The following is a 288358-nucleotide window of genomic DNA, read 5'->3' as shown; positions in this document are numbered from 1 at the left end:
CCAGAACAGCTAATATTTATGGAGTGATTGGCATTATCCACTCTTAAGAGAGTTACATGTCGGGCTGAAGCATACGGAACCGTTAATATTTGTCAGTTTTTGCCCCCCTGGAACCAGCCGTTTCATTCGGTTTACTCACATACATTCACTCATTTGCAACTAATCTTTGCTCCGTAAGAAAGCTACTGTAAGCTACTTTACAGAAAAAGGAAAGAAGTAGAGACTGGAAGGGAGTCTGGTCAAGGTCGCACAGGCCGTTTGTTAGTAATGTCAGCACTCACCCAGGACGGCCAAGTGCCCAAGCTCCTGTTTCTAGCCGCCTCCACCCGGGCTCGAAAAGAAATAAGATTTTGTTTTTCCTCGGAGAGAATGGGGGAGGGAAGGTACCTGTGCTGAGCCGTGAGGCTAATACCCAGGACTACCCTGAAAATTCCCCAGTAACGTCATAGCTGCTGAAGACTCATGGAACCATGAGAGGTTGTCCTGGTCGCTCACCCCAGACTTACACCTGATACTAGAAACTAGATATTCAAAAGTGAAAAGGAGGAGGGGGGACAGGAGGCAGAAACAGCTCATTGTTTATGATGTTCCCAGCCATGAAGAAACAAGCAAAATAAAACACTCAGCAACCTGTACGTGCCAAACTTCTGAAACCAGCGCCAGCCCACAGGTCCCTTCACTGGAGATTAAAGAAGTCAGGAGGACGCGGGATGCCTGGGTGGCTCAGTGGGTGAAGGGTTAGACTTTTGATTTTGGCGCAGGTCGTGATCTCACCGTTTGTGGGTTCGAGCTCCGCGTCAGGCTCTGCACTGACAGTCAGAGCCCACTTGGGATTCTCTCTCTCCCTCTCTCTGCCCTTTCGTCACCCGCGTTCTCTCTCTCTCTCAAAATAAATAAATAAATAAATACACTTAAAAAATAAAAAGAAGTAAAGAGGTCAGAACGAGACAGTCACAACCATGGGTGAGAAGGAAAGAAGGTGAAAGAAAACAGAAAAAATATATATACACATATATTCTATATATCACATATATATATATACAAATACATATGAATGGACAACCATGGACATATGTAGCTATATCTTCATTGTTCATTACACACGCAAGTTAAGCTTTTGCTCAATGATATTACTTTAATAGTAATCAATGAATGAGTGAACAGGCCCGGGGAGGAATTTCTACTTAGTTTTACACGAAACTGTGTTTTCCTAATCTGTAATAAGATGAGTAAATCATAACCCCACAGTAGGAAACATGAAACCTTTTTTTTTTTTTTGCCCTTTAATTTTATTCTTTCAGTGTCTCGTGTTTTACACAACACCAAGAACTGAAGATTAGGGATGTCTGGCTCCCTGAAAACAAATCTCTGCAGAAAGAACGCTACCAATATATACAGAGTGGGGTGCTGACAAACGGCGCTGGGATGCCCCTGAATGTCACGTCTTTACGATGTCGCCTTCGGAGGAAATTGTACCTCTGCCTTCTATTAAGATGCAGCGATTTCGTCCTTAAATACCGTCTGCTCCAACAGGATACCCGCTGGAAGAAACTTACTTTGGTTTTTTGACATATCCTTTGTTTTCGTTCTCGTGGGAACTGAATGATTCTTTATTCTTTCCGGCGTGCAGCAAAACCTTAACCGTGATACTTGATGTTTAAGCTGCTTACATGGTTTAAAACGTACTAGCATTTTTCCTACTGATTAAGGAGCACCGCAGATTCACTATAAAGAATTTAGAAATCTGGACAAATACAAAGAAAAGACGAAATTATCCAATAATCCTTAGAACCAGAGGTGACCGTTATTAACGTTTGCTACGTTTCCTCAAACTCTCTTTGTGTTCTATACAAGTATTACACAATATGGTAAGACTGTATAACAGCATTGGTTTTCATCCTTTTTATTTACATCAAATAATGAGTGTTTTCCGAGCTTCAATATTCTTTACAATGTGATTTTAATCATAAGATTATTTAACACATTCATGAGTAGGGCACATTAAGGCATGGAAGGGTTCTCTGGAGAAATAGAATCAATGAGATACATATAAAATATACACACAGAGGCTTATAATGTGGGTGGGCCTTACCTAACCAGGGTGGTGTGTGTGTGTGTGTACAGAGGGGGAGAGAGAGAGAGAGAGAGAGAGAGAGAGAGAGAGAGAGAGAGATTTAGTATAAGGAATTGGCTCACATAATTATAAGGACTGGTTAAGTCTGAAATCTGCAGGGTGAGCCAGTGGTACAGGAGCCCCAGGGAGAACTGATGTTCCAATTCAAAGGATTAGGCAGGAAGATTCAATGTTGCAGATGAAATGTAAAGGCAGTCATCTAGAGAATTCTCTCTTCCTCGGGGGCAGGTTGGTTAGTTTGTTCTCCGAAGACCTAGAGCTGATTAGATGAGGCCCACCCACATTATGGCGAGCAATCAACTTGATTCAAAGTCCACTGATTTGAATGTTAATCTCATGCAAAAGCGCCCTCCCAGAAACACCCAGAATTAATATCTGACCAAATATCCGGGCACCTCATGGTCTAGCCTGGCTGGCACATACAGTTAATCATGACAATGTGTATACTTGGAGCTATTAAATCAAATTTTATGGGCAGAAGTGTAGGTGATTTTTAAATACATGGAACTTCACAATCAATCACCTTCCTCTCCACCCTTCACACAGGGTAGACCGTGAGATTTTGTCACGCAACTCTTCCTACTAAGTAAGAATGGGCAAACAGACCTTTCTGAAACACGGTGACCCAGGCCCCCCCCCCCATCAGCCAATCAGAGCTGGTATGTTCCTAGAAATGTACTTCCTATTTCTCATTCCATATGTCTCTAACTGACGGGTGTGAAATCATCGCCTCGCCCCACCTCCTCTTGCTGTGTTTTTGTGAGGTAACTACAGCACAGCCACCACCACTGTTCCCAGGATGCTCTGCGGATAGGACCTTCCTTGTCAGCACATCCTGCTTGGGTTGTAGGAGCTACAGCCCCTCTCTGACCATCCCCACCCGACCTCTTAGGCCTATTTCCCCCTGATTCTTGCTTTGCATGGATTTTTTTTTTAAAGGGAGGATGAGAGCATGGAAGTAGGAGGCATTACTGAGGCATAGTAAATAACCAATATTCAGGGCGCCTGGGTGACTCAGTCGGTTGAGCATCCGTCCCACTTCGGCTCCGGTCATGATCCCACAGTTCGTGAGCTCGAGCCCCACGTCGGGCTCTGGGCCGACAGCTCGGAGCCTGGAGCCCGCTTCGGATTCTGTGTCTCCCTCTCTCTCTGCCCCTCCCCCGTTCATGCTCTGTCTCTCTCTGTCTCAAAAATAAATAAACGTCAGTTTTGTTTTTTAAATACATAATGTTCAGACATCTCAAAAAGCAACACACAGTAAGAGTAGGAGCAGAAGAGGTCTAAGTGGGCATACGGTTTTCCTTATTTACGTTTTGAACGTTGGGTCAAGGCAAAACTGTGGGAGATGCGTCAGTTGTCCTTCTAACTCCTGCTCCGCCAAGCACCCCCTCCCCAATTCTCTTTTATGAAGACTAGTCTACTTACGAGGTACATTTCAGAGGTCTGTGGCTGAGCTTTAATTTCTAATCCAGCTCAACTGACCTCATTATTACAATATGTTCCCTCCAGATTCTGAAATGAGGGTTTCTATCAGTGTCGGTGAGATTTTCATCTTTATTCATATTTTTCATTCGCAGGGAAGTTGAGAAAAGCCATTTCTGGGCCTGCAAATCAGACACAAGGTTGACCCATGGCATGTTTTCAATGTGAATTCACACTACCGTTATCCTGAGCTGTTCTGTGCCCACTACAATCCACAGAGGCCAGTGACCTAACAAATTGAAGTGACTCGATGAAGTTATTTCCTAATGCTCTATTGTAGATTTTACATTTGCAACTGTAACTAATTGCATTGAACGTGAAATCTAATTAAAACCTCATTGTACCATCTGTGTTCTTTGGTTAAAGGACATGTACTATTAAACACGTGTTGAAAAGGAGTATTGAAAGAGTTCCTTGAAATTCCGTTTCTTCCGTTCTCAAAGAGTGGATGGTGGCAGGGTGTAATACTCCATTGTCATGTCCAGTCTTTGAAAGCTCCTCGGAGCCATAGCTAATTTTCTTATTAGTTACAGACTAGAGATAGAACCACCAAATTAAACCTCACGATTTCAGCAGTGGTGAAGAGAGAAACACGCACGCGCGTGCACACACAGACACACACACAGACACACACACACCCCGAGAAAGAAGAAAAGAACCTTCACACACACACCCGTTGTTCCAAGAGTCCAAGGGTAACATCTTATGTTCTCTCACCTTGTTGAGTGCAGATGAAAAGCATTTTGTTTAACCAGGACGTTTGAGGATTTTCTTTGCCTCCAAACGGACTAGCTTCGATGATTATCACCTCTTGGTGTTATATGGTAGAAAAGTTAGAGAGCAGGAGAGGAAGAGGCAAAAAAAAAAAAAAAAGACACTATTGGAGTGAAATCCACACCTCTGCAAAAACAGTAATTGACTACCATGCTTTAACCCATGCTAACATGTTCTACACTTAATTTTATTCCTCCTCTAATGGTCACATGATATCTACAAAGAAATCACGGGCTTTGAGTCTTAGTTGAGATGCTGAAATCAGTGGCAGAAGAAGTTTTCACCGTCTCTCAATCTGTTCAAAAGCTAAAACGCATTAAGACATTTCCTCTTACTTAGATTAAAAAAAAAAAAAAAAAAAAAAAGTCCCGGAGTGGCCTCCAGTTGATTTATATTCCAGCAGCTGCAGTCATGACATCAAGATTCAATAAAACCATCTCTCAGTTATGCATGCACCTGTTGTTAAAGGGAAATCTGGGACAAATGGGCAGGGGCTGTGGGGTCCTAAGCCATGGTCCTAAGTGACCCACCCTGATAGAATAGATGCATTTTCAGGGCAGCTGGGCCAGGAGTTTAAGCATCAGTATTGGAATGTCCCCTATATTGGCCCTTTGTTAAACTGACCTCCTTTTTTTTTTTTTTTTTTTTTGCTGTGTATTTATTCACATTTGACAGAGAGAGAGAGAGTGAGAGAGAGAAAGCACAAGTGAGGGAGGGGCAGAGAGAGAGAGATGCAGAATCCGAAGCAGGCTCCAGGCTCTGTGCGGTCAGCGCAGAGCCCGATGTGGGGCTTTGAACCCACGAACCGTGAGATCATGACCGGAGCCGAAGTCGGACGCTTAACCGACTGAGCCACCCAGGCGCCCCTAAACTGACTTCCTTATTCACACACAAGGAGTCATCAATTTCCGTGTGCAACTCACAACAAAACCATGTTGAAACAACTTCTGTCTTTGCCTTGTTTTTGCCTTGTGCCCTGTTGCCGAACAGCCAGAAGCATACAACGGACCCTCTGTAAATACAAGTGACTGATAGGGTAACGGGAACTTCATTTATTTTTTTCATTAAAAAATTCTATATTTATTTTTTATTTTGGGGTGATGGGGGTGGGTGGGCAACAGGAACTTTAGAGCCTGGGATGATGCAGGACAATCGCCATCCAAACGTGTTAACAAGCTGCTGTCCCAAGTATCAAGCAGACTCATTGATGGTGGGGTCCTCCTAAGAGCCGTGTGAGAAAGGCAAAGCAGAGATTCTGTGGAGACACTTTGGGGACACTGAAGCTCAAAGAAGTTGAGTGATTTGCCCAAGGTCAAGTACCCTGCCGCTGATCCAAGGTGAGTATTCATTTGCTAGAGTAGCTCTGAGTTCCCCGAGCATATACACACCCGAATCTGAGTTACTTACACCTGACAAGAACAATAACATGAACAACATACTCGGGCGTATACCTGGTATATGACAGGTGGCCTGTAGGTCCTGTTCCCCACCCTCCCACCGAATAAGCATCCACCTAAACTACCTAAGGGCAGTTTCAAGGGACCTGCAGGGATCTGGCTCTCCTCTGAGGCAGGTGGCTGCCCAGGGATAGCCCCAGCACAACCAAGGCAAAGTTGGGTTCTGGTTGAAAGCAGTGTAACCCTGAAGGTGACACAGCCTTTGAGTTAAGGGCCTCAGTGTTCAGGTGCATTCCACCCACCTGACCACAGTTCTCCCTCCCCCGGGAAGCCGGGGTGGAGAGTGAGAAGCATCACTAGTCCTTTGAAGCCATCCTCATGGGAACAAATGAGAACTAGTTAATTCTGCAAAGAAAATTCCATGCCTTGCCAGTTTATCGTTATCTCTACAAGAAGAGAATGTCATCAGTCTTCTGACATATGCGACTTTCGGACTCGGAGGCAGCTCCAAAAAAGAATGTTCGGCAGCAGACTCCCAATGTCCAAACAAACATTTAGAGGCCGAAGCTCTCTGACCCTTGCAGAGTAAGCTCTTTGGCTGGAATGCCTGAAGATTCTTGATCAGCTCTCAGTAAACCATCCTGTATCAGCACCGGGGAACTGTCAGCATTTCAAGCAGTTTTAGAAACTCCTTCCTTCCAGTCTTTGCATATAAAATAAAACTATGGTGACCACATTAGTGATCTATAAACCCACTGGGCTTTTGCTAGTTGGTAATCACCACACCAAGACTTGACAAACACTAACACTTTGAGATAGGTAATATTCGCCATTGTATTTTATAGAAAAGAAAACCCAAAGAGCATATAGTAATATTCTTGGTTACTTAGGTTACTTATGATGTGATGCTATATACTATTATCTATCTATCATCTATCTATCTATCTAGCCAGCCATGTATTACATATAATTTTATGAGAGAGAAATTACTGCTTTATTTCTCTTCACGGATAAGAAAATGGAGGCAAGAGGGTACGTGACTTGGTCAAAATCACACAGTAAGAAAGGTGCAGAATAGACTTGAGCCCGGGCGACCCAGGTCAGAGTCCATACTGAAAAACCAAGTTTCAGTGCCTCTCAAGTGCAGAGAAACCATTTGCTTTAAAAAAGGATAAGTCGGGGCATCTGGGTGGCTTAGTTGGTTAAGCGTCCAACCCTTGCTCTAGGTTCAGGTCGTGATCTCGTGGTTCGTGGGATCACTTTCAGGAATCGGGCTCTGCATTGACCGTGTGGAGCCTGCTTGGGATTCTCTCTCTCCCTCTCTCTGCCCCTCCCCGCCCCGTCTCTCAAAGTAAATAAATACACTTAAAAAAGAAGGATAAATAAATGGATGGATGAATGTTCCTATGCAAATAGGGGATATAATATCACAGAAACTCATGCTCTGAACAGCTAAGTCATTGTGCTTCTCGTTTTGTTCTAAAATAATTTCAGTCAACGTGGGTTTTCCTTTTACCAACAGAATACTTGAAAAAAAGGAGAAACTTCTTTCTCTGCATTCATTACTGGTGGAGTGAAACTTTAACTGCACAGTGAGTGTAGTAGGGACTGCTGGATAATACAAATGTGCCTTGCTTAATATTCCTTTCAGTAATCAGACAACATAGTCTGCATATATTATACAAAAATTAATGGGAAAAAAATCGCAAATTTACTACCCAACTCCCTCACAAACAGGAGCAGAAACCTCTTGGTTTAACACCACTCAGTTTGATATTTTAAGTCCTAGAACGAAGAAACAGGGCTTACTTAGACCCAATATGCAGGGATTGTGTGGGATGGCTGACCCTTCATAGTATGACAAGTAAACTTTTGTCATTTACAATTACAATTTTACAGTTAGTATCTGGTTTATTAAAACTGGTAATTCTCTCCATTTTGTTCTTTTTTTTTTTTTTTCGGATTCTCAGCATCTCTAAGGTGCAGTGGGCATGTGCTGGTTTGTCACCTCCTTGGAGCTTCCTAGGTGAAATCTGAAACTAGTCCCCCAAATGCAGAGAGCAGGGACAGATGAAGAATAAGGTTGGCCACTCCAGGTCGGTCGGGGGCGGACTTAATAAGCAAAGGGAACTTGTTTGTATACGAGGCTTGTCTTGGGAAGCAGCAAGATAAATGACTTTCCCTATCTGCCCACCAAATCTTAAAAGTTTATAAAGGGGGGTTCAGTCACATATATGTGCAGGAGGGGGCTAGAACATCTAAGTGCCTGGGTCCTGCGCATGGGTCAGCTGGTGGTCACGTCTTTTTGACGATGTTCTAAACACCACAACATTATGTCAGGACCATGTCCCTAGAGCTGTCTCTGGGATCAGGAAAGGCAAGCAGAACCCACATTCCAAAGACAGGGGAGGGGACTAGGACACCTAAGTGCCTGGGTCCCACGCGTGGGTCAGCTGGTGGTCACGTCTTCTTGGCGACCTTCCCTGGCGGCATTGAATCACCGTGGTCAAGTGCATTCAGGTTTTTAAAATCCAAGTTTCATTATGGGGCACCTGGGTGGCTCACTTGGTTAAGAGTTCGACTTCAGCTCAGGTCACGATCTCACCGTTCGTGGGTTCGAGCCCCACGTCGGGCTCTGTGCTGACAGCTCAGAGCCTGGTGTTTGCTTCGGATTCTGTGTCTCCCTCTCCCTCTGCCCCTCCCCTGCTTGCACTCTGTCTCCCAAAAATAAATAAACAGTAAGAAAACGTTTTTTAAAATTTAGATGAGGATGTTCAGCCGGCTCTTCTTTTAAAATAATTAATATTTGCATCATTATAAATTATGAAAAAAGGAAAATGTAGAAAAACGTTAAAATTTAAATATCAGTGTTTTAATTAATATATTGATACGTATTCCAAACGACGGCAATTGCTTGCTTATGTCTGTGCATTTAACAAAGTAAAGATCTCACTTTCATGATGATATATGTATAGATATACAGATAGATATAGATAGATACAGATATACAGATATATAGATAGATATATAGATATACCATTATCATTTTCCATGTGATTAAGTATTCCTCAAAACATAATTTCAATGCATGCAGAATATTTTATGGAGTCAGCGAGTCATTCCAAATGTAACCAATCCCCAATTAAACATTTCCTGTTAGAAACAATACTATGGTAAGGGCTCCTGCCCACTGTCTGCATCTCTGATAGGATCTACAGAGTATCTAGATGTTTCTAAGTAATTTCATGAAGGATTGATGTCTTAGAAAAAAATGCCTATGAATGTTGTTCGCAAAGCATATTAAAATAGCGAAAAATTGAAAGTGCTGTATGCTATTTCTTTTATAAGTAGAAGCATCAGTCAGATATAAATTCAAGCAATGTCATCGGACGAGTTTTCTAAATTGTATCTTTATTGTAACAGTAGGAAAAAAAATCTTGTTACTCACATTATTGCAGTTTCAGTTGAATATATTTGGGATGGCCGTCTCATTATAATCTTATTTATATTGCTAGTGGGCCCATGTTAAAAAAAAAGTTTAAACGGAGAGAAATAATAGCATATTATCTTTAAAGAAATAATAATATTTCACAAGTAATTACCGTAGCAATTCACACATTTTTGTAAAGGAAATTGGAATGTTATGGAATGATATAAATGCCATCCACTTGGATACTACTTTGATGCGAAGTTTAGGGAGCACTCACCAGCCAAATACAACTTTGAATTTATACAAGTACTCATGAGGCAAAATTGTGGAGATGGTAAAAAGATCAGTGGTTTCTGTGGGCTGGCGGCGGGGGACGAGGAATTTTAGGGCAGTAAAAATACTCTGTGATACGATAGTGATGGATACTTGTCACCTCACAGTTGTCCAAACCCACGGAAGGCACGACACCAAGAGGAAGGCCTAGCGAGAAATAGACACTTCGGATGCGTATGCGTATGATGTGCCCATGTGATTTCATCAAGTACAACAAATTCACCCCTCTGACGAGTGGCGTGGAGGTGTTGTGTATCTGGGGGCAAGAGGGCGTGTTCAGGAAATCTCTATACCTTGCTCTCAATTCTACTCTGAACATAAAAGTACCTTCTTTTAAAAAAGTAACTGCTGCCAGGAAGTTTAAACACATGTGCTCCTTAGTACCGTCTGGTGGTTTTGTTTGAGGCTCACTTTTAGCACTTAGCTGAAATTCCTGGGTGAACAACTGGCCCTCCCCGGGGGAAGAAGAAGGATTGAGCACGGTTGCAGTTGGAGCTCTTCGGGGAAGTCCAGGCTGCGTGAGTCAGAAACGCTGTCGGAAATAACAATACAGAGAACTGAATGATCAGTGTTAATTCCCCCAACTTATCAGATCCAGTTGCTTTTGCCTAGACGATTGTTGCCTTCCGAAGAATCGCCATCTCTGTCCTCGTAACGAGAGCTGCCTACTGTCACACGTGTGTGTGCCCAAGGCCTCCGTTCCCGTGTGATGTGTCCCCCCAACCCAGCTCAGATTTCAGCCACAGCGACGGGGGCAGTTGCCTTTTTTCATATTTTCCTTGTTATTTATTTTTCTCTATTATTGAAGTGTAGGTGATACGCTAGACTATTAGTTTAGTTGCAGGTGCACGGCGGAGTGATTCCACGATTGTATACATGGCGCAATGCTCCACATGGTAAGCGTGGCTCCTGTCTGTCACCTTACATCTCTATTACAGCACCATTGCCTAGCTCCCCTGAGCTGTAATGTTCATCTCTGCATGCATTCCTTTTATAACGGGAAGTTATAAAACAGAAGTTTTATACCAGGAACTCCTAACCCTCTTCACCTCTTTTGCCCATGCCTCCAACTAACCTCCTGTCTGACAACCACCACTTTGTTCCTTGCATCGGAGGCCGTTTGTTTGGTCGACCGTTCATTTGTTTGGTTTTTGAGATTCCCCATGGAACTGAAATCGTACGGTAATTGTCTTTCTCTGTCCAAGTTCAGACCCACCCCCTTCACAATGCTGGCATACAGACCAAGTACCAAGGTCTCTCTGTATGCTACCAAGGGCCTTCTCTAATGTTTCTGTGCCCACTGGGCCAGGCTTGGAAGCTTATTCTAGAAGTCCATTAACTCCTTAATGCCCTAAAAGTAACCGTCATTCAAGGAGATGGCACCAGTAGATAAATGCCCAGGCAGGCTTTGCATCCTGGGTGTGCAATCCTGGGCATTCCACTTGCTCCTCAGCGGGGCCTGGCAGGATCAAGACCTGTTAGCTTACTGGAAGGAAACTGATGACAGACCATAGCTGACTTCTGTTCCTTTACTTATTCATTCTCTGTTCTGTCATTCTTGCTTCTTGGGATCCCTTCCCTAATTAACCTCCAGTAGTAAAGTCCTTTGTAGGGGACCCCAAACTAAAACAACGTTCTGTGGTTTATAAAAATTGGCAAAACGGGTGCCTGGGTGGTTCAGTCGGTTGAGCGTCTGACTCTTCAGGTCATGATCTCATGGTTTTGTGGATTCAAGCCCCGTGTCGGGCTCCGTGCTAGGAGTGTGGAGCTTGCTTAGGATTCTTGGACTCTCTCTCTCTCTACCCCTCCCCAACTCGCGCTGTCTCTGTCTTTCTCAAAAATAAATAAACTTTTTTAAAAATCGGCAAAACATGTATTACTGAATAAATACAGTCTTTGAGTGAACATGCTTCTTTCAAAAGATGGTGTGCATAAAGATAAAAGTAATATAAAGACTGAACAAATATTTAAGATGTTTCTTTAAAGATTAATAATTTGTAATAGAAAATCATGGACGTCACAAAAAGGAACAAAACACAAAATCAGTTGATTCTGAAGTGTCATCCTCTTAGAGGTCTTTGTTGGCATGGAATCTGAGCCAATGATTGGTCTCAAATCACTATTTAACAAAGGTTCAAGTCTTCTAAGTTATATGATATTGCAAACCAAGCATAGCACAAGAGACAAATATTCCCTTTTTATTGCTGTTTTCGGCCAATTTCCCCCCCTTACCTCGACTGCTTCTGCTAAGTAGATAATAAAGACCCTCTGATGCTTCACCTAGACCATGGAGCTTCTAGTGAGAACAGTCCAAAGAAGGGATGCTGTACTCGGAGAAAACCTTGGTTGGAGTAGATCACGCTATTCCCAGATTATTATAAATTGTGAGCCAGTGGTGTTCTTTGTTAAGTTTTTTCTCTAACCTTCTGTACGTTACTGGAACTGATCAACCTGGCATAATCAACATCCTGAAAATGACTGAATTTGAAGAGAAACCAGTACGATCTTGAGTTTCAAGAACAAACTCATGCAAGGACAGATCATTAACAACCCACCATAAAGGTATTAACAGTAAGGCTTGCTTTGAAAAACAAAAGGTCAACAGTAAATATTCGCTTTCTCCTGAAGCTTGCCTCTTTACTGATAGTTGGTCAAAATAAGTCACTCATAGGGGTATCTGGGTGGCTCAGTTGGTTGAGGGTCTGACTCTCAATTTCAGCTCAGGTTGTGATCCCAGGGTTGTGGGATCAGGTTGTGCATGTAGCCTGCTTAAGATTCTCTCTGCCCTGGGGCGCCTGGGTGGCTCAGTCGGTTAAGCATCCAACTTCGGCTCAGGTCATGATTTCGCGGTCTGTGAGTTCGAGCCTCGAGTAGGGCTCTGTGCTGATGGCTGAGAGCCTGGAGCCTGCTTCAGATTCTGTGTCTCCTCCTCTCTCTGCCCCTCCCCTGTTCATGCTCTGTCTCTCTCTGTCTCTCAATAATAATAAACATTAAAAATTTTTTAAAAAAGATTCTCTCTGCCCCCTCCCCCACTTACTTGCTCTCTTTCACTAAAATAATTAAAATAAAAAGTCACTCACAGACATCAAATATGAGACTGGCCTTTCCTTAGAGATTATCCAGTCTAGGCATTTCAAATACAGCTATCCTCACTCTCCAACCATAATTGATTGGCAATGGCTGCCAGATTGACTATGGTCAGAAGGAATATAGGGCATCTGCACAGAAATGGGAGAAAGGAATCTGTGATAGATTAATAATGTCTGTCATGGCCTGAATAGGAGGAACATCGATTTATATAGAATCTTAATGCCAAGCTCCCCTTCTAGAAAAGGTCACTAACTCTTACAATGTTGGGACTTCCATCTTGAAGAAATAACATTTTAAAATGTTAAAAATTTAAAAACTAAAATAAGGTAAAAAAAAATACAGCAGGGTTAGGGTCAATCCAATGGCTCTGAAATTTCTGAGTGAGGTTTATCTAAGACATCCTGGATATCTTTTAAAAAAATAAGCTATAAAGAAATTAAGCTGTAACAAACACAGCATGAAGTATAATAATCTTAAGTATACAGCACAATAAATTTGGATGTAAGTAAACACCTGTGTAAACATCAGTGTGATCAGGATGTAAACACCGCTACACTCCAGAAGTTTCCCTTGAACCTACCCAGTCCCTAAACCCGGAGGCAACTCCATTCTGGCTTCTATAACCATTGATTGGTTTTGCATGTCCTTAAACTGCATAGAAACAGAACTATAGTATGTGCTTGGGCATCTTTTTATCCATGTCAGTTTCTTTTTTATCTCTGTGCTGATCAGTGATTATTCACAGTAAATTAACTGAGAGCCCAGAACCATCCAAACAGAAAAGGTATTGTGTTTTACAAAAGAGATTGTGGTGGAGGAAAGATGATATGAGATCCTATGCGAATCCTTAGTAATGTCATTGCAGCACCTCTTCAAGACTGGGTTCCTTTGGCACCTGCACCTTGAAAAGGTGCATACTCAGAGCAAGTTCTATATAGAAATAGCTAGAAACGTTAGATAAAGTATAACAAATAGTTTTTGAAAGGCACATATGGCCTCAGTAAGCCTCCAAAGAAAATTGCCAGGGAGGAGGGAGGAATAAAGAGAACTGAAAACCAGGAAAGTGATTTCACAGTCTACCCCTGCAGCCTCCCTGCAGTGAGTAAGAGGAAACCACACTCCACTGTCGGGGAGGAGGACCTGGGAAAGTCTGCTGTTTCAAGGGATGGCCCCGGACTTGGGACTGACTCTTGAAGCAGGACACATCAGGGCGGCTGGTGTGCAGTCCGAGCGCAGGGGACAAATAAACCACGTTCACTGGGCGTGGGGAGCCACAAAGGAGATGGCTGAAGTTTTGCCCAAAACCAAAATCTACTTAGAATTTACTTGGGTCACCTTGCCTGGATTTACAATTCCAATTTAAAGGGCCGGTACGGTCTGGAAACTCTTAACAAGGAACCTACCATAAACATGGCCGCCACTCTCCTGGGACACCTGGCGGAGGTGGCCACGCGTCCGTAACTCGCTCTGCCCGACTGTCTCGGGTGCAGGATCCACATCCCAATGGTAAGATATAGACATGAGAGGCAAGATATACGTATAACAATACTATGCATGTGATTTAGTTTATTAAACAATCTGTTGAAATGTGATCAAAAAGAGTGAAGTCAAAAAGTCAATAAAAACCGTAAGAAATCAAATACTCTCAGGAAGAGGAGAAAAAGGGCAACGTAAAATTATATAATTGTAAAATTAGGTATGTATGTATGTATGTGTCCACATACATACACATGCACTTAAACATTTAGGTAGGAGTTGTACGAGTTATAAAAAGTATAAAATCATGGGTGAAGTGGAAGAGGCAATTATGCCAAAGAAACAGAAAGAATTAAACAATAAAAACATACTAAAGAATTTAAGAGAAATGAGAGAAGATATGAAAAGAAACTTCACACACACAATAATGAGTGTCCCATGATAAGAGAAGGCAGAGAACTGGAACAAAAGCATATTCAAAGAGAAAGATACACTTTTCTAGAATTAATTAAAAGCGCGAGTTTTTAGCTTTATAAAGCATAATGGATCCCAAGCACAGTAAATACAAAGAAATCCCGGGCACCTGGGTGGCTCAGTAGGTTAAGCGTCTGACTCTTGATTTCAGTTGGGGTCATGATCTCATGGTTTGTGGCTTCCAGCCCCACATTGGGCTCTGCACTGACAGCCCGGAGCTTGCTTGTGATCCCCTCTCTTCTTCTCTCTCTGTCCTTCCCCTGCTTGTGATCTCTCTCTCTCTCAAAATAAATAAACTTAAAAAAAAAAATCCTCTCCTACTAGGAAAAGTGTAGAACACTGAAGAAAAAGAAAAGCTTAACGGCGGGAAGTATCAGATTATAAGAATGACACAAAAGATTCCTCAAAAGCAAAACAAAGGTTAACAGTGTCCAATTATGTCTCTAAAATATGAGGACAAATAATCATCCGCCTGAAATTTTATGTCCAGAAACATTATTCAAAGTAAGTACCAAATAAAGATATTCTCCAAACAAATCAAACATGACAGAGTGCACCTGTGTTTTTCCTTTATCTTACGTGATTCTCTGGCTTTTATAATTCAAGTCAAATTCACTTACGTTACTTCGCGGTAAAATTTTTAAACACATTAGAAAATCCGATCCAATGTCACACCAAAGCTGTGTAGCCTTTTAATTGAATGCTGATGACCACCTTTGGCTTATCCCAGAAAGACCAAACAAACATAGTATTAGAAATTACCCAAAAATATGTGTTAAATAACATAAACCCCTTTCCTTTGAGTTATACATTTTTTTGGTCGTTTTCCAGATGAAATACCGTGGAAGTCAACCTACTCTGATGCCTAAGAAAAATAATATTTTATATTTAAAAATACGAATCTGTGAAGTTATACTGGGTGTTATATTCATTATATACAGCTATATAACGATGTCACCACAAATTTTGCAGCTGAAAATAACAAGCCTTTATTACCTCATAGTTTATTGGGTAAGTTTATGGGGGAACTGTCTTGGAACAGTGTAACTGGGGGGTCTGCTTCAGGGTCCCACAAGGTTGATTGGGGCTGCAGTCTCATTTGAAGCTCAGCTGGAAAGACTCTACTTCCCAGGTCACGGGGTTGTTGTCAGCATTTAGTCCCTTGAGGGCTAGTGGCCTGACATCCTCTGTTTCTTGTTGGCTGTCTGCAAGAGGCCATCGTCTGTTTCTTGCCATTAGGCCTTCTCAAGATAATGATTTGCTTCTCAAAGCCTGCAAGAAAGTCTCCTGGCAGAATGGGTTAAAATCTTATCCGAGGCTATCGCCTTTTCCATATTCTATTGATTAGAAGCAAGTCAGTGGTCCCAAGCACAGTCCAGAGGCAGGAATTTCACGGGGCATAATTAAGAAGGTAGGAATCTTGAGAACCACCTTTGAACGTGTTCACCATTAATGTATTTCTCTCTTTAATAGAGTATATAAGTTATAAATAGATGAAAATAAGTCATTTTTCTTCACTTCTCTTTCTTCTTTTCTTTGCCTTTTTCCTTTTCTCACTTCACTGACATGTATCTTTCTATAAGGCAAATGCTAGGCAAATCTCTCAAGTTCCCAGAGCTGGCATCCAAGTTGAGCACTGATCACGGCTACCCGTATACCTCACAGCATATGGATGACACTTAAAGAAGTAATTTCACCAAGAGCTTTGAAGTGGGTGATTTTTTTTAAATAATCAAGTCATTTAAAAAAGGTAATGATATTTTTGTAATAAGAACCAATGGCGTGGCAGGAAACAAGGCTCTGGGGATATATTTTCATAAGTTTTAGAGCTTTAACAATACACGATAGTATACAAAAAAATAATCTATAAATGTCATTGAACGCGACTCCCTCAAGTTGGGGCCTACCAGACCCACCGACAGTGAAATTCTCCCCCTTGTGCACTGGTCTGGGATTTCCTTATAGTACATCTGTGGATAAATTTTTCAGGGGGAAGTGATCATTTATGTCTATTCCATTGTCTCTCGGAAAGCCTAATTTCTCTCAAACAACTAGGGCTCATTAATTTAGACTACTTCTTGGAAAGTCTGGCCAGAATATTCCGAAATAACCATACTCATTCAAAAAAGATCACATAAGCTCTTGCTATATAAAAATCACTATACTTTAGACTTCAGAGCATATAACGTTATCATCGATTAAGTCCCTTTATTAAAGAAGAGTGACATCACTATCTACAGTGAAATACAGTCACGCAAACTATACCAACAAAATGGTGCTTAGGTTTGGAATTAAGAAGATTCTGTTTTAAGAGTCTATATTCTTTCCTCCTTAATTTGGTGTCTTTTTCCTGTTTTAATTCCCTTGGGCTTGTTGGTATTACATGACTAAACACTTTGTCATTTTGGTAATGTTAACTTAGCTAAATGATCTTTATTCTTTTACTCCAAACCAAGTTGTTTCTGAAAAATTGGTTTATAGACTCCAAATTGTCTTAAGTTACATCTTACTTGTCCAGATGGCTTCCATCTGAGGTAGAGGTAAGGTCTAGGTGCCCTACATAAGAATCAAGAGTCTGGAATTTGGGGCATTATTTCTGCTCCCTAGTGTCCCACAGTAAGCAATTTTATAGCTCTTGACTCTGCTCCCTATTAAACAGAAAGACCCTGGCATAACCTCAAAACATTTTGTCTTAGAATGTTCTCTACCTTGTCCCTACTTGATATGAAGGATCCCTGTATCAATCAGAGGAAGGGATCCAATATCAATGTATTAACAAAACGTGAATTTATCAGCATAAATAGGTGAATACTGAAGATCATAAAAACCATGTCTTGAAAAGAATAGATGGAATTTAAAAGATAAAGGAAAGTGGGGGCACCTACATGGCTCAGTCTATTAAGCATCTGTCTTGGCTCAGGCCATGATCTCATGGTCCGTGGGTTCGAGCCCCACGTCAGGCTCTATGCCTGGAGCCTACATCGGATTCTGTGCCCCGCCCCCCCCCCCATGCCCCTCTCCCGCTCATGCTCTGTCTTGCTCTGTCAAAAATAAATAAATGTTGAACAAAATTTTAAAAAAGATAAAGGAGAGGTTACTCTGCTGAATGATGTATCCTTCATTCTTCCAATCCTTTATGTATTCAAAAGCCAAAGTTATATAGAAAAAAAACAAAAACAAGATTTCTCTCTTCCCTTTCTTTTTTGTAGCTGTTTTATCATTTTCCATTGCTTTAGGATAAAGTCCAAATTTCTTAAAATGCTTTCTGGGTTTTGCACGATTTGGCCCATGCATACCGCCCACACCCCAGATCTTTTATTCTTGCCACTGTGACACTTTTCCCAGTTCCTCAGTGCCATATGTTTTCTCCACCACAGTGTCCTTGTACATACTCTTCCCTTGCCTTTACCTGAATTACTAAAAGCATTGTCCCTTTACACAAAATCTTTCCCTCCTTCTCTCTGTCTCTGTCTCTCTCTCTCTGTCTCTGTCTCTCTCTCTCTTTAGTTAACTCTATCAGTTCCTTTAGGCCTCCGCTCAATTTCTTTTTGCTCTAAGTAGCCTTCCCTGATTTTCCAGTTGAGATTTAAGTTCAACATTATAGCATTTAGCAACGCATGCGTCTTTTCACTAGCAATTAATTTAATTGCAACGCTCCATAGTCTGTGGGACTACATGCCCACTGGAAGCTGCCTCATGGTGATGTCTGTTTTGCGCATCATTTCCTATGTCGTGCCCCATAGTTGGGATTCAATACATCTTTACTACTGAATTAATTTTTCACATCTTTATCATAATGTTCTCTCCCGCCGCTGTCATATAATGTGGATAGTCACTCTGTTATGACAGAAGAGAGCAATAATTTGAAGAGATGATGCTGTACTGTCTTCACTGTGGCAAAGGACTTCCTTTGTCTTTTCGGTATACAGGAGTCTTTTCGGTGTGCTCAAAGACCACAGGATCTTTAGTTTCCGTGATGAAAATTATAGCTTACTTGATTAGCCTTTGTCATCACTTAATGACCAAGAAGAAGATTATGAAAACGGGAGGAAATAATGACACAAAAGGAGATTTGCACCCCCCTCCTCCAAAACCTAGCAAAATATACCAGCCTAATTGAATAAGGTACCAATATTATAAAACCACGTATGATTCACCTTTTCCTAATGAATCAGTAAGGCAAGAAGATCAAATCCTTAAAGACAAAGTAAAGCAGAAACACCTCACTGGCAGCTTCAGAAGGACGTGAAGAGAAGGAACCGCATTGGTGACACAGATGTATAGAAGCTGAAAGCCCCTTTAGAAAAACAACAACAACAACAAATAACAAAAAAACACAGGTGCCACTGCAGACAACCAACGACTCAAAGGATAAAGGGAAAAGTGCTTACTTTGCCATTTATTTTGCCCGGGGGGGAGGAGAAATGCAGGAATGAGCACAGAGGAAGAACTCCCTAATCATTTAAAACACACACACACACACACACACACACAGAAAATGCCTTTTGAAAATCTCTCTTCCAATGATGATTAAGCGTTCATATCCCAAACTGTCAAGTATCACCTATCTTCTCTTTTCTTCTACCCCAGCTCTGCTGCTTTTGGCAACAAAAGTGTAGATAGAAAAGTAGCCTACAAATAACATGCACACACAGAAATGATGGCGCACACAGGGTCTATACAAAATATGAAATTAGTCAAGAAAGGGCCACCCAAAATATATTTGAATAGATGGGCTGAGTAAAATGACCCAAGTGTTCTGTTATTTTTTAAGCAGAAATACCATAGACTGCCATGTAATGACCTTGGTAAATAATGGCATCATTAGAAAAGTTTTACATCTCGTCTACTTGGGAATATTTTAAAACTCTCTCTTGAACAACTTCTGAATTTCGGAGAAAAACAAAATCCCAACTGTACACAACAAAAATAGTAATAATAAAGTCTCTGAATATGAAATCAAGAATTTCAACTGCAGGAAGACATTGCAGAGTGTTAAACACTTGCGTTATTAAACAAGAGAGAAGAAAATGAATGACTTTTTTTCAAAGTCATTAAGAAAAAGAACAATGCAATTAAAAAAAAGAAAACTAGTAGTAAAAAAGAAACACACACAAATTAGTGATTTGGTAAATAGGTGTTAAAAAATAGTCTTGATATGTAAAATTAGGTACTGATTTTTTAAATCTGATAACAACTGGGTTTTTGAAAGAGATTTAAAAAAAGAACCCAGTCACAAATTAGTAGAAAAGCAAAGTTAAATAATCGGATCTTGCGAAATAGAGAAAAGATATGTAACACCATAGGCAAAGTTGTAAAATCTAGGTGTATTTTTTTAAATGTCTTTCCATTTATCTGTGTCTGCTTTAAGTTCATTCAGAAATGTTTTGTAGCTTTTAGTGTATAAGTCTTCACCTCCTTGGTTAAGTTTATTCCTAAGTATTTTATTCTTTTTTGGGGTGTTGTATGTAGAAATGTTTTATTATTGTCCCTTATGGATACTTTCTTCTTAGCGTAGGGTGTCTAGGATTTTTTTGAGTTGCACATTTAGATTCTTGTTAAAATGACACTGATGTGAGAAGATTCTACAGAAAATGCCCTTCTAAAATCTATAGCTATCGCTTTCTATAAGTGTTTATCCTTGGCATTGAGCCACAGTGGACGCACAATGTTACATTAGTTTCAGGTGTACGACATAGGGATTCGCTGAGTTTATATTATGCTCTGTTCCCCATAAGCGTAGCTACCATCCGTCAGCATGCAACGCTATTGCAATACCCTTGACTCTATTTTCCGTTCGGTACCCTTCCTCCCTATGACTTCTTCATGCCTTAACTTTGATGCCTGTCACCCCGCTGCCCTTCACCCCTTTTGCCCATCCCCCACTCCCACCCCTCTGGCAGTCAGTCTCCAGTTTGTTCTCTGTATTTGTGGGTCTGTTCCTGCTTTTGGTTTGTTTATTCATTCGCTTTGTTCTTCAGATTCCATATACAAGTGAAATCATATTGTATGTGTCTTTCTCTGCCTGACTTATTTCACTTAGATGAATACCCTATAGGCCCATCCATGTTGTCACAAATGGCAAGATTTCATTCTTTTTTTTTTTTATGGCTGAAAAATATTCCATTGAAGGTATCTACCACTGTTTGGGTGTATTTTTTAAACAGATAGAAATTAATTAAATTAACTGCAAAGGCTACAAAAGTGTTTTAGAAAAAATGTCCAATAGCCATTTCTGCTGGTACATTCTTAAAGAAATAGAAGTAGATGTGTAATTTTGATATGACTTCTCTCTCTCTCGTATTCACAAACACACACACACATGCAAAAATGCACACACACAGACAATGCTTATAAATATTTAAAAATTCCCAGAAATATCATTATGATTTAGGTATCATGGCTATCCCAGTCAAAGAAATTATTTAAGAGTATGAAATAAGAGACGATTGGAAGAGACAAAATTATAATTATTTGAAGATGTTACCAATACAAGCTGGAAAACATATAATGAAAGGAAAAAAGAGAGAGAGAGAGAAAGAGGAACCCAACAGAGTGGTTGCAAAATCAATGTATTTCATTTGTTGTTTTTTTTTTTTTTTTTAATTTTTTTTTTTCAACGTTTATTTATTTTTGGGACAGAGAGAGACAGAGCATGAACGGGGGAGGGGCAGAGAGAGAGGGAGACACAGAATCGGAAACAGGCTCCAGGCTCTGAGCCATCAGCCCAGAGCCTGATGCGGGGCTCGAACCCACAGACCGCGAGATCGTGACCTGGCTGAAGTCGGACGCTTCACCGACTGCGCCACCCAGGCGCCCCTCAATGTATTTCATTTGTACAAACAACAACACGTTACAGTGTATAATGAGAGAAGTTCCTGTCACATGAGTGACCAGAAAAGATGGGATGACTCTGAATGAAGTTAATAAGTAAAGTATCATGTGAAGAATGGCTAACAATTCTACTTAACAACATCAAAAAATGCTTTGAATAAAGCAGAATGCTCAACTGACTTGTCTTGGGCAAGAAAAGTCAACATTACAGAGATACTAGTACTCTCTGCCATAATCTTTACAATTTCATCTCAAATGAGTTTATAAGAAGCGTATTAGCTTATTAGTGTATATCCGGGGTGGTGTGTGTGTGCCTGCGTGTGTGTGTGTGTGCATGTGTGTGTGTGTGTGCATGTGTGTGTGTGTGTCTAAATCAGAGGAGGGACGGGGGGAGAGAGAGGTGACAGAGAGAAAAGACACTAAAGTCAAGCAATAAGGGAAACAGCCTTGGAAAAGAATACAATAAAATTGATAGGAATGAATTTAAAAATATATGCAAGAAAGAAAGAGGCCGACCAGATAACAGACAACATAGAGATTTTTTTTTTTATTCTGGCATTCAAAGGGGCATAAAAATCAATGAAATAACTTAAAAGATTTCAGACACAGCCCTAAATAAATATTGGAATAAACAGATGATAAGGATAATATTTCAGACAAATGACGTGATCCTGGATGTTTGGGAAAAGAGAAAAAAAAATGCTGAATCCTTCTCTCTCTATACTACAATAGCAGTTCAATTAAAAATTTAAACATAATAATGTATTTAAAAGAACTCTAAAAAACCAGGAGTGGTTGGTTTGCATCTTATTTGAAGGGGAAGGCATTTATAACAGAAAAAAAATTAAATTGGAAGTAACTATTAAAAACATTGATACTAAAGACGCCCGGGTGGCTCAGTTGTTTGAGCACCCAAGTCCAGCTCAGGTCTACGATCTCGCGGTTCGTGAGTTTGAGTCCCGCATGGGGCTCTATGCTGTCAGCACAGAGCTTGCTTTAGATCCTCTGAGCCCCCACTGCCCCTCCTCTGCTAGCTCTCTCTCTCTCTCTCAAAAAATAAAATAAACCTAAAAAAATATTGCTACTAAAGATAGGTTTTGTTAAAAGATAGTGAAAAACTAAAGGTATGATTTGCACATATTTTACATTTATATAATTACAAATAAAATATATTTCAAAGAACTTTCATCAATATTAATAAACAGAAGCACGTTATAGAAAAAAAAAGTCAAAGAATAAGAAATCCAGTATACTGAAAAAGAAATACAAATGGCAAACAATAATGGGAAAATATACCAAATTTTATTGAGATCTGAATGCAAATAAAACAATTAGACATAATGTTCATGTGCAAATATTTTTAAATTTGTAAAGGTTAAATTTTAATGGGTTTAATAAGCCATTGAATAGGGTCATTTTTGAGACAACAGGGAAAATGGCTTTTTGACTGTAGGCTTGGTATTTGATTATAATAAAGAACTGTTCGTTTTATTGGGTTTGACAATGATATAGTGGTTGCATAAAGAAGAGTCCTTATATGTTATAAACAGAAACTGAAATGAGGGATAAACGTAACATGATGTACTAATTTTATTACATACTTCAGCAAGAGAAGACAAAGCGAAAGAAGGTCCAAATAGCAATGTCATATCTAGGTGATAAATACATCAGACCATTTCCCCCACTGAAGTGTCTTTGAAGTTATTCATAGTAGACAGTCAAATAAAGTAATTTACTAATATAAAATATGGGCCAGTATGTCAAGAAGTTGGCAGCCTCCTGTACCTGGACGTCAAACGGAAATCGAGTGCCCAGTTTTCAAACTCATCCTGGTGGATATCTTAGCATCTTCTGATTCTGCTGGCCATTCATAAAGCTCTGCTTCCCCAGCTCCTGGGACAACCCCCTCCTCACATTTCTGAAGACTTCTTCTTGATCCCCTCTGCAGACACAGTCTTCCCTACTGGCCATTAGCCCCTGTAGTTTCTCAGGCATCGTCCCGGACTCTCCTCCACTGTCCCTCTGAAGTCTCCGGCGAGTTCCATCTTCTCCTTAACCCCACTTCAGTTACACCCATGACACAGAAAGTTCTTATCCGTGCAGTGGTTGCTTAAAAGAACACAAATGTATTACCTTGATAGCTGTGCACGGCAATGTTTCTGCGGTCTCTCTAATTTTCTCACACATTTCCAGGGTGAGGATCTCTGAAAGTAAAATTGAAGAGAATGTCTCAGAGGAGGGTGATTCGATATATGGTATTTTTAAGACCACATGAAAGAAGATATCACATTAATGCATGGATTTTATCAGCAAGATAAGTTTATTGAACAAAAATAGGATTGACAGACCAGTGAGAAAGCCAGCCAGATCCCATGGCGTCCCTAATAAGAGAAAGCAGAAAAAAATATATATACCTAAGCAATGAGTGTCAGTGTAAGGAATGCATTTGCTGTGAGAAGGACTGGTGGGTTTGGTCCCTGATTCTGATGATGATGTTTCTATACCAATATGAAGAAACAGAGGGGCAGGGAAACACCAGGAAATGAGTCTAAATTAAGCAAGCAATTGCATGAATTCCCAGGGTGGAAGAAAGTTCGTGGTGAAACTAGGGAAGAGTCTAATAAGAGGTTCTTAGCTAGGAAAGCAGGGATGTACCAAAGTAGACGAGAGAGAGTATAAAAGGGAGAGAAAAACCAAGTGTCTGGGATGTATATATTTATCTCTAAACAAAACTGAGAGGGGCCCCTGGATGGCTCAATAGATTAAGCATCCAATTCTTTATTTCAACTCAGGTCAGGATCTCACCATTCGTGAGTTGGAGCCCCGCATGGGACTCTGTGCTGACAGCGTGGAGCCTGCTTGAGATTCTCCCTCTCTCTGTTCCTCTCCCACTTGCACTCTCTCTGTCTCTCTCAAAATAAATATGTAAACTTAAAAAAAAACACAAACAGAAAACTAGCAGCTCTATGCAAAACCAAAGACGATAGAGAATATATAAGGTCTTGACAAAATAATGAAGACCTAATTAAAGAATACAGTCATTTGGGAAGACAGAAGTGTCTTCCATGCATGTGGAGGAATAAACTGAGATATCACAATTTAAAAGTTTAGATCCTTTGGCATATAATGAGAAAATAAGCTTAATAGTCATGTTGCTGTATGGTTACTTTACTTATAATTAAGAGATGTGATATATATATATTTGAAATAAACCTGTAACATCTGGATTATTAGTCTCTTCAATTAACATTTAATGTAGAACTTAATGAAACTACTTTATTAGAGTTCTTCCTTCATGAAAAAATGAAAATAGGGAAGGAATTTATTAATGAAGATAACATGAGACGGGAGTTGCTGACACAGATCCAAAGTCTCCCTAAGATCAGAAACTTCCAGTTAATTCCACTTGTATATCACCTTCATTTACACTCAGGACGGGTTGTAAAGCCCTCTATGGAAATAGCTTATTGAAATAATTATATACTATATCATAGACATTAGTCTGCAGGCTACAAAATTGGAATCTTATTGACTTGAGTTTCCTTCACTGGGAAAAACAGGCAATTAAAGTAGAACTCTGTGTGTGTGTGTGTGTGTGTGTGTGTGTGTATTAGTCAAAGCCCTTGCAGCAGGTAGGGGATGAATACACTTGAGAGAGGTACCAGCTGTGGTTTCTATGCCAGGTATTCAAATATGTGTTAAGAAGCTGACTCAGACTAGAAGTCTCATAAAACCAGACATTAAATGGTGAAGAGACATCCCTTCTCTCCGTGAACTGTTGGCAGAGTCCAAGATTCTAGACCTACCTACCCTTGCTTTTGGCCACTTGGTCTCATATTACCCTTTATCTGCCCAACCCAATGCCCGATTCCTCAACTGCTCTTCTGTGTGGGAAAAATAGTACTCACCTCCTCGTTCCAACAGAGCAAAGGACTTTCATTTCCATACCCGTTTATGGAGACATTAATTTCTCATTAGCTTATTAGTTCGGCAACCTGTGTTTCTCTGATCTTTACCTAGTACTTATTCCATTGAGCGTTCTTATTTCTTTTTTTAGTATTTATGTATTTATTTTGATGCGAGGAGGGGCAGAGAGAAAGGGAGAGAGAGAATCTCAAGCAGACTCTGCACTGTAAGCACAGAGCCCCACGTGGGGCTCCATCCTACAAACCGTGAGCTCATGACCTGAACCGAAATCAAGAGCCAGGTGCTTAATGGACTGAGCTACCCAGGCACCCCATGCATTTTTATTTTTGATTGAAATACTATAGCTATGGTAACCTTGGGCATTCAAGTCTGAGCTTCTAACACTAATACCCATTAATACAAGCTTGCTCCTCTCACCTCTTCATTAGCTTTCTCTGCCCCACCCCCTTTGTTTAGGTCTCCTGAGTCCATAAAAGGATCTTCTGCTCCTATGTTTGCATAAACTGCAAACAGTAGAATCAGGATAAAAACACCAAAACAAGAAGAGATGGCAAATAAAATCTAAATCCTACACTGGAGAAGGATTTTGATGTGAATGCACAATGTCTTCACTCGGTGCTGGTTGTCTAGAGAGTCTGATAAAGTTAGTGAGGCTTTGATCTGTACCAGATGGGAAAGGTCCATGATTGGTAGTGATGTCTGGTTCCATCATAGGGTGACAGAGGGAGGTCACTTGAACTAGAAATGGCACACTCTGGTCTGGTTCACTTTCCTTCCTTTTATGAGTTGAAAGATCTAAGGTCTTTAAAGTTTAAGCATCTGGCTTTCTAACACATAGCTAGTGGATGTCACGCTGGAGAGAGAAACCAGATTCTCTGAGTCTTAGGAGCCCAGAGTCCAGGTATCGAAGGAAGGCTGATTCCACAAGTCACATTATCTTTACTTCCTCCTTTTTGTGCCAAATTGCGGCCATCGTTCTTTGAAACTTTTCCTTCTTGATTTTTATCCCTTCTAGCACTTCAGTATAGTAAGGTCTCTTTCCTTCTCACACAGCATGGATTTTGTTTGTTTGTTTTCTGTCTCTCACTGATTATCGCTCCAATCAGTTTTGTTGGATCAATCTGCCTCATGCACTATTATCACAATCTTAATCTCTAATCTTCATCTCATGTGGTATTATCATAATCTTACCACTTAAAATAGTTCCAAGAAGAAATTCATTCCTCCGACTACATTTTAAGCTTTCCCATGATGTCGGACCAGCACTTGGGAAAATGTGTCTCCTACTTTGGCCCGACAACACGCAGTGTATTCACCAGCCGTTTTGGTCTTGCCATTTACTTGAATATGGCCTCATAATTTCTACCTCACAAAACCCTTCATCTGTTTTCCCTACCCGATTGTGGACAACTACTTCTCTACCCCTTTCCAGAAGCGAGCCAATGTAAACCTCCACACAGCCAGATTCACAGCTTACTTGTACCCAACAGAAATCTCATTAGTGCTACCAGGGACAGCTGATATAACTAGACGATCAAAGTATCACATGAGGATCTTCACACATGAGGAACCACAAAAAAAAAAAAAAAAAAAATGGTGGCTCAAGTCTAAGAAACCCAATAAATATTTTTCTGTTAATGGCATTGATCGAAAAAGATTGTAGTTACTCAGTTTGCCTATAATTTCATTAGCTTGGAGTATATCTACATACTGACTTTCTCCCAACGTAGACCCTTGAGATCCCTAGACAATTCTTTTCATTACTTTTCTGAAATTGATCAATTTCATCCCTGGCTTGTTTGACAGTCAACAAGGAAATTGAATTGCTTTTGAACAAGTATATGGGTTTCCACTCCTTTTCCTACTTGAAAGAAAATACTTATTTGCAGCCCAGATAAACAGCACACATGTCCATTTCCTCAATACAAAAATACTTTGAAGAATTCATTCACCTGGAAAATATATGGGGGTAAAAAACTGCACACCAGTCTAGAAAATGCACTAGGGTCAAAAACATCTGACAGTGTCTGTACCTATTTATTCTTAGTATGAGGGACAGCTGTGGCACCAAAAGTTCCAGTTATTTTAGGCCTCTCTTCACCATCAGCCTGGGTGGTTTGAGATTGTGGGAGATGGGGGCAGGGAGGGGAAAATATAAGCTAGATATACTAGGATTTTTAAACGTTGTTTGTTTGAGATTATTTTTAATTTGATTAATTTTAAGAGAAAAGTGAGAAAATACTATTAGTTAATAATGGTTAAGCTCTGGATACATGTAATCCCGCAGAATCCTGTAGTTGATCTGTAGCCTCTATAGATTATGCACCGTGTCACTTTGAGTTTATCGGCAGCATATTTTCACACACTCTTTCATGGGTCATATCATGAAGTCTGCCTCACGGCCTTCTACTATGTGGTCGGCTCATGTTTTATCCTGGAGACCATTTTACCAAAGTGGCTTTCTGGGATGTACTCACTCTACCCATGGTCAGCCTGTTCTCTGTCCCTAGCAGGGTCAGCTGTGGCTCTTTCTTGTTTTCCTGAGAGTTGTGTGTTTTCAACTAGAATCCAGTTGAATGTGGTATACTTGCTGTTCACCTAAGAGTTGACCTCCTGACGTAATCGTTAAGTATATGGAGCACGACTTCTCTGTGGCAGCCATAACTTTGACAATGAGCTGTCGGTTTCGAAATTCCAACGTGAGGACTCTATTTCTGTTTTCCAGGTCAACTCTACTTTACATTACTGTCATCAGATTTTAATATTTATGTGCCAGTATATAGACATCTACCACTTAAAAAACTCCAGCAGGTTTTATGAATATATCATGATTCATTGCCTTTTTCACCTCAGTAAAAAATACTTACACTTCTCCTCAGGAGCCATGAAATCAAGAGAGTGGAGTGAGATGTTAAATGTTAAAAGAAAAACCCCACCAATGTAGAATTCTGTATCCTCACAGAACTATCTTTCAAAAGCGAAGTCTACAGCCATACCACCTGAATGTGCCTGATCTCATCAAAGTGAAAATATGCTAAGAAAAAAAGGAAAACTGATCCACATAAAACGCTTAATTACAACCCCAAAAGGTAGCGGAAAGCCATAAAAGAGTGGAACATAAAAATTGGAATAAAAAACAAGGGCAATACATAGAAAACACTAACAAAGGTGGTAGATATTAACTCAACTATAGCAATAATCATTTTAAAAGTCAATGGTCTAAATACACCAATTAGAAGATAGAAATGATTAGAGTGGATTAGAAAACAAGACCCAACTATATCTTGTCTATAGGAAATCCATTTTAAATACAAAGACAGATACAGATGATAAGTAAAGGGTTTGAGAAAGAAATCCGTGTTGACATTAAAAAGAAACCAGGAAGGGGCGCCTGGGTGGCTCACTCGGTTAAGCGTCCGACTTCGGCTCAGGTCGTGATCTTGCAGTCCATGAGTTCGAGCTCCGCATTGGGCTCTGTGCTGACAGCTCAGACCCTGGAGCCTGTTTCAGATTCTGTGTCTCCCTCTCTCTCACATCCTCCCCTGTTCATGCTCTGTCTCTCTCTGTCTCAAAAATAAAATAAAACGTTAAAAAAATTTAAAAAAATAAAAAGAAACCAGGAATAATTATATTAATTTCAGATAGAGTAGATGTCAGAGCAAGAAAAATTATAAGGGATAAAGAGGGACATTATGTAATAATAGAGTCAATAGTACAATAATGTCAAAATCTTTAATGCATATGCACCTAAAAACAGAACAATGAAAATACTTGAGGAAAACTGATAAAGCTGCAAGGAGAAATAGGTGAATCCATAATTTTGGTAGGAGATTTTATCATGCGTGGACATGCCAAACAGGCAGAAAATCAGTGAAGAGCACAGATGAACTCAACAATACCATCAACTGGATAGAACTGACATCTATAGACTACATCATCTAACAGTATATTGCATATTCTTTTCAGAACACATAGAACATATGCCAAAAAATAAATCCAGATACAGACCTTATACCCTTTGCACAAGTTACCTCAACATTGATTGTAGACCTAAATGTAAAATACAAGGTGTTGAAACTCTAAGAAGATAGCATAGAAGGTAATCTAGATAATCTTGGGCATGGCAATGAATTCTTAGACACAACACAAAACACAGGGCCCATGAAACAAATACTTGATAACCTGGACTTCATTACGATAAAAAAAAAATCTGCTGTGTGAAAGACAATGCCAGTGAATGAGAAAAGAAGGGAACACAGACCAGGAGAAATATTTGCAATAGAAATATCTGATAAAGGACTGTTAGCCGAAATATACAAAGAACTCTTGAAACTCAAGAATAAGAAAATAGATATGAATATTACCCAATTAAATATATGAATACCCAATTAAAAATGAACAAAAGACCTAAACAAATATCCCACTAAAGAAGTAATACAACTAACAAATAAGGATATGAAAAGATACTGCACATTTCTGTCATTAGGAAAATGCAAGTTAAAACAACAAGATACCGTCTACACAACAACTGGGATGGCTGAAATCCAGAACACCGACAAGACCAAATGATGGCCATGAGCCACAGGAACTTTCTTTGAGAATGTAAGACGGTATAGACTCTTTCAAAGACTGGCAGTTTCTTACAAAACTAGACATGCTTTTGTTCGTACAACCCAACCATTGCACCCCTCGGTATGTACCCAAAGTGCTTGAAAATGTATATCCACAGAAAATCCTACACATGGATGTTTATATCAACTATATCCATAACTACCAAAACTTAGAGGCAACCAAGAAGTCCTTCCATAGGTGAATGGAGAGATAAACTGTGGTACATCCATGATGGACTGTTATCCATCGCTAAGAAGAAATTAGTTATCAAGTCATAAAAAAAAAGATGGAGGAGACTTAAATGCATGTTACAAAGGGAAAGAAATCAATTTGAAAAGGCTACATACTCTATAATCCCAACTATATTATACTGTAGAAAAGGCAGAATCGTGGAGACATTTAAAGAGCAGAAGTTGACAGTGCTCTCAAAAATAAAGGCTAATTAAAAGGAAAAAAGAGTCTCTCAAATTAATTTTTAAACTCTTTAAGGATATTCCACAACATGAATATTATGTAACTACTGCAGCCATTCTCTTACTGATGAGCATTTATGTATCTGTGATTTCTCTTTGTTAAAAACAAGGCAGTAGGAAATTCATTTTTCACCATTGTTCTAATATTAGAATTAAATTATTAGAAGGAGAAATTGGCCAAGAGACCCAGAAATATTGAAAGTTGATAGTGATTGACAAATGCTGTCTGAAACCTGGTGCCAAGGTTTAATCCCGTTAACAGCACATGAAAGTTATTTTTTTGTGCTGAAACTACATTGATATTGAGATTATTACTTTTAATCTTTACCAAGCCAATAGTGGGAAACACATAAATCATTCTAAAATAGTTGCATGTTTCTTATTGTGTAGCCACAATAGGCCATTTGTACTTCTTTCAATAACTGCCAGTTTACATACTTGTCATTTTTCTGCCAAGTGACTTGTCTTTGATTATTAAATAAAAATAACTGATTGACCTAAGTATCCGAATTAAAATGTTAGAAAAGAGAAGGTTGAATCTTGGGGCGCCTGGGTGGCTCAGTCAGTTAATCAACCGACTTCAGCTCAGGTCATGATCTCACGGTCCATGACTTCAAGCCCCCCGTCGGGCACTGTGTTGACAGCTTAGAGCCTGGAGACTGCTTCAGATTCTGTGTCTCCCCCTCTCTCTGCCCCTCCCCTGCTCATCCTCTGTCTCTCGCTGTCTCAAAAATAAATAAAAACATTTAAAAAACTTAAAAAAAAAAAGAAAAGGTTGAACCTTCAAAAGAGGGAGAAAATAATAATAGATTAATAATTATTCATAATTTATAATAAATATTAAAACATTAAAGAAAACAAGTATACATTTGAAAAATATACAAAACATTTATTCTAGGAAAATGTTATTAAAACAATATTTTGCAGAGTTTATAAAAATAGACTAAATAATTACAAAGATGTTTAAATACTGTTGAAAATGTAATCATAGACATATAAAAGATTAAACATAAAAACACACTATACACTATTCTCTGCTAACAGATTTGAAAATCAGGATGAAACACCTTTTTTAGAAGATTGTAAATTACTAGAACTGATTTGAGAAAAGACTCATAACAGCAGAAGAACATTTTAAAATTTGTCTAGGGGTGTCTGGGTGGCTCAGTCTGTGAGCATCCAACTCTTGATTTTGGCTCAGGTCATGATCTCAAGGTTGTGGGATTAAGCCCCACGTTGGGTTCTGTGCTGCTTAAGATTCTCCCTCTCCTAACCCTGCCCCTCTCCCATTCTCTCTCACTCTCTCTCTCTCTAAAAAACAAACAAACAAAAAAGTAATTTGTCTAAAAGAAATGTTTTATGGACATCTATTCATGTATTTCCTGGATTTCCTGGGTAATAGTTTTTAAAGGAGTAAAGAAAAATATTGATATATTTGTTTAAAATGTTTTTTTGGGGGGGTGGAGAGGAATGCAAGCTGGTGCAGCCACTCTGGAAAACAGTATGGAAGTTCCTCAAAAAACTAAAAATAGAATTACTCTATGACCCAGCATTGCACTACTAGGCATTTATCCACAGGATACAGGTGTGCTGTTTCGAAGGGACACATGCACCCCCATGTTTATAGCAGCACCTTCGACAATAGCCAAAGTGTGGAAAGAGCCCAAATGTCCATTGATGGATGAAAGAAGATGTGGTATATATATACAATGGAGTATTACTCGACAACCAAAAAGAATGAAATCTTGCCATTGGCAACTACGTGGATGGAACTGGAGGGTATTATGCTAAGTGAAATTCATCAGTCAGAGAAAGGCAAATATCATATGACTTCACTCATATGAGGACTTTAAGAGACAAAACAGATGAACATAAGGGAAGGGAAACAAAACTAATCTAAACACAGGGAGGGGGACAAAACAGAAGAGACTCATAAATATGGAGAACAAACTGAGGGTTACTGGAGGGGTTGTGGGAGGGAGGATGAGCAAAATGGGTAAGGGGCACTAAGGAATCTACTCCTGAAATCATTGTTTCACGATATGCTAAGTAATTTGGATGTAAATTTTAAAAAATAAAATAAAATTAAAAAGGTAATGGAAGGACCTAGAGAGTTTCTCCTTTTAAACACATTCTCTAAAAATGGCACCTTACAAAAAATATAAATGAATGAATGAATGAATGAATAAATAAATAAATAAATAGAATTACTAAATTTTTACTGGTTATACAGAGAAGCATCAAGTAATAGATTGTTGATTGTGTTGATTTATGTACATAAAATAGCACGAACCAAGTATCATGACTTTACCGATAAAGGAAGCAAAAACTATATTCAGCCAAATGTTTTTAAAATTTAATAAAGAGAATATTAAAAGATGAAAAAAATGCTTTTTTTTCTTAAATAGGTAGCACATTATAGGAAACACATTTGCATTTTTTAAGCAGAAAAAAAAAAGATTATGGACATTTATTCATCTATTTCCTGGATTTCCTGAGTAATATTTTTTAAAGGAGTGAAAACAATATTGATATCTTTGTTTAAAATGTTTTTTTTTCTTAAATAGGTAACACACTATAGGAAACACGTTTGAACTTTTTAAAGCAGAAAAGAAGATCATTGCTAGAATTATGAATCTTCCTTGAGAAATTTAAAGTCTATTGACTTTGCTGGTCCTTAGTAATAGGAGTTCTAATAGTTTCCATGTCGTTACTCAAGAAGTACACATGGTTGGGTAAATAAATAGAATCTACTGGAAACTACAGGAGATACTGGATTCATTAGGTAGGGCCTCGCTTACTTTCTAAATAACACTGAGAGTTTTATCACTGATGTGTCTCTGATATGACTAGGTCATTTCCTGGCCTGGTGGAGACTGTTAGTTTTTGTGTTCTCTCTGTGTCCGTAACTACTGAGATTTTTGCATTTCTTTGTAATTCTGACACCTCCTAGGATGTTCTGCAGGAAGTGCGGTTGGCCAAGAAGAACCTGTAGGGCCTAGATCATGGAAAATATCCGGGGGCCTAAAAAGACTTGTCTTATGTATGACAGCTACATCCGGTCTTTCTTTTTTGGGGGGACCCCCTAACTCTTTCTGCTTACAATTTGACCAAAAGTAAAAGTGGGTTCCAGGGAGACAAAGGAGGTTAGAGATTTTAAACAGCAAAGAGGGAATTTACATAAATCGTTTTGCACAAAGTGTGATTGGTGCTGGTATAGCTACAATTACACTAATCTGTATGTGATTGGTTGCTAGGGGCTAGTGTTAGGCAGAAAGCCCATTTATGTACATTTGAACACCCAGCAGGTGACTTCACTTCTAGCTGGGTTCAGCAAAATAGCTGGGAATTTGAGATAGAAGGTGTGCAAAAGCCCCACTTCCTCAACGTCCTCTTGGCTTCGTTTTAAACAACCCTCTTAACAATGCTTACTCCATCCATTATCATGAAGAAAGAAAAAATTCCAGAATGAAACTGCCCCTCAGGGATAGTACAGTATCGAGCCTAAAGAATAACTAGTTTGGATTGAAAGAAGATAGAGGACCCAAACTCTCTCAGGATAGGATTGGGAGCAACAGGAAATGCAGTTGAGTGATCAATTGATGTTTAAAACATCTTGAAAAGAATTCGGGGCCGGTCAGTGACAGTCAACACCTAAGCCAACAAAGATAAAGCAATTACTAACTGTCACAAAACATGAGTTTATAAGAAGGGAAATCCCAATGTAATGTACTCATGGCTTAGCTGTGAAAAATATTTACTGTCCGAATGTTACAACTGCTGAATGTTGATTTTACAAAAAAAAAAAAAAAAAACTTTGATGTGACTTTGTTAAATAGATGAAAGAAAGAGAAAGCATAGGAGGAATTGGGGGAAAATGTAAAAGAAATGAGTGAGTCCTCAGTATCCATGATAGGAAGTCACTACAACATCCATACCACTGAAAGTCATGAAATAGTACCCTAAGAATCTGTTTAGAAGTCTGGAAGGAATACTAGAATGAGTCTCTAAAATGTTAGGAAAAATTTTAAGGGTGAGAGGAGTTGGTTGGATACAAAGACCACTTTATTTTTTTTCATTTTCAGCCTTGTGATACTTTCTGTTTTACTTTTTAAGTTATAGTCTTCTAATAATTTAATAAAATAAAAATTTAATTTTCTATACATTAAATAATAGCTTAATGATTTTTTTTTTTAAGTAGGCTTCCTGCCCAGCTTGGAGCCCAAGGCAGTGCCCAAGGCAGAGACCAACATGGGGCTTGAACTCATGACCCTTAGATCAAGATCTGAGCTGAGATCAAAAGTCAGATGCTCAACTGACTGAGCCACCCAGGCTCCCCTTAATGAAATTTTATTTTACTTTACTATTTTATTTTATTTTATTTTATTTATTTCATTTCATTTCATTCCATTCCATTCTATTCTATTCTTCTTTCTTGAGGGGGTGGGGAGAGAGAGCAAGTGGGGAAGGAAGAGAGGGAGAGAGAAAATCTTAAGCAGACTCCACACCCAGTACCGAGTCTAATGCAGTTCTCAATCTCAGGAAGATGAGATCATGACCTGAGCTGAAATCAAGAGTTGAATGCTTAACCGACTGAGCTATCCTGGCACCCCTCCTCAATGAAATTTTAGAAAACAAATACTGAACCAAGAAAAATGACCAACATAAACAATAAGAAGGTATTTAAGGTCATTAATACATAGAGTTTATTTAAAAATTAAAATGACAAAAAGAAATTTTTTTAAAAGACCCAGAAACGCAATTCATAAATTAAAAAAATAAAAATAAAGCACATGCACAAAATGTCAAGTTTGAACCGTTACTCTACTTGAGGATATTCTCTTCTATATCTATATATCATGTTTTAAAGCTTCTTTGGGTTTTTTTTAAAAGATTTCTTTTATATAGTAAATGACTGCAGGTTAGAGTTTGAATAGTATTTCTGTAGAGCAATTTGGCAAAATTTATTAAAATATTTTAAACACGTATATTCTTTTTAATATGATCATCCTAATTCTGAAAATGTGTCCTAAGAAAATGGTAAAGGCCGGATATCATAGTAAATAATGAAGGGTAATTACATTGTGCCCATCTACAACGATGATACTTGTAACTTTGTCCCGTAAAATAACCTACATGGCCAGTGATGTGAATTAGTTAATATATTATAAAACATTCCAAACAATATATCAATATGCAAACATGTTTATAGATTTGTGAAAGAACTTCAGACAGTATCATTTTTTATATCGTTTTGATAAATTTCCGTCATCATCCACACCTCCGTTTTTCACAGCAGTGGAGAATCTCCTTTTTGCTGCTTTTAATGCAACTTCCATTCTGTAAGAGTTTCGTTGTAATCCATTCTCCAAGATCCCGACCCGGTGTGGCTCTGTGTTTTCACAGTCAACCTCTGGAACCCTATGGACAGAGAAGGGCTGGTTAGCTAGTCGACTGAGCGTCCACTTCCGCTCAGGCCATGATCTCAAAGTTCTTGAGTTCGAGCCCCCCATCAGGGTCACTGCTGTCAGTGCAGAGCCCATTTCAGATGCTCTTTCCCCCTCTCTCTGTCCGTCCCCCGTTTGGGCTCTCTCAAAAATAAATAAACATTAAGAAGAAGAAGAAGGAAGAAGAAGGAAGAAGAAGGAAGAAGAAGAAGAAGAAGAAGAAGAAGAAGAAGAAGAAGAAGAAGAAGAAGAATGGTGGAGAGATGTGAATGAGCTAGCTTTTTTTCTCTCCATCCACCTGGAACCAGGCGTTGTGTCTTCCCACGCAGCTCCTTTTCCACCGCGTAAACTAATGGCCAGCTCATTGCAAGGAGGGCATCTCCGCATGATCCCTGGTTAAGCCACACTTCTCTGAAGGCCCACTGTTTTATACCAGCTTCAGGGAAACTCTTGAGATGTGATCATGCCCTTCTAAGCGAGGAGCCATCGGACTTGCCAATCAGGGAACACCCACTTTGAAAAAAAACCCTTCTAAAAGAAGGGTTTGAGTGCTTTGGACTGTGGGGAGCTTGCTTGGGAGTACATGTGAGGTAGGTCCCACAGGCTGGTGACAGGTAGGTTTATGATGTAGTGTGTGCAACAGATATTTCCAGCGTTCCACCTAGTTTCCGCGGATCAGATTCCTTTTCATCACGGTAGCACACCCCAGCTTGATTGTACTTTCACTTCCAAAAGCTAGCCTCTTGACTTTTGTTCAGAAGACTGCCATCCGGCTGCTTCAACCCTCGATGCCTGAATGTGGAGAGAGCCAGAGGCGCATGAGGGTTTCATCCTGTCAATAACTGTTGGTGCAGAATGATGGAAACCCAGCTCCCTTGCCTTGGATGAGGATACCTCTGAGTCGTAACTTACATCCCTGAATTCTCCAATGAAATCAGGCTGCAGCAACCCCCCGTGGAATTCTCCTCGACATGACACGCCTCACAGCCTCCCTGTGCTGTCCTGTCCTGCTCCCTGCCTCTCTTACGTGGTTCTCCCGGTAGCACTTAATGTATCACGTGCACACCAGGCAAGTACTGGTTCTCAAGAACTTGACCTAAGAAGTAAGGCATCCGTTTAGGTTCATTTCTTACTTTAATATAGAGTGTAGCTTAGTTGTAAAATAAAAGTTCACTCTGCACCCACCTTCTCTGCAACTCAGAGTACTTCTAATGACGTGATGCCTAATGAGTCTTGAAGGAAGCCGGTTTCTCTTGCAAAACTCTAACCTTAAGAAAGGCACCAAAAGGCATTGTCAGATGTACAAATATTCAGAAAATATGGCATGTGCATCCTGTTCTTTGAAAACTTTCCCAAAGTCACAAGCCTGCTATGAAATAAATACGCACAAGAATTAGAAACTCAACTTCTGGCAGATAAATTTTAAGAACTGATCTTTTGTGCTGATTAGGAAAAACAAAAGCAAAAACAGATAAAATGTTCTGATGATCAGCGCATTTTAGGTGCTACCCCGGCATTGCCACACCAGGAATACAATGGTGAGCAAAGAAGTGAGGGTCTGTCTTCGTGAAACTTAGACTTCAGTGAGGGAGACAAACATCAATCACATTAATCATAATGATACGTGTTAAAGTGTCTCTGTCTTAGATTCTATAAGATTCAACCAGATAAATTCAAGGATGCATGTAAATTCCTCACAAATTCCTATACCTTTCAAGGACCAGTCACTTCTAGTTGATATTCATAACGCTGTTGAAGAATTCTTTGGGTCATCAAAAAAAAAAAAAAAAAATTCAACTGGTATCCCGTATAATGCCATGTGAACTGTATTTCAGTCCCGCAATTCGGCAGAGACCTATCTTCAGATCACCACACCCACCAATCACAGGGTCTGACGATGTCTGTTCACATCTGTAGGACATCACACCGCTGACTCGGGAGCCCCTTCTCTCTTCCTCCTCTTGTGCTGTGCTCTTCCCATTCACCTATGGGCTCCCTGTCTGAACCTTCTCCTTCCTCTGGCACTTTCCCCCTAAGGACTCCCACTCTCCTGGGTTACACTCCTGCTTGTAACGTTATGACTCCAAGTGGCACCTTCAGGCAAGTAGCCTCCCCCACTGCATCCAGTTCCTATCTCTTTCCAATATCCCATCAAAAAGACTTGTCTGCATGGAGATTTAATACCGAACTCAAAAACATGAATCTTTGAAGTTCACTATTGCTGTTAATCATATTGCCCTTCTTGCACTAACATCCTCTTAATATTTTTATCACAATGCCGGCTTCTTTCTTATGTATTTTCATCTTTTGTTACCTTATTGTAATTTATCTGTTTACATCTTTTTTCCTTAACACCAGGTTGTATCATATATATATGATATATATATATCATATATATATATAATATGGTTGTATATTATATATACAGGTTATATCATATATATGATATATATATAACAGGTTGTATGTATCATGTATATATGATACATATATATAATATGGCTGCATTATATATATACAGGTTATATCATATATACAACAGGTTGTATCATATATATGTATATATATATAATATGGTTGTATATTATATATACAGGTCATATCATATGTATATATATATATATATATATATATATATATATATATATAACAGGTTGTATCATATATATATAATATGGTTGTATATTATATATACAGGTCATATCATATATATATATATATAACAGGTTGTATCATATATATATAATATGGTTGTATATTATATATACAGGTTATATCATATATACGATATATATATAACAGGCTGTATCATATATATATAATATGGTTGCATAATATATATACAGGTTATATCATATATATATAAAACAGGTTGTATCATATATATGTATATTATATATATACATAACAGGTTGTATCATATATATGTATATATATATAATATGGTTGTATATTATATATACAGGTCATATCATATATATATATAACAGGTTGTATCATATATATATAATATGGTTGTATATTATATATACAGGTTATATCATATATATGATATATATATATAATAGGCTGTATCATATGTATATAATATGGTTGCATAATATATATACAGGTTATATCATATATATATATATATAACTGGTTGTATCATATATATATAAAATATGGTTGTATATTATATATACAGGTTATATCATATATATATGATATATATATAACAGGTTGTATGTATCATATATATATGATACATATATATAATATGGCTGCATAATATATATACAGGTTAAATCATATATATAACAGGTTGTATCATATATATGTATATATATATATATATAATATGGTTGTATATTATATATACAGGTTATATCATATATATGATATATATATATAATGGGCTGTATCATATATATATAATATGCTTACATAATATATATACAGGTTATATCATATATATATAAAACAGGTTGTATCATATATATGTATATTATATATATATATAACAGGTTGTATCATATATATATAATACAGTTGTATATTATATATATAGGTTATATCACACATATATGATATATATATATATAACAGGTTGTATCATATATATATAATATGGCTGCATAATATATATACAGGTTATATCATATATATATATATAAAACTGGTTGTATCATATATATATAAAATATGGTTGTATATTATATATATAGGTTATATCATATATATTATATCTATATAACATGTTGTATCATATATATGTATATTGTATATATATATATATAACAGGTTGTATCATATATATGTATATTATGTATATATGTATACATATATGTATATGTATATGTATATTATGTATATGTATATATATGTATACATATATATATATAAAACGTGTGTGTGTACACACACACACTCAACAGAGTATCTAACACATATCAAGGATATAAGTATATGTTGGATGAATGAAGGAAAGAGTTAAATGTGCAGATTGGCCAAGCCACTTGCTTACGTCAACACGGTTCCATATTAAGAAAGAAGTCATGAGCAATATGTTCAAAATGACTTATAATGCACATACTGTATGTCAGGGATAAAACTCTTTGAGGACACAGGATATTACTGAGCCATCAAAAAGAATGAAATCTTGCTATTTGCAACGGCATGGATGGAGCTAGAGTGTATTATGCTAAACAAAATAAGCCAGTCAGAGAAAGGTGAATACTTTATTCTTTTGTGGAATTTGAGAAACAAAACAGATGAACATAGGGGAAGGGGAAAAAAGAGAGAAGGAAGCAAAAACCATAAGAGACTCTCATGATAGAGAACACACTGAGGGTTGATGGAAGAAGAGGGTGGGGAAGGGGCTTAATGGGTGATGGGCCTTAAGGAGGGCACTTGTTGGGATGAGCACTGGGTGTCGTACGTAAGTGATGAATCACTAAATTCTACTCCTGGAACCAATAGTATACTATATGTTAACTAACTAGAGCTTAAATAAAAAATTGAAAAAACAAAACCTCTCTGAGGACATAGACATGAGTCAGTCATAGGTCTTGCCCTTGAGGAGCTCACAATCTAAGAAAAGATAATGGGCCTATAATGTACGTCCATAGTGGATTTGCATCAAAGAGAAAATTATTTTCCATTACAACAGTCACGTCCACTAACAGTAAAAATCCTGCCGTAATTTAAATCCTCAGCGGATACCCATCACATAAATGACAACTTTTGGGGAAGCACTTCACTTCGGAGTATATGCCTGGCTTTTGAATTTCAGCTTCCCCTAAGCCCAGTTCAGTGGATGATAGTGGATGGATTCTCACATCAAAAAGAACACAAAGCTATCCATACTTAACCTTTGTAACCAGCTACTGCTGGAAAAATAATAAGCAAGTCTTAGGAAGGGAAAGAAGTTGCTTGAAATTCTGCAGTTCTTTTAATCTTGTGAGAGATGGTTTCTAAATCAATAAATGACAATAACGTCAAGAGGTGAAATTACATTTTCTATCCACTTAAAAACACTGGGAAGAAGTGGTTGGTTGCAACAACTTTATCCCTTTAAAAGCAATAACAGACTAAGTCTTTATTTCTGGAACTAAGGCATTAGTCTAGGTCTGGGTCAGTGTCCTTTCCCTGTGCTAGAAACATCCTAACAAAAATAAATTGAAAAATGAGTCTATGTCAAGGGATTTTTTTTTCCCCAAACGTTCCCAAATTAGAAACATCTACATCTGTAAGAGTATACGTTAAATAGCTCTCAAAAGTGACTATTCCTTCTAAGAATTATAAAGATATCTGGAGTCTTAGAGATCAAGTGACTCATTTCAAGTGAGAAAAAAATGGGGCGCTTGGGTGGTGTCGGTTAAGCGTCTGATTTCAGCCAGGTCACGATCTCGCGGTCGGTGAGTTCGAGCCCCGCGTCAGGCTCTGGGCTGATGGCTCAGAGCCTGGAGCCTGTTTCCGATTCTGTGTCTCCCTCTCTCTCTGCCCCTCCCCCGTTCATGCTCTGTCTCTCTCTGTCCCAAAAATAAATAAACGTTGAAAAAAACTTAAAAAAAAAAAAAAGTGACCTACCTAAAACAGTAAGGCTGCTCTTTGGGTGTTATTGTATTACAATCCTAATCTAAATACAAAAAACTCTGCTAAGAATTTAACTGAATTTGGTCTAATTAATATCACTCGATTTTCTTCATCTTTTGTAGTTAAGCAGCTGTTTCTTTTTATTTTTTTATTTATTTTTTAAATTTTTTATTTATTTTTGAGACAGAAAGAGACAGAGCATGAGCAGGGGAGAGGCGGAGAGAGATGGAGACACAGAATCGGAAACAGGCTCCAGGCTCCGAGCTGTCGGCACAGAGCCCAAGTCGGAGCTCAAACTCATAGACCGCGGGATCATGACCTGAACCAAAAGTCAGACCCCTAACCGAGCCACCCAGGTGCCCCTTAAGCCACTGTTTCTATGCCAGAGTTATTTCATTCTCTTAATTTAGAATGGTTGGATCCCTTCCCCTGATTGGCTTGATGAAAAAGACAGCGAATTTTACTTTCTCGAAACAGGTACCTTTATGCTGTCCCATTGTAGGTGTAAAACAATTGGAATAAATATTCAGATGGAAAGTAATCAACAGATTTGTGCTCAGTGTTCAATATGTTTCCTTCTTCTTAAAAGAAATTGTCCTCTCCCTCAGCACTTGGATTTTTAAAAGATTTTTTAACATTTATTCATTTTTGAGAGAGAGAGTTAGAGCAGTAGCGGGGAAGGGACAGAGAGAGGAGACAGAATCTGAAGCAGGTTCCAGGCTCTGAGCTGTCACCCGGAGGCGGGGCTCGAACCCATCAACCAGGAGATCATGACCGGAACGGAAGTCAGCCACTTAACCGACTAAGCGACCCAGGCGCCCCTCAGCACTTGGGGTTTTAAAGTGCAAGGTGTGGTGTGGGGTTGTAGAGCCCTACAAGTCCCCGTGGGAACCCAGGAAGAGGAGAAAATGCATCAGCGGATTAAGTGGAATGAGCTGGAATAATAAATAAATATATGTCAAATTACATCGGCGGCTCCTGAAAACTTTGCTGGAGTACTGAAGATTAGGTCAGGGCAGATACCCTGGGGAACGTGCTTGTTTTTATAGAGATATAAATATAGAAATATAAATTCAGGTGCCACTGACCGTTTCCGACTCAAACGGTTTTATTTCACGGGAATTTCTTTTCTCTGCCGGAATGGGCAACCAAGACCTAGAATTTCCGGGCTCATTCATCAAGTAGAGGGAAAAATCTTACACGGATACTCCCTGGGGAAATAGTCCTTTTAAAGAGATATAAACAGACGATGGCAGTAGCTTTCCCACCCCGCACCCCCAGTAGCGAAGTAAATTACCGATCTGTGTACCCTGGACTTACCTCCTTTTCCCTGCCCCACAGTCCTGAGGTTTGGGCGGTAATCAACCATGTGACTCAGAAACTAACTCTACCTTCTCTCTGTCCTTTGCCTTTTGATTGTAAATCAAACTCAGATACAGAAAACCGGGAAAAAAAACAAATGAATAGCTCGATGAATTCTTATAAAGCAAACCCTCCTATCAAATGACACTCAGATCAAACAATAGAGCTTTGCAAGCTAATGCGAAAAGGTCCTTCCCTTCCACCAAATGTAACCCTCCTCTTGATGTTCATTGCAGCCTGGCAGGTAATAGCTTAACAAATAAATACATAAAATGAACATGCTACAAAGGGGAATGATCAAGTGAGGTATGGACATTCCGTGACCTACTACGTAGCAGTTGTAAAGATTGCGTCTGAATCATTCAGCAAATCCTTTATTTGTGAATGTGCAGGCACAGTCCTTGCTCCTGAGACTATGGGGGTGGACAAAACAAACAGTATTCATGTCCTTGTAGAGGCGACATTTGAATGGGGGAGACAGACGACACACAGGCAAACAAATTAATAGGCAGCGTGTTGGTAGTGATGGGGTTTTGGCGTGATGGTGGGGTTCGGAGCTGACGGCCAAGAAAGAATTCTTGAAGACGTCTTTGGTGCAAACAGGGGACAGGACCCGTGGGCAGAAAGAGCTGTGTTATATGTGTGAGGGGTGACCGTTCACATGTCACAGAGTTGGAGGAGACAAAGTCAAGAGAAAGTTTCTTTGTTTTTTAATTTTTTTTTTAATGCTTATTTATTTTTGACAGAGACAGAGACAGAATGCGAGTGGGTTAGGGGCAAAGAGAGAGGGAGACACAGAATCCGAAGCAGGTTCCAGGCCCCGAGCTGTCAGCACAGAGCCCGACGGGGGCTCGAACTCACGAGCTGTGAGATCGCAAACTGAGCTGAAGTCGGAAGCTCAACCGACTGAGCCACCCAGGTGCCCCAAGAGGAAGTTTCTTATAGAGGATTTCCATATGCTAAAGAAGACTCACAGATCACTGGAGGCCTAGCTGCTGTCACGCTATGGTTGTTTTTCCCTCTAGCAAAAAAGACAGGAGAGAGTTCCTGGAGATTAGGGTATTGATAAGATTGCCTTTTCTCTAATTTACTAAGATATTTGTGAACTGATGGAGTCTCTTATCAGTGTAACCATTTGTTTTCTTTCCTTTCGTTTGTTCTTGGGCAGCCAGAAAGCCTGAGGAATATCACGCATACCCCATCTTGTGTGTGTGTGGGGGGGGGCAGGTTTGCAAGGTGTTAACTTGCCTTATGCTCCCTCATCAATAGTAAATGGAAATACCTGGAAAAGAGGATAGAAAAGTACCGTCCAAGGAAGGGCCTTTGTATGAAAGGAAAAGATAAAGATTCGGTAGGCGGAGAGGGAAAGATTAGGACCTGAGGTGGCTGGGTGGGGAACAACACAGATTTTGGACCAATGCTGGGGGTGGCTGACCGCAGCAGACACCCTCAGGTGGAAGGTTCCTCTTAAGAATGTAAGGGACCCAACTACCCCCCCCTCAGGTTTCCCTCAGGAATTGGACAAAAGACCTGACTACAACTAAGTGGACCATAGAATGTATAACCTACAAGGAACTCTACGGCCATAGACCACCCCTCATACAATGGAAACGGGCCAGTCAGGAATGGACAACCCAGCACCTACAGTTGTCAAGCTGATAAAGGCAAAACCTGAGAAGGAACAAGGGGGAAGGGGCGGGGGAGGGGCCCACCAGAATCGTATAAAACGAGGACCCTTGCCTGTAGTCATGGCCATTCACTTTTGAATGCCCCCCCCCACCCCCCAAGGAGCTTTCGTACTATTTTTCCTCTCTGGCCTCACACTCGAACAAACTTTCGCCTGCTGCTCATTTTGTGTCTAGCTCTTCATTCTTCGAGGTGGCCGCACAACGAACCCCGGGTTTTGAGGTAAAGAATCCTGCGACATTTCAATCCACGCGCACGTGAGCAAGCAGCCAAGTGAGGTAAGGGAGAGGATTCCAGCCAGAAGGACTAGCAAGGAATAAGAGCGGGAAGAGAGGGGGAAGCATTGGGAGAAAATTCTGGGGGAGGAAAGTGCCGATGCCGGAGGAACTTGGAAGCCAGGGTAAGGGGTTTGGATTTCATTGGAAATAAAACTGGGAAACCGTCGGAGGGCTTTGAACAAAGGACCATCACAGTTACATTTTTTTTTTTTAATTTTTTTAAGTTAATTGACTTGTTTTGAAAGAGAGAGAGAGAGAACCGGGGAAGGGGCGGAGAGAGAGGGAGAGCGAATCCCAAGCAGGCTCTGCTGCTGAGAGCAGAGCCCGACTTGGGGCTCGATCCCACCAACTGTGAGATCACGACCTGAGCCAAAACCAAGGGTCTGACACTTAACCCACTGAAGCCACCCAGGCGCCCCATGGGCGTAGTGTTGATTTTTCTTTTCTTTTTTTTTTTTTTTTTTTTTTTAACGATTATTTATTTTTGGGACAGAGAGAGACAGAGCATGAACGGGGGAGGGGCAGAGAGAGAGGGAGACACAGAATCGGAAACAGGCTCCAGGCTCTGAGCCATCAGCCCAGAGCCCGACGCGGGGCTCGAACTCACGGACCGCGAGATCGTGACCTGGCTGAAGTCGGACGCTTAACCGACTGCGCCACCCAGGCGCCCCTAGTGTTGATTTTTCAAAAGAAAAAGCAAAATGCGTCTAAGGTGTGATCTTCATTATGTACAAACAGCAAAATTAGTAATTCCTAACCACACTGTATGCACCGGATGTGTGTGAGTACGTGTAAATGCTTATTTAAAAGGCCCTCAGGAAAGAAATGGGAAGCAACACACCGGACAAGGAAAATAACTCCGGGAATGGAATGGGTTTGGCCGCTGCTGGGAATGAGGCACTTTTGTATGATTTGTTTTTGTTTTTGCAATAATCAGGACTTCATTTATTGACTGCATATCTAAAACACAATTGTGAGAATCGTAAAGTCGAAGGAAGCTGGTGGGGCATCATCAAAATGAGAGTGATAAAGATTGTTTGTTTTTATTTAACTGCTTCCTTAAAAGGGCTAAGTGGTTTAGAGAATGGAGGTATGAAGGAACTCCAATCATCTTACATTTTATAAATTCACCGTTGAAGGGAAACCGAATATGACACCCCCAAATGGCCCACTTTGGCACGCACGTAGATTACTTTGAGCTGAAGTCAGTCAAGACCCAGCAGGCTCAAATAAAAAAACTTTTACCTCTCTCTTAACCATCTAAAATAATTTATGGGGGGGGTGCCTGGCCCAGAAAGAGAGCTATTGCCAGAGACAACTTTTTATCTGAAGGATCCATAGGTAAGACCTGGTAAACATCTAAGTACCAAATATCTGCCCTTGTTTCCCTCCTGCGAGTTACCTTCCTCCCTTGTGAGATCCCAGGTCCCTATCCCATCCCTTAGCTCAGCATGTGGCATATAAGCCTCAACTGCCTGATTGCCCTTGAACCTCATATGAAATTAAATGAGTTCTTCTCCTGTTAACATGTTATATCCATTTCATTATCAGACCAGCCAAGGAACCTAAAAGGAAGAAGGGAAAAGTTTCTGCCCCTACACTGTCAAATTATTTTACTACAAAGTTAATTTGGTAAATTATTAGATATACATGTACATAGAAGGTGAGTAGGATATTGAGAAGGTGTGAGAACGTGTACAGATTTATGACAGTTCATCCAGAGATTTGGAGCTAGAACCACCGATAGGGAATAAGCAGAGAGGAAAAGCTAGTTTTAAGAGCCCAGGATTTGGGGGAAAGGAGAATCTTGCCACGGGACCCCTCCTCCTCCCTTTTCTAAGGGAACAGTGTGGGGCCCATCACGTAACCTCTCTAAACCTTAATCTCCTCTCTGCTGAAATGTGGCTCACCATTCGACAAGATTATTTTGAAGCTAGTAGAAGGAAAAGAGACAGGGACAAAGACAGAAGTTTGTTATTTAAAACCACAACTGGGGCGCCTGGGTGGCTTGCGGGTTAAGTGTCAGACTTCGGCTCAGGTCATGATCTCACATGATCTCCGGAGCCCCGGGACCGGCTCTGTGCTGACAGCTCAGACCCTGGAGTCTGCTTGGGATTCTGGGTCTCCCTCTCTCTTTGCCCCTCCCCACTCACTCTCTCTCTCTCTCTCTCTCTCTCTCAAAAATAAATAAAACACTTATCAATAAATAAATAAATAAATAAATAAATAAAACCACAACTGATTCCCCTAAGGGAGGGGATGTCTTTTCTTCCTGGGGCAGGTAACCTTTTGTTTAGCAAATCAAAATAATGGGACATCTGACCTTGACAATATCAGCCTCAAGGCATGAAAAGAAAGGAAGCCTGGGAAACAAAGAAGGTTAAATAACCCTCTGGGGGAAATAAGTTAAGTTTCCAGGACTGAGAGAAGCCCTCTTGGATGAGGAAGAGGTGAATTTCAGCCAAGGAGAGTAGCTCAAGGCCTTCTGAAGGCGGCTACCTAATAAAAACCAGTTTTCATCTGTTTCCTGGTTGTGTGGTAATGTGACCCCCTCACACCCACCATCCACAGGTCTCAGCAAAAGAGGAGGGGAACAAAGCTTTCCATTCGTGGGATTCCAGTGCATGAATATTGGGAAGGTGTCTGTTTGGGGGGATTCAAATTAGACGATATGTAAGATTCCAAAAGAACCACGGGTTTCCTACTGATGAGGTTTTGAATGGTGGTGGGGTGTCCAGAGCCGACGGCCAAGAAAGAATTCTGGAAGACGTCTTTGGTGCAACGAGGTGATTTTATTTAAGCACGGGGACAGGACTCGTGGGCAGGAAGAGCTACCCTGGGACCATGAGGAAAGACTGGGTTTATACTCTGGAGGTGGGGGGAGGTAAAGTCCAGGGGAAGTTGCCAGTGAGATTTTCATATGCTAAAGAAGACTCCAGAGACATTGGAGGCCTAGCTGTGGTCAAGCTAAGGTTGTTTTTACCTCCAGCAAAGCTAGCAAAGCATTAGCATTCAGACAGTAAGGAGCTGGAGAAACGTTTGACTCTGCCAGCCTCAAGTAGTGCTCAACAGGCTGCAGGTTGTAAGGCAATTTAGTTCTATCTGCCTTTTCCTTCTGCCTTTGTTCCCCACACGACTGTCTGAGGGGTGACAGAGACTTAGGTCCTGCAGGACTGGGATCTCTATCAGTTGCTCCCTTTCCTTTGTTCTTGGGGAGCCAGGAGTGCCCCAGGAGTGTCACACATGTCCCACCTAGGAGTGGGGGGTGCGTGGAGGTGGTTGAAGCAAGGCAGGTGACAAACGGTTCATGTGCTGGGGACCGAACAAATGGTCAGTGAGTATCACCTATGACGGACCCACACGCAGGGCCTGAGTTGGTGGCCTCATCGGGTGCCGTCCTCACTCTGGTTTCACCAGCAGTGCCAATATCGCTTATCACCCACCCCCGGGGCAACGTACTACTCTCTGGGCCTCAGTTTCCTTATTTATGAAATCTGAATGCTAATTTTAACTTTTACATTTCTGGGTCCGCAAGAATTGAGTACACTAATTTTCATTTGCCTGAACTGTTGAAGTACCTAACATGTGGTTATTATTAAACATTTGTTTCTTGCACCTATTGTGCTGTAGGGTAATGTCATAGCATCGAATTGCAATGGCGGCAGCAAGGCGTCTTTGAAAGAGCAGTAACCCCGGGACACGAGGGGTCCAGCCCCACAGTGCCATTTATTCACCGTTGGGCTCTATGCCCAGTAGTCCCTAAGGCAAAATCACTTGTTGATAAAGCACGGACTTAGAACCAGATCATCCCAAAGGGCCATTTCTATTTCTCCCATCAAATTTTGAATCTCTACGTCTATATACATGTGCTCATCACTAAAGTTCACATACATGTTCTTTAAACATCTTATGTACAAAGACGTAAGGGTTGTGTCCCATTCCCTTGGCACAATTCTCTGAAGGCTCATAAAGTGAATGGTGGCTTTTTGACCAAGCCACCTATTTTTATGAAGATGCCTTTGTCTCTGTGAGCCTTGGGTTGCCCGTGTGCAAAAGTAAAGAGCCCTTTCAGAAGAATTGCGTACCGCTTTCTCAACTTGGGATTTGACCCAACATTTAAGGAGTCAGAGAACGGATAAAGGAAGAAGGCAGGAGGAAGTTGGGAATAGAGCACACTTTCTGGCTCTGAGGGTTGCCAGAGTGAGAAGACAGGGTCATTGGGGAACAAGGAGGAAGGCAGAGTCTTCTGGGAATCTGAGTGGGTTAAAGGCACCAATGGAAAGAAAGTAATGACAGAAAGGGAGAGGCTAGAATTTACTTGGGTTACGAGACGACTTCTGAGTTTTGCCCCAAACTAGCTAGTAGAAAAGTGAGTTGCAGGTGAGGAAAAAAAAAATTTTTTTTTTCTCCTCACACTTAGTGTACCAAGCCAGAGATGAGAATATCTCAGACTAAAATATGGGCAGTAGAAATAGAGAGAAATCGATAGGCTTGAGGTGTCTTTGCAAGTAAACTCTACGGATTTCCTGATTCCCCCTGTAGATTGGAGGTTTGGGAAAAAGAAGAATCAAGGAGGATTCTAAGTTTCTGACTTAAGCCACTTAAGCCACTGACTATTGGTTGCTGTCATTTAATTAGATGGGAAAGACCAGAAAAGAAACAAGCGTGGGGAAGAGAGGAGGAAAATTAGAGTTGCATTTTGGATCAGTTAATTTGAAATGGAGACGTAACTTCCAAATGGAGAAGTCAGATAGCAGTTTGATAAATAACTCTGGCATACAGAGGACAGGTTTGAGGTAGAAATATTCTCCTTGTGGCCCATGCGTTTTCGGAGATGAGCTGGAGGTCTGACTAAAAGGAACCAACACTTGAGGTACATTTTTTGCAACAACTTGTTTTTAAGAAAAGCAGAAATATGGAGGGGAGCTTCATCAACTTGAATGTATTAAAACTTTCTCAAGGGGCACCTGGTTGGCTCAGTCGATTGAGCGTCCGACTCCGGCTCAGGTCACGATCTCACGGTCCGTGAGTTCGAGCCCCGCGTCGGGCTCTGTGATGACTGCTCGGAGCCTGGAGCCTGCTTCAGATTCTGTGTCTCCCTCTCTCTCTGCCCCTCCCCTGCTCACGCTCTGTCTCTCTGTCTCTCAAAAATAAACATTAAAAAAAATTTTTGTTTAATTTCTCGAGTGTTCTTGAGTGTCTCCTGCTCATTGCTTGGTATCGCATCTTCATACTAACCCAGTCTCTGACTACAATGACTGGTAATGATGTCCTCTGGACCCACCTTTCTTGGCCAGAGCATTAGCTCAATTGAGTTGGAACTGATGGAGTGGAGACTGCTAGCTCATTATGGGTTTATAGAAGGTCCTCCAGGAGCTCCGAGTCACCCTTGATTTGAAGCCAGAAGCTAAGGATGATACCAGAACGATCCACGTAGAAGTATCTCATTTAGGTAGGGAACTGGTCTGGAATATGGGAGGGACTGGATTAATGGACATAAGACATTCATTTCCTGTTCTACTTGGGATGGTATAGCTGAGGGGGAGAAACAAGGCTGCAGCCAAGAGTAATGCCTTGTGATAACCTTGAAGAGAGGCTGTGAAGGTAGCTAATTACGCAGTGAGTAGCTCAAACTACTAACCAGTCCTTCCAAGGCCCCACTCACACATTAAACTTTTTTCTAAATTTCTTTTCTTCTTCAATATTCTGCCCTTGGTCCGACTTCACAGACTCCAGGGACAGTTCACCCTTTATTTGACTCAGACACAAGCACTCTCGCCCTAGGAAGAGACTCATGGCTAGTAACTAGTGACATGGGAACACGAGAGGTAGAGATAACAAGCATGGGGCCCTCAGAGAGTGAACTGCTGGTCCAGTAGACCAGAGCCTACACAGGTCTTTCGAGCATAATTCAGAACCTAGAGGGTCCAAAATAAGATTCCAATGAAGTTCCCTGATGTCAGGTTGCATCTAAATATTTATTATTGCATTATTCCAGAGTTCAAGCTACACCCTGTTATGTCTTTTGTCTGCATTTTATTGTTTTCTTATTACAACAATCCTATGATATACAACGTAGAGTATGATGAGAAAAGTCTAAAGCTCTGAGGCTATGCCAATTCTGGAAAAAAAAAAAAAAGGAAGAGCAGTGAGACGAGCAGACTATGGTGGACAGCAGGCTTGCGGGGAGATGGACAGGGCAGGAAGAAGACTGGTAACTGGCGATGAGCCAAAGTCTTGAAGATGTGCCCCATAGTCATTCTCTAGAACTGAGCCACCGCCCATCTCTCTTTCCAAACAGCACCCTGGCTTTGTTTGGAGGAAATAGTTCTCCTGCAGTAGAATCAGTATGGAAGTTAGTAATTTAGGGGCTGTCCTGGCAAAAAAAAAAAAAGTTGAGCATAGGCCAACTGGGCGTTTCTTCCCTGGGATTTAAAATCTAGCAGGAAAAAAGACTGAAATGTCTGCCATCCACCTTGTCCCCGTGAACGTGTGCTGAGCAATTGGGACTGTAGCACTGTTTCTTACTTCTGCAACTGCCTTGCTTTCCGCCTCAATCCTCGAACCTAATCATTTCAGCTCCTGATAACCTTTCTGGGGGTTTCATTTTGCTTAAATGCACTAAGGCCGAATTTTTGTTGCTTGCAGCCAAAGAGCCCTGACTGGTTCTGTGGGTTAACTCCTGCCAAAGTCGGATAAAACAGTTGGAAGGGGGTGTAAACACACACCAGATGCTGCAAGCGTGTGGAACGCGAGCAAGGAGGAGCCACAGGAAGACGTTTCACTTATCCACACCTCAAGTGCAAGAAATATATATTTTTTAAAATTTCTTCTGATCGTACTTAACCTGTTCAGAGAGCCCCCCTTTCACCTGCAAGACAGATTACTTAATCTGAGTTGGTGTAGAGTCTTCTCCTTCCTACCGTGAGGTATACGAGGACCTGGAATTGACGAGTGTCATCAGAAGAGGAAGGGAGAACCCTGCTCCTGGTCTGGCTGGTTCCTACCGCGGGTCCTTTGGCCGTCTCTCTCTGATCCACAGTGCTGACTACAGATGGGGTGACAGAAGGATAGCTGTGAGGTGGCATCAGCAGTCAGCGCTGTGGATCAGAGAGAGACGGCCAAAGGACCCACGGTAGGGACCACACCGGACCAGGAGCAGATCCATCTGTCATCCCATCATCCAGGGCGGTGGGTGCCAGAGGCACACCTGTCTTCAGTTCCCTCCTCAGTGTCCAATTCGCGCTCAGTGAGAAGCTCAGATTTCATTTCCAGCCACGTCGACTTCCCCAACTCAGAAACACTGCTCTGATCCTGGACAACGCCAATCCAACAGAATTCCCTTCGGTTGGCCATTAGAACTTCGGCGATGACTGCTTTCTCACAAGTGGAGGTACAGAAAAGAAATGCTAACACCAGTTAGTTTTTGGTTTTTGTGGGGTTTTTTTTTTTTTTTGGTTTTTCTTTAATAGCATTATATGTTAAATAACTCCTACCACACATCCCTCATCATGCCATGGTCACTTTGTTTCTAACTGTAAAATCTCTGACCACATGGAAAATCTGATCTTTTTTACATGCCTAGTCTCCAGTTCCTGGACCTATCGAATAGTCAATAAACGCTTGTTAAATAGAATACCACAAAAATGCACTATTTTTTAAAGACTCATCTTAATGTCTTTGCTCCATTTCTGAGAATAGCTTTTGTGTGAAGTCATAAAAATGCATTGATGAGTAGATAGCATCCCCAAACCAAATTTTCAAGTGCTTTTCAATAATTAAATTCTGAGGAACAATTTAAAGCTTGCATAGTTTTCTCTCAAATACTCTCTAGAGACAGCTGGTGCTCGCTGGGGTTCATGGGCTTTATTACAAGTTCATTTTCCTCTCTTCAGTGTTGGTTGTGCTGGTTGAAACGAGGAGGAGGGAGCAGGGGCACAAATGAAACAGGTGGGATCTGGAAGGCGGCAGAGATCTCGCATAGATGGTTAAACAGCAGTCAGCACTCAGTCCTGGCAATGCTAGTCGTTAGTGAGTGTTCTAAATTTTTGGTTTTTAATGTTTATTTTTGAGAGAGAGAGAGGGAGAGACAGAGCGAGAGCGGAGAGGGACAGAGAGAGAGGGAGACACAGAATCCGAAGCAGGCTCCAGGTTCTGAGCTGTCAGCACAGAGCCCGATGCAGGGCTCGAACTCATGAACCGCGAGATCATGTTCTGAGCGGAAGTCGGACGCTTAACCGACTGAGCCACCCAGGCGCCCCTGGTCTTTACTGTTTGAAATGAAATCGAGTGAGTGGTTGCGTGGGCATAAGATAGCATTTGGGGACTATAGTTCTAAGATCTGTTCCATCAGTGGAGAGCCCTCAACAAGTCTGTGAGGTATTTTGAATCTCATTTCTCTCTCTGGATAACAGGATTTATAAACTACTGTCCCAATGAAAAAGATTAAAAAAAAAAGAAATCTTCAGACTTTCCACATGCCTAGCGACACACAGACTGTGCTAGAGTTTTAATCCAACGGGGCACTTGGTTTCCCCAAGTTAGAATTGAATTGAAGTACCTGGAGACCTTTCTATTTCTAACCACTCAGATCCCTGAGGCCTCACCATGGTGTTAAGGTTGCCCAGAACTAAGTCTCTCCCCCTGATCTACGACCCATTATAGGAACACCTGTCAATCCTGGAATTTCCAAGTACCTCCTCTTTTTCTTCCTCCAGGAAATCTTTCTTAGATTGAGTCCTCTGAGTTCCGTGTGAGGCACCCTTTGGCATTACGCATCACCGTGGAGGATAGCAGGGATTATCGCTGACTGTGGAAGAAAACGGCGTGTTCTCAGATGACAGCTTCTATGCCCTAAAGAGTGAGCCCTGGTGAAAATTTTACACTGCACGTCACGGGCAGGGGAGAAGGCACGTGGTGAGGAGACTGGATTGTTGGGAAGAGGGTCAAGAAGGGTTAATGTTTAGCTCTAGAGAACAGGTTGATGTCCTGCCCGGCATGTAGGAAACACTGAGATCCATACTATTTGAACAAAAGCCACGGCATACTTGTGGCAAAGCAAAGGATTTTACGCCTGACAGTTTCAATCTCACAGGGCATCCGATCGACGATCTAATTTGATCCTCACTAACAAAGCACCTTGTAATTAGACAGGATTACTCATTAAGCATAATTTCACAAGATAAGGAAACTTGAGACCATACAGGACAAAAAGAGGCACTCCCCTGCCATCTCGCAGACTGGCCCTGCATAACGCATGGCGAGATGGCAAGAAGATTAGCATGACCACTACTCCTACCCTGGGAGGCGAGACCTGCGCCCCACCTAAATTTGGACATTTGATATTCAAGGTGTGCCTCATATAAATGCTTTGTAATGGTCAGCCATTATGCCGCCACATGAGATTCTTACCTTTGGTAGGTTCTTTAAACCAGATTAATTCGGGCAGCCGGCGGAAAATAGACACTGAGAAATAATAAATAAATAAGCTGATAAATCCAGAGACTTGGTCTGTCTTCCCATCTCGGATTTGGAATGATCAGTTTGTAAACCAATTATTAATTCAACAAATAGTTAGTGAGCTGCTTATATTTCCAGGCACAATTTTAGGTGCTGGCCGTCCATCAATGAACAAAATAAGCAAACTGTTGACCTTCTTGACCTTTTGTTGTAGCGGGGACTGTTGGGTAATTGAAGATGTCAGGCATTAATTAGATCCAGATGGTCTCAAGAGAAGAAGGTGCACGTAAGAAATCACTGGTCCAGGGATGAAATTGCTACTCTGTGGTGACATTTAATCCGAGCGTAGGAGCACCAGCTTTGCCCAATCAGGGGTGCTTTGACCATGACATGTGACAGTGGGGGACGTACACTCAAGGACAGGTATGTGAGAAGTGGGACGATATGGTTGACTTAAGTGCCTGCTTTCAGAAAGGATGTGAGGTTTTAGTTTGGTCTTGTGTTTCAATTTGGAATCTCAAGTCATTGAGTCATGTCCTCTTAAAGTTGGAAGGGTCTTCAACAGACCCTTTATTTCAGTATTTGTGTATTTATTTATGTATTTTTTTATTTAATGTTTATTTATTTTTGAGAGAGAGAGGCAGAGAGAGAGATGGAGACAGACAGAGAGAGAGTATTAGCAGGGAAGGGGCAGAGAAAGTGAGACACAGAATCCAAAATAGGCTCGAGGCTCCGAGGTGTCAACACAGAGCCCGACGCGAGGCTCGAACTTACCAGCCGTGAGATCATGACCTGAGTCAAAGTCGGACACTTAACCGAATGAGCCACCCAGGTGCCCAACAGACCCCTTATTTAAACTCTCCCATTCTCAGACTTCAACAACTGAGCCCAGATTTGACCATGGAAATTACTTATAAAGTACCTGGAACAGTGCTTTGCGCCTATCACGGGCTTAATAAATATGCATTTCTATTATCTGTTTTCAAGATATGATGGAATCTTAAAGGATTATGTTAGCTAAGGGACCGGCTTTTTTTTTTTTAATGTTTATTTATTTTTGAGACAGAGAGAGACAGAGCGCGAGTGGGGGAGGGGCAGAGAGAGAGGAAGACGCAGAATCCCAAGCAGGCTCCAGGCTCCAAGCTGTCAGCACAGAGCCCGATGCAGGGCTCGGACTCAGGGACCGTGAGACCGTGAGCTGAGCCGAAGTCGGATGCTTAACAGACTGAGCCACCCACACGCTTCAGGGACTGGCATTTTATATTATTTTGAGTTTGGGACGACAGGTAGGCTGTCCATTTATTAATCTGCCGTGAGAACTACTTTTTCATGTCACCATTGCTCTCTGGGGAAGGAGACAGGAGATCTAGTTTCTAGTCTTGCTCTAGAACCTGAGCAAATCATGACATTTTGGAATATGTTGTTCTCATAATTCAAAATACGGTATCCATCCTTCCTCCTTTATGTAGACTTGGCGAGGGTGGCAAAGTCGTGGACGTAAAAGTTCCTTACGTAAAACATTGTAAAATCGTGGGCTGATATGAAACAATCTTGCCACTCTGCTGCCATAATAAAGAATTGACTGACGATTTGTGTTTGGGATAATTTTCACGGCCATCAAACTTCCCCAGTACCTCTTCCAGTTAGAAGCATTTTGTAGTTTCAGGAGGATAAAGGACAAAAAATTAAAATATCTACCCAAGACCGCTGATAGACTTGGCAGCGATTTGGAATGACTTCACTGAGTGTGACATTTTTTAGCAATTCATTGTGTGACTCGTTGTGTAATTCAAAGCCGTAACACAATATGGTATAGACACACGGTATAGATTTCAATATTTCCCTGAAACCTGTATGCATACTTTCCCATTAATTATTCGATGTGTTGGGCGGAATTGTTGCCTACTGGGAGCACCAGTGAGATGCTGCTTTGCAAGATTTTCACTTACACAAAAGTGATAATGGCATAGCTCAGTCCACACAGCAGTAAATGTTTCATTGGGTGTCTAGGAACTTTTTCTGTTTTATTTTTTATTAGGGCCCATATGGGCCTATAAAGTGTCACTGGACATACCAGAAATAAGTCCTGAGCTCAGAGGTCTTGTGCCACGGCTGCTAATGTGACAGGATGGCCAGGTACAAAAAAACCCAAAACAGACAAGAAAACTTTATTTTCTTCTAACACTTGATTTTCATTCAGTGAGTCACTAGGAGTACATTTACTATTTGACTTTCCTACTGGTAATGTCAGAAAGGTTTCTAGGTAAAAGATTTGCTATCTTGCCAAATCATTATTTTTTTAGTAGTTCAGCAAAATCAAATCACAGATGGGCAATAAATTGAAAACTATTTAGATTTTTTTTTTTTTAACCAGCCACATTTGTAAAAAATAGTTGTCTTACAGGATACCAAACAGCAGTGATTTTCTTTTTTTTCCACATGGTTCCTTAGAGAAAAACAAACTAAAAAGCACCAACAGCATAAACACAAACACAAACAAAAACACCATTCTTAGCAGCCATCTTGAAAAGAAGGACCCCAAGCTAATGTAATCAGAGAAGTTTAGATGATTCTAGGGGTCAAATTTTTTCTCCATTTACTCTTACTGTGAGTTAAGGGCCTCTCCCCTGTTCTTTCTTCTATGACCACATTGCAACACTACGCTGTGTGTGGGTCAGCGTCCCCACTTTGTGTCTGCACCATGAGGGCAAGGCCTTATCTTCAGGCTGCCTGAGCCCTGCAGAAGCAGAGTTTTTCATTGAGAAGCAATGGAAAACAAAGTCCATTCGGTTCAATTGAAATATTTATTCTACCTAACTGCTGTGAAAATGATGATTCCTTTATGAATACACGTTCCGGGTGGCTGGCGTGAAGGACAGGAAGACTTTAAGGCTTTAAGACTCAAGGGCATACCCCAGGCTAAAGACTCTGGAATTAAAAGATAGCAGATTAGAGGCCAAGAATGAGCCCAGGATGTGGGGAAAGCAATGGGATGCCAATACACTCAGGTGACGCTCCGTTTTGCTAAGATCCTACAGTTTGGTTTTCGTCCTGACAGGAGAGCTGAGAAAATCTCTGACCTTGGGACACCTCAACAGACAGCCTGAAAGTCAGGTCATACGTTCTTATCAAACTTCCCAGCATATTGGGCCTATATATGTTTATAACGTATTAATCATGTATTCCTTACTAAGAAACGCATTAGAAGTATCAGATCGTTTAGGTAACGTGAATCATGTTGCACATGGAAAGCCCTACTGGAAACAAGAATTTGCAGTTATATAGTATAAATAAGTCTACAGATCGAATGTACGCCGTGATGTACGTTAATGCTTTTGATGTACTTAATACTTTTGCATTGAATACTGGAAATTTGCTAAAAGCGTAGATATCAAGCGCTCTCATCACACACACACACACACACACACACACACACACACAGACGGAAACTCTATGAGAAGATGAAATGTTAATTAGCTTGAATACCGAGGAATCATGCACGCCTTCCATATGTATCTGATGTTTAAAATAGAATGAATAAATAACAATTTAGGAAACCAGAATTTGCTGTTAGTGTTGACAGAATAACATTACAGAAAAATTACCGTTCCCATAGTCAATTGCAGTTTTAAACATTTCAGTGAAAAAGAAATGTATATTTATGAAAAATACGAAAATATGAATAATTCGCAAAACACAAAATGGCTTAATCCCTAGCATCTTCAGGCTGCCTGAGCCCTGCAGAAGCAGAGTTTTTCACTGAGAAGTAATGGAAAACAAAGTCTGTTTGGTTCGATTGAAATATTTATTCTACCTGTTGACCCAAACTGTTGGTAGCAGTAGGGGGTAATTTTTATTTTTTTCTCTATACTCCTTACATTTTCAAAGTGGTTAATAATGTGTTATACTATCTGATATAATAATTGGGGGGAAAGCCATTAAAGCCTTCTTTGGCTACGTTTCCAAAAACCTACGTCTTCTTAGAGATCATTTTTGTGACTCTGCTACAAATCATTCCAGTTGACTACATGTCTTCATGTTCCTGAAAGAACAAAGATATTTTTGTTTTTTTAAATTTTTTTTTTCAACGTTTATTTATTTTTGGGGGGACAGAGAGAGACAGAGCATGAACGGGGGAGGGGCAGAGAGAGAGGGAGACACAGAATCGGAAACAGGCTCCAGGCTCTGAGCCATCAGCCCAGAGCCCGACGCGGGGCTCGAACTCACGGACCGCGAGATCGTGACCTGGCTGAAGTCGGACGCTTAACCGACTGCGCCACCCAGGCGCCCCGATATTTTTGTTTTTAACATTCAGCTGTACATTCCTGAATTTTACAGTTAGTATTTTGGTGGGACTGGCTCTCTAGAATCTCCTTTCTGGAGCCTCAGGTGGACCGTTGGACTCAGATGGTATAAATACATTGCCAAGAAGCTGAAACTCCCTCTTCATAGCATGACTCATTCTCTCCCTGATTAAATTAAAAATAATCCATATTCGGGGCACCTGGGTGGCTCAGTTGGTGGAGCGTCTGACTTTGGCTCGGGTCATAATCTCCCGGTTCGTGGGTTCGAGCCCTGCATCGGGCTCTGTGCTGACAGCTCGGAGCCTGGAGCCTGCTTTGGATTCTGTGTCTCCCTCTCTCTCTGCCCCTCCCCTGCTCATGCTGTCTCTCTCTCTCTCTCTCTCTCTCAAAAATAAATAAACATAAAAACAATTTTAAAAAATAATAACCCAGATTCCCAGACATAACTTTTGAAAGCTTTTCTAGTTTACTTCTAATTTTGTTGTTGCTTTATCAACTCTGTCATCTCCTCGTAAGTGACGCCTCTGAATATCACATACGTTAGAAAATGTTTTGAAAGCACTGTTGTAAACACCACGTAAGCTCAGAAGACGTTGCCGGCCGTGAGCTCCTTCAGCCATCTTTAGTGCTCATATTATTGGCCTGCTCAAGGCAAAGTTATAAACCTGGTTATTAGCGGTCCTCTGTTTATTTCATTCATTGATGTCATTGTGGTTCCAGAAGCTCAGGACTCCCCTAACCAATTCACCACCCCTCAGTTTCATTTCTTGGGCCGTGTCGCAATAGCTGTATCTTACTTCCTCCGACTCCTGTCAAGAATGATCTGTTCAAGAATCTCTGGGGAGCCCTGCTCCTGGCATTCCCCGCTGACTTTCGAAGCCCCTCTTTTAAAATGTGATCATCAGCGAATGATAATGACCATCTACGCTGTAGGCCTGGATGTATGTGTTTTCTTCCTCAGAAAGTATCACCGCTCCACTCCCAAATGGCTGAGAAAGTCCTTAAACTGCGAAACACACGTTGACACCGCAGCCCAAAGGGAACTTAAAATCAAGAAGCTAAGGGGCGCCTGGGTGGCTCAGTCGGTTCAGCGTCTGACTTCAGCTCAGGTCATGATCTCGCAGTTTGTGAGTTCGAGCCCCGCGTCGGGCTCTGTGCTGACAGCTCGGAGCGTGGAGCCTGCTTCGGATTCTGTCTCCCTCTCTCTCTCTGCCCCTCCCATGTTCATGCTCTGTCTCTCTCTGTCTCTCAATAATAAATAAAGGTTAAAAAAAAAAAAAAAGCTAAGAGGGAGAGGTCACATGACCAGAACTCTGGCCAACACCCTTGGCTACCTGTGCCCGTCCCTCCTCCGACCCATGTATACAAGCAGGGTTTGGTAGAAAGCAATGGGAATACTGACTTGTATGAGGAAAGGACTGACATGTTGACAGCTGCAAGGGTTCTTCTGCCCAGTTCACAGAACTGACTGGAACACAGTGTATCAGCCCCCTTTTGTTTTAGAGAGAGAGAGAAATCTAAGCAGATTCTGGACTGTCAGCATAGAGCCCCACTCGGGACTTGATCCCCCTACCGGTGAGATCCTGACCTGGGTGGAAATCAAGAGTCAGATTCTCAACCAACTGGGCCATCCAGGCGTCCCCAGGCCTTTTTCAAATTCACTTTCCTTCTGGCCACACATCTGCTTGGAAAATATCTTGTAAGCTGGTTCTTACAAGTTATCTTGTAAAACAGAAACGGCGAGACAGAGACAGGCAGGCAGCGAGCGATAGACAGAAATGAGACACAGACAGACAGACAGAAGAGACAGGGGCTAAGACGCAGCCACCATACATTTGCCTGAACCCAAATCCCTCCATGTGGATACCCTCAGCATTCTAAATCTCATTAGAATAATAAAAGCAGATCCCACGGACTCCGGAACACTTCCGTTCCAGTCTCTGTTCCAAGCCAGATGGCCCTTTCATTTTTCAGAGCAGTCACTGAGATAACTAAGAAGCAAAAAATAAATACTGGCTCTGCTGGAAGGAGGAGAGGTTCCCCGGTTCACCTTTAATAACACGTGTTCACACCTGTTAAATGGCATCGTGACATTCCTACGGGCTGATTTCTTAAGGTTTGAGTGATGCTTGAATATTTCATACGGTATGTCTTCAAAGACTCCTACCACCTCGGAATGCCCATCACCAACCTTCAATAATACCAAAAGGAAGCAAAGGTGAAGACCACATAGAGAAAGGGGCGCATGTTTTCTGTTGTTTGTCCAGCTTCCTGCCATCTTCCTGCCTCTGCAACGCCCTGTGTTTTTCCGTCCTCATAGTTCTCTTGCGCTAGGGACGCTCTTCTGACTGGCCTGCTGAAGTCAAAAACTTCACAACTTGGTCTTCGTCAACCTTTCCAGCTTCACCGCCGGCTGCCATTCCTACCCATGAGGAGCTTCTAAGCACCTCAAACCGTCCAGCACCGCCTTGGCTTTTATGTCGGAGCCTTTGCATGCATAGTACTTATCACCAACCCCTAAATTCCCCCACTGCTCCCATTAGCTCCCTATCACCTCTCTACGTCCATAGGAGGGTCTGACATCTGTTATCACTGGCTTCTCACGATTGCATCTTGTGGTATTTACGCCTTTGCTAGTCTCCCTCCACGCTGGATCAGGGCTGGTCAGGGCTGACAGGGAAGAGCTTCCAACACTAGTCATAAGGCCACTGGGACTTCTTCTGTTTTGTTTTCCCCGAGACTGTTTGCTCTGAGGAACAACGGATGCCACATTGTGAGGACGCTCGAGAGGCCCACAAGGAGGAGGGCCAGAGGCGTACCGTTCACAGCCAGGACCGGTTCGGCCGCCATGTGAGTGAAAGCCAATCCTCCAGCCCTAATCAAGTCTTCAGGGGATTGCAGCCCTACTCAACATCTAACTAAATCTCAGAATATACCTTGAGCTGACTCTGCCCGGCCAAGCCACTCGTGAATTCCTGAGCAACAGAAACTGTGAAGGACAGTCCGTGTTTATTGTTCTTTTTTTTTTAACATTTATTTATTTTTAAGAGAGAGAGAGAGAGAGAGAGAGAGAGAGAGACAGAGGGACAGAGAGAGAGGGAGACACAGAATCCAAAGCAGTCTCCAGGCTCTGAGCTGTCAGCACAGAGCCCGAGGTGGGGCTTGAACCCACCAACCGCAAGACCGTGGCCTGAACCGAAGTCAGTAGCTTAACTGACGGAGCCACCCAGATGCCCCTGTTGTTCTTTTAAGGACTAAGTTTCGGAGTAAATTGTTATGCAGCAATAGATAGCTAACACAACATCTTTCCTGTAGCTGTGATGTTTGCCTCTGTGTGGGCTGAATGGCTCCTCGCTGGGATTCTGTGGCCCCAAGTGCTTTCCAACCTCATACTAACCATATTAAACTTTAGTCTTGGTTTATTTGGTTTTCTTGTCTGTCTCCCTCACTTGCTTCAAAATGTTTGAGGAATTATCAAATTCTCTCATCCCTGGAGGCTGCACACCCCAGCAGCCTTTACCTGTCAGAGATAACATATATCTTGGACTGGCGAGGATGAACTATCTCCACCTCGTCATCAACGATAAAAGGAGAGAGAGGAAGTGCCACCTAATTGTCTTATATTTGGACTTTCATGAGGCATTTGATTGGCCGACGACCATGATTTGCCTAGATATTTCCTCTGCAATAGGCAGCCATAGAAAAGCCTCAGCGGGATATTTCCAGGCGAAGATTATGATCGAACACACACAGTTATCTTTTCTCCCACTAAAATGATCGCGTGACAAAGAGAAACGGAGAGCAGAGGGCGGGTGGGAGATGATGGCTCCATTTTGGAAGACGCAGAATGGTTGAGGACTAATGACTTGGATTTGCTAAACCTATAAACCTTGAGGATTGTTTTAAAGTTTGTAAGAAGAGGAGTTGGGCCCCTGGCTCTGACTCAAACCCCACTTAACAAAGTCAAACCCAGAAGGCCAAGAGGCTAATTCTGTAAAGGAATGGAACAACAGTAAATGCAGCAAGGGCAACAGAATTGCAAGTCGTGGCTCCTGAAAGTCAGCGGGTGTGCACAATAAAATATTTCATCCCTACCTCACCACTACTTGAGGAAGCCCAGAGTCAATCCTCTGCCCCCCACCACACACACAGAGCTTCCCATCGGCTGTTTTATGCCTCCGTCTTCAACATCAATGGGCGACCAGTAATCAAAGACATTTGGTGGATTCCTCAAATAAGAGAGCTAAGGGACAAAGAAAACATATAATCAAAGATCAAAAGGGAAATGAAAGAGAAAAGAGAGAAAATCCACGAAGCAGGATAAAATGCCCAAAGTAAGACTTTATCGTTAATGTTTCCGTAAAGGTAAGAGACTGCATCCACGTAACCAGAAAAGGAAACAAAAATACCAAAGTAAATCTATGCATGAGATCTAACACCCAGTATTTAGGCCAAAAAAAAAAAAAAAAGAAAACAAAGAAGACAGATGGACAAAAAAGATAGACAAATGCTTTAAAATGTTCTAAAATGACTCATCATAGAGGACTAAAGAAAGAGATGATGCTCCAACGATACTAATATCTAGTATCTAGTATCTTGATCTAAGCTCCATGAAGGGAACTGGGTAACCACCGAATATGCTAGGTGTTTACAAAGATAAGTGGACTTTATTTTCTTAACAACTCCATGGGACAGGCACTATTTCCCTCAAGGTACATATGAATAAATTGAGGTTCAGCAAATCTCAAGCAATTTCATAATTGCTAATAAATGATGAAGCCTGTAATAAAACTTATGCTTCTATACCATTGCGTTCAAACTTTTAATACTCTTCCGAATTTTTTCTTCAAAAAAAAAAAAAAACCAACAAAATTTCATTCCCTTGAGGTTTTGTAAACCTGAGGCTGCTGAAGAAAGCTTCCAAAAATCATGGCAGAAAAATAATAGTGAACAAAACAGATCCTGCCTTGAGTTTTTCTTTTATTATTAATGTTCGCTGCTTTGCTTTATAGGCCTAGCATTCTTACAAAATAAACTGGTAGATAACTGTTTATTGCCATTTCCTAGATTCATCTGAAAGTGAGCTGTGAGCTTGTGGAGGAACCTTTGCAGATATTTGAAGGTAAATCCACAAACGAGGGATGTTCAAGAACATCCAGTGGTGGGAGCGTATGCTTGCTATCTCACCTATTTTGGATTTTTTTTTTCCCCTGATCTGCCTTATGGCTTATGTTCACTTTCACTGAGCAGGTCTCATTATTTATTAGTTCTAATTAAGTATGGACATGTCAACCATCAAATGAGAACATTTGAGACTGTAACCACACACGATGTGTTCCCGAAGTCTCCATGGGGCGATTGGGGCTAAGAGTAAGCCATTAAACCAATGCCATCTTGGATTTCTCCTTCTCCTTTTTTGGACCCAGAGAAAATTAGTAAACATGTGTGGAATTGCTCTTTATTACAAAGCACATCAACAGGATAAAGGGAGTGAGAAAGAGAATTCATCTTGTGATTTGTTGGCAAAGTTTGGTTCGGACAAGATACGACCATAACGTAATTCTGAAATTGTCGCGTTCTCCTTTGCTTATAACCCATGTGATTTTTATGAGTTAAGATCGTTAGGTTAATGTAAATACATCTTTTTGTATACTTTTTGAAAGGAACTGTTGCAACTGGCCAAATAATATTTAACCTATGCGTAAAATTCTTCTGAACAGTCTCATTAATCCAAATGAAATAAAGAAAAACCATGAACTCATATCTTTTTATCCCATGTAATAATGACAGCACTAAAGAATAGCACTTGTGTGGTACTTACTGTATGTCAGGCCTTCATTTAAATGCTTCACACATAGGTACTCATTGAACCCACACAGAAACCTTGGCTGTTTCTGTCATTGCTACCATTTTAACAGATGAGAAAGTTGAATAATTTGTCCAGCATCACACATCTGGGAAGGAAAGGTTAGGGGTGCGAAATTCTAGAAATCTGACTTAAATGTCCAATCTTTGCCACTAAGGTGCACCGCTCTTGGTAGACCAGTATAGTTGATTGCTTTGAAGCTATACATCAAATTGTGTAATCTCTAGTAGGCATTGAGTGAGAACTAGCCCCTGACTTAATCTCAGATGCATCCATTGTTATTTGTGTTAATTTAGAAAACTGTTTGGGGCCATTAAGAAAGGCAGGAAATGAGAGGGATTTTGCTAACAGAAAACTACAGAAAAGTTGAAAGAGGAAAAATTAACCTGCTCGAGAAAGGTATGTTAATACTGAACTAGTCTATTTTTCCTACGTATACGTTACTGTTCTTTTAACACAAGTGGTATCATTTTCGACCCTTTCATAAAATTTTTCTTGAAATACTTTCTCTATATATTTTGTCTAGTCTACTTTCTATAAAAATCGTATATTATGGATACTTACTCTATCTTGTCATGTTCTTGCTAGTGGATAGATAGGTACTTACTGATTTTTTAGGCATTGTTAGAATCAAGGCAATGACTGTTCAGTATACAAAGATTTTTTGTTTGTTTGTTTAAAATTTTAGGTGTTTTCTAAGGAGAGATTACCCAAACCTAAAAATTACAAGATCCTTGATTGAAAAGAGAGGTTGAACTTCCAAAAGCTTAAATGCTAGTTTAAGCTGCTCCCAGCGCGAAGCTCTTTGTTACTTGTGATGGAAGCCACTCCATCCATTCGAGGTAGGATAACTAAATTTCGGACTTTGACAGGAGGATAAATATGTGTTCCATCCATTTCTAAAAAAACAAAATTGTGACACCTAACTTGGACAAGTCCCTAGTGGAGTCTTTGAGCTCAACTTGCTCGCTTCCCACTGCGGTGACTTCCTACCGTGTCAGTTTAGCTAATTCAGAATGACGTCTTCCAGAATTCCTCTGTCGGCATGGTGGTGGGTGAGAATTGACCACAAGAGAAATTCAAGACTTGGCAGGTAGCCGTGAAACAGCAGCCACGTTTACACTTGGCAGATCTGCGTGTGGTCTGGCACTTTTGTTCTCTGTGCACTTAGGGTACCTCTGGTGGCTCACCTTTACTGGTGGAGGGAGGCTCAACAGTGGGGTCCCCTTCTCTTCCAGCGACCATTCTTTTTCCTCCTTTGGCACCTCCACTCCTGTGCCAGGTGTGTGCTTAATTCCATAATGCAGGCCACCTGCCTCATCAAAGTTGGACGCTCCAAGGCAAAGACTGACACGGGCCCCAGCTCGTCTTCACGGAGGTCAGCACATCCTCGCTGCTTCCGGTTTGTTCTCTCACTCACTTCGTGTCCATATTCCCAGTGGCGTGCCGGTATCCAGCTAACAATGGTTTCACAGAATTCCTGAGTATTTAACACTTGGTATTGTCTGCCTTGCTCTATTGTCTGCCAGGGCAGAAGCCAATTGTGTAACGTCAAATCCCTATAGCAAATCCCTTATCTGGGAGATAAGATAGGGAATATAGACATTGATAGAAACACAGATGTAGATCTTAATAGTTCTACTTCTCTGGTTGGCCCCTAATTGTTATACTGCTTAAGAAAGATATTAAATTCAGGACTCCAGTCCTTGACAGTTGAGGCTGACTTTCAAAAAGAAATTCAGTAAATTAAGATAGCACTAACTTGGTGACATTTCTGAGGTGAAATTCACTTGAGTCCATCTCAAAGATGGTCATTACAAGAAGTTTCTTGGCAAAGGCTGATAGTTATCAGCATATGACTTCAGAGAAATTTCAATTTTAAGTAATTCCTCAGAAATATTACAATGAATGGTGTTAATAGAATAAGGACGGTGAGAGTTCTAGATTCCAGAAAACTCAAGTCAGTCACTGACCCACAGAAGAGAGACGGGCCACCTGACTGTTAAGAGATATTTGTACTTCTGCAGTCTCTTTTAGCTGATCATACTAAATCTGCCTTTATGATTCACCTTGGACAATAAGCATGAGGCCTACCTGGGGAACAGGTAGACCTGTTGTTTTTTTAGACTCTGGAGAGTTGGTTTTCTTTTTTTTTTTTTTTTTAATTTTTTTTTTAACGTTTATTTATTTTTGAGACAGAGAGAGACAGAGCATGAACAGGGGAGAGTCAGAGAGAAGGAGACTCAGAATCCGAAACAGGCTCCAGGCTCCGAGCTGTCAGCCCAGAGCCTGACACGGGGCTCGAACTCAGGGACCGCGAGATCATGACCTGAGCCAAAGTCGAACGCTTAACCAACTGAGCCTCCCAGGCGCCCCTGGAGAGTTGGTTTTCAACAAATGAACAAACCAGGGACACTCTTGGCCCCTACACACAGTTCAGTGAAGAACTTGTACCATCACATCCTGGATGAACCACTGTTCTGTGGCTCTGTCTTCTGGTCACCTGTGTCTGTCTACTCCCGGAATCACACAAATCTTAACAGGATGGAACTGGATGATTCGGCCATGCTCCCCTGGAATGAGTTTGTGCTTTGCGAATCTGACTTAGATTTTCTGACTTGGAAAGAGCCAGGCAAATACAGTATGGGCCTCTTGACCTTGGACTGAATTCTATTCAGACCATGCTTGTCTCTGTACATTTTATGACCTTCCACTCCTTTTCCTGTGTAGTACTTCACATGCTTAGCAGAGGGCTTTTGGCATAACGAGGTGATATATATTCTGACAAAATAGTACGGGGAACATAAATATTTCAGAAAACATTTGCATGACATGGTCGCGACACCCTAAGTTTTAGACCCAACTAATATCGTGGGCGAGTCTAACTGCACAGTTTTGTTTATTTGTTTCAACTAATTTTGCATGGGCCTAGACAGATGCTGTCTTAATTACTCCAAAACAGTTTTCTGCCTTTGGAATATTTGGTGGAAATTTCTATGAATGCTTAAGATGCTTCTCTGGGGGAAAGAAAGGCTTGTCACGAAAAGATTGTTTTGCTTTGCTTTATTTTCTTCCTTTATTCATTTGTGATGACCCCAAGTCAATATCTCTTGGCTTATGTGGATAGGGGTACGGGGCACCATGTGATTTGTGGCTTCAAGCACTGACACATCACCATCTTGTCTTTGGCATGAATTTAATCCATAAGAATGCTGGACAGGAGCTGCGTACGAGTGTTCTAATGAGGCTGGCCAACACATACTCAGCTACTGCTGAGGAAGATAAATTGTCAAATAAGCTACCCAGGGCTCTGACAAGCTACCTTGGTGTGATAATCTAGTTTAAGATCTTGTTACATTACTCATTCCCTTTCTCTGCCACTGATCTTTGCGGCATGCTTCTGTTATGTCACTGTTTGCGTTCTCCGCGCTATGGAGACTGTTGTTTTATGATAAAGATAAAGCCTTTCATTAATTTGCCCCTGCTTTGCAGGGAGAGCAAGGGAAAGCAATGGTAGTTTGCTCGTAGTGTGCCGTTCCCAGGCTGCTTCCTGCCAACCTGGTTCAACCATGTTAGCCTGTTTGCTTCCAAGCACTTGGGTACATGGGCGCACACACGAGCGACGATGCCTTGGCAACCACCCACGTTCCATTGTCTTTCGGCATCAACACCAACGTAAGAAGAAGAAAGTTAGCACAGAGATGCAGTTAGGAATCACAGAAAAAATACTGAAAATTTTCTCAAGTTACCAGGATAAGTCCTAGAGAAAATGTTTCCAAATAACTGCAAATTATAGTGAAAAAAGGTATTAAAGGAATTAAAACGTTACGTTAGAATTGATTTGCTTAATGCAAAAGAAGCAATAAAAGAAGAAAAAAGAAACAGAAGTTAGGAAACATAAGGAAGACAAAAAGTGAAAAGACAGATTTAAATCCAATCATATCACTAATAACATTAAATATGGCCCAATTAAACAATCCAACACAAAGGCGGAGATTGTCAGAATGGATTCTAAAAGAAGGTCCAATTATTTGATGACTATGGGATACACGCTTAACATTCAAGAATACAAACAGGTTGAATGTAAATGAATGGAAAGAGACACATAATGCAAATAGAAGCCATAAGAAAGATGGAGATGTTATAGTAATGTCTGACAAAATGGACTTTAAAATAAAATTAAAATGTTGCTAGGTAAAAAAAAAAAAAAAGGAGTATTTTATACTGATCAAAGTGTCAATCCTCAGGAAGATATGACAATTAGAAACATATATGCGCCTAATAGAGTCCCCAAAATACACGAGGCAAAAACTGACAGAACTGAAGTGACAACAGGCAATGCAAAAGTAATAGTTGGATACTTCAATACTCCACTCTCAATGACGAATAGAACAACCAGGCAGAAAATCCACAAGGAAGTAGAAGACTTGAACAACACTACAAATCACCCCGACCTAAAAGATAGCTTTAGCACACTACCCACCAACAGCAGAATACACATCCTTCTCAAGTGACCATTGAACATTCTCCAGAATATACCATATCTTACAAAAGAAACTTGAATAAATTTAAAAAGTTTGAAAACATGCAATGTATCTTCTTCAACCATAATGGCATCAAATGAGACATCAATAACAAAAACAAGTTAGAAACTGGAAATAAAATAATATACTCTAAATAACCGAAGCCTCAAGAATCAGAAGGGGAATTAGAAAATTACTTGGAGATGAATGACAATTAAAGACATAGCATAGCAAAACTTATGGGATGCAGCAATGATTAGAGGAAAATTTATAGCTCCGAAGACCCATATTAAAGAGAAAAATCGCAGGTCAATAAGCTAATTTTTCACCCTAATCTACTGGAAAAACAGATCAAGATACACTTAACAAAATCAGAAGAAAGGAAATGAGAAAGAGTTGGATGGAAATTAATGAGATAGAGAATAACAAAATGAAAAACCAGAACCTAATTCTTTGAAAGAGTCAACAAAACTGACAAAACACAGCTACTGGTCAAGAAGAAAAAGAGAAGATTCAAATTACCAAAATCAAGAATTAGAGAAGGAACATTAACAGTGTCCATATAGATCATGAGAAAAAACTATGAACAATTGCATGCCAACATATTAGCGTGGATACAATGTATACACTTCTAGAAAGACACAAACTACAAAGTTAATCAGTAAGAAACAGAAATCTGAAAAAACTTAAAACAAGAGATTGGACCAGTACCCAAAAAGGTACCCATAGGGAAAAACCCAGCAATTCGTGGTTTCAATCATGTATTCCATAAAACATAAAAGAATGCCTATCTTTTTATACATAATGTGTATTCTTAAAATATAAAATATAAAACAATGTATAAAATAAATGATGAATTATAAAGAAAAAATAAAATATGAAAGAATATATATTATATATCAAAGAATGTATATTCTATACAATCTGTATATTAAATATACATTTTTCATTTGAGATATAATTGAAAAATAAAATTGTAATATATCTAAAGTATACAATGTGGTGATTTGATATATGTATACATGTAAATGGATTCCCACAATCGAATTAATTAACACATCTATCCCTTCACCTATTTACCTGTCCTTTGTTGTTGATGATGTTGTTTTCATTTGGGTGAGATCACTTCCGTTCTACTGTTTCAGCAAGATTCAATTATTCAATATAATATTATCAACTATAGTCACCATGTAATCCATTATGCTCCCAGACTTTATTTATTTTATAACTGGAACTCTGTACCCTTTACCAACTTCTCCTTATTGCTCCCATCTCCCAACCCCTGGCAAGGCAGCACCATTTTACTCTATGATCTAGATTTTGTTTTGCTTGGTTTTTTTAGATTTCACCTGTAAGTGATACGATGTAGTCTTTGTCTTTCTCTGTCTGCCTTATTTCACTTAGCATGATAATGCCTTTTAGTTTTCTCCATGTTGTTGCAAATGGCAAGATTTGTATCTTTTTTTAAGCTGAATTATTATTCCACTATATATATATATATATATATATATATATATATATGTTCTACTATATATATATATTCCACTATATATATATATTCCACTATATATATATTCCACTATATATATATATATTCCACTATATATATATATATATATTCCATTATATATATATATATAAAATGTTAACATACACATATATATGATGTCTTTTTAAGCTGAATTATATTCCCTTTATTCCATTATACATATTACATCTTCTTTAACCATTCATCCATTGATGGGTCCTCAGGTTGTTTCTGTCTTGGCCACTATGATCTGGCAAAATAATGAATTATTTTGTCATTTCTAGGGAAGAATCGGTTATTTTTACTTTATTTAGCAAACAATCTAGCCTAACTGGACAAAGATTCAATGACAAGCTAATTCACCATGCTTTATCCTCTGTTGAATTAAATGAAAGGTTTTTTTCACATAGCATTGGATTTTACACACAATGAAACAAGTTAGAACTTCCTTTGAAAATCATCACCACAAAAGCAACATTAACTACTATAAACTAATGACCTGATTATGAGGCTAATTATTATGTGTTTAGTAAAGTATTAAAGCTGAAGATATTGATACAAGTGCTGAAAGGCTTCAAGACCTCTGTCCTTTTTTAATTTTTTCACCTAGAGAAATCTTCAGCTGAAAACCTCATAACTTTAAGACCTCAGAGTTCTCTACTGCATTTCAATATAGGCGTTGCCATTGGATTGTGCATCTCTCTGAAACACGAAGAAAATCAGAGTTGGTTTACACGGTATGCTGTCTAAACTGCCAAAATAAAAGCCAGGCAATATTCTGGTAAACTAGAAACCACGTAATTATATTTTAACTACAGGATTAAGTTTATTTTACAGGTGGGACTTTAAAACACCAGTCATTGCTTTGGGTAGGCTACTAATAACAATAATAATAACTTGTTGTCAGAAGACTACGTGGGAAAATGAGAGTGATTGGTCCAATGCACAGCCTCGATGTTTCCCCAGTTACCAAGAGTGAATTTATGCCAGCAGCAAATTCAGCACACTGAAAACTCTCAAGGGCCAGACCTCAAATGTTAGGGAAAGTGAACTTTGCTTGGATACTTGAACCCTAATAAATATAGGTGTAAGAAGACAGTGTGGAAAGGCCCTGGGAATTGTGTCTTCTTGAGAGGGGAAAACGGAAAACGTTTTCATACCCTGGGCCCCAGACTATCTCTAATTATAGCAGTAACTAAAGCAATGTGTAGTGACTGTTATTGGGAGCTCATTTCATGACACTCGCTGTACTAAGAACTTTATACGCAAAAACTCAAAAGAGGCGTATTAGTCCATTCTACAGATGGCAAAACCGATTAAGGAACACATGTATCTTACTTAAGAGAACACAGAGCAAGAATTCTATCGCGCGCAAAGTTTAGGTGCAATCATGTTACTCTTCACGCAAAAATGGGAGACTCAAATGCTCAGTGGGGCCGGCAGATATGATGCGAATGGAGCGTAAAACACCGGGGTGATGGGGCCTGCACAGAAGACACAACCTACGTGTGTGCCTCAGGAAGGTTTTATTTTAATTTGCTTTGCTTTGTTCTTTTAAATGTTAAAAACATCTACTAGCCAAAGATAGATTCAGCGCCGTGAACGAAGGGGTCCAACTCAAGGGCTTTGGGAAAAGTCAGACCCAGAAAACCAGTCTCTATTTTTTCTTTCCTTCTGCAAAAGACGTGGGTCGTGAAAGAAGGAATGCCCACACAGCTTGGCTCTTCTCTCTGTCTTCTGCTCACACGTTCCGTTTTCAGGTGCATTCTGCAAAACAAACAAACACAAAACCCAAGGAAAAAAGAAAACAAGCCCAAGGAACCACTTTATTTGGTGGGATATCAGCTCTCTAAGCCTAAGCCAGCAAAATTCAAAAACGTAGAGATGAACCTTTCTTTTCCCCCTTTTATTTGCCACAAGCGTCTGAAGTAGCTTGTCTTTAATCAAGCTTCCTTGTATGGAACAGAATGGGCAGGAGAGAGGAGCTCAGAGAATTGCGTTTTCCTTATAAGTACGAAATAATAAGCTGCGATGTTCTGTCTCCCTGAACTAGGCCTTGTATTTGCTTTCCCGTGCAACGCTCTGCTCACTCTTCTGCCTTGTTGACTCGTCCCCTCATAAGACAGTAAGAGGATGGTCTTTAAAGCTAAACTTTGGGGCGCCTGGGTGGCGCAGTCCCTTAAGCGTCCGACTTCAGCTCAGGTCACGATCTCACGGTCCGTGAGTTCGAGCCCCGCGTCGGGCTCTGGGCTGATGGCTCAGGGCCTGGAGCCTGTTTCCGATTCTGTGTCTCCCTCTCTCTCTGCCCCTCCCCCGTTCATGCTCTGTCTCTCTGTCCCCAAAATAAATAAACGTTGAAAAAAAAATTATAAAGCTAAACTTTACAGCCTGGGTTTGATTCCTGCCTCTGCTGTGAGAGGAGGATGGTGGTGCCTGTTCGAGATTGCTGCACAGGTTAAGTGAATGAACGCCTGGCACGTTGCAAGGGTTCAGGACACGTCTCCTGTTACGATTGTTTTGTCTGTTTGGAAAATTAATATTTACTAGGGGTTGCTGTTTACGACGCTTTTGAAAAACAAAGTAAATCAGTCTGTTAAAACTGACTTTGATGCAGTCACCTGCTTTATAATGGTGGTATTTATGTATGTCAGTAAAGATCAGTCATATATTTAAGACTGGCTTTGTAAATCATAACGATTCTTTCTATAGCTCTTTGTTATTAGCGTATTTTTCTCATGATACTTTTTTATGATTAAAGTCCTGCATTTGAAAATATAGGTGTTTTTTTTTTTAATATGAAATTCATTGTCAAATTGGTTTCCATACAATACCCAGGGCTCCTCCCAACAGGTGCCCTCCTCAATACCCATTACCCACCCACCCCTCCCTCCCACCCCCCCTGAACCCTCAGTTTGTTCTCAGTTTTTAAGAGTCTCTTATGGTTTGGCTCCCTCCCTCTGTAACCATTTTTTCCCCTCCCCCTCCCCCATGGTCTTCTGTTAAGTTTCTCAGGATCCACATATAAGTGAAAACATATGGTATCTGTCTTTCTCTGCCTGACTTATTTCACTTAGCATAACACTCTCCAGTTCCATCCGCGTTGCTACAAATGGCCGGATTTCATTCTTTCTCATTGCCAAGTAGTATTCCATTGTATATATAAACCACAACTTCTTTACCCATTCGTCAGTTGATGGACATTTAGGCTCTCTCCATAATTTGGCTATTGTTGAAAGTGCTGCTATAAACATTGGGGTACAAGTGCCCCTATACATCAATACTCCTGTATCCCTCGGGTACATTCCTAGCAGTGCTATTGCTGGGTCATAGGGTAGATCTATTTTTAATTTTTTGAGGAACCTCCACACTGTTTTCCAGAGCGGCTGCACCAGTTTGCATTCCCACCGACAGTGCAAGAGGGTTCCCCTTTCTCCACATCCTCGCCAGAATCTAGAGTCTCCTGATTTGTTCATTTTAGCCACTCTGACCAGCGTGAGGTGGTATCTCAGTATGGTTTTGATTTGTATTTCCCTGATGAGGAGCGACGTTGAGCATCTTTTCATGTGCCTGTTGGCCGTCTGGATGTCTTCTTTAGAAAAGTGTCTATTTGTATCTTCTGCCCATTTCTTCACTGGATTATTTGTTTTTCGGGTGTGGAGTTTGGTGAGCTCTTTATAGATTTTGGATATTAGCCTTTTGTCCGATATGTCATTTGCAAATATCTTTTCCCATTCCATTGGTTGCCTTTTCATTTTGTTGATTGTTTCCTTGGCAGTGCAGAAGCTTTTAATCTTCATGAGGTCCCAATAGTTCATTTTTGCTTTTAATTCCCTTGCCTTTGGGGATGTGTCAAGTAAGAAATTGCTGCAGCTGAGGTCAGAGAGGTTTTTTCCTGCTTTCTCCTCTAGGGTTTTGATAGTTTCCTCACATTCAGGTCCTTTACCCATTTTGAGTTTATTTTTGTGAATGGTGTGAGAAAGTGGTCTAGTTTCATCCTTCTGCATGTTGCTGTCCAGTCTCCCAGCACCATTTGTTAAAGAGACTGTCTTTTTTCCATTGATATTCTTTCCTGCTTTGTCACAGATTAGTTGGCCATAATTTGTGGGTCTAATTCTGGTTTCTCTATTCTATTCCACTGGTCTATGTATCTGTTTTTGTGCCAATACCATGCTGTCTTGATGATGACAGCTTTGTAGTAGAGGCTAAAGTCGGGGATTGTGATGCCTCCCGCTTTGGTCTTCTTCAAAATTACTTTGGCTATTCGGGGTCTTTTGTGGTTCCATACAAATTTTAGGATTGCTTGTTCTAGCTTCGAGAAGAATGCTCTCCTGTTATGATTAACTCTATTTTTCAACTTCTTCAACTTCCCAGCCCCGGACACCCAACTCTAGTGGTGTTATTCCCATCACACCTTAAATTATCTTGAGGCAGTTTTCCTTCCTTCTCCTTATCCACATAGGCGTCATAGAAATGGTTGTCGAATTTTTTTTTCCATTTCAATTATTATGTTGTAAAGGCTGAAGCCATACCTTAGTCACCATTTATACCCACCGATGTCCAGGGTAGTATCTTGCTGGTAGTAATCACTTGAAGATGTTCAACACTCTTTCAAGCATTTCACTTGCAAACATTAAGTTGTGCAAATGGTAACTGTACAGGATGGTGAGATGATGCTAGTGACCACACGCGTGCAAACCACCACTAGAGTCACATAACGTATTATTAGCATGTTACCAGTACCCGGGAAGCCACTTCTTCAACCCTGCCAATCACAGCTCCCAGCTCTCGCACTGATCACCATCCTGACCTTTAACCCCCTGCGATATTTTAGTTATGGCTGTGTTTTAACTATGTGTCTCTATGCATAACACATGTGCATAGATAAGAGTGCTTATTGGGGGTTTTTTTTGTAGTTTTCTGAGATTATGGATGTTATCATTCCCTGTCGTCCTGTGTAACAGAAGTCCCTTCAACGTCCTTGTCAGTAGCATGTCACTCCATGAATATTCCCAATCTGTCCATTCTAACATTGATGGAAACTTGGGTTATATCTTGTATTGGGGGATTTTAAACACACTTCTAAATAACCCATAGGAAAAAGAAGCTATCGTAATGGAAATGAAATGCCACTGGGGTCATGTTTAGAGTGGAATTTAGAGCCTAAGAGGCATGTATTAGAAAAGAGGAATACTCAAAGATAAATCAATATTCTTAGCATTTATACTAAGAATTTAGAAAAAGAATACATTTAATTTCAGGAAAGAAAAAAGAAGAAAATCATAAAGAGAAGTTTAGAGTATTGTGAAACAGAAAAAAACACATAATAAAGGTCACCGACAAACTCAAAAGGTCAATTCTTTGAAAAGACTATTAAAATTGACAGCCTTTGGTAAAAATAATCAAGGAGGAATAAAAGACTCAATATCTTGCAAATATCTTCCCAAAATCAAAACAAACAAAAAAGGCACATCACTGCAGATCCTACATTTATAAACAAATAATAATAGAATATTCTGAAAAACTTTATGTCAAGAATGTATAGAAATTATATGAAATGGATAAATTATAGAAAAACATAAAAATTGGCAATTTTCAATATTTTTTTTTCTAGTGTCTCTGAAGTAAAGAAGTCAGGAAAGGATACAAAAATGAATGAAATTTGTCTTTAGTTTGAAGGAGCTTGCAATCTAGAGGGCTAGTTGACAGACACAAATCTATAATAAGAAGTAGAATGGAATAGAATAGAATAGAATAGAATAGAATAGAATAGAATAGAATAATATGGTAGAATTGGAGCCATGTAGATAATGTACTTTGAGCACTTCTGATTTCCCAAGAAGTTTTTTCAGACCAACTGAAGATAAACATAAAATGCTAGATAAAAATATTTCTTAAATTTGAAAGCCTCTAAAAACTAATGAAATAGTAAGATATTGCCCCTAGAAAAACTGAAAGGAAAATTAGGACTCAAAGGTAAACAATTTAGCTTTTCCTTGTGGGCATTCACTGATCCTAGGCATTTGAACTTTACTTTTGACACCTTATCCTGTTAATGTCTTTTATTAATGATCAGAACTCACACGGTGTGGGGAACAGAAACCCACAAATACCTTGTTCTCGAAAGCACCACATCCTTGGGATAAGATTGAATCCAATTATCATGGGCCTTTTTGTAGCCTAGGTTCCTATGGACTGAGTAGTCGAAGGAACTTCATGATTTGAATTTGATTTTCGGTGGTCTAGGACAGATAGTGCCTTCAGCCACGTGGGAAAAATGAGTGCATCTCCTCTGTAGAACAGCACACCTTTACCCATGACCTGATAATCCTAAAACCAGTTTGACTAATATGATGAGCATCCCACTGTGAAGTCAACCAACCTAACAAAGAAAAAAGATACCATGAGCAAGAACCAAAGCAAGGGAAAGAGACCAGCAAAAGCTTTATATCCTGGAGTTATCACACTCATTTTGATACATAGGCAGTATGCTAAAATATTTGCAAATAACAGAAACTATAAAAAATGATAGATGTGTGTTATTATAGACTATTAGAAGAGAAAGAAAATTCAGCTGGGAGAATGGCGTAGGCTTTGACCTCAGAGGATTTTCACAGGCAAAGGTGGGATAGGAAGTGTCTTTCAGGTTGGAAAAATATTGACATGGGCACCTGAAAGCCTTATCTGTCAAAAGTGAAAACTAGTCTGATTTGGCGAATTGGATATTTGAGACAGAGGGTTGGGGATAACATAGGGGATGGATTTTTAATGGTAGGGTCTGCAGTGATTGGATGGACATCACTCTTATCACCACTTTTCTTAATACCCCTAACCTAAACTACTTCTCTGATCTAAAAATAAATACACCTTATCATCCAGGAAACTCTTAACTATTCTAGTCATCCAAAAGATTCTTGATCCAACTATACTGGTGACCAGGGGAAGGTCATGGGGATAGTCTTCTAGGAGCCAGGGTAAAAAAACAAAACAAAACAAAAAAAAACAACCAAAACTCAAATTATTGTGTAAAAAAATACCTGAGAAAAGCATTGGATCATGAATCCTCCTAAAGTATATCTACAAAACCAGAGCAGGGGATAACAAAAGATACCCGTAATAGGAATTTTAAATTCTTCAGCGTGCTCATGCAGTCATGCAGTGGACAAGAGAACAAATCATAATTCAAGGTTTGAAAAGATACCACAGCTATATATTTGTTATTCTGGATGTAACTGCCTGGTTAGGACATTAAAATGTGCTACGATCAGGCATTCTTTTTGATATATCTACGCAATTTCAATGATAGAGATGTGATAAATAGCAATGATTATATATTTGTAGTCAAAGACTATGTCTTCTTAAGATGGAAGAGTGAAAACAACGCTGAGAGAAGATAAAGGCCATGTCCTTGTGAGCTCTGAGAATTTAGACAAATCTCTGGACAATGACAAGTGGATGGAAATGGATTGATGGATAAACTTGAGCGAGAGAAACCACCACTAGTGCCCTTTGGTAGTGGCTGAAAAAGATGAGAAATGCTCTCCTCTGAACAGAGAAATTCAAACTTGGAGAAGTGAGGTTTAGACAGTGGAAATGAGATGGAAAAAACCCAAAATGGTCAATTTGGAAACTATTTATGGAACAAACATGTCAATCACATTGTTTCCTCTTCCTATCCTTTATAAAGAGCCACCATAGAGCTCATTCAACCTCCAGAATGAAATGAAAGTGATTCTCTGTGAAGAAATAAAATAATCTTCCTGAAGGAAATGAGGGCTCCCAGTGCAAATGTGGACAATTGGCTCTGGAACAAATACCCCTACATGAGAGTGACTTAAAATGGCAACTTATTCTTCTTTATTTCCGATGTTCTACAACATAGTGACAGAATTCCCAGAGAGAACATTCCTCAAGGACAAGCCCTGTTGGCAAGCACTGAACGAAGCAAAATGTGAAGATAAGTAAAGACTTACTCAGAAACGGACCCAGAAATTTAATTCCCATAGTTTTCATGGGAAAAAAAAATTCTGGCAAAATAAAACAAAACCAAGTAAAACGAAGAAGGAGAGGGAGGAGCGTATACAACAGATCCAATTCAGGGGTCCAATAGACCAACTCAAAAGGTCATGAAAAGAATTCCCTTGTTGAATTATGGTGTTGATCACCTGAAATGGTTACGATCAGTCGTAGGGAGTAAACCTGGTCAGGAGGGAAGTGATGCAAACTTTTCATTTTTATTTAACTCCATTAGCATAAATGGAATTAGTACCTCATGTTTGTATTACTTTTGCAGTGATTTTCAAAGCAAATCTCAAAAAAACCTTGAAAATAGTTTTCCTCAATAACAAGTATAAAATTTATTTGAAAGTTACTAAGCTTTCTCTAGTCTCCAGATTCTTCTCACTTCTACTTTTAGGATTATCTTGGATAGAAGTTTGATATCCTTTGGGATTTTCATTGTTTCAGAAAGTGGGTTTGATTTTTTTATATCTTGCTCTAATTCTTTTGGTCATTTGGGTTGTGTGGTTTTTTTTTTTTTTGTTTTTTGTTTTTCCTTTGACTTTCCTCCCACCCAATGTTCCTCGGATCACATGTAGAGTTGCTGACTGGAAGATATTGCCCATGACTTTCAGGTTCTACCTTTCTGATTGTGCACTAATTAAGAAAATTAAGCATCACCAGAAGTGCAACCTTATTCAAAACGAAGGAGCATGGGTGACCAACAAAGCTGCTCACTTACAACCACAGCAGATGATCTACACTGAAGAGGAAAATTTTAAAAAGAGAGGAGGAAGGAAGGCAAGCAATGGCTTTGGGGGAATGTGAACGTAACCCTCCTTGTATAAAACATCTTTTTTTTTTTTAATTTTTTTTTTCAACGTTTATTTATTTTGGGGACAGAGAGAGACAGAGCATGAACGGGGGAGGGGCAGAGAGAGAGGGAGACACAGAATCGGAAACAGGCTCCAGGCTCTGAGCCATCAGCCCAGAGCCTGACGCGGGGCTCGAACTCACGGACCGCGAGATCGTGACCTGGCTGAAGTCGGACGCTTAACCGACTGCGCCACCCAGGCACCCCTAAAACATCTTTTAAAATGAGAGCCTATCTCTGGGGAATAAACTGTTTTGTGGACATTACCTGATTCAACTTGATGGCATTCAGTCAGCGGGGAACAGGGTAGAATCGTGATTCACGGAATGACCGCAAAGCTTAAATCCTATTTAGTTCCTTCCTCTCCAGCTGTTGTTCTGCTGTTACACCTCATCCTTAAAAATTCTCACCTCGCAAACCTACAGATGTAGCAAGAAAGATCTCTAGGTGTTTATGGAAAAGCCAAACGTGAAGGGATATCTGTGCGTCTGTGATGTGTGTGTGACCATTGTAAGGATCTCCTGGTCGTTTACAGTCAGCTTGAGGTTGCAATTTTAAGTCGGAATAAAGTTTGAGGTACGTAGTCAAGCCAAATCTCTCTGACTCCAACGGGCCTTTTCCTACTCAGAGGGGAAGTCTGACTACCCTACAGTTGGGGGAAATCCAGATCAATACGCATATGACAGTGTCACACAATACGCCATCGCTTACATTTATGTGGTGTAGAAACCCTTATTCGATATCTGGCTGGCAGATCTCAAAGCCAGCGTCGTTTGTATCAGTTAGCTCTTGGTACGTAACAAACCACCCTCAATCCCGGTAGCGTGAAACAACCATGCATGCAGGTGATGTACTTCTCATGGTGGTCAGGCAGGCTTCCAAAAGAGCAAACATGGGCGTGGAAAACTTGAAGGCCTAGGCTTGCAACTGGCACTCATGTTCGCTGCAGTCTACTGTCCAAAGTAAGTCACAAGCCCAGGCCAGATTCAAGAAATCCACCCCCAGAGGGGAGGGAGACTGAAATTATATTACAAAAGAGCTCCGATACGTGGAGCAAAATAATTGCAGCCATTTTCACAAATGATCCGCATTGTCCTCATTCTTGTTTTCTGGTACTGCCTTTAGGATTCTTCACCAATACGTGTCAAATCCAGGACAAATCACATACTAGTTTTGAAAATCAGGATCCACCCCAGAAATGACAAGAGATTTTATCACTAGAAGCCTATATTTAGAATTCAGTGTATTAACAAAGGGTAATTTTTAACATCTAATTAAAAATTTTCTTGCAGCATCTGGCTCGGTTGGTTGAGCCTCCGACTTCAACTCAGGTCATGATCTCACAGTTCATGGGTTCGAGCCCCGCATCGGGCTCTGGGCTGACAGCTCAGAGCCTGGAGCCTGCTTCAGATTCTGTCTCTCTCTCTCTCTCTCTCTCTCTCTTTCTCTCTCTCTGCCCCTACCCTTCTCGTGCTCTGTCTCTCTCTGCCTCTCAAAAATAAATAAATGTTAAAAAAAATTTTAAATAAAAAAATTTAAACAATTTCTATACTTAGAACATTTCCTTTGCCATCCCTGATACAACACTGAGTACAATTTTTATATCTATTGACTAATTTAAATTGTTACAAAAATACAAAGACATCAATGCTAGTGTGACACATCATTCACAGGTAAGAAACTGAGCCTTAGATGTAATAAGGAACTTGTCCAGAGTCACACAGGAATTAACACACAAGTTAAAATCATTTTAACTCGAAAGCACAAAATCCCTCAATGAGGATGGGCCCAGTTAAAAGGGTTTCTCTATACTTCCCCCCCGCCCCCCCCCCATCTCCCTCTCCACACTCAAAGTTTACGACCTTCAAGAAGCAAATCTACACTTAGCACCACTTGGAGATTAGGGAAGCTAACGTGTCTCTTGGGGGAAGTAAATATCAGATGAGTTAGTCCACTGGTCGGCCATATACCTCAGTGCCCTTTCTTTTCATTCAGTCACAGTCCAGCTGAGTCACCAAATCAGGGCCAGCAGCTTTGATCTGGAGTCAAGAGAATTTAGGAAGATCGGGAGAATGAGAGCATAGAAGGTATAAAGAAAGCACCCATCCATCCATCCATCCATTCATTCATCAACCAAAAAGATTGCTAAACTCCAGGCAGTGCTCAGTCTGATGGTGGGGAAAGACAGATTAAAATGAAATGCTTATTATTACTTGGGGAAAACATTGGCAATTCCTGAGATAAGAAAGAACACCGAGCCCAGAGAAGACATTCTATTCAGTGCTGTCATTTTTATTTACTATCCACATTAGGTGCTGAGAAAACTCAGGTTTGGGAATGATGAATTCTTCCCCGAGTGGAGATGTGCAGGATCAGAAGCGGTTTCACTGTCGGGGTGGTTTGTGAGTGACATCTTGAAGAAGGAGTAGGACTGTCCCAAATATAGCAGGGGCCACCTTCTCCGCACACTGAAGGTGTGCTAGGAGAGGTTATTATGTAGCAAGTATGATTAGTGCTCGGCCTTGTATAACAGCATGACAGAGGCACAGCATGACAAGTAAAGGGTCACAATTGCTGAGTTCGAATCATGATCACCGGGCTTGTTTCCTTAGCTTAGGGAGTTCGTTTCTAATAGCTGCAGAAATCAATGAGAGACCATGCTTTGCCATAAGTCTGTCGGACAGAGCTGCTCCTCATTGCTCGGTAACTGTGGGTCTGACTGTGCTATCAGCCTCCCTTCTCAAGCGATCCTGTTCTGGCGTAATTCTTCCTTTAATGGCTATTTGTACAGAACAGCAGGACCAGAATGGCCCTTGGAGACGTCTCGTCCAGTCTTTTATCACTGGAGCCCGTTCTCCAGACACAATCTCATTTAACATTGTAAACAAGTCAAAAAGGAGTAGTCAACTACAGGGGCCTTTGTGTGGCCTGGTCTGTCCAACCCCTGCTCAGACTCACCGCTGCAGTGACCCTGGAGGAAGGTCCTGGTCACCTGATCAAAGATCACTGTCTTGTCTAAAACTTTGTTTTTAGAAGGCAGGATATTGATACTCAGAAAAGTTAAGTGATTCCTTGAGGTGACACAGCAAAGAGTTTTAATAACCACCCCACGTTCGTGTCACCTTCTGCTTTGCCGTGGTTAATTTCCCAGGTCTCCTTAGCAACCCCTTGTCAGGGGTTGGGCACAAAGTCAAGGATAACAGTTTTGTCACTTGGAATAAAACTCAGTTCATTCTTTCATCTCCTCACATGAAGCAATTTGACAGCCAATAGATCTCAAAAGCTTGTTAACAACACAGAATCCTTGGCCCAATCCTGGAATTACTAAATTAAGACATCCTAGCTCAGAACAAGAGTTCAGATATTTTTAAGGCCATCCAGGTGATACTGACATAGCCCACCAGGCAATGGGCTTAGGATTTGCCACTGGATTTTATTGTTTCAGGGAAGTTGTGACTTGCAAAAGTTTAGAACATAGAAGTTCAAGTACAGAAGAATATGTGAATGATATTTAACTTATGGCAGGACAGGATGACTTCAGCCACGGAAAAATTACAGAGAAAGCTAATCAACAGCTGCAGTTTGGGTGAGCACTGGGCATTCCCACCAGTCTTATTGTGTAGATTTCTGCGTAAAACTCATTATCACATGACCACAAAGTCCAATGGGGAAGGCTACAGGCGCCATATTAATAGCTTTCTTCAGTTGTCTCTCCGTATGTAATTATCTGACAGTAAGAACATATTTGAGTAAGATGTTAGCCTCCAAGATAAAGAGTTTTCCAGACAAACAAAAACTAAAGGAGTTGATGACCACTAAACCAGCCCTGCAAGAAATGTTAAAAATAACTCTTTGTGGGGAAAAGAGAGACAAAAAGTGACAGTAGGGAGGTAGGAGACACAAAAACAGTAAAAGTGAAGTTCTCTGTAAAAAATCAGTCAAGGAACTCACAAAAAGAAGATATAAAATATAACAACATACATATAAAATGGGAGGAAGAGAAGAAAAAAGTGGATTCAAACTTAAATGACCATCAACTTAATATAGACTGCTAAATGCAGAAGATGTTATATACAAACCTAATGGTAACCATGTATGAATAACCACTAATAAACATGCAAGGAATAAGGAGAAGACATGTATGACTAAGGAAAATCTGCAAGACACAAAAGAGGGAAAGACGAGAAAGGACCAGAGAAGATCTTCAGAAACAACACCAAAACAAATAGTAAAATGGCAACAAATACACATCTATACATATGTAATTATTTTGGATGGAAATAGACTAACTGCCCCAATCAAAAGACATAGGGTGACAGAATGGATTAAAAAACAAGACCCATCTATATGCCACATACAAGAGACCATTTTAGACCTAAAGTCACCTGCAGATTGCAAGTGAGGAGGTGGAAACCCATCTATCATGCAAATGAATGTCAAAAGAAACCCTATCATGCAGATGAATGTCAAAAGAAACCCAGAGTAGCAATACCTATTTTGGACAAAATAGACTTTAAAACAAAGTCTGTAACAAGAAGCACAGAAGGACATTATATAATAAGAAAGGGACAATCCAACAAGAAGATACGACAATTGTAAATATCTATGCACCCAACATAGGACGACTGGATACATTAAAAAGTTAATAAGAAATATAAAGAAACCGATAATAATACAGTAATAATAGGGGACCTTAAGACCCCACTTACGTCATCTAAACTGAAAATAAACAACAACAACAAAAAACCAATGGCTTTGAATGACACACGAGAACAGATGGATTTCACAGATATATTCAGAACATCCCATCCTAAACCAGCAGAATACACATTCTTTTCAAGTCCACACGGAACATCATCCCGAATAGATCACATATTAGCCCACAAAACAAACCTCGATAAAATCAAGACTGAAGTAATTCCATGTATCTTTTCTGACCCCCGCACTGTGAAATTAGAAGTCAAACACAAGAAAAAATTCTGGAAAGACTGCAAATATGTGGAGGTTAAATAACATGCTACTAAATGATGGAAATCAAAGAAAAAATTAAAAAGGACATGGAAACAAATGAAAATGAAAACACAACAGTCTGAAACTTCTGGGATGCAGCAAATGTGATTCAAGAGGAAAGATTATATAGCAATACAGGCCTAGATCAAGAAGCAAGAAAGATCTGAAATATACAACCTAAACTTACCACTAAAGGAGCTAGGACTAGAACAACAAACAAAACCTAAAACCAGCAGAAGGAAGGAAATAATAAAGATTAGAGCAGTAATAAATGATATAGAAACAAAAACAAGCAAACAAACAAACAAACAAACAAAAAAAACCCAATAGAACAGACCAATGAAACCAGGGACTGGTCCTTTAAAAAAAAATCAATATAATTGATAAACCTCTAGCCAGATTTATAAAGAAAAAAATGGAGGGGCGCCTGGGTGGCGCAGTCGGTTAAGTGTCCGACTTCAGCCAGGTCACGATCTCGCAGTCCGTGAGTTCGAGCCCCGCGTCGGGCTCTGGGCTGATGGCTCAGAGCCTGGAGCCTGTTTCCGATTCTGTGTCTCCCTCTCTCTCTGCCCCTCCCCCGTTCATGCTCTGTCTCTCTCTGTCCCAAAAATAAATAAATGTTGAAAAAAAAAATTAAAAAAAAAAAAAAAGAAAAAATGGAAAGGACTCAAATAAGTAAAATCACAAATGAGAGAGGAGAAATCAAAACCAACACCACAGAAATACAAACAACTATAGGAGAATATTATGAAAAACTATATGCCAACAAATTGGACAAACTAGAAGAAATGGGTAAATTCCTAGAAACATCTAAACTACCCAAATTGCAAAAGGAGCAAACAGAAAACTTGAACAGACTGACAACCAGCGAAGAAATTGAATCTGTAATGGAAAAACTCCCAACAAAAGTCCAGGACCAGATGGCTTCATGGGCAAATTCTACCAAACATTTAAAGAAGAGTTTATACCTATTCTTCTTAAACTATTCCAAAATATAGAAAAGGAAGGAAAACTTCTAAATTCATTCTATGAGGCTGGCTTCACCTCGATAGCAAAACCAGATATCAACACCATTAAAAAGGAGAACTATAGACCAATATCCCTGGTGAACACAAAGGCAAAAATTCTCAATAAAATACTAGCAAACTGAATTCAACATGACATTAAAAAAAAATCACCAGGATCAAGTGGGATTTATTCCTGGGTTGCAATGGTGGGTCAATATTCACAAATCAATCAACATGGCACATAACATCAATAAGAGAAAGGATAAGAACCATATGATCATTTCTAGATACAGAGAAAAAGCATCTAACAAGGCACAACAGCCATTCATGATAGAAGACCTCAACAAAATAGAGTTAGAGGGAACGTACCGCAACATAGTAAAGGCCATTTATGAAAAACCTGCAGTTAACATCATCCTCACTGGGTAAAAACTGAAAGCTTTTCCCCTGACACCAGGAACAAGGCAAGGTTGTCCACTCTAACCAACTTTATTCAACATAGTCCTGTAAGTCCTTGCCACAGAAACCAGGCAACAAAAGGAATAAAAAGGATACAAATATATAAGGAGGAAGTAAAGAAGTAAAACGTTCACTTTGCAGATGAAATGATACTATATACAGAAAACCCTAAAGGCTCCACTGAATAAATTTAGTAGAGTCATAGGGTACAAAATCAATATACAGAAATCTGTTGCATTTCTATATACCAATAATGAAGCAAGAGAAAGAGAAATGAAGGAAACAATCCCATTTACCAATGCCACACAATAATAAGATATCTAGGAATAAACCGAACCAAAGACGTGAAAGAATGGTACTCTGACAACTATAAACCACTGATGAAAGAAATTCAAGGAGACACAAAGAAATGAAAAGAAATTCCATCTCATGGATAGGAAGAACAAATATTGTTAAAATGTCTATACTACCCAAAGAAATCTACACATTTAATGCAATCCTTCTCAAAATACCAACATTTTTCACAAAGCTAGGACAAACGATCCAAAAATTTGTATGGAACAACAAAGGACTCCAAAAAGCCAGAGAGATCGTGGAAAAGCAAAGCAAAGCTGTAGGCATCATAATTCCCGACTTCAAGATATATGACAAAGCTATAGTGATCAATACAGTAGGGCACTGGCACAAAAATAGACACATAGATCAGTAGAACAGAATAGAAAATCCAGAAATAAAGCCACAATTATATGGTCAATTAGTTTGCAACAAAGCAAGAATGAATATTTGATGGGAAGAAGAAAATATCTTCAACAAATAGTGTTGGGAGTACTGGACAGCAACATGCAGAATGAAACTGGACCACTTTCTTACACCATACAAAAATATAAATTCAAAGTGGATTAAAGACCTAGATGTGAGACCTGAAACCATAAAAATCCTAGGAAAGAACACAGGCAGTAACTTCTTTGACATGAGTCATAGCAACTTTTTTCTAGATCGTGTTCTCCTGAGGCAAGGGAAACAAAAGGAAAAATAAACTATTGGGACCAAGATCTTTTGCACTGCAATGGAAATAATCAACAAAACTAAAATGCAGCCTATGGAATGGGGGGAGATATTTGCAAATGACATATCCAGTAAAGGACTAGTATCCAAAATATATAAAGAACTTATAAAACTCAACACCTGAAAAACAAATAATCCCATTTAAAAAACGGGCAGAAGATACAAACAGATGTTTCTCCCAAGAAGACATCCAGATGGCCAACAGATACATGAAAAGATGCTCAACATCACTGATCCTCAGGGAAATACCCATCAATACCACAACGAGATATCACCTCACACCTGTCAGAATGGCTCACATCAACAATACAAGAAACAACAGGTGTTGGCAAGGATGTGGAGAGAAAGGAACCCGCCTACACTGTCGGTGGGAATGCAAATTGGTGCAGCCACTGAGGAAAACAGTTGGTAGGTTCCTCAAAAAGTTGCAGATAGGACTGCCTTTGATATAGCAATTGAACTACTGCGTTTTTACCTAATGGGTACAAAAACATAAATTCAAAGGGATACACGCACCCCTGTTTCTAACAGCATCATTTACAACAGCCATGGTATGGAAACTATCCCAGTGCCCATAGATTGATGAATGGATAAAGAATTCGTGGTATATATATTTACGATGGAATATTATTCGGCCATAAAAAGGAATGAAATCCTGCCATTTGCAGTGATGTGGATGGAGCTAGAGAGGATAATGCTAAGCGAAATAGGTCAGTCGGAGAAAGACAATTACCACACGACTTTACTTACATACGGAATTTAAGAAACAAAACATACAAGCGAAGGGAAAAAAATAGGAGAGAGAGGGAGAGAGAAGGAATTTAAGAAACAAAACATACAAGCGAAGGGAAAAAAATAGGAGAGAGAGGGAGAGAGAAGGAAAGCTAGAAACAGTCGTTCATGACAGAGAAGAAACTGATAGTTACCAGAGGGGCGGTGGGTGGGGGGATGGGTGAAATAGGTGATGGGCATTAAGGGGTACACTTGTCACGACGAGCCTGGGGTGATGTATGGAAGTGTTGAATAATTATTTTGTACACCTGAAACTAATATAACATTGCATGTTAACTAACTGGTATTAAGATAAAAACCTAGATAAAAGGAAGACTTTGGTCTCCAAAATTAAGACCGGTAAATCTTTTGAAAAGCCTCCGTATACAAATGTATTCTTCTTTTATGTTTATAGCCTATGAATCCAAATTCTTCTAACATGGGTAAAGCACAGATGCCTTTTTCAATAAAATAATGAGTTGTATAGATTTGAAAGGTATCTCGGAAATCAAAGAGTTTATATTTTTACTCAGGGGCTCAGGGGGCCCATTGGTAGGTAGCATCTGGGCTAAGCCTTTTAGTGTAAAACACCAAAAATGGGAGTAATATTGTTGGGTATTTTTTAAGTGAGTAAAGTTTTTTTTTTTTTTTTTTTTTAGTTTTTTTAATGTTTGTTTCTTTTGAGAGAGAAAGGCACAGCACGCGCAGGGGAGAGGCAGAGAGAGAGAATCCCAGGCAGTCTCCGCACCGTCAGGGCAGAGCCCGATGTGGGGCTCGAACTCAAGAAACTGTGAGATCGTGACCTGAGCCAAGATTGAGAGTCAGACGCTCCACCGACTGAGCCAGCCAGGCGCCCCGAAATGGGTAAAGATTCTGAAGAAATTATTAAATAATATACAAAATAAATTTTCCCTCAGAGTTATAGGTATACGAAATTTGAAATAGGTAAGAACGAATCAAAACATAACGGCCTTAGAAGGACACTTAATCCAAATTAGAATATAGATTGGGGGCACTGTAAATAACCTATCATTTTTCAACTTGTGTGTATTTTAAATCAAACTGAGGCACACAATAGTCTAAAAATAAAGGATTCGGCCCCTTCAGTTTCTCAGCAAGGGTCTCCGTGAGACCAGCTTGATTTTTAAGACACTGTGATTGCAGATGGAACATTTTCTGCCACAAAGGAGCAGCAAATGGCCAGCATACTAATAACGGTGGTCCTAGGGGCTGTCCTAAGAAATGCTCGGTCCTCTAAGCAGACATTCACTCTTTCACCATAACTCATACTTCTGAGCAAAAGCACTTTATACATTGAAATGCAGCGTTTGAGCAAATTTACGGCTGTGCCTGGATGTGCCGATGGCTGTGGTTTAAGTAACTGCCTCTAACTCTTTTCAATCCATCAGTTTGTAAAAGAGATATGAAAGGGCCAAGCCCGTCCCCTGGGGAGGGCAGAACCAGGAGGCCATGCAATCCTCCCTGCGTCCTCGGCCCCCAGCTACCTCTTCTTGCCAGCCCTGGCCTGAGCCGTAGGGAAGGTACAGGGAAGACAGGATACGTGGCCTCCTACCATGACGTGGCCAGGATCCGTGCACCAGCAAGTGTGGTGTTTGAACCCGTATCGTCTTTGGAGCCGAAGAGCCTTTGGTTTGAAGCTTTCTTTTTTCTTTTCTTTTCTTTTCTTTTCTTTTCTTTTCTTTTCTTTTCTTTTAAGGGATAAGAGCATGTGCGCACCTGTATATGAGCAGCAGAGGGGCAGAGAGAGAGACAGAGAGACTCTTAAGCGGGCTTCGTACTCAGCGCAGAGCCCAACTCGGGGCTCGATCTCACCACCGTGAGACCACGACCTGAGCTGGAATCAAGAATTGGATGCTCAATTCACTGAGCCCCCCAGGCGCCGGAATCTTGCTTTCCCATCCGAGGTCTTCGGCAAATTACTCCAGCGGCCTGATGGCCGGCCACCTCTGGGCCTTGGTTTTGCAGAGCAGGAAAGATAACACTAGCTCCTTCTCAGATCTGCGGAGTTCACTTGCTTTGTTTTGTTTTTTTCGGTACTCACCGTAAAATGATTCATCTCCTCCTCAACCTTCATCATAGATTTGAGGCCCGGATGCCTCTCTTTTTACAAGTACACCAGTCAGCCTGCAGTGTGTAATGAACCCCTCTAAAACACTGGTAACAACAGTTTCGCAGACGGGCGGTTCGGGCAGGGCTCAGCTGGGCGGCTCATTACACACGTGGCTGTTCTTGGCCGGGCTTGCTCATACAGCCGCCTCGCAGTCCTGAGTCAACTGGGGCTGTCTGGAACAATGGGCCTTGATCCATCTGGAGAGGCTGGGTCTGTCCCCGTGGGAATGGTGGAGGGACCAAGAACGCGGGGGAAAGGCCATAAGGCCTCTTGAGACGCAGGCCAGGAACAAACCCAGCGTTGCTTCTGCCGCGTTCTCTGGGCTATATCAAATCAGAAGCCCAGCCTGGATTTACAGGGCATAAAAGAAATCCCTTTCCTTGAAGGAGGAGCTGAAAGAATCGGTACAATGTTTGCAATCTGCCAGGGCAGGTGAACTCCTTCCGGAGACCGTTTGAATTGATGGACGGAGCGGTGCGTTACGTGACAGTTCGCTTGGTTGCTAACGATTTCACGGACTCTTACTACCATCATCTGCAACGCATGGCGTTTGTACCAAAGCTTTGGTATTTTATTTTAATCTGAACTCACATCTTCTTACGATTCGTCCGGCACTAAGACGAGCGTGGATGCCATGCATTTATTTGTTTGGGGGGTGGGGGGCTCCTCCCTTTTTTTCCCCCCTTTCTGACAGGTGTCCTGGGAAATCCTTCTGGAGCAGCAATCTGGCCCTTCTCATCTTGCCAATCTGATCACCCTAGGGTAGGGCGATTTAACAAGAGTAATTAATCATTGTGTTTTCTGAAATTGGAAGCCAAGGCACATTAGCCTCATACCAGAGAGCATGTATGCAAGTGAGGGGGTTATGAAGGAGTGCGTAATGAGAGAGGTGAGAGTCTTATAATTAAGGAGGAGCATAAATAATAATGAAAGTCATTAGTGCCACTCGGTTGAAAGAATGTCATAAATGTAATTGGGGCATTAAAGTGAAATCCATTATGACAAACATTAACACATACAAAGGAGGGGGAAACGTGGTTATCTTGAGTTTGACAGATAGTTTCGGATTCCAGTGGGGCCCAGATGGCATTCAGGAAAATGTTATGAGCAGTTTTATTTTAATATTTTTGGTTATGTGGTATTTGGGAATCGAACGACGCGAACACATGAGGAATTTTCACATGCCTGGCCTCCAAGCGGCTGGCAGAGAAGAGAGAGAGAAGAGAGGTCACCGAAGGCAGCGGCGGGCTGGCGGACTTCTCTCTCGGCTGCATGACTGTTCTTAGGGGGTTGCTGTAACTCGAGGCGTGTGATGCAGCCTGCATTTGTCCTCTGCGAAACTCCCTGTCGAACCAGACATGCAGTTTGGATGCTTGCTTTAAAAAAAAAAATAGGAAAGTGTGGGGAGAGCGACAGGGATGAGAGCGAGGACATTTAAACAATTATGCAGGAAATTATATGATGCTAAAATTGAACACGGGCAGACTGTTCAATGGCAGAATTCCCACTCGTGCTGAGCTTTGCAAAGGGGAGGATGCTTTTCTTTCTCTCCGAGACTGTAATTTTTGAGCATGACATAATTCAGGATATAAAACAAAAGAAAAAAACTTAAGTCTGTCTACAGGTGGAGGCACAGAGAAGCCGAAAAGAAGGCAGTTCAAGAAAGAGAATTAAGACTGTGTTGTGTGCATGTGTGTGTTCGCAGAGAGTGAATGATGAATGACGGTGGTGGTTTGGGAAGAGAAATGTTCTCCTCTGGGGTTTCTTTTCCCGGCAAGACAGACTCATGGGATCAAGTCCCTGCCAGAGAAGGATATCAGGAGGACTCAGTGAGTCTACGTATGTAAAAGGCTTAGCATACTGGTTGGAAAATAGTAAACTCTCAATAAACGGGAGGCATAGTAACTATCGTGGTAAGTGTTATCGCAAGTCAAGGCTAGTAGAGCAATCCATACATGGGGGGATCTAGATCATTCACGCCCTATAAGGAAGAGAGATGAACTAACGTGCATGTCAAGCCCGTTTGACGGAAAGAGATTTAGATAATGTTCGAGCATTTAATCCGCATTGCAAAGCTGCTCGGCAGGTATCGTTGCCTATAATCAAGGCAACAAAGGGTCAGATAGACGAATACATGCAACACAGTCACTGGTGTGTAATAAAAGTTCAATGGATGCTCACTCCTAGGATTGCTATGCTCAAAGTCACAGCCAACCATGGAAGAGCTAAGAATTAAACACTTCTCTCTTGGAGCGCCTGGGTGGCTCTTTTAGTTAAGCATCTGACTCTTGATTTCAGCGTGGGTCATGATCTCATGGTCGTAACGTCCAGCCCACCAACTGGCTCCTTGCTGGGTGCGGAGCCTGCTTCAGATTCTCTCTCTCCCTCTCCCTCTGCTTGACCCCCACCTCTGAAAAAAAATGAATCAAACAATGAACCTTCTCTCTTTAATTTCATTTGCACCAAGCTTCCTCTCACCGGACTCACCTGGAAAAATCCGTACCCCTGCGGAGGAATGTTCTATAGTGAAAAGGCCACAGAGACAGCTGGGATGTAATGGAAAGTCTCTCAAGCCTGGAGTCGGAAACTTGGGTTGTAATTTCTCCTACGGCCCCTTAGATGTATATGGTAGGACATATATAGTGCACATGTAGATATGGTATGCAGAGTTCCCTTCGAAAAAGGTTAGTTTCCCCAGTTGCTGGGAAGGCTACTAGTGGGCTATCTTCTCAGCCCTTCAGAGATCACTTCAGTCGTCAAGAATGACCTCGTACAAGGTCATGGCCCTTCCTCAGATAGTCCCTGCTTGCTGACTGATGGCTGTGGGTGTGTAAAAGTGTGGGCCTTCCACTCAGCAGGAGAAGCTCCAGCGGGCTGTCATAGCTCTGGGGCCCCTCATGAGTGTGTACGTGTGAAGGCTGGCTGAGGCGGTCAGCAGGACTGCATGGCGGACCCGACTCCTTCCTCCAATCCCTTGTCCTTTCCATCCCCCCCCCCCCACCCAGGAATGGATCGCCAAGTGTTCTTTTTAATAAATATTCTGCAGACGATACCCTGACTCAGAATCTGCTTCCTGAGGAACCCAAGTGGAGACAGTTTGTTAGTTACCTGAGACATTTCTGTGAAGACCAGCCTATCGAGCACGGAACACAGTTCTGAGCTCATAAAGGAATCTCGGAAAACATTACTGAATCTAAAGCTGAGCGATTGAAGAAAAGAAGATGGGCACACAGTAACATCAGCACTGAACAGGGTTATTCAGAGGGCAGAATTTCAGTTAGCATCTCTACCCCACCCTGTGGAGATACCATCCCTCATGCAGGTTTATCCCTAGGGTGCTCACCAGGCAAAAGAGAGTGTGTGAGTAACAGTGTCGAGCTGAACTTCCTTCCCGTGTGTGCTCTGATGTAGAAGAAACCTGTTTAAAGTGAACATCAAAGGCATCAGAGAAGAAGGAGAAAGAGTCATAGAGAGGATATGCAGAGAATAGGCTTGTATCTTGATTTAAGGAGCCTGACTCCTGAGTCCAAATGAAAGCAAGCAGGACCTGAACTCATATGAGAGTGGAGCTGAGAAGGAGTAGTCAGAAGCTAGAGACTGGCCTCATTTTGCTAATTGCTTATTTGTTTTTATATTTTAAGTTTTTATAAGTTTTTATTCCAATTGGTCGACATATTATATTACGTGTTATATTAGTTTCCGGTATACGATACAGTGAGTCAACAATTCCATACATCGCCCGGTGCTCATCACAAGTGCCCTCTTTAATCCCCATCATCTATGTCACCCCACGCCCCTCCCCTCTGATAACCATCAGTGTCTTCTCTATATTTAAGAGTCTGTTGCTTACTTATTTAAATTACATTTTTATCCACTTTAAATTAAATGAGTAATACATCAATACACGGTAATAATTCTTTAAAAAGCAAACATGTTAGTCCTTTAAAGGTTCTCATGCTAACCATCCTTCTCACCTGATAGATTTCCCTGTAGGAATAGAGATTGTTTGGCTAGAGATTCTTTTCTATTAATGAACAATATACTTGCTTTTTGAGCTTGGGGATTTTGAAATAACTTTTTGTGTCTTTTTTCTGTTTTTCTCATACTTTAAGATATCCATTTTTTTTAACTTTTAAAAATTATTTGTTGTTCGTAGCTCATTTTAGAATTCAACGAAAGGAACCTCCTATTTGTAGCACTGTTACCTGTTTACTTCCTATGAGTGTTTATTTTTATATTCTTCCTTATTTCCTTAGAAAGTTATCTGATTTTCAAAGAATAAACTGTTTTGAAAAAAAAACTGTTTTAGTTATAATAAAATTACAGTAACTTCATCTTATCTTTTTATATTATTTTAAATTTTGGCTTAATTGCACTTGCCTTTCTACCTTTTTCAGTTGAATATTTACATAAGCACTATTCAATTATTCTATCTATCCATATCATATAAGGGCTATGAAATACCCTCTGAGAACAGCTTTGGCTACTTCCCACTGGCTTAAATATAAGGTCATTTACTTTAAATAGTTTTTATATTCTGTTATTGTATTTTTAACCAGTTTATTATTCAAAAGTATGAAATTTAAATTCCCAACATATTTTGGAGGGCATTAGCCATGAATATATCATTGCTTTCTAATTTCATTTTATCAGGGTTAGAAAAATGTGTTGTCTGTTGTTTTTTTGTTTTTTTTTATGAGAGGCAATTCATTCTTGCCTAGCACATAATCTGTATTTACAATGTTTCACATGTTTGTGAAGAATGCATGTTTTTTCTTTGGAAGGTATGAAATATTCTAGAGAGCTATTTGATCATACCTCTTGTGTCATTTAACCCTGATATCTTTGCTATTTTCCTCTTCTTTTAGATTTGTCAGTTTCTCCTTTGAATTCTCCCATTTCAGCTCTATGTTTTTGAAGAGATTGGGAAATCTATCTTTGCATTTTCAAAATTCTATCATTAGAACTGGGTTCCTCTGTTTCCAAATAGATTTTTATTTTCAAAAAATGTTTTAATGAAATGCCATCAGCTGTGGAAAAGGTGACACTTCCAGCTGGCCTGGCAATCACAAGATATTTATGCCATCTCTCTTCGCTCCTGGGCCTTTGCCAGACTTGGCTAGTTGACCAAGGTCTTCCTTCCTGTGGAGTCCAGATGCTACCTTGGAATACACTGCTGGAGTCAGTTGCTACCGACTGATTATAGTTTGCCCTTCAGTTAAAACCTATTTGTCCTCCCAGCTTAAAACATTATCAGTCAAGATAAGAAAGTTGACCAATGTCTACTAGTTTTGGAGGGAAACATTGAATTAATACTCTATCTGTCAAGCTATTATTCAAGATAATTGGCCAACACTGTTAAGTTTGAAATCTTGAGATTTCAAGGTAAAAAGTATCTATGAGAATTTCTTGAAATGATTATTTGATAAAATCCAGACAACCAAGAAATGAATCAAAATAAATAATTCTGCATTAAAAAAACTGTGATAAATGGAATAAGATTAACCAATTATAGTTATAAGACAGAATGTACATAATGTATACTTTGACCATAGAAATGAAGAATTATTGAGAAGAAATAAGTTAAAACAGCTGACCCATGATTATTGGGAGGATGTTGTCGGGGAAGGAAAAGGCTGTTAACTTTGTCTAATCTTCTTTTAAACATATTGGTAACTAAACGCCTTGGTAAATAGACTAATGGTGTTTGCTAGAGGAAAGAGTTCTTATTTCTGGAATTACCAGAATATCCCTGGGTTAGAATTGCTTATGATGGACAAGACTAATATAAATTAATTTATGAAGCATGATTTCTAAAAAATATAAGCAATATGACCACCTGGAATATCAAATGGAAATATTTCATGACTAACACGTTTTCCACTGTGTAAAGCTCTGGAAAATTTCAATGAGAGGACTTAAATATTACTCTGGTCCAAAGGCCTTTTATCCCTTAAAAGAAGAAAACTGAGGAACCATGCAAGGTGTCTGGGACTTCTCTTGACATGTTAGGACATGTTAATTCTTACATACTTAAGTAATTAGTAAAGCTTTAATATAGGGTAAGACCATCGATTTGTGTCATTTGTATTTGACAGTCAATTTTTTTTTAATTTTTTTTAACGTTTATTTATTTTTGAGACAGAGAGAGACAGAGCATGAACAGGGGAGGGGCAGAGAGAGAGGGAGACACAGAATCGGAAACGGGCTCCAGGCTCCGAGCTGTCAGCACAGAGCCCGACGCGGGGCTCGAACTCACGGACCGTGAGATCATGACCTGAGCCGAAGTTGGACACTTAACCGACCGAGCCACCCAGGAGCTCCTGAGGGTCAATTTTTTATGTTTGCTGAATAACAAAAATTGGGGAGATGTACAGATGGGCAGCAGTACAAAAATTCCTATTTCTTCTCTCTTAACATAGAGTCTAGCAATACTGCTCAAAATTGACACATGGGGCTAATAAAATGCTTTAATCTCAACCTGTTAATGTTGTTCATAATATTTTTATATACTTACGAAGATATTTAGGAAATTCCATCTCTTAAAGTGTACAAAATTTTTATCTGAGATATAACAGATCATTTTGTTTTGCTATTACTTCTTAGTCTATATTCAGTTATTTATTATTGTAATTAAAATTAGCCTTACCATAGTCTTGTAAAGTCCTCTTAAAAATCATAATGCCCATAAGTCCCTCTAAAAATTTTCTGTCTCTACCTACCTACCTATGTATTATTCTAAGGGGTACACACACATTAGAAAGGTTATTTAATCTTGAATTCTTTGGAATAGGTAAAATGATAAATGGTTTACTAGTTATCTAAAAATTACTAAGCAGATCCTTAGCAGGGATTGATGTAACTCACCTAAGATCTTTTGGAGGAGGGGGAGGGGGGATCCTTTGGAGACACTAAAGGATAAGAAGGAAGAGAATAAAAAGTGGTACCCAGAAGTCCCAGTTATAACACTTTATCTCCCATCTGGTGCTTCCTACAAATTTTTAGACTGTTTCCGCCCCCTCTGTTTTTTCTACATGTATACTTGCTTACTATTTTAAGTGCTGATAAAAAGAAAGAAGGTAGAGGATCTTCCCTCAAGGAGCTTACAATCCAAAGTAAAAACAAAAGGTGTGTTTTTCACTGGAACAGGCCCTGTATGAAGTGCTCTGGGAACTTGGAAGGGGGAGGCAGTAATTCTGCCTGGGACCGCGGAGGAAGAGAAGGACATCTACTTCATCCTGTAAAGGGAAGTTTGAAGACTATGACATTCCATTATTCAAAATAACACCTTGATTGGAGAACAAATACAACATCACACCTGACTAACGTAGTCAGGAAGGAGAACCACAGTTTCCAAGGCAGCTCCAGAGTAAAACTGAAAGAACATGGGCTGATGAATGAGGAGATGTGGATTCCAACCCTGGCCTCTACAATTCACATCGTAAATAGGAGGTAAGGTTAAATCATATTACCTAATACTCCTTAGACACAAGAACCTGAAGCATAGTGTGATGTTGCCATGACTCGTGATAAATTTATAACAGAAAAGAGAAACTGCTGTAATGAAAAACCTAGCGGAGGAGACTTTGGTTTGACGATCAGATAGCAGGTGGTGAGTAGAAATGAAAGAAAGCAGAGATTCTAATGTTGAAAAAGCAGACGGCTTCCAGAGTCAAGTTAATAGATTTTGAATGAAAAGAACCCAGTAGGGGCGCCTGGGTGGCGCAGTCGGTTAAGCGTCCGACTTCAGCCAGGTCACGATCTCGTGGTCCGTGAGTTCGAGCCCCGCGTCGGGCTCTGGGCTGATGGCTCAGAGCCTGAGCCTGTTTCCGATTCTGTGTCTCCCTCTCTCTCTGCCCCTCCCCCGTTCATGCTCTGTCTCTCTCTATCCCAAAAATAAATAAACGTTGAAAAAAAAATTTAAAAAAAAAAAAAGAACCCAGTAAAGTTGATCCTTTGATTAAAATGGTGCAAGCCAAAATCAAAACAAAGTGTAGCTTATATACTGACTGTTAAATTTTTTTCAGTGGATTAATATGCCTCAGGGCAAAGATTGGGCAAAGGGTGTAGCCTTCACACCTATTGTAGATAGTCTGTTGGAAGCAGGAGAGAGAGAGGAGAAGGAGGAGGAGAAGAAGAAAGAGAAAGAGAAGGAGAGGAGGAGGAGACAGAAGAGAAAGAAGAAAATAGAGTTGCGGGGAGCAGGGAGGAGGAATAGGAAAAAACTCAGTTTAGGTAAATACTGTGAGTAGAGTTGTTAGCACGTGGAATTTACGGAAATCAAAATATAAGAAACCGACGAAGTTTTGAAAGATAGTTACTACCGAAGAAACCACCAAGAGCTTAAGACTTAAATGGCCTTTTGGCTCTCAAATTTTTGCAGGCAGGAGGTACAACAAGAAAGCTGCATGACCTTCCAGGAGGGTCAAGGAAGATAATGGAAAAAGAACCTCCCAGAGGGCATCACCTTCAAGAGCGAAGACAAGGTTGCCTTTCCCCAAGAGCAGAATCAAGACTTAGAAGAATTCTCTGCACCCAGAGAGTAGAAAGCCTTTAAAAATGTCTGCCCAGAAAGATTTCAGAATTTCTACAAACCAGGGACTGGTATCTCTCCTTTTTCCACTTTCCAAATGGGAATGTTTACTGTGGTTTTCCTCTCCTCGTCCAATCTGCACATCAGGGTGGGATGGGAGGTGGCAGCAGGCAACTCCTTTAAACTCCTGATTTTCTGGAATATTGTATGGAGCTCCATCTGAATCTGATAGAGTAATTATCACATATCACTGAGAGACCCCAGGCTTTGAAACCAATGTGTTCCTTAGTTGCTATTTGAGATTTTTCTCCCAAGACAAATGAGTAAGTGTTTGTTTTATGTGTGGGAAGCAGGAAACAAAAGGATATGTGATGATCATTAGTATGAAAAGTTGTGGTATTTATATACTTATATGACTGAAAGTCGAAAATATCAACGATCACTGAATTTAATAATTACTGTTCATGTCTAGGTGTTCTAGTGATGGCTCAGCAGTGTTTAAATGGCAAATATGAAGATATCTAAACTGTACAAATGAATGGATTGTATAAAATTTGCTTTTCTCGCCTTCCCTTCGGGTAAGATCAAGAATTATGTTGTCGTTCAAAGTTTGTCTCCTAATTTGTGCTCAACTGACAATAGGGATATAAACGATTAAAATATAAAGTGGAAACATATTCAAAGTGCAGTTTGAATATGAAACAAATGCAAACTATCAAACAGCAGAGTATATAGTTTCTGGAATGTTATTTTTCTTCTTAGGTGTTCATGATTTTTTATTAGAAGTAAAAAATAAAATCACAAGTTTGAACGAAAATTTAATGTAGAGGTGCCTTGGTGGCTCAGTCAGTTGAGCATTTGACTCCTGGTTTGGGCTCAGGTTATGATCTCCTGGTTCGCAGATTCGAGCCTCATGTCGGGGCTCCATGCTGATGGCCGGGAGCCTGTTTGGGATGCTCTCTCAGTCTCTGCCCCCCCTCCACTCGTGCACACGTTCTCTGTCTCAAAATAAATAAATGTTTAAAAAAACTTGATGAAATTAATTTGCATTTATATTTCAAATTCTTTGTAAATCCCACCCACGATGTTTTTTGACAGAAAACTATTCACAATTCTAGCCTTTAATATCCATCTATTTGCCAGTGTGAACAATCAGTATTGTCCTTGAGGCATATCGCCAACTTTATCAAATAAAAGTATAACACTCCATTAAATTTGGATTTCAGATAAACAGCAATAGTTTTCAGTACAAGTGTGCCCCAAATATTGCATAAGATGTACTTCTTCTAAAAAAGTTATCCACTTCTTAAATTTAAGACTCAAATGTTGCTGGCTGTCCTATATTTTATCTGGCAATCCTACTGAATTTATAAATTTAATAATAGAATTTGCTTAATATTGCCACATGTTCCAGAGCCACTAGGTACAAATGTTCAAACAGTGTGATGATACATGAGTAAATACCTTGGGAGGGATTAAGTACCAGCAAAATATAATATATATAAATGTATAAATATAAACATCAACATATATATATGTGTACATGCACACATTAAATTCACACCCAGAGGAAAGTTGTGACATGTTAATTAATTTATCTTTTTTCTTACCTAAGTCCTTGCATTGCTCAAATTCCACCTGCATTCTGACATAGCATCCTCCTTCATATTCAGCAATGCAAACCTTTTCACGGTAGTTGAACACAGTTGCCTTCTGTTTCTAGGTCGGAGGGCAGAAGTCCCGGAGAAGGGTTTTCCCCCTGAGACCTGACACCTGAAATGGTGTTAGTCATGAGAGTTAAGAGTTATGAGTCATGTTCTAAAGTGCAAAGTCCTTCATTTTCAATGACGCTGGGGCCCATTATATTCTTCAATGTGTGTGTGTGCGTGTGTGTGTTCTCATGAAATCCTGGGCTCTTGAAAGCACAAGACCCAGAGCAGACATCCTTCATACCTACATGTAAATGGGAATAAATTACCCTTTGGATATACTTCTTTCCTGGGTACTTACTCTCCAACAATTTCCCAGTCCCCTTTGTAGGCCCCCCTTAGCCCACGTGTCTAGTTCTGGACAAGGACGGTGAGCAGAGCTGTGTGTCATATCTGTGCCATTTCAGAACTGATGTGACAGCCTTTAACTGTCCCCCAGTTACTGTGACTAAGTTGAATGAGCAGCCCAGTAAGATGGTAGAGCCTCCACTTTTGACCAGGGGGAAAAGAGACCCCCAAACCCATATTATTCATGTAGCAAAAGCAAAAACAAACAAGCAAACAACCATTTGTTAGAAAAAACCAGAAGGATCTCAGAGAATTTTTTTCCTCCCACCAAATCACAGCCTGGCATAACCTGAATAACAACAGTTCTGTACTATCACATATATATACATACACACACACACACACACACACACACACACATATATAAATACTTGCGCTTTCTTTATGTACATGTAAATATTTAATCAGGCTGGAATTGTATTTTAGCACAACATTTAGTATATATTTTTGAAAGCTCTCCCGACAAAATTTATTATATAATCAATTTCCCCAATAACTTCCAATAACGCTTTTATCATCCATCATATCAAGGGTGTTCCGCAAGCCAAACCCAGGCTGCTATCTGTTTTTTTTTTTTTCAAATAAAGTTTTATTGAAAACAATCATGCTCTTTTGTTTACACATTGTCTGGGGCTACTTTTATGCTACAACAGAATTGAGTAGCTATGACCCAGACCATATTGCCCCAAAAGCGTAAAATCTTTACTCTCTGGACCTTAAAGGAAAAGTTAGGCAACATTCGCACCATATTCTTGTGGAGGCGTGGCCAAAGGTCTAAAATCAAAGCACAATATGACATGATTTCTTGACATCTAGTAAAACCGGGAGTGCCTCGAGTGGCTTAGCCACAAGACCCCCTCCCCCACTGTGCTCCCTGGAACAAAGTCCTCAGGCTAAACAACCCCTCCTTCTCAAGGGTGTTTGGCTGAGTTCCTGCTTATACTGGAGTCATGTGTTTCACGAAACAGCCATGGAATTACTCAAACGTGCCAATCAAGTCCTCCTGCAGGAACCAGGGAGTTACCCCCGCCCCCAACAATGAATATGCCACAGTCTACCTCCTCATATGAAAACTTATTTTGTTGACATATTTCACTCATTAAATTGCCATGGTAAATCTTAAACATTTTTCCTCCAGATAAAAATTTAGAATCCTCTTTTTTCGATCAAAGGAATCCAGGTGAGATATTAACTAGAATTTCACATATATGGACCGACTTAGAAAGCATTGTCATTTAAGACCTTTTTAGTGTTCCTAAAAAAGTTTGTAGTTTTAATCATATAAATCTTCAGTATGTATTGAGTTTGATCCGAAGGTGTTATGTTAGTTGTTGTAGTCGATATGTTTTTAGTGCTGCTGTCGTCAAATCTTTGTGTTTCTTTTTTGATTATATTAGTTTAATCAGTAATGACCTTTATGTGAAGTCATTTAATTTCGTCTTTTTTATTTGCAACTGAACTTAGTGAACTGGCTTTTTTTTTTTTTTTTTTTAGTTGCATTGGAGGATATCTATATAAAATCATTTGCAAATAATTTTAATTTCGGTCTTCTTCTTTCTAATATTTACACTATTTTCTAGAGCATTAGTGTCCTATGGCTATTGTAACCAATTATTACAAACGTGGTGACATAAAAAAACTCAAATTTATTCTTTCACAGTTCTGGAGGCCAGAGGTCAGTATCAATGGGCTGAAATCAAGGTGTCAGCTGCCCTTGCACCCTCCTAGACACCAGGGGGAGAATCAGTTCCTTACTTCTTACGGCTTCTGGTGGCTTCTTTGTGGCCGACACTCCAACCTCTTCCTCTTTCTTTACACTGCCTTCTCCTCCTCTGTCTGCGGAATCTCCTTGTGCCTTTCTCTTACATGGACCCTGTCATTAGATTTAGAACTCACTCGCATGATCTAGAATGATCTCTTCATTTTAAGATTCTTAACCACATCTGCACTCCTGCTTTTCCAAATAAGGTAGCATGTACAGGTTTTACATTGACAAGATTTATAGGACATAGCTTTTCCTTTGTAGGGTAGGCATTTTATTTATTTTTTTATTTGATTATTATTTTTTTTTAGCGTTTATTCACTTTTTGAGAGACAGAGACAGAGTATAAGCAAGGCGGGGGCAGAGAGAAAGGGAGACACAGAATCCGAAGCAGGTTCCAGCCTCTAAGCTGTCAGCACAGAGCCCGACGCGGGGCTCGAACTCACAAACCGGGAGATCGTGACCTGAATCGAAGTCAGACGCTTAACTGACTGAGCCACCCAGGCACCCCCGTAGAGGAGGCATTTTAGCTTACCGTATCCAGTTTGCTCATTTTATTACAATGGTAAAACCCCAGAATAATGTTAAATAGTAATGGGGATTGTAGTTGTACTGGGTGAGAGAGTTGGTCTACACCTAGTTTGCTTAATAGCAAGAAAAAAATATGCTTTGTTCTTTATGCCTTTTATTTTTAGTCATTTTTATACATTTTTACATAAGGCATTGATTTTGTCTTTCCTTCAATTAAAGCTCTGCATCACGTTTTCTTCTTCTACAATTTATCTGCTTATGAATTTACGCATTTATTTCACGTATGAAATTAATGTGACTATAAACATGTTTGAGTGTATCTGTAATTTTTTAAAAAACAAAAAAAAGAATCATATATATATTTATACACATTAATGTTTAATCTGCTATTACCTGTTCACACTGTGTGTGTGTGTTTATCTTCACATGTCAGTTTAATTTTTTTTCTTTAACATTTATTCATTTTTGAAAGAGAGACAGAGTATGAGCGGGGAAGGGGCAGAGAGAGAGGGAGACACAGAATCCAAAGCAGCCTCCAGGCTCTGAGCTGTCAGCACAGAGCCCGATGCGGGGCTGGAACCCACGAACCATGAGATCATGACCTGAGCTGAAGTCGGACGCCCAACTGACTGAGCCACCCAGGTGCCCCCCTTTTTTTAAATTTTTTATTTTTTGGTTACCACCATATTTAAATACTTGATAAAAGTGCAACATTAGAAGTAAAAGTTAAAAAAAAAAAAGAGAGAGTTTTCGGTAACAAGTCCATAAAAAAGATAATTGTATCATGAAAAGGTTCAATTAATTAACAGGCAGAAAATCTATAGAGAAGAGAAAGAAAGAATAGACAAGGTAAACAGAAAAAGGCAGCCAGGTGACAGATTTAAACAAAACCGTGTCAACAGCGACACTGAATGTAAGTGGTCTAAGTACTCTGTTCAGTAGCTGGAGATTTTAAGACTGAATGAAAAAGCAAGAAGTCATTGTATACTAGCTATAAGAAACACATGCATGTTAAATAGAAACACATCAATAAGATGAAAAATAAGAGGAAAGAAAGGTATGCCATGCTAACACTAGATTTACAAACCTGGAATGGCTATATTAAGTTCATACCAAATAGATTCAAACTAAAGGAAAAAAAATAAAGACAAGGGAAAAATAACGTTATTTTCTAACAGTGAAAGAGTCAATTCATCAAGACGACTTAAGAATTCCAAACACATATGTGCCTGAAAACAACTATATAATACATGAATTAAAAACCATTGGGGGCACCTGGGTGGCTCAGTTGGTTGAGCGTCCGACTTCGACTCGGGTCATGATCTCCCAGTTTGTGGGTTCGAGCCCCGCATCGGGCTCTGGGCTGACAGCTCAGAGCCCGGAGCCTGCTTCCGATTCTGTGTCTCCCCCCCCCTCTCTCTCTCTCTCTCTCTCTCTGCCCCTTCCCTGCTTGTGCTCTCTCTTTCTCTTAAAAATAAATAAACATTAAAAAAAATTTTTTTTTAACTTCATTGAACTCTATGGGGCACATGGGTGGCTCAGTTCGTTAAGCGCCCAACTTTGGCTCAGGACATGACCTCCCAGTTCGTGGGGTTGAGCCCCGCATCGGGGTGTGTGCTGACAGCTCAGAGCCTGGATGGAGCCTGCTTCGGATTCTGTGTCTCCCTCTCTCTCTGCCCCTCCCCCACTCACACTCCGTCTCTCTGTCAACAATAAACATTAGAAAAAAACTTATTGAACTATACAAGAAATCCACAATTACAGCAAAGTTCTAACTCCCCACTCTCAATAACGGATAGAACACATGGACAGAAAAGTCAGTAAGGATATGGAAAACTTGAACAACAGTACCAGTGCACTTGACGTTACTGACATTTATAAAACCCTGCGCCCCGAAATGGCAAAATACACATTCTTTCCAAGTGCACGTGGAAGATGGACCCAGACAGAACAATATTCTGGGTCATAAAACATGTCTCAATAAAGGTAAAAATGTTTCCTTCCCTTATATTCTAGGACAGGGCTTTCCAGGTCATACCAGTGCCTTTACACTTAGGGACACAGAAGTAAGAGAAGAGGAAAATAAGGTAACAGAGAAAAAAAAAACAGATTGGGGGAGGAAAGAAATTTGAGGGAAGACCTGAGAGGAATAAAGTAATGGGTGCCTGTTTAGGAACAGTAGGAGAAAGGATTTCAAGCAGTGTTGCTATGGATTATATACTCTGTTAATAAAGATACACAAACAAAGAATTTGCGTTATTTTGACATCATTTCATTATTAACGGATTGGCTCACAGACTTCATTGAAGTTGCACATCTAAGACTTAGAAATACTGGAACAAGATACAAAGTCAACAGGTAATTGAAGGGTCATGCAACATATTGCTTTACCTTTGATTCTCGGGATCAATTTTGGGTTGTATGTTTCTTCAAAATTAATGAAGCTCTTCATGTGCTTGGTAATTTTTCTCTTTTCACTGTTTCTTCTCTATGTCGATCCAGAAGGAAAAGGTTTCTCAGAAGTTCCCCCAGCAAGTTTCCCTTTATGTCTTATTGTTTATGTCTTATTGTTTTTATGTCTTATTTATTTTGTCTTATTTTATGTCTTATTGTTTATAACAGGGACTATGACCACCCCCTTCTTGGCTGCAAGACAGATTTAAAAATACCTCGCAGAAGGTAAAAAAGATTCTTACAATTGACTTTGATAAGTTTGCTTTGACCTCTGGAGCCTGACACCCTCAACGAAAATCAGAAGTTTTGTTTGTTTTAATCCAGGAGTCTGTATAGAAACATTAATGGTATTAAGCATTTAAAATAAAATGTTTTAAAAGTTTACAGCGTGATGCCTGGATTGGGATTCAAATATTTAAATAGATATTTATTTATAATCATTAGAAATACATTTAGCATGCATTAAAATATATTTCTGTTTTGGGCTACCTAGTAGACTTAAGTCTTCAAAAGGTAAACATGAACATATTCTGTGATCTGACAAATCAATTTTGAGGTATGTATTTTTGAGAAACTTCTGCACCTTGAGAAACTCCTAGTACGGTGACATATGTACCAGTGTATTCAAAGCATTATTGACTAAAGTAGTTGAAAACCAGTAACAACGCAGATGTTTATCATGGAAAAATGGTCAATCACGCAATGGAATATTACGTAGCAGTGTGAGAAAATGTATGTTTTCTATGTATATAAAACATAGCCGAACTTAGCGATAAAATGTTGAGTTCAAAGAGCATGTTCAAGAAAGTATGAACAGGATATGCATATTTTTTTCTTCATAAAAATCCCCCCAAAGAAATCTGAACAACATATTGATTTGCAATATATATATATACATATACATATATGTATATACATATATGTATATATATGTATATATATATAGTCAAGCCATTTAAAAAGAGACATGATGGAACAAAACCGAGGTAATAATTATATCAAGCAGTGAAACTATGGACTGGAACTTTGGATGAGGTCATGGGCAGGTTTCAAGAATGTTAAAATATTCTAGATAACATTCTAAATAATGTCTAGGTTCATGAATTTAGAGCTGTTTGATTGCATTGCTTTACAATTTCACACTTATTTCAAATTTCTTTTGCATGTATCAGATTTTTTTATTTTAAAGAATTAAAATAGAAGCGCCTGGGTGGCTCAGTGGGTTGAACCTCCTACTTCAGCTCAGGTCATGATCTCACGGTTTATGGGTTTGAGCCCTGCATCGGGCTCTACACTGACAACTCAGAGCCTGGAGCCTGCTTCAGATTCTGTGTCTCCCTCTCTCTCTGCCCCTCCCCCTTCATGCTCTGTCTCTCCTTGAAAAATAAACATCAAAAAAATTGTTTTTTTAAAAAAAGAATTAAAATATCATGAAAAAGTTTTTCTACAAGTCAACTCTTGGCCCTTTGAATTTTTTTTAATGTTTTTGTTTTATTTTTGAGAGACAGAGAGAGACAGAGCATGAGTAGGGGAGGGGCAGAGAGAGAAGGAGACACAGAATCTGAAGCCGGCTCCAGACTGAGCCATCAGCACAGAGCCCGAGGCAGAGCTCGAAGTCACAAACTGCGAGATCATGACCCGAGCCGAAGTCGGAGGCCTAACTGAGCCACCCAGGCGCCCCACAACAATTTGTCCTTTGCTAAAAATCGTACTTCACCATCTTCTTACTGACAGATAATTGTGCATGAGCTCTATGTAACTAAATGAGAATCTACAAATACTAAAGAGAGAAAGAAAAGAGCTCCAAAAACAAACAAACAACAAAGGTAATTCAGTGTTGCAAGTGCCATATCGCACCTGCTTCGGCGGAAAACAAGCATTGACATAGAACATTTGAAGGCATCCGTTTCCCTAAGGCAACTTTCTCAGCTTCCTAATTAACAGCAGGCAGTACACGATGCTCTGTTTTGCCCACCTAAGGAGGGAGGAACCTGGAAGGAAAGCCACAGCCTCGGGGCTTGCGGCTTAACTACGCAGACCAGCCCGTTGCTGGTAAATAGAACTTACTGATGGACGTTTTGCAGGACCTCTGAGGGAGCAGACTTCCAGAGCAATCACTTTCTAGAGACCGGGTCCCGAGACGACGACGGGAGCGAGGACAATCAGTGATGTCCCCCAGTGCCACCCCAGGACCAACCCCAGAGAATGATGGGCCCGGGCCACACCGCGGCAGAGGCTGTGTCCCTTGCCACCAGCATGTCACGCGCAGCAGCCGCGACACGCTTTGGATACGCGGCTCACAAAACCTCTGCGCTTGCTGCCGCCGCCCGCAGGCCTCGGGTCAGGTTCCGTTTCATTTTTAATTCCCGGGCTTTTAGAATTTGACCCCGTTAGAGAGCTGCCTGTGTGGTCCCATCAATCTCTACCCAATTTTATTTGTCGGTGGAATAATTTAGAGGTTCTTTCTTTGGATTAATGCAACCTGCTTTAGCCATTTTTTTTTTTTTTTCTTTTTAGAGGCCAAGGAGATGGTACCCGCTAGACTTCTGAATTTTTACAGAACTGTTTCTTTGAAGTCCAGAGAATCTTTCTGACCCTGCCCCACCCACCGTATCCCAAGGTTGCTGCGAGTAGATCAGTGGGTCTATACGGATTCCCCTCTAGGGCATGGATCTGGACCCAAAATAGGCTCTTTCTGCTACTGAAGGGATGAAATTGTGCCCCAGGCACATGAAGAACGGATCAGGTGCGCTGCTTTTAGGCAAATGAGACTTTGAGCCATTGAACGGGCTTGAGGTCCCGTATGACTGCTGTATCTTCCCCTGCATCAGCTTTAGGATCAGCGCCAGGAACCCAGCCTCGTCTGCCTGGATAGTCCTCCCTTCCGTGATCCCACTCTGCTGCCCTCTCTCTTTATTTTCACCTAAATGTTCTCTGGCCCGGTTCAAAAACCACTTAGCAGGTGTATACATCTTTCTGACTCATAGCACTATTTTCCCCCTCCTAGTAGACCTGTGGATGCTGGACAGGTTACACTCTTCCATTGCTTTTGTGTTGTTTTGTTTTGTTTCCTCTCTTGAGCTTTTTTTCTGGAATAACTGTCATATGGGAGATCATATTTACTTATGCGGTGTTCTTGTGTATTCTTTTTTTAAAATTTTTTTAATGCTTACTCATTTTTGAGAGAGACAGGGCATGAGCACTGGAGGGGCAGAAAGAGAGAGGGAGACGCGGAATCCGAAGCAGGTTCCGGGTTCCAAGCTGTCAGCACAGAGCCCGACGTGGGGCTCGAACCCAAAAACCACGAGATCATGACCTGAGCCAAAGTTGCTCGCCTAACTGACTGAGCCACCCAGGCGCCCCCGTTCTTGTTTATTCTCAATGTTCATCCATTCACGTCCTCATTGACATTGATATCATCTCCCATCCACTCAGAACCTCTTGTCCTGAGCTACATTTCATGTCACAACCCCTCTGTTTAAGATAGGAACTTCCTGTGCTCTCTAATAAGCAGGACAGGTCGTCATGAAACATTTTTTTGTTTCTTTTCTTTTCTGTGCCGTGCCGGAAATGTTTCCTATGGGTGAAGCATTCCTTAAAATATTTAAATTTCTCTCTTTACCTTCTACTCAAGTAAGCACGTTAGAATGTAAGAAGGACACTGTTAGAGAAGTAACACTGAATTTAACGTATTTTTAAAATAACTGGCAAGACTTGATATTTCAATATTATTAGTCACAGACTGAGACACACTTCACAACTTTTTGCAAGATTCTACTGTGCTGCACTGTAGTTAACGACCACAAGAAAAGAGCCAAAAGAAACATTCTTAAACACGTTTATCGTAGAGAGACCAGCTTCGATTTTATCCACCCGATAGTGGGGAGTATATCCAGCAGGAGGATGTGCAACACACTTCCAAAAGCTCTTAGAAATAGTCCCCCTGTTCACAGTGACAGGATTTAAGTGTCGACTGTCATTCAAGCCTGAGAGCTGATGACATAAGATGCTGTTCTTCTATTCTTGATGAACTACGTTCCAGAAAATCTATCCGAACTAGATGGGTTGAAACAGGTATGTTTGTTTCAGAGAGGAAGATCCAGCCTTCAAACTTTATAAGGAAGACGAGGCGTGTAATAAGTTTAAAAGCCAAAGTAGAGACAATGGCAGGTAATGTACTTCAGTCCACGTAACGCTGATCTCGGCTCCCTTTTCCTAACCTTCCTCGACTTTAGAGGATGACAAGGGAGCCGTGGGAACGTGGAGGGTCCCTTTCGTCTAGACACTTTAATAATATACAGCTTCTGACGACGGGACCTACGCAAGAGAACCTGGGTGCGATAGCTTTTCTCCGTTTGCAGAAGCAAAGTGGTGTGAACGACAAAACTCTGTCGTCCAATTTCCCCTTTTCTTTCCTGTAACGTGAAGAGTCTCACCACTTAATTAGTCTTCTTACTCAGTTTGTTTTAGTTTATTTTACTAGAATGACCTTTATAAATTCTAATACTTCTTGTTGTCTTCACACACACACATACACACACACACACACACACACACACACACACACACACTTCATGAACCTCAGGGGAATATTCAGGTCGGCTTCCTGTATGGCTGAATAAATTCCTCACAGACCAGATCTCTCTGAGATGACAATAATAAATTCTGGGGAATTAAGAAAACAAATTTTGGAGGGGAACTGATCCTTACATTGAAGGACTAGTATGGTTGAGTTTAACATTTTTTATGGCTTGTAGATTGCAGGCCGATCAGAAGTCAGCCCTGTGTGGTGACTACAACTCTGATAAAAAAACAAAAAAAACAACAAACAAAAAACAAAACAAAACAAAAAAAAACCCACAGGCACGACAATCTAAAGGACTACTGGAACATTAAGAATAGAATTCTAGGGGCGCCTGGGTGGCGCAGTCGGTTAAGCGTCCGACTTCAGCCAGGTCACCATCTCGCGGCCCGTGAGTTCGAGCCCCGCGTCGGGCTCTGGGCTGATGGCTCAGAGCCTGGAACCTGTTTCCGATTCTGTGTCTCCCTCTCTCTCTGCCCCTCCCCCGTTCATGCTCTGTCTCTCTCTGTCCCAAAAATAAATAAACTTTGAAAAAAAAAAATTAAAAAAAAAAAAAAAAAAAAAGAATAGAATTCTAGAGAGAACAGATTCAGAAAGAATCCTGTCTATAAACTTTTCTAAAATCTCTAGCTGATCCCTGAGCCCCACTTGTGCTAACCAAGCTATAAGAAGTCCAATTAAAAAAAGAAAATCTGTGGGGCACCTGGGTGGCTCAGTTGGTTGAGCAACCGACTTCGGCTCAGGTCTTGATCTCACGGTTTGTGAGTTCAAGCCCCGCATCGGGCTCTGTGCTGACAGCTCAGAGCCTGGAGCCTGCTTCGGATTCTGTCTTCCTCTTTCTGTGCCCCTCCCCCACATGCGCTCTGTCTCTCTCTGCCTCTCAAAAATAAAGAAAAGTAATAAAAATTTTTTTTTAAAAAATCTGTGATTTCAGCTGCTGACTTAACTATTGAGTGTGCACTTGGAGCCCAATCAAGGTAACTACCTGCTAAAAGGAAAATATCTACACTCCGCATTGGACCATAACACAACACGGTATCTCCACAATTTAATATTCACATGATACATGATACAATCCAAAATTGTCTGATAGGCAAAGGTACAGAATAATGTTATTCATTCTCAAGAGACAAAAAAAAAAAATCAATGAAAGCTGACCTCCAAATAGTTCTGATTTTGGAATTAGTAAATAACATTAAAGCAGTGATCATAACCATGCTTAATGAGCTAACGGAAAATATACCTGTAATAAATAAATAGACGGGAAACCTCAGCAAAGAATTAGAAACTGTAAAAGAATAAAATGGAAACTCTAGAGGTGAAAATTAGAGTATCTGAAATTTTTTTTTTCATTACTGGATAAAAATTGCTCTTAATTAGGCCAGAGAATATATTTTATTTCCGAGTGGGTTTAAGGCTATGTAAGAAGTAAGTTTGAACACTATCTTAACACTTAGATAAGATAAACTACACAGACATCACAGAAACTTGCCAGAAGTGTTAACGTATATTTTTGTGTATGTAGATGTGTGTGTTAATTATACATAATGTATAACTTATATTTCATATTTATATAATATATATTACACATCATAATGTGTTATATATTTAAAACATCATTGTGTGAATACATATGGGTGTATGTAATATATATTATGTGAAATGCTTATATATGCACATATGCAATATATAACTTACAGAATATATATAATGTAAAACATAGTATATATGCTATATCATACATATATTATGTGATATATGAATGTATACACACACACATACCAATGCCTGTTTTAAGAAGTAGACTAGCACAGCTAAGAAGAAAAAACTTGAAGCTAGATATAAAGCTATACATACAGCTATCAAAACACATGCTGAAAAGCTTTTATATGTGCCATAATACATTAGTATAAATAACTTATATGCTGTTTTATATGTGTGTATATGTGTAAATATATAATATACATTTTAAAAGTTTGTCTTTGACCTGTTGGCATAGACCCACCACTCTAGTATTGCTTGCCAAGGGTAAATTATCAAAAACATGATGTGTTTTATCATATAAATCCGGGTTATAGTGTTATAGATCTTTTCAGGGAAGAGTGATTTCTGAGCTTCTCTCCTTGCTAATAAAACCTTTTTCAAGAAAAAAGATATGCAGTTAATTTTACCATGGTGTGCTAGGTGTATGCTGAAGCGTCTCCTTTCTGGCCTAAGTCCACAAAAATGACAAAATTGCACAGGGAAATTACAAAGGGGTGTCATTAGTGCATTAGTTATCATGGAAAAGGAAACATAGATGGAAGAGGGAATTAAATTGAGGATGTATTCCAAAACGTTTATGCAAAAGTAAGAAACTTCAAAGGGGCTTCAGTCCCAAAGGTGGTGGCTTTTTAGAAGTAAAAGGAGCTCAGTGGCAGCCAAAGAGACGGCAGGTTCTCTGAGCCAGTGTCGGAGCCCCTGGTTTGGACTGACACATCCATCCAATCATTCATATACCCTTGTTTTGGTCAGGATGGACGAGGAAATAAATAAGAAGTACCTGACTATAGCAGTGGGAAATTTATTTAATGTATGGAACAATAAAATGTACAGCTAAACTCAATGATCTGAAAATGTGGAAGAAAAGTGAAATTTGTCTTGAGAAATATAAAGTTAACATGTTAGCACAAGAAAAATTAGAAAACTAGACTATGCCAGAAATCATACCTGAAATTGAAATGTATCCTTAAATTTTGCCTTTTACCAAGCCATCAAACTCAGACTTTAAAAATACAGATCATTTGTCTTTTAATGAATACTTTTCTGGAAGATAGAAAACCATGGAAAGTCAGTTAGTACATTAACTGTATAGTTTTAGTTATTCCTCTGATACATGTAATAGATAAAGAAAACTTACTTAAGAAGGAAAAACTATAGATCTGTCTAATTTAGGAACATGTAATAGAGTGTTGGAAAATGAACAAAATAGGAATTTTAGAATAAAATATATAGTCATTGAAATAATAATATTAAAAATCAATAGATGGTTTAAGAAGAACACTAAAGAAAAATGACAAAGTTAGATATGAGGAAATCATACAGAAATCTGTGCAGAGATATAAGGATATTTTGTAAGGAGAAAAGCTACTGCTCTACTGAATATGAGTCCAAGAAAAAGAGAGAATATAGGAGAGACAATAACAAATCTGGGAAATTTTCTAGAACTAAAAACAGAAGTCTTCTTACTATATATATATATATATATATCCCTATATAGAAATGATAGCAAACTATAAAACAAATATATATATATATTACTGTATATACTATATATATTATATATATATATTACTATATATATACACTACATACTATATACTATATATACTATATATATAGCATATATAGTATGCTATATACTATATATATAGTATATATAGTATGTATATACTATATAATTATATATACTTTTATATATATACTATATACTATACTGTATGTATACTATATATACATTTATATATAGTATGTATATACTATATAATTATACTATATATAATTACTATATATATACTATATATATTACTAAATATATATACTATACTATATATATACTATATATATATACTATATATATATAGTATATATATATATATACTATATATATACATATATATACACTATATATACTATATATATATATACTATATATATATAGTATATATATATACTATAGTGTATATATATAGTATATATATATAGTATATAGTATATATAATTATACTATATATAATTACTATATATATACTATATATATTACTGTATATATATACTATACTATATGTATATACTATATATATATACTATATATATTACTATATATAGTATATATATAGTAATATATATATACTATATATATATATCCCTATATAGAAATGATAGCAAACTATAAAACAAACCTCAAGATTATATTTTGTAAAAGACATCATTTTATGGTTTTAAATGATGCATGACTACAATATAGAAAATACACATGTATAATATAGAAAATTTGAAATGGGTGTAATATATATTAGCACAATTCTAGCTAAAAGTTCTAATGACTATATTAATGGCAGACAAAATAGACAAAATGTAAAATCATTAATAGATATAAAAACCATAGGTAATATTGAAAAAACCAATCTATCCACAATATATATTATTTGTAAATTTGTATCCACCTATCAAAACACAATAAAAAAATGCATTAAGCAAAATTGAAATGATTGAAAAAAAATAACAAATCCGTAAGCATAATTGGATATGTTAGCACAGTTCTCTGAGAAATAGATCAAACCACCAGAATTTAAAGGACAATAAAAGATTTAAAAACATACAAAACAGGTTAATTTTAGAAATCTGAGCTAATAGATTGTCTAGAACCCTGTACTAAATAGAGAGCATGCATTGCTTCTAAAAACATAGGCTATTAACAAAAATTGTTCATATTCCAGATCCTAAGTAAGAGCTCAACAAATTCAAAATCATTGACTAAAATGAAAGAAAATTAAAACTCAGTAATAAAAAATGAGCATTCCCTAAAAAAATAGTACCTTTATAAACTAAAATTAAGAAGAAAAAAATCCTTTAGATAGTTCATGGGATGAAAATGACTTCTAACGGGGGTTACAACGTACAATTGAATGCCAAGAAAGTACTAATGGTAAACCTTTTGTTATGCAGTTAAAATGTACTGAGATAAAAAATGTATACTAAGTGTGTATAATAGGAAGTAAGAAATATCACACTTTAATGAGCTATGCTTACTCCTTAAGAGGCTATAAAATAATAATAATTGAACAAACCCCAAATAATGGAAAGAAAAATACAAATGAAGGACTTAATGAAATAGAATTTGTAGATTTTTTTTGAAAACTGGTTTTTCGGAAGAAGTAATAAAAAAAATTCTGGAAATATTAACAACAAATAGGTAAGAGATGGTACAATTAAACATACTTTAGAAATTAATGAGGTCACAACTAAAAATAATATGGATAAATACCAAGGGACACTAAAACACGACTGAAAAAGAAACGCATCAGGCTCACACTTGGGAAAACAAAACAAAGGTGCCAATCTGTAAATTCAATGCAATAAAACTACCAAGAAAATGTTTCATAAAATTTTCTAAGCTATTTCTAGAATTCTCCAAAAAAAAAAAAAAGAGAGAGATAAATACATAGGGCGATGGATGTGTTGATTAACTAAATGATGGGAATCCTTTCTCAATGTATCAAATTATCAAATTGTATCATATATCAAATTACTACGATGCACACTTTAAATATCTGAATATCTGACAATTTTGTTAACTATACTTTAGTAAAGCCAAAAAAAAAAAAAGAAGAAGAAGAAGAAAATAAGGTCTTTCCTGGAAAAGAGAAAGCCTTTATTATAATACAGTAATTACAACAGTGTGATATTGCTTAGATGAACACTTAGTGCTTTCACCCCATTTTAGAAATTCAGGAACGAAAATAACTGAGGCTTTAAGGGGGAAATGACTTATTCGAGCCTCGTGGTGATTCCGCGGCGGATGTAGGACCATAATTCTGGTCTCCTGAATCCCAGTCCTGGCCTCCGTTTACTCCAGTGAATGTTATTCTCTCGCATGCTGTTCAACTAGCCCGGGGTTTATAAATCGGGGTACCTAGGTTGTGCTCTGATGACAAACAATCCCCCAAACTCAATGCCTGAAATACAATATTTTTTTCTTGCTTGGTTTATACGTCTTCTACGAGTTAGTCAACACTGACTCATATAATGCCCCCACGCAGTCACTCAGGGACCCAGGCTGATGGAGGCTACATCATCTAGAACGTCTGGACATCTGGACATTTGACTTTATCTGTAGCTGTGGAGGGAGGGGGGGGTCAGGAAGGATCCGGGGAGTCTCAGAGGCTTTTCGTTGCCTGAGCCCACAAGTGGCACATATCAGTTCCATTCAACTTATAGTGGTGAGGACACGTCACATGGCCCCTCCTGATCGCAAGAGGGCCGGCTGGACAGTGACGTGTCCCATAGACGTGGATTAGAATAACATGTAGTCATACAAAAGCAACTTTGAATTGATAGGCTGATGATTCCTCCCTTATTTTTTCTCTCCCGCTAAGGCTTCCAGTTTTTAAAAGTATTCCTGTATATCTGTGTCTGAACCCCCATCCTCAGAGCTGAAGGATAAATATGTGATAATGTAAGTCAAATTAGTGATGTTTGGCTCTGTGTAGTCAAAATGATTACGATGGTAAGCCAAGGAAGAAGATCAAAACAATGGTTTGGAGGCTTGCCCATGGTTCCTAGGGATTTGCTTTATTTCTGAGGAGAAAGAAGGCAGATCAGCAATCCACCAAATTATAGCTTCTTGGCCTACAAAAGTTCACTCAGCTTCCTCAAATATTTACCCTTTTTATAGGAAAAAAAAAATGGTATCTGTGTTAAAAGAAAAGCCTGAAGCCAAAAGGTAATCAGTGAACCTACAGAATTTGTATTTAATTCATGTCATTCTCTTCCCCAAAACAACAGTTTTTGCCTTAATTTAATATACTTCAATTAAAAATATGCACAGGAAAATGTCTTGTATGCTTTGAATGTTATATTTATTTTTAAATCTGTATAATTTGTACCAGGAAGGACATCGCCTTAATAAAGATCAGTTATCAAAACAAAAGATATTTTGAAACTGATACATCATCTTGAAATCTAGTATTATGCCCAAATGTAAAGTATAAGTACTTTTGATGAGCAATTCAAATTTTTAAGATTTGCCCAAAAGGGATAATCCTCCAATTTGGAAGCCGTGCCCGCAAATATCTTTTACTTGTGTATAGCACACACATATTTTGCATTAGGCCACTCTGCTCTCATGAATATATTGAAATAGTCCATGTCGTGGAAAGAACTCCCATGACTTATTCTAAAGTAGAGAGCAGGGAGCAGATGATAAAGTAACATGCATTTTGCAATCCATTTATGTAACACATTGCTTTATATTTGTGGATATATATGCACAGAGATTGGCTGAGAACCAAAGTGATAGCTGTTTGGGTGGTAGTATTTTGAGATATTTTTATTTTGTTCCTTTTAAATGTTGACCTTCTACCTCTTTTTTTTTTTTTTTAACAATAAGACTCTGTAGATCTTGCAAATGTACATTCCTTTTCCAAAAAAAAAAAAAAAAAAAAAAAATGAAGAGAGAAAATTTCTTCAACGGGTAGCTTTGGAGAACACGCTGTACATTCATGCAGAATTACAAATCTCCATAATGTTCTTCAGATGCCAGGTGTTGGCCCGCAACCGGTTTCCAGTAAGATCTTAGTACTCTCGTGAAATACGAACCTGGTGGATATGTTTTACCTTTTAGCCACACACACACACTCACACGCACACACACACACACACCATTTCAGTTATGAAGCACAATTTCAAAATGCAAATGTCCTGTATTTCATTAGGGATGCGTGGGAGCTGCTTTATTCTGGTGGTTAATTCATAGACCTTTCAACATCATCTCATTGTCGAGCAGCCAACTTCATTATTCCAAGTTGTGAATAACCTGGTAACCTTTGTCTTCCTTTGAGTGAAAAGGGGAATGGAGTCCACGATGGAGGCAAACGCCGTATCTCTGGGCCCGGAATGTAAGAATGGAGGCAGGTGCGGGGCTTTGGCAAGCGTTAGGTTATGCTGCGTATCCGTCCTTCGTTTCGGCGGGATAACATTTACCTCTGTGCTTCTCCTCTGTGCTCCTGTTGCTTCTGCTTCATTGCCGGGCTTGTTCTGATGGCACAGGTTTTTAAAACTCGGAATCATTTTCGGTAGGTTTCAGAGGAGGCTGAGAACACTTCCTGCCGAAGCAGGTCCTGGAGGAGGGCGCGAACACCGGCCAGGTAGACAGGGCCTGCTAGACTCCCTGCCTGCACATACCTGCCGTGCAGTCACGGAGAGCTTTTGCATCTGAGCCTGGTGCTCCCCGCTGCACAGGCCTCAGCAACGCCAAAGCCACGTCCCCCAGGGCAGAGACTGCAGAGAAGGAAGGCCCACGGTACTCTGGGGGGGGGCAGGGGGCCAACCCCCCAAGTCCCAAGGGCATGTCTGAATGCTGGCATTTCTATCCCAGGAGATGCAGAAGAGAAGTAACTCCATTTAGGCGACAGCCTCCCTAGTCTTTTGGTGCTCGGATGGTTTTAGTGACAGGTTTTCTGAACATCCCTCCTTGGTCCCTCCTTTCCTTCCTATTGTCCCTCCTCTGATTTAGATGCGGCGCCATGAAAACACTCCCCACGTTTGTTTCCGAGGAAATGCCGTGGTTTGCACTCTCGGCAAAGCATCACCGTGTGTGGGTGCAGGACACTGTTCGTTTCTGGTCTGCCTGTGAGAACACCGAGGGTTCACGGAGATCATTTTCTTACACTGCGCGCAGCAGACTCCAGAGGAAACATGGCTGGCCGTCAAGGGATCTGTGCCATTGGAACATTTGGTTTCTAGTCTCCCCAGTCCTCTTTGTTTTTGATCGTGACATTTCTTCATGCTCAGATGCATACGTGATGTAACATTCTTTGTTGATGTTCTGAAATGTGTTTTAGAGTTATTTTGGCTTAGCACAAAATAAGAATGGGGAACTAAACTTTTCTGGTTGACATGCAAATCTTCCCCCCACCCCTTGTTATCCCCCTGCCTTTCTGCACCACGAATATTTGTATGGCTTTAAACCCGAGCCTGGCATTTAATAGACCCTGGACGATTTTGTTGAAAACAGGGCAAATGAGAAGTCTCTCTTTACTGTGGTGGGGAGAATGCCCTGCAGGGGAGTTTCTCCCGGCCTCATTGTTGAGGAATGATGGAAGTTCAACAGCATGGAAAAGTCTACTTCTCGCTTCAGCTGAAAAGGTGCTTATAAAGGTAGCGGGGCTATTTTAGCAATTTGCCTTCTTTTGAAAATCCAATTTGGAAGCTTCATTAAAGGGCACTAATTTAGTGTCTTAGGGGAATATGTGTTTAAAGGAGCTTGTCGACAATCTTAGATGTTTGCCAGTGTGTAGGTGAGCTCAACTCCCCAAGCTGGGGTTACCTGGTTACATGTGTGGTTTTTTTTCATTTCCGTCTGATACCAAATACATTCAAGAGCATCCAGACTGAAAGAAGCCACAACCTTCTCTTTCCCCACAACCACCACCTCTCACCCCCACAGTGGGGATACTTCCAAATGCATGAACATTTCTGCAACTGGCATTGTGGATCTCTCACACAGAGCTCCAATGAGGGGCCCCAGAGTTTCACGGAGGTTAGTGGTAGTTAATGCGTAACAGGTCAAGGACTCTAAGGAATGGTAAGTGTTGCAAACTGTTTAAGGAAATACAAATACTTTCTGAATGCCTAGAAGAATCACTTATTGTCACGGCCTGCCTCACACTCCCAGAAGTATATTTCAGTCCCACACTGGGGCACGAAATTTAAAATTGGACAGCTGAATGCTAATTGTCTACACGCCCTTGCATACACTTGAACTTTCTCCAGTGCCTAATTCGTTGACAAAATATTATGAGAAAAGGTAGAACATTTGGGTTGAAGCAAGTTAACATCATTCTTCTTGGGGTGCTTCCTTTTTTAAATAAAGGCTGAAATCCATGAGAAAATGCAGATTTTGTCATCATGTTTGTCTACGCACTGAAGTTCTTGACGTATTCTGTCTCATTCTTTTATACAACCGGTGCTAAGAGAACTGATTGGATCCCCCCTCCCGGTACTCGATTTCTAGAATTTCTATATCCAGTCTATATGGAGTTCCTTCTGTTTTTTTGTGTTTTGTTTTTTTTTTTTTTTTTTTTCAACTCTCAGGGTGAAATCTGATTCGTTCTAAGGAAAACTGTGTGTTAAGAGTAAGCTGGTGAGGTTTCTTGTCAGTAGATTACGCATCCACCCATTCAAGAGATGCTTCGGGGGTAGGTAGTCCTGTCCAGAAGGAAAGGCAAGTACACTGACCCTCTTCCCAAGCAGCCCCAACTGTGGGAATTGACGATGCAGCACAACCCAAGAGCTGACCCCCAAGGGAGACAACTTCGAATATTTGGAAAATAATAATCGGTTCATGAAGGACCAGTACAACATCATCCTATCTTTACAGAATTTTCTAGAACTACGCGCGTCATCTGCTTGATACTTATAATCAATATCTTAGACTATGTGAACAGGGAAATAGCCGTTGAAATTACATCCCTACAAAAAGTGGAAGGCATATCCCTCAATAAATCTGTTTATAACGTCTGCCATTAGGAGTGGATGCCAATACATGAAACTAAAAGGACATGGAAATTTTCGTGGCATGGTTTATGCTGGTTATGTATTTGTTGTCTATTCATGGGGTTACTAATTGCAGCTGGTGAGAGTTGATTTTCTCTCCTCTTCCATTTATTGTGGGATGGGGCGTTCGTCGCAGCAGATACACAGTTATTCAGCGTGTGAAACGCTGGATCCAGTCAAAATGAGCTTTGGCAATTCCATGCAGACGCGCACAAGTATAATTTTGCTTCACATTAATAACAACCTAGCAAAGAAGCCCAGAATCAAACGCCTTGCTCTCAGCTGGGGGGCAGAAAGCCAGAGTGATCTATCTTGGCTGGTGACCTATAATGTTGGAAAAGTAGGCTCCACGTTCACTCGGGAAGGGTGGGCGGTGTTCCGGAAACGTATCCCCATTCCTCCACGATTTTTTTTTCTTTTTTTTCCCTTTTGGTAGTGTGTGCCCCGAGACAATGAAAAAAAAAAAAAAAAAAGAATTACAGATAATAAAAATAGCACTTCTGCAGAACAAACGGGAAATGCAGCGCTTTAATTTCTTCGGATGTCAACTCTGTTCCGCGCCCCGCGCCCTGCCCGCTGCGGCGCGGCGGCGACCCCAGGCCCGCGCTCGGGCGCGCAGCTCGGGCCAGGGGCGCACGGGGCGCCGCTCGCCTGGACTTTGGGTCCCGCTCGAAGCCGAGAGCGTCCGAGAGCTCGCGGGCTCCGGCTGGTTCGCGCGGAGTGAGGGGCCGCGACTGCGGGGACGCGATCGCGCGGAGTGAGGGGCCGCGACTGCGGGGTGTTCTCCGCAGAGTTGGCCGCCGGAGTGGGCAGCGGAGGAAGGCGGGGAGCCGGGCCCGGGCGAGCGTCCGCGGGAGTCGGCGGCGCCCCGGGGACAGGTACGCGGCGGGGGAGCGGGGAGGCGGCGCGGAGGGGCAGGGGGCGGCGTGCCAGGCTCCCCTCTGATTAATGACGCCGGTGCGGCCGCGCGTGGCCCGGGCGCTTTGTCTCCAGCGTCGGGACTGGCGGAGACCGCCGGGGGGGCGGGAGGGGGACGGATGGCCCCGCGCGCCGGGCGCACCCGTCAGGTGCCAGCGCTCCGACCCGGCCAACTCCGGCCGCGCCGGGGGCAGAGGCCCCGGCGCCCCCCTCCCCTCCCCTCCCCCGTCCCCCCTCTCCCCTCCCCTCCGCCCTGCCGGCGCGCCTGGCCGCGGCCGGCTCCGGGGTGTGGCGGGCCGGGGGCGGGGGGCGGGGGCGCTGGAGGCTGCAGCCGGGGCGGGGACGGATGCGGCCGGGGCTGCGGGGAGGAGCCGGGTGCGTGGGAGGGCAGGGACGGGCGGAGGGGCCGGCGGCGGAGGCGGGGAGGCAGGGGCGCGGGACGGAGGGACGGGCCGAGGCTGGCTGGCTGGCTCGGGGTGGGACGACGGAGTGACAGAGCCGCGGACAGGTGGGAGCAGTTAGACAGCTCGAGTCTGGGAGAGCAGAACGCAGAGGAGAGGCAGGAGGAGAGGGAGAGGGGGAGAGGGAGAGCGAGGGAGACAGCGAGCGAGCGAGCGAGCGCGCAGCACTCGCGTGCACCCTCCGCTCCAGACGCCCTCCGCTGTCCGAGGGAAGCGGCCGGGGCCCTGAGCAGGAGCTGGCGAGCGAGCTGGGCACAGAACCCGGAACAGGGACCCGGCCCTGCTAGAGGGACCGCGACGCGCCGAGGGACGGACAGACCGGCCGCGCGCGGACCGCCAGCCGGCCGGAGCGGAGCGCAGAAAGCCAGAATCCCGCGCGGGGCCGCGGGGCTGCGCGACAGGCAGGCAGACGGACAGACGCGCGGAGGGACGGACTGCCGGACCGGAGGCGGGGGGCATCGTTAGCTCCGCGGAGCCAGCGGGACAGAGAAGGCGGCGGCGGCGGCGGCGGCGCCCCCTGAGCTCGTCCGGAGCGGCGACCAGCGGCGGGGGCAGCGGGGTCGCCAGCCAAAGCCACCACGGTCGCCGCAGCTGCGCGAGGATCCCAGCCGCCGACGCTGCAGAGAGCTCGGTTTACTAGCAGTTAAATAAATCGACCAAAAAAAAAAAAAAAAAAAAAAAAAAGCGCCAAGCCAAACAAATCCAGCCGGTTCAATCACTGAGAAACGATATTAGTAAAAACCAGAAACTAAATCAAATCAATCGAGGCACCAAGACGCTGGGGGGATACCCACTGTTGTGTCAAGGTAACAATCAACCTCTTCCGACGTGAACCTGGCACGTCTTTTGTGATTTTCCCCCTCCTTTTTGCCGTTTATCTGTGCTTTTCTTTGGAATTGTTTATCGTCTGTTTTGTTTTGTTTTTTTTTCCCCTCCTTCGTGTTTGTAGAAAACCGTTGATGTTATACATGTATTGATTGCGTTTCTATGTTTCATCACAGGAGGGGGAGACTCCCCTCCCCCAGATGAGGCAGACAGGGAAAGCTGGAAGAGAACAGAGGAGGGCAGTTTTTCTCATGGGCGAAGTCTACAGCGATGTCTGCGGGTTTCGTGGTAGAAAGTTTGCGACCGTCTCATTCCATTTGAAAGAACCGTGCAAGGGGCGGAGAAGTTGCCATGGGTTTGTCGCTCTTGCAGGGATTGGGGTCCCGGCTCCCAAGGGATTTGTGGGGGAGGGGGGCGGGTAGAGACGATGGTGGTGGCCTTTTATTTTTACGTGTTTGAAATGCGTGTTTCATTGCCAACTCCGAATTCAATGTCTTCTGTCTCAGGTTGTAGATACGGTTGGTGGAATTGCCTGGAATAGTACAGGTATTTAGAAAGTTTCTTAAGGAAGAGAAATTGACTCAGTCCATGTTTCTGCATGGAAATGGAGCGGGAGTGGATGTGGCTCAGTACTTGATCACCTCCCCACGATACAAGAGAAGGACCGAGTCCGAGTCTAAAAGGAAAAGCAAGGAGGCGTTGAAAGTTACAAAGGATTGGGAGGCTAGTGTGCACATTGCAAGGCTGGTGGAAATCGTTTTCTCGAGAATGTGTCTAGAGTGCAGATATCCCTTTTGATTGCTGATTTTTAAAGTCTATGGGTATGACAGTTTAGCCTCTCCCAAAAGGATGACATTCCCCAGAGTTGAAAGGGATCTGTACAAGATTTGGCTCAAATGCTGAATAATTCCAAACGATTCCCACCTGCTCCTCGCTTACTTTGGAGACAAAAATTGCTATGATTGTTTTAAGAAAACGGAGAAACGGAGATGACGGGGAATCATCTTTCATTTGCTGAAAGTTAGGGAACCTTTGACATACACTTAAAAATAAATGCTCCCACTCCTTTGATCCTCTGTGTTTGTGTCACCACGGGACATGCCTGTCTTAATAGGATTTTAGTTAATGTCGTTTTCACCAAAGACGGTGGCTTGAAGAGTTCTAGCGTGTTCTGTTCGAATAGCCAAGTAATCTACTATCTTGGCAGTAATTGCTTCTGCTGCACACCTAATGTGGATCGCATGTGAGAAATTACATGCGCTCATTTCGGGTCTATGTGGGATTTGTAAGGTATGTATTTGTGTTTGATCCCGTATTTCCTCTCCTGTCACATTCCATCACTCCTTCTTGTCACTTCAACTAGCAGAATAATTTAAAATTTTCTGGAGCATGGGTTTCGTATATTCTTTAAGGGCAGTGCTTCATCACAAACGATGCAGAAGGCTGACCTCTCCCTGTCCTTGCTTATCAATACTATCTGCTTGTTTTAAACAGTTTGGTTTAGATGCAGTTTTTGAGACATTCAGACGCTATGCCTCCATGGCTCCGTTTCTCCGGACGTGCTTTGTGTTAGTTGATGAGTGAGAATATAACCCAGTTGCGGTAGGTGAATGCCTGTTGAACAGAATACTTTGGTTTAGGTAAGGCATATTTAAAGCAACTTACACAGTTTTAGAAATTGACTTTCAGCTTCTCAGTGACTTAATTTCACAACACGCTGGTTTCTCTTTTCCGGTGTTCAGCTCAGAGACAGGTTTGTGTGCTGTGCGCTGTTAGATTTGCAAATTGCTGACCTTCCAGTGACTTTCCCTCTTAGATCCCAGCTGAGTATGGTTACCTTAAGAACTGTGGCATTAGCCCTGTTAGAGCATGCTCCACTGGGGAGTTCGGTGCTGTCTATTTTTAATGCTATTTAATGAAGGAGCGAGCGCCTCACTCAGCAATAAAAGAAGCATGATGGAAGACAGAACAGTGCATGGTTTTGGATACGGGAGAAGGATGTTTGAAAAGGTACAGACTGGCTGTGGGAAACGGTAATTTTAATTAGTCCTGATATACAGTGCTAACGGAAATCAGTTGATTTTAATGGGAGAAGTACACATGAATAGTCTGCTGTGTGTTTTCATAAACCTCTTCAATAATTCTTAGAAGCAAGACTCAGTCACTAGAATGCCTGAAAACTTAAAAAAGAGACACTAACCAAGGAGTTGCTGCACACGTACAATTTTTCCTACGAGCTGTCGTATTCTTGGATGGTGAGAAGTGCAGAAATCATTTTAGATCCCTGAAATACTGTCCTCGTGAAGGGTTTGGAGCTTGTAAAATATTTGGGGGGCATCAAATAACTAGCATCCTTCTAAGATATTGTAACTTGAAGCTCTGCCTTGTGACTTTTTGTGTTTCTTTCATAAACTTGGAATCTGGATCCAGAATTGTGGCAACTGAGGCAGGAAGTTTGGGTTGAACTTGATAGAATATTCGAGTTGTTTTCCTTCCTTCCTTTGAGATAAGCACAATAGATTATCTTAGTTTAAATATTTTTAAACTGTAGATAGATAGTTTAAATATTTTTAAACGTTATAACGAGGGGGGAATATCTTAATGTCATAGTGCGTAAAACCTAAGAAGCCATCTGTCTGCGACATTGGTATAATGCAGAACACCTGTCTTGAGGTAGACAATGAAAATGTCCAGTCCGAAAGGTCTGTGTTGTTCGTTTTCATATTAACAACATGCTGTGATCGAGTTATATCCCTGTTCAAAGCGAAGCTGATTAGACAAATGCCTACGTAGTTTCAAAATTGATAAACGTAAGGGAAAGTGAGAAGTTTTTATTCAGTGGGGAAGTGAGTTACGTAAGTAGTGTTAAATAAAGCTGTTAGGGCAGCGTACAGAGTTGTTCTAGATCTTGTCCATTTCTGTGAAGGATAACTCCCCACCCCACCCCCCCCCCACCCCCGACCCGCAATAAACCACTAAGGGAAATGCATTGGAAGGAGTTACTGTAATTGGTTGCCGGTGTTCGTGTTTTCTATTTTGTACTTTTAGAGGGGAAAATTACAATCCACACGGGCTGCAACATTTCCCTTAGTGGTCATGCTCCTTGGACCCCAGTGCTGATACCTTTCTCAAGAGTCTCAAATCAGGGGCCATTCTCATCGGAATTCAATGTAGATTTTGCCTGTGGACAAGATAATGATAAGCTACATGAGCAGAGCGTGGAATGAGTCAGCCACTGAAGACACAAGGTACAACGCAGCCAGAAGGGACTATAACTGGGGGTCCTCGTTAGGATTAGGAGACAGTTTGAAGTCCGTAAGGCTGGAAATTGCAAATGAACCGGTTCCATAGGAGTTAGTGTTAATTCAGATCTGCTTTGCGACAAGGTTAAGAAGGAAGATGGGGTTTAAAAATGATGTGGACCGTGAAAGTCATGTCTTCAGGTGGTGAGTATTGGCATCATTCTAACTGGTACCACACAGTGGTAGTGTGTTTAGAAATTTGTGAATTTCTAATCAGAAAAAGAATTGGCTTCCTTAGCAATGCATTATGTCACCTGGAAAGTTCTGGACGTATTTGAAGTCAGCGATGAACGTACAAAATACGTATTTCCTCTCTTTAGACAAAGGACCTTTATTTTTTTAGGAAATCTGTGATTCCAGAGGCTCTCTGTGTCCGTTGACTTTTCTTCCTTTTGTTTTTCATTCTAATATTTAGAATTAAATATGATAAATAATTTCAAGCTGCGATGTAAGTAAATGTTGAAGGACTGTTGGAGGCAAAAAAGCATGTTAGCAGGATGTGTTTGTGACTGGGTTTGTTTTTCTCAGGCTATCTTTGCTTGTGGGTGTTACTTTAAGGGACCTTTATGCCAAGTTCTAATAAATTGGTTTTTTTAGTGCCTGATCTAAATGAATTTTGCTCATTTTGGATTAAATTTAGCCCTGGATGTTCACAGGGTTTATTCCTTGTTTTTACTTCACGACAGTTTCATTTCCATGGGGATCAGATCTCAGCCGAGATACAAAGTGTTTCAATTATATACATAAATACAGTATTCTTGATAAAGAATCAAGTGCTTGAGATGCAGTATCAAGTGCATTCAGCAGTTTTGAATGTTTGGTAGCATTGTTATCGTATGGTCTCCAAATCGTCTGCAGTCTGGTGATTTCCTCCCCCCGCCCCCGTGTGGCATAAAATGCCCGCACAACATTTGAAGACACCTTTCTCTAAGATCACTGGGACATTTCTGCGCCCTGGGAGATAGCTGGGCAAGGAAACCAAAGAGTGAATTGAAATAATTGTACCAGGAAAATGGAGAGCATATTGGAAAAAACCAAAAAAGAAAAGAATTGACTTGAATACACCAAATTGACTCTCCATTTTCCAGCTGAATCCTCAGCATCATGTTACGTTCCTCCCTCCTTGCTGCCCCCAAGGAGCTTAGTGTTGCCAGATGGAGCGGGTGTTAATCACTACGTAGGGCCAGAGTAGATCAATATTTTGAATTCCTCTACACACTCTTCCCAAGGAGATTTCTTCTGGCATTTTTTTTTTTTTGGACCCCCCGCTTAGTATACATGTCACCACCACAGGTTATATAAGATTTTTCCTGTTGTAATCAAGTGATGAGTATTAGGGTAGCACTGCAATTCCGACGCAATTAAAATGTTGAGGAATTAGTCCAAAATTGTCTCACTCAAGGCACGTACTCATTCTTCACTACATTTAGTGCAGGGGTTCTTAATAATGGAGGTACATTCTGTTGCATTTGTATAATTGTCCGTGGATTCTTTATCACACACTAAATACTTGAGATAAGGACGAAGACCGTCTCTAAGGGATGGAAACGAGGTGGATGGTGCTCATATCTTTAGCAGCTTTTCTTCTAATTGCTTGAGATATAATACTTACTTTAAAACGTTCTAGTCCCTAGCATCATACTTAAAGGGAAAGATCTGCCTTTCGACTTATTTTGATCTAGTTGAAATTCTGAAGCAACACCAATAATTGAAGTAAAACGTTTCGACACCTTTAGGAAACAAAATAGAACATCGGTTCCTCAAGTTGTAAGGTCCTCGAGATCTAAGTATACTATCCCTTGGTGTGTGAATCAGGGCCTACCTGTCACCTGATGGGTCAGGTAATTTGAATTGCTTTCAGGTGATCCCATCACTGATGCAGCGATCTGGAAGAATCAAACATGGGTCAAAAGAGGATGAAGGAAGGTCATGAGGACTCACTGGAATTCAGGGACTACTCGTAATCGTTTAACTGTTATTTGCTCATAAACTCGATAGGAAAATAAAGAGCTATTACATTCCTTTTGCAGCTTTTACAAAAAGCTATTTTAAAATGTTTCCAGAACCACAGGCTAAAATCCTCACACAAAGTTCTCACATTTATTGATAAGAAAATGTCTATACGCCACACTGGCCTGTTTAACGTAGCCTTTTGCTTGTTGACACGTATGTAAGTTTGGTGCAAGTCCCATCATTGCTGGCATTTGACGATTCAGTCATTAAAGAGCTTTTGGACAGATTCATTAACTGAATTCATTAATTGTCAGGACTTTGCAGCCATATCTGTGATCCGATTTTCTCTGGTTTGTGAAAATGATCGCAGTAATACTTTAAAAAGTAACACTTTTAAATTACACGGTTTTGTATTTGTTTATTTTAAATTCACTTAGATATGTTGGTACGGTAGGAATTTCAGGGAACTGTCAGAGCGCTAAAGATAAATTCAAAAATCCCACTGCAAACAATTCTCTGGCATTAATGAGTCTTCATTCCCCCCCCCCCCCCCCCCCACTGTGGTGATGATTTAACTTTGGTCACGGCGCCTAATGCCTTTGTGAAGATTGAAACCTTTCTCCAACCCTGAAATTTCCACATAATCACTAACAGAATTCTGGAAAGATAAAATAACATAGCATGCGATCGTGTTGTATGCACATCCTGTTGCTATTTGCTTAAAGCACTGTTAAACACTCTAACTGGATGCCTCAATCTTTATTATTTATTATCATAGCAATTGTCTTCATCCACAACAATGGATGACTTCGTTTTTAATGTTTTGTTTTTTTTTCCTTCAGTGTCAAGAGGTAAGAGAGTACACACAGTTAATGTGAGAGTTTACATACGAAAACGAATACATTCTAGGACCAGGATGTCAATATCCCTCCAAGAGAGATACTATTTTATTCCACAGATGATCGCAATGGGTGCATTTTTGGTCACCTAGGATATCAGAAGCTGTCGACAGATGTTTGGAATTCACTGCAGCTTCCGATTCAAAGTCAGGTTAAAACTAAGGGAGGGGATGTATACGGAAGGTGTGCTCCAGGCTTATCTGAGAGGGAGCCCAGGGCTTGCTGTGACCAAGGAAGAACTCCGTAGGGTTCTGCAGGGTACACATATGCGCAAAACTTGAATCAAAAACAAAAGTTTAAAACAAAAGCCTCGCGAAACAAGGCTCCTGGTGGTGTATCCGAATGTCACGGCTCCATAGTGGGCCTGTATAAACACACACTCAATTTAGCACCTGAACAACCCGTCCTGATGTCAGGCTTCTGAGTCTTGGGGCGCTGATGGCCAAGACTCTAAACCCCTCCGTGCATCACAGTCTTTGCAGGTGAAATTACGTAGTGACAACAGTCCGATAGGAACAGATTACTCCTCATGCAGCTTTAACAGTTTAGTTCGTGTCGCGTTGCTTCCATTTTCTCGTTTAGGAAGTGGGATCGGGCCCACCCCGAAGGATTGAAGCAGATTCAGAGTACCCGGCACAGGCACGTAGGTTTCATTCACTAAAAAGAAGCCATCACCTTTTCATATAAAAAACCGTAGAGATTTAAGCTGGTTACGTAAATGAGCCACACCTCCCTTGAAGATTTGCTGTTGTTGTTGCTGTTCGGAAGTAAGAGTACAGCTCTCTTTTCTTCGGCCCCGTAACGTGTTTGACGGTTACAATTGGAGAGGAACCTTTGTGACGGTCACGGTTGGAGACAAGCTTTACTCTTTTTCTGTGTCTATGAAATCCGGAAGGCCAGGCCAAGGTACTCATCGCTTTAGGAGCATGCACTTTGCAAGAACCCCGATGTGTAACCCGGCTCTAAGGGAAGGGGCAGCCCAATTCAGAGTGGTCTGCAGAGTGAACGGACGGATATTATTTCTCCTAAAGAGTTTAACGGGGTCATCCAGGGGTGGCTAAAGAACTGACCAAGAAGGGGGTGGAAGGGATCCATGAGGGAATGAGTTTAAATCCTGTGTTAATGGGTGAAAGTTCTTAAGCGGCAGACTTGAACTGGCATGGGAGATGGAAATATCTTCAGCTACCTCGGAGACGTTAAAGCAAGTGACACTTGGGTCTCACTGGTAGGCTCCCAGACGCCCCACCGATGGCTTTGGTTCCTAAGCACTGAGTGAGTTGTTTGGGCTGAGCAGCTGATCTGGCCTCTGATCCCGAGGCATTTGCTCTTTTGCGGAGATGAATCACTTCTGCCCTTGGGTGAAAGTGGCCAGAGGAGGGGAGAAACTCCCCTCAAAGGGGGGGTTTCGTCAGTTGGTGGCCCCGTCAGGAAATGGGAAACCACCAGTCACGTTCAACACCGAAGAAGGTGAGCTGTGCGAAGCGATACGTTCGCCAAATAATGGAGTTTTGGTTTCGATTATAATTTGCATATCAGCCGTTCTTGGGAGGGATAACACAGTCCGAAAGTTATCCAATGAAACTTCTCAGAAGGTGTCTGAGAATGAACTTAGAATCCTTTGGTATTGTGATATTTGCTGGAAAACAAGGAAAGGGTAGACAGATTTTATACGTGTGTGTGTGTCCATATATATATATATGTATATGTATGTATGTATGTATATACATATGTGTTTATATATTTATATGTACATACATACATATGTATATATACACATATATACATACACATATATACACATATACATACATACATATGTATATATGTAACATATATATTACATATCTTGTCCACAGTATAGATCCCATACATAAGAGGTATGTTATATATCTTGTCTATCATATATGTGATACTCCTCTATAATCAGCATATATCTGTATCTATACCTGTATCTAGATTCTACATTCTCCACACGCTTAGATATGAGTCATCTACCTAACTCACATGAAGCAAAAAAGTAGTTTGGCCCCAAAGCATATCTTCTACTGCCCTTAGCAGTTCTTGCTTGCACGTGGCAGATCTTTAATCCAAGTTTGTTGAACTAAAAATTGATCTTTATATTGTCGATGGCATCTAACACTCCGGACTTAAAAGCAGCCCTAAGTAAAGGTTTAATTGTGTTTTTCCCCTAAAGTGTCAGCGTACGTGGGCCTGACATTCATTCATCTTTCTAAAAAGGAGAACAAAGATACGCCCTCCCGCATAGGGGAAATTGTAACTGCTCTCAAGATTTGTTTGGGCTCTCACAAGGAAGTGCGTGCTACAGATGTCAGACCATGACTAGGGCTTCTACAAGAGTAACAAAGTCCCTAAAACTTCGGTCTGCTTTGACGGAATACGTAGATGACTTTTTCAGCTGCATGGAAGGGAATTAAGGTCAACACTCAGTTAATAAATAAATTGCGAGAGCGGATGGGGCCAAGGCAAGTTCACAAGCAATTTCCAAATCACTGGTACACAGAGTTAGCGACAACTCATGTTTACTGGACAGGTGCCTGGGGAGAGATTAACCACGGTGAAGGTGATCCAGGATGTGGGGAGAGAATTCACTCCTCCGAGGGCTGAGTGAGCTTGCAGTGCTGGAGCAGAAGGCAGGGGTGAGGAAGAGAGGGAGAAGAGAATTTGGCAAACTGGGGGGGTCTCCAGGCCCCTCTTCCTGCCCGGAAGCTATGCAGCTCTAACCAAGCAGAAGCAGGGCCTGCCTTCTCTCTCTGTCGGCTCAGGTCATGATCTCGCGGTTCACGTGTTCAAGCCCGGCGTCGGGCTCTGTGCTGACAGCTCAGAGCCTGGAGCCTGCTTCGGATTCTGTGTCTCCCTCTCTCTCTCTGTCCCTTCCCCCCTCACGTTCTGTCTCTGTCTCTTAAAAACAAATAAACATTAAAAAAAAAAAAAAAAAAAAAGAGAAAGTTAACCAGGCCTCCTTCTGGATTTGTCTGGAAATACCACAGAGCGTTGACTCTGAATACCCTTCCAGGAGCAATTTGAGACTTTATCTAAGAACTAGAAATGACTTCAAATACAACTGTGGTAGGTAGACTCGTGATTTGTACACTCCGCAGGTAAAACCAGTAAATCTATCCAACAGAAGGCCATTTGTATAATCCGAGATGGGCCCAACGGATCTAGCAAGAGAAGAGAGCTCTAAAATCCATTTTTCTAAAATCACCTGACAACATTACGGCATTGTTTTGACCTGCCTGTGAGCATAGATTGCTTCTGATGTTTTAAGAAAAGATGAGGAGATACCAACTGGTTTCATCACTTGTAGATTAGATCCTGGGGCTTAGGTGGGGATCATATGATTCGCACCAGTAGTCAAGGAATTGATAGAACTGAGAAGGACCCAGACCTGCAAACTTGAAAGAACCCCTATATTTTACTCCAAGTCTTGGTGAACTTATCTAATGTTACTGAATTGATCGAAAGCCAAACTTGGGGTATTCCTGATGAAATGCACCATAGGCATTAAGGAAAATCTAAATGAAACCAAGGTGGCGTGTTTCTGTGTTTTTCAGGGAAGCTACGGAGTGGCCATTGGGGGAGGAAATCTGTACTTATTTCCGTATTGATTAGGTCATTAGTGCCATTTGTTCTGCTCTGCGGGGATTACTTCCCTTGGTTTGTTCCTTCTGCTCTCTGAAGGACCTCATGTGTCCAGGCAAAAACTCTTTATCAAGATGGAGATCCAAGATTTTTCTCTAGTTCTTCCTGTATCGTTCGCTAAAGCCACAGGGACAGTGATAAGAAAAACCAGGATTCCCTCTATGGATTCTGACTTTGCCTCTGGATCATTTTTGATCGAAAGCTGGTTGTGGGGTGGTTGTTTTGGAAAAATAATTTGTTCAATTGTTTTGCAGTGCGACTGTCAACGGATACTTACGAGCTGCCTCTTGTGTGAAAGGGAGTTGTGTGCGCATGTGATGTCCAGATGAATCTACCCTCGGTTGTGGTCACAGCTGTGGTTGTGTGAAAGGGACTGTGTGCTCATGTGATGCCCACATGAATATACCCTCGGTTGTGATCACAGCTGTGGCAAAATTTCTGTTGTAGCATACTGGGGGACTCTTGTCTAAGGAAAAAGAAAGGTGTATATTTCATCCTTCTGTTTTTTTCTTTGCAGTGTAACTTACACGGTAACATACAACAGCCACGGGAAACACAGGGATTCAGATCTTCCCTACAGATTAGGAGTTGAGAACCAAGGGGGTAGTGAAAGGGTATGTGGTGGGGCCATGGCATAGAAGGATGTGGAAATTAACTTGCGAATCTGGTGGAGTGCCTGGAAATCTGTCTGCCTGCATCTCAAATCTGTACTTGTGGCTGCCATTTGAGACAAGAATAGATTCTCAGCTCCTGATTTCACCTATGCTTGGACACATCCTCTCCTGGTGCCAAAGAAGGGCGATAGGTCTGAGGGCAAGGTGACCTAAGTTTAAGTTTGAATCTCATCTCTGCTTCTCACTGGCCTCACCAAGCGACCTTCAGTGTCCTTCTTACAGTATGTAGATAGCAGCACTCCCTTCATGAGCTATCCTCTGTAAAATATTTGCCACAAAATAGAAATGTTATCTCCTTCCTGCTTTCTCCTACAGGGACTGTTTGTCCATTAAAACATTGAAAACTATAAGAATGTGCAATGAAATTATATATCAATACTTGTTTTGAAAATAATATAAAGTTGTAGTTTGAGTCCTAAGTATTTTGTCTGTGGATTACTGAGGAAAAACATAAACAATGATTTTAAGGGGTGTTGGGATTCTTTTGCATTAGCTTTTATAAGATGTTAACAGTACGTATCACGTGGTTAAGGGGGGGAACAAAAACTACAGCATATCTAAACACATATCTTTACTTACTTGTGTCCAACAATCTGAAACAATGCTATTGATTTAAGGGACCCAGTAGTTCACGTTTGCATAAAAATAGATACCCAGGGATAAGTGATTAGGGAAAATATTCATTAAAAGTTTTTTGAAAACACAAATGAAAAAATGATTTTGAAGATCTTTATGAAGTGTTACGTGGAGTTTAAAACTTTTATTATTTTATTTTTTTTAACGTTTATTGATTTTTGAGACAGAGGGAGACACACAGAATCTGCAGCAGGCTCCGGGCTCTGAGCTGCCAGCACAGAGCCCGACGCGGGGCTCGAACTCACAGACTGAGATTATGACCTGAGCCTACGTCGGAGGCTCAACCGACTGAGCCACCCAGACGCCCCATCAACTGTTAAGTGGAGTTTAAAGAATTGTCTTTCTTTCTTTTTTTTTTTTTTTTTTTCCGAATGGATTCACAAGGCTTGGGCTTTCCGGTGCATGTGTGACAAGACTTTTTTGTGATTCTTTGTAGTTGAGGCATTATGTCTTGCTCTTTAAATCTGTGTTCTGAGCTATCCCCCCATGTCAAGTTGGGGAAAAGTGCTACCTTGTATATTTATACTCTGTCTCTGTCCCAGGGGAAAGAGCTGACACCAGGTCGCATAAACCTCTTGTCAGGCCACCTGCCAACACATATTCATGCAATTTACTGATATTGAGAATGAAATTAACTAATATGTTCCCCCTGAAATTATCTTCAGGAAAACTTGAAGTTCCAATTCGCCAGTGTGAGCTCTCTTCGTCGACGGTTTGTCCTCAGTTTGTTTGGTCCCAAGTGAACCCGAGACACCTGCAGCATCATGTACACTCGTTCTTTGCCCTTGCGTCCTGCTTGTTTGTCGCAGAGGGTGGCGGTTGCTTTTGGCAGATGTACAGGATCCAAGTAGCCTTTTTATCTTTCTACCCTCGGGGAGTCAGTTTCTCAGATAGAGGAAGTGGTGAGGCTAACAGAAATTTCAGCTCACCCCGAAATAAAAGTCAAGTGGATTAGGTGTGATAACCCTATTTATTAATGATTTGTCAAAGGCAGTGGCTTTGTGAAGTTATTGGACGGAGAAATTTAGGGACTGGGCTTCCTTTTTACTAAGTAAATGTTTACGCCGTTGTTTGTGGCCTGAAGGAAATTAACAACCAAAATAATCTTATTGATTTTTTCATCTAGGTAACCTCAAGAAATGGAAAATCTTAGAAATACTATCTATAGGTAAATATTAAGGATTTATTTGGTAGCAGTGTATTTTACATTATATACAGAGAGGATATCGCCCTCAATTTCTTAACCTGTATAATTTATCTTATGCATTACTAGGTTTGCTTGGATAAATACTGGTCTTCGACTAGGGAATTACCTCTAATTTTATTGTTGGGAATTTTTTCTGAAGGGAGAACAGAATAACAGAAAATGAATACGTATGCATACTCTTTTATACATATATACGTGTGTGTGTATTTTAAAAGTACATACACACACGTCATATACCGTATTATATATATGATATGATTTATATTTATTGAATATATTTATATATATATACACATTTGGAATCTGGTTATATTATAAAAATTACACACATGTATCTAATATAGTACATATTAGATGTGGTATAATATTCTGGTATATACATACATTTGGGATCTGGTTATGTTATAAAACGAGTACTCCCTTATTATTGCCCGTCTGCAGTGATACAATGGCAAGATGGAAACAGAGCGTGGGGCGATAAATTGATCCTTTCAATCAAAAAGTTAGGGATTTCTCTCGACTTTAGGCTTCGAGAAGCCCATAAGGCTTCGAGACAAATTTTAGTAAGTGAATTTAAAGTTGTTTTGATTTAAAAACGATTTTTAAAACATAGCGCCTTAAGAGAAGAGAAGAAGATTGCAAATTCCATTAGAAAAAGAGGTTGGAGCCTCTGTTCTGGGTGATTACAGGGAGATAGATGCAGGTTTCCCCGAGTTGTAGTCTGAGGGTCTCCGGCGTAGGACTCTAAAGTCCGTGGAGAGAAGATAATCCCGAGTCTGCAAGACTGGATATTCTCAGGGTCAAGGAAAAACTTACATAAAAATTAGTGAGCACGAGAGAAGAAAACTATGAATGCAAAAAAAAAAAACCAAAAAACTGTGCAGACAGCAGTTTATAACAGCTTTGTTCATAATTGCCTCAAACTGGAAACAACCCAGATATCCTTCTAAAGATGTCTGGGGAAACTGTGGTACATCCATACAGTGGAATATTACATAGCGATAAAAAGGAACAAATTATGACTTCACGTGGCAATTTGGGTCTCAGGGGTGTTGTGCTGGGTGAAAGAAGTCAATCTCAAAACATCACAGACTGTGTGATCTCATTTATATAACATCGCAAAATGACAAAAACACAGGGACAGAGAAATACGGATTAGTGAATGCCAAGAGATATGTCACAGAGGAGGTGTGATTGGAAAGGATGGCATGAGGAAACTTTGGGGGTGATGAAACTCTTCTGTAGCCGGATTATGGTGGTGGTTACACAAGCTTATACCTGTGTTAAAATCCATGGAACTCTACAGCTCCCAGCCCCAACGAGCTAAGTTTACTATACGATAATTTTATGATCTTGTAAAACGGATGATGTAACAATGAAAAAAAAAATCAGAAGAATCCTGTCTTTTAGTTGTACCAAGTAACTGGCTTTGCACCATTGCATGAGGTGAAAGTACCAATTGATTTAAATAAATCAAAACCCTTTATTTCCAGCAAAAGGAAAAAAAGTGATCTCTGTAAGCAGGATTTTTTGTAAATGCTCCTAAGGCCATTTGCTGCAGGCAGGGATCCGAGGACAGATTTGGAAGGTGGAAAAATCTGCCCGACATCATCTTGGTCTGGTCACTTCTAGCACTGTCGTCCCATTTGCGCCTTTGTTCTTTTTTGGGGGGCGGGTGGGCGGAATCCTTCTCTTTCAATGTGAATTTCAGGGGCAGGTTTGTTCTTACCACTTATACGAGCTAGAAAAGACAGACAGGGCTAGAACGGTCATGCACATACCTCTCTACATACATGCATGAAGCCTCACGAATTGCCAGCCGCCCACAGCTCGAACAGCCCGGTGATGGCTCCCTCGGAGTTTTGGAAGGAAGCCAATATCACTTGGAAGTAGCTGTAAGTTTTAGAGACACTGAGGTCGTTAGAAGTGTCTAGAAGGTCTGGGGCTCCGGAAGTGTTGGCAGTTGAATTCTAGCCAGAGCTCTCATCAGGTAACATCCACAAATCTCTGTTGAATGGACCATGTGCGTGTCCCGGTAAGAGATAGCTAATTGCCGATACACACATCACGCCCACTGTGTGCGAGGTGCTTTTCTGAGTGCTTTGCATATTTTCACTTGTTTACTCCTCACAGTCGTCTGTGAGGTAGGGGCTCTGCCTATTTCCACTTTCAGCGAGGAAACTGAGGCATGGAGACGCTTAGAGACTTGCTCGGACACGTAGAGAAAGCAGGCTTCCGCCCTGGAGGTCCGGATTCAGAGTCCGAGAAGTTAACGACTATACAACGCTATAGTTTGTGTGGTGTTTTCTTTTTGCTGTATTTTCTCCTTTGAGGGCTGGCTAATATTTTTGTTAATGGTGCATTCCAATTGATGCATGACCCCCCGCCCCCCGCCCCGGTTAGCCATCAACTTTTGTACAGAACTGGCCTTCCTGCCCTAACTGGGAAGGAGGTGTGGACTCCAGTTTGAAGCCAGTCACACGGGATGCCGCGGGATCCCGTGTGGCTGGACCCAGCTCCAGACCCAAAAGATAGCTGTGCGTTGAGGCTGCACCACCTTGGGGTCTGGCCCATTCCCCAAAGAAATCTCCAAACCTGAATCCTAGCATGGCGGTCAAGATGCGATCTCATGAACCCTGGAACCAGCCCTTCCCCAGACGGGGTAACATTCGGGCACAGGCCAGAGTCTTCTGCAGCTCTCTACTTCCCACTTTTAAGAGCAGTGAGAGAATCAAGTACCAAGTATTTTTGTTCTTTTCTTTTCTTTTTTTTTGGGGGGGGGGGTGGGTATTTGAGTGGGATAGCCAAGTCAACTTGGCTGATAAGAAAATAACTGCTCGTTTCTGGCTAGGAATAGTAGAAATGATACTTTGTTGCTAGGTATCCAGCAAGGTTACTCGGTCATCTGGCCTCTTTCTTAAATAAATAGTTGTGATTATATATGTGGGCGTTGCATTCACCAGATGCATGGATTGAACAACATGGTGGTAGGCAATGGACAGGGCACGGGTATTTGAATAATATTGGTGTCGTTTGACCCTGGGCAGGGACTCATCTCTTCTGAAACTTATGTTTGTCTCCTCCCACCTGCCCTCCCTCTACCTCCCTTCTTCCCTCCACCCCTTCACCTCCTTCCCTCCCTTCCTTCCGTCCTTAAATATGTGCAAATGAGATTAGCAGCAGCGAGGATTAAAAACGCTATGTGTCACATGTTCCTTGTAGCATTTGGCGCACAACACAATATAGGAAAACAGGGTAGCTGTTGTTTTTTATAGCACGAATTAATGCATCTGCGTTTCAGTGAATTAAATATGAGTAACTATGGGAACGTGGGATTACCAGGATCCGGATACCAATCTTGCGAGTTGCTTTGAAAAAGTGATAGAAAAGTACCAGCTTCCTTTGGCTATAAGACATGCTTCTGCCAAAGCTCTTCTCCTCCTGGCGTATCCCGAAGTCTGGTGAGGAAATGAAGTAAGTTACATACGAGTTTCATTTCCTATGGAAAATCTAGGTCTGGAAGGTGAAACCCGCGACATCCTTAAGGAGCTGTTCTTCCAGACCCGTCCGTTCTGAACTGACCCTCTTCGGCCCCCAGGCTCTGGGGTGTATGTGTGTCTGGCTTGTGCGAGGCTGCATTTCGAGAGCGAGTGTGCAAGTGTTCTGTGCACCGTGCGTGGTGAAGCATGGAGTGCAGGCCAATCTTCTGCAGCTGGGGAGAGCGATTAGCAGCTTCATGAATTAGGGACTTGTTTACACTGTTGTCCAAGATAATCATTTGTTTGTTTTAACGAAGATGCTCTATCTTCATCAGAGGCATCAATCCTCATATTTAAATGATAAGGTCTTTGCATCTCACAAATAATGTTTGGATTTCACAGCAGGAACCCCCATCACAGCCCTTATTTTCTCTCCGCTGCCTTTGGTAATCAAGACGCCATGGGTGACATGTCTATTTCCAATTAGCCTTCCGTTGTGGAAACATTATGGGATCTATCCCAGCAACTTTTTTTGTGACGCAGACTGACTTTTAAAATACTGTCAGGGGCGCCCGGGTGGCTCAGTGGGTTAAGCATCCGACTTCTGCTCAGGTCACGATCTCAGGGTTTGTGGGTTCGAGCCCCGCATGGGGCTCTGCGCTGACAGGGTGGAGCCTGCTTGAGATTCTCAATCTCATTCTCTCTCTCTCTCTGCTTCTCCCTCCACTCTTGCCTTTTCTCTCTTTCAAAAATAAACTTAAAAAACACTTTTTCATGAACTCCCCAGCGCTCAGACATAGGTAGATGTGCACAGACTTGTCTCCCCGCCCCCCACCCCACACACATATGTGAAACAAAATTATAAAAGTTTACAGAATGAGTCATGGCCTTACTGAGGGTAACGATGTACTCCAATTCTTACGTACTCCAGTCTGGCTCATTCCATTCCACTCCATTCGTGTTCTCTAGATTTCACTGTAAAAACTAAAGTTAAACCAATGACTTGACTTGGTGATTTACTCACAGGTCATAAGCTCAAGTTCGAAACACATTGATCTCCCTTTAAATTCACTTCCGATTCTGTCTTCTGTCCCGGAATCCGTAGAAGGGAATGCATATGGCATTGCTGTGTCTTTTTGAATCTTGGCTATGTGGGACGTTAACGTATCCATCTACCGAGAAAATACCCGTTAGTACCCTTGAAGACGCTCTAGTCACTCAGTAAGGACTTATTGATGAGTCAGATGAAGTATTTTGGAAATCAGGAGCGTGAGTCATTGTTAAACTCTGGACAGTTTGCCCAGAAGAGGGACTTCTTGAATAAGGTGGCCAGTGTATTTCTAGAAAACATCTACTGGTCTCACTCACGTTCTTCATACAGCCAGCGCACAGCAGGTCAGTTTTTTTTTTTTTTTCAAGGTGCGTGCCTTCAATGTTTTATAAGATGATGCTATTAATACACCATCCAGCGTTCCCAGAAGCCATTTATCTTTTGACAGACGTTTGCTAATTTCCTGCCGCGTTCCCTATACCTTGGTGGTTCCTAGAGTCTACCCTGAAAGGAGCAAGGCATAGTCCCCGTCCTGGGGGAGCATACAGCCTGACTCTCTGACGACTTTGGGACCCCGTGGGGTGGGCGCTGAACTGATCCTCTTGGCGCTGCTGGAGCTCCGAGTGCACACACAGGAAGGCTCAACCGTCGGCAGTGAGGCGACAGACGGGCACTGGGTAAGGGAAGAGGGGACTTGTAAATCTCATCTTGTCGCATAAAGCAGTAATCCCTCACCTGTTGTTAAACGAGGAAACCTGCGCGGAGCGGAGGTGGAGGGGCTTCCTGTTTATGCCAAAACCGCCACACGGGTCACAGTGGCTCAGCCAAGAGACACACGGGGACACTGGCTCCTGGACGCGTCATTCACGTAATCCTGGCACTTCCGAGAGCTGTTTTGTGAACAAGAGTCGCAGGTGTGCATTGCACCACCTGCTGGCACCGGGAGAGCATGAGACACCCTGCCAAGGGCCACGTCGGGGCTCGAGCCCCGACAAGCCTCCCCGGCCTCCTCCCCAGGGGCTCTCGGGTTAGGGACCCTGACTCCTTTCTTTTTGACCTGGTTCAGTGCAAAAAGGTGGTTTAGTAAATAATCCTAAGGTCTGGTTTCCCAGTTATGGAACACGCTTCTGAGTGTTTACGTTTAAATGGTTCTTTTCAGTTTCTCCAGCGGGGCTGAGAGGCAGGTCTGTTCACAGGCCGAGCAGTGTGCACAATGTAAAGGGTAGGTCCGGCCTCTAGAGGACCACTGCTGTCCCACGTCTGGGCTGGTTTTCGACTTCAGCTTCTTATTCTGGTTCGATCCTTGGAGATATGAGCAGGGAAAACTCTGCAGCCCCCTCCCCCTGCATTCTTGCCCTCGGGGCGCAAGCCTGCTTCAACCCTGCTCCCCCCAGGCCCCTGAAGCCATCCTTGCCGCTGGCTGTAGCTTGCGCTCTCCTTCCTGATTTCTGCCGTCCCATCCCTGCAGAAAGGTCTGGAAAAAGAGAGCCATGCCTGGGAGGGAGAGAGGGAGGCCGCTCCCACCAGTTCAGTGTGGGGAACAACAGATGAAGATCATGAGGAACAACATTCCTGAAGTTCACTTCTTGATGGCTGGTTGTCAGACCCAAGAGGGCAATTATTAATTCTTGACCGAGGACGTTTGGGGAAATGGGTCCTTTCTTACTGGTAAGAACACGGCTCTCTTCACCTTGTTGGGAGAAAAGGAGTTTTCTCCGAAGCATGACTTACTCTAATCTAACTTTTTCCCTTTGAAAATTAGTGAGAGACTCCACAAGGATTCGTTTGGAGTTGATCGTTCGGCATACTTACGAGAAAAAGAGAAGATGAGTCTTTGAAAAGCTGAGCTGAGGAAGTCCTCATTCCTAGCACCGTATACATTTCCCCAAGGCAGGTGCCGGACCGAAAACATCACCGTATCTCTCACAAGTCCTTGGCAGGATGCCATGCACCTAATTGACTGCGCTCCCTGGACAGGCCTGGCTACACACACAATCACACACGTGTGGATCGTCCACACCATCCAAGGCCAAGCCCTCCAAGTCAATGAATGTGTTACTTTGGCCAATTAAAGCACAATTCTTCTCAGCCTTGTAAAACACCAAATACCTAATGCAATTTCATATTCTCTTATTGACTCATTGTCCTAGTACGAAAATCAGCTGTCGAGCTGTGCTCATGAGGGTCAGGGTTCACGCTACTGAAAATTCACCTCCCGAGGCCTATCCAGAAATTTCTCTATGATGGGACATAAGGAAAGACTTAGGAAAGGAAAGACCTAAGACAAAGGGACTCTGTGAGTCCTGCCTGGCGAAGGGCGTGGAACGCTGCTCAATATATAGGAACACAATGCAAATGTTAGCCGCTGTTGTAATTGTTTAGGCTGCTTCTGTATTAGAATACGGGAAGAGCGTGGAATGGCACAGAGAAATCAGAATACTTACAGATTTCTTGAACAGCTGGCTATAAAATTTCAGACATCAGCACATTCAATTCTATTTGACCTGCATCTGTCCTGTCTCTTCGCTGCAAGGGTGCTGTAGACAGACAACCGTAACAAGTATTTCCTGGGGATCAAGTGAGGCTTGATCAGTGTCTCTTAATTTGTATAATCCTGGGCAAGTTCCTTGGCCCTGCTGTGCGTCTCAGTTATCCCATCTGTAGAGTGGAAACAGCGACAGCTAGTTATTAGTGCTTGTGAGGAAGTCACTGAAATAATTTGTAGAAACTGCTTAACATAGGCATCACCTCCTATGTCATCATGATATCTTTAATGTGTACTGGGTATCAGCATCCTGTTACCTGCTGGTGTTTTTGGAACTACATATAGGGTGGTAACTTGAGCGATGACATGTCCGGGGTTAGGGAAACGAACAAGGGTTTGGAGCCAGCGAGTGGTTCGGAACCTGGGTGTCAGTCCTGCCACGGTGTGATTTCCACCTTCCAAAGGGTTGTCCTGACGTGTCCCAGGTAGGCTTCCGGGAAGCTGACCCTGAGACGGAGTTTGGTGTGCAGGATGTTTAGGAGAATTCTTGGCCCCAATGCCATGGAGGAAGAGAGAGGGGGCAAGCGTGGGCGGAGGAAAGCCATAGCTCAGACGAAGGATGAGAACAGATCTGACCAGCTCCTTGGGGTGTTCTGTGGCTAGAATGGCCTTGGGGTTGTCTTGCTGGGGTTGAGGGAGCCAGGCTTTCCATCACCACCTCCATCAGTGTGGCGTTGGGCCATTCAGCTTTCTGCAGCTGAAATAATCCTCCAAGAAGCAACCCGTCCTTCCTTGGAGAGGGATCCGGGTCGACCCCCGAGGTTGACCAGAAAGGTAGAAACTGAACACCGGGATGCCCTGGACCTAGTCGGTCTCAAAGAATCCACCAGGATCGCATAAAAATTGTCTAGCGTCACTCCTGGGGAGAAAAACCTTAACTAGATGTGGGTCAGGTTTTCAAAGAACCCATAGCCCGTCATAGGTCTTCAAACCTCTTCCCTTTCTCCCTGGAAACAAGAATCAGCCTGCCAGCAATCGGGGTCTCTCTTATCTGGACTGAAGCCCACTTTGGGCGCAGGGGATTCGTATCCAAAGATGACTTAAGCCCAAAGGAACTGCTACACTCCCAGCTTTTTATCAAGGAAGATGTCAAAGCACGCAGGAAACAGAGTCCGTTGAAGAAGAGACCCCCATGTGGGCCTGGCACAGTGTCAACATTCTGCCCTTCTCCAGAAGAATTTTCAATAGCGTAGGTACAGCAGTGCCTCTCGTGTTAATCTGAGATCCGGACAGGCGTGTCCTCAGAGGAGGGTGAGATTTCACAATGTTTGAGGTCACAGATGTCTCTTAATAGTACTGACGTGAGTGCAGTTGAAGCTGTCCGAGTCCCGCTTCCGCGTCTTGTGTTCCAGGGCCCCCCAGGAAGGCCACGCCGTGAGTCGCAGGCCAGGGAAGGGGCAAGACATTTCATGCATTTGCTTCGTATTCATACTTCTGTTGTGCTGAGAGGACTCCTGGAGATTGGTGACCTCGGCAGGGACTTGCCCGCCCCCTGTGCCCTCAGCCGTGTTGCAAGCCACTGCAAACCCCAAATCAAAATTTCTGTTCAGCAGAGGAGGTGTCTTAGGAAAATTCTACAGAGAATACATCCAAAGCAGCATTTGGGATCTGACTGGGTCCCTGGGATTTGAACATCCAAACCGTAGCGGATTCCCTTGCCAGGTTGGGTCCCCGGGTGATGCCGCCCAGGCCTGTCGGACTATGCCTTTGCTCGCCTGTCCCGGGCAGAGCAGCTCAGGCGTGCTCAGGAGTGATTCAGCAGTCCATGTTCCCCCCCCCCCCCACAAGAGCCAACAGGACCGTGGTGGTTGTTTGGCCCCAGAGCAGGTGGCGGTGGGGGCTACGGTGGTTGCATTTCCTCTTGGAGGGGGGGGGGCTCAGCTGTTTCCTTGGTCACGCGCCCCTAGTAAGTGCCTGGAGGAGGCAGGGGGCCAAGAATACAGCTGAGACTTGAGTCGCTGCCAGCTCCCAGCAGCTGCTACTCTGTTCTCTGAGCTGGAACCAGCCCCAGGCTGCAGTGTGGCCTGATCTGGCATTCGGGGAGGGGCCTGCGAGAACTGTCACTTGCACATTCTGAGTGGCTTAACCCACCTGCTGTGTGTGTGTGTGTGTGTGTGTGTGTGTGTGCGCGCGTGTGTGAGTGGCCTAGTTAGGGGACAATTCTCTGACATTAAGTGATAACGAAAAAGTTTAGGTGCATGAAACAAGCAAGACTTCCCCTCTTTTGAGACCAGTGGATTTGCCGATCTTGAAGGAATTGTCTTTCTTTCAAAGGAGAAAGCTGAGGGTACCATCCTAAGTCAGAATGCGTGGGCTTAATATAAGAATGTTTGGGTGTATATTTGTGACTCTGAACATATGCACAGAGGCAGCTTGGAAAGATACTGTGCTAAGAGGCAGAACCGAGCTCTAGCTCTTGTGTGGACTCTACGAACATAGACCTGTGCTTTTGGACCTCATCGTTGCCCTTGGGCTAAGCTTTTTGGTTGGTTGGTTGTTGATTATGTTAATTGAAAGTAATAAATCTCTCAGATCAGATGATGAGAGCTGGTGTTTTGGAGAAGCAAAGAAGTTAAAGCAACTGAAACTTCTAGGCACAATGCTATCTACAAGGACACTCTGAAAAAGCTACAGAACCGAAGTGTTGACTTGGAGATTCACCCACATCTATGTATCGATTTCTCCAGAGCAGCAGTTGTTAGGTCTTTTTAAAATGGCTGACAAGAGTTGTTGTTTTGTTTTTTTTTTAACTTTTTTTTTTTAATTTTTTTTTTTCAACGTTTATTTATTTTTGGGACAGAGAGAGACAGAGCATGAACGGGGGAGGGGCAGAGAGAGAGGGAGACACAGAATCGGAAACAGGCTCCAGGCTCTGAGCCATCAGCCCAGAGCCCGACGCGGGGCTCGAACTCACGGACCGCGAGATCGTGACCTGGCTGAAGTCGGACGCTTAACCGACTGCGCCACCCAGGCGCCCCAAGAGTTGTTTTATGTAATGTAAACATATCCACGTGGACGTTAGGAGGTCATATCAAACATTCAAGACTAGCTATTTCCTATATTTGAGAAACAAGAAAACAAATTCTTTGGGGAAACATCACAGGAGTTCGTGAAACCGTCCCATTTAAGGCACTCGTGTTGACGAAGAAGCCACTTAACGAACACTCCCCAGTTTTGTGAGCAAGCCTCTCCCCTAGAGAGTGGGGCTGGATTCTAGTCATTTCTGTACGCCTTGGCTGTAGATTAAATGAAAAGGTATTCAACTGATTCTGGTCTTTGTGGTTTTGAAAGGAAAAAGATGACGGCGTGTATTGTTGTGATGTCAAAAGTACCCAGATCGTTGCTCAAGGTGTGAGGGTTCCTCGGGTCTTTCTCCAGATTCCCAGCCCTTAGCTCCAGCCTTGTCCCTCAAAGAGCAGTGGCTGCAGGCAGGAGCTGTTTAGAAGTGATAAACCGGAAGCACCTGGCTCAGTGGGTTGAGCGTCCGACTTCGGCTCAGGTCATGATCTTGCGGTCTGTGAGTTCGAGCCCCGCGTCGGGCTCTGTGCTGATGGCTCAGAGCCTGGAGCCTGCTTCCGATTCTGTGTCTCCCTCTCTGTGCCCCTCCCCTGCTCACACTCTGTCTCTCTCTCTCTCTGTCTCTCTCTCTCTCAAAAGTAAACATTAAAAAAAGGTGACAAACCTATGTGGACACTGCTCAGTATGTGCAGAATGCTCCATATGATTACAGGTGTCACTCATGTACCTTTCTCTGAATCCAAATTGACAAAGTAGAAGGGAATCACATTTTTTTTTAAGTTACAGGGTCTCTCCATAAACTGTTAATTTTCCCTGATGCTTCTTGGTTGATTCCTTTGTAGAGGAAAGTCAGTTTAGAACACAATATTCAATGGAGTGGCTCCATGTAAAAATGTCCTTGAATTTTTAAGAAATTTGAGGCCAGTCTGGCTTGTAATTGTTATTGACTTGATTTTTTTAATGCAATTGAGTTGTATTGATTTTGATATTTATTCCAAGCACAAAACATGTTTTGTGATCATTTAAATGTTTATATAACTGGGGCACCTGGGTGGCTCAGTCGGTTAAACCTCCCACTTCGACTCGGGTCATGATCTCACGTCGGGCTCTGTGCTGACAGCTCAGAGCCCGGAGCCTGTTTCAGATTCCGTTGTCTCCCTCTCCCTCTGTCCCTCCCTGGCTCGTGTGCTCTTTCTCGAAATAAATAAACAAACTTAAAAAAAAGAAAATTAGTGGGGTGCCTGGGTGGCTCAGTCGGTTTGGCATCCAACTTCGACTCAGGTCGTGATCTCACGGTTCATGAGTTCGAGCCCCGCGTCAGACTCTGTGCTGACAGCTCGGAGCCTGGAGCCTGCTTCAGATTCTGTGTCTCCCTCTCTCTCTGCCCCTCCCCTGCTTACGCTCTGTCTCTGTCTCAAAAATAAATAAACATTAAAAAATTTTTTTAAATGTTTATGTAACCAATCTTGAGATTCTTTGGGCATTTTAAAAATAGATTTTAACAATGCTCTACAGTATTTGGTTTGTCTGTAGTGTGTTTCCCTTCAGTTTTATTTTTGACATTTATCTGACACATTTTGTATAGACTTAGTTCCTTTGACTGCACATCGGTGTAGATGCAGTCATTCCATACTCTTTGATTTTTATTAGCAATCCTTTGCATTGTCTTTACTTTCCTGTTTTCTGACGGAATGGGTGATGACGAGGCAACCACAAACCTGCTTCACGGTACAGTTAACACTGCCCGTAGCCAGTTCGGACTCACTCCTTGTCTCCTGGTTTCTTCTCAATCTCTCTGGTTGCTTTTTTGAATTCTTAAGAGTACAAGAGGGTCACGTGAGAACATTTAGAAAGACTGGAGGAAGCACGCATCCCATGAATCACCCCTGGCATCACTTTCCGGTGCCTTCTATTACTTATTGTTGTCTGCTATGTGGTGTCTGTGATCCTCGCTCACTTCGAAGTGTAGTAGGTCCAGGTGATTCTGGGGACCTGTCTGTCCGAATTTGACCTCTGGCCCCACTCTTTCCTTCCTAGAGTAAAATCTTGGCTGTGGTAGTTAACATCTCCGTGGCTCCATTTCCTCTCCTCCACAGTGAGACGTTTCAGACTTAACCCATAGGGGCGCCTGGGTGGCTCAGTCCTTCAGCGTCCGCCATCGGCTCAGGTCACGATCTCGCGGTCCGTGAGTTCGAGCCCCGCGTCGGGCTCTGTGCTGATGGCTCGGAGCCTGGAGCCCGCTTCGGATTCTGTGTCTCCCACTCTCTCTGCCCTTCCCTGTTTCTGTGCACAAGCTCGCTCGCTCTCTCCCTCTCTGTCTCTCTCTCAAAAATAAATAAATGACCTTAAAAAATTTTGATCCATATATACGGTGCTTTTTTAATCAAAATAATGTCAGGCACAGAGTGAGTATCCGGTAGATGTATTGGAATTGGCTCTGTTTCTATTCGCATGTAACTTTATTTTTATGTAAAATCCTAAATTGTATCACAGTGAAAGTAGCTTTTTTTTTTTTAATGTGATTTATGGCAGCGATAAGGATAATGGGGAAATAATGGCTAATTTGGAAGTGAGACATCACCGTTTTGCATTGTGACAAGGTACCGTAATCTCATGACTTGTTATGTGTATGTATTAATTTATCAAATGAGCGCTTCGTCAAACCGTTGCTGGATGCCAGGTGTTCCAGTACGAGAAAAAGCGGGAGAGTCCCTCTTTTTAAAGAACTTACGTGAGAGACACGTAAGTAAGCGACAGATTCTTCCTGAAGAAGCAAGCCTTTTTTTGCAATGTTCGTTGAAAGCTGGTCTCCATCCGTAGCTTGGCTTACTTTTAACTGCAGTTTGGGGAGACGCTGCATTAAAAGAAAAGAAAGGGAAGAAGCAACGTAAGATCCTTTATTTTTTTTTTCAACGTTTATTTATTTTTGGGACACAGAGAGACAGAGCATGAACGGGGGAGGGGCAGAGAGAGAGGGAGACACAGAATCGGAAACAGGCTCCAGGCTCTGAGCCATCAGCCCAGAGCCTGACGCGGGGCTCGAACTCCCGGACCGCGAGATCGTGACCTGGCTGAAGTCGGACGCTTAACCGACTGCGCCACCCAGGCTCCCCAACGTAAGATCCTTTATAGTTAATTAAAGGGAAATACGATCTAATCGGAAATGGGAAATTATAGGACACAGTATCTTAACTTGCAGTGAAACTTTGGTACTGATACAGCCGCGTTCCAAAATTACACACTCTGGAAGCTGGCAATGGAGCCCATATCTTGACACCATATATGTCCTTGAATAGACACTGGCTTTAAAAAGGCAGATCTTTATATGCTGGGTTTCTAGCTGTTGTAGACCAGGAATGGTGACCGGAACATCCCTGTATCATCTCTGACTTTGTTTTTATCCATTTGGGGGAGAGGAGTAGTCCCCAGTACAGAAGAATTCATTTTTGTGGGAGCGTATTTCTACTAAAATAAGGAAATAAAAAATGGGAGCCACAAACCTTTTTGGGGAAAGCTGTATATATTACACTTAGGAAATATATATATATATATTCCGTGTGTGTGTGTGTGTGTGTGTGTGTGTGTGTGTGTGGAGGGAGGTTGTATTAAAATGTTAGAGGCTACACTTTAAACAGACCGTGCTGAATACGAGTAACTTACTATTGTCATTCAGAAAAGAAACTTTTAGTCCAACGTTTATTTCAAGAAAAGGCTGCAGTTATCTTTCAAAATCCACCAAGAGACCTGCCCAAACAAAGTAGTCGTCATGCTTTAAGGAGAAAAGAAAAAAGAAAGAAAAAAAACAGAATAAATTTCCTCCTGATTTTTTTATAGAACTTTGGAAAAAATAAAGTATGTGGAAATGCTACCTCCTAATCCCTTTTACGAGAAGGCTGCCTGAATTTTCCAACTGGTTTTTAATAACAAGGCCAGGGCACAAAGTCAGCAATGAAGTCCAGGCCACTCAGCCAGGGTGTGCCCAGAGAAAGCCAGATGATGAGGTCGGTTTTGCTTATAACCAGAGCACTTTTTTTTTTTTTTTTTGAGAGAGAGAGAGAGAGAAAGAACACAGTGGGAGAGGGGCAGAGGGAGAAAGAGAGGGAATTTTAAGCACGCTCCATACTTAGCATAGAGCCCAACGTGGGGCTCTGTCTCACAACTGTGGGATCATGACCTGAGCCAAAATCAGGAATCGGGTGCTTCACCGACAGAGCCACCCGGGTGCCCCCGGAGCATTTTTTTTAAAGAACACAGATCTTCTAAAATTTGGCTTTCTGAACGCACGGATGAATGCTACCCAGCACACAGGGAGTATCTGGAGAGGCAGCACTTTTTTGAGGTTTGCAGAGCCACCCTAACTTTGGCATCTTGGTGAACCCAGTGTTTTGCCAGCTGAGGGAACAGCCAGTCTGTTCTGCTACTGAGTTACTACCCCCTTGCTCGTGCTGGGGTCTCAGATTTACGATACTTGTGGCCCGACCTGAAATTGGCATCTGTGGGCATGCACAAGCCTCACAGGAACAGTCAGGCCACAGAGTTTCCAACAGAGAGCCAGTATTTCCAGAATTGAAATGGAACCTGCCAGGTGGTAAGAATTGTTTCGAACCACAGAGAATTACTTCAAAGACCTGGGATTGTGCAAATTGTATATGCGCAAACACACGTGCACTCTGTCTCTGTCTCTCTCCCTCCCTCCCTCCCTCCCTCCCTCCCTCTGCCTTCCCCTCTCCCCTCCTCCCCCTCTTCTCCCTCTTCTGGTTTCTCCCCCTCCTCCTCGTCTCCTTCCTCCTCCTCCTCCTTCCTCTTCTTTCTAGATATATAGATAGATAGACCTTTATCCTTACTTAGTATTTAAACCTTGCGAGGCCAGTGGTTCATGTTAATGTGCTGAGAATTCACGGGTACTTCTGTCTTCAAATTACTTTTCTTGTCATCATGTAGATTATTTTTGAAAGGTTACAGGAACCCATTGCGTTCTTTCCTTGTATCTTTTTTTTCCCCCAGTGGAAATGTGTAATCGTTTGAAGTGTAGGGCACATTTTCCTATATATGTACCATACTTCAGCAAATCTAGGGAAATGCTATGCCTAGCCCATTATTTATCTAACGAACAGTGTTGCCCCCGCCTAAATACGAGTCATAATGGGCGATTGACTCTTTTTGTGTTTCTAGTTTTAAGTCTATTCATTAAAACTAAGAAGTTTTGCAGGCTTCATCACGAATTGCCCCAAATAGTCCCATGTTCCATTTTCACATATTAAGTTTGCATGTTTCTGACACTTGGACCAGCCTGCCTGCCTTCCTCCCTTCTGCCCATCCCTCCTCCCCCCTCTTCCTTCCCGATTTACCATTATGAGTAAACAAAGGTCATGATATTTTTTCCCCACTCTATAGTTTTTCTCCACGTGGAGGCCTTGGAGTTTTTATTAAGGAGACCATATCCAGCAAAACAGATTCTTGTTGTGTATTATGAATACCATGACTGACTCTTCTTTTATTTATGTTTAAAATCTTGAAGGTAGCACAAATAAGCAGACCGCTCAAAAGCAGAGTATTGCCTCTTATAGAAGATGGGCAGATATTTTATTTCTGTGACATGTCAAATCACAGATTTGATTCTTTCCCAGACAATCTCAGCCTGGCATTTTCCAACCTGAAGCCTGGATGTACATTCTTGCCAACTTTTAACGGTGTGTTTTCATTCTTCAGCGCAGTACCAATTTCCAGCCTCATTCCAGGGATCAGGCTGTCCTGCTTTGTTGTAGGGATGCTGCATCCCATTTGATTTTTAAGCGCCAGGTTGTCTATCAGAGACCTCAGAGTGGGTGGACAGCCTCACGTCTTTCTAGAAATGTCCGTTGGCCCCGGGTCCCCAGCAGTTCTCGTCTACCAAAGTGCCCAGAAAGCAAGTACGCTTTAAGGACTATGTAGTTTTAATGACATCATACATGTACCAAGCAGATAACCTCCTCCAGGCCCATGGCTTAGGCACCATAGAATCCATGAATAAAATGACCCCAAATCTTCACCCTCGCTGTCAAGAATCCTTGGATATTCCTGCACAGAACTTGACCCTTTTCCTTCAAGAGTCACAGGAACAGGGCGCCTAGGCGGTTCGGACGGTTAAGTGTCCGACCTCGGCTCAGGTCTGGATCTCGCGGTTTGTGGGTTCGAGCCCCGCATCCGGCTCTGTGCTGACCCCTCAGAGCCTGGAGCCTGCTTCAGATTCTGCGTCTCCCTCTCTCTCTGCCCCGCACCCACTTGCACTCTGTCTCTTTCTCGCTCAAAAATAAATAAACGTTAAAAAAAAAAAAAAAAAAAAAGAACATTTAGCCCAGGACCACACGCCGACATCTATCCTCACTTCCATCGAAACCATCCAGGTAGCTCTTAAATTCAGCCATTTCTTCCAGTTTTTTCACGTAGCATGGTTTGAGAACCTGCTTTTTCTCTTTCTTCATCAATGGCCAACCCTAGTAGGCTGCAATACCTCACAGAGCCCATGCCAGCCCGCATTTCTTATAAGATGGTCAACATGTACTAGATTAAAAACACAGATAATTTACAACAGCAACCACACCCATTTTCCTTGACGTGGGTTTCTCAGGATCGAGGGGTCAGAGCCCATCACACCAGAAGGCATTCACCTACAAATGCTTGCAGTCTTGAGTGCAACTAACTCCTTAACCTTTAACTGCCCCTTCAAGTGAAAACATTCTGTTAAAAGAGTAATGGAAACTTGGGCCGGGCATCTGGGTGGCTCAGTTGGTTAAGCGCCCGACTCTGGCCTAGGTCATGATCTCACCAGCCGTGAGTTCGAGCCTTGTTTTGGGCTCTGCACTAACTGTGGATGGAGCCTTCTTGGGATTCTCTCTGCCCCTCCCCAGCTCACCCTCTGTCTCTCTGTCTCAAAAGTAAAGAGGTAATAGAAACTTTACAGGAGGTTGGGGCAGGGAGAAGAGGGAGGCGTCATCATGTTCGGCCAGGGCCAGCCTTTGGAGGAAGATTGCAGTCAAGGGCCCGTGGCCGATGAGCCGACGTTAAACTGCAGCCCCCTCTTTTAAATGACCAACCACATGCTCCCTTTAGGTTGCTTTCCAAGAACAGCATCGCCGCAGATGACCCCAGAGCTGGGGTGCTGTCCCCCCCACACATGCACACCAGTTCGTATGTCTTCTGGCTGAGCCCCGGGCACGGCAAAACCACACACACCGATAAGGGTTTCCTCCCGGGAAAATACCCATTTCTCCTTCAAGCCAAGTGGTGGCCGTGGTGTTTCTGCCATGAGAGATACACTGGCCCAGGGAATTATACCCCCAGTGGCCCCCGTTGGTCATCTGCAACATTTCTTCAGGATGCTTCTATTTAGAGCAGGATCCGAATGGAGCCAAACTCTCGGCGGCTTAGAAGTAAATGCTCAGAGACATTGTTTTGCCTATTGGCTCTCACTGACTATACATTTGTTCTCCCTGAGCCTCTGGGAGTCCTCTCTCTGTAGACAGATAGCTATTTTCACCCGCTGGCTACTTTCCGGTCTTCTGGGAAAGGAGGCACCTTCTTCAGCCCTTGAGATCCCCCAACGCACACGCATCCTGGGGTGGTTTTGCTATTACCCTCCTACCTCTACCTTGAAAACAGGCTTCCTAGAGATCGAATCTCTCCTCAGAGGAAAAACTCCCAACGCAACGTCGCTCCCCACTGGAACCAAAGACACGCGTACGTCAAAGGCCTTCATGTATCGTGCCTTTCAGGTGCCTCTTCCAACAGGAAGTCCGAGGATGACAGGAATTATTCATCGAATGCTTATGTTCCTCCCAAGCAGAGATGTTGATCTCAGCACGGTGGCCTCTTAGGGCTCCCGACCGGGTCTGCAGGGCTGTCGCCACGTCACTTTGGGTAACGCCGCGTTGGGCGGGGCACGGAAAGAAAACACCCAGCAGGGAAAATAAGAGGCTCTGGCATTCATGAAGGGCCAGAGTTGGCACATGCGATGGGGATAGGTCATCTTCTTCTTGGCGCCCGAAGCGTGCATCACATCATCTCCAGAGTCGCGGTGACACTTTGGTGAGCGCTCCACGGAGTGAGAGCCCTCAGGACACTGCGTGGAATCAGAGAGGCGAGTGGCTTCAGGACAAAGGGGAGGTCCTACCTCTCTATGTCCTTTAGCCTGGAAATGGGAGCAAGGCCGGCTGAATGACGGGGAATCGTGTGTTTGATGGATGCCATCACTTTTCTCAAGAAAACACGGAAACTACCCACAGCCTGACCAGTCTGGCACCTTCTGTTCGTTGTGTCTACTCGTTCCCTTAAGATTGCTGTCAACGTTGCCTCTGGGAACAGAAGGCTTTGAGAAAACCCTCAGTGCGAGGCTGGCGGGGATGGGTATCCTTTGTGTCACGTGCTTTAGCTCTCTGGGGAGCTGTGCTCTTAAATCTCTTTCACCGTCGAATTCTCTCGTTACACGGGTAGCTCCTTGAGGACCAGCATCATCTCTTTCCTTTCCCTAACAGCCTATCCAGAAGGCCAATAAATAAGGGCCCACTCTGTCTCTGTCCGAGTGCAGCCAGACCAGAACCTTCTTGAAATCCATACATTCAGAAATGTGTCACGTTTTGCTTCTTTACCTTTTAGTGGCCTTGGGGGGCATGGGAGGGGGGTCTCCTTTAGCCCCTTTCCGCACCGATTCGTAGGGCTCTGAGTGATTAGATGCCTTGGCTTTTAGGCGAAGAAAGCAGAACCCCAGAAAAGTCATCCGGCCCTCGCCGATTACACTGCCCTGAGTCGCTGAGTCACTGAGTCGGCAAGCCCCACTGTGTGCCAGGCCTTGTCCTCAGCACCGGAGATAATACACAGGCAGAAATCTCCCCACCACTGTGCGACTTCAGTAAGGGGAAGTGATCTTTACTGCTTGATTCAGATATTGAGGCTTGTTCCAGAATGGCTCGTTTGCATCTCTGAGACCTGGGGGTTGCATCGATGGAGTCAGCAGCCTGCGGACTTAGCACTTGAGAGAGAGGACAAGTAGGCAGCTTGCTGTCTTTTCCGCCACAGGCTGGCCACGAATGGTGCAGGGTTGACGCGAGGATACAATGTCAGCATCTATGGAAAACAGTCCAGAATTACCCATGTCAGAGTCAATACTCAGGCAAAGCCTTTGTTGGCGTGGCTGGTGAATCCCGTAGAGAGAGTTTGCTGTCAGAGTGCCAAGGCACAGTTGTAGCCCAGAGCTAGCCTATGTGACCAGAAATGAATCCCCTTTATGCCCGTGTCTCCTGAAATTCCCCGCTCTGTACGTGGGATGGCAGCATACATCCGTCTCTGCGTCTTCTCCCTCCTTCCCTTTTGGGGGAAGGACATTCCCCCTGCAGTCAGAGACCCTTGAGACCCTTAAGACATTTTGGCAGTTTTGTTGGGGGAAACACCCTTGAATTCCTCTTCTCCCTTGGACAACCTTTCCAGTCTTCTGCTGTCAGCTGGGGAGCGTGGGGAGACAGAGCTGAGGTCCTGGGCGGGAAGTTTAAACCCCTATGTTGATTCTTTCGATTAGGTTTGGTAACGATCGCAGGCAATGGTAATTCTGCAAAGGCAACGTCCGGGCGTGAAATATTCATGATCTACGGCCCCCAAAACGTCGCGTTGGCATAGTGGAAAGCAAAGATACCAGCGGGATGAAAAGTTAATTTTTCCTCCTTTCCATGGGGTGGGGGGGAACAACGATGAGTTTTACAGTCATTTCGAACACCGGATGGAATAACAACGTCTCAACTTATCTTTGCTTTTATTCATTTTATCTACGAGCCTCTCCCTTTCTTCTCCTCCGCAAGAAAGGTTTTAATAACTCAAACATTTAGCTCCTACCCCGCCACCTGTCATTGCGTCATATTTGTTAAGTTGCATTGTGTTTGAAGTGACAGACGCATCTTTCACTTCGTGTAGAAAGGAAGGTGATGAGTTCATGTCAGATATGCAGAATAAAATTCATATTTCTCCCCGCCCTTTTTTTGACATGCCTTTTCTCTTTATGATGATTTTTTATCAGTTTGAATCGTTTAAGCCAGAGTTGAAAGGATGCATTTTGTGATAAATTCTCGCTCCCTTACAAGGCGTCTGCAATACAAATACCTGAAAATAGATAGTATGGATTATTTTCTTGGCATCCAGAGCTCCAAGAGAGGGGGCATTTTGGAATACTCTGTTGAACTGAACTGAATTTAGGGTATGGAAGTTGGAACACCTGTGAGATTAATAACACCCAGGCAAAAGTTACCATTTCAGTTGGTGACCCCCCCACGCCACCCGATCCCTGAAACTGCGTTGCCTTTTGTAGGAGATCACGCTACAGTGATAGGGAGAGAAATATTTAGGATGAGTGTCTAACTCAGTGGGATTCCTGGAAGATCTAATTATGCAGGAACATTTTCTTGTGTTTTGTTTTGGCAAAGTTATATGGTAACATTATCCACAAGATCCCAGCAGGGTTATTTAAGTTTGTGGAAAATTTGTTGTCGTTACACGTGGAATGACAAAGTAGCTCCCCAAGTCTGAGAGCCCGATTGATTGATTGATTGATTGATTTTTTTGCCTGAAGATCAGGGAAGGCGCTCATTTGCAAAGGTTACATGTGCTCTGGCACCAGTATAGATTCTAATTAATTGGGCCACATTAAAAATTTATAGCGCCTTCCTACAAACCCTGGGCACACTTTGGGAGTCCTGCAGGCATGTGATTTCCTGCGTGGCTTCTGGAAAGATGGGTACTGTGAATTCTCTATGCAGAAGGAAGAAATCGGGTGGGTCGCCAGCAGCCAACTTTTGGTCATTCTGTTATTATGGTTTATGAGCTTTTAGGATTTTAAAAGAGAAAGGCTGAGAATAATGTCTAGAAACGCACATATGTCCGCGTGATGTTAGGGATAGAATCAGGGGAGACACTCCTAGCGGGGTCAGAGGCTCTTGTCTGTGCAGTTCTCGTGTGGTGTTTTCTGGCTCACGTGAGAGGAAGGAATATGGCGGTCTAGTGAAAATCCATGCGTTGGCCTCTCTTGCGGTGTCCAGGAAATGAATTGTATGGAGTAGGTGAGGCTGGTGGAGGTTTCTAGTACAGCTGGCACTGGGGGAACACAGGGTATTAAAAAGAGCTCTGATCCACAATTAAAATGATGAAGTCCTGACCCCACTGTGCCACTCGATGGTTGTGTCTCTAGCCCGGGTCACTTGACACGACGTCGCCTGGCCTGGCTGACGTCAAGGTTCTTGGCAGTGCTGGGGTTCTCTGGGTACTTAAGTTTGCACCTGGCTGGAGGCAGATGATATACTACCTGGTATATGGCTAAATCATGCTTGGACTCTTAGCATGAGATAGGAAATAAAGGTGGTCATTAGCCGGTGTGGATGATCAAGGTGGAGACTATTTAAAATTTCCAAGACTAGACCCAGTCTCCGTGGCCACGCAGTTACGGCCATAGCGTCCTTCATACTCTCTCGGAGTCTTGGGTCATCTTCAATGATGGCAGCAGGGACCATTAGTCCTGCTCTCCGTGGCATTGATTTCAGTCAGAAGATTCTCCTTATCGGCAATAGAAAATATGCAAAGTTCCGAGTCTGTGACGCGACAGGCTAGTCCTGACCAGCTGTTTTCTCACATCCAGAGTGTTGACAGCCCCGTGTTTGCATTGCTGTAAGAATGTGCCCAGAGTTGTCTTTTTCAGTTAGAAATGGTGTCTGTTACTTTGTGCGGAGAGAACACCTTGGCCATAGACATCTTGATTCTGATAGAGGTGCGGTGGAAGGTTCTCTGAACAACGCGTCCTAACCTCTTTATTCTTACAGTGTCCACACTGGATAAAATAAATACAATGGCAGAGCTTATCTTGCCAGAGTCAAGACTGAGAAGATGACGGTGAGGGTGATGATGGTCCATTTATGGGGTATGTACGTGAGTCAAGTACCAACCTAGGCCAGTTATATCCGCAGAGCTTGCCCTCACGTGTATGTGTTACTGATACATCAGAGGAAATTTGTAAAGTAGGATGACAGTTCCTCTTCTTGGTACTATCATTTGCTGCCTTTGATCTCTTTGTATATTGATTTGTTTACTTGTGATTTATATCGTATTCAGGGAGAAAAAGGTTTTTTAGGTTCTTTTTTACTGTGATAAAATATACATAACATAATATTCGTCATGTTAGCCTTTCCTAGATGTACAATTCAGTGGCATTAAATACATTCACAGTGTTGTGTAACCATCACCACATCTATACCCACCACTTTCTCCTTGTCCCCAACAAAACCTCTGTACCCATTAAATAACAACTCCGTTCCTCCTTATCTCCAGCCCCTGGAAACATCTGTTCTCTATTTCTATAGGTTTGCCTATGCGAGGTACTTCATATAAGTGGAATTATCCAATATTTGATCTGTGTCTGGCTTCTGATGTCTTCATAGTCCATCCATGTTGTAGCAGGTATCTGGATTCCATTCCTCTCTAAGGCACACAATTGCATGTGTGTACCACGTTCTGTTTGTCCATTCATCTGTGGATGGACACTTGGGTTGTTTTCACCTTTCGGCCGTTATGAATAATGCTGTCATGAACACAGGTGTGCAAGTATCTGTTCGAGTCCCTGCTTTCAATCCTTTTGGATGTGTGTGTATATATAGTATATATATATGTAATATACATAATATATATAATATAATATATATATATGTAATATATGTATATATATATATACACACACATACTGGGAGTATATATCTGAAGTACTAGGTCATATGGTAGTTCTATGTTTAAAATGGTAGCTTCTTTTTTATTCTTTTTTCCTTGGTTCTGAAGTTTGGAGCAACACCAAGCAAGGCTAATTTCTCTTTCTCTGAATATTCTGTGAGCGTTTGAAAATAGCTATGATGTCCTTTCTAAGTCTTCTCTTGTCTCAGCTAAATATTCCAAGTGATGTAACCTGTTTTTTTAGAAGCCAAATGTAAGATCTTCTACCAATCCCACCTACATTTCATGTTAATTACTTTTATCAAGCAGTTCACTCTAGGGGAAGATCCAAATACTTACTCTGGGGTCAAGTGCATCAGACTGCTTCCCCAAGTTTATGTTTCCTGACCTTGCGATACACGGAGGAAACATTTTAGAGTTACAAAAGCAGAAGTCATCTTTATTTGCCAGTTCATGAATAATCACAAAGTGGATGGTGATGATAAAAGTCCTCCACCCGTCTTTGAAATTTCTCATGTGGATCCATTAGAAGTATTTAACCTTTATTTTGCATTTTTAGAGAAAAAAGTGGCTTTTTTTGAGACTGTATTCATTGACTTGAATATCATGTCATAGTGTAGAATATCCTTACACATAGTAGAAGTTCCATAAAGACTTGTTAGAAGAATGGAGAATTGAAACATTGGTTTTTCTCCATTGGATGTTTTTACTGAGATCACATCTCTCTTGTTTTAAAGGCACTTGTGATTATCGTGGGGCTCTTCTTATGTCCAAAGCTGTGACACCAATTATTTCCATTACTGGGGTTCTGCTCGATGTTGATCTAGGTTGTGTTTGTGTCTGGGTAAAGAAGAAAAAGTGATATCCTACATAAGAGCTCTACGTGTTCGTAAGCTGCCTAACTCTTAAAACCCAAAGGAGAGCATTCATGTAGAATTTTTCTACACCTAAAACCCAAGTATGAAAATTCCTTTTCTTAAACATCCCCCTCGGTTCTTCCTCTCCCAGACAGTTGTCTGGCTATTTTGGCATTTGGACGGGTGGCTCAAGAATATTACAGAATGCCTCTGCATTAGGTCAATCAAAGAGCTTAGTTAAAGGGTAGAGCTCCTGGTTGACTGTTTCGTGTATTGACCAAGAAAATTTTCTTTGGGAAATTAAACTGATGTGAAAATTTGTTATCGATGTTTTTTGTCACCTGGGGAAAAAGTTCAAACTTGCTGAAGATGTTAGTCTGTACACTCTGTTCATGCTGATCTCATTTCTGGAAGGATCACATTCCAATTGCATTTTTTTTTTTACTCTTTAAACTTAATTTTACATGCTCAAAATATTTTTAAGCATTGACAGAATAACCGTTTTGAGAATAGGATAGGTCGTTCGTTCATAAGGTGTCACAGCTTTTGAACACCTTACACAGCCACTTGACACATCACTAATGTCACCACAATTTGCAAGTGGCATCTGTTTGCAGAGGTTGGACCAGCTTAAAATAAAATAGAAGGGATGATGCATTAGGGCAGAAATATTTCAGTTGTTCCAGTAAATCAGTGTTGATTGTGTTATTTCATCATCTAGTGCCTCTATTGATTTGAAATAAGATGAGCCATCCTGTGTTAATTATTAGTAAAAGGATGATGAGGAAAGTAACTAATAAGGGGACCTTCCTGACTTGCTAGTAGAATTCCACGTTAATTTCCTATTTTAGATATCCCCTGAGAACTAAATCATTCCTGGAAGTTGAATCTAATCCGGATCTCTCACCACATGACAGCCCAGTGGTTATGTCTTGCTCCCCTCTCCCTGTCTTTCTCATCCCCACCATCCCACAGTTGCTATTATTTTCAACTCGGAAGTAAGCTCGAGAAGAAAACCTAAATATAATGTGAAACGGTAATGATTTTACTCATTTTCCGCATCGTAAACATCTGACAGCCTTGTTGATCAATTTCCTATAGCTTGTCTTACATGCGATTGACCGCCTTTGCGACGTACTATCCCCTAAATTATGTTTAAAATGTCATTTACACTGAAAGAACTATAGTAACGTTTATTTTGTGCATTTGTACCGAGTCTCCTTTTTCTCCCCAACCCCCAAGCCCACTATCACAATTGAAACTTGGCCAGAATATCCATTACTCAAATGTTGGATAAAAGATAACTTGGTAAAAATAGTTTTGCTCTCTTGTGAGAATGGGGGAAATTTGAACAGATTATGATTAAATAGCCATGGAAGAGTCGGGTAGCTTGGCGAACAGAAAGCCGGAGTAGGGTTGATTTCCTGGCACTGCTTTCTTAGCAAAGAGAACAATTTTAATCAGTTACAAAAATATTTGTGATCCGTATGTTCCTCTGCTCATCCCCATCTGCCCATATTCTCTTTTATCTCGGTAGATGATAACTTTATGATTCAGGCGTGCAAGAATAATACCTCGCTGACTTTGGAGCTCGGTGCTATTTCAAAACGTGTCCTGGTAATTACGCCACACACACACACACACACACACGCACACGCGCACACACACACGCATCCAGGCTGTTCCCGCTTTGGGTTGGTTACGTGAATACCAGTTTGTTCTTCCTCTTTCTTCGTGGAAAGAATTCTATCTTGTATCCACCTGCTGGGGCTGGAATAATGCATCCGAGGCTTAGATTTGAAAACTACGTTGCCATTTACCTGCTGGATTAAATGCCACTTTGCAAATATGAGGATCAGAGAAGGAAGCCCAAAAGATCGCGGTGATCGTTGATAACTTCATTTTCTCTGGGAAAAGGAAAACAGAAGCCACAGAACATGTGGTAATGCCATCCATCGCTGGTGCCTATTCTGAGACATATTAGATAATGGGCTGGTTACTTAAATAGATCCTAATTGTAAGACGTGTTGACTTCTATGTAATATCGGGCGTTAGCCACGTGGCCGTGGTGAAACCGGTCGAAATTGAAAACTTGAAATGACTGTTGATGAGCGATCCATTTTTGCCCTAAATGCACGTTTGCTTCTCTCTCATAGCTGCATGGTGTTTAGCAACAAAAGAAGCATCAGAAAGCCGACTTGGCCGTTGTAATAAGACAGGAATGAGGCTAGAAATCACTGACTCCGTTAGTGATCCCGCTTTCAACAGTTGTTCCCCCCTTGCACAACAAATGGTGTTGTAATCCAATATGTTGTCCTTAGAGCCACGGTAAAATCTGGTGAGGAGCCAGCTGTGCTCATTTAAACTTGGGGCGGGGCGGGGGGGGGGGAGGATGCGGCCCGGGAAAGGCAGAGAGTGTTTCTCAACTCGGGACGCAACAACTGAGCTGCAGTCGGGTGTTTGCAAAGATGGGCGTATGATGGGGAGAGGTGTCCGTGCAGTTGGGAGTTCACAGGCGTGCCCCAGGGTTGCCGCGGAAGGGAGAGCTACCCATGCTTGGTTTTGGCAAACGTCAGCAGGGATCCGTCTCTGGGTTTGCGTTCGAGCTGCCTTTGCTGCCCCCCCCCCCCCCCCCCCGTAGCGGTTATGAGAAAGAGAAAATGCACACGGGAGCGAGGGGTTGTTTCCAACGGGCTCCAAGTTTGCAAATCTGACAGCGTTTCTTTTGCTGTCAAACCGAGAGCCCGGCTGGTGGTGGCAATCCTGAGAGCCCAGCTGGTGGTGGCAATCCTGAGAGCCCAGCTGGTGGTGGCAATCCTGGCGGGGAGGGAGGGGAAGGGGGAGAGACTGTGCTCAACTGCTCAAGGAGAATATTAGGAATTCTTCATGCCAGACTGGAAGTGGGGAGGGCACGAGTGCTCTCAGCCCTGCCACGGTGAAAGTTTTCTTTTTTCTTTTCTCTTTCTTTCTTTTTTTTTTTTTTTTTTTTTTAACTGTTACAGCCAATGCTCGCTAAATCAAAATCTTCAAGTACGCTTCATTAAAAAGGAGGCACGGAAACGGCGTTAGACTATATGATACTCATCTACGATTGAAGCAAAGAGCCTTTGGTTTTTTAAAAAAGGAGGCAAGACTTTTAGCTCACGGGGTGATCTGGATGCTCATTGAGGCAGACACACGAACTGGTTGTTGGTTTTTTTTTTTTTTTTTTTTTAATATAAAGTGCGAGATTTCACTAAAAAAGGTTAAAATTGAAGTGAGTAATCTTCGGCGCATAATGCAATCGTTAATTTTAGCTCCCTGCGTGGGTGCCGCTCTGACTTGAACAGTCGGGCTGTAGCCTTCGTTAGAGAAGAAGCAGGCAGCCCGAGACAGGTGGGGCTGATCGAGCTGTGAACGTGATTTGCTGGAAGCTGGTCATTAGCGTTAGAAATCGGGTCCGATTGTTTTGGTCGTTCGCCCCGCCGCGACCGTTGCCATTATGATTATTGACTTCTCGTCTTTCTTTCAGGTTGACGATGGGTCACGCCGTGTAAGGGAATCGCAGGGAGATGGGCATTCTGAACTGTTAATGGGGACATGGGACTCCAGTTGTCTCTGATCACTGGTGTGGATTTTCCCGGGGTAGAGCGACAGAAGCTGCCAGTAAGTCGCCAAGACCTACGTCAGGAGCTCTGCACGAAAGGTAAAGGCCTCGTTGTCTGGCTGTCAGCTCATCTGTATTTTGTTACTGTCTAAACGTGTGCCAAGAAGAGGTCCGTGAGTGTAACCACTACAGACGGCATCTGTGACAGGGACTCAACTGGCTTAGAGTCTATAAAGTTAGTAGAGCTCGATCTGTTCCTTCCATTTTAGAGTTGGTCACAATCTCCTTTCTCGTTGAAAGGCTTTGAAGAAAGAGTCAGGGCCACGGAAGTCCCATCGCCTCCCCCTACCCAATAGGTTGAGAAACACGGTGTTTGCCCTCGAGAAACAACCTTCGTTAGCTCCACACGTAGCCCAGCCAGCGCCACTAAAGTGTGAGGCGTCCGTCTGAATATGCTGGATGGAAGAGCCTAAAGCCTCCTCCGACTTGAAAGTATTGCTCACCAGTAACTCACAGACTCGAGTACCAGCCTTTGGGCACGTCTTCCTTTGGCATTCCCATAATCCTTTGCTGAGGAAGCCTGCATTGTTTTTAAAGATATCATTAGGTGCCATCTGTTCTGTCATGGTGGATCTTAGCAGATTTGCCACAGAAGTTGCTGTGGTTGAGATTTTTCTCATGCTTCCTCTATGCAGTGGGAAGTCAAGTGCCTGAATTTAGTCAATGGTCATTAAACACTCCCAGGGAAACGTTACCACCGTTGTGTCCGATAATAATCACCGTGGTAATGAGCGGTAGGAGGACAGCCCTCCCTTTGGGGGAATTTTGTGGAAGAACTTTTGTGGACGGATGGACTTTCTGGGTCATGGTGTCTTTCTTTCTCGTTTTCTTTTTCCTTCCTTCGCTCCTTCTGTATTTCTTCCCTCCCTCTCCTCTGCGTTTTTTCTCACATCTTACAAAAAACAAGAAAAACCGAGGGGGAAGTAAATGCTCAGTCATTCATGCACCTCGGTTGACGGCCCGTCAGGAAGGGGAAGGGTCAGGGGTGGTATGGGGATCGGGGGACAAAAGATAGTAACAGGCTCTCCCTTTGGAAAGCCATTTCCAGTGTCCATGTAGTGGTCTAGTGTGAGCCCCGAGGAGCGGGGCTCAGTGGCCATAGCTTCATTAGAACTGCCTTCCAGAGACTTCCATCTACAGGGTCGGGGCAGCCCCAGCGGCTGGTGGGAGCCTGGAGAGCACTTTTGCCTTCAATAATGGAGCTGTCAGTTTGAAGCCGGACAGCACTGGCCCTGAAAGCGTTATTGCCAAATTTAGATGCCGTGTACGAACGGAATCCTAACCTCTTCGGTTGCTTTTTGCCCCTCGCACGGCGACCTGTATTCCCCGTGCCTGGGAAAGCGTGCCTCCGGTTGAAAACTCGCAAATACTTTTCGAATCGTCTGGGGCCTGCCGCCCAACACCCAGAGCACCTCGTGACTCAGCGGCGGAGGGTCGTTTCTTCCAAGAGTTGGACGGAGGCTCTGTTTCTCTTTCTCCCCTGCTTTGTCGTGGGGCATAGGGACTGGTAGATGTGTGGGAGTTCCGCGTCTCCACCTAAGATTTGTCGATCCCTTTTGATGGCAAGGTGTGTATTCGCAAGCGTGTGTGTGTATGGGTGCGGAGGGGGTGTGGAGAGGGCGCCCGAATCTGCCTCTCGCGTTTGCCTTGGGTACTGGATTTGATCTGGCTTCGTCGTTCTCCCCTTGTGTCACAGTGACAGAGCCGCCCGAGTCGCTCATTTGAATTCGAATACAAAAGGAGACATGAAATGCCACGGGAATAACAGTCAAGGCTCTACAGTGCCCTGACTTGACGTTCTGACTTCTTCACCTCGTAGGGCATCGAACCTTGTGATTTTAATTTGCGTCCGGGAGGATGTCCGAGCCAGGAGACCTGAATCCGGCCATCGTGGAGGAAGGCGGGACTGAGCAGGAGTCGGCCACCCCAGAGAACGGCATTGTGAAATCCGAGAGTCTGGATGAAGAGGAGAAACTGGAATTGCAGGTGAGCCTGGAAACCTAGTCTCTCGCACAACTGGGTGCGGCTCCTTTCCTTTATTCTCGGAGCGCTTGGGAGGTTTTTCCTTTTTTTTTTTTTTCTTCTTTCTTTTCTTTGTCTCCACTGGAGAGTTTGACTACGAAATGAATAGGAAATCCATAAAGCTAATCCTCTCCTTTCCTAATTATTAATTACTTTTTCTTCCCGAGCAAAACGTGCTCCGAAATGCCCTTTGAAATGAAAGCAAGGGCCAGAGATCCTCTTTGAGGACTGAATTTGCACACGGCATCTCCAGAGTGATTTCCAGACCACCTCATGGAGCTTGAGAAGGGTTTCTCCCTGAGGCAGCTTGAGGCTGGCTGAGACTTAAAAATGGATTTGCTCTTCTACGGAAAGCTGAAGACTCAGCTCATTATCATGAGACTAAGAAAACTCAAAGGCGTGAGCTCTGTGGACCTTTGAGGGCAGGCTAAGATTCAGTTCATGTTAGCCAACCAACCTAAGCCCTAGAATTCACAGCCAGAGAGGGAGAGAGAGGGCGAGAGGAACAGAGACAGAGAGAAAGCCCTAGAAAAGGGCAGGCCAGGGACGGAGGGGGGTATTGGGGCTGTTGGGAGTGACTGACAGTACCGAAAAGGTGATATGATTAAATACACCATGATTTATGAGAGAAGATGATTTGGTAGAGGGAAAACCAACTGTATTTGCAAATAGCCTGTATTGATTTTCTTTGAACCAAACTACAATAGTGCTCATTCTTTTTATGTACCAGTGAACAAAGGCAGATAACCACATAATGGTCAAAAGCCTTCAAGGTCAGCTTTCCCCCCCTTGCATAGCTGCTCTAAGGAGAAGGAGCTAAAAGTTAAAAAGGTCAAAAGTTGGGGGGAGAGGGGGAGGGGAGTCCTTCTCAGTGGTTATAAGACCTTATTGTTCCTATTGATTTCTGGACTCTAGTGACACCTCTCTCTCTCTCTCTCTCTCTCTCTCTCTCTCTGGTTGTTGGTTTACTGTCTGTTTGTTTGTTTTACTTTGTTTCCAACACACAGAGGCGGCTGGCAGCTCAGAACCAAGAAAGAAGAAAATCCAAGGTAGGATTCTGGAGATTCCACACTGACGTGATATCATGGATGTCAGTTGCATAGTCTACACTGGGGTGAAAAGTTTTGCCGACAGTTCAAACGGTCGCGTGTGGATCTTGGCTCTCCTGGTCCTGCCCGCTTGGAAGGAGGTCCTGTTGACACTTGTCTTTTCTCCCTGGCTCCGTAGGCTTTGCAATTGGAGCACTTAGTGTTCACGTGGCCGCAAATGTGTGTATCTGATCCTGTTTTTCACAATTGCAGATTTGAGAGTGCCTTACACAGTGAGCCCCGGCTTGTTTGGCTGTCCTTTTGCGCGACACCTGGGGCAGACATTTTAGTCGCCCCGGTGGATTTCTCCCTCGAAGTAAACAGGTGCCGGTGTTTCGATCCCGTTCCTCGTCTTCTGAAGCATCGTTTCCATTCAGATCCCTCCCAAACTCAGTGTTAGTTCCGTCATCTCTTCCTCCTTAGATGATCAGGAGATGGCAGCAAGGCATTCTTTGTATGTTTCCGATGCGATGGGCACAGTTTGCTAAAAGCGTTCCTTCCTTACCTCCACGCAGTCACGTCCTCCTCCTCCTGCGTCCCCACCAACCCAGGGGGCTCAGTCTGGGAGCCAAGGCACACAGACAGCACTGAGCCCCCAGTTCGAAGCTCGGTGTCCGAAGTCTGACTTGGGGGTGTCCTGTGAAGGGGGGGGGGGGAGACGATTTGACAGCCGGAGGACGTCTTCTGCTTGTTGTCTTTATTTTCCTGTCCTTGCCTCTTCTCTCCCCTCCCCAGTCAGGAGCGGGAAAAGGTAAACTGACTCGCAGCCTTGCTGTCTGTGAAGAATCCTCGGCCCGACCAGGGGGAGAAAGTCTTCAGGACCAGGTACATACCCCCTGTCATTTCCATGGGGATCTCTCTTGGTGTGCGTGTGCATGAGTGGAAAGCTGGCACTCCGCACTGGTTTGGGGGAGAAAAGAAAGATAATCAAAGGAAGAAAGAGTTTGCTGGCTTCGTCCCCCGTTGATGAGCTATGCTAAACTAGCCGAACAGTGTGTCACAGAGTGTTACGTTTGTTTTTTTCCAGACTCTCTGAAAACTGCAAATGGGAAGGAATGTCAAAAGAATTTAGATAAAACACTTAAAAAGTAAGCACGGTAGTGCTGAGTTTCCTCAAAGGCTCTCTCTTGATAAGACTGAACCAAATACAGTCCTTAGTGTCCACTCTCTTTCCTTCTGGGACGTTCTTACCTCTCACTTCCCAAATGCACTTGCCTATAAGAAACACAACCCTTGGCTCTTACAAAACTTTAGAAATCGTGAATAAGGTGCATTGAGCTTTGGAGACCTATTTTTAAGGACTTTGGTAGAGATTTCTGAATCCTGGAACAATTGGCCAGAAGTGAATCCGAGCTGGTGGTGGATTTCATATTATTAAATTTATAGGAATTTAATATTCTTATCTATTGCTGTGGGTCCTTCCACTTAGGTTTGCTCCTTACAGCGAGACTACTGGGGTCGGAAAATACACATTCTGACGAAACCCTCCCGTGACAAAACGGGAACTTCATATCGTATTTATTTTTGTTTGCCTTTTAGGCATCGTATCAGCTTTTATAAAAAAATAGTCTAGCTGCCGAAATGTTCCTTGCTTTTTCAGAGGCTGAGAGAAGTCCAGACAAAAGTAAAAGGATTTATCTGAGCCCAGGGGAGAGAAAATTGATTAAGATATTGTTTTTGTTTGCCCTTGTTGGCTTTCCTCTTTTTACTTTAATTGAAATACTCTAAATTCTCCTCGTGGATGCAGAGAGCATTGAGAGCACTTTCTTTAAAAGGACCAAAAATAAATACCTTATAGATTTTGTCCTAAGAGTATTTTTTCCCCCCTAGCTTCGTTTTCTTAATATGCCACTCATGTCGTAAGGCATAGACAGGCTGTCTTTCTCTAGCCATCACTATGTTTCATACACAAGCTTTATTTTACCTGGGCTCTGAGAAGTGTGTGGCTTTCCTTCGGCATTTTACACGTGCTTCTATTTTTCATGGAGATTGAAAAGGGGAAATAACGCGAATATCCCGGCTTGTGTTATTAAATGTTGATCGACGGCTTGTAATGTACCACACGCGATATATGTTAACTCTGCAAAATGACAGACTCTGGGAGAAGTCATGCCCCGGTTGTCCCCCACTCCTAACACCCGACAGAGGAGGACAGCCTTTGTAGACTTAATCTGCTCTTCGTCCCATTTGACGAGGTACCAGGAGGAAATTTTTAAAGAGATCATCTGTACTGTAGTGCCCGTCCTGGACCTGAGTCCGGTTTCTGCATACGATTGGTGCAGAGAATTAAGAGGCCAAGGGTGCTCTGTTCCCGCTGGTTTCAAGCTCAGTGGCCAAGACTAGCTTTGTAGGAGAGGTTTAGAGCTTGCGCACCCCTCTTGGGGCTGGCTGAGGGGAGGCGGGAGCAGACGGCCAATAGGAAATACCCAGACCACGCATGTTAGTGAGTGGGCACGTTCCTTTTTAGAGAGTAAAGAAGCAGACCTTTGAGCTTATATGCGATGCCTTCATTAGGTACCACCGGCACTTACAAAACGTGGGAACTGAGTCCCAGAGAACCCCGGCAGAGGTATACATTTATATGGATTGTATTGCTTCCCTAATATTTGTATATTCACAGTACTTGGAAAACTGCCTTCATTTTCCTGTGTGGGGAAAAACTCTTGCTACCTGTATTACTTGATCTCAGACCCATAGCTGACGGTTCAGTCTGTCCTTCAGTTAAAGGAGCTTTGCTTTCCAAATGTTCTACGATTTACCTACCAGTGTATTACTGTGACTTGAATCATTCTTTTACTGTTGTTGGATATAAACTTATCCTGTACCGATGTATCAATTAATACCTGTATTTTATTATTGAGCATATCAATAAAAATATTAAAAAATAACAGATTGTTTTTTACCAACTCTATAGCACTTTTGTGTGTTCTTTCAACACCATAATGTATGCTGATGCCTAGAAAAGCGAGGTATTTTCCCGAGAATAGTGTTTGTCCACACGTGACGTGAGTTTGTACATTTTTTTTTTGTTTTTTTTTTTTGGTGGAGGATGCTTTTTAGCCTCTGCTCTTGTGTGTATGCTTCCAACCCTCTCTGATCGTAGCTGCAAACTGACAGAGGCGGGGGATGCAGTCGGTTTGGGAGAAGCAAGGAGACCACTCCCATGGCCTGGTGCCCTCAGTTTCCCCTCCTGATCAACTATTGAACTGATCCTTCCCCGCCCCCGACTGTATTCCCTTGAAGCAGAAACGTTCCAGCTGTTCCCTTAGCCAGTAGAAGCAAATCAAAACCTTAAAATCTGCCCGAACCTTTGCAGACTGAGACATTTCTGTCCCAAATCACATGACGAAGAACCTATAATCAAGTTACACTCGGTGTTACGTACGTTGTGTAAGTGCACCCCAAGGGAAACACGTGGATGTCAGGAAATCTGGCTAAGATAAATATCTGTCATGAGAACGTGTTTGATTTCATCCTCTCTATCCTATGTCTTTCCAACCACGGTGTCTCTTTCTTCCAGCCAGGAGTTCACAAGGTAACCCCTCCTAAAAAACGAACTTGGTGTGGGAGGCCTTGTGTTACGCTTCTTAGATCAGGAGCCCAATGCTCCTAGGTCGGCCATAATTTGAGGGTGTGCAGGCCTCGATCTGGTCACGTGTATAGGAGCATTAGTTTAGTTTTTAGTGAGGAACACTGTTAGTCATGGGGGATATATTTTTTTAACGTCATAAATTTGAATGTCACGGTAGGAAAAAAACCTTTCCCATCAAATGATTTCTTACATAAGCAAAAGTGGGCTTAATGTTGGTTAATTTGTCATAGTTTTAATCATAGCTTGGGCTTGTCATAAAACTAAGCGATCTAATTTGGCTCATTCTTCTTCAAAACGGTGAACATACTATCAACCAAATGGCTGCTGCCTGAGTTAAAACAAAATGAGCTGTTTCCAGTGCAAACGAAATAAATATAAAAGTGAATCCAGCTCCAATACTGTAAACAGTCAGTTGTATACCAAAGCATTGGTTCAAGAGAATTTTCCATTTTGGAAAGGATTGACTGATGGAAAAATTAAAATACTAAATTGATGGACAAGATAGTTGTACCTCCTACCTTTTCTAAAAGGCAATGCTTATTGTAGCCATATATTATGGTGACTTATCAATGGAGTTTGTACCCAGTGTGTGATAAGAATCCGTGCCCAGGATTCCTGCATTTAGACAGCTTGGTTTTTCTCAGCAGTAGATATCCTTGTTTTGTGGTTCTAAGACAGACTTTTCAGTGTAAATCGGCTATGAAGGCCTTTATGTCTGTTCCATCTGTAATTATGATTCGTAATATCTGTCTGTCTGTCTTTGTGCAGATTTCTCCTTATAAGGGATTATAGAAGAGAACTCGGAAGGCTTCTTCTTCTTTTTTTTTTTTTGAGACATGACAGTGGCTGTGATGCAAGCTTACTGATAAGGAAATGGTTCCTAAGTGTTTAAAAATAAATCTGTAGGGAAAATAAGAGTTATGATCTAGGAGAAAGTGACTTGCTTAATGTGAATATTCATGAGGCCAAGTTCTAGTACGAGATGTTTCTCATGAACTCCCATTGACTTCTGAAGTTTAATTCACCTTAAAGGGCAATTATTTTTCTGACAGGTTTAATTTTTTTTACCTTTTAAGAAAAAGAAAAAAAAAAAAAAACCTGCTCCTGGCTTTCATTTTCCTGTATTTAATAACCTCTTTGCAAAATGGAAACCAGACAGAGATTCTTAAATCTGGCCCTAAATGATTATATTTTTTCCTCAACAGGAATCAATTCATTTACAGCTTTCCAGTTTTCCCAGCCTGCGAGAGGATGATAAATCTAGGAAAGATGACTCAGAAAGAGAAAAAGAAAAGGATAAAAACAAAGATAAAACCTCTGAAAAGCCCAAGATCAGAATGTTATCAAAAGGTGAATGTGAACATGTTTCCTTAACTTACTGAATTTGGACAGATCAGTAGTCACAGAGCGCATCCTAGATTTACACACACATCTACCTGCCACCAAACTCTGCCTCTACTTTTCTGTGTGTACGTGTGTGTGTGTAAAAGGTGTGAACTCTATTTTCTTTCTGTTCGCGGTGTCATTATTTGTGGAGCCAGAAAGGTTATTTTTCGGATCCTTTATTTCTTTGGATTTTCATTTGGGTCTTCTATTTTCAGTGGTAACTTGGTGCACAGGAGTGAGCATAAATCTCTTCATTCAGGTTTATTGGTCCAGTTAAGTTGGGCTGAGGAGCAGTAATGATACCTAGTTTTAGAGCTGCAGTTCCCTATTTATCTTAAAAGACAGACAGTGGATTAGCAATTCACAGCCAATGAGTGATAGTGTCCCCAAAGCACAGATGTATACATCGGTGTCGATGGCATACGTGAGTAACATTGTATTTGGCACAAATGGATTTGGCCTCTGGCCACCCATATACTGCCACATAATGTCTCACCTAAAAAAATACACGCTTCTCCTTCAATAAAGTTTTTCCAAGAACAAACAGCGCTTTGCCTTCTAAATCCCCGAACCCGTCTTCCAGACTTGTCTAATTGTTACGAAAGTACCACCGCGACAAAAAAAGGAAACGCAAAGTAAAACGAAACTAAGTTAGGTGGAAATGAAGAATACCATGCGTAAGTAGCTTTGCGCTAGACTTTTTCTTTCCTTTTCTTTTTTTCCTTTTTAAGTAACTGAGGCAGAATAGGGCATCTGCTACTTGTATGCTCTGTAACCATGTATCTGCTTCTACCGATGGCCTCTGTTACTGAAGATCTAAAACCCGAGGTGTAACAAGACTAAGGAAGTGCAGGTTGAATGGCTTTAGAAATTAAGCTTTAGCCAGCATCAGAAGAGTTGAAAGACTTGGAGATTAGTTAGTGCCCTCCTGTGTTTCGCACTGATTGATATTTAGACAGCCTTGCCACAGAACTTGTATTTTGTTTGGCCTTCTCGGGGCTAAGAGAAAAGGGATTTCCTGGAATCCCAAACTCTTCAGAGTTCTCTCTGTGGGTCTGTCACGTGGAGGGGCCTCGCTGATGTACAGCAGGGAAGGAACACGTGACATTTCACCCCACCCACCTCCTACCTGACCGTGCCCACGCCCCATCCTGTGACAGCTGGAGCTTTCCATACTCGGGATCTGCTGGGTTCCTCTGTCGCGAATCTGACTTTCATTCTGGTGTTACCCTGCCAGGTTGCTAGTTTCGAAACACGTCCCGTTCACGCCAGTAGCTTCACCTAGAATGTACCCAAGCAAGAGGGAAACATTGCTACCCCCTTTTCCCCATCCGCATTCCTGACGACTCCAACCTGCTGTTTGTTTCAGATTGCAGCCAAGAATACACGGATTCAACTGGCATAGACTTGCATGAGTTTCTGATTAACACATTAAAGAATAATTCCAGGTAAATTATTACGTAAGCCTCTTATTGTTAGAAGAGTCGAGTGGACTATCGCCGAGTGGTCAGGGCAAACGCTTTACAGAGTTGTAAAACGCAGGCACCTTTTCTAAAGTCTTAAGCGTTCTTTTATATTTTCTCTTTTCTGCGAATAGTTTGCATGTGGACTGCTTATAGATACTCTTTTTTTTTTTTAAATATATGAAATTGATTGTCAAATTGCTTTCCATACGATGCTTATAGATAACTCTTGAGTCCTGGGTAGCTCTCCAGTGAATACGTTATAGTTTACGGGTTCTGCTTTCCTGGTCACAAAGAGATACGGATTAAGGGGGAAAGGACAGAGAACAAGAGTCAATGTCAAATAAGCCAAATTATGTTCCACTGCAGTTATATAACTCTCTACTTGGGCTTTGCTCTGGTCCAGTTTCCTATTAATTTAAAATCTACAATGTGTCTGACATGTTTTATGGGCTTAATTCCTCATATGTCTTCAGTAACATGAAAACCACAGAAGTTTCAATGTTACAAGGAGAAATCATCTCCAGTGGAATGAAATCATACGTATATGGGCAGCACGTTCCAGAGAAGCGTTAAAGATCTGGAGTCACATACCTTCAAACCATCTCTGTCATACATGCAAATGAACTTGTTTGGTCTTTGGGAATGGCCAGTCCGTCCGACCTTCTCATTTTTAACATTTATTTTGCAGGGACAGGATGATACTCTTGAAAATGGAGCAGGAGATTATTGATTTCATTGGTGACAACAAGTATGTTCCATTGCAAGGCGGGTTAATTTCTACGATGGGGTCTTGGTTTGGGCTTTGGGTTTAATGATGCGTTCTGGAAAGACTGAGGGATAGATAAAACATTACTTAATATGTTTGCCGACTTGGTGAGTGGGGATGCTGTTAGGATTAGAAGCTATATATTGATGGGGATTGTTGCTTGGACCATGTGTGTTTCTGCTTGTTAAGTTCCTGACAAAATGGCTATAAACAGGGGGCCGCTGATTAGCATAGAGTAGCTGTGACAAGAGGCAACCCTTTTCATTTTTATTATAGTTTTTTAATGGGCTCCAGCTGGCTGCAGTCAGTGATGCCTGGGCATAATTGCGCTGTTTTCTGTGTAAACCGTGTAATGACACATCTCCAGATAGGCATCTGCTGTCACATAGTATGTCATATCATTTGTCCTGGGCCTGGCTGTGCCGATAAGGTATCACGGACTAGAAGAGAATACTTTCCAACGGACATTAGGTTCTCTTTGCTGAGAGAAACGTGCAGCTATGAAACAAAGACACTTCTTGTAGCTTAACCGATAGATACATTATCAGCGGAAAAGTGTCCAGAAACGAGCGCCTGAAATGTTGCCGAGGATGAACTAAGCCTAGCGGTTTGGACGGGAAAGGACTGGTTTTGTGTGTGTACCTGTAAAATGTACTACAGGCCGGAAACGCCAATGCTGATCCCACTCTGTCCTGTATTCCTTTCCAGTAATCATTATAAAAAGTTCCCTCAGATGTCATCCTACCAGAGGATGCTTGTCCATCGAGTGGCAGCTTACTTTGGGTTGGATCACAATGTGGATCAAACAGGGAAATCTGTTATCATCAACAAGACCAGCAACACAAGAATGTAAGCCCATCACTGTATTTATTTAGCGTTTCCTTTTTTCTCGTATGGCTTCGTTTATAAGAGCATGTTATACAATTCAACGTACGTGACATTTAAACTGTGCAGCGTTATTTGTCTCTTACACTTATCAGCAGCGTGTGGCATTTATCTGCAGAAGATTATTTGAGGACCAGGAAAGTTTGTACAATTCGGGCAATAAAGTGGATTTACCCCCAGAACTTTTTATAGCTCCTGAAACATAATTTTCTCTCTTCTCTCGGTACTCCACGTGAGGGGGTGCATGGGTGGCTCAGGCGGTTAAGCAAGCACCTGACTCTCCATTTCGGCTCAGGTTATGGTCTCACGAAGCGTGAGATCGAGTCCCACGTCAGCCTCTGTGCTGATCGTGCAGAGCCTGCTTGCGATTCTCTCTCCCTCCCTCCCTCTCTGCCTCTTTCCCGCAAAATAAATACATACGTACATACACGCATACATACATAAATAAATAAATAAAACCATTTAAAAAACATACTCCATGTGATTACATCAAAAGAGCATGGAACATTTTATGTCAAAATATAATTCAAATTGAAAAGAACAGACCTTTTAAAACCACAGTGACGTATCCAGGATAACTGTTCTTTTCTTCCTCTTTCTGGTTTGTAGACCTCTGTCTTGCTGTAGTTTTTAGCGAGACCAAAAGCCCTGAACCCAGAGACAGAAATCCCACCCCCAGGACTCAATTCTTTTACTTACCGGCTGTGGGACTTGAAACAAATCCGTTACAATCTGCCGCCTCCTTTTTGTTTGTTTGTTTGTTTTTCACCTGAGGAAGGAGAATTTTGAGCTCCATAGCTAGGCTCCAGATCTGAAAGGAAGATGTTTCTTTGTTTTTGCTCCTTAACGTGATGGTTTGCCTCTGTCTTCCTATCTTTCCATGGGCCCGTTGAGTCACCCAAAGCACAGCATGCGTAGCCATTGGCTTTGGAAATGTGGATCTGGCTGTCTTAAAGTGATGTCTGTGTCAAAGCCACTTCTCTAGCAAAATCCACGTTAAACTGAAAAACCGTCCCTCTGCGACACATTCTCCGAAGGCATCTGTGTATTATCGCTTACTTTTCCACAGTGCGCTTGGTGAGTTGTGCCAATGGCGTGGTTTTTAGGAGTGCCGTGTTAGTGGAGGGAGCCTCTGTGTTGAGTAGAGCGGTGTGGTTCAAACACTGTGTTTTCTGCTCACCAGAGAGGCTGGGCCAGTATGGCTGCAGATGAGGCCCTTTCTGTTCGCGGCGCTCGGTCCGTCCGTGTTCAGCAGAACGAGAGTGCGGGCCATGGTGGAGAAAACACAGATTGAGAGCTCTGGGATGGACCTGGGCTGTTGTCTCAGGGACACCGAGCACCGCGCCTCTCTGGGCTTCGGCTGCTTGTTTATTTGCAGGCCAGTTTCAAGCGAATGATGTTTAAGAGCCCTCGAAGCTTCGGAGTTATGGGGCCCTGCGGTTGCACTCCATGCTGGCAAAATACATTTTGAAACTTACCCACTTTCCGCTTTATCTGATTGCTGGCGCGTCGACCTCCGATCTTCAACCGTCATAGGAATGAAAGGTCACTGCCCTTTCATTCTTCATGGGTCCCCTCCCCATGGAGAATTCCTCGCTGTTGCTGTTTTCAGTCTCCATTCTGGCGTTTCTTACGACTCTCGGATGCTGCAAATGCAGAGACACATTGATCGCAAAATAGGCCAGCGGTGGATGGTTTTCTTTTTCTTTTTCCTCCTCTCTCTCCGTAGACCATAGCAGACATGGAAATGCCCGTAGGTCAAGTATAGCGTCCGACACAGGTTCAACCAGTAGAGCGAGTGCATTTATTCTTAATTCGCATTGATCTTTGCAATCGCATGGTCATGAACATTAGCGCACGTGTTTGAGACCTGTTTTTAGGTAGAGTGGTTTTTGAGAAAATTGGCACTGTGTAAAGACTCTTGGCGAATGTTGAGTTGCTGTATGTCCAGTGTGGTAGCCAGGAGCGACATAGAGCTATTTACGTGTTGATTGAAATGAATCAAATTTAGATAAGATTTAAGCTTCAAAGTTCAGGTCCTCGGCCAAGCTAGCCCCTTTTCAAGTGCACGTATGAGACAGAACCTATAGAGAATATTTCCGTGATTTCGGGAAGGCCCATTGGGCAGCTCCGGTGTGAACCCTTGGGATTCTTACAAGTTTCCAAGTATCACTAGAGTATGTCATTTGTCCTTCCAGACTTCTATTTTCTGGCTAATAAGTATCATATTGTCACGCTCTTAGACTTCTTCACTTCCTGGAGAACACTGGTTTTTATACGTATGTGTGCGTGTGTGTGCATGTGCATGTGTGTGTTTTCAAAACTGGCCAATTTTAAATAGACCCCACGTGTTTATGCCTTCAGGAAGAGTGAAAGGAGCACGTTTCAAGTGTGGTTGCCACAGCGGAATGCCTATTCTTATGCACACCCCCTAGCCCCTCTCTGTGACTCACACCATGCCTAAACAAAAAGACAAATGACCGTAGATCATGGACTCTTAAGGTATTTCCAGAAGAATTGACCTTACCAGTGCCCGGGGTGGAGCTGTCAAGTCCTGCTGTTCTAGTCCAGCCACCCTTCTGACCATCCTCTATTTGAGGGGCTCTTGTCTGGGGATATGGGCAGGGCCTTTTCGGACAAGAGAAGTGGGTGAATTAAATGTCATCTTTCAAAGAGGAACAAGTCCCATCCTCAGGACCTGAAGCGCCGTCGGCATCTTTAACAAAGGAGAAATGTTGTTCCGTAGAAAGTTGTATGTTTGATTTTAAAAGTTTGTTCCCATGTTCTCTTGTTGTTGAAGTCTGAAATGGGACGTTCTAACCAGAACTTGCCGTGTAAGTCGTAGGCGTCTTGGTTTTCTTGGGTTCTCTGAAAGTTTCAAGAGTTGTGCTGTCAGGGCAATTGGTAGGCGATGGTCATGGGGACCACGGTCATAGAAACGTATTTTAATAGGCGTATTGTTGGATGGAGAGGTTTCCATGTACCGGAGGGAAGGAGGCCGAGGTGGAAATTCCTCAGGTGGCTCCTCGTGGGTTTTGTGTTTGAGGGATGCCTTTTCGGAGTACGCGGTTCCGTGCCAGTTCAGTGCAAGTCCGCGAAGGTGCGTATCTTAAATGGCACCGTAGCTTGGGAGAAATGCAGAGAAATGTGGACGGAGGGGACAAAAATGGACTGTAGGGCTGACAGTGAGAAAGCACGTTTCCATGCAAGTTTTGATGTTTCTATCTCACCGACACTGATCTTCTGATGTGGATGTCGCCCAGCCACATCATGGCTGGGATTCATTTCCCAGAATGCTCGCGTTTCTAGAGTATAGGCAGTTCGGGTCATTGTACGGTGTGACTTGAGAATATTAAGGTTTGCAGAGAATACTTTCACGTGAGGCTCAAAGCATTTAAGTCGTGATAAGACCCTGTGAGGATTGTATGTACATGTGCGTATGTTCTTCCTCGCCTCTGGTATTTTCTCTAATGTCCTGAGAGGAAATATACCTGTCCTTCATGATGGAAAACATTTCTCTGAGGACTAACTTTTCAGTTACTGAAGTGATAGACTAGGATTATCTGCTTCTTATTCATTGCATGGGGTACTTTACCTCTCATTTCCTGTATATTGTTTCATTTAATCTTGAAATCGTATTTACAACCTAGGTAATTAGAGCCTTATTTTACAGAAACAGAAAGTGAGGCACAAACTCAGGTTCAATTGTGGACCAACAGAGAAGCAATGATTAGCATGGCTGGGATCCAAGTCGGTTTGTTACATGCCAAGAACAATGTTCTTAAATAACCTAACTCTCTTAGAGCAAAACCACCCAGAACGTCTTGAGCAGAATCCCCAAGAAGATTCCTTGGATTGGTTGGAAATGCCATCTAAGTCTCTTGTTGTCTGATAAGATACAAGGAATGGGCCCAGGGGTGGGGGGGGGGGGGGGATGGGGAGGGATCTTCGAAAATGAACTCAGTGGTAATCAGCAAATAAAACACACTCCCCACAGTTTGATACTTTTGCTACCTTTTCTGTGGTTATCACTACTAACAAGATGCAGTGTTTGGCAGGGGGTGATAGTGATTCAATTTCAACCTTGTTTTATTCCATTTCCATCTTTCTTCCCCCCGCCCCCCAAGAATGGAAAAAGCTACATTCATCAACGACGTCAGCGTAGGAGATAAAGCTGTCTATTGCATTACAAAACTACTTCTGTAGGCAACCCAATTGTTCAAATCCATGGTTTCATGCCGTAGCCACAAGAGCATGGGGTTAGGGTTGGAAATTAGAGTAGTCCAGAGAGAGTAGGAGATGACAGCCATGCTCACGTGGGAGACATTCCGGGGAGGTGCCTTCCTCTGAGCAAACTTGGGTGCTTTAGAGAATTAACAAAGGGAAGTCACCTGACTCTCACAGCACAGCAACCTTGTTGGTTCTCTGACTTGGCCAGGGTAAGAGCAGGTGAGTATACGTAAGTAACCTGGAGCCTCCCAGCACACCTGTCCATCCGCAAATGGGGTCTGAAGAGCTGGGGGTGCCTCTCACGAGAATTACTGCCTTTTTGTTGGAATAACGACATTTTTGAGCTGAGACTCACCCTGTTATGTTCTGCCACCTTTGGTTTATTCCTCTTTCCCCTGTGGGTTGCCCGAAATACGTTATACTCTGTGGCCCTTTCATCTTTTCTTGCGTTGGGATTCTTGGTCAACTCCCAGATTTGGTGGTGGCACCAAATGAGCCCGTTGGAAATCCGGGCAGGGTCGGTGTTATTCTGGTATGAAAAGTGATGTTTACAACGCGTATTTACTCTCTAGGGTGTTGCGTTCTAAAGATACGCACTTGGGATGGAGACTAAAACTATGAGCAACGATTTTGTGGAAACTATTTGAATGCTACGCGTACCTGAGTCTATTTTTGTATGAGAAGCTTCGACCTTCTCTGTATCTGCCTTTCTTGTCTCCACTTTGTCTTTTGCTTACTTTTCCAGGTGGTTAGCCCAAAGCAGCCCGTGGTTCTTTTGTTAGATGATTTTTTTTTTTTCACCGCCATCTGTCTTTCTCCCTCTTAGAGAAAGGGTGTGTGCTCAGCTTGTATCATTTGGAGGCTTGAAACCATCTTCTTGCCTTAGTGTTTTCCAAGGGGCCAAGATCAGGCATAGGCAGAGTCTCAAGTGTACCTGAACGTCTTTGCATATGTCAGAGTAACTGCTGAACCAGTCCCAGATAATTGTCACGTTAAAAGGTTGTCATCTCTCGAATATTTTTTTTTTCCTTTGACTTTGGCACCCACCCACTGTCATTGCCTGAAATCCCCTATTTCCAGAGTGCAGATCAAAGACAGAAATGGCATCTCCATTGGAGGAGAGTGGTTCTCAGCCCCAGAAACCATGAAACAAGAATAGAGACCCAGAGGCAGAGCTTTGGGGTGACGTCTTAAGATAATACAATGCCTGGATTCCTGAGAAGTGTGGACCCGGGTAGTGATGACCATAGTTGGCCTGTTTGTTTGTTCCAGAGAGGATAATGACCTGAGTTAGCTATTTGGTAAATCAGAAGACTCATAAACTTGCTCTCTGTCTAAATAAAGCTTCTCTTTGGTGACAACGGTTGAGCCCAGTTGACTTTGTCAAGAAGCCCTGAAGTGATGGATAAGTCCTGCCCTGAGAGGCGGGACTGTGGGACCTTCCACATGCCCAGTGGCAGACACAGAGAGGGAGTGCCAGAGCCGTAAGGGACACCTGTTCTGTTCAGTTTTCTGAAGAGGCTATGGTTTAAGGTGGGAATTACTGGGTTTTGGCCCTTGGGCATTTCACTCCCTGCAGGTGATCCAGGATGTTTATACCAAAACAAACAGACTCACTAAAACCCCAAGCTTTCCTCCCACGTGTGTTCTATTTCTTTTCCTTTTGGCTGGCACGTGAATGGCACCCGTCAGTAAACGGAGCAACATCCCGATGCCACTGCTTGCCGAATAATCCTCTGTAGAAGATCAGGCTTCAATTTCTTTAAGTGCCTCTTGGAAATCTCTGAGTGGTTGGTTGGTATCCTGTTACTTCTAAACATGGTAAATTTACTCTGCGCTTTCTATAGGAATAGAAATCATCTGACTAAAAGCCAAAGATCAGAAGCCTACCTCAGAATCACATTGCTCTTAGGAAAGCCATGATGCTTTATTTACTGAACTGACACCCTAGTCCTTTAATCAATACTCAGGCTCAAAGTAAGACTTATTTGTTAACATCGGTCAAACTCCCTATCACTGCTCTCAAATATTTGTATTTTCTCATGTTATTATTCTCAAATACCTCAGAGAACATATCCTGTAGATGAGATAGGTAAGTCTCAGAAATAGATCTTGAGGCGAGAAAAGAAGTTTGTTGTGTTCTTTTCCCCACCAGAAATGACGGATGGCCCTTTGAGTGTTGCATGGATAATTTACCACTTAATTTTAGAAATGAAACATGCATGCTCCTTCTGTAATATTAGAATCTTTAATATAACTTTTTTTAAAGAGCTTTTCCATGGAGTGATTTTTTTTTTTTTTTTTTTTAGATAATTAAGTGCTTGTTTATTTAGCTTACCACATTCGAGGTATATAAAGCTAGACCATTTTAGAGGAGCAAAAACTGAGATTTGGGTCTTGATCGTACTTAGTCAATACACAGAAGACCCAAGATGCCCCCCTCTACAGCCATGACCCTCCACCTAAGGTCAGGGAAACAACTAACGTGCACAGAATCAATACTCTGAAATGACAAAGAGCAAGAAGAAAACCAAACCTTATCGCTTGGTTTCCTTTACAAAATCCTAATTTGCATTTAATTATTTTTAAAGTTGAACAGAGAACTCGAGGAAACCATGGTAACACTAAGGTGGATGTTAAAACCGTGATGCCAACAAAACTCCAGGACCGCAGAACACCCCGGATTAAAAATTGTCCTGGCACGCGCAGAAGTAAGACAAAACCCAGCTCCGTGTTCTTAGACTGTGCCGAGCGAAAAGTAGTTCCCAGGTATTCGGTGGCCTGCTTTGAACAAAAGAAGTGTAGGCTATAGAATATGTCCATCTTCTGTTTATTGTTTGTTTGAAGAAACAAGGTAATTTTGATCAGGACTGTGTGTGTGTGTGTGTGTGTGTGTGTGTGTGTGTGTGTGTGTGATCTGTGTCATACAGGTTGGGGCTGTTGGGAGAAGGGTTCACTATACACACACGTAGTACCTACAGTGATCTCAAATGTGCGATCGGTTTGGAGGGAGCAGTATTACCGGGGCCTGGTTGCTCCCACCTACGGTTTTGCTGTAGGCGGCAGAATTAGACCTGCTTCCAGAGCTCTCTCCCTTGCTTGCATCAAGATCCGTCATTAGGGTTGTCAGCACTTGAGCACCGGTGCCTTGGGAAAAGTTTGGGGTCGTACCTGAAGATGAAATGTATGATGACCAGCTGGTCTTCTTGGTGTAGTTCTTGTGACTTGTGGATCTTAACCTTTCTGATAGGGGAGAGGTCATTAGCATGTCGTCGTGGCTTTAGGAGAGATAGAATGGGTCATATGGTAGAAAGACAGGTTGTAGTTTACTGGCCAAAGGTGTTTGGTTTCCGTTGAAGCGCATACTTAACAGGCTAGATTGTAATTATCGGTACCAATCTTCAAGCAATAGATCGGAATCCGCCCGGAGAAGTGGTTGCATACCTAATACATTTTACCCCGCAGCTGGACTCCTTTCAACCTCCCAGCCTGTCTAGATCCCACAGCATTTCCGGGAGAGCACAGCGCTCACTTCCCACCCTGCTGCCCTTTAAACCAGGAAAGTGAAAAAACCAAAACCCAAAAACCAAAAAACCAAAAAAACGGCATTTCTTTACACATACGATGCATATTTAGTCATTCCATACCAGTTAAAGCACACTGATCACTCTGGACCTTCTCAGCAAGTAAAATACTATATTTGCATATAAGCTTAAATGGAATGTTTTTATACACAGCATTGTAAGCAAAAAGCCTTTCATGCCAAGAAGCAATAATCACATTCAGCAGTTTGCAAAGAAAACATTACTTTCAGACCATTGTTACTGCTTCATTTGGAACTCATGAATCAAACCATTATTTGAATATTATAGTGCAGATTGGATTTACCCTCATTAAAATGAACACTAATGTAAATGTTGGCTCAATATTCATTGGCAGGCCTTTAGGTTTTGACTCCCCAGAAAGGTACGAACGATGGTAATAATAGATTATGATATCTATAGAGTGATTTACCCGTGCCTGGCATTGGGCTTGACCCTCCCAAACACTTTAAGATAAGAATTGTTACTTTCCATTCTTACAACGAAACAAACCAGGCTTCTGTTTTAGGCGTGTTAAGTACAGTCAAACCTCGGATTGCGAGTAACTTGTTCTCTGAATGTTCCGCAAGACGAGCACACATTTCTAATAAATTTTAACTTGAGAAACGAGCGATGTCGTGCAGTAAGAGTGGCACGTGATTGCTCAATGTCACATGATCACAACTGGGCCGCCGGTTCTTGAAATTCGCTTTGGTATACGAGTGCTTTGGATTACAAGCCTGTTTCCAGAACTACGCTCGCAAACCAAGGTTTTACTGTAATTTGCAAAAAGCCCACTCTTAGTAAGCTGTAGGGATGAAAAGACACAACAATGTGTGTTTTGAAAACGCCAGACCTTTGTTAGCCCCGCTTATCAGCATTTACGTGGGAATTGTTTAAAATTTAGTGTAATTATTGAAACTATTGCTCCGTTAAATTTTGTATGCTAGTTCACGTCCATTTATGTTAAAGTTATTGGATTATTCACACGCATTGTGTTTTGGGGGGAGTGGAGCTTTGGTCATTGGGTGTTTGGAGGGAGCACTCTATCTATGAAAGGTTCACTGATAACCTAGCCCCTTTTTAAAGAAAATTTTCATTTGTGGAAATTCTCAATTTACAGGTAAACTTGCAGAAAAATGCATGTTTTTTTAGCTGAATACATCCGTCTGATGTGTATGCCTCTGGGGTACTATTGCCAATACCATGGACAGTACTGTTCAGAAATGGCTGAATTCACAGACAGAGAAGACAGCATTCTAGGTCTTAAGGCATATGATTTCTTTCTCTTTTTCCAATTTCATAATTTCTCCTTTTTTTACTCATCCTTCTTATCTTTTTTTTCCTCTACCGTTATTATTTGGGTTCTCCATTTAGAGAGGGGGGAGAAAAGGTCTTCAGATTGAACACTATCACTTACTTATTACAATTAGAGTATGATTATTAAATGCAAGTCTCTGTGTATATAGATCAACAAGGACATAGCATTAAAAAGGGGGGGATTTTTGACAAAATGCCACAACGAAGTATCCGTTTTAGATTATAAAATAATACAGGGCGTGAAAGAAAGTATATTCAAAAGATAAGAATATTTTAATTGTTCACAATCCAGTGGTTATATACAAACCACTTGTAGGTTGCTGATTTGGTTTCCTATCTTTCTAAACCAATAGCTTTTATTATTTTGTTGATGAGATGCTATTTATTATAATAATCACAAACGTATGAAAGATTAGCAGTAAAAGTTGCCCATTACCCTACCATCCGGAGAAAACTGCTGCTATCGTTATTCTTATTAAATAGTATCGTTTCAACATATATGTGAGTGTAGTATATCCTTCTATACGTCGCTTTTCTTTTTTTTTTTTTAATTTTTTTTTTCAACGTTTATTTATTTTGGGACAGAGAGAGACAGAGCATGAACGGGGGAGGGGCAGAGAGAGAGGGAGACACAGAATCGGAAACAGGCTCCAGGCTCTGAGCCATCAGCCCAGAGCCTGACGCGGGGCTCGAACTCCCGGACCGCGAGATCGTGACCTGGCTGAAGTCGGACGCCCAACCGACTGCGCCACCCAGGCGCCCCTATACGTCGCTTTTCTATGTTAGTCAATAGCCTCGGATATCATCTTATAAAGCTACATGTCACGTGTGGAGATACATTAAGCTACTTAATCAGACCACCATGGATTTCCACTGTTTTGCTGTCTTGAACAGTGAAATTGTGTATTCATTTGTTCCTATTTCTTTGGACTCATTCTTAGAAATGCAGTCGCTCTGTCAAGGTGGATAGATACCGTCAGGGGTCTTAATGCACATAACCTGTTTTCCAGGGTGTTGGCACCAATAAGAGGAGAGGCCTCAGAGACCTTTGCTGACTTTGAGTAGTCTGCTTAATTTTGTTGTTGCTCACGAATAGCCTTAGGTTGAAGGAGAGTCAAGGCGTTTCCCACGTTAGCTTCCACACCTCTGTTTATGGATACAGTACAGCCGAGACAGAGAAGAATAAAATGAATTCGTCAAACACATAGAAAATTGAGAACGTGAGTTGGCAAGATGCTTGAAAGATGTTGGAAGCCGGATGCTTAGCACCGCGTTTGTGGGGTTTGTAAGGTGTGCTCTCATTTAAGAGAGAATAGAATGGTGTAAAATGACCAAATGGCGGTGGAAATTGTGAAAGAGTTGAAGAGGGATGTAGCAAATTGCGAACTAGTTGAAGGACGTAGCACTTTATTTTTGAAATAAAAGACATCAGCTATAAATGTTTTAATTGGAGATTTGAAAGTATTGAGGGAAAGTGCTTCTTAAACTCCTCTAATCTGTTCGACTATTAAAATATTTTTGATAGGTGTCTTACACCATCAAAATATTTTATCCTGTTGTGCACAGAAACCTTTCTTTGTTAAGATACTTATGCATATTGATGACTGTCTTTCAGTTATTCGATATGAAATTCAAAGGCTTCCGTTTGAGCCCCGTCCATGTTTAGTAGAATTGAATTCTTCATCTGTGTGTGTATAGAGTCGGGGGAGAGGGATTAAGCTTAACTCTTTGCAAGAAAAGTAATAAATTTCATCTCAAGTACCAGGCGGTAAAATATTTCCAGATCACAAAGATTTTTGAAAATAATAATGAGTGCTCATCTATTTTAAGTTTCAAGAGGTGGGGGGAGCCTAAAATCGTCATCGATTGACAAGAAGACAGAGTTTGAATGTCTTACTGGGTGTTTCACTGAGCCGCACTGCCTCTCAGTTGATGAGCCGTGTCTAATAAGAAACAATGAGGACTGAATTCTAAGTTTTCAGGGTTTCTATTGGGGATGCCAGGACCCTGGCTGGAAACGCCAGTACTGTTCCCCACGCACGAGCAATGAGATTCGTGGTTGGCATCTACTACAAACTGTACCTTAAGAAGAAACGATCTTTTCATCAAGAAGAAACACTAAATTCCTTTTCTTTGCTTTTTGATGATGATACGGAGAACACCAGAAATAACACCTCAAGGACTAAATAAAGTCCATCAGGAGAGAACAATGAGGCGTGCGTTATTGTGCATGGCTGTGAGATACGCAGTAAACTCTAGTTATCATGAATTTAATCAATACCATGACCTTTTGCAGCTTTGAGGAGTTTGTCTTAGAGTTCCATTCTCATATTGATACACTGAAAGTTATCCGTTCCCGTTTTACACAAAGGGCCATCATATCTTTTCAGTTCCACTCATTTTATGGTTAAGAAATAACATTGCTATGATGTTAAATTAGTGGTAAAAAGGGTTTTTAAAAGCTCTAATATAATGGTGCATTACCAGTAATTTGTAGTTTAATCACATGTGGTACTTCAGATGTATGCTTTAGTCTGCATGAGTTTAAACTGCAAATTGCCCTTTTGCGCTAGAGTAATAGATAATTCTCGATAAAATCAACCTGGGACAATCTTACTAAGTGTTTTTTTTTTTTTCTTTTTGCACAAACTTCAAATGGTTACTTTATAATCACTCAACATATTTTTAGAGAATCATGAAAGAACGAATAATTGGGACTAACTAGTAGGTTCTCAAGTTTGAAAAAAAATAAACAAGATATTTTTTGAAAAGCTATTATTATGGAGACTGCACTTTGCATAACATATATGTTAGAATGAGAAATATTCTTGCTCTAAATCACATTTGCATTATTGAGTAAAGCCAGGTCCTTTGACTATTCTTTTCTTATGGGATGGATAGATTTTTTCCTAAACATGTGCTGCTATGAGAAACAAATCAACCAACACCATGAAAAAATGCCAATGAAATTGCAAAAACTAATGCTTGAATAGCTCTTGTAACTATAATGACACTGTAAACCAAAAGCTTCAAAACTAGAGATGCTAAGATTCTCATTTCCACCTCTCTTCCCAGAAGAACCTCAAAATTTAAAACCTATTTTTTTTTAAGTAACATGATTCTTTTTTGTCAACTTGAACCAAAGCATAAGTTTGATTTTTAAAGATCTCCTTCATGTTCTAAATTTGAATTTATGCTCCCACTAACCAAACTCTCTCTTGTTCTGTTTTATAATTTAAAAATTTATGACTGCATATCTGATTCAGCGACTCTTTGATCTGTCCCTGAACTACAGTGATTCCTATATAGCGCTATTAAATTTTCATTCATTCACACATTGATTAGTTTATTTATTCAACCAAATGCTTCCCGTATTCCAGGCACCGTGTGAGACACTAAGAATTAAGTATTGAAAAAACAAGGTCTCAACCCACATGGAACGCACATTCTCACCCTGGTTAGTATGCTGAAATCTCAAAATGGTTTTCCTCTTAAAGAAGAACTTCATCTAAAACAAATTCACCTTATGCTCGTGACTCGAAAAGCTCACCTTCCCAGACCACTTCTTATCTAAATGAACAGTTATAGGCTATTAGCACCCAATACAAGAAATGGAGCTGTAAACTTAGCAGCAAGCAAAGCATTTCATCTACTGGAATTCACCAGGCAGCAGAGTTCAGGAATATCAGGAGAGATTTTTCTTAGCATGGATATCGTCAGCGTTTGTATTTAAGTTGATGTCCAGTTTTGCTTGCTACAGAAAAAAAACACCGTAACATCTAAGTGTCGGCTGACAATGTTAGGATGCTTTAAAAAAATTCCCAGAGAGGGGCGCCTGGGTGGCTCAGTCGGTTAAGCGGCCGACTTCGGCTCAGGTCACGATCTCGCGGCCCGTGAGTTCGAGCCCCGCGTCGGGCTCTGTGCTGACTGCTCGGAGCCTGGAGCCTGTTTCCGATTCTGTGTCTCCCTCTATCCGACCCTCCCCCGTTCATGCTCTGTCTCTCTCTGTCTCCAAAATAAATAAACGTTAAAAAAAATTTTCAAAAAATGTTAAAAAAAAATTCCCGGAGAACCGTAATCGTGGACAGTGGCCTGTGAGTACTCACGCTAACCTTGTAAGACTGTCCAGCGGAATAAGAAGCGTGCAGTGACCATCCGACACCGAACCGTGTTGAATTTCTCCACTGCAAGTGGCCTTTGCACTGTCAAGTGCAAGTTTACTTTGTTCTCTTGGCGTTCCGATTTTAAAATGTCATATTTGCACCTCCAGATGGCTTGTTCTACTATATTTTACATTTTAATTGCAGTGGAAAACATTTACATTGATCTTTTGGGTGAGGCGATGCAGGCTTTTTAGTTCTTCTTTGTGGGGCTCGAGGGCCTCTGGCCCACTGTGTGCCGTATAAGCAGAGCGACCGAATCCCATCCCATCTCTGCAAGGATGTGAAGAGGCTGTTTGAGGCCTGTGGCTTGCTGGGAAAATCTATAAACCTGCAGTCAAAAGGATCACTGAGGGATGGTTTCTCTATGTATGAAAGAAGCGTAAAATATTTGTTCTTCCTACCTCAGAGTTGTCCGGTAAGGATTGAGAAAGACGATGCTGACCCTTTGCAAAAATTACACACAGTTCCGGAAGCTGTAACTGGTATCGTTCCGACTTTCTGGTAGTGTCTGCTCACCGATACCAGTATGATTCACGTACACGTATTTAAGAAAAAGACGCATCCCATCCGGACTTGAGCCATACACTGAAAAAGATCCCTTTGTTTTCAACGTGCCATTTGCTCTTTTTGGAGCGAGAAGGGACACTATGAGATTCCCTTAATTACTGGTCAGCCATATTAAACAACAGCCACTGTGAAGGCGCTTTCCAATAACTGAATGCGTAATGAACCCCGTAGAGATAGAGGAGACCCACTGGGCTTCAGAAGTAATCCATCAGCCATGACAGAGGGGCTTTAATGAGAGTCATCAATTACAACTCCTTCTAAACGTGGGACAAACACTTTAGCACGTCCTCTGGGGATGAACCCATGCCCAAGCCGTTCATTGAGTTCTGTGGCATGCGGTGACGAGTGTGGGAAATTAACAAGGACATGGGGCCCTTTCCAGTAATAATACAAAATGATTAAGAGGACCTACAAAAAAGAAATCAATTGACTAATCAATAGCGTGTAACTGCTTGGAGCATTTTCCCCCTGCTAATCAGCCATTAAGCTGTTTAAACTAAATATGTCCAGTTTCCCCAATTACTGCACTGATTTACAAGACAGGGTCAAGGATGTCAGACTCTACTGGAGTCAGATTCCAGAGCGTTTGTCAGGGGGAAAGATGGAAGTAATTTATAGGTGATCCACTCTCACTATGGATTCTGATGGCTCTTGAGAGGGACGATGTGACAAGACCTGTCCTCCTGTCGCAGACATTGGTGAATTAACGTGGTCTGCCCAAGTTCTCAACATACGTATTTGTTTGACAATACGGCTGGGAACTTGACTGCATTCAGGAATGACGGAGGTCAAAATAACGAAAGAACACACACCTATACGCAATACATGTTCAGGCCTGAAAAGTGTTTTCTTCACTTCAGCCGTGGTGAGGAACACGCAGCCAACAAGACTTCGAATTCGAAGCCACAAACGGTATCCTGACGACACCCCCGTGAGGTGACCCCGTTATTACCCACCTGTATAATGCCAGCAGTCCTGGTACCCAAACCACCTGTAGCTTCTTTTTTAAGTTGAATGCCACTGTGGGGGAAAAAGCGACACTGAGAAAATGACTTGAACCAGGGGCGAGAACTTTTTTATTGATATGTTTTACTTTGCTGGCAGACCAGAGCAAAGGTTTTGTGAACATTTAAAAGATGAAAAAGGTGAAGAATCCCAGAAGCGGTTTATCTTGAAGCGAGATAACTCTAGTATTGATAAAGAAGACAATCAGGTTGGTTCTCAAGTTTGAGAGTGGCTGACGTTGTTGTTTTTGAAGGTGGGCTGACTTATGTTCTTGTCCTTCTGTTGTCCCCGGCCCCTTTCCCCAGCCCCCCCTCCCCCCTCCCCCCGCCTCCGAGGCGACTGTCCTCTCTCTAACCTCCTTGCCTCCCTCGCTCCCCCTTTGGCATTCAGTGGGTAGCCGAGAAAACCTGTCCCGATTGCTTCAGCAATGGCTCTGTGTGTCGGGCTGCATGGGGGGTGCTTGGCACAGCTTCTGCAGCATGTGTTGGTGAGGGGGGTGCGGGGTTGGGACGCCACTGGCCCGAGGTGTCGGGAAAAGCTTTGTCATCGCATTTCCAGATGCCTGTGTAACTATGGCAGTAATTCCGCTCCCACAGCTTTGTCCTTCAGTTGTGTCCACTCAGCTGGATTCTCAATACGGACCGATGACCAACTGGTGTAGCCGTAAAGAACAAACCTTGTTATGGTGAGGACAGGTGGATTTTGCAACTCTCCTAAAATAAGTCTTCACGCAAGGGAATCGAGTTCGTGTTTTAGTCTCCCCTCCACCCCTTCTCCTTCCCACGTTTTACTGCCCATGTAAACTGTCTGCTTGTTTTGCATGAACCGTAGCAGAACATTCTCCTTTTGTGTATTTTGCTTGTGACAAAACATTACCTTGTCCTAGAGTAAGGATTCACGGTACTTCGGCAAGGGTAGAGAGATTTGCTCAGTCTCTTCTCCAGATGGGGGTTATTGGGGGTGGGGGAGTTGGGATCCGGGGTGATCAGGAAGATAGCTAACCAAGTGAACGACAAAAGAAAATAAAGTTAAAACAATAATACGGACGGGAGAGAGTTATCTGCTGCCATCTCAATCACCCATTGTGTCTCTGACAATCCAAATAGATTTTTTTGAAAATAGACTTTGCTTTAGAATTCTTGAAGGTAAGACAATCTTGCATCATTTTAATGACTCTGTGAGTCACTAAGCCAGTGCGCGCATCTCTGACGCACTTAAAAAAAAAATCCCGGTTCTTCGCACCCCCACCGCCACCACCATGGAGCTGTAAGCAGCTCCCATCGACTCCGAGACATGTGCCTGTGTCGTGTACTGAGTGGGTGTTTGTTGAATGAACGGATGAAGGTGGTTAGTGCAGAGCCTTTTGTGAGGAATGGGACAATAGGAGGGGAGGGGAGTTGAGACGCAGGCAGGGACACAGGTCCAGGGCTGAAAAAGAACAGTCCTCATGCTGGGTTCTTTGGATGGTGCCTTTAGATTCCTTGGTGTTGACCCTCCTCAACAAATTCAGACCCTTCAAATTCAGGGTCTACTTTCTGGGCCAAACGCAGGGTGCAGGATCAGTCACCGAGGGAAGGAACAACACCGGTTAGAACACAGAGACACTACGTCCACAGTTTCCTTTCTGCCCGTTACCTTCTTTCTTCCCTTGTTCCGTTCCCAACTGTTCCCAGTACTGTTCCCGGTACCCAGCTGTTCGCACCCACGTCTTCCCTTAGCCGCCTTGAACTAGCCGCGTGCTCAACATCCCGCTTTCGCCTGAAGAGTCCCAAAGGCGCAGGTTAGTTAGCAGAGGAGACAGGGTCCATCCCTGTGGCCCGCGTCCCAGCTGAACTGGCTGCACACCGGACACACGTCCGGGTGCTTTCATGCTGGAAACCGCTGGCCCCCGTGCGTCAGGCGGGGAGGCAAGCAGGAGCCGCAGACGACTGCCTCCACGTGTTAGGCACGCACCCCGCACACCGGCCCAGCCTCCTCCGGGACCCGAGGGAAGGACGCTCTTCATGCTCCATTTGTTTAAGCGAACATTTATTATTCTCAGCTGACGGTTGCTTAACTGCAGATTTGCACCGGCTCAACTTGGATAACCGTACTGATTTCTTTTTTTCCGTTCAGCAAAACAGAGTGCATCCATTTAGAGATGACAGACGAAGTAAATCAATTGAAGAGAGAGAAGAGGAGTATCAGAGAGTGAGGGAGAGAATATTTGCACACGATGTGAGTAGCTGTTTTAATTGCCTCTTTAGTGTCTGGGGACAGCGAGCTGGCAGGACTCACTCAGGACGCCGGAGCCAGGGGACAGATCGAACTGCAGCATATCAGAGGTGTTTCTGGAGGAAGACCTTAGTTCAGGGAAGTGACGGAACAGTGGCCCAGGGTTGCCTGTGTTCCGGAAGGCTATGACGGAAGGGGGGGCACCGATGTGGTTCGGGTCGGTAGAATGGAGCCTGAGGACAGAGCAAAGTTGCCAGATTGTTTTCTTGTTAATGTTTTTACATGTTCATTTTTTTCTTTTTGAGAGAGACAGACAAGACAAAGCATGAGCAGGGTAGGGGCAGACAGAGAGGGAGACACAGAGTCTGAGGCAGGCTCCAGCCCTGGAGGGCTGGAACCCACGAAGTGGGAGATCATGACCTGAGCTGAAGTCGGATGCTCAACTGACAAAGCCACCCAGGCCCCCCCGGAAGTTGCCAGATTTGAAGAAATGCCTTCACATCTGTGTTAGCCCGCAGACGGCCCAGTGTTGTCTTTTTTAATACGAATGTCGTGCAGAGGGAAGACATATATAAAAAAAGAAAGAAGATTCTGTTAAGCGCATACGTAAACACAGAATTTTCTGCCTTCTTCGCAGGTACAGGCATTGTCTTGTATCCGAGTTAAATGAGAATACTCCTCTTCCCCCTCAGTTTCAGATCAAATCAGGTCTGTGAGCGGTTCGTCAAGGGAATAACCAGAGTGATTTCCTCTGTGCAAATCCCAGCAAAGCAAACGTGGTTGGGATTTATCTTCCTTTGACCCCCGCCCCCCTGCCCGTGGCCAAAATAAAATGCAGTGAAATTAAATGAAAGTAAAAAAAAAAAAAAGTGAATTTTACAAAGCCGGATTTAAATGCAAGAAGGCGAAAAGGGCAAGCAGGTGCCATTAGCCTTTGCGTTCGATGCTGTCACTTGGCGGCCTCCGGAGATGTCGCGGCTCTTCCCTCAGCAGAAGTAAAGGTGTGAGCTGCTTTGTGTGGTTCCTCGTGGCTCCTGCTGCCTTAGCTGGGCCTCCCGCCTCCCGTCGGGCTTTGCTCTGGAGGCCATTGCCAAGCCAGCGTAGAGACCTAGGCTCCACTGCGTAGCATGGAGAGGCCTTCTGACCTTGGAGTTTTCGGGCCCCAGCCAGTTTCCCTGGTCCTCCAGAGCACGCTGGCGCCTTCAACAGAAAACCGCAGAGGCAATTCCGACCCCACCGACGGTGCCTTTCTTCCCTGTCTACACGGGCTGCCTCTCTTCTAGATCCCCGCTGCCTGTCACGGGTGCAGGGAAATAGAATTTTAGTGATCGGATGATTTGGCTCAGAGCTCTGGAGTCGGCAGAGTGGGAGACAGGCGGGTGGAGGTGGCTGTAGAAGGACGTTGTCCACGTGCAAGTCTAGAATATTCTGCGTATGTGTGGGCTCCTTAGGCTTTTCGGACAGTTATTGATGGCGCAAAGCGCAGCCCGACGCATGGTAGGCTTTTCATCGTGTTTCCTGGATCCAAGGATAGAGTAATGAGGGGCTTGGAGGTGGTGTAGCCAGGCTAGCTGGGGGGGGGGGGGTGCCCCCGGTGGACTGGAAGGCAGCGAGCCTGTGCCTGGCCGATGAGCTTCACAGAGAGAGAGCTGTCTGAAGGCTAGTTTGTCCTTTCTTCCTCTCTGCCCGTCCTTCTCTCCCCCTGCCTGCCACGTGCAGACACGCGCACACACACACACACACACGCACACACGCACACTTCCCTCTGACTCTCATTCTAGCAAGTCATAAAATTTATGAATGAGTTGTGTTGCAAAGCAAATCCTAATCACCCAGATAATCTACAAACATTATGGGATTCTTTCAAAGTACTGCCATGCCACATTGCCAAACACTCCGGGGCTGGGTGGCCAGGGAACCATCCCTGATGCCTGCCTGTGAGGAGGGTGATTCTCGGGCTGCTGCCCTTTCGTGTGCACGTGGCCGCGTCCCCAGAGAGGTCATCACAGGCAGGAGGGGGGGGCCGTGACTCCTTGTACACACTGCATTTCCCTACAGCCCCAGCAAGGAACCCGGGTCTCGGGTTACAGACTGGAGGCAAAGCTGCTGTTCCGAGCCTCTATGACTAACTGCCGAATTAGCATATTTTTTCAAAGCAAAAGCAGATTGAAGTGTGGGAAGGCCTAAATGCCAAGCTATTGCCATAGCCTTTCCAATTCATGACGCCAGCCATTGGGCAGCCTTCTTTGAAAGGCGGTGGCTCCTTCCCTCTGCAGGAGTAGAGGCGTGAGCTCCTCTGATAGGCTCTCCGGTGACCAGCGCTTCCTAATTCAGGTGGGGCCCCTGCCCGGTTCTGGCACTACTTTTCCACCTGATCTCCGGGGTGGGTTTATTTTTCATTGGTATTCTGTACCCGGAGGATACTCATAGGCAGGCTTCAGAGATTAAAGCCGGTTCCTGACATCATCTGCAAAACATTATGTCTGTGAGTGTGGGTACATTTTTGTAAGGAAAAGATCTGGATTGTTTATAAGTTTTCATGACCCTTAAAAGGCTCAAAGCCGCTCTCCTAGAGGGAGAAACGATGCCTGATGCCTGTCTTCCTAGGCCTGCAGCTCTGGAGAAACAATGCAGTCCGAAGGCTGGTGTTCTCTGTGTTTTCGCTCTTAATCGCTACTCAGCAAACTAGCCCCAAATTTGACAGCTTAGAACAAACAAAATGCTTTTTGCCTCACAAGTTCTGTGGGTCAGGGAACTGAGAGTCGCCTGGCCGGCCAGTTCTGGCTCACGGTCTTTTGTGAGGTTACAGTCAAGCTGTCAGCGGGGGCTGTGGTCTTCTGACGGACCCCCATGGTTATTGGCAGGCCTCAGTTCCTGGCTGGATCTACCGAGATCTCAGTTCCCACCATGTGGGCTTCTCCATAGGCTACTGAGCGTCTTGAAGACATGGTAACTAACTTCCCCAGAGCAAGTGATCCAAGGGAAAAAGAGCCCAAGGTGGCAGCGAGAGTCTCTTAGAACCTAATCTTGGAACTGACACCTTGCCTTCTGCTGTATCCGGTTGGACACACAGACCAAACGCGGTGCCGTGTGGGAGGTACTACAAAACGTGAATGCCCAGAGGCAGGGATCATTGGGGGCCACCCTGAGTTAACAAGATGTCACTGTATCTTTTATTAACGCAAACGCAAAGACGTAACCAGCGATACGAACTTTCTTGAATACATGCAGTAATAAATCTTCCTTACCACATACATAAAAACATTTTAGAGAGACTTAATTTATGTAACTCCGGATTCCCAAGTGACCGTTTCTGCTCTCTAGATTGTTGAGGTACACAAGGTAATAAATCAAATATAGTACGTCAGTTGTAAAACCAATGCAAAGAATCCAGCATAAGGAATCTAAGTTACAAACATACAGTCTTTTTCTTAGCTGGCCTTTAATTTAGTGTCTTCAGAATTGAAGAACTGAGGTCATGAAAGCAACTCCCCTTGCCAACCTATTATTGTTTAAGCGGTGGAGTTATTCAAACAGGTTCAAATATGGACATATTTATGTAGAGGTATTTTTTTCCTGCTTGAAGTTATAATAGAGTTACAGAGAAATACTCCCCGGTGCTTACACTTCAGCAAAATTAAAATTTATTTGGGAAAACGAGTAGTGTTCTTGAATAGTTTACAAGTGTATCTTGGTGTCTAAGGGGTGTGTGTGTGTGTGTGTGTGTGTGTGTGTGTGTGCGTGTGTGTGCGTGCATGAGCATGCGCTTTTTTTATGTAGGTCCGCAGTCAAAATATACAGATTATTTGGGGATTTTCTAGAAAACTAATTTCAAATATAGTTTGAGAATTCGGGTGGCTTGAGATATAGGACACATTTGTTATTTGACAATGAAGTTGTTGTAAGTCAAGGCACACTGCAATTTAGTTCTCAAATAAAAAATAAGTGAGTTTTTGTAGTCAGAGATATTTGAAATAGAACTGTTGTTTCCTTTGGCAAGAATTTCAGCTTATTTTATGATCACTTCAATGCAATGTTGCTGGCTTTGGCAAGGTTATGCTGATAAAGCAATGTATTTGGGAAAGACGTGTTTTGCCTGGAGGATGCTTTCTGAAGGATATTTATATATAAGTAGAGATTCTTGGAGCAGCTCATCCACGGTCTTCCTAGCACGTACTGGGATCCCTCTTCTGTGACAACCGACGAGAAGGCGTGCGGTGCACCCAGATTGGGGTGGGGTGTGGGAGAGAATTCTGTAACCCATTAGGCAAAATCGTTTTCTCCTTAAAAATTAAAAAAGAGCCCTTTATATCTGAGAATGCATATAAGTGACAGCTTTAAAAGCTGCACTTAATTACTATGACAATTTTATCTTTCTCTGCTATTGAAATTTGCAAGTTATTCACAAAACTTTTTCAAAAAGTTTATTTTCATCAGCAACTGAATCACAGCCCATAACCGTATCTGTCCTATTTCTGCAAATGTGGCAGAAGGATCGTGTGGTAGATTTTTAGGACCTTTGCACAAACATTGGAAAATACTCTTGAGATATGTTTTTGGGAAAGTTATCTTTGACTTGCAGGTGCCTTATTATTATTATTCTTTTTTTTTCATTCAAAGAGTTAGGGCAGCTTAACTTTCCCCCGAATACGACTAGATTAATGAGTCTGAAGAGGTCAGTATGTCTTTGATCAACTCCTTCAAAGAATTAGAGTGTCATGCCAATACCCGGCATGAACCGCAGAAACGTAATTGACCTCTTTCCAACCACGTGAGCTGAGTAGTCGGAGACTATGGAGCTCGGAATGTGTACCTGAGACAATTAGTTCCATGACTTGACTCAAACCAGGAGTAAAACCAAACTAAAGGAGGCAAAGACAATGGAATATTTTGCTTACTATAAAGAGATCTTGGCAGGAACGATGCCAGTGGTACATAGATTGTCCTCGTTTTTGTTTATGCACATAAACATCGAATGAAAAAGAAAGATTTTCTGTAAAGCTTTTTTTTTTTAATCGGATTTTTTTTCTTTTTGTTAAATAAGATGCTTTGCGCTTGATTTTCAGGATGTCTGTTAAACGCACAAAGGTTAGAAGAGAAATGGTTCTAGAGATGCCCTCGCTGAGACGCTCAGACCACTGAGGAAAGCACATTAGGTCCAAAGCTAGCCCTTTGATTTAGTGGAAGGAAATGACTTCTCCACCAAAATGTACAGAGAAACCAATATCCTGCTTGCCTCTCTGAGTAGTGGTTACATTAGCTGATCATTGAATTTAAGAATTCAATATTGAGAGGTCCTTATTTACTTTAGTTTCATTTTCTCTTGAATCGGACCTGTTAGGTCTCGAGTGATCCCTTGAGCAGGCCATTTATTCATCATTTAGAAAATCTGCACATAGAATGTGGGGTGTACATTTATGTTTAGCAACTCAGTACTTTGAAAACGGTTTTAGGTGAATTCCTAAACACAGTCACTATGTTAGAGGACCATTGCACTATATTGCTTCGACTTCTCTTTTTCTGCTTGTTCAAATTGAATCAGATCTGTCTTTCCCCAGCACATAATGATAATAGAATTTTCTCTTCCCTGCGAGTGTATTAAACACAAGAGAGAAGAGCAGTGCTAGCTAGGGGGACAGAAGCTAAGAAGAAAGTCACGTTGTTGTTTTTTTTTTTCTGGGTGAAAAACAAAACAGAACATTAGACGGAGCTTGGCATCGTTTTTCCGAATTAACTTCATTTTGTTCTCAGTTGTCTCTGCGTCCCCTCCCCCCCTCCTAAAATGGATTGAGGGCATGTCTTCAATCTTCAGTGTCTTGCAGCCAATCTGTTTATTTCACCAGAGTCTGTCACTCCCAGGTAACAATTGCAGGTTTGTGGTTCTCTGACTGTCCGATCTCAGGTTGATCGTGCTAAGCGCACGCTTTCTGCCTTGATTTGAACCAGTCTTTTGGCTCTGGTCGGGGGCCGCATCTCCGCAGCCCCGGAATAAACCAGTAGCTCATTCACATCCCTCTACTTCTGACCTTGATGTCGAGCGGGCTAAATGTATTTGTAACCTGGAGACGCCCCGATGGGAAAGGACTTGTGTGCTGAATGAGAATGGTTTACGCTTCTAACTCTAACCAATTTTTCCCTTTTCTGCTTCCACTTTTTCAAAACATAGTACCTATGTTTCTTCATTCTTTTCCTCTTGGAGGGGAAAAGTAGCTTTAAAATCAGGCAAGGAATTGGGATCCTTCGGCACATCCAGAACGTCTGATACAATGCCTTCTTTTCTTTTCTTTTTTTTTTTTTCCAGTCAGTTTGCTCCCAGGAAAGCCTTTTTGTGGAAACCAGGTAAATGAAATTGAAATTTGCTTTTTCGTGTCATTAGAGGAAAAAAAGTCTGTCGTGTGTGTCCTGTGTATTCATAGGTATATATCCCATATATAAGTGTGAGCTTGAATATATGTATAAGTAAATGCATATATCTCTGTGTACGCACTTATATGCACACGCATATGTGTTATTTAGCATGCCTAAAAACCATTTACTTTGGGGAACTACTTCTCTGTTCTTTCCAAATGTAAGTTTGCACATTTTCTTTATTTAAAGCCTCAACTTCTGGTTCTTCCCGAGGTGGAATCCTGCTACCTTCACCAGGCATTACAAAGCATGAATGAACTTGCAGTTTCATTGGCTTATGCACTAGGCTGTTAACAGTATTTGTATGTTGGGCATTATTAGCCACTTCCTGCGCCCCGTAATTCTATGTAGCTATGCAAACAATAATTGGGATAATCTATTGTTTTAAGTTTCTCGCTCTCACTTGGAAATCTAGCTAACCCGATCTAGAGTTGCTAACTTGGGAGTCAGGACGGGGCTAGTCGTTGTGAGATGGGTGGGTTATACAACTTCTCCGAGGTCTTGAGAGGATGAGTTGAAGTTTTGCATATTTCACATACACTTTTTAAGAAATTGTTCTCAACTGGCATAGATATTTAAATGCTCCATTCATTCCGCTGCAGCTTTTCAAGGGGAATTAAAGAATTCCACCTTAGCTGTATTAATCACGTTTGAGGGACATCAGAATGGGCAAGTTGGACTGGAAATATGGTATCCCTTCAAAGAGTGGTGCTTAATTTTATTTCAGGTGTCGGCTTAATGGGCGCCCCCGTAAAACTGATTAAAATAGAGGCTGTTTGATTAAAGTCTAGTACTTAGAGAAAATTTAAACCGGGCATTAGCGATGATTGGGGGAAAAAAAGCTATCTTTAATATTAGCAGTTAGAAAGCTTCAAGTAACTAACCCCCTCAATTGAACAGCCTCTTCTAGAAGAATGGATGAAAGTAGAAAACACGTCGATAGAAGGCATTCAAAAACAACATCAAGATTCATACATATTTAAGTAAATATTCTCTATTTATAGTTAAATTAAGAAACTATGGGTGCTCACATCTTAGGGGTGACTCTGAAGCATTCTACAATTCTATATTCTAACCCAAAGGATGGAGTGTTTATAATTCAGTTTAGTGGGAAACCTTATTCCCCAATCATCCAGCCAATCATTCTCCATGCCTTATGCCCTAATTTTCTATCTCCTTGGATTTTGTATAAAAAGAGTGCTAATGCACTCCCGTGTCCCTTAAATTCAAATTGAATCGTATTAGTCAGTATAGTAATCGGTCCCACACATGCATTGCATATGAACAATTCTTGATATTTCCAAAAAGCAAAAATCTGATTGAGTGGATTCCCTACAAAAGTAAATACATTTCTTGGATACCTGTCTTTGGAATGTCAGTATTTCACTATGCCCAAGAAAAAAAAAGATAACTTTAATATTACCCAAGGGAAAAAAAAATCACAACTTTTAATGTGTTTAATTACATGTCTGATACATCCCTACCGATTTCTATTATCTTCCTCCCCTCTTCCATTCCTTCTCTTTCTTCTTCCTTTCCTTCTTATCTAGTATCAGCGCCTTAATCCCAGGATAGGGAAAAGTCATGCAGTCATTAATTTATTATTGCAAAAATTCAACAACATGCATATAAAACATAGTCTGTGGGGTTGATCTGAAAGCAGGTATGTTACAATATAGGACACACCCATTTAGCATAGGAAATTTAGTGTCAGTAGGTTTTATATCATAAAAACCATGTTTTTCATTTCCAGTAGGCTCTTGGAAGACAGTAACATATGCAATGAGACCTATAAGAAAAGACAGCTGTTTCGGTTGGTATGGTTTACTTTTTTTAAACTGTGTTTTCAGCTTCTGTGGCAGAATCAATGTTAAATATAAATGTATTAGTGTAAAATATCTGTTCATGAAATAAACATGTTCGGTTATATCTTTGTAAAAGCTTGTTACAAAGCTAGTGCTGAAGCCGTATTCGATAATGTGGGATATGGGACCAGGAAAATACTGCTTTGTATATAATCCTTTAGGGTTCTCCTTCTGATTTGCTGTTTTGGGGGGAAGTTTTTTTGTTTGTTTGTTTTCCTTTTTCCCTCTCAAGAGTTCACTCTGGCAGCACACTGATTTAACATTCCCGAGTCAACTGTGGTGAATTACACCAAGTTAAAATTTCTCCGATAGCTTGCAATGATACATACGTACCTGATATGGGAAAACAAACCAATGATAACTCCATTTGAGTAGTGGAATTTTTTATAGTCATAAATATTTCTAACGATACTTTTTTCCAGCACAGGAAGGCACAGGATTGCTTCCAATTAGAAAGAGTTACTTAAATCAAGGTCTGTGTGAGATAAGGGGACTGGTATATATGTGTGCATTACATACTAATATTATATATTTTAAGTTCTATATAGGCTAGCAGTTCCATGAAGGCAGAGGGACCTTACCCATATTGTCACTACCCTATTAAATAGATGTCTAACATTCATTTTAGGGCAAAGGATACACAGTTCTATCAATGTACTCAAGATGTTTTATATATATATATATATATATATATATATATATATATATATATATTTAATATGTTACTGCTTTTATGAGTATTAGGATTCATCTCTATTGTAGGAAAGAGAAAACTTATTTGTTCACAAACAAATGAAACCTCTTGACCACTTAGAAGGGAAAAAAAAGACCAAGAACAGTAAATGGGTTGTGTGCTCAGAAAACATCGAACCTCAGCATTCGAAAAGTTAGACTGATTTCTTCCCTTTATACTTGGGCAGAAATAAAAAGATTTTTTCAAAATTTCCTTCACTTTTCCAGGTTGAACTACATAGGCAAATGCCTTACTCTGGTATTGCTAGACCCTTTACTTTCACACTTGTAGATTAAAAATAACAACAACAACAACAACAAAAAAAACATTGCATTGTTCTTTTTAAAAACCCGGAGAAGAATGAGAATTTACCAGTCCTCCTGTACTTACACCATGACCTGGTTTCTTCAGGTCCGTATAAATGAAATGTGAGTTCTTGCCCCCGATAGGCAAATTCGTTTTACATAGCCCCAAATCTGGTCCCCAGCCTGAATTACCATGTACTCAGATCAGCCATCGCAAATAGGAGTGCCATCAGCCACCAAGTCACCAAGCACAGAGCCTCAGGATGACGACTGAGCACAGAGGCATCTGCACGATAATAAAGCCACTCCAAGTATACATCATACTTAACTTGGTCAGAAAAATATCATGTTCAGATATGAAGGAAAATAAATGCCATTAGTTGTATTAATCAGCACAAAAACAGTACTTAGAGTACGTGCTTTACGACCCCCCTGGGATCAGATTCTTGTTACGTACATGAGGGACGACCGCTCTTGATGACCAGACATCTCATTGCCATTGTCTTCCTGGTTTCCAGTAGGAAGGGACCAAGACTGGGCTTAGGAGGGACAGGAAAACACTTGTGGATAATGTTTTTTTCTATGACGCCTATGATTCTATGCCGAATAGATGTGGAATTCAATTCTGGCCCTCGCCTTGCCAGTGCTAAGGTGAATAATCAATGGATAGACCTGTAAAAATACTGTTTCAGTGTATCAGTAGAGATCATAAATTAGAATTAGTTGTATTACTATGAATCTCATTCACGCTAATTCTAAAGCAGCAACTTAAGTTCCCCCTTTGGGAATTTTGACAGATGCTGACTTGGGATGCCGCTTTGAGCTGGTGGAGAGCAGAGTAGATGACGTTAAGGCGATCTTGGGTGGCCTTATTGGCCAAAGGGTGTGGCCCAAGTCTCGAGGAGTTACCCATTGCCAGAGTGAAGCCTCCAAACTCCCGCATGCTCGTTTCCACCCAGGAATAGTGGTGGACATTCCACTGCTGGGACAGGCTAAGCCACCCCGGCATTTCCACTAATGGAGGTGCATCATGCGTGGGGAGAGGGACACCGAAGCAGAGTTAGTGATCGTCACCTGTGTACGGAGAGCTTCCTTCGGATGCATCCTGTATGCTGTGGCTAAGGACCACCCCAAATCTTTTCCTACCCAAAATATTCTAAATTAGCTCCGTGTGAGATTATTGTCACAGCCCTGGTGCGTTGACCGTTATGAAATAATGCTTTTGCCCAGCATTGTCAAAGTCGGGTCAAATTAATCAGAATTAAACGCAAAAAGAATAAAGTTGATTTGGGAACTTGAAAACAGTCAGGAATGGAGCACCACACCCTTGAAAAGGCTATTTCCCGCCCCCCCTCCACCCTCCCTTCTCTGGCTTTCTTGAATTTCAAAGGAGTTTGAAGAACTCAAGCCACCTGGCCATTGGGTGGGTGTGATACCGTCTACTCCCAGTCTGGTCTTTTCTTGAGATCATCTTTCTGAAACCAGCAATCCCTGAGGTCCTAACAGAGAGAATATAAGCAAAATTGATGGAAGACAGGAGGGCACTGAGTGCTTTTCTGTGTGTGAGGTTTCTGCCCTCCCCTCATTTTTGCGAAGTTGCAATCACAGACAAGCCTTTTCATTTTTATTATCTCTTGGATCCATTTACCTTCTTCAGTTCTTCTAAAACAAAGGGAAAAGTTTAGTGAGAAAAGTTGAAACAACCCCTAAAGTTTTCTGTGTACCTTCTGTACAGTTTGGCTGGTGAGTGTTTCAATGAGACGTGCTCACTCCTAACCTCTCCGCGGTCTATTGTTGTCTTTAGAAGAGGAGACGACAGAGCTAGGGATGACATCTGTGAGACTGGGACCAAGACTTGGGCATGTCACGTTGCTCAGGGATAATGAAATTAGGGGTTGTACCCATTGCCCGTGATTTATGTTCCCTTTGCTTACTTATAGTCCATGAGAACCTTAGAGTATTGTAATCATGTGTTATTTCCAACTGCAAGAAAAGCTTTGAAAATACTAAGGTACCCTTTAAACAGATTGGAAACCAATGAAAATGCAAATTTCATCAACTTTCTCTATGAAACGCTGGTGATTTTGTGTCTTAGAGATCTTGTGGAGTCGTCAAAATTCACTCCTGGGTATTGGATCTCTTCCCATACATTCACTCTTTTTCAATTTCAATTTTGAACCAATGGGTTCTTTCACTGATGGAGCTTTTGTTATTTTCACTGATCCCCTGGAAAGTTTCGTGTCAGCATAGCGTTTACCCTGGTGGTGTTATTGTCGCAAGTTTTTCCACGTGAAAAGGAGCGAAAGACTCTTTCCTCTGCCCACGAAGGTTAAACTCACTGGGCAAAATTCACACCCTCAGTTAATGGAATCACTGCTGTGATTTCTGTGCTGTCTGTCAAAGCCTTAATGAATTCAGATAGACATTTCATAAAGGTCGGAAACAATGAACGGCCTCACCGGCTCTGGGTGCGTTTTCCCATGGTCCAAGTATTTCATGCTAAAGGGACACCCAAAACTCTTCAGTGAGAGTTGCTTTTAGAATCATTCAAGATCATAATCGGTCCCAAACGTTGATTCACTGTTGACTTGACTCAGGAGGGTTTATCCTCCTCTCTTCTCCTCTCCCCAAGAGAAGTTAACAACTATGTTTTATACCATGTGGTTTGTTTTTTTTTCCGCTAATTGTTTCTCCTTCACCGGCAGAGGGATGGTGTGACAGTTCTAGGTTTGGCTTTTCTGTTTGTAAACACCCACATTGTGTGTGACGTGTGATCTGTCTACACATCAACGAGGTATTTGTGGCACTGTTTGTGGGGCGACGGGGTTGACGGGAAGGGTTGCAAGAAGGGTCTCACGTAGACCGCTCTTCCAAGAAAGTTCCCGCCCTGTGCCCGTGCGGCTCATGGAAGGTAACGCTGTCACTGTGCATCTTTCTGATGGCTGTGCTCCAGGGGCAACAGAGACGGCTCGGGGAGAGCAGCCGGGAGTCGACAGAGCAGCTCCGAGAATGAGCTCAAGTGGTCGGACCACCACCGGCCCTGGAGCAGCACGGACTCTGATGGCTCCAACCGCAATCTCAAGCCCGCCATGGCCAAGACGGCAAGTTTTGGGGGCATCACGGTGCTGACCAGGGGCGACAGCACATCCAGTACCAGGAGCCCCGGGAAGTTGTCCAAAGCAGGTAGTTAGTACTGAATGGGTTTGTGTCCTGTTCTGTTGCCCAGATTCTCCCCAACCCATACGGCCATCGTTCCCTCTGGCTTCCAGTTAATTAATTGGAATGAATGGGTAGTGATTGCTGGCATGGCCGGGAAGTCAGAAGGTGCCGTTGAAATGCCAGTACTGTCTCTTGCCCGCTGTGTGCCAAGGCCAGATCGCTCGCTGAACCTCTCTCAGAGGTTGTATACGTGGTTTGCAAAGAATCTTTGATCGGTGTTGGAGCCAGAACCCTGACCTCTTGAATAGAATCGGTTTCTCTCTTACTGTAGCAGTTTGCAGGTGTTTGGGCTGCGTCCCCGGCGTGTTTGCAGTTGGGCCCAGCTCCAAAGTTCATGGTTCTACAGGTGAGAAGGTGTATGACGCCCATCTCCTTAATGGCCCCCCGGGTCCATTTTAAAACCTCTTGACGTAAGTGACCCCACGTCATTTCACCTTTCACACTGTGATATGTAAGCTGTTACAGAATTTTACTGTAACCCCCCCCCCAGCAAACCACCATACATTTAAATTCAATTATTTCTATAAAAATGGTTCCCAAGGCACCTGTACATGAACACGAGGAAGCCATTTTTTTTAATTTAATCCTGTGATTAGTTTCTTAAAACCTCACATTGCAAGGTGATTATAACATGCATAGTTGTGGTCCCTGCTTTGGCACGCTGTTAGTGTCATCGTTGGGCAAGTTATTTGACCTATTTGTGTCTCCGTTTCTCCACCCAAGACATGGGAATAATTGTGGTACCTATATTGCAAGCTCACGGCAAAGGCTAAAAGAGTTCACGTACGCATAGCAATTAGAATACCTGGCAAGTTATATGCCCTCCACAAACACTAGTCCATGTTCATTTTTATTATTGCCACTTAATGCCTCCATTCCTGCTTTGCAAATAAGGAGACTGAGACTCAGAGAGGCTTGGAGTTCTTTTTTTTTTTTTTTTTTTCTTTTCCTGTTTTTTTTTTTTTCTTTTCCTGTTTTTTTTTTTTTTCTTTTCCTGTTTTTTTTTTTTTTTTCTTTTCCTGTTTTTTTTTTTTTTTTTCTTTTCCTGTTTTTTTTTTTTTCTTCCAAGTGCACAGTGATCTTTGGAGGTAGGTGGTTCAAGTTGCATGGACAGACTTTGGGAGGCGGACAATGATGAGAACCATTACCGGGAAACAACTTTAAAGTGATGCAAGCATTAATCCCCCGGGGTTCATAGGGGTCCAAAAACTACCCATCATGGTCTGTCATTCCCAGCTCCTCTGGCTCCCAAGGACCCCTCGCCATTGTTTTCACCTGATTTCCAAATGTTCTCCATCAAAATACCTCTTAGAATCCCAGGAAGCTGACAGGCAACCATTTTTAGCAGCTCTCCACGAACTGACGTGTGGTTTTAGTATGTAGCGTTTCCCTTTAGCTTCGATTTTGCCTCCGAGGGTTCGGAGCTAGGGTGGGGGTGGAGAGCTGCGGTTCAGCGACACGTCCCGGGCGTCAGGACATACTGGGGGTGCGATCACAGACCTGGGGTTGCAGGGCAGGGAGCGGGGCGGGGAACGGCCAACACCAACCGGAGGTTAGACGTGGGTTGTCCTGATTGTGAACGCTTTCCTAACGGCGTTTCACACTCACGCTAGGGGGCGCTCTCTGCGAAATCCAGGCTCCTGCTAATGGTTTCCCCTAATGATGACGTTGAAAATGTCCTAAGAAATTATCTCGTGTTCTCCGATACGGGCAGAAAATTAATAGCATTTGGTGACAGCCGCTACCGTATCTGTGTACATATCTCTTGCTCCTCGGAAAGATACAGGTGGCTCACACCGCCTTCTGTCGTCTGTCATCTCACCAATTGGTGAATTCTTGCTTTCTTACTCTAATTAATTGCTCTCATCTCCCACTATTGCAGCAACTGAAGTCAAGAAAACCCACTGTGGTGCACTTGAGCCCTTGCACACTAAGAAAGGTTAAATCGTTTTAAATCTCCTTAAAATGCAGAAACCAAGGACCTTAAATGGTGCACTTAAAAATTCCAGCACACCGAAAGGGCTCTTAAGATTTTTAAATTAATCGTCATTCTCCATGCACCAACCCCCCCAATCACTTCCAGAGAAAAGCTCTTTGGAAACATTTAAAACACTTCGAGAATGCTAAAATGCCATGTTCTTTGAAGAATGATTAGAAATTGTAAGTGCTTCAGACATTTTTTTTTTTTCCTTTTAATCTAAGTGTCTCCTTTTGAAAGCTTGTCAAGGTGCAGCAACGGAAGGCAAAAAAGAAAAAAAAATTAAAGGCGATCAAGATAGAATGTCAAAACAAACTTACAATTTCCCAAGATGGTTTTATGAAGCAAAGCTGTCAGTTTTGCTGTCACGGATCCTCAGAACAGCACAAGTTTTCCATTTTTTTGCCTCATTACTCACAGTGGAATTGCCAACTTTTTTTTGACCTTTCAGAAACCAAGCCTGGAGTTATGACATTTAAGTTACTCTTCTCCGGCTCTAATTACATAGGTTCGAGCTTTAAATAGATAATAATGAGACCTTCTCCAGGTGGGAACCTGTTTTCCTGCATTTTGGAAGGAGCTTATTGCTGAAGTCTGAACGCACAGAAAGCCACCTGCTCTGAAGGCCTGGGCTGTCTTTCCCCTAAGGCATCCCCGCCACTGAGCTTAGAGGTGGTCGCCTGCCAGAGGCCCAGCGCCCAGCTCGGGAGGTAGAGGATGTCATCCTGTCATCACCTCCTCCTGGTGGAGGGGACTGGAAAGATGCTGCTGTCCTAACCTCAGCTGCTTCTTGGTCGTGGCGATGTGGCTGGGAAGTGATGATGTCTCTTTCTTTCCACCCTGGCCACGCGATCGACGCCGTCTTACCGTCTTCCTCTCTCCATTTCCGGAGCAGGGGTTCTCGGCTTCAGCTGCCCCAGAATCTCCTGGAGGATTTGTGAAAGCACAGATCGCCTGTTTTCAAACCAGGCTTTGGGAACACCTGCTCTGGAGACATAAGAGACCCTCGTATTTTGTGTTAGTAATTTTACGTGGCGTGCCATTTGGTTTTCTGGAGGCAAAGGTTCTGGAGCGTTTTTAGAGCCGATGTAAGACACCTCCTCTTTCTATCGCTTCCTCTTCCGTATGTTTATTTTCATTACGACCCCAATGCCTCCAGGATGTTCTCTTTCTCCTTGTCATCTCAGAAGCTTTGGGTCACTCTACTGAATTCTGACCCCTGAATCTGGAAATATTTTCTTGAGCTGTTGATTCAGAGAAAAAGACTTATGGCTCAGGCTTCATATAAAGGAGAAATTGCATCAGACGAGATAAACAGGCAAGGAATGTTCTATTCATAACTGTTGCTATTGGGGTCAAGACTATGGTGCCAGGGGAGAAAGACTGAAATTAACCATGCACCAATGAATTGCAGGGGAAGTTTTTTTTTTTTAAGTTTATTTATTTATTTTGAGAGAGAGCATGCGTGGTGGAGGGGCAGAGAGAGAGGGAGAGAATCTCCAGCAGGCTTCGAGCTGTTATTGCAGAGCTCGACGTGGGGCTCGATCCCACGGACCATGAGATCATGACCTGAGCCAAAATCGAGGAGGATGCTTAACCGACTGAGCCACCCAGGCACCCCAGTTGTTTTTTTTTTTTTTAAGTAGGCTTCATGCCCAGCACTGAGCCCAACATGGGGCTTGAACTCACGACTCTTGAGTTCAAGACCTGAGCTGAGATCAAGAGTTGGATGCCTAACCAACTGAGCCACCCAGGCGCCCCTGCAGGGGGGGTTAAGTGCTGGAGGAAGGCGCTAGATAAGCACCAGGGAACGGTGGACCAAACCAGGTGGCTGGTGAATTTGACTAAGCCATCTTTGCTAATTGGTGCTTATCAAAGTCAGTCTTCTTTCTACCCTCCCACAGAAACTGGCAGACAAGGGCACCACTTGTCTTGATTATTACATTTCAAAGGGATGGCCCCCAAATCCTCCTGGTAAAACTGGTAAGAGGCTTGCGGAAGAGTTACACCTGAAAGGGGCAGACCCCCTCGAATAAATGAGAGGTAGGGGGACTGTCCTCCGGAAGAAATCAGTCTAAAGTTTGGCCAAGCTAAGGGGAACATCAAGGCCATCATCGTCACAGCCACTCACCATTTCCTCCGGTGGCTTATATTTTACGGAAGAGGATACTGAGGTCTAAAGAAGTGGTCGGTTCACGAAGAAAACACAGCTAGTCTGTGGCATGACTAGAACTAAAACTCAGGATGCTTCCTGGGGAGCAAGTGCTCCCTTAAGCGAAGGGAGTCTGTTCATTCTTCCCTTCTGCGCGGTCAGTTTTCCATTTTGCTTTGCCTCCTCAGCTATCATACGATCCCCACCCCCCACCCCACCGCCACTTTGCTCTTTTCCTTTCTCTCTATCTTTTTAAAGTTTATTTATTTATTTTGAGAGAGAGAGGGAGAGAGAACACAAGTGGGGGAGGGGCACAGAGAGAGAGAGAGAGAGAGAGAATCCCAATGAGCTGACTTGGGGCTCAAACCCAAGAGCTGTGAGATCATGACCGGAGCTGAAACCAAGAGTTGGATGCGTCACCAACTGAGTCACCCAGGTGCCCCTCCTGTCTGTCTCTTGAGCCTTCACCAGAGTCCTCCATTCATCTCCCTGATGCTTTGTCACCATACCTTCTGCCAGCTGCCCTTTGGGGTCCAGCTTCACCTTCTGAGCATCTCACTGGGGGCAGCCATTGGCTTTCTGTGCAGTGTCTCCTAGTACTTGGCACAGGCCTGGTGGGGGCCCTGGCCCCACCTGTATGTCGCTCAAGTGACCCCGGGCGTGGGGCGTGGTCCATGGGACCGCATTGCCTGGGTTTGAACCCAGAGTCTGCCACACAAGAAGTATGCTTGGGAAATTGACTTAACATCTCTGAGGATTGATTCTCATTTTCAAAATGAGGTCGCTGTGAAACGGGATTGGATAATTCACACAGAGCGATTAGCACAGTGCTTGTCACGCAGATATACTGGTTAAATATTTGCACGGTTATCACGTGAGTCCCTGAGCGAAGGAGACTGGACACACTTCAACTCTCAGCACGCAAAGTCGTAAAGTTCTCAAATATCAATTTCATTTTTTTAACCAGCCTTTGACCGCTTCTCATCCTGTGCCCTTTATCACCATGGCTGGCATGCATTCCGGATCAAGAACTTCGGGAATGCTGGCTACGCGTAGAACGTAGATTGTTCTAGATTGTTCTACGCGTAGAACGTAGATTGTACGTAGATGGTTACGGGCTCTTAAAAGCTGGATGCAAGGCAGCAGCAAGGCCAGTTACGAACCCTGGCTGCGTCGTGGCTGCTGAACCACCCCCCTAAGGAGGGATCGCGGTCTCCATCTTTGCAAGTGTTGAGAGTTTACGTTAAGTTGCTTTCCTTCCTATCCTTCTAACCTGTGGAATCCGATTCTTCACATCATCTTTGCATCGCCTTCTCATTGTTCGTGATGAAGGTGTTGCTCTTCTCCAGCTGACGGAGGGGCACGGTATTGCACACTGGTGTTTCCAGGTGTTTGCGCATACTAAGTGCTCTGTAAACGTCACTGTCCTTCTCCACAACTATGTCCTCCTTCTCCAGGCTCTCTCCGATGGCCCCTCTTCTCTGCAATGACATGCCGTATCCCTACCACTTGTTTTTAAAGGTCTCCAGTTGAACTCATGGGCACATTTTAGCGTCTTGAAAACAATGTTAGCGCTTCCTTAATATGTCCCCTTTAATGACACAGAAGAGTGCATATGAATGACATAAGCTGAGAGTCGTGGGCTCATAATTTCAAAATCTTCTCGTACTCCGTTCTTGCCACCTATGGTACCATCCAAATCATCTGTTAGAATTCACTGATCCAGAAATGTTGCTTGGTGCCTTTTCTCTCCGATGCTCCGGTTAACATTCCGTGCCCAGAACAGCCATGGTCAAGGGTGGCCGGAACTGCTTGGCTCTGGTCATGGTGAAGGGCAGGTAGTGCCTAACGGATGTGGGGTATAGCAGGTGTCTCTTTGTCCACGGTGCAGGGAGAGGGAGGTCGTTGGGTTCGATGCCACCTTGGAATCCAGTTACCTACATGTTTGCAAATTACAGAGTCCACAAACCTCCTATTAATAGGATTTCTGTGAACATGTGAAATGTGCATCTTAGGCACCCTCCATTGGCATGATCTAGTTTCCTCTACTCACATCTGAGGGGAAGAGATTACTCCTAGCCACGCTCTTTCAAAATGCAGCTTTTGGGGCATGTTGGAGAACCAGTACCTTAGAGACAGGCCCGGGATCAGCACATTCTAGGACTGACTCCTTCTCAGACTGCCATCTCTTTCAAATCCACCTGGCGTTTTCTTCTCCTAACTCCAGTAGGACGGGCTTCTGGCTTTAATTACGCAGGGTGATGGGTGTCTCCAGGCGCCGAGTCCCCAGCTTTAGGGTACCATTTACCAATGTACCACCCTAGGGGCATGTGGGCGGCTGAAAGAGAGTGCCCATTCCCAAGAAGTGGACATATCTGAAAAATACGTAGCAAACATCTCAATAAAATGTGAGCCCCAAATGTCGGAGGGACATATTTGTCGGCGCTCTGGTCCCGCGGCAGGCACCTCGCATTCTTTAAGGATGGATTATGTAAACTAAGCCTTTGGAGCCTGAGCCCTCCGTGTTGGATGATTTCCTGATCCATTTCTCTGTGGCAGGCTCTGAGTCTAACAGCAGCACAGGCTCCTCCGGGTCGCTGCCCCGCACCCACGCACCTCTGCAGAGCGCGCCCCTGGCCCCAAGCGTGTCCACCGGCTCTCCTGGCTGTGTGCCCTATCCCGAGAACGGAGGAGGGGGCCAGGCCGCCCCTAGCACCAGCTACATCCTCCTTCCACTCGAGGCTGCGACAGGCATCCCGCCCGGAAGCATCCTGCTCAACCCGCATACAGGTTAGTCCCTTCCCTCTGCGACGGCAGGGGCTCAAGGTCAGAGTTCTGTGCATGTGTTTGAGCTTATAAATTCGTCAGCAAGTTTCTTGGTTTAGGAAGAACGGATCTATAGCTGTCACCTCTGTCTCTGTACCGATACCAATATTTTTGTGTAGTTATCAATCTAGATTCTTCCCAGAGATATCCACTTGTCTCTCTGTCCTCTTGCCTTGACTGTGGTGTGTTTCATGTATTCCTGGGAGCTAAGATCAGAAACCGTGAAGTTGATGAGCTGGGAAATACTAATTAAAATGCTGTGTTTTGTGGACTAAATCCCGGGCCAGTCTGTTTTTTTGTCATAAGTGTTCTTGCATCCAAGATATTTCACGAACTTGAGACAGCGGTTGGGACACGTAGCAGATTCTTACCTATAGACGTTGCTTTCTGGCCTTAGAACTTCACCCATTTCCTGCTGAGGAATAAGGAATAGCAAATAGGACATAGGGAGAAAATTCTTGCATATTTTAGGGATTTTTAGGACTAGACTGGTTTTGGTGAGGTTCGGAAAATTGTTAACTTCGTGAGTACCCTTCTTCCAATGATGAGTGGTTCTTTCTTTTCGAAGTGGTCTTAACTGACCACTTAATTTCCACACTGATTCCAAAGGACCCAGATCGTTGAGGAAATAGGCTAATAAGCATCTGCCCTCATGTGGGAAACTTCTCAAACAGGGGCAATTATGGCCATGCCTCCGAGGCCATTTGGCAATATCCACAGACATTCTGATGATCTTGGCCAACGGAGGAGGGGGCTGCTACTGGCATCTGAGAAGGTAGAGGCCAGGGGGGCCGCTAAGCATCCTACAGGGCATAGAGCGGCCCCATCTAGCAGAGAATGATCCAGCCCAAAATGTCAGTAGTGCTGTGGTTGGAAACCCTGGGTTAGAAGGCTTCACGTTGGCTGGTCACTTCTTTCGAAGCCTTTATAGGTAGCTGGAAAAACATTGAATCGTCTCAAAGTATGTCTGAGGTTTGGTTTAGATGATTCCAGTGTGTGTCCTTGATTTCACGACACTTGAAAATGCAAAAGTGAATGAGAACCTCGTAAAGGGGATCTGACTCAATCTTCTCACATAGATAGCACTCCTAGTAATTAGGAAATGCAGAGAAACATGAGAGTGATAGTAAAATAGTTGCTTGAATAATTGCCACATTTTCCTGAAAACATATGGCACATTCTCAAGGCACGGTGTTTGAGACGTTTTGAAAATGCCATAAGCTTGAGGGAAAAGAAGGCATAATCATTTTATTGAAAACCATTTGAAAGCTTTCGGAATAGATACTTCTAAGGAGAATATTAGATTGCTTTTATTTTATTTGGATCATTGTAAGCACTAAAAGCCAATTAAAAGCAAACCAGGATTATCTTCATTTCTCTGGGCACTGATCGAAGTATGGTCTGACTCTGTTGGCTTAAATCCCTTCACTTTTAATTGAGACAGAGGACTTGCAGACAAGAACACACAGAAGCATTAGTTTTGAGTCATTTGTTTTAAGCAGAATTGCTGTGCCTTGTTTGTTTTAAGCAAAAAAAGCTCAACAGAATTATTTTTTAGGGTGTAATGAAGAAATATTACTTGTGATGATATAATGGTCGAGCTGTGTTTTGTGTATATACTCTTGCTTCTAGAAAAAGAAAGAAAGTGCTTTCTGGGGCCAGCTTCCAATTCTGATTCCTTGGATCCAGTCATTTAGAGCTGTTGCCAAAATATCTCCTTGGAAAAAGGATCTTAAGTGAGGAAAAGGAACTAATAACACCGTTGAACAGTTTCTCCATAAACACGTCCCTGACCCGACAGATACTAGACATTAAAATATCCCAAGACCAGGAAGAAAATGTGTTAATATCTCGTATACCATGGTTGAGTGATGGGATGTAAGGTGTATCTTTATGTGTGGTGTGTATATGGGTGCACGTCTGTCTGTCTTATCTCCCCACCTATCTATTCAGTCTCATGTGACCTACAACTGAAACCGGAAATTTGCCTCCTGGGGGCTGGAACTCCTCTTTCCGTGTCATTGCTGTGGACCCCTGAAGTCCACGCCTCTCGCCCTTCCCTAAATACCGTTCTGCCGAATACATGGTAGAAATTCTTTGGTACTAGCAACCAACAGCATGTGACTACTTTGCTTCTTGTGTGGATAGTCCTTGGATTCATTGCCTCGTCACCAGTACATTTATAAGTTCCTTATGGGAAGGGGCCATCCTTGGCCTTTTTTTTTTTTTTTTTTTTTTTTTACATCACTAGAGTAGATAACAAAGTAGCGTTAGGCAGTGTGTTTACGCACAGATGCTCAATAATTGCGTAGTGTCGAAATAACGCCCCATGATGTACCCATGATGCACTGATGTGGATAGTAGGACAGGTCTTTTTTTTTTTATCTGTTTGAGAATGTGGCTCTTGGATAAAACGAAGATAAAACAGCGGGATTTTGCGGATTTTTTTAAATGTTTGTATTTATTGGGGCAGTGAACGAGGGAGAGAGAACCCCACGCTGTCAGCACAGCGCTGGACGGGGCGGGGAGGGGGGTGGGGGCTCGAAACCAAGAACCATGAGATCCCGACCTGAGCCGACATCAAGAGTTGGACGCTTAACCGACTGAGCCACCCTGGTGCCCCAAAGTACGTCTTTAATTTTTTTGGAAGTTTGAAGCTAGTTGACACATAACGCTACATTAGTTGACGCGGTGATGTGATTCAGCTGCCACAAGCGTTGGCCACCATGCGTCCCCATCCGGCACCATTACAGCATCGTTGACCGCATTCTCTAGGCGGTGCCTTTCTTCCCCACGATTCTTTCATTCCAAGGCTGGAAGCCTGTACCTCCCACGTCCCCTCACCCGTTTTGCCCATCTCCTCTTCCCCCTCCCTCTGGCCGCCACCGGTTTCGCTCTCTGTGCTGATAGGTCTGACTCCGCTTTTTGTTGACCTGTTTAAAGTCATCTGTCTTCAGCAGGCATAAGACAAGCAATAGTGGCAAGACACTAAGGTGCCTGCCAGTCACTCCTAACAAACGAAACAGAACGATACTTCCCGTGTCAGCACCGCTGACCGGGCTCATCCCAAGTACCGCGTATTTGGCGGCCCAATAGCAAAGCCACCCGCGTATATTCTTGTAGTTCCTCGAGTGCAGTCCCAGCTTTTTATTTTGTCCGGCCTCAGACTCGGCTCTCCGCTGGTCTGTTGTTAAGTCAGGACCTCTGGCCTCTCCTTTCGTTGCTTCGCAGGCATCTGGATGAGGCCCTTTTTTCAAAGTTATCCCTGTAGAACATACTCACGCTCACGAGGCAAGCCTGAGTTGGACTCCTGAGTTTCATCCTCCTGCTGCCTTGGGTTCCATCTCCCTTCGGAGAGGTTGAGCGGAAAGCTCATCTTTGTCCGGCTGCTTTCTCTCAATTCAGAGCTACCCGGAGATGCCAACGGGCATTAACATCCCCCAAGCACGCGTTAATGCCCTCGGATGGTGTTTTGCCATTTTGCTTTGCTTTCATATTGTGCAAATGCACGCGCGTGTGAGGTGCGGGTCTGCCATTGGCTGGGACTTTGCTGTGAGCAGCCTTTCAGGGCTCGTGGCTTTCCAATGCCCCGATGGGCTCCCATAACACCATCCTTCGTGTTTCTCACAGGACTTCTGGCACCTGTTTATCTGAATTGCTTCCACCTCCTTCTGAAACGCACCGAGACGTTCTCGTGTGCTGTCTGTAAACGTATGTTTGCAACATCTGAGTTAACCCTCGCCCGTCCATAACCAGTGGCATCTCTATAATTGGATCCGCCACCTTCTAAGGACTAGGAAAGGAAATACTTTTTTTTTTTTTTTTTTATGCCCTCTCCATCTCTTTGAATAAAAACCCTCCTGCCAAGTACATGGCAGAAATGTGCTGGTGTTAGAAACTAAGAGCGTTTGATTACTTGGCTTCGAGTGTGAATTGCCCTTGGGTTCCTTTCCTCATTACGAGCGTATTTATAAGCTCTTTGTGGGGAGGGATGAGACTCAAGTTTTTGTGTTTGTTTTTGTCTGGCATCCCTGGAATGGATAACCTGGTCCGCGTTCTCGTGCAGGTGCTCAATAATTTTATACGAATAAGATAGCATCTCCTGCACATTATTCATGATGACGTGGGGAGTAGAGAACTTTTCCACCTAAGGGGCACACAGCTGGGCGGGGGGGGCTCGAAACCAAGAACCAAGAACCCTTGTAGTTGAGGGCAATGAGCGCTCGGCCCTGGCCCAGCTCCCGGCACCCCGGCTTACCTCTGCCCCCTGCACCCTTTACCTGTGCCAGTGCACCTGCCAGGGCCTGCCGGGTATGCTTCAGCAGTTTCTGACATGAAAATCTCTTCTAAGCTGGCTAGTCCTAGGGCCAACTAGTCTTTCTGGCCCCTTTGGTCCTCAGCAGCTGTCATTCAAACTAATTGCCTGTATTCAGCTGTAATTGCATCTGGATTGGCAGGAACGGCAGCATCTAGGGAGGCGACTGTTGCCTGACTTGAAAACCAACAGTCACCTGTCCTAGCTCTCTCGGGAAATTGTTTTTGTTCTCTTCCTGGCATACATCTTGCCGGTTTCCTTTCCTCACTTCTTTCCACCCCTCCTTAGTGAGCCTAATAGCTGCCTTTTACGCTGTCTTCTCTTCTAGAAGAACCTGCTACCTCTCTCTACCCCAGGGAGCTCTTAGTACCCTTCATATGCAATTATTTGGAGGCATTTCTTTTGTCCGGTTCATAGCACATTAATACTATTTCACACAGAGGATCTAAAATGTATCAAAAAGGACATCTGAATAATTTGCAGTTATGTTTTTCACCCTCATTATGGTCCGTTTTTCATGCTACCTTACTTCTCACCGGGGTAAATTGGAAGTTGTAGAAAATATAGTAAAGATTGTTTTCTTTTTACTTTCCATCTGTGCGTGTGTGTGTGTGTGTGCGCGCGCATAGAATGAGACTTATTTGCTTTTTCTCTTTTTTAGAGAGGGAGGGTAGGGGTAGAGAGAGGGAAAGAGAGAGAGAATCGGGCTCAGCGTGGAAGCATGGAGACCGACCCAGGACTTGATCCCGTGATCCTGGGATCACGACCTGAGCTGAAATAAAAAGTCAGACGCTCAACCGACCGAGCCACCCAGGCGCCCCAGAATGAGTCTGAGTTTGAAATGACTTCTGATGAAGTTATTGTGAACATTTTTTTCAACGCTAGGTCTCTAAAATTTTCCTCTCATCTTTTTACAATTCCAAAAAGGGGAGGGGGGCTAAGAATTCGAACACTAAATAGGCGGATAGATTTTTGGAAATTGAACTTTTTTTTTCCCATTCTTCCCCCAATTGCTGCTTTGGGGGAGGAAAAATGGGTTGCAGATTTTAAGACCAGAAGGAAGTTATTTCTGAAAGAAAGAAAATAGGACTTAAAACAATGAAATGGAGCTAAAATTAAATGGCAGTGATAGGAAAACAGGTACCCAGGAAGAACATTAATATTTTAAATACCTCTAAATTGAGTCATTGTTCTGTGACTCTAATTCTGGCACATTTGCTTTTCCGTCACAGCACATGGTGAATGGTTATGAAACTGTTGTCAGAACTTTTCTGGCGGGTACGTTCATGAATATGCAGCGTGGAAAGGCCATGTCTCTCACACACACACGCACACACACACACACACACACCAGTATATCTGAGCTGAAATTGTGGGCTAGTGATGGGGAACACTAATCTCCCCTTCCAGTTCCCCGCCGGGCTGAAACCAAGTCTTTGGCTCCACCTACGACCCCAGCTTCTGCCTTCCAGCCCTACTCCAGAATCTTTTCTCGCCATAATTCATAAGCTGCACACACCAGGCGTGTGGCCTTGGTAGGTGTTTGAGTATAGGAACACCTGTGTGAACACTGCCAGGAAGGAGACGCAGAACACGTCTATTCTCCTGGCGGGCTCCCTCCTGCCCCCATTAGAGGTCCCACCATTCACGCTTCCATTACCGTTAAGTGTTGTCTGACCTTGAATGTATTCAAAATGCAGTTGTGTATTTCCATAGTTGCTACCCTTCGGGGCCTGGTTTCTTTTACTTACCTTACATTAGCGAATTAGCTCCCATCTTATAACAGTCTGTTCTTGTTGAATACCGCGCACTGGGTTTGTTTTGTTAGTTTGTTTGTTTGTTTTGGGTTTTTTTTTTTTTTTTTCACTAGAATTCAGCTTCTGTATGTTCACTCTCTGACCTGTTCTACTTTGTTGCTAACTTTCCTCACACCACTGATGACCTTTGGTTGTTTTTCATATATATTGTTAATGAAAAAGGCTGCCTTCCTCAGCTGTCACAAGCTGCCTGCACTGGACAAGAGTGCTCTTGGGGGCCCCACTTACCAGAACCACGTAAGGGGAGGCTTGAGACGCTGTGCTTGTGAAACTGCTTCTGACATCTCAGATGCGAAGCCGCATTCTGATTCTTCTCGGTCTTTATCTGCCAGTCCTGAGCGTGATCCCACCTTGAAACACAGCCCCCACCCCTCCTGCCTTCTCACGCATTAAGGATTTTTCAGGCACTATTGGACGTTTTTCATCGTATCTCACTGTAGCCTGGACACGTGACGTAAACGGGGATAATCCACTCAGGTTATTTGGTGCAATGGGGAGACTGAGGAGTCATTCTGACCGGGGCCGTTTCCTGGCCCTCACTTCCTGAATGAGTTGCATGGTCCATCTGAGCCCTAGTTTTTTTGTGTCTAAAGTGGAATGAGATCACGTGAGCTCACTGGAGTTGCTGAGCTCACGTGTGTGAGCCTGTCCCTGTGCCTGCCACACTGGCACCTGATTTGTTCTCTCCTCCACCTTCCTTTTCCTCGTCTTCCGTCTGCTGCTTTGTCCCCGCCTCCCCTCTTCTGTCCTCCTTCCCCATAACCTTTCCGGTGGGCCCCCATTGCCTCTTCTGCGACCTGGGGAGATGACACTTTCCTTCCTGCCAGAGTCCGGCTGAGGGTCCCGCGCCCCTATTTTGTCAACCATAAAACCCTCCTCAAACAGTCGTAATAATCATCGTGTGCCACGCCGTTATTTCCAAGGGCAAAGTCATGGGCATTCGCTCCGCTGTTACGCGATGATGCTGTGATGCTCTTGTTACGCGTCACCTTTCGAGCCTAAGCCCCTGCATTGTCCGTGTTGCTTCTGTTCAGAGAAGTGAGTCTGTGGCTGGCCCGTGCCCTCGTGTGTACGTCTCGGTAGAACTGATCACGGTTCTGAGTTGGCGGCAGGGTGAGGGGAAGCGAAACACGTGTGTGGCTAAATAACGTGTGACCCAGTGTAGCTGGAGCTGGGTCAACGGAAAGCAGCCTTGCCTCTCAGCGTGTGCCTCTCAGTGTGTGCATCTGCCTCTCAGTGTGTGCATCTGCCTCTCAGTGTGTGCGTCTGCCTCTCAGTGTGTGCGTCTGCCTCTCAGTGTGTGCGTCTGCACCCAGGTGCGCTTAGCGTTAGCAAATCTCCCTGAAGGCAGTGGATTTATTTGTTGCTTCTCAAATTGCTCCGGGCTTAACTCAGTTAGCTAGCTTAACCGGATAGGTCGTCAACAGGGAAGTCTTCACGCCCGTGAAGGTTCTGGTGTCCTGGATGTCCGCTGCCCTGCCCCTTTACCTTACGTGCCGTCTGGGGTCTCTTCTCACACGGCTCTTCCTGCTAAAGGACTGTCTGAGGAGCTCATCTGAACCAAGCGGTGATTCCGTTGCAGGCCAGCCCTTTGTGAATCCCGACGGAACCCCTGCCATATACAACCCCCCCAGCAGCCAGCAGCCCCTGCGAGGCACCATGATGGGGCAGTCCCAGCAGCCGCCACAGCAGCAGCCCTCTCCTCAGCCACAGCAACAGGTGCAGCCACCCCAGCCACACTTGGCCGGCCCGCTGGTCACTCAGGTAGGAGCTGGCGGGAAGGTGGGGAGGGGGAGTGTTCCAGGACAAAGGTACACAGTCCTCAGAGCAGCAAGCAGTGCCTCGGGAAGAGGGGATATTTGCCACTGGGCTCACCCCCAGCCACTCGTAAACAAAACCAGCCGAGAGCCCTTGACGGCCCGTTGACAAGATTTCATCTGGATCCTTCAGTTTCCGTAGACGCAAACGCCCCAGCCAGTGATCTGCTTGGCGAGCACGCTGCCCAGTTCTTTCTTGGGTCTGGATGCTGTTTTTCTGCATCAAGGAGCCCGTCTTGGAGGCTGAAGTCGTAACTTCAACCAGGCCTTTGGGTCGCCTGGCTCATTCATTCCCAACACAGGCCGCGGGCTCATGGCCGCAAAGGGATCGTACTGAACACTTTACCAATGGCAAGAACAGAAATCAGTTCATTCGGGGGTGGCCCGGCTGTTCGTTGAGAGATGCGCAGGGGCCCTCCTTTCGGAGGGCACCACGTGGAAATGGCCACAGAAAACTGTAGCGTCCCAAGTAGGTTTCCAGAGTGAAGCTCGTTTGTATTTTTCTGAAAACCCTTACTTTTTAGTCCTTGGGCAGGATTGTTAGACCCGTTAGAGTCAGCTAACCACAGTGACATGAAATATATTTCAGTAACTTCTTTTATTTTCATATTCTTAACGTTTATATTTGGGGGAGAGAGAGAGAGAGAGAGAGCGAGCGAGCGAGTCGGGGAGGAGCAGAGAGAGAGGGAGACACAGAATCCGAAGCGGGCTCCAGGCTCCGAGCTGTCAGCACAGAGCCCGACGCGGGGCTCGAACTCATGAAACGTCAGATCATGACCTGAGCCAAAGTCAGACACTTAATTAACCGAGAATGAGCCACCCAGGCGCCGCCATATTGCAGTAACTTCTTAAAGGAGGGATCACTCTGTGCAAACATGGCTCCTGCGAGGCTGGCTGGCTGGCTGGGGTCTGCATGGCTTTGACCTTCCGTTGGTGGCTGGCTCCCCTCTCGGGGGTGCGCCGAGCCAAGAGGACCCATAGGGATGTGGTGGGCTTCCGGTGAGGCAGCCTTCCTGTGGGATTGCTGCCCCCCCTCCGTGCTTCCCTGTTACCTGATCAGCTTTCTCTTTCCTCCAGTCGGTGCAGGGGCTACAGGCTTCCTCTCAGTCAGTGCAATACCCAGCGGTCTCTTTTCCTCCCCAGCATCTCCTGCCTGTGTCTCCAACGCAGCAGTTCCCCATGGTACTGTATGACATGCTTGTGACCTTGTCCCCGGGAGCGCATGTTGGCTGGTTTTACTCCTGTCCTGTGCGGGGCTGGCTGACGCTGGGTGGGTGCCCCGGGCTGACCGTGAGGGGGCATACGTGAGTGTCTCATTCCAGAACACTGCAGCCCGTCTCCAAAATAACGGTTTCCCTTCTGTCATCGGTCCCGTGGTTGCTGCTTCCGCGATCGGGTACCCTGCCGAGACTTTACCTACCAGCTGAGCAGGAATGAAATGCCCTTAGAGTTGGAAGTCAGCAACAGAGAGACCCATGAACTTGGCGCGAGGGTTTGGGAAACTGCTTCAAGTCAGTTGACGTGGTCACCAGCGTCACCCTGTGCTCCTGATGTGGGGGTTCCCCTAGCTCCCCAATCCCCCATTCTCCCTTCCTTTCCCATCAGTGGACTAGGTCCTTTTGGACAAGAGGAAATGAGCATGTCCCCTAAATTTCAAGCGAGGCAGGTGAACAGTACTCCCCAGCATGCAAAGGAAATCCCACCCGTGCTGGCTGGCTGCATCTCTGCAGTAGCCATGTGTGATGGGGACTACAAGGTCCTTCTGCCTCTCTCCAGAAGGCAGAGGCTGTGATGACTCCCAGGGAGACCAGCTGACCCCTCAGGACAAGCCCTTCTTGTCTCAGCACTACCCTGAGGAGCCTGAGCCCTCAGTGAAAAGATAATGATTTGTTTCCATTGAAAGGGGGAGATTTGGTCAAATTGTTTACCGTCTCCGATCCCCCAGATGATTAAAATCTGCTCCCCCTTGCTCTGTTCTCTTGTTGTTCTGGACAGAGAATTCCTTTCTGGTAGCGTTTCCAATTTGTGCGCCCTGCCTCTCTCCCGCGGCGACAAGCATGTGGCCCGTGTCTGCCTCTGTGTGCCTCTCCCCTTACTAAGCTGATCTTGCTAATTTCCTGTTTTCCTTCTGCGCAGAGAGACGATGTGGCGACGCAGTTCACCCAGATGAACCTGAGCCGGCAATCCTCAGGAGAGACTCCTGAGCCCCCATCTGGTCCTGTCTACCCAGCGTCCCTCATGCCACAGCCAGCCCAACAGCCAAGCTACGTCATTGCCTCCACAGGCCAGCAGCTCCCTGCTGGGGGGTTCTCGGGCTCTGGACCTGCCATCTCCCAGCAGGTCCTCCAGGCCCCTCCCTCACCACAGGGATTTGTGCAACAGCCTCCACCTGCACAGGTCAGTGTGTGTTCGTTTTCTCTCACACCCGCGACCTACAGTTGATTCGTCGGGTATGTTGATCTCTGTCTTTCCGTGTAGAATTTCCCCAGGTCAACCTGGCTTGCTGTTTCTGGTCCCTACTTGGATTCCCCACCTGCTGAAGCCGGTCTGTCCTGTTCGGCAGCTGGGCAAAGCCTTGGGGCGCAGAAAGTGAGTTTGACGAAACTGACCCAACTGCCCCCGTGATGCACTGGGGCGTGTCCCATTTTCCAGGCTTCTGGTACAGGAGCCACAGGAAAGCATTCCCTGCCCTGCAACGTCCTTCCTGTTCACAGGATTGCCCAGAAAGGGAAAAAAAAGGCGGGCAAAAGAGAGCCTACTCCTGGGGGACTTTCGACTCTCCCCTTCTGCTGCTCTGGAAATGTGTTCTTTCCTCAAGCATTCTCTGGAGCTAATCTGGTGCTCCAGGCAGGAGCCCCTCTATGAATATAAAGGAGGAAGATGAAGCGGAGGTCCACCGTCCTTTCCTTTCCCTGGGGGCGGGGGGGAGCCAGGCTCCTGTGTGCTCTCACAGGTAGTCATTAATCATATTTAATTGACTCGAGCATGTAAGACACCACAGATCACTGATTTTTACTGTCTTCCCCAAGACTGATTATCTGTTACTGTTCACCAGCAAACATCTCTGGTGCTCTCCCGGGGATCCCTTTGCAGAATATTGCAAGTGATTACTGTCAAGATGTAAAATGCACAGAGGCGTTTTCTGGTCCATTTTCAAGGCACACGTATCCCAAGCAAATTCCATCCTAATTAAGAAATATTGCATTGGATGAGCTGTTTAAAGTACGCTGTCACCTTCGTATTATTTGTTGCGCTGCCTTAACATCTTGAGTAAATTATTTTCTTTTCGAGCCGTGCGAAACCCTTCACCATGAAACGGTCTTCATTCAGTTGTTCATTTTATTTGGAATGATTAATTAATAGTTCGTCTTCAGTTGCCTTCTCTGAAATATCTCTTCACCAGTAGGACTTGAGGGGCTGTGAAAAAATAATTTTAAGCTACGGGAGGAAGGGCCTCATTCATATATTAATTATTTTAGCAATAAATTAAATACTTTACATTTAATTAATGGGAAAAATAGTGTAGCTCTTTTATCCTAAGTAGCATCTAAGTGTCCTTACCCATTTCTGCTATCAAGGAGAAGAGCTGGCAGAATGTTTAATTGAAGACTTTTTTTTAAGATGGGGAAAAAAAACAAAACAAAACATCTTCCTTGATGAATGAATTTCAGCATTCGTGCTCTGCAGGAGCAAAGACAACCCAGAACCCCTGGTGTGTCTGCAACAGAAACACTTTAATCCTTTCTCTAGAAGATTTGGGAATAGAAATGGGCGGGAGAGAGGGGGGAAGACATTTTTAAATATGGCTGCTTTTTTTTTTTTTTCTCATTTCTTTCTTTCCTCTCCTAATCCACTGATATTTTTGGTTCTCCGTGATTTCACACAGTTGTCTGAAAATATATTTTCTCCTTTGGGGGGCTGTCCTTAACCTTTTTCTCCCTTCCAACCTTCCATCTGGATCCTCTGGTGATTCCTCTTAGCCCCGCTCTGCTTCCTTCTTCCATGAGAGAGGCTTAGGATGAGCCAAGTGCCCATGTCCCGTGGGTGTGACATGATAGGGAGCTAAAACTCCTAAGAGCTGGCCAGTGCCCTGCCTGGGAGAGGTACTGGATGGAGGTGACCAGATCTCTAGCACAGCCCTTCAGGGTATCGGAGAAGATAGGATGAGAGGAGAAGAAGAAGAAGGAGAAGGAGAAGGGGAAAGAAGGAGAAGAAGAAAACAGAACAACTTAGCACTAAAACTTGAGGCTCACCTTCAAGAGGTTACACTTTCATCCAAACCATTAGGGTGCAGCAGGAAATTGTCAAGTGTTTGAACTCTGTCCCTCATCCCTGAAGGTGTTTTCAAGTTTCATATTGAATGTGAGAGAAGAGACCAAGGACTGGGTAATATATTTATGAGCTCAGATTGAATCAAATCAGAGTTTCCTAAAGGAACAAACTGTTACTCTTCCTAAAGGACCTATAAATAAATATAAGACTTGTAATATGGAATAAATTCCATAATGGCTGTTCTTATTCTTAATATTAGGAGGCATCTGATATACAATGGTGGTAATCTTTAAGAGCGCCATGATGTTCCAGAGCATAACTAAAACCTGTTATTACTCTAGGATTATTTGGAACGTTATTGTTATAAATTGCCTCACAAAGAAAGGGAGAAGTAGGCAGAAAACAATCACTAGACACAAAATGTACAATCAGTTAGTTGCCGCACGGTGACCCGTGTTCACGGGAAACTCGTTCGGTCTCTTACCCTTGGATATCCATAGAGCCAGTCCGAATGAGAATTCCTAACAATGCCACCAGATTGTAGAACCACGGCACAGCGTGAATGGAGTTATCTTTTGTTCCTACTTTATGCTAAGGCAGGGAAACATGATATATGTGTTTCAGGAGCAAGATTGAATTAAAAAAGCGTTTCCTCTTTGGCTTGAACACATCAGAAAATGACATATCCGTTAAAAATCACAGCTCTCGGGGCGCCTGGGTGGCGCAGTCGGTTAAGCGTCCGACTTCATCTCAGGTCATGATCTCACGGTCCGTGAGTTCGAGCCCCGCGTCGGGCTCTGTGCTGATGGCTCAGAGCCTGGAGCCTGCTTCGGATTCTGTGTCTCCCTCTCTCTCTGACCCTCCCCCGTTCATGCTCTGTCTCTCTCTGTCTCAAAAATAAATAAACATTAAAAAAAAAAATTTTTTTAAAAATCACAGCTCTCAAACAGGTGGCTTGTAAGTTTACTCCGTGCACGTGACACTTGAAGGCCGTGTCCTGGCGCGCCTCTCTTAACACTGTAAAGAAGCTGCTAGAAGAATGTTCAGAAGCCTGGAGATGAAAAAAAATATTTAGGGTTCATGAGAAAACAGCCTTAATATAAATGACCTGAGGCAAGCAAGGAAGCCTTTCCAAATCAAGAGACACTTGATTGGAAGCTCATTGGAAATAATTAGAACATTTTCAGCCATTCCTAGTCATTAGGAAGGGATGGTAGGTGATATAACAGTATTTTAAACATAGTTCCTGTTTTCAGAAAGAACAGAAATTCGTGTGGATGCTGGCTTCGTGCCGATCACTCTGCTTTGATAGACTTGACCGTATTTTACCACACCATCCACTGCTTCTTTTGGGCTGGAGACGAGCAGTTTTCGTGTCTCACCTGTGTTTCCATTGGAAAAAATAACTCAAGTTAGATATGATATTTTTTGAAGTTTTATTGATTTATTTGTTCATTCATTCATTCATTTTGGGAGAGAGAGTGAGCATGAGCAGGGGAGGGGTAGAGAGAGAGAGAATCCCAAGCCAGGCTGTGCAGCGTCCGTGCAGATCACGACCTGAGCCACAATCAGGAGTCGGGAGCTTAACTGACTGAGCCCCCCAGGCACCCCTCAAGTTAGATTATTTAATATTTAAAACTACCACGAACTTGCTGTTGTCGTGGATGACTGTTTCGTTCACTCGTCTTTTCAGTTTGAAAACACAAAATGCAGTGTTTTGAGACAATATCCACCGTGTTGCCTGGGACTAGGTCAGCAGTTAGAGCAGGACTCAGCAGGGACGGCTCAGCTCTGCGGCCTCTGGGGGCGGCTTGGCCGAGGCTGGAACATCCAAGATGGCCTCGCTCACTTGCTCAGAACATTGGTGCCGCCTGGCCGCCGGGGCACCTCTCTTCTCCTCATGGCCTCTTTCTCCAGCAGAATAGCCTGGACTTCCTTTCCTGGTGGCTGGATGCCCCTCCCGTGTGAGCAGAAGCTTCCCGTCTTCTCAAGCATCAGGAGTCGCCATTTCTGCCTCACGGCGTTGGTCAAAGCGCCTCACACAGCCAGCCCAGACTCGGGCTTGGGGACTAGATGTCCCATCTTCGTGAGAAGAGTAGCGGGCACCCCGCATGCAGCCCAGGGGGAAGTGTTTGGTGGCCATCTGTACAATCGACTGTGGTCAGGCCGTGTCCTAGGATGACCTTAGATTTTACGTCAAGAAAGGTTACTTTCCGTACAGTTCTCGTCCGCTGCGGGCCTTCTCTACGTACGGTTCTCATCCCCGGTGGTTTTTCTCTTTCTTCCGCAGATGCCCGTCTATTATTACCCATCCGGTCAGTACCCTACCTCAGCCACACAGCAGTACCGGCCCCTGGCCTCCGTTCAGTACGGTGCTCAGAGGGGTCAGCAGATACCGCAGGCCGCGCAGCAAGCAGGTACGTGGCCTCTCGTTTCCCGCCCCCTCCCCTAACCTAGCGATGCCTGCCCGTAAATCTCTCGCCGGCCTCTTGGGACGAGTGTCCACGCTCGGCAGGTTCAATCCCCTCGTTTCCCTCACCCAGAGAAGATAACGGGGCGTCGGAGGAACTCTGGGAAAGTCACGGGCACGAGAGGGTGAAGCCCACGTCACGCCGGCGCCCCAGACATGCATGCTGAGCGCCGTCTCCACAAGTTCTTTGTGGACCTTCTTGGTTTCTTTCAAAGCAAGAGTGCCAACCACGTCCTTAGCTTCCTAGTTCGTGCCTTTCCTTGCTTTCCTTTTTTTTTTTTTTTTTTTTTTTTTTTTTTTTTGGTCCTTTTCGACTCGAAGACCATCCTTCCGCTGTTCCTAGGGCCAGGGGGACGACATTAGCTTGTTTCTCTACCTTCCTCCAAAGTACCGTCTGTAGAAGGCGGCCCCGGACCTCGCAGCCCGTGTCACCCGATGGAAGTGACTCCGTGCGTGGCTCGCTTTCTCGAGGGCCACCTGCCTCCCGCCCAGAGCTCGGCAGCCGCTGTGCAGTGGGAAGGGGGGCCGATACACTGTACGAGAGTGAGTAGCAGGTCTCACAGTGAACCGGTCTCTTTCCCTACTGTGTCACACTCCTGATGGCGTGCCGGTGCCCAGACAGCAGCAGGAACCCAGCAGGGCTGAGTGGCTCGTACTGGGGACGGGCTGGGGTCCTTCCTGCTGGCCGCTCTGCAGGGGACACCGCTCATTGCCACGCCGAAGACCACCTGCCCGGGGGACTCTGCCTGCCGTAAGTAGGTCGTGCCAGGGCGCGGGCTCCCGCTGCCGCTCCTGATCGGCTGTCCCCCCGTGCGACGTCTGTGCTCGGTAGAGGCTGTGCACATGTGATATGTACATATACGTGCGTGTGGTATGTGCGGGACGTGGACGGTTTTTATAAGCTGGTGGAAAGCAACGCCCTTGCCAAGGATTAACGCCAAGAACGGGCACGCTGAGACTATGAACGCGGACATGACGAGCGTCTTGTCAGATTGGAGAAAGAATTCAGTCCCTCCGTACTGGAGCGAGCGATACGTTCTCTGATTTGTCTCGCGGCCTATTTAACGTCTGTGGGAGAAGAGTTAGGGAAACGTATGGCAGCCGGCCAGACTTCTTCTCGTTTCAACACTGTATTCGTTTAGGGGAAAAAATCTACATTGACCTCTGAGCTGGCTTTACGTTTTTCCTTTTTTTTTTTAATGTTTATTTATTTTTGAAAGAGAGGGGAGGAGAGAGAGAGAGAAAGAGAGAGCACGAGCAGGGGAGGGGCAGGGAGTGAGGGGAACAGAGGATCCAAAGCAGGTTCTGTGCCGACAACAGAGAGAGCCTGATGTGGGGCTCGAGCTCATGAACCGTGAGATCATGACCCGAGCCCAAGTCGGACACTTAGCCAAACGAGCCACCCAGGCGCCCCTACCTTTTTCTAATAATAACACAAAAACGTTTACAATGATTAGTTTTTTTGTTTTTTTGTTGTTCTCAAGCATTTGGTAATGTTTCCTCTGAAGTGGGAAAATGTTCTAGCTCTATCACTTGGTGGTAACTATGCCATCAATTTCGATATATACTATAGTAACGTGTTGCTTGCCTTCCTTCTGCTAATGTTTGTCAGAAAGTTAAGCTGTGATCTCCTAGCTGCTGGTCCATGGGTCCCAGTGAAGTTTTCCTTTTGGCTGCCAATCCCTGTAGGAGAGACGTTGACGTCCATTGATAATGATTGGCTAAATTTTAGTTTACTGCTGTCGTTTGACAGTTTTCTGAGAAGGTGTGTGAGTCTTGCATTAGAGTATGTAGCTCCTAACAGGAATGTGGTCACAGACATGCTAGAACCTACCAAGCCGGAAAACCCCAGGTTCGGGTGAGGGGCTGAGAGAGTTGGATGAATGAATGTGTTCATCCGAAAGTAGATTGAATCAACCCAAGTAGATTTAAGACAAGCCTTGGGCTTCCCCTGACTCTCCCCCACGAACTTTATTGGTGAGCGTCAACACCAACGAGAACGCTGTGACATTTTTTGTCTTTTTAAAAACACTGCGGGAGGATTTACGGGTGCGAAACCTCCCCCCTCCCCCGCCCACCATCTCAGAGAGACCTGACTGGCCCCAACTACATCCTGTGGCAGCCTGGTGACATTGACTTGTCCCATGCCCCCACATCACCGTGGGGATGCCACCCCCCCAAGGTGAGGTCATGGCACCGTAATTAGAGGGGTGCGTGTCAAAGGGGTATCCTGCTCCCGATAGAAGTGAGTGCTTTGGGCGGCAAAGAAGTGAGTGGAGCTAAGGTGGCCTGTGGGGACTGGGGAGAAGAGAAAAGGGAAGGGATGCTGCGGGAACAAAATCCTCCCCGAAGCGACACCATCGACATACACACGTGGACTGAGACGTTTACGCTCCTAGCTTTTGAGACCACCACACCCGATATCAGCCTAAAATCTCAATGCAGTTTCCACCGCGGTGTTGAATTTACTGAGGGTCTGGGAGGACGGACGGTGTCCCCTGACCTCACTGAGATTCGCCTCTTCTAACAAAATTCCAGCTCATGCAATGGCCTAAGCCATTAGGCCAATCACGTGACAGCACGTGATTACAGCTACGTGGCCTTCTGCTGAGCTGAGTGACACCAACAGAGACTGCCCAAAGGGCCCTGGAGGTTACTTGGGGGAAGCAACTCCGTGTGGATGGAATATCTCACGGAGGAAAGAGCCTCTCTGGATAACTGCCAAAGCTGTATTTCCCGGAGGAGCTTGGAGAGAGGGCCCCTCTCTCTGTAAATCGACCTCGGGACCAGGTTTGGGCTGGCACCATCCCGCAGGGATGCCCTGACTAGCTCTCCCTCCCGCCTCCTGCAGTCTGACCCTCTCCCACCTTCTTAGGGTACCGACAGGATTACGTCCCAGTAAAGGCAGCATCCCATGGTGGGGCATTAGCGTAGAGCCAACTTATGTCAGTTATAACCAAATGAGATTTTAAAAAAATTTTTAAATGTTTTTATTTATTTTTGAGACAGACAGAGAGCATGAGCAGGGGAGGGGCAGAGAGAGGGGGAGACACAGAATCCGAAGCAGGCTCCCAGGCTCCGAGCTGTCAGCTCAGAGCCCGATGCGGGGCTCGAACTCACGGAGTGTGAGATCATGACCTGAGCTGAAGTCACATGCTTAACCGTGCTGAGCCACTCAGGTGCCCCTAACCAAATGAGATTTCAATCCCGATTTGCTTCGGGGCAGTGTTCTTCATCTTTATTTAATCCTAATGAGAAGTGTCTCTTCCTTGTCCTACATTCTTGGCCAAATTGAAATCTCTGTAAGTCAGTCAAAGCACCACATCTTTTGCAGGCCTTAAAACTACACACAGTGAATTTTTATAAAGTAAATTGGATATTCTGCAATTAAGTAGGACATTTGAGTTACCCTGAGGCCTAATAGGGGGACATAAATTCCTCCCGGTGATTTTGTTCTCTTTTCCCTAGCAGTGTCTGATAGAGATGCTAAGCATCTAGAAGAAGGAGCCTCCGCTGGTTAAGTGTTATAAACAGAGGGCATCAAAGTCAGAAATTTTGGAGTAATTGCATGGTAGATTTAAACAGTGATATCTGGATTTGGTAGCTACATATACAAGGGAAACCAAAACCTTAATATAGAAGTGTCCCTGGGGTGCCTGGGTGGCTCAGTGGGTTAGGCGTCCGACTTCGGCTCAGGTCGTGGTCTCGCGGTTTGTGAGTTCGAACCCCGCGTCGGGCTCTGTGCTGACAGCTCAGAGCCTGGAGCCTGCTTCGGATTCTGTGTCTCCCTCTCTCTCTGCCCTTCCTGCTCGCACTCCGTCTCTGTATCTCTCAAAAAAAAATAAACGTTAAACAAATTTTTTTTTTAAAAAAAAGAAGCGTCCCTAGTGGAAAAATAAAAAATCTACTGTCAACTTAACATTATCAGGTACCCCCAACAGTGAGGGCAGATAATTTTCTTTATGAGGCTCTTGTTGATGACCCGAAGCCATGTAGAAAGGCTGTTATGAGGTTAGAGCTAAAAGACTGTGGTTTTCAAATCCTTCCGGCTTTGAAAGACTTGAAAGTGAGGGCATCCGTCCTACCTGAGAACAGATTCCCCCACCCCAGGGGGGGTAAGGGGGGGAATACTGAGATGAAATGCTGAGGCATAAGCCTTACATTTCTTCATGCTTTAGGTTTACGTAGTCAGTCACCATATCGCTTTGAGTTAATCCCTGTGTCGCCATGGTTTTATTCTGATTCAAACACATTTTGAAGGCCACAAAAAACGTTAGTAGTAATCACAGTTACCACCAGTTAGGCCTCTAATGGGCTCGTTGCTGTGCTCAGTTATTTACAAACATGGCATTCTTTCATATCCACCACAAATTTACGAGGGGAGTACGAGCTGTTAGAAATACACCGTATAGAAATACACTACTTGGGTCCCAAGGCTGATCAGATCGAGGAGAGCGCCCAGGCTTGGCCGGTTCTAAGGCTGCACATTAACCACTCTCCCAAAAGCACATAAACATAGCTTACTAGTTTTGCCTTTATTTACCGTCATGGATGATGATCCAAGAAACAAGCATCCTGGAACTGAACCAGCAGGGCTGTGTCAGAGGCAGACATTTAACTGTCCAAGTGCACGGGCTGGCTGATATCAGCACACATGGGGACCTCTGGATGTTGGCCTCCTGACCCACCATGGGCTTTCCTATTCCTTTGCAGAGCTGGTCACTAACACCAAATGACAGAGCACGGCTGAGATTTATGTGTGGATCACACATTGGAAAGAGAGAGAGGGAAAAAAAAAAAAAAGAATTCATCTTGGATCTTGTATCCAACTCAAAATTCCCTTTTCGTTGAGTTTGACTAAGAAGAAATACATTTGATTTCATTCTCCGCTCTCCATAATCTTGAACACGTTCTACAAGCCACAACAATGGGCTTGTAAATTCCTCTGTCCTTTCATAAGTGGACGTGTGGGGATGAATGCATCCTGATTTGGGTATCAGAAGAATAGTGGCCTCATAAAATGAATTGGGGAGCAACCCTCCTCTTCTGGTTTTTTTTTTTTTTTGGAAGGATTTCTGTAAAAATGGGGCTGAATCTTCCCTAAATGTCCGATAGAACCCTCCAGTGACACTGGCTGGGACTGGGGATTTTCAGAAGCATTATATATATATATATATATATATATATATATATATATATATTTTTTTTTTTTTTTTACTTTTTATGTGAATGTGATTCCTAGAGCCTTTTAATTATGAAATTTTTATGATTATCAGAGTATTCAGACGATCTGTCTCATCTTTGCTGACTTTTGGTCTTTTGTGGTCATCGAGGAACTGGCTGATTTCTAATAACTTGTTGGATTTATGAGTGAAAAGTGCTCAGTGGCATTTCTTTATTATCCTCCGACTGGCCGCAGAACATGTTGGGATATCCTGTTTTCTTCTTGATATTGGTGATCTTCAAATTCTCTCTTCTTATTTTTATAAGTCTGGCCGGATGTATCAATTCTGTTGACCTTTTCAAAGAACTACCACTTTGTGGTATTGATTTTCTCTATTGTTTTATTGTTTCGATTTCATTGATTGCTGGGTTGTTGTGTTTTGTTTTTTTATTTTCTTCCTTCTGTGCATTTTAGCTCTATTTTGCTCTACTTTATGTAGTTTCTTGAGGTAGGAAGTGAGATTATTGATTTCAGACTTTTTCCCTTTCTCATGTAAGCATTTAGTGCTACGGGTATCCTCTGTAGCCCTGATTTAGCAGAGTACCACGTAATTTTATGGGCTTTATTTGCATTTTCATTCATTGTATATGTTTTTTCTTCTTTTTGAGATTTCCTCCTTGATCTGTGGATTATTTAGAAGGGTTTTAATACCCAGGTGTCTGGAGGCTGTCCTGTTGTATTTCTGTTACTGGCTCTAGACTGATTCCATTATGGTCAAAAAACATACTCTGTATGATTTCAATTCTTATTAGATTGTTCACGTCGGGTTTACGGACCAGGATACGGTCTAACTTGCTAAATGCTCCACACCTCTTGAAAAAGCTGGGCATTCTGCTGATGTTTGGTGCAGTGTCCAGACGTGGCGGTTACATCCTGTTAGTTTATTTCGTTGTTCCGATCTTCTATATTTCTGCTGGTTTTCGGCTTACTAGTTCTATCAGTTGCTGAGAGGCGACAGTCAAGAACTTCCTACAGTCCTGACATGAATCTCGGGGCAAAGGTTTTCCTGAGGTCCGAGGATGCAGGAGAGACTTTGAAAGTTATTTAAAGCATGTTTACGGGGCACCTGGGCGGCTCAGTCAGTTGGGTGTCCGACTTCGGCTCAGGTCATGATCTCCTGGGTCATGAGTTCGAGCCCCGCGTCGGGCTCTGTGCTGACAGCTCGGAGCCTGGAGCCTGCTTCGGATTCTGTGTCTCCCTCTCTCTCTGCCTCTCCCTCACTCTCTCTCTCTCTCTCAAAAATAAACAAACATTAAAAGATAAAATAAAATAAAATAAAATAAAATAAAGCATGTTAACATTTGGGTTCCCCGCCCCCCCCCCATAAGAAAGAAATGTTTCATTTCCTTAAGAAAAGTTAGAAATAGTCTGGAAAGGAAGGCCCTGGGACCCGTGGATCCGGGTCAGCTGTTCTTAGACATGGTGCCCGCATCCCTCTCTTGTCCGACTTCCAGCACTTTGCCTAATGCCCGTGGTGATACTACTTTCGGGTTAGCTACAACAGTAATGTAGATGCCTATCTACAACAGACAGCCCAACAGTTCTGTCCTTCCGGGGGATCAGGAGAGTCGGGATTCTTGAATGTCGGGAAAGTAGAACGATAGGAAGATAGAGCGGCCGCGGAGCAGAGCAGGAAGGGGGGAAACGCAATGCTTGAGCGAGCCCTGAATCCGTTTAGGTTATAAGGGCAACCGATCCTTTGGTGTCGATTCTGCAAACTGAGGGGATACGGGTCGGGTGGCCTCTGCTTTCTCGGCGCCTTTCCTGCGCCCCTCCCCCGCTCGGGCTGAATGCTTCGTTTGTGCTAAACACCGGTTTCGTGGAGCGCTTTCCATGAAAATGTTTCACTTTTGAAATGATAGCTCAGGAGGAAGCCGGGGAAGGGAAATCTTTAATAACGCATCCTGTGGGGCAAAGGCCCAGGCAGCTTTTGTGGGGCTTTTCCTTAAGCCTGTTTAATTTCCTTCTGCTCTGGTCCTGTCCAGGGATCTGTGTTGGGTAAATGACGAGCCAACCCACCTTGCAAAGCGGAACTGGAATCCTTGCAGGAGACGGTGGCGGGGGGGGGGGGGGGGGGGGTCTTTAGAATTGTTTGAGCTTCTTCACTCACTCTGCCACTTGTGTTTAACCTAAGCCTCCCTTGGACTTTTTCTTGCACTGTGCTCAACAGCCGTCATGAGGAATGCAGAGTAGGAATAGAATTTAAATGCTCCGTTTGGTTACGTGAGACTGAGGGTCAGCCTCCCGCCCCATGGGGAGGCTCTCTCATCAGAGCCAGAAAGGGGATTTCTACCCCCTCAGTGTTTCCAGATTCCGTGACACGTGTCGGTTGCAAAAACCCAGCAAGCTTCCTCAGTCTGGCGGAGTCTGACTTTGAGAGATTCTGTCCTTGGGTTCGAACTTAGTACCACACACATGCAGGCTCCAAGGAGAACATGCAGACAAGAGTCCGATACCTTCCAGAAAACTTGGAGATGTGTTATCACCCTTCCCCTCCCCCTTCGTAAGACAGAATTTGGAGCTTCCCCACCTCTCGGAGTAGAGAAAACGGACACAAGCCTTGCAAATAGGCTTCCCGCTGTCCAGTGGTCAGAAAGAATGATGGATGCAGATAACGAGTGTCTGCAGTGAATTCAAAATATATGTAAATAAAAGGCACACAGAAGAACATCGAGGGGGGAGAAAACCAGGTCAGGCCATGTAGATCCTGTTTGTTTCATTTTGCTAACTGATGATCGGATAACAGCATAGTCCAGGAATCTTTGGGGACACCCTGACCTTTAGGATATAGATTGCATTGATTCAAACCTCCATTCTACATAACCAGGAAACCTTTTGTGTGTAGAATTGGGTGGGGGTTAGCCCGTCAGAAATGCTAACTCTGTAACGGTCCATTGGATTTTTCTGTGCCTCTCTGGATTCCTGGGAAGAGCTTGGAAATGCTGTTCTCACTCCCTCACATGGTGTGGGTGTTACTGTACCCGGTGCTCCCTAAAATTTAATGAGCATGCATTCCACCCGGGATCTTGATCAAATGCACATACTGACACAGTAGTTCTGGGGTGAGTCTCGAGATTCTGCATTTCATGCTGACGCACAGGGGATGCTGAGGCTAATGGTCTGTCATCCGGGGAGCGATGTCGTAGCTAGCAAATTTTTAATCGTGGCTGGTCTGTGCTTAAGCTGTTGTAAAGGGACGGAACCTGAACAAATTCACTCTACAGCTGGATGTTATTTCTATTTTAGGCAAAAATCTAATACTTCATAGCTATCCTATGACTCTTACGAATTATAGCCAGTGAGTGTTTAGAATTAATGTGCTAATGTGTACAGATCCAAATTTTGAGATAGAAAGTAAATACAGCATGATTCCACTACCCAGCGGGAACTCTTAAGTGCTGAAAGAATGAATAATACGTGTACCTATTTTATTTGTTTTCAAGAGACAGAGCATGCTCATGAGTGGAGGAGGGGGGTAGAGAGAGCGAGAAGGAGAGAGAGAATCTCAAATGGGCTCCAGACCCAGTGCAGAGTCGGACACAGGGCTCGATCTCATGACTGTGAGATCATGACCTGACCCAAAACCAAGAGTCGGATGCTCAACCAACTGAGCCACCCACGCTCCCTGTGTACCTGGGAGTGCACACAGAGGATTAGGTGTGTGTGTGTGTATGTGTGGGTGTGTGTACGTGTGAGAGAGAGAGAGAGGGCAGAGAATGTGCGAAGATTTAAAAGGCTAAATGGGACCTTCTCCATCATCCATTTCAAATAGGAGTAAGAGCAAAGCTATAGTTAAATGTTATGAAATCAAATAGAAAGACAGCCTAGGGGCGCCTGGGTGGCTCAGTCGGTTAAGCGTCCGGCTTCGGCTCAGGTCGTGATCTCGTGGTCCGTGAGTTCGAGCCCCGCGTCGGGCTCTGTGCTGACAGCTCAGAGCCTGCAGCCTGCTTCCAATTCTCTCTCTTTCTCTCTGTCTCTCTCTCTGCCCCTCCCCCCGCTTGTGCTCTGTGTCCCTCTCTCTCTCTCTCTCTCTCTCTCTCTGTCACACAAATAAATAAACGTTAAAAACAATAGAAAGCCTAACACGCCGACCCACATCAACAAACAAATACATATACATTTTTCAAAGTTTGGACATTTGCCCAAGGAATAGGTCACAGACTCTTTGGGCCACTTTCAAGGGTAAAATACGTTCGGATTTTCGTGTGCTTAGTGACTTGGGAATTTCTATAAATGTAAAGTAACCACGTTCTCATCAAAACCCATTTCCACCGACTAACTCTGAAAGCGTTCAGGTGGTAGGGAATAACCAGGCCCTGAAAATCTGCTCGTAGCATCCTTAGTTCAGGACTCTGCCTCCTTCCCTTTTGAGTGTTAACCAAAGGCGTGGGCACGGCGGTATCTGTGATGGAAAGACGTAATCGTCCGTGACGCATGCGTATTTGAAAACAGCCGCAGCCGCGGCTCCTTTCCTGATAGGTCTGCACAGAAGTTCAATGAGCAGTAACATCTGAGCCTCCTTTTTCCTTGTAGGAGTCCTGTTTGTGTTGTGATAGAATATTGTGCATATGAACATCTCCTAGTAAGAAAAAAAGATTATTGTCTCTTTAATGTTGTTCCGAAACACGTTTGGGATGGCGAGAATTGTACCTTGATGGAGTCTGTAAATTTTTTTTAACCGGAGCACTTGTGTAAAGTTGACAGTGAACCCTGTATTTTTAGCTTGACTTCTTAGCATCAATGCAATAGGAATTTTATCTGTAAAAAAGTCTTTCTCTTTCTTTGTTCTTAGGGTGCTCCTCACCTTGAAAGAATTTAGAATACCTGTGTGACGAGTAAAATACATTAATCTCTAGGTAGTGGGATTTTCTTTTTCTTTTTTTAAGTTTATTTGTTTTGAAAGAGAGAGAGAGAGAGAGAATGGGGGAGGAGCAGAGAGAGAATCCCAAGCAGGCTGCTAGCTGTCAGTGTAGATCAACTCCGATCAGCACAGAGCCGGACACGGGGCTCAGGCTCATGAACTGTGAGATCAGGACCTGATCGAAATCCAGACTCAGCTGCATTTAACTGACTGAGCCACCCAGGCGCCTCTGGGTTCTCTTTTTTAGTCTTAAATCGCCTTCCCCAAGCTTGATGGTTTTTAGAAATATTTATTCAACTATCCTACGTAAAATGCACATACATGTTAATGTTTAAAAGCTCGTAAATCAGATTATCTATTTTTTTAGATACATTTTTTAAAATGTATAACCAGTAATCACTCAGAGAAGCAATGCAGAAATTGGCACCCTTGACCCCTCTGAAGTAGCCATTTGTACCCTTGGGGGTGTGCATTATTATGTTCCTAAAAGCAGAGGGGGTCAGTTATCAAAGAGTTACGCGAGGATTGAATCGTCTGATTTCTGTTAACATCAGTGGAAGTCACATGGATAAATCCTCGTGGAACATGCTGTTCTGAAAATATGAGTCTGGAAAAGGTTTCTATGGAAATATTCATGTGTTTCTTTCATTAATTGGTCTAATTATTCCATTTACTGAAATGGGAATGAGAAGCTGGGGTTATGGGAAAGGATAACATTATTAGGCACAATAATAGGAATCATGCTATTTTTAGGTCTGAAATCTTAACAGGTTACCAAGACAATGCAGGTGGCCAGGGTCCCCCTGTCCCCGAGGAGGTTATAGTAAAAGAGATTTATTCAACGTGTTTCTTTCTTTTTTTGAGTTTATGTGATGGTGGGGGAGGGGCAGAGAGAGGGAGAATCCCAAGCAGGCTCTGCATTGTCAACCGGGAGCCAGATGCAGGGCTCCAACTCATGAACCCTGAGATCATGACCTGAACCAAAGTCTCACACTTAACGGGCGGAGCTACCCAGGCTCCCTCACAGCACGTTTCTAGTAGTTACTTCGGCACTTTGCATTTTATGTAGCTTCTGGTGTTTACATATTTATTAATTAGGTAGTTAAGCACTCCTGGTCTGATTGGGATTTCTGCTTTTCTATAAAGAGAAGGAGTAAAACAGATCATAACAGTCCCTTTTATTTTATTTTATTTTTTATTTATGCAACAAAAAGTGGAAACAGTAGTTTGTTAGCGAAAAGATTTGGATCAGAGATGGCAAGGAAAGAAAAGTGGCAAGAAAATCAGAACTCGAACATTGCCCTGCGGAGTTCTAAGAGAGAACCTGAACTCCTTAAAGGACCGAAAGGGCAATTCCAAGTGGTCAGGTTTCCTGATGATATTCCGCTGAGCTAAATGAAGAGAAGTTAGGATGTTTTGTGAGGTGTGTAGTCTTGGCCCAGCCTTCTAATTTCCTCTCCGTTTGCTTTCTGGTTCATTTATTGTCAGTTTCTTGTTAATTTCTGCCCTGAGCTATGCCCAGAGCTAAAAGTCGCCCTGGTTTTCAGCCCCTCCTTTCTTTGCAAGTGCTTGGTTGTTTCCATTCTTCAAGGTCCCTCTTCATTGCTTCACTGTCTCCAGGTCTGCCTTCTCATTTTATTTACTTTCTATCTAATTCTCTGGACCTCTCTTTTTCCTTTTTCTTTCTGCTTATCATAAATACGCTTTTCACTCCAAACTCGAGGTGATTTCATATCATGCTCTAGTTGTCTGCATTTCTTCTCATTTTAATGTAGCCAATTTATTTCTTTCCATCCCGCACACTCCTTTCCATTATGAGATAGGACACCTCATTCTTCCAGAGACATTCATGATCCAACATTCCAGTGATGAAGAAGAATGTACTGGGTTTTCCCCGCCTTCTTTTTAAAAAAAAAAAATCTTTTTAATGTTTATTTTTGAGTGAGAGAGAGAGACAGAGTGTGAGCAGGAAGGGGCAGAGAGAGAGAGGGAGACACAAAATCCCAAGCAGGCTCCAGGCTCTGAGCCCGACGCAGGGCTCAAACTTGTGAACCATGAGATCATGACCTGAAGTCTGACGCCTAACCGACTGAGCCACCCAGGGGCCCCCTCCCCACCTTCTGAACACAGAACATGAAGAGTTCTTTTTTTTTTTTTAAATCTTTATTTTAGAGAGAGAGCGAGCAGGGGAGGAGCAGAGAGAGAGGGGAGACACAGAATCCGAAGCAGGCTCCAGGCTCTCAGCTGTCAGCACAGAGCCTGACACGGAGTTCAAACCCACGAACTGTGAGATCATGACCTGAGCCGAAGTCGGACACTCGACCGACTGAGCCACCCAGGCGCCCCAGAACATGAAGAGTTGTAAACTGTCCTCTCCACCTTGCTGTCCTGAGAGCCAATATAAAGTTACCCTCCGAGTTAGTGAATTCACTCGGAATTTCTAGTGATAAAAAAGGAAAGAGTATCTTTAAGAATGTTATTTTTATTTTGTTTCCCAAATTCGGTGACGCCGTGGTACCCACAGGAAAGTTGTGTTTACATTTGTCACTTCCAAGGGGTTTACTGTTGCTTCGACCTTTGGGTGTTCCTTCTTTGAATGGGGAGGAGTGTACAAATCATGAAATTTGAAGGATACAATCTCAGAAGTCAGTAGTCCTGAAATACGCTTTCTTCTTTTCTGCTGTCTTCGGATGTGGCTGCTTTTTTCAGGGACACAAGTGTATATTCAGCTCAACCAAACTTCTTGCACCCACACTTGCTGGTTGGCCCCTTCCCCAGACCATCAGCGTATGAACAAATTCTCACCCCCCCATCCCTGAAATGCCAGGGGTCTTCCTGTCTACATGAGTGGCTCCTGAACGTTACAGTTCAGAGCCGAGCAGCGATCTCTATAACCCAGAAAGACTGCAGGATTGTTGAGCCTGGGAGCAGTAGTATAATTCTCAAAAAAACCCACGATGACTCACGCACCCATTTTAGAGCCAGTGGGGGTCAGATGCTTACAAGTAGGGTCACTAATTGATTCAGTTGTTACAGCATGATTCCATGGCACAGGCATTTCTGCACATCTGTTCAGTTGGAAGAGCGTGTCCACAACGTGCAGTGGCTTTCACACATAAGCTCTTGTCCAAATCCCCAAAGCTGCCACGGGCCTCCCTCCGTGGCCTCTCCCAGGTGCTACTACTCCCAGCTGCCTGCTGACCCTCCCCTGGCCGCCGAGGTGGTTTCCATGCCCTTCAAGGACTGCCACCAAGCCCTCACCGCCTGCTGACGTCTTCTCCGGGATTCCCCTCACCATTTCCCTGAAGGCACGGAGAGACTCATAATTGCATTTTTAACACTCTCCCGGATGCCCTTAGTTTTGTGTTTGGTTTTTATTTTTGTAGGGGGTCCAGCACCATTGCGCTTCTCATGAGCCATGTGGGTCGTAACTGTTTTGGGAATAAGAAAGTAATGGCAGAAAGAGGGGCCAGAACAGCACCCCAAACACACTTCGGAGCACGCGGGGTGCTGCAGCGGAGCTCACGTTGGAGGCAACGTGAGAACGTGCAATGATAGAATTTGCCGAGCCAGCCCCAAGCAGCCGTTAGGTGCATTTTTCCCCCCCAATAGCAACTTGCAAACAAAAGGCCCTCTAATTACTCACCTAGGCCCGGAGGGGGTTAGCCAGAGTGCGGGTGGTATTACACTGCGGAGATCAGAAGGCTTGGGGCGCTCCCGGGTGAATCTTGATGGACACCTGGATTTCTCCACTTGAGGCTAACTAGATCTATCTGGGAGGAAAGGCTCCGCTCCTACTGCGGAGGTGAGTCAAAGAGAAGGATCCAAAACATAAATCAGAGAAGAGCTCCTGTCTTGCTGAAAATTGTGGCAAGAGTTAAGAGAAAATCGTTCTGATGAGGAATTTTTGCTGTTTTCTTTTGCATACGTAACTTCTGTACATTGTCAAAACGACACAGCACTTGCAGTAAAGGATTTCTTTTTAAAAAGACACGAAAACTCCATGCCCACGCAATAATGAATTATAATTACTTTTGCCTCTTCTTTCTCTGCCTTGGAGCTTATGTATGTACACGTTGTAGACGTATACGTGCATTGCAATCCCAGATTATGCCACTTCCTTATTAATCTGGCATTTTTACTTACCTGAAACTCCTTTTACATTTGCACGGAAACTAATTCTTCCAGTGTGTCTGAGACACTGCCTTTTTCAGATGTAGAATCGTGTTGGCAGAGGACATGCATGTTGACCCAGAACATTCTAAACAGTATACAAAACAACTCCTAGAACTCGTTAGGGAATTTAACAACGTTGCAGACTATAAGGACGATATATAGGAATCAATGTACAGGGTACAATATTTATATATATATATTTGCAGGAAACAAATGGAACGTTGGCAAATTCAATTTGGAATAGTGTGTGACACAGTTTTCAGAGCAATAATAGCCATCGCCCTGCTCCCAACGCAGTAGGTGCAGGGCGCCTCAGGGCATTGCCTCGGTCTTTGGGGATCACTCCCTGTGAGCCCCTCCCCCCCGCACGACATCTTCTAGAATCACAGCAGTTCTAGTCCTTGTGTTCCTGGCTTCTCCTTCAGAGCAAAGGCAGAAGCATATAACGGGTGAGGGGAAAGACTAAGGCTTTCACAACTCTCATTTTCTAGCTTCTTCAACTTCCAAGTCCAACAGATAGTTCATAATAAACTGTTTAGTTATTGGCTTGCCTGCTCTCCCCAAGCTGGGACGACTCCGCAGAAGTTTCAGGGTATTTTTCCACCGGCTGTCAAGCCCTTTGTCTTTTTAATTTCCCATTGTTAAAACTGATACAATTCAAGGGGCTCAGGCTCTTTGCATTGGAGTCTACCTCAAGTGCCTCTGTGAACGGGCCCCACAAAGGAGATGGTTGCCTTGGCAACAGGAATGTGGCAAAAAAAAAAAAGAAAAAAGAAAGAAAGAAAGAAACGTGGAACATTTGCTCCCCACCTCCTTCCCTAGTGCCCCTCAGCACTGCGGTTTGCCAGGCATAGAAACTACAAAATCGAGACAAGACTCCCTGCTCCTGATCGGTCAGTGACCAGAAGGTAATACTACCAACCACCTGCTCTGTTTTCCCATTAATAAAGACAGTTCAGCTGTGAAATGGGCATTTTCTCATTATGACTTTAGCTGATCTTTTTTAGACAGGTAAACTTGGACAAAGGGGAAACTGGGTTTTAAGAAACCTGTGCGTGTGTGTGTGTGTGTGTGCGCGCGCGCGTGTGGTTGTCCTAATGAGCTGAATCTCAATGACTGGTAGCACCTTTACATTTATTTTCAGCCCCTGAAATTTGCATCAAAGGTATTTTTAAATCTCTGGCAGGACTTAATGGCATGTTTGGCGACCGCTGTGAAAATTAATGCATTAGTTTGGCAAAACTTAGGACATACTTATTGAGCATACTTCTAAATAAGCTCCCAAATGCCTTCCCCCACCTCCCCCCATTAAAAACAGTAAGGCAAATAGAGACCCGTGAACGTACAGATAGGTGATCTCTGCAGTCTAATTTCAGAGAGGTCATTGGGCAAGTCTGGGGACGAACTGATGGGGTTTTTCAGCCCTGAGCTCTCACTGTGCCCCAGGATATCAGCAAAACCACGTCGGGAGCCGAAGCTTTACCTCTTCCCAATGCACTTTATCCCTCTTCTCTGTAGTTTTTTTCTTCTCAGAGCAATGAAAGAGAATATGCATACTGTACAGTTGTTGGTTTCTGCGATTCGGCTGCTGGGCTTGTCAGTTATTGAAGGGTATTTACTGTACTGCAAGCTTTTGCTTCCTTTACCGAGGAATTTTAAGAGTTTGGCAATAGATTTAGCCTCCTGTCCAGGAACAGGTCTTTAGCACAAGTAACAAAGCTCAGAGAACTAGGATCTGCTCTGAGTGTAGGGGTAGGCGTAAACCACTTTTACTTTCTCACACTTCTGGGGGCTACAAGGCCAATATTGAGCCCTTCTGAGCCCTCTTTCCTTGGCTTGCAGAAATCTGCCCCGTTCTTTTTTTTTTTTTTTTTTTAATTTACTTATTTGAAAGGGAGAGAGAGTGCAAAAGTGCAAGCAGGGGAGGGGCAGAGAGAGAAAATCCCAAGCAGGCTCCCCCGTGGTCAGTGCAGGGCACGATGCCGGCACGAGTCGTTGAGATCATGACCTGAGCCGAAGTCGGACGCCAAGCCCGTAGCAGGATTCTCGCACAGAGAGTCGCGACACCAGGCTTTTCTGTCCAGGAAGCCACTTTATTCGTGCCGGCCCCGCTCAGTTGGGTTCGTACCCGAAGAACTGAGCCCCGGGCACCATGTAGCATAATTTTTTTCTGTATTTTCTACCTCTTTGCCTCTCATCTGTGGTAACACACAAACGTACCGTCTGATTAAGTGGTCTCACGTTACAAGGTCAAGAGGGATGTTATCTCGTGCGCGCATAGCCAGGTCGCCTTGAGGTGGTTTCCCCCCCCCTCCCTTAGGGAGGGGACCCTACCGCAGACCAACTGAGCCACCCAGGTGCCCCTACCCATTCTTTTTAAACCGAGGAGTTGAAGAGAGATGTTAAGATGCAAACCCCATGTGCTTTGCCCAAGCATCCTTATAATGTTGTCAACAAACACGAGCCCATCAGATTCTTTTACCTCCAGCTAGAATTAACCAGAACAGAGACGGCATCTCTGTGTTCCTTCTCATTTTAAGCCACTCTAACGTGGCAGGAGTGACATTATACCTTCAGGAACTGGATGGCATATATTAAACATTGCATTGTATCCGTGTGTGTTTGTAAGTGGAGATTAAAAATCTAAAAAGGGCATGCTGGGGTTTATGCAAGAGGCTGTGAAAACCAGAGTTAAAAGACACGGAAAGCTTTCTTTGTTTTACTTTTTTTTTCCCCCTCCCTTTGTTGTTGTTGTCTTTGTTGCCGGTTTGTGGTGACAGTAACCGACTATAAATTATGTGGCTCCGTGATGCCAGCTCTCGGCACCCCGGGAGCCCTCTTCCTGTTCCAGTTCACACGGGTGGCCCTCGGGGTCTGCAGTATTGTCGCAGAGACCGCTCCGCGAATCTGTACATTTGCCTGGTGGTAACAGCCAGCACTTGTAGGACGACTGCCATCTGGCTCTTTCTGCTAGATTTGTAGCAGGAGTCTCTGTTGGCTTTGGGGAATGTGGGAGTCTCCAGGGAAGCCAGAACCTCTGTGAAATCACCACAGATGGCTTTATTTTGGGAGCCAACAGGCGTGGAAGGAGAGATAGGAAGTAGAAAAATCAATCAATCGGGAGTTTAATGTCTGTCGGCCTTGAAGGGACTGGAGATGACTCATGTCGTTGATTTATTAGGACTCGAGTATGCACCTGGGAGAATTTGGAGGCGTCGTAAAAGCCAATTGCAACTTTAAAGACTTCCGAGTTAAAGACCCCATCACCGAACGGTAGATGTTAGGCTTTTCTTCAGGAAAGGCGATGATGCGATAGAAATCGGCCACGGGAAAAATGCACTTGCAGAGTCCCCAAGTCATTGCTTTCCAAGAGATGTTCCCCCCGTATCAGGATGAGGAGGGGGAGCTTATACAAAAATGCAGATAACTGGATTTTTCTGAATCACTGAAGATTGCACACCATCTCTCCCCAGGGCTTCCTCCGTTTTTACGGGGAGGCTGCTTTTCTCTAGTCTCTCTAAAAGCCCTTTAAAAACAAAAAAAACAAGTATAGCTGATTCTAATGCTCAGGCAAGATCAGCTTTTCCAAAATACATTCTTTTTTTTTTTTTTTTTCAACGTTTATTTATTTTTTGGGACAGAGAGAGACAGAGCATGAACGGGGGAGGGGCAGAGAGAGAGGGAGACACAGAATCGGAAACAGGCTCCAGGCTCTGAGCCATCAGCCCAGAGCCCGACGCGGGGCTCGAACTCACGGACCGCGAGATCGTGACCTGGCTGAAGTCGGACGCTTAACCGACTGCGCCACCCAGGCGCCCCTCCAAAATACATTCTTAAGGAATTCATATGCCATTAGTATTTAAGTGGTCAAGGATGACTTCATTTCTCAGCCCAAACAGCTCTCCTTGGAGCCTTCTTCTGATTTTTATTTCCTTCCCTCTTTTCTAAAGAATCCAAGGGCAGGCTACCAGCAGGTTCGAACCGGGTGCCAATTTCCTTCCACATTTCCCAGCGAGTCTACGTCGCTGGGAATACTAAGCGATGAGGCAAATGTTTGTCTTCTCTAGATCTAGGGATGTGTTCAGAGACCATTACGACAGTGGCAGAGCAGTTAGATACAGGCAAGATACATGAAGAAAGTGACATCCGGCCAGCAAGTTTGACTGCTTATAAGGCAAAGCTACTTCTATCATCTCTGTGCTTTCATGAGTGCTTCTTCTTCGTATAGTTACGTGAAGTTATACAGCAACTTCTCCATGAAGACAGGGACTTGCCGTTAGACCGTAGCCTTCCTGCACTGCCTTCTCGTCCTCGGTGCCTCGATGCCCAGGGAGGGTGTCCCATTGAGGTTATCGGCAAAGTTGGTTTTCCACTCTGTTTTTAAGAGGAACACTTTCATCTTCCCCAAGGGAAATCTCATCTGAGTGGAACCAATGTGATTCTTTCCTGTTAGATAGAGTGGCAAGTAGAAGCTAAGATACCATGGATTTCCATGGTAGATGGATTTCCGAGGTAGATACTGGAAAGATGAGCACTCCAGCCACCAGCGAGTTGAATGGCGTGAGCAAAAAAAAGTCTTCTTCAGGGTATATCATGAGTTTCTACAAGTTGAATTTCCAAGTCAGAGTCAAACATCAATTTTGTAACCAGGCATTAATTCAGCAAGTGTTTATGGAGCCTCTCTTAGGACCAGCCAGGGGTCCAGTGACATTTGGAGACACAGACCTGGTGTCATCCCACATTGAAACCATTTGCATTCATCACAAATCCACTCAAATCTGTTGTGATTTTACAACACGTTTAAATAGCAAAGACCTTTTTCTAAACAAAGAGCCCTCAACACCAAAGTCAAAAGCTTTATAATAACTACACACACACACACACACATACACACACACACACACACACACACGGAATATATATTATTTTTCTTACACATACAATGTTTTTCTAAAAGTTAGCTGATATTTCTTCATATATTTTTACACCAAAATTACAGAGATATTCTGTCATGGAGAATATTCTTCTTTGTGGTGGTAAACAAGCTAGACCATACTTTGACTACTATACAAATGATATTTGTGATGCTATTAGGGAAATGCTGACATTATGTCCCAATTCTTGTGTATTTGCTTTTTATGCACCATCAAAAATGTTGGCAACAGATGCGATACTCTTCAGGATATTAGTATATTGGACCCTCAGCCTGAGACTTGTAGGTCCTCATGCATTTTTTCTCATTATGATGTCTACTTATTTCTGGTGAATATTGGATTCGTGGGGGCTAAAAGGCTGGGAAAGGAAAACATCCTTGACCACTTCTTACCAGTTGACCCCAACGGGGTCAATATAAACCTCCTGTAGCAGCTGCACAGGCAAGATCTCCCGAATGAACAAATAGCAGGTGTCACAACTTCCTAAAATCATAAGACCAAATTCTGGACAAGATGCTTCTAGGCGTGTGACTGAGTCCTGATTCAAAGACTTGCATATGTTGAGGTTTCGTTAAGTCTTCATTTGACATTGGATTGATGGCCAGGAGTTTAAAACCAGATGGGACCTTTGAAGCCAAGTCAGCTATAAAGCCCCATCATTCCCAAGATCACTTAGTCCTAGTGGGGAGGGGTCACGTCTGCACTGTACCTCAGTGATTTCTTTTACTAAATGTTCCTGATCCTAATGCTTAGGCCGACTGGATTCTCCGAAATACTTGAGACTTCTGAAATAACCGCTGGAGAGCCGAATCAGGGGACCTCAGTAGGGGACACAAACACAGCATGAAACAATTAGACCGGATGAAGGAAAGCACGTCGCACATAGGTCTTAGATTAGTGATTCTGCGTGTCTTTTTAAGAAGATGATTTCACAACTGGGGTTGAGGAAACCTATCGAAAGTTCTCTAGTATAATCCAATGACCTACTTTGGGTGCATTACGTTCCCAATGCTTCTGATTCATAGTTCCCCCACTTTTCTCATTTCTGCCCCTCTTGGTTATTAGGGCAGGATTCTCGTGGAGCCTTCGGACAACTCTTAAGAGAGTCAACTCTGCCTTGTGGGTTCACATCGCGAAGGACCACCTAGAACTTTGGTTTATGCATTTGATAACGTTTTTGAGGTCTTAATGTGTGTGGAACATCCAGCTGTCATTGACATACCTTGTGAAGGGCAAGGAGTTTGGTGGTGTCTTCCTTATCCACCTTGCTTGTCTCTGTGCAGTTACACCGAGTAAGGAAAAGAGCTATTCACCTAAGCCTGTGCAACCACATGGATCTCGGACAGTCCCCAAAATGGTAACCCAGTGGTTCTCTTTTTGGCAGCCTTTTAGGGATCACTGTAAAATCTAATAAATTTTACGGAAGTAAATATAGTACAATAGTCTTGAGTTTGAAGTCACAACTGATGGTAGTGACGACGTAGAGGCCCGGGATAGGGGCATCCCACAGTTCTCGTATAGCAATCAAGTATTCAGTGACATCCCTTCCAAATTTGCCATCACCTAATATTTGTAGAAACATTCCAAAATTGTTATCGACAGTAAGATTTTGCTAACGAGCATTTGTGGTCCAAATACGATTTTTAGGTGGCGTTCAAATACCGAGGCAGGCTAAAATGTTTAAAGTGGCCTAAAAAGGTTTTCATTTGTGTTAGGAAATTAAGTGTCAGTGTCTGTTCTTGTCTCCTAGAAGAGTCTGGTGAAAGTTTTAACCTTTGTTGACACGAGGCAAAAAGATAGAAGGCTGATGGAAATAATCGTTTTAGTTCTTGTGAAATCTCTTAGAGACGTATTTGTCAAGAAAAAATTACAGCTGTATTATATGCCTCGTTTGGGATGATAAATACTAGCGTTTTTAGAAATGATTAGTTTTAATACTGTGGCTCTGATTTTAAAACCTGACAGCATGCACTAGAAATAGAAAACTTGACCGACATAAAGTGGCGTGGCATCAGATTTCAGTGTTTTCTCCCCCTCTGTGTATTCTTTTTCATTTTTTCTCTCCATGGGCTGATGTGTGCCCTGGTCTTCAAGATTAAATTTGGATTGTTACATGCTTTCCTCCATTAGCCCTGTGGGGACATAGCAGTTTAGGACACGATGGGTGGAAGTTAGGAATTGGCCTCATTAAACATCACACCTGCGTCCCTAACTCCAGGTGACCTTCTCAACTACAGTTTTGTTTGGTCACAAAAGAGGACAGTCAGAATACAGAACTACTAGGCCAAAGAGGGAACCCTGGGTAATGTTTTGTGCGAGTTTTGGTTTTCTGTTTGCATGTATATGCATTTTGTTTTTCTAAATGGTCGTGTGTCATAGCCTCTGGGTCTGAAGGTCTCTCTTGTCCAGCAAGAGAGCTGGATGCAGGATTGAAAATGCGAGAGAGGCTAATGTCGGGGAGGAGACGAGGGCCCCGAATAAGGGTCTTTGCCCTGTTTTTATTAGGATCAGAAGGCTTACAAGTGTGATGGTCGTCCACAAAGAGACAGTGTGATATTGAACATTAACTCATGGGTGTGAGGGGAAGGGGGTTTTGAAGATACACAGTGTTAGGGGTTTGGGTCAATATAAAACGAAATCCTGGCGCCTGGCGGATGGTTGTTTACAGCAGACATGAGGCGCCACCTCTGTTTACCTAAACTGGCCTAGGGGTCAAGACCATCAGAACGAGCTACCTCAGGGTCAACAAGGCACCTTTCTTTTGCTGAGTAACTCCCCTCTGGGCACCTTCTCTCCAGACGTCTATAGCCCTCCTTACCTGTTCACCTAATTTGGTCCTTCCTTCCTGTGAAAGCAGCTTTTTGCTATAGTACTAAGTTGGGGGCCACTTCCGCCCTGAATACCTAGTCTTGTTCACCTCATCTTGGATGTTGTCATCCTGAAAGTTCTATTCCTATGCGTTGGTCCTATACTGGGGGCTTTGCCCCATTTACCTAATCTTGTTTACCCAAACTTGGGTAAACCCATCAATGCAGGCTTAGGCAATTCCTAAGCCTATTCCCCACAGTTGTGGAGAGGTAAATTTAAGTCTGCTACTTTTACTGATATATATACACATTGCTTGTATACAAAAGGTAGAAATTCACTATGTATCTCTCTATCTATATCCACACACATACCCGTATAGATATGCAGAGTCTGTAGAGGGTTTTTAACTACTTATGAATTATGGGAAGGAGTTCAGCACTCATTATTTTCAAAACCTCTTCACTGCTCAGGATGTGAAGTAATTCTCTATGTGCTGTCGATTAAATACAAAGTCACAACATCAGAATTAAAATCATGTGAAATAAATACATTGTGGTCTCACGTAGGTACTATTGCTCAAGACAGGGAAAATTCGGCTTAGGTGAATTAAAAAAAAAAAAAATTGTCCTTTCAAGTAATTAAACTGAAATGCACAAGTGCATTTTGTTCCCTTACTGAATGGCGTATATACACTGAACATAACATTGTTTGTTCTTGCCCCAAATATCCCAAACCTACACTTGTTTTTCCTGGTTTACATCTGTCAAAATGTCAAATTCTAAGCAGAATTGCGTTGGCCCCAACTTTTTTTCTTCTACTCTGATTTGGATTGAGAGCGTGATAACAAAGCTTGTTAGAAACATGCCTGAAATTGATTCTGAGTGATAGCTAAGCTTCTTAGCTAAGAATGAAAGCATGGGTTTAGCACAGGAATACTGTAATATGTAGTTAACCATGTAGTGTCTTTCGCCCTGAGTTCTTTAGTTCATTGCATAAGTGAAGCGTGAGTGTACAGAAAATCAGTCAACAATCCTTCCTGTCAGTTGGGCATAGCTGGGGTACGGTTTTGCATGCCTTCTTGCCGAGGAACAAAGCTCAGTCATCCCAGGAAACAAAGAGGTAAATGAGCGGAGTGCTTTCAACACTTATTAAATTAATTGAATGTAAGTAGTTTCCTCCTACTGAGATCAAAACTGAGAAAGATGGAAAAGATAAAAATGGTTCCTTTTAAGCAGATCGCCCTCAATAATTATTATATATAAATGAGCTTTCCTATGGAATAGAAAGGTTAGAAATAAGAACTAAGAAGTTAGATTACCTGGCTTCAAATCTCTGCCACGTAGGACTGTTTGATTTTGGACACTGCCTCCGTGTTGGAAATGGAACTTTCTGGGTTTTAAATGCTTGTCACATAGAGTCATGTTTTTATTCTTGCAAGAGGAAACTGGGCATTTTGGATTCTTTGGTAAAATGTAGGCTCTTCCAAGTTTTGTTCTGGAACCAATTTGTAAATCTCCAGCAGTTATCATTGTAATGGAGCCGTGCTGAGGCAATGTTGAATGCACCATGGAGGGGCCGGATCTCTTCCCCCATGAAAACAAGAGAGGCTTTCTTCTTAAAAAAACAATACAAACACAGTCACAAAATAAAACACTCAGGTGCTCATTTGTTTCCTTGCTTACCCTAGATGCCCCTGTGTGGAGGGTTATGGTGGAAAACACATTCTTACTGGAAGTTGGAGCCTTTAGGTAGCTGATGTGCCAATTGCCTTCACTTGGATCTGGTCTATAATTTATCACTGGTGTATCCTACCCTGCTCAAATGCGCCCTTTGTGGGCAGAGGCAAAGCTAATATACTTTCCAAGTGTATTTGAATTGCTTCGATAAATCACAGCTGCCACTGTGAGCAGTTTCATCATTTGCCAGAACAATAAGTTATCTCCATGCTTTATAGATGCAATGCTCTCTAAGACTTTTATTTGTGTAACTTGTAATGCATCATAACCCATTTCCTGAAATGAAATTAGGAAGCTCATAATATATTTTTTAAGATGCAAGGAACTCTTCCGAGGAATTCGCGTAAGCTCGCCGAGAAACGCGGCCATTTTTACCCTGCTTGTTATATAGTAGCAATTTATTCCTCTATTATTACTATAATAATGTGGGCATTAAATGCTTGTGATTGGGGTTAAACTTCATTTAGCGCTTTACCGCTTCAGTGTCTCAGTGAAACCCGTCCGCAAAGAAATGGGACTAAGCACAAATGGTTCCTGTTGGGTCTGCTGTGCACGAGGTGAGGAAACCCGGTGTTTGGCAAATATCTACCTCTACTGACAGCTCTAAAGACGTAATCAGGCTGCAGAACTACATTTGTGCCCATTGTGATCTCTGGGACTGACTTCCAATTTTGCCCTCATTTCACAACGACCGAACCTGAATTCAAAGCTGATTTGCACCCTTTCTGTGCAAGACTCCTGAGAGGGAAGATATATTATATAATGATAGTAGGTCTTCGGTTCCCACTGAGGAAAACAATCTCATTTTAATAGTATCTCAGGACTCCGTTTAGCCTGATGGACAAATAAAGTGTGTTCTTCTTTTATGGGCTGTACTGAAAAACTGTTAAATATTTATAAACTAATTGGCCATCACGTCTTATGTGATCGGAAAATACCTTTGTTTGTAATCGCCTCGCTGGTTCATTCCAAGCAGAGAAAACAGTGTCAATAAAGAAGCCAGGTTTTATAATTAGAAACGAATGTATTTGTTTCCAAGCCGAATGCCTTTCCCATGTGCACCGCAGCATTTGAATAAGCCTTCATTCTTTCTGTCTTCGTTATCGGGAGGGACTTATGTGTCCTGTCATGGAATTTTAGATTTTTCCACCCTTCTCTCACGATTTGTAACGCTCTTCGTCTTTCTATCAAACTACCTGCTAGCTGCTCTTGAGAACTTCATAAACCCCTCCTTCGTGCCGATGACGCAGGTGTCCGAACAAGGGCTTCGCAGCCTCTGGGGGGTGGTCCCATCCTGCCCCTTAAACAGTCCTTGGACGTCGGTGTCCAAGCCAGCACCACAGCTGCCATCATCCTGGGTTAATCAGCATGCACCCCCGGATTTTCATCTCCTCGTTACCCCTGCTTTTCTGGTTTCTGACCCCACCAGCCACCTCTGTGCCTCCCGCATGTCCAATCCAGGTAGACCCAGCCCGGCTCAGGTTTATGCCCTGCTTGACCCCCGTGCATTCCTCTGTGTGTGTTCGGGCGTATATTGTGTATGTGCATGCGTGTGTCTGTGTTGTGTATGAGTGTTTGTGTATATGCTGGGCATGCGTGTATGTGGCATGTGTGTGTATGCGTGTATATGTGTGTGGGCCTGATGTGTGTCCGTGTGTGTGGGTGTAGGATGGAGGTAAAGGATAGAAAGACTGGGACTCGGATTCGTGACTCTTTTCAGCAGGTAGAATTCTGCCTCCTTCCTTCTCGTTTCTTTTTCCCAGGCCCTCACCCCATTGCCTTCTCTCTTTGCCACCGTGGAAGGGAGCTGGGTTCCTGTTCCCCAAAATGGACTCAGTTAACAAATTCCACAACAAACAGTTTGAGTAAAAAGAGAACCACCGGGTTTTTTTCTTTTTGGAAGATTTCCTCGTTTCCCCCCAAATCTGGGACATCGCCTAACGCATATGAGCAGTTCCTCTTCTACACATGATCTTAGCCAAAAGGCCGAGAAGCGATAGAGCAGTTCCTCTTCTAGAAAACCAGTTATTTATGGGACTGCCGCTGTTGCGTAGATACCCATTCGAAGAAGAAAAACAAGTGATAGTTTATGGTAATATCATTAATTTTAACAGCAGTGTGATTTTAAAGAAAAGAGCTATACGATATTACGACACTAGGGACCTCAATGCACGATGGAAGCACATCTCACTCCAATAATACGACAGCAATCCTTCACGGACGGTTGTTTGCCCGCTTAGTTGGCAACTCTTCTATGTGGAATCCATTCGCAAATTTGCTTTCTACTAAAAAGCCCGTTGTAACATGTTGGGTTTTACATGTTTTTCAAGTGCTTAATTGAGCATGATTCACTCTCGTTTGTCTTTTCCCTGAAAGGCCACCTGCGTCCTTTTCCAAATGATTACAATATGACAGTATTAGTACTTACAATTGGTTTATCATTAAGTGCTTGCAATTTACTGTCATGTTGTCACTGCGTTCTTTAAATACCGGCGTGCGATGTTTCAGGATCCTGAGTTCATCCTGAAGGCACGGTTTGCTATAGAATTAGAAATGTTGTGGAAACGAGACAGGCTTCCGATAAAGGAATTGTGTCTCTGGGGTGTCCACCTGTGTTAAGCCTGGGTGGGAGGTAAAGGGAAGTGAAGATAGATAATCCTTGAAGAAATTATGCTCTGTCTTTCTCTCTTTCTCTCCTTCTATTTCTCTATCTCTTTCTCTATGACTGTGTATTTATATCTTGAAAAAAGCAAAAATGAGCTCAGAGTGAGAAAGTAAAAGTCTGTGCAGCTGTTCGTAAGGCTGGAATATCAGACACAGAGGGGGATCCTGGGTGGCTCAGGTACGGGAGTGTCTGACTCTTGGTTTTGGCTCAAGTCACGATCTCACGGTTCACGGGATCGAGCCCTGCATCAGGTTCTGCACCGAAAGTGCGTGGGGTTCCCTCCCTCCCTCTCTCTCCCTGCCCCTCCCCTGCTCATTTTCTCTCTCTCTCCCCCAAAATAAAAAAAAAAAAAGTCTTAAAATTATAGATTATTAAACTTTGTTGTTTGAAGTTATCCCAGTTGACAATAACACTTCCCACTCTTGCTTAGAAGACTTCAGTCACTGAAACATAAAGAAGAGCCTTGATTCGCATCCTCCATGCAGGGTTTCAGACTGGAGTTTCTGGGTACGACGTTCCATGGCTATCCCCACTTTGTGGTTCCCACGGTGATAGGACCCTGGGTCCACCACGCGGTCCAGACGGGATCTTGGCTCCTGGACACGGTCCTGCTTTGCTTCTGTTAAACTCCCTCTGATAGCTCTCTATTTTCCTGTATCCTTTGTTGGTGGGACCCCCCCATCATTCCTCTGCTCCATGGCCTTCCTGGCTATAATGAGTAATAATTTGCCAGATGACAGTTGTATTCTCAGTAGTCCGGCAGACTGTCCTAGGGTGATCTTTATCTATGTATGCAACCCCTTTGATGGCCAATTTGGGGCAAACCTTCTTTACCACCTGCCTAGACAAATATAAATTCTGGTAGCCGAAGCACTGCTCCCTCACCAAGAAACAGAGAAGGCGATCTGCTCGGGAAACTTAGTGTGGGAGTAAAGACCTTGCTTAGAAGGGCATATGGTGGTTTGGCTTGAAACTTCACAGGAGCTCACCGCTGCCTACAAAAATAAAAAGCGTGCATGTCTGTGGGAGGGCGGGGTGTGTAGCTCACTGAGAAGAGGTTTCACAGTCCAGGTGACCCACTACAACTTGCCGAGTTGTCACGGTTAAAAGAGCCCGTTGCATCAGTGGAAATCCAAAGGCAGCCAGGAAGCTTCTCGACCACAGCCTTTATGGGCAAAATACCCACCTGAAATACGCCGCTTTTTCATCGTCTCTGGGATTAAAACCAAACCTGTTTTATACGCTGCCCTTTCCAGCAGAGCCCCGTCTGGGCTTCTAAATTCTCTTAAAGAAGGCGCTTGAGTGTTTTGGATGTCTAAAATGATTCACTCTCCCCCTTTCTTGTCACCAGCTTGGTCTGGGAAACAATAGCTTGGATTTTCCAATGAGTTTCTTGAAGGGTTCTTTGGTAGTAAGGGTAGTCATGTGGCTCAGCGTTCTTGGCCTTGGGAACCGTGAACTAGCTCAGGCTACGTCTACTTCGGGACTTGCAGCTTTGTATCTCGATGATCTGGGGCCGGAACGTTCTGAAAGAGCGTGTGGTTCTTCCTACCACAAACGGCATTTACTGTTGGTGGTGAAACGGTCGATGCCACGGCTTTGAAGGCTCTCAAAGAACGGCCTGGACTACACCCAGCCTCCAGAAGCGCCAACCTATTTGATTATGAGTCTGCCCCGGTGGGCCGTGACTTCGTCAGCTCGTATGGATGCCACAATTGCTGAGCATCATTTCTGAGCATGGTCGGAGCCCTGCAGGAGAACGAAACACAAGTTGTTACAATCGGAAACCACAGCTTGCTGACTGGATTCCTAGGCCGTGATCCCGCGGGCCCTGATAGACATTGTGTGTCATTTAGGTGACTTAGGCCACCTTGGGGAGAGATGTGGGAGATCGCTGCTGTGATAGATTGTTTTGGTCAGATGGCTATTTGGCGTGACAGCTAGAATGAATGAATGGTGAGGAAAGACCCAGGGTTTTCAAAGTAGGACAGAAGGATGCCCGTCAATATGGGCGGAACATTAAGGACGGGAATTGTCGGAGCCGGAGGAATCATCCAGTCTCCTCATTTTTCACCTGAAAAACAGGTGCAGTGAGTTACACGCTTTGCCTAAAGCCTCAGCGTTCATCTGTGTGTGACCTGAGGCTCCCCCGGGACAGAATTCCCTTTCTCTTACTTGTGCTGGAAACTGGCCCTCCCTGCGAGTTAGGCTCGTGCCTGGTGGGACCGGAAGTCGGAATGGTTGAAGGTCCAGGTTCCTCCCAGCTGGACTTTAAATTGGCTACCGGGACCCAGGGGCACGATGCTGTCCTTTGCCCGTTTTGCTTGTTGGCCTCTGGGTTCTACTGTTGACAAACAAGATGTTTAGGCGAACTGTTACCTACCGTCGGCTGGTGATGCTTTTGGTCGCCTATCAACATCGATTCAGCACGTTTATTGGGCAACTGCTGTGTGTGCAGCCTTTGCAACTCTGGAGGGTGTGGGGAAAGCGAGGTGGGAAATATCAGACGAAGAGAAATAACTCAAAGCCGTCTCTTAGGGGATTACACGCAAGAAGGAGAACAAAAGTGACTTAAAATCATTGGAGAGTGATACACATTAACAAAATATTGTAAAAGGCCTTTGGGGCCATCCTTTCTTCAGGTCAAGAGGATTTTTTTTTTTCGTTGCTTTGTTTTGTTTTCTCCCAAACATACCGATTAGACGGACCTTAACAGACACAATAAAAATCCAATTCACATCGGGCAGGATCCTTTTTTCTCTCTCTCTCTCTCTTTCTTTAAACAAACTTAATACCAGATTTGGTTCAGGCTCACTATCATCTTTTTAAAGTAGCAAGTGTAGCTGTTCTTTGAAGCCATTTTAGTTCTAATTTTGGCTGCAGCTGGTTTCTGTGCCCAGTCGGAAACGTAACCTTTGATGAATCGGACAGGTTTAAGATTTGAGGCATTTGGGGGGCATCTGTCGAAGAGGTATTGGTATCAGCTCCTCTTGGCAGCGGGATCAAAAGAAAGGATATTTAAGTGGGAGACCTCTCCCAGAGCTCAAACGGCTTGCGTCAGAAAATCACTTGCTGAATTGTCTTCGATGGAACAATCCCGTTTAATTTTTAGACTCTTAGAAGAGAGCTTAAAGACCCGGGTTAGCTCAGGACCCCAGCTTTCCCGTCCTACTGCCCAGCGAGGAAACTAAGGCCGAAGGAGAGAAAGCCAGTTGCTCGGAGCCAATGCACTGAGTAAAGTTGTAAAGTTCACGTTCAGATGGCCAAGCGGTTGGTCGGCGGTCGGTTGCAGACGCGTGTCGGAGACGGCGTGTTTTCTGTATTTAGAGGTGAGCTCACGTCCTGCTGGGTGGTCCCCATAGTCCTGTGCTCTCCATCACGAGTCCATTACGCCTTTTCAAAGCCAGCCTGTTTTGTTTCTGGGCCAGTGAATTTACTTCTACGAGATATAATCCTCCTCTCTTTTTATCCCACTTTATTTTGGGCAATCATCTGCGTGGTGATCACAGAGTCCGTAGCCGCAGATAAATTAAAGGGCTTAGGATGCCTGAGAACAGCTGCCTGGCTTCGCCCCGGTTGATGTATTGATGTCAGCCTCCCGGTATACGGCGTGAGCCGGAACCCGGATCAGCTGTTCTTCTAGAACGGCACTTCTGTAACCGAGCCTGGCATTATTAGATTGCAATTATTTCTGCCTCCAGCAGGCCGTTCCTCATATTTTTTTTTTTTTTTTTTTTTACTTTTTATTGAAGTGAGATCAAAAGGATTTTGTACTTCAAGAAGCGGGTTTCTTAGCCATATCTTCAGCCTAAGCATTGAATTCCTTATTATTCCTGAGACTTAAAGCTGTGTCTTGAAAAACGAATGGAAAGTGTATCGTCTTGAGGATACGGCACATTTTTAGAGCATGATGCCTTTGAGGCAAATCCTGGGGCGGGGGGCGGGGGGTGGCATTGCTCTTAGCGGCCAGTGAATTTCTAACTCCAAATCAGTTTTATTTTTTTTAAGTTCTAAATAAAAGCAGCTGTCGATACGCCAGAAACCGTGCTTACAAGTGTTCTGCTATTTAATCCTGATCCCCATCCTGTGAGATGGAGACCATCCATTGTATCTCCTTCCTCATTTACTGAGGATGGAAATCGAGGTTTGGCAAGGGGAAGGGACTGCTCTAGGAGACACAAAGGGGCCCGTTTCCCAAGGCTGGGGCTTTCCTATAATACCCTGCCTCTCCTGACTTGACAGTTTGTACCTACAAAATAAACCAGTGACCATCCTTGCTTCCTCCCAGAGAAATGTTTTCCCGGATAAAAAGTGTGCGTCCACTGAGACGTCATTAGATTCGTGGTCGTGGGTATTAGATATCACATAGCAGCCCTCTCACACCTAGGTAAAACCAGTGTGATCATCTATTTTTAAACTGCTCATCTCCGTCCTTCATCGTGATCTTGTTAATAATGCCAGGCCGCCGAGGACCTAACGGTCGTGAGATTTCATCAGACAAGCTTTCCAAGGGCCCTCGCCTGCCGAAGTACCAACTTCGCTTAATTAAAATTGTATTCTCCAAAGAAGCAGCTCTATGTGTCTTTCAGTGAGTTAATAACGGGACTAATTATCGCGCTGCGCCACATCTTTGGCTACATCTATTTAAATACGGGCATTTGTAGCTTTGTGTTCCCCGGCAGCACCCTGGAGGCACAGTGTCGGCTAGGCGGCCGCTCTTATCGCGAGGTTGTGCCGACCCCGTTTTCATCACTTTGGTGAGCCGGTGTCTGTGCCCTGGCTTTGCAGTTACACAGGTGTCGTGTCGATGGCCGGGTACAAGAGCCCGACGGTCGAGTGTTCTTTGTGAATGTGGTGGTGGTAGAATGGAGAACGTTCCCCTAATAGGCGCTTACCGATTAATACCAGATGAAGAAGGATTTCCCATAAGACAAGCAACTGAAAAAAAAAAACCCATGGCTGGAAATATAACCAAATGAGAGCCTTTTAAATGATAGACTTTATACTTAAGGATATCCATATCAGGACAGATTCCCTTCTATATTCAATTCACAAAGACCTCTCAAAGGAGCACGTTATTTTCATTGGTAGTCTCTGTTGGGTCGGTCATAGACACCTGAGCTTGTCTAAGTGACATTAAATGGCTCTTCATCAATGCAAAGGTATTTCTGTGTATCCCTCAAGCCCTGCCTCCCTCTCTCCCCCTGCTTTTTTTTTTAATGCTTATTTATTTTTGAAAGAGAGAGAGTGGGGGAGGGGCAGAGAGAGAGGGAGACACAGAATCCGAAGCAGGCTCCAGGCTCCGAGCTGGCAGCACAGAGCCCGATGCGGGGCTTGAAGTCACGAGAGCTGTGAGATCATGACCAGTGCTGAAGTCGGAAGCTTAACCGACTGAGCCGCCCAGGGCCCGCCCCTCGCCCCCTGCTTTTTAATACTTAGAATCTTGCCGGAGGAGTGTATTGAGAAGTGGACTCCATTCCAACTGTGCTGTATCCGAATGATCAAGAATGAGAATTGTTCACCTATCTGGCTAGATCAAGAGTTTTAAATTCCGGACTTTGTGATTGGGTTTCTAGAGTTCCTAAAGCCAGTCTTCTGCAAAATGTCTTTTGCATGTGCCTGGGTACAAGTGAGTAGAAAAAGGATTCAAGACTCTCATTACGGTCCTGATGTGATCCATACTCGTCTGTGGTTGTTAAATGTCAATGTCCTTGACCGATGAACAGTCAGTGACGTCTATCGTTGTTGTTCTTCTTTCAAAGATTAGTGAGGAAATTAAACAGCAGTCCCCAGACTCTGGACTTAAGGGTTTCTGGGAGTCCTTGCTGGTAAAAACAGTAAATATGCCAATTTAAAGATGATTAAGGGGTGCCTGGGTGACTCAGTCGGTTAAGCATCTGACTTCAGCTCAGGTCATGATCTCAGTTCCTGAGTTCGAGGTTTGCATCAGGCTCTGTGCTGACAGCTCAGGGACTGGAGCCTGCTTCGGATTCTGTGTCTCCCTCCCTTTCTGCCCTTTCCCCACTCGCATCCTGTCTCTGTCTCTCTCAAAAATAAATAAACATTAAAAAAATTAATAAAGATGATTATTACATCAAGTAATGTAACCACTCCAGGCCCCTTCCCGTCCCGGAGAAAAATAATTCTCAAGATGTGCTCTGAGTGGGAGGCTGTGGGTGGATTAGATGAGAGAGCATGCCCTCACTCAGTCACCGATGCCTTGTTTTGAACCCAATTATCTGCCAAACGGTTTCAGAAGTATCTTTTTTATTATTTTACAGACAGAGAGAAAGAGAGCCCAAGGGGGAGGGAGGAGCAGAGGGCAAGGAAGATCATGTTCAGCAGGCTCCATACCAAGTTCAGAGCCTGACGTGGGGCTCGATCCCACAGCCCTGGGATCATGACTTGAGCCGAAATCAACAGTCAGACGCTCAGTTGGCTGAGCCACCCAGGTGCCCCTGTTTCAAAGAGTTTTAATTTTGAGCCAGACATTGTTTAATTTATATGCATAACGACCCACTGATCGAGGACAGGAAGAGAAAGGACAACACATGCCGAGATGGGAGTTTATGAACGGCACACAAAGTAAAACTCCTCTAACTTCATTTCAATCAGATCATCACCATCTTCGTAAAAGGTATATTAATGTGTACATGTGTGTATATAGATATACATACACGTGCAGAAACATTAGAAGTGACAGGTGGATTTTAATCTTCATTTCGTGCTCTAGATACGTATTAAATAAAAACTAGCGATTAAGAGTAAATAAATGAATGCATTCGAAAGGTTAAAAGAGGAAAATGATGACATTTATATCCAATTTGGCTTTTCGTTTAGAAGGAATAGAGGCTATCTATAATCTACCATGGTGTGTGTGCGTGCGTGTGTGTGTGTGCGCGCGCGTGTGTAAGTGCTTGCAGTGAATGGCATGAATCTTTTTGTCTTATCAATTGGAAGCAAAACACAAAACTCATCAAAATCATGTTAAAGAGCATGTTTCAAAGCATGTAATACATGTTTAACTAAAATGCTCACTTTATTATTCATTGGGTTGCCCAGGCCCAACATTTCAAAAGGTATTTGCTCGCAAATCACGATTTTTGTCCTTACACAGTTACGTGGAAAACATAATGTCATGTCACTTGTTCGATGGGAAAAAGTAAAATTGTGAATGAATAGCGTTAACTATTGCATTTGAAAGAATAATAGAATCGATAATTGAATCAATAATATGTTAATTAAAAATATGATAATTCTTCAGAATCGCTTGCTTAATCGTCCAGCACAGAAAATAGTACAAATGGGTCGGTTAGAAATATTTGTAAAGTGGAAGCTTCTCTGTGTCTCTGCAAACATCCCAGGGGTTCTAGATGTGGGGAAGCAATGCCGTAGTCTTCAGTTAGGAGACAGCCTTTCACAAGAGCAGCAGGCCTGGGGAAACGGAGGAGGGGGCCGCTGCTTTGTGTCGTATCTTTGATGCGGTGACAGGGGGCCCTGTTATTAAATGGGTTTATTAATGTCACCAGAAAAAGATTGAAAGGCGCCTGCCTGAGCCCAGGGTGCACTCGGCACCCTTTTGCTCTGAGACAGCTTTAGATGAAGGGCATCGCTCCTTTTCCCGAGGACTCTGATCAGGGGGAGCACACAAAGCCTATGGGAGGTACAAGCTCAGCTTTGATTAGGAGACCAGAGGCAGGAACAAAAGGAGGCCTCCCGTTCTGCTGAGTCTTTGGTAACCAACACGGAGTAGAGCCTGGAAAGAAAGGAGATAGTCAGTCCCCCGGCTGTCCGAAAGTTACATCCAGAAATCGGTGTTCCCCCAGTGCTTGGAGTCTGGGGCCAAATGCCTTTCCAAATGACTCCTGCCTGGACATCTGCTCCCCGGTTACGGCCAGCTTGCCTTTTCCATCCCCCGCTGTACTGGATACTTGGCCTGCTTTCCCATTCAGCACTGCTTCTGCTGTTTTGTTTTGTTTTTTGGTTTTTTTTTTTTTTTTTTTGCTCCTAGAGATTATACTTCCCATAATCCAAGGGCAAAGGAGCACCAATCCAAACCACGTAACCCATGGTGACATCCACGTATGTAAACTGCGCTTAACGACTGCGCCTTGGCTCCTAAGGAGATTTGGTGTGCCGAAACCTGCCTCCACATTGTCGGGTCGAAGGAGCAGTTCCAATTCCAGCAGTTTTTAGGGTTTTGGTTTGTTTTGGTTTGTTTTGGTTTTGGTAGGGCGGGGGGGGGGGTCCATCCTGGTATTATCAACACCCAGTTTGTTCTTCGTTTAAAACACCTTCTGGAGGAAGTGAGAATACTCTCATTTATGTAGCATCGTTTGGCAGAAACGGGTGTCAGCCGCCATGTAATAAATGCCATGTGCCGAAGAACGTGTTCGTCACCTTACCTGATATCTACTTGGCTTTCACAAAAGCCCTAGGAAGTTGGGAGTTACCAGCTCCCAGTTAAGAGGGAAGCAGAACAAACCTCAGCGATGTGAGATAACTTCCCCACCGGTCACAGGACCAGTGGGTGGAAAGAGGTAACCTTTGGCCCCCTGTCTGTGATTTGTCCATTAGGAAGCAGAAACTCCTTAGATTGGACGGAAGTCTTATTCAAAGTCGCGTTTAGGTATCCTTTCCTACTATTTCATCTTGCTGATAGCTGCTTTAAAATGTTTGGAAAACAAACACGGCTACGTGTACTAAATTGGAGACCAATTTATAACAGGGTACCTTCTAAACCAAATATACATGGGAAATGCAAGGGTCAGTTAGGGTCATTGTAGAAATAAACTGGATCCTTTTTTTCCCCTTTGTCGTTTCCCCTGAGATATTCTCTGCCCGTTGTTACCCATTTGATCTCAGCCATCCGTTTCTGCCGCCAGTGAAGAAAAATGTGGGTTTCTACAAAATGAGTGGTACTGCTTGAACTGAATCATAATTTAACTTTTTTTTCCTTTGCGCTACAGGATATTTAAACGCTGATGTGACTGGATACTACTTCCTAAGTTATTATCAATTTCCTACAAACATTGCCATTTCCTCAAAATGGAAAGGCAGGCAGTAGGGCAGGGAGTCAAATATTCTGCCCTAATATCTAATGACACACAAATTTGAGAGTGAACATTTACTTAATTGCCCAAGCAGTCATGCTAAGTGCCTCGTCTGACATATTATCAGGTGTTAGAAAGGATCATTTTTGAAAGGGGGGAAAAAAAAGAGAGATCTATAAAACCTCTGCTAAAATCATGATCCACTCTCTTGAAAATCTTCATTTGACCAGGTTGGCCATGTTCGGAGGGAAGGGGTGTGGGGTGATTTTCTGTTCACCTCTCGCCCCATCGCATACTGTTCTCTTTCCTTCTCTTCTCGCTCTGAAGACTGCCCCTGTCAGGTGCCTCTGGCCTGGGGCTTCCCGGTGGGTTCTTGTCGTAGAAGGCATCAGCAGCAAGAGATCAGAGAGCTGAGAGATGGGCATCTCCCTGCCTGCCTCGGGATGCAGCCTGTTCTCCGGATGGCCCCGCCAAGCTCTTCCTGGCTTCTGTTAACCCTGGCTCCTCTCCTAAGACCTTCAGGCCAAAGAGTGAAAACAGTGCCCCCTCTGTCATTGGGCTCTGGATGCCTCCATCCCTAGTTGGTCCCTTAAATTGCCTACTCATCTGGCACTTCTCTCTTTAGTAATATCCCTTCGGATGAATCATTTGAGTGGAATTCTGTTGCCTGCCAGGCCCCCGAGGTAGGGGGCAGAGGAGAAAGGAGTAGACTCCAGTCTGGTACTTGAGGGCTACGTGGCCCTGACCTGTCTATTCAATTCCTTGTGCTTCGTCGCATCTTCTTGTCAAATGAGAATAATAATTGTACCCACTGATAAGTGCTTAGCTCAGTGAGTACAGTAAGCAGTCTGCTAATAAGGGTCACTCCTAGCTTTAAGGTGGTAAGCAAAATGCTTGCTTTTCCTGGTTTGGATTAGCGCGAGGGTGGTCTAGAGGCATCCATGATATGAACTCTTGGTTAGTAACTGCTGGTATCTGTATCTAAACATTGGAATATGGTTGTGCTGATAAGTTTCAAAAGAGATGGTTTGATTCCGTTTTTTTGGTTTTTTTTTTTTTGCAACTCATGAGTTCCCTGAATCTCCAAACCTCTCCTTTTCTTTCCGTAAGGCCCTCCTATGGGTTATCTTAGAGAAATCTGTTGGTAGCTATGGCGGACAAGCTAGGTGAGCTCCAGGTCAGGTATGCGAGAGGTTTTCTCCAAACTCTTAGTGATAATATGATCACAGCAACAGAGTTTTCGCCTGCGTGGAAAGGCAGTGCCATCCTTGTTCCATTGTGAAACACGTACGGGTTATTACCAGCACGACACAGCTCAGTTCCTCAGTTGGGAACGTGTAGGAAACAAAAACATTCTGAGCAATCCAGTCCGTCCTGTTGGCAGAGTGACCAACAGGAAAATGAGAGGTAGCCCCCAGTTGCTGAGAAATTCTGTGTGTGATGCTGTGTGAGTGCCTTCTTCACCCTGTAAAGCTCAGCCTCACCACCTGGAGCTAGGTGGCCCTGGTGATTCCAGAGCCGTGGTCCGAAGTCGAGTGGAACGCCCGCAGGCTGAGTGGGAGCCAACGAAAGAATTAGAAAAACAAGGGAAATCAGCCTGAAGTGTATCAGGGAAGCAGGTGAGGTCCAAGTAGGTTGCTTTTCTATCAGGACAAAGGAAAGTTGAGGCACTGCCATGAGATTATTACCATTGGTTAGCAAACTCACAGCTACATCTCACGAAATGGGAGGCTGTAGACATTTGGTCTGGTTTCCCAGAGGCCTCACCAAATGCTACCAGATTGGAGAATGACAAGCATCATCCCCTTCAAATGCATTTTTCCTTCTCTCCCCGCCCCCCCCCCCACTCCCCTTATCAGCTCCTTCCTGTATTTCCTCCCCCTTTCCTTTTCTGGGCCTGTCTCTGCTCCCAGCTCAGCAGCAAGAGGCCAATTTAGAAAACAGTGCTGTGCCCTCTTGATTTGCTGTTAGAAGGAACTTCTTTTTTTTTTTTTTCCCAAAGGCAAAGGGGTTAAGAGAGAGTTGTTGACATCTAGTCAGCTTTTTAAAAACTTGTGCTGTGGAGGGGACAAGTCCTTTGCCTCCTGCTACCTGTCGCGGGCGGGCAGGCCTTCGGGCTCTCTGTTCTGAGCACATCACCTCTGCGTCCTTTTCTTTCAAAGTTTTGTTTGTTGGCTTCTTTTCTGTTACGTGACGTCACATAATAGTTAACACAAGGATTCTCGTAGGGTGAGTATAATAAGGGCAATCGCTTTGTCCACGCTGTCGATAAGTGTTCTAGAAGTGTGGCACGTAGAATCCTGGGCCGGGCAGAGATGTCTGGGATAGACCTTCTCTCCCCGAGGGCCATAATCTCCCTGGGAAGCAGGGAGACCTGAGTAAGTAATAAAATATCGTACAAGATGGAAAGCACAAAGAACAGAAGAAGGGACTCACACACGTTGGTCATTGCCAGGTGCCCAGATACCGGGAGGTGTCCCACAGGAGGTCTGTCAGTCCATCCTAACACCCACTGAGAAGATTGTCTCCCTTTTACAGCTGAGGGAAATGAGATCAAAGAGGAGAGAGAGCCTCCCACAGAAGTGTGATTTGCCAAATCCCATCACCCGCTTTCTAGGGGGACAAATCACGAGTGGCTTCAACAATAGGAATTCAAGGCAAAAGTATTTATTGAGAACGAAGGTCCAGCAGTGGTTCTCAAAGTGTGGTCCCCAGACCAGCAGTGTCCGCATCACCTGAGGATTTCTCAGAAATGCAAATTCTCAGGCCCCAACCCAGACCTACTGAATTGCACATTCTCAGGCCCCAACCCAAAGCTACTGAACCAATACCTCTGAAGAGCAGTGATTTGTGTTTTAAGTGGCCCCTCGCATTATTCAGAGACAGGGTGACACTGAGAACCGTGGACCCAGGGAAAAGCGCGCCAGTGGGGTGGGGAAGCAGGCAATCAGAAACAGATTTAGGATGTTGAGGCAGGACCGAGTGAAACCATGAGAACACAAAGCTCTGAGATGCCAGCGTGCAAACCTTGCTGGGTAAGGATGGGCCTTGTATGGCACTTTCTCAGAGGTACTTCTAGGAGTAGCCTGATGTCCTGCCAAGGGTAAAACCTGAGGCCTTTGCCGTCTCTCTTAGACCCAGTGGGTTTATAAAGAGCAGTGGTACCTTTGGCTCAGAGGGCTCCCTCCGCCTAAGGTTTGGACAGCTGGCTATGCCATGTAGGGGGTTCCTCTGAGGCCTGGAAGGGAACCTCCGGCAAGAAAGGTTGTGACCATTTTAAAATGCCTGTGCTCCACTTGGGTGCTTATAAAGCAATGAAGCATGTGAAATGTGAGTATCACCCTTGGATGCCTTGGGTTGAAGGGAAAAATTAACAAGTGAATGATCTGCATCCTTTCTCTTCCTACCCTGGAGCAGGCCATTAAAAAATGAAAGGGCTCTGTCCTGGGGAGACAGCCTGCCCCAAAGGGGTGATTGAAAGAGTCTGCGGAACCCAGCATTTGTCCTACAATTTCATTTTCACCTTAATTATTGTGAAATCAGATTTACGTGTTGACCAGAGCCTTCTATTCCAGCCGGCTGAAAAGATAAGCACATTTGTGTTTGTGTAGACAAGGCTGAAGATTTCTGATCACCGTCTCCATCCAGAGGAAACACTTTTATGTAACAGTTCCCTACGTGGTGAGATTAAAGGTATTTCTTGTTGCTGTCGCCAAGGATTATCACAGTTAATTATGGCGATGAACAGAAAGTGTCTCTTTATTGCCGCTTCGAGCTGTGACATCATCTGGTACCAGAGGTTTTGTTTTGGGGTCATCTGTTGAATATCGATGAGGAGAACAGACGATTAGGGAGTCGAAAGTCATGTTCCCCAAACTCTATAAAGAGACCGGTACAAAGGTTCTTCTCCACAGCGTTCTTGGAAAACATCAGCTGTGGGTAGGCTCTACACATTACAATGATCTAGAATCAATCGTTCATTCTTGGGTTGCAAGTGAATGGAGATAATTGAAGGTTTAAATTTTGGCATCCTGAAGTCCACAGCTAACTGATAATAGCTACGCAGACCTTAAGGAAAAATCAGAACGATTAAATCTTGAAGACATCAGTACTTGGCATTTTCGCACATCTGTTCAACAAAGAGTAGGTGTCTGACGTGTGACAGAAGACTTGCCAGAACATACCGTGTGTCCTACAATTTCACCATAGGACGCGTAACAGAAGACCTCTTACTGAGGCTCGTTTTGTTTTTGTTTTTATGGGAACTTCACTTCATTGTCTGTTTCGGTAGATAATACAGCGTGGGCCATCATATCGGTGGATCCTGTTGATCGATTGAATGGACAGTTGGCGGGACCACGGGCTTCTCGTTCACTTCTAATCGAGACTTCCTTCATTATTGCAATTCCTTGCGAATGAGACACTAATCGGGTTCACAAGATGAATAAGGGCCTCTTTCCTTCAGCTTCTTGTCAGAAGTCATCTTGCGTATCTTCTGTTGCCTTCTCAAACTGTGTTCCGGCATGCTGCCCTGCTCCCTCGTGATCTCTCTGAGCCGTCTTGTGCGTTCGACCAATTTGGCAGAGGGAAGCGACCCCAGCTATTTTACTGCTGGGTCAGAGGAGGTCTCGAATAGTGAGGAGGGGACACTGAAAGCTGTCAGCTGGGCGGGAGAGAAAAATGCAGACTCTGTCGCTCAGGTCCCAAACTTCCCGATGGTGCGTATCCCTTGATGTTCAATGTACTGTGTCTCACGACAAGTGCATTCGTTTTCTTTCTCTTTCCAGATTTTTAAATCTTTTTCTCTTCACTTCATCTGCTAAAATATAAAAACCCTTCCATTCATCCCATGTTAACACCGCGGCAAAACAAACCCACAAAGGCCTGTCAACCCTAGGCGCCCCTCGGGCTCTGTTCTGCCCACACCTCGGCCACCCTGTCAGACTTTTCAAAGGAATTCCCTTTCCTCCTTTTCCTTCCTCCTCGGTTGCTTCGTTCCTCACTGCCTTTGCTTTTGTCAAGATCACCGGTATGTTTTTGAACCACGGGGGTCATTTCTTCTCTCCGCACTGGGGCAGCGCGAGTCATTGGCACGTTTCCCTTTCTTGAAACGTGTCTCTCCCTTTTTCGCCTTCTCTTCTGGTTCTTCTAATTTTCCCATCACTCCTCATTCTCCTGTTCAGGTCAGTATTTGAATACCGTCGTGCCTTCGGGTCCCATGTGGCTCGTCTCCCCAGTCTGCACCCATTCGGGAATATACCGTCTCTACGTGCAACAACATCCTGACGACTTCTGAATCTGTACCTGTGGCAGGCTGATGGCCTGAGCTCTAGAACTCTTTTGCTCACGTGTTTCCTGCCCATCTCCACTTACTCGTCCCGCTTGTATTCACAGCGAGGGCACTGCAGTCAACTCCCCTAACCAAAACAGAACTTGACGTTGCTTCTTGGGCTTTTCCTTTCTGCCGCTCCTCCCCGCAGCTCCTAGATGCCAGCGACTGATGGTTCGCGTGCTAAGCGTCTCTCTGATGTGTCCGTTGTCTCCATCCCTACCATTCCTTCTTAGTGCTTGTCTTCGTTGTCTCTGCCCTAGGTGATGGCCACGGCCTCCCAGGAGGCGAGTCCCTACCTCCAGGTATGCAACCCCCAAGCGACTCCTGAAGAATCTCGATGAAATGGCCATCCGTCATTTCGCTGTTCAGCTTATAAACCTTACGCGGCACCCTCAGTCTTTCAACTCTCAGTTCCGGTTTTCATAAATGGTGTTCAAGGCCCTAGGATTTGCACCCAGCTCCCTTTCTCTCCCCTGTGCTGCCTCTTCTCATTTCTGACCTGCTCCTGCCTCGAAATATGTACAGTCCTTAAACGTACGTCCCGCGTCTCTTGGCTTTTCCCATGTTGCTCTGTACGTTTTATTTATTTTCGAGAGAGAAAGACAGTGCAGATGGGGGGAGGGGCAGAGAGAGAGGCAGACACGGAATCTGAAGCAGGTTCCAGGCTCCCAGCTGTCAGCCCAGAGCCCAAGGCGGGCCTCAGACTCGGGAACCGTGAGATCATGACCCGAACCGAAGTCCTACGCTCTACCGACTAAGCCACCCAGGTGTCCCATGTGTTTTACTTCCTTTATCATGATTATTCCCCCCTTCATCCCACTCCATTAGCAAATACCTACTCATCTTCTAATACTCGGTTCAAAATGATCTCCTGGGAGCCTCCCACATGCTCCCCATTTCCCTCCCCCCCCCCCCCACTCACACCACGAGTTCATCTCCCGCTCAGTGATCCTGGAGTCTGAGACCTGCTTCCACCCTAGGGCCATCCTGGTGTCCTGCGAGTTTCTGTTCACGGCTGGGGTCCACCACCTGCCTGAGAGCCCTGTGAACGGCTCTCATAATCATTCTTATGCCAATGTCGAAGACAATAGTAAATAAGATTTGAAAAGGAAGGATAAAAAAAAAACAATCAGAATCTTGCCAGCGCGTTGTTAAGACATGTGTCTCGTGAGACGGGCCCTGGTGGGAATGTTGACACCAGGGAGAGGGGCAAGCACTACAAACCAGGGCTTTCGTTTTTCAGAGAGTCCGTTTTCCCGTGGGTGACTGGTCTTCCCGATGGGGGTACAGCCCCTTTCTGTCGAGCGTGTGATACCACAGAAACCACGAGATGCCAGTTTCTCACAAGCCACATCGTACATTTCTCTCAGTAGATGTCCCTTCTCTCTATTCCTGCCTCCCCTGCTTTAGTTCAGGTCCTCGTTGACCCTGCCCTAGATCAGTGCTGTTGCCTCCGAGAAGACTCTACTACTAGAACAGTAATACTGTTAAATCTACCACGGGAGTAAGGTTTGCGTAAGAACCCTTGCCAGTCTGGAGCGGAAGAAAAGAAGATCATTGTTTTTTGGCTGCTTGGGAAAAATAACGTAGGATGCTTTCTCTTTTTTTGTTAATTTTTTTTAATGTTTATTTATTTTTGAGACAGAGAGAGACAGAGCGTGAGCGGGGGAGGGGCAGAGAGAGGGGGAGACACAGAATCCAAAGCGGGCTCCGGGCTCTGAGCTGTCAGTGCAGATCCTGACGCAGGGCTCGAACCGGGAGATCGTGACCTGAGGCGAAGTCAGACGCCCAACCGACTGAGCCACCCAGGCACCCCTGGAATGCCTCATTCTATAAAGGGGGTGCTTTTGATTCACCATTAGTTGCCTGTGAACTGGTTTTTCTAGTTGTAGTGATGGATAGATTTCTACAGATTGAATCTGCGTCCACAGCACTTATTTTCAAAATGGTCAGCTGGGGCCAACTTGGACCCTGGAGCCCTGTGACAGGGACGGTCACTTGATCGCAGTGATGTTAACCCCGTGACATCTGACCTCGCGATTATCCTGTGTGAGCCGGCCAATCAGCAGCAAATCATCAGTGAAGATGTCCACCAGGGGGGCTGATATTATGGGGACCGTGATTAGAGCCATTTCCGACCTTGACTTTGCCCCAAGCCTCGCCTGAGAAGAGGGGTCCTCACGGGGCTTCAGCAGCAGTTGGCCGTCACCCAGCCTGGCTGTATGATGCCCGCGGTTAACTCTGGCAGGGTGTAGGGATGCAGGGATGCCACCGTTATCTTCTAAGCCTTACGGCAGCCTCGTGAAGAAAGCAAAACGTTTGCGGGTCTTTTATGCAGCTTGGGTTGTCTCCCTCTGGGTCGTCGAAGCTCTCCGGCTGTCAGCACGGCACTCGGGGCCGGGAAAATTCAGAGAATTGCTTCAATAATATGACAGCCTCTTCCATTTAAAACGGGACTCAGTGCAGCTTCTCTCGGAGGCGTTCATTGAAAGTCTACGCATGATGCATTCCTGTAGTCATTCAACAAGGTCTCTCATGTTTGCCCTGATTTAAAAAGAAAGAAAGAGAGAGAGAGAGAGAGAGAGAGGAGAGAGAGAACCAGCTTTGTAGTTGCGATAACATGGATCAGGATGGTATAATTGCAGCAAAGAGACCCCCGAGCTGGCAGTAATAGGCTGGTTTGTCTGATGTGTACTGCCATCAGAAAGTGACCCATGCGTGGATGTTCTCAGGGGACAGGGAAGAGGCTTTTAAGAAGGACACTCTGTGCAGTATGAAAACTAATGAGCAAACGAACACATGTGAAGGAAAGCTACAGCTTCAGGAAGCCCGGTCCCACTTAGAACCTGGTGCAACCTTCCTCAAAGTCATCAGGACGGACCGGTCCTTGCGGGGACGTGGGCCTCATCACTTCCGTGCCCTCGCAGAGTCCCTGTAGGTCATTCTGGGTCGTGTCCCTATGAAACTACAGCCACAGGGTAACGAATGGAGAGGAGAAGACGAGGAAGGGTGCGGAAACGGCGCATAAATGAGGTGCAGGCAGATGTTTACACAGGGATGAAAGTAAACGCGATGGGCTTTAACCGGAAAAAAAAAAAAACAAAAAAGCAATTTGGTGCACTCCTCCTTTTGAAGTTAGGACCAGTTTGTGCTATTGTACCTCATCTGTAAGAACAGAGCAGTATCTGACTATTGCTGTCTGCGTGGAGCCCGACGTAGGGCTCGATCTCATGAACTGTGAGATCGAGAGGCAGATGCTTAACTGACTCAACCACCCAGGCACCCCAGTATACTGCTCCTCTGTTTTAAAAGTCCTACTTAGGGTTTAGGTAACATAGATTATTGGGAGTTTGGCATAGAGGCCAGTGCGTCAAAAGATTAACACCTTGTCAGGGTTGAGCCCAGTTGGCCTACCTTGTCACACCTGGGATTTGTGTTGGAACAGGCCATCATCTGCAAAGGCCAGAGTCGGGTGTCTTCCCTGGTTTCTGAGGGCCCCCTGGTTCTGGGAGGCCTGAAGTAAGATATTGAGGCCTTTATTCACCTTACATGAGGGTGGGGTGACAGACAAGGGGTATCCATTACCCCAAATCTACCTCCCTAAAGCCTAAGACAGTGGTTCCTCTTTCAGAAAACCATAGAGATATCATGATATCATGTTGTATATCCAGTCTCTCTATCCAAGGCTACCTTGAGCACCGAGATGCCATAGAGATAGATGAGGCTGAAAAGGACACCCGTCATAGAGACAGTACCCTAGTAACAAGTAAAACTTGGGCGAAAGCCACAGTGTTCGCAGAATTAGAAAGCATAATGATAGCAATCTATAAACTCTGAAAGTTCAGCCGTCTCTAAGCGGCCTGGGGAATCTTGATTCCTCTGGGCCTTCATCTGCCATCCTAGATCAGATGCAGGGTCTCTGTGTACCTCTTTTCTCTTGCCTGTTTTTGTCTTTTAAAACTATTAATCCTAGTTTTGTTTCCAAAGGCCAAGTGACTTTCCTAGAGGCAGCCAGTTGCCTAGAGCAGTCAAGCGATCATTCTTACATTTAATACAGACATAAGTTACTTTTATGTCTGATATTTTAAGATCATTTTGACAGAACAGTCCAGAGTAAATATAGAGTCTTTGAAGTCCAGGGTCTTCAAAGAGTGTGAAGAGTGCCATTATTCAAAATGGTCCTAGTAATTGAAAACTACAGTATCAGCTTATTAGAAACTAGTGAAGTGAAGGGACTAGAGTCTGTTTGACTTAGCCTGATCCTACTCCAACCCAACTGCCTGTCTGCTGTCCCCTAATCTGAGTAACAAGACTTTAAAACTGTTACTGAGTGGTATGAGTTTGTTTGGACCGGGAAGTTATGCTTTGCCTTTGATTTCCTTTCTTTGATACTAACAAGATCATCTTCACCAAACTGTGAATCATAAGTCTTGTCCTCTTAATTGTTTTAATTACTGAGAAACAATTAATGCAATAAATGGCCATTAAATACCTGACACACTAAAGGAATTGTTAGGGTATGAGAACTAGAATAATGTATAATAAATAGTACTACAATTTAGGGAATATCAGCAAGGGTGCTGGTGTCAGAAAACCACGACTAAAATTTGAGCCTTCCCTCCTCGTAGCTTTGTGTCCTTGAACAATCCCTACACCCCTGTAAGTCAGTTTTCTCTTTTGTAAAAGCAATTTAATAACAGTGACCGCCTCCCAGGATTGTCATGACACAAGGTAATTCACTGTGTGGATGAGACTGAGTGATCAACATACATAGCTAGTTAGCTCATTTGTAATGGAAAATCTTCGAAAAAGATGAAAGTGTAAAGGAATTGAAACCAAGAACCAGAACTGGGAAGATACTGGAAAACGGGCCCAAGGCACAAACTATAAAAATTCAGCAGAGAGAGAAGCCAGTTCTGAATCAGCATTTTTCTTCATATCCTTCACCAGCCCTGCCGCAGCTGACCTACTGTAATTCTATTTCAAAGCCATTTACAAAGAGCAGGATTTGAATTCAGAGAGAGCTCATGTGTTCCCTAGGAACTTAGAAAAATATTGACATCTTATCATTCCAAGATAAGGAATTATTGTATTAAAAATTACTAATTTTCATATTTGAAGACAGCCCGCCACATTAAGAATATTTTACTTAATAAACACAACGTGTAAATGACAGTGCTTGAGTGGGTTAGGGGAGGTGGTAGCTTCTCTTTGTTCTATACACACTTGCCCTCTTAACTACTCCTTTCCCCGTCTTCACATCTGTAACCCAACAACAGCCGAGGCGACGGTACCCTGAAAATACAGGTTGCTACTTTGACGTCGCCTTCAGTTTCAAAATGTTAGATCTGTAACAGAGTATTCAAATACTAGTTAAAATAAGGTCCATCACAATCTTGCCAATTCATAGCCCCTCATCAATTTACATTCTGATTTTTCCTAATTGTGGTGCATCGAGAGAAACGTTGCCTTGGCAGAATATTAATGAAGTATCCTGCAACTACAAAGAGTATTCAATAACTGTTGTATTTCACTAAGAACACTAGTACATTTTCAGACTGATCAGATCCAGACATTTTAAATCTTACAACCCCTCAATCCCAGCAGAGTGTATTTTTTTTTTTTATTTGCTGGGAGGCACTTGTCCATTCCTAACCTTTTTACCTTCAGAAAACAAATGATACACGGGACTTGGAAATTGAATTAATCTTGGCTGAAAAAGAAATAAAAATAGCTAATGTCTTTATGATTTCCATAGCAAGCCTACAGGGCAGCCACTGTTGCTGTTTCTGTTTTGTAAGATGTATTATATCTCGCTAATCCTCAATAAATATGAAAAAGTGATCATTTCACAGCCAAGAATTGACAAACTGGAACACATTTCTCATTTGAATAGACGAGATAAGCAGGTTGCCTCCAGCTCTGCCGTCTCTGCCTTTGGGTGGGTTGTGTCCTGGGCAGACGCTTAGTTCGTTCTTAGGTCAGTGGTCTCACATTTCTGTCCGTCTATTTCTGGACCAGGGCTCGGATTCACATTCCCAAAAGCCTCCTGTCTTAAGGACCATCCTGCTACCTACCGTCTGTAACGTCGTTTAAAGAAATGGGCAGCTGCAATTAAACCATTCTAGGTGCAGACCTGTTGCCTGGGGAGCCTATTGAGAAATGGATGGGATTCATGAATATAAATTGGGCTTTACCTCGCTTGAGTTTTCATCTTGAAACTGCAGAGCATTATCCGCTTCCCCCATAAATCTTTATGTGCCTTAAGTGTGTTTACCGCGGGACCCCAGTGCAGAGCTGGTGGCTCCTTGCTCTCCGCACGACTGAGTATTTACATCCGCAAGTCTCGCCGGGGGAGGGCGTCACCGTCGTGCACTGCATCAGTGCTCTGGGCAGAGATGCATCACACCCCCAGGTCTGGGCCTGTACGGGGATGGGGCCACACAGCCCCCGGCAGGTTTTTCTCTCCTTGAATGTTATTTGAAGTGCACTTCCTTTTCCTATCAAGACAGTCTGCTTCTGTATGTCTAAACGGCTCTGTTATAAAACTGGGGCACCTGGGTGGCTCAGTCGCTTAAGCATCTGACTCTTGGTTTCGGCTCAGGTCACGAGCTCACGGTTTGTGAGTTTGAGCCCCATGTCGGGCTCCAAGCCGACAGTGCGGAGCCTGCTTGGGATTCTCTCTCTCCCCTTCTCTCTCTGTCCCTTCCCGGCTCTCTCGCTCTCTCTCAAAAAAAGTAAATAAACTTAAAAAAAAAAAGACTTATTCCCCTTCATCCCAATTTTGGCTTAGAGCTGGTGTAATAAATGAATCTCTCATAGGTTACGTCAGTTTATTTTTGAACGTTTTGTAGAGGACTTTGAGACAACGGAAGGATTCAATAAACAACTACGTAAATAATCTTTTGAAGCAAGGCCACCGCACCCTCCTCCCCACCCCCCATTCCATTCCTCCCCTCTTTTGATCCCCTCTTAGCTAGGTATGTTCCGCAAAAAGAACCAAAAAGACCCAACGGGGCTTTCACCATGTGCCCAGATAGAAGTCAGAATTTTCAAAGACATCCCTCACCTTTTCAACCTGTGCTTTGAATCTTCAGCCAGAAATAAGGCTCTATTATATTTACCATCACATGGACTATAAAGTATATTCACAGTGTCTGCTCTTTGCGGTGGAATTCAATGGGAAGGAATACGGCGGGTGATCATTTGTCTACATTCGTATCGGGTTGTTTTCCTACATGTAAGACAATTCTTGCTAGCGCGAGTTGGATAGGGGCAGGAATAATGTCATAATAAGATGGTAAAAGAGCAAGAGAATTTTGCAGGGCCGATGGATATACGCATTAGAGTGGACTCTCCAGGCAAGGGAAATAATAGACCACGACTGTTTGCAAAGAGAGGCATTCCCCAGAGGTGTGGCGGGTTCGGGTCCAGACCACCGCAACCAAGTGACTATTGTAATAAAGCGAGTCAAACGAAGTTTTTTGCCTTCCCAGTGCATGTAAGACTCATGTTTACATTGTACTGTAGTCTAGTAAGTGTAGCATAGCCTTAAGTCTAAAAACGCAACGTGTGTACCTTAATTAAAACATACTGCTGAAATGGGCTGGCCGTCATCTGAGGTTTCCTCAAGTTGCAGTCGGTGGTCGCTGATCACAGACCACCATGACAAACATAATAATGAAAAACTTTCAAATGCTGTGAGAAATCCCAAACTGTAGCACACAGACGAAAGGGAGCGAACGCTGTTGTGGAAATGGCACCAACAGACTCATCTGAAGGTTGCCGCAAACCTTTGATCTGTAGAAAATATGGTATCCGCGAAGCGTGTTAAAGCAAAGCCCCAAGAAACAAGGTATGTGTGCAGTGTTAAAATAAATTTCTCCCAAGTGCCTCTGCAGACGAGGCATTCTGGGAGATAGTGAGGGCCGTCACATGGCCTGTGTCCCGATTTCTCGTTCCCGAGTCTGCTGGGGTTTCCTTTTTTGTATAACCTGTAAACCTTCTAGGAACGCAGCCCGTGAGCCGATGTTCTTAGTCTTACGTAGGCCTGCAGAGCACGTCCAGGGAAGGCTTTGACTGTGGGCACAAAGTAGTCGGAGGGAAGATGGTCGTGACTCTTAATTACATTCTTTTTTTTTTTTTTTTAATTTTTTTTCAACGTTTATTTTTTGGACAGAGAGAGACAGAGTATGAACGGGGGAGGGGCAGAGAGAGAGGGAGACACAGAATCGGAAACAGGCTCCAGGCTCTGAGCCATCAGCCCAGAGCCTACGCGGGGCTCGAACTCACGGACCGCGAGATCGTGACCTGGCTGAAGTCGGACGCTCAACCGACTGCGCCACCCAGGCGCCCCTCTTAATTACATTCTTAATATGTGATGTCCTTACAAAAACTTAAAATAGCAGGCTCAAACCACTTTGAAGCTGAAGTAGGGTGACAAATGTGAAGGTAAAACAATGGGACACAGGAAGATCGAAGGGTGGTTTTCGAAAGTCCACACTTGGCCCCCTCAGCGGCCAGCACAGGGCAGGCCTCCCAGCTTGGCTTTTCCCCAGACTTGTTGTTCTCAGGTGTTCCAGACTGAAGACAGCTTGTGTGACCAATGGAGCTGATCTCCCAACTCAGGGACTATTCACAAGCCATTGTGTCCACAGTATTTCTGTGATGAGTGAAGGCAATTGTATGTAGGCCAAAGGAGAGCAAGATGTTGCCCCCTGCAAAGACTATAATATAATTTTACCTGTCCTCCATATAAAGTTAAAACTCTCACATGCGCTCGAAATGCAGGCTATTTATTAACAATGCATATTGATTGTTTCGATTCTTAAAATCTGGTTGTAAAACATGGCTTAGTGTTTGTGTTTTAAAACAATCTAAGATCTTAAAGATTTTTCTCTCAGAGAATTGTGTTAAGGCAGCGGATGGACTTTCTCTAGAGTAGTCAGTATGGTTTGTAGTAGAAGCTCCGGAAAGACCTTACTTTACGTCATGAAGTGAATCTGGTTTATTTTTCTACCACCACATCATTTTGACCTAAATCATAACCTTCTTCCCAGGAATTCTATAAGAACCGTTCCCTTCCTTTGAGAATGCAGTTTAGGGGCGCGTGGGTGGCTCAGTCGGTTAAGCAGCCCACTCTTGCTCTCGGCTCAGGTCACGATCTCACGGTTCTTGACTTCGAGCCCCACGTCGGGCTCTGCGCTGAGAGTATGGAGCCTGCTTGGGATCCTCTCTCTCCCTCTCTCTCTCTCTCTGCCTCTCCCCTGCTTTCGCTCTCTCAAAATAAATAAATAAAAGCTTGAAAAAAGAAAGAGAATGCATTTGAAACCACTTGTGGTGGGGATTAAAATGATTACAAGATTTAAATTGTGATACACTTCAAAAAGAAAAGAAACCCAAGCAACTGACCCACTCACAAGGACACAACAGAGACATTTTTTTTTTAAGTGCTGTATTCCGTATTATTAACGTACGTGGTCACTTATTGGAGTGCTTTACCAGAATATTCTCCGGGGAGCCGGCGTTGAAACAGAATAGAAAGCATGCCGTATCTTTCTCCAGTTGCTGCCTTTTGTCTATGGCAGTGGACGTTGAATTAGTCAGAGTAGTGAATCATTTTGTTCACTAGGGCATGGAAAATAAAAATTTAACAGGCAGTTTGATGATCACTGGGTGAAATGAGTTTGTGCTGAAAGGTGAGATAGTAAGAGAATGAGTCAATTTAATTAGAAAAAAAAAAAAAAACCACTTGATAATTTACGAACACTCCGAATATCATTGAAACAAAGCAAACCACAGATATCAGAGGTCCGGTGATACCAATAGAGGTTCCTGTCTTTGTGCCGTAAAAAAAATTGACCGTTGTCACGTCGTGTTTGCCGGACCATTCTGCCCGAAGATGTATATATCAGTGAATTTTTTTGGCATCATACTCTTGTCTCCTCTTAGAGCAACAGGACGCTTTCCTAGGAAATAAGTATTTAGACAACACCCCGCTGATGGGGAGATTGGGATGTCTGAAGGTTTTCTGAACAGGTGTCTTTACCCCCATGAAATCTCATTTGTGTTCTGGCTGGCACAGCCTGTTCAAAAGGTGGTTTTTCTTGGCAGGTTACCAGCCAGTCCTGTCTGGTCAACAGGGGTTCCAAGGCCTCATAGGAGTGCAGCAGCCTTCCCAGAGTCAGAACGTGATGAGCAACCAACCGGGGAATCCGGTGCAAGGCGTGATGGTCTCCTACCCAACAATGTCTTCTTATCAGGTGCACATCAGCAGCTTGGAAAATCGTGGTTTATAAAGTAGCGCTTGCCAAAGTAGAGGCCGTGAGTCCGCCCCGTAACGGGTGGTCAGCAGGGTGGGGGGTGCCGTGCCCAGCTCATGTCGATGGTTGACTCTGAATTAAGATTAGCAGAAGAGCAGAAAACGGGACACGCATGCTTCTCTTGCTACCGTGGCTTCTGAATGTCCTACTAAAAAGGTATTTAAACTCTATAAACTTCTATTCGTGGAAGAAGATGCTGTAGTCTAAAGTGATATTCATGAAGACCTTTGGATAGTCCATTGAGATTTTGCCTATTGGGAAAAAGCCTTCATGACAAGCTTCCATGCATTTTTAGTACACAGCCTCCAAAATTTCATGTCACGGCAGTTTTAATTTAAAGGAGACACAGCAGCTCAGATTTATTCAAAGGGCACGTAGAGGGCCTACCAACTGCATTTTCTTGACTAAACCCATCCCGGGTATTTAAAAAATGTCACACACCCTTTTGGGACTGACGGCCCGAAATACTCTGAAGGGTTATTGAAATGCTCTGATCATTAAATTTAGCCGCACCAGCCACGTCTGGCCCTAAAACGAACAAACAAACAAGCAAGCCAAAGCAAAATAAAAAGTCTGTCCTCGGCCCTCCTAGCTGACAATCCTTATTCACACTGCATCAGTTTCTCCCTCCAGCTCCATGGCTCTCTAGAGCTGCAGGCTGAGAGTGAGGTAGGTCTCTGTTGCTGTAGATGATTCCAGGCCACTTTGCATAAAACCAGAATGGGAATGCGGCTTTCCCCACTGAGAGAAATCCAGAGCAGGAGATCCAAACTGTAGTCCCTGGAGGGTCCCCGCACGGTACATCATCCCCGCAAGGTTTTCAGGGGCCCTGTGAGCAGGTGTCATGATGCCCATGGTCCCGGGAACCGGAGACGCTAAGTGACTTGCCCGGTGTAAAACAGCTGACGAGAGGTCTGTCCGGGATAGGTGACCAGTTAGGTCTCACCCAAATGCTTGAGTATGTTTTGTGACACCACAGTGGCTTACCGGACCGGCAGGCACAACCTCTTCACGAAGGGCTCTCTCTTGTGTCTTCCTCCAGGTGCCAATGACCCAGGGCTCTCAAGGACTTGCCCAGCAGTCATACCAACAGCCAATCTTGCTACCTGACCAGGCAGGTCAAGGGTCGCTCCAGGCCACCGGAATGCCTGTCTACTGTAACGTCACACCGCCGACCCCTCAGAACAACCTGAGGCTGATCGGTCCACACTGCCCCTCCAGCACTGTCCCCGTGATGTCGGCTAGCTGCAGGACAAACTGTGCAAGTGTGAGCCACACCGGGTGGCAGGTCAAATTCTGAGCACTCTGGCTGCGGTACGTGTCTTCAGATCGCTCGTGGCCTTCGGATCGCTGAGGCAAGATGAGCAAAGCTGGGACGCTGGCTGAGGACTTAACGTATTCACTCAACACCCAAACGATCGCTGCTGGTATTCTGTAAACACACACACACACACACACACACACACACACACACACACAAAGACTGATACACACATTAGCTGGTCAATGGTGCATATTTCTGTCATGTCTGCTAGGTACACCTTTGTAGCTTAGCTAGTGACATGATTTCATCAAGGTAAGATTTTCTCCTACCACTGAACACCACTGTGTAGATGATAATATCCCTCATTTGGATTATTAGTTTTGTACTTTGTGTTGAGTTTGTGATGCTAAAAGTATTGAAAGATCATATACCGAAATCACATCGTACCAAAGCTGTAACGGGAAAGAGAAGAATTGATGAATGGAAGGAATAATTTATATACGCTATAGAGTTTTCTTTTCTTTTCTTTTTTTAATGGATATATACTGTATTGTAGTGTTTAATCAAAATAAAACTATTTGACCTTATGGAGGAAGGTCATGTTTTTACCACCAGTTTGGTTCACTCTCTGTTCCAGTTTGTGTTCGCTTATGCGTCACCGTTGTCCCCTTGGAACACTGTTGCATGCACCATGGAGGGTAAAGGTGTTCCGCGTATTTGTGAATGAATCGGCATCACGTTGGGAGACGTGGTAGGCAAACACCTAACCGATTGCAGTTTCTTGTCCTGATACGACAGGGGTCCTGGGAATAAGATGGCTTCCACCTCGTCCATTCAGTGGCATTTCACATTTTTGAAACATACACCTTGATTTTAATTTTAGGGATACGCCATACCAAACCCCGTTCCATCTTCTTTGAGTTCCACATGCTACCTGGAAAACAAGATTTCTTTCTTTAGAGGGAAATCAGAAGAGGCATGGTCTGGTTCTATCAGTTACGTTGGGCCATTCAGTGAAAAGTGCCATTAGTTTTGAGGGCAAGTCAAAAATGCAAAAGGTGCTAATGTTTATCCTAGTAATTGAAAAGAAGGTAAAACAGAACAAGAGTTTAGTCACAAAGACTTAGAACATTCGGGGGGAAAAACATTTACAAGAAGCCTGTTTCTATCGAATCCTAAAATGTGTATTTAATCCCCTGTAGATTCTGCGGGTAAGATTGATTTATGACAACCTTTGAAAAATAATAACCTCAAATCTCAGCGTTGGCCCTTCTGGGACGTATTTATTGGAGGAATATCACCTCCCAGCTTTCATTCTGCTATCACAGTACAATGATTAAGAGTTCTCTCTTTTATACTCTCTGCCTAAAAACCAGTATTGCCAATGAGAGGGGTATGGAAAGCATATCTGGATAATCCCCCCCTGTTTTTCCTATTATCACCTGCTCTACATTAAATCTTTCCATTTTCATGTTGATGAGTTGGCGGTCGAGTTAAGCTACTAGTTAAAAACTCTACCTGGGAAAGTGGAGGGAAACAAACCACAAGAGACTCTTAATGATAGAGAACAAACTGGGGGGGGTGATGGAGGGAGGTGGGGGGGAGATGGGCTAGATGGGTGATGGGTACTAAGGAGGGCACTTGTGATGAGCACTGGGTGTTGTATGTGGGTGATGAATCACTGAATTCTACTCCTGAAACCCATAGTGCACTCGTTAACTAAAACTTAAATATAAAAAAATTACCAAAAAAGCCTACCTAGAATTTTTTTTAAAGTTTTTTTTTACTTATTTGGTTGAGAGAGAGCGTGCGAGAGGGAGGGGCAGAGAGAGAGGGAGAGAGAGAATCGCACGCTGACAGCTTGGAGCCCGTAAACCATGAGATCATGGCCTGAGCCGAAATCAAGAGTCAGATGCCCAACCACGAGAGCCACACAGGTGCCACAAGGATTACCATTTCTTAATGTTACAGTATCATTTTCTTTTTCCCTTCAAAAGGGGGCTTCTACACACACTGTCACTAGCTTCATTCCCTGTGACGTCTGTCCCATTTACCCAAATCTCAGTCTCCTGGATCTCTTCGTTGTAAAGAAGCCTTACACGTGAAAAACGTTATAAAAAGAGGATGTTGCATTTTTTTTTATTGAGTCGTTAAACCAACAGGCTGAGTCGCTATTAAACCAACCGCTGGTCTGAGAAGGAGCGATGTGTTTGCCTAATTAATACCTTCCCCTAATGGAAGGAGGGGGCCTGACCAACAGAGATTCCCTTTAGAAATACAGTCTCCATTTAGCTTTCTCATCTTGGAGGTGATACCAGATCAAGTATCCAAATACGAGTCTGAAGGTTTATCTTCTTTTCATGGAAATCTGAGACATTTTCATCTTTTCTTTAATGATTCCTAGCATGACCGAGGCTTCTTTCCCGTGGATTTGAAACCACCATCATGCTTGTGGTAAAGACAGGCCTTCTCTCTCTTGGGCTGCCCTCCCCCCAAACATGCCACACTCCTTCCTACGTAGACATTTGACTTTTCCTGCGTAAAGCCCTTTGTATACTGTTTCAGGCTGAGCCTTCTTCACTAAAGAATTGATGAATCCTAAATATAGACGCCCAGCATTACATTATTCCGAATCTTATGTTATGCTTAACTGTCTTTTATACTACGTTACTGGACCTGGTTTTCATCAGGGAAGCATTTCCAGAATTTATCATCAGGACATTGCAGTTTTTCATGTTGGTTAATAATTTTATCACAATTGCATTTCGTAATGATATATTATTCAGCTCATAAGCTTATGTAGAGAGACATGATTATATATTTATATATAGGTATATTTGTGTATATATATATATATTTGTATATATCTGTAACGAGATAGATAAATAGATACATTTGTCCCTGATGATCCTCTATGTGGGTGTCCATGAGAGGAAGAGTGACTTATGCATTCATTTATTCAGCAAACTTTTGCTGCATACTTGATTATATCGTAATTACATGGCACCATTCCAAATGAGGACAAATAAATTTAAAGCACTTAGACTTATTCTTGTAAGTTTTATCATACACTTAGTTATTCTGCGATAGTTGGCACTAAATGTTCACTAGGATGCCAATGAATTTCAGCCATAATTATTTTATTGTTTTAATATAGTTTCACAGGATGTGGGGTGGGAAAGGAGAGTGTGTTCTAGAACATTATGGAAATGGAATTATGCAATTACTTAGGAGTACGGTTGGAGGATTTCAAATAAAGTTATAAATCATCATCATGAAAATAAGTGGGGTCCACATGAGCCGGAGCAGTTTTAGAAGAGAGATTTGAAGTAGGAAGCAGATACAATCGCGGAAGGAAGAACATCGCGGAACAAATGGCCCTGAGACCTAACAAAGGCGCTTTTGGACTCCGCGTCGACGTTTGCCAGCAGCGAGAGTGTGGTGGGATGTTTTCAGCCCCCACCCTCCTGTCGCCTGTATTCTGGGCTGACAGGTACACGCCGGTCACAGAGGTGAGGCCCACCCCTCTTCCGTACCCTGCCACCGTCCTTACAGGTGACTTGATCACTTACAGACCAAAAAGAAAGCATTGCAAATACCTTGCCCTAAGGGCAGAGTCAACGCAAATCATTTGGGTTTTGTTCCCAAGTAATACCCTAGAACAGTAGTTTTCTTAAAATATTTTCCATGGGAGACCCTTTCCTTGGGCTACGAATAGTTGTTATCTGCAAAAGGCTGTTCCAAGGATAATAGTTGGGAAGCAAGGTTAATGAAGGTCGAGCGATCCTTTGAAAGAGTCTGGTTTCTGGCACCCTTACCATATCACTTTAGATTATGAGTTTCCAAGCAGGAGTGGTACTTTGCATGGTTTCTCACACCTGGTTGAACACAATGCCTTTCTTTTCACACACTGTGTCAAACGAATAGTATTATGAGGAACATATGTTAAAAAAACCTTTTTTAATGTTTATTTTTGAGAGAGAGAGACAGAGCACCAGTGGGGGAAAGGCATAAAGAAGGGGAGACACAGAATCCCAAGCAGGCTCCAGGCTCCGAGCCGTCAGCACAGAGCCCGATGCGGGGTTCGAACTCACGAACCGCAAGATCATGACCTGAGCCGAAGTCAGACACTTAACCGACGGAGCCACCCAGGTGCCCCAGGAACATATATATTAAACATTTTATTACAGACCCCTAAAAAGGAATACAAACACAGTTCTTTTATCTCTATAGAAACTACATTATATATCAACACGTAATATCCAACCCTAGGTCCAAGTACGACTTCTTTTGGTAACTGCTCTAGTGTGTATTTTTTTCCTCCACGAGTGTGAGCCTGGAAGGTAATGCCGTGTTGCTGATATTTCTGGGCTAGTTTTTTTTTTTTTTTAATTCTTCATGTTGAATGCATTTATATTTATGTTTATATCTAAAATTATAGTGATCATATAGATGTATAGATGTAGTTATCTCCAATGATCTTGCACACCTCTCTGTGAGTGTAAAAGAAAACAAGAGTGATTTATGCATTTTTTTTTTTATTCAACCAGCTTTTATTAGGTACTTACTGATTTCAAGATGTTGTGCCAGGCCACGGAGGCCCTGCCTTGAGGAAGTTTACGAGTTTTCAGACTAAATTATATACCAGCATTTCAATGACTAGAAGTATAGCCCTCACGTAAAAATGGGATTTTAGGGCTGCCTGGATGGCTTTGTTGGTAAAGCATCCAGAGTCTTGATTCTGGCTCAGGTCAAGGTTCGTGAGCTCCAACCTTGGGTCAGGCTCATGCTGAACGTGGAGCCTGCTTGGGATTCTCTCTCTCCCTCTCTCTCTCTCTCTCTCTGCCCCTCCCCTGCTCACAGGCGTTCTCTCCCTCCCTCTCTCTCTCTCTCTCAAAATAAATAAATAGACATAAAATACGGGAGTTTTGAGAAGGAGCAGATGACTTCTGGCTGACGTTTGAAGAGGCTTTTGACCTGGGCACGCACACATGATGTGGGTGGATCACAACCCCAGCGGAGAGAAATGCCTGAAAGCAAAAGAAAGGAACAGAAACGTGTGGCCTTTCTCATTCAGGCTGGTTGGGGCGGGAGGCAGCTAGATGGAAAAAGAGGACGGGAGGAGGACTTACAGGTGTGCCGTGGGCCTGATTGGCAGGACCTTGACAGCCAGGCAGAGTTAACAGGTCCCCAAGGGGCCCGTGCGGCTTTCTGAGTCAAAGATAGAGAAGATCTTATCAAAGATGCTAAGATCCAGCCATGGTTCCTAAGGAAGCACGGGCCTCAAAAAGGAGGACGGGCTAGACCTGAAAAAGGCTCTTCTTTCAAAAGCGGAGATGAACACAAGGAGAGTTGAGGTTTGTCCTTGAACGACAGCTACAATCTGCCTCGTTGGGATTAAGTCGGACATGAGTCCTGGCTCTTAGCCCCGAGCAGCTCTGTCGCATGGACGGCCAGGCTTCCCAGCTGTGTAGGTCTGACGCCTCCCTCTCGGACGGGAACTTGCGCGTGTAAGTGCCGTGTCTTATGATCACACGGCACAGTGTCCCCCGTCAGGGTGAAGGAAGGCAAGTGAACGCTGGGGACAACGTGGGAGGGCTACCAAGTATTCAGTACCCGTGCCCAACACACAGTGAAATCGCAGATCAACGTCCTGTTCCCCTCGTGTAACTAAATGGTGAGGGAGGCCCCGGGCGGCTCAGTCGGTGGAGCGTCCAACTGCGGCTCAGGTCACGATCTCTCGGTTCACGAGTCCGAGCCCCGCGTCGGGCTCTGTGCTGACGGCTCGGAGCCTGGAGCCTGCTTCGGACTCTGTGTCTCCCTCTCCCTCTGCCCCTCCCCGCTCACACTGTCTCTTTGCAAAAATAAATAAACTATATATATATATATATATATATGTATTTTTTTTTTTAAATAAATGGTGAGGGGGCATCTGGATGGCTCCGTCAGTTAAGCATCCAACTCCTGATTTTGGCTCAGGTCATGATCTCACGGTTCGTGAGACAGAGCCCCGTGTTGGGCTCTACGCTGACTGCCCAGAGCCAGTTTCAGATTCTGTCTCTCTCTCTCTCTCTCTGCCCCTCCCCTGCTTGCACACACACACACACATACACACACACCTCTCAAAATAAACAAACTTAAATAAATAACTAAATAAATGGTGAGAACACTTTTCCTTTCTAGCTCAGGGGCAAACAAAAATTCTGTACCCTTACGGATGACACTTTACACAAAACCAAAACTCTGTGCTCCTTGCCATATCGTTTTACCCGAAACCCTCTTTTCTAAGGAAGTTGTTCTCATTGGGGCCTGGAGATTATTTTCCCATAGTTCTCAGCATCAGTGTTTGTTGCAAGCTCAAATCTTTATCATCTGCCCTCTGTGGGGCATCTTAACCTCCAATCTCCTCTAAAAAAGGGCTCGCGGCTGTTCTGTGTCACCAGCGGCCAAAGCTGGATTCTCTGGATTCTTCGGCGCCGCGGGCACGGTGGGAGTGGCGGGCATCTGACATTCTTCGGTAGAAGACAATCATTTCCTGATTGATGTCCTGACAGGGAACTGATGCCCCCAGTGAGCACGAGGCTGCATTCTCCAAGACAATATTAACCAACTCCCTGGCTGCGGAAGGCTTTGCTGTTTGTGTTCGCGATTTGATTGGTTTTGTTTTACTGCCTTATTCCATTTTGCTGTCAGCGTTGGCATAGAAGGCGTCAGGAGAGGTCAGATATTGAGAAAACAGGAGGAGACATGACTCTGAATAGGGGTGAACCCCGAAACCGGATTTGATGGGCCATCAAGAGGCAAACCCAGCGGGGGCACGTGCAGATGATGCGCAGGCCCAGACCGACCCACGTGGCGGGGTAGCATCCTGTTGGAGGAGAGTCACGTTTAAGAATGCTCAAGGCCTCACTCCGTCAGGGTCTGGAGGGTGGGGGCATGCGGGGCTGGGAGGAGAAGGTGAGGCATAGAAATATAAAGGTCCTGGAATTCAGAATCAAAATAAGGCAGCTATTTTGTGTGTGCAAAAGTTGAATCCTGTGTTTTGCTAAACATCTGGCACCCCAATAAACATGGCCCGAGGGATGCCTGGGTGGCTCGGGTCATGATCTCGAGGTTCTTGGGTTCGAGCCTCGCGTCGGGCTCTGTGCTGACAGCTCGGAGCCTGGAGCCCGCTTCGGATTCTGTGTCCCCCTCTCTCTTTGCCTCTCCCCCACTCATGCTCGCTCTCTCTCTCTCTCTTTCAAAAAATAAATAGTAATTTTTTTTAAAAATGAATGGCCTGAGAAAACATGATTGTGAGAGCAACTCCCCCCCCCCCCCCCAGTTCTTGTGGTTCTGTCTCTTTTGCACAGGAGTCTGCGGCTGATTCCCCCGTGTTCTTGAGCAAGGAAGTCAGTAAGCACCTCTGTGCGATTGTGTTCTCCTCCTCTGTAAAATATCTCCGTTCATGTGGGGTTCACATTTCTGTGAAGAAATGAGTGTGTTTACCTTTCCGTAACGGGGACCCCGGAAGAAACACCACGCGTCTGGTGCCACCTGACTCATTGGATCAGCCCCACGAATTGTTTCTAAGCTGGAGAAAAACTCACCAGCAGGAACGTCACCCATTTTTCCAAGAAACGGGAAGCTCGCCTGTCTTCTTCGAGTGCTTTCCATTTTTTGATCTACAAGAATGAGGTCACGTTTCTAAACGAAACGTACAAGCCAATTTCATCCTTTTCAAAAGAGAGAGGAGCTACTTAAGGTGCCTAATAGTAACGTAATAGAGAGCAATGACTCGAGACGGGAAAAAAAGCAGCCATTTAAATTGGACATTAAGAAAATCTCACTCGAAGCGAGGGCAATTATACAATGAAATAATTTCCTAAGGGGGAAACGGCGAGATGCCATTAAAAGAGTTGTTTAAAAGGGAGTAGATACACACACTTGCGGCTGAATCCGCTGGCAGATCATTTGATGATTTATTGCTTTACTCTGCCTGCGTGTCATGTTCACTGGAGATTTCTAGGCTCGGTTAGCTTCCTTTCCATCATGGAAGGATCCGCATTGTACCGGAGGACCGTGATGTCTATATTCTGTCTTCCTTTGTGGAAAGACGTAAAACTCTATGGAAAAAGGTAAAGCTGTAAGGGAAACACAGGGGCTTCCGTTGTTCACAGTCTACGCTGTGTCAGACAGCGTCCGAGGATATTTCTCGACACCCACACCCCCCACCACGCACGTATCCACCTCTATTGTCTATCATCTATCCGTCTGTCTGTCTATATATGGATCCCATCCTATTCAAGCCTTCAAGCCACTAACTGATTGATTTGTTCAAATTGATTGATCGATTGGCTGTTAATGAGTCGGTATTACTTGGCCCGAGGATGCAGGACATAATTATTCTTTCCCACCGACCTGTTGCCATACCAGCAGGTGTAAGGTATACAAAGCATCTTTTACACGACGTCAGAAGCCTTGCATTTGAATCCCAGCAACCCCGCCCCCAGGCCCCGCCGCCCCAACACACACACACTCACCAGGATTTGTGCAAAGTCTCTTCGTCTCTCTCACGTTTTCACACCCTTCATTTGTGAACAGAAGTGCAAAATGCCATCCTGGCTGAACGCTGTTTGCGTACAGACGTTAAGCCAGAGTTTTCAGTCCACCTTTGTGTGTAATTCTGAGCGAACAGGCCGCACTGGCCTGGAAAATTCCCTAAAGTTCTCACTAGTAAGGTACTTTCTGGAAACCGACGCATTTTTGTGGATGTTTAAAAATCTCTCTCACACTCCCTGAGAGTGTCCTCCTGGAAGAATCTATCACTGGAATCTGCTTTTCTGACCTTGCTGTCCCACACTGATTCAGGCAAAGGGCCTTATACACCTGCCACTCAGCCTCCATCAGGGCATGCTACACCTAGACTGTGCCTCATCCTCATTTATATTGGGCCCCCCTTGGGACAATCCCAAAACACAGTGCCTCCATCCAGCCTCATTCACCATACCTGCGTGTGAGCAACACACAACCTGTCGTGATGGACAGGCACGGTGACTGCCCAAGTATGGGCTCACCTTTATACGGGAGGAGGACCCAGAAATGCCTCCAGGCATTGGAAACACGCACACTTCTTTTTTTTTCTCCTTTGTCCTCAAGTTCTGTCTTATTTTTCTTATCTCCCTTACAACAAAATGCCACGGCGGGGTAGCTTCAAACAATGGAAATATTTTCCCGCACAGTTTTGGAGGCCGGAAGTCCAAAACCAAGGTATTGGTAGGATCACGTTTCCTCCAGAGGCTCTCAGGGAAAATGCTTCCTTAGTTCCTTCAGGTTCCAGTATCCCCAGGGGACCCTTGGGATGTGGTAGCTTAGCTCCGATCTCTGCCTCTGTCTTCTTCACGTGGCTGTGTGTCTGTTATCTGTGTCTCCGTCTCGGTGTCTGTGTCTTTTCTCCCCTCCTAAGGACGCTCAAAGAGGAAGTTAAGGCCCATCAACTATCTCCTCGTAACTTGATTACATCCCCCAAAGACCCTATTTCCAAATAAGGTCACACTCACAGGTCCTGGGAATTAGGACTTGAGCGTATCTTTCTGGGGGACCCCGTTTAACCCATAACACACCCAAAGCCTGCAGGTCTCCAACTACAGCCAAACTTCAGGCTCTGTCGTCTGTTGTGGTCCACCATCTGTCCTGCAGTTGTCCTGTTTCATAAAACACAATCAGGCTTTGGGTAAAGAAGACCAGATCCCGGGTCCTAATATATAATACGTGGATGACATTGGACGAGCCTTCGTTTCCTCAAACATTTCTTCTTGTGGACACTTTTCCTTTAGGTCTCTGATTCCCTACTAAGACAAAATAGAGTTCCCTCTCTCTATGCTGTTTTCATGAAGTTCCACATAACTGCATTGAAACACCCTCTTCCTGACGGTGGGGTCCGTCTTCTCTCCTTAGACAAATTATTCAATCTGTGAAACTTTATTTACTAGTCTCCAAAATAGAGACATATGACTTCTCCTTCACTTGACAAACTTAAGGACAAGGACAGGCTTCAGACAGGAAGTCTGTCCGAGCCTCTGTCACTGCTGGGAGCGCTGTCCATGTGTCCATGACTGCAGCATCCATTGTGGCGCCATATTCCTCCGTGGTCTGATCACCTGTGAGGTTTGGGGAACTCATGTCCAGTAAGTGGGGTGGGTAATGGAGAGTAAGATTTCAGGATCTCATCTGTTTGGCAGGATCTCCCAGTGGCTCTGTTGACTAGTGAGATTTGGAGTAGATGACTTTGAAATCCCTGATATATCTAAGAGACACTTAAGACCTATGTAGAAGGCCTAGGTCGTGATCTTGAGATATAATTCCATATAGGTTATTCAGAACTATGAGAGTGTTTAGGGTAATACTCTGAGTGTTAGAAAAGGGCCTACCCAAGGCCATGGGTCGAAAGCACTGAGCTTTCAAGGACAGATAGAATTTGGGGGGAGGGGGGGTGGGCGTTGCAAAAACCTAGTCGTCCTTTATAATTTATTTTTTTAAAATAACATTACAAAAATAACTTGTTTTAGTTTATTTATTTATTTTTGAGAGAGAGAGACAGAAAGAGCACAAGCAGGGGAGGGGCAGAGAGAGAGGGAAGAGAGAATCTCAAGCAGGCTCCAGGCTGTAAGTGCGGAATGAACTGAGCCACCCAGGCACCAACCCCCCACCCCCCGAAATAACTTTGTATTAGAACAGCCACTTTCACTCTTCTACTCCTCCAACTCTTGTCCTTTTGGTGGTGGATGTTGCCTGCTTGTCTGTTTCATTTCAAAATGCTTCCCCACATTTACTTGTCATTGTAGTAACTGTGGCCCTTAGCTTATGGTGGCTGAGTATAACCTCCGAATACTGTCACTTTTGGGGTGCCACCATTCCTGTGGATATTAGCGTGCCCAGCCCTGTGAACACCTCTCCTGCCATCAGCCTGGCATTCCGAGCAGGCCACCACAGATCTCGGTGATGCTGGTGTCCTTATCAGCAAGTCCCTGACGATCCTGCGGACTCACGGGTCCTCCCGCCCTCCTATGAAAGATCAACTTCTAACACATCTTCTGACTTTTCAGAACATATCCACCCAGCAAGCCCACTTCCCCCACCCTGGTCGTGTCCCTCACCATCCTGTTAGGATTTCCTACTCCTCTCAGGGCTGAGCATCGCTTTATTCAGGACCTTGAAAGCCATCCCCCCGAGTCCTTGCCAGAATGTTCAGCCCCATGTCCTGAGAAAGTCTTACTTTCTAGCTCCCATGGTCAGCACCCTCAAAAATCTAACCTCTAAAACATTCCTCTGGGTTTTGCTGGTACACGTTCTCTAATTACTGCTGTTGCCTCCTCTTTTAACCTCCCTTATTCACCAGGCCCACCAATAGTCCTGTCGATCTATGTAGGGATTTACTAGTTACCAGCCTACCAGCCAGGAGGAAGAAAAGGCATCTGCCAAGAGGGAATAGGGCTTCCACAGTGTCTTTTAAACAGCGCTGGGGAGGGACCACCTCTGGGAACTCTGAAGTGTCAGTGCAGAACCAACATCCCCTGGGACATCGATCAAGATGCCCCCCATTCCATACGTCAGGGTCTCTAGTTGCCTCAACCGTGGCCCTAACTTAGCAATGCAGACCTTCCCGACTG

At 43.3% G+C, this 288358-nt stretch overlaps 1 protein-coding gene and 2 long non-coding RNA genes across 36 annotated transcripts; 1 reads left to right on the top strand and 2 right to left on the bottom strand.

The window, feature by feature from the left end:
• Nucleotides 1-120619: 120619 nt before the first annotated feature.
• On the top strand, nt 120620-277324 carry ARPP21 (cAMP regulated phosphoprotein 21). Of its 34 annotated transcripts, XM_045436647.1 has the most exons (23): nt 158967-160169; nt 160384-160565; nt 161230-161412; nt 161739-161912; nt 163693-163859; nt 164903-164944; nt 165719-165808; nt 169781-169925; nt 171331-171409; nt 172116-172175; nt 172902-173042; nt 188044-188152; nt 190060-190161; nt 196460-196497; nt 198320-198379; nt 202423-202655; nt 209378-209608; nt 217359-217540; nt 218671-218775; nt 219730-219990; nt 224156-224282; nt 275238-275386; nt 276489-277324. In XM_045436647.1, the coding sequence occupies exons 5-23, from the start codon at nt 163731-163733 to the stop codon at nt 276744-276746; spliced, it is 2541 nt and encodes an 846-aa protein (XP_045292603.1). In that variant the 5' UTR covers nt 158967-160169; nt 160384-160565; nt 161230-161412; nt 161739-161912; nt 163693-163730; the 3' UTR covers nt 276747-277324. The 34 variants fall into 34 exon arrangements, with proteins under 34 accessions (XP_045292601.1, XP_045292616.1, XP_045292629.1 ...); XM_045436651.1 differs by lacking the exons at nt 158967-160169; nt 160384-160565; nt 161230-161412 and adding exons at nt 121385-122198; nt 163014-163440; XM_045436645.1 differs by lacking the exons at nt 158967-160169; nt 160384-160565; nt 161230-161412 and adding an exon at nt 120620-120891.
• LOC123575842 lies at nt 130107-141495 on the bottom strand. The gene is made up of 3 exons (XR_006701031.1): nt 141485-141495; nt 138648-138650; nt 130107-130530 (listed from the first exon to the last, which is right to left on the bottom strand). It is a non-coding gene; the product is annotated as an uncharacterized LOC123575842 (long non-coding RNA).
• On the bottom strand, nt 204642-225325 carry LOC123575841. Its single transcript, XR_006701030.1, has 3 exons — nt 225313-225325; nt 223511-223513; nt 204642-204764 (listed from the first exon to the last, which is right to left on the bottom strand). It is a non-coding gene; the product is annotated as an uncharacterized LOC123575841 (long non-coding RNA).
• Nucleotides 277325-288358: the final 11034 nt, after the last annotated feature.

This window comes from Leopardus geoffroyi, chromosome C2, assembly GCF_018350155.1.
Source record: "Leopardus geoffroyi isolate Oge1 chromosome C2, O.geoffroyi_Oge1_pat1.0, whole genome shotgun sequence".
In the NCBI taxonomy this organism is placed as follows: Eukaryota; Metazoa; Chordata; class Mammalia; order Carnivora; family Felidae; genus Leopardus; species Leopardus geoffroyi.
Note: the sequence above shows the minus strand (reverse complement) of the source record. Positions and strands in the feature narration are given on the sequence as shown.

What these genes read in the sequence shown, in the direction of transcription:
- ARPP21 (XM_045436645.1), top strand. Translation starts at nt 163,731, where the DNA reads ATGTCCGAGCCAGGAGACCTGAATCCGGCCATCGTGGAGGAAGGCGGG. An exon ending in GAGAAAGTCTTCAGGACCAG is followed by an intron (nt 165,809 to 169,780) that starts GTACATACCCCC and finishes TTTCCTCAACAG; the next exon opens with GAATCAATTCATTTACAGCT. An exon ending in GAAGTTGTCCAAAGCAGGTA is followed by an intron (nt 202,656 to 209,377) that starts GTTAGTACTGAA and finishes TCTCTGTGGCAG; the next exon opens with GCTCTGAGTCTAACAGCAGC.